General features: G+C 44.2%; 1 protein-coding gene and 2 long non-coding RNA genes across 3 annotated transcripts; 2 read left to right on the top strand and 1 right to left on the bottom strand.

The window, feature by feature from the left end:
• The first annotated feature begins 19,303 nt into the window (after positions 1-19,303).
• LOC136792978 (uncharacterized) lies at positions 19,304-47,621 on the top strand. The gene is made up of 3 exons (XR_010837641.1): positions 19,304-20,991; positions 33,915-34,315; positions 47,307-47,621. It is a non-coding gene; the product is annotated as an uncharacterized lncRNA (long non-coding RNA).
• Positions 20,868-69,933, bottom strand: N4BP1 (NEDD4 binding protein 1). The gene is made up of 7 exons (XM_059044324.2): positions 69,490-69,933; positions 40,573-42,266; positions 33,488-33,618; positions 31,818-31,914; positions 29,570-29,677; positions 27,522-27,629; positions 20,868-25,707 (listed from the first exon to the last, which is right to left on the bottom strand). The coding sequence occupies exons 1-7, from the start codon at positions 69,685-69,687 to the stop codon at positions 25,350-25,352; spliced, it is 2,694 nt and encodes an 897-aa protein (XP_058900307.1). The 5' UTR covers positions 69,688-69,933; the 3' UTR covers positions 20,868-25,349.
• Positions 69,934-80,271: 10,338 nt separating this feature from the next.
• Positions 80,272-136,977, top strand: LOC136793015 (uncharacterized). The gene is made up of 4 exons (XR_010837712.1): positions 80,272-80,911; positions 89,980-90,084; positions 134,944-135,050; positions 135,997-136,977. It is a non-coding gene; the product is annotated as an uncharacterized lncRNA (long non-coding RNA).
• Positions 136,978-288,358: the final 151,381 nt, after the last annotated feature.

A 288,358-nucleotide genomic window follows, 5' to 3' on the forward strand; every position in this document is an offset into this window, starting at 1 on the left:
GATAAAGAGGTCAGTTCTCCAAGAAGACACAACAATCTTTTTGTATACGCACCCAACAACAGAGCATTGAAATATGTGAGGCAAAAACTGATAGAATTACAAGGAGCAATGGATTATCCACTCTTATAGTTGGAGACATTACCACCCTCTAATGGAAATGTGCAGATCCAATAGGAAGAAAATCAGTAAGGACATAGTTGGACTAAACAGCACCATCAGTTAACTGGATATAACTGACATGTATAGACCACTTCATCCAACAACAGCAGATTTTACATTCTTTTCAAGGTCACATGAGACATTCACCAAGATAGACAACATTCTGGGCCAGAAAACACAACTTAACAAATTTAAAAGAATATAAATCATACAATGTCTGCTCTCAGACCATAATAGAATTAAACTAGAAATCAATAACAGAAAGATAGTTGGAAACTCCCAAAGTATTTGGAGATTAAACAACACATTTCTAAATAACATATGGGTGAAAAAAGAAATCTCAAGAGAAATTTCAAAATATTTTGGACTAAATGAAAATGAAAACACAACTTATCAAAATTTTGGGGATGCAGCAAAGGTGGTACTTAAAGGAAAATTTATAGCATTGAATCCAGGTATTAGAAAAGATGAAAGACTTAAAATCAATAAGATAAGTTTCCTCCTTAGGAAATTAGAGAAAGAAGAGCAAATTCAATCCAAAATAAGCAGAAGAAAATAAATAATTAAAATTAGAGCAGAAATCAATGAAATTGAAAAGAGGAAAGAAATCAATAGAGAAAAGTCAATGAAACCAAAAGCTGTTTCTTTGAAAAAAATCAATAAAATCAGTAAGCCTCTAGCCATTGATTTCATCTAAGAAAAATAGGAGTCACCATTACTAATATCAGAAATGAAAGCAGGAACATCATTACAGATCCCCTGGATATTAAAACAATAACAAAGGAATATTATTATGAACAACTCTATGACCACAAATCTGGTAACCTAGTTGGAATGGATCAATTCTTTTAAAGAGACAATCTGGGGGCTTCCCTGGTGGTGTAGTGGTTGAGAGTCCACCTGCCAATGCAGGGGACATGGGTTCATGCCCCGGTCCGGGAAGATCTCACAAGCTGCAGAGCAGCTGGGCCTGCGAGCCATGGCCACTGAGCCTGCACGTCTGGAGCCTGTGCTCCGCAATGGGAGAGGCCACAACAGTGAGAAGTCCGCGTACTGCAAAAAAAAAAAAAAAAAGAGACAATCTGCCAAAACTCACACAAGAAGAAATAGACAATTGAATAGGCCAATATCTATTAAAAGAAATTGAATCAATAATTAACAACCTTTCAAAACAGAAAACACCAGGCCCGGATGTGTTCACTGGTAAATTCTATCAAGTACTTAATGAAGAAATTATGTCAATTCTCTACAATTTCTTCCAGAATATAGAAGCAGAGGGAATACTTTACAAGTCATTCTATGAGGCCAGCACTACCCTGATGTCAAAGTCAGAAAAAACATTACACACACACAAACACCCACTAAACAGTGTCTCTCATAACATAGATGCAAAAATCTTCAACAAAATATAGCAAACCAAATCCAACAATGTATAATAAGAAGTATACACCATGACCAAGTGAGATTTATTCCACATGTGCAAGAATGGTTCAACATTAGAATATCAATTAATGTAATCCATTACATCAATGGGCTAAAAGAAGAAAAATCAAATGATCATATCAATTGATACAGAAAAGCATTTGAAAACATCCAGCATTCATTCATGATAAAAACTCTCAGCAAATTAGGAGTAAAGGGGAATTTCTTCTACCTGATTAAAAAAATCTACAAAAATCTACAGTTAACATCATGCTTAATAATGAAAAACTCAAAGCTTTTTTGCTAAGATCAAGAATAAGGTAAAGATGTCCCTCACACCATTCATTTTCTTTCACTGGAAGGTCTAGCTAATGCAACAAGACAAGAAAAAAAGATATAAAAGGTATACAGATTGGGAAGGAAAATATAACTCTTTGCTCACAGATGACGTCAATAACTATATAGAAAAATCTGAAAGAATTGGCAAAAAAATTCCTGAAATTAATAAGTGATTATAACAAGCTGCAGGATACAAGGTTAATGCACAAAAGTTAATTGTTTTCCTATGTGCCAGCAATGAACAAATGAAATTTAAAAACAAATTGCCGGGCTTCCCTGGTGGCGCAGTGGTTGGGGGTCTGCCTGCCAATGCAGGGGACGTGGGTTCGTGCCCTGGTCCGAGAGGATCCTGCATGCCGCGGAGCGGCTGGGCCTGTGGGCCATGGCCACTGAGCCTGCGCATCTGGGGCCTGTGCTCCATGGCGGGAGAGGCCACAGCAGTGAGAGGCCCACGTACCACAAAAAACCAAAAAACAAAAAACCCAAATTGCCATTTATATTAGCACCCTCCAAAGTAAAATACTTAAATATAAATCTGGTAAAATATTATATGTACAAGATCTATATGAGGAACACTACAAAACTCTGAATAATGGAATCAAGGAAGAACTAAGTACATGGAGAGATACTCCATAGTCATGGAAAGAAAGGCTCAATATTGTCAAGATGACAATTTTGGAGAGACAAATACTGAGAACAGCAACACCATGTTGAAGGAGAAGAAGAAAGTGGGATGATTGACACTACCCAACTTACTATTAAGCTACAGTAATCAAGACAGTGTGGTATGGTGAAAGAAAAGACAAATAGTTCAGTGAAACAGAATCAAGGTCCCAGAAATGGACTCATATAAATATAGTCAACTGATCTTTGATAAAGGAGCAAAGGTCATACCATGGAACAAGTAGAGTCTTTCAACAAATGGTGCTAAAACAACTGGACATCTCCATGCAAAAAGAAAAAAATTAGGAATCTAGACACAGACTTTATATCTTGCACAAAAATTAACTCAAAATGGATCAACTCCTAGAAGATAACCTATGAGAAAACCTAGATGACCTTGGGTATGGTGATGAGTTTTTAGATACAACACCAAAGGCACAATCCATGAAAGAAATAATTCATGATCTAGACTTCATTGAAATTAAAAATTCTGCTATGCAAAAGACACTGCCAAGAGAATGAGAAGACTAGCAACAGACTGGGAGAAAATATTTGCAAAAGACATACCTGATTGATAAAGGATGGTTATCCCGAATATAGAAAGAACTCTTAAATTCAATAATAAAAGTGAACAATCCAATCAAAAAATGGGCAAACGTTCTTAACAGACACCTCATCAAAAAAGATATACAGATGGCAAATACGCATATGAAAAGGTACTGGACATCATAGTCATTAAGGAACAGCAAATTCAAACAATGAGACAAAAAATGAGATAACACTACACACCTATTAGAATAGCCAAAATCCAAAACACTGACAACACCAAATGCTTGGAGAAACAAGAATTTGCATTCATTGCTGGTGGGAATGCAAAATGGCACAGTCACTTTGGAAGACAGTTTGTCTTCCTACAAAATGAAACATGCTCTTACCATAAGATACAGGCATCACACTCCTTGGTATTTAACCAAATAAACTGAAAACTTATGTCCACACAAAAACCTGCACATGGATGTCTATAACAGCTTTATTCTTAGTGGTCAAAACTTGTAATTAACTAAGATGTCCTTCAGTAGGTGAGCAGATACATAAACTGTGGTGCATCCAGACAATGGAATATTATTCAGCTCTTAAACAAATGAGCTATGAAGCAATGCAAAGACATGAGGGGGGACTTAAAGGCCTACTACTATGTCAAAGAAGCCAATCTGAAAATGATTCCAACTATATTGACATTCTGGAAAAATGGAGACAGTAAAAGGATCTGTGGTTGAGGAGAGGGAGGGGTGAATAGACAGAGCACAGAGGATTTTTAGGGCAGTGAAACTATTCTGTGTGATACACGTCATTATACATTTATCCAAACCCACAGAATGTCCAACACCAAGAAAGAACCCCAATGTAAACTGTGGACTTTGGGTGATGCTGTAGGTTCACTGATTGTAACAGAAGTGCCTCTCTGGTGGGGGTGTGCGTACCAGGGAGATTGTATGTGTGTAGGAAAAGGGAGTATGTGGGAAATCTCTGTACTTCCTGCTCAATTTTGCTGTGAACCTAAGCTGCTCTAAGAAAGCTTATTAATTAAAACAAGAAGGAGGAAAAGAAGAAGGAGGGAGGGGGAGAGGGAGAGGGAACAGGAGAAGAGAACAGGCAGTATTCCTCCCATCTCAGGACACTAGCAGCAGCCACCCCGGCTCCCTGGACTATCTGGGGTCACCTCATTCATCCAACCAACACTGGATGAGACCGAAGTGCCTGCCCGGGGACAGAGATAAGTACGGATCAGCTCCAGCGGGGTGCAGCGGCTGTCAGTCCTAGCTGTACACTCTAGTCGTATGAAGAGCTTTCAAGCTGCCGACGCCCACACTCCCAAACAACTGGGTCAGAATCTCTGGGGGTGGGACCCGAGCATCAGTATTTAAAGTTCCTCAGGTGTAATGATACAAATGAACTTATTTATAGAACAGAGACAGGACCACAGACTTGGAAAACAAACTTATGGTTACCAAAGGGGAAATGTGGTGGGGAGGGATAAATTAGGTGTTTGGGATTAACATATACACATGACTATGTATAAAATAGATAATCAACAAGGACCTACTGTATAGCACAGGGAACTCTACTCAGCATTCTGTAATAACCTATATAGGAAAAGAATCTGAAAAAGAATGGATATATGTATATGTAAAACTGAATCGTTTTGCTGTACACCTGAAACTAACACAACATTGTAAATCGACTGTATTCCAACACAAAATAAAAAGTTAAATTAAAAAAAATAGACAGAAAAAGAAGCGACAGGGGCCTGGACAGGAGACCAGTTTCCAGATCTGAGGAATGGAAGTCAGGAACAGAGCTTCATGATGTGCAGGGAGTAAAGTGGGTCCCATTTCCCCACTGCCAGCTCTCCCAAGGGGCAGGAGGGCAGGGCGCAGCATCAGAGGGAAACAGAGCACACGGTGGATAAGTCACCGGAAAGCCAGCTGGACCTGGTGGTTGCGGATTGTCTGACTGACAGCTCTTCCTGGATGCCTGTCCTGACCTACAGGGGGTGCTGCTTTCTCCAGAGGCACCTGGCCACCACAGTAGCCCAGCTGGGGTGCAGAGGGCTATGGCTCAGTTGAGGCTCAGGGGTGGGAGTGAAGTTCGGAAGGGGTGTGCCGTAGAGACTGCATGGCCTTTGGGGTCAGACAGGCCTGAGTTAAATCCCGACTGTGTGTTCCTGGGTGAAACACTTAATCCCCTGAGCCCGGGTTTCCCCCTTGGTGAAACGGGGATTCATAAGACATACGTGGTCATCACTTTGTTAATCATAAGACACATGGCCAGCACCTGATAAGTGGGGAGCTGTTATTTGGTCCCAGAAGACCAAATAACATTATTATTAATGTTATTATAATAAATATTATTATAATAAATATAAAATATAAATAAATAAATATTATAATAAATATTATTATTAATAACATTATTAAATAACATTATTAGGTCCCATTGTTTCTCCAACGCGCTGGCATTGCCCTGAAAACCAGGAGCGCTTACAAGGTCCCCCAGTGGAAAGACCCCAGGGGCCCCAGGCAGCAGCACTGGGTGTGGGGGTGACTTTTGGTTGAGGGTGGAGTGGCCGTCACGCAGAGGGGCAAGCAGTCCACTAAGGAGGAGGTGACAAGGACGAATGACAGGTCAGAAGGAGAGAGGATGCTAGGGCTCTAAATGTCGAGGCTGTTCAGAACCTCGGCGCATGCTCAGGGCCCCGGGAATCAGTCCTGGCACTTGAGGCTTGGCTAGGAGCCCAGAGCAGAGCTCTAGCTCAGGGCCTGCCGTGCTGAAGACAGACCCTGCCTTGGGAGGGAAGCCCCGGCTCCTGCCTCTAGACTGAGCTGCCCCCATCTTGGGCAGGGAAATGGGGCGGGCCCTGCTGCCAAACTTCACCCAACCTCAGTGATGCCATGTGCCGGCCAGACTCCCACCAGCTCGGAGCCCTGACGGCGACATGGAGCAACCCTGCCCAGCTCCCCGCTCCAGAGCCGTCCTTGGCTCCCGGCTGGATTCAGGTCTGCTGGGATCCCTAAGGACTCCAGGGAAGGCAGCTTCATCTGGCATCCATGCAGGTGACTCGCAGGGGCAGCCAGGTGTCTGGGAAGAGTGTGTTGGATTTTGGTTTGGATCGCATGCGGGAAGACAAGAAAAGGCAGCCTTTGTCTGGGAGGCGAGCTGTCCCTGGGCGGTGGCTATCTGCCGCTTTGGGAGCCTCTGCAGAGGCTGTCTGTCGGGCCCTGCCAGCAGGCCTGGGGGTGGGGCGCCCTCTGATGCCATTGCTGCTGCAATTGGCTCTCTTCATCCCAAATTTCAGAACAGCAGGGCCGGAGGGGCCCTCCAAGATCAGTTGGGCCGACCCTTCCCTCCACCGTTGGGGAAAACGAGGCCTCATCACGTGTCACCTAAGGGCAATGCAGCGGGATGACGTACTTAAACATGTAACCTGGCGTCTACCCTCCACTGCTGTCAACACTGCAGGATGTCCAAGCATCCCCAGAAGGCGGAGGTCAGGCGTGTGACTCACCTGAGGCCCAGGGGAGGAAATGAGTGGCCCGTCAGGTATCCAAGCAGAACTCTTCAGAGAGGCTTTGTGGATGAACAGGGGGCTCGTTGGCAGGGCTGCGCTGGTCGGCCGAGGTGGGGAGGGGATGGGCTGTGGACTTTGAAGGAGGAAGAGGGAGGGGCCCAACACTGGAAGCTGGACTCCCAGAAGATGGCATTTTCCCCACGGTGGAGACAAGGCTCCGGGAAGCAGCTGGCCCTCGGGTGGCCATGGTGTTGGGCCGTCCTGCCTTTGGCGGTCTCAACCACACCCCGTGGCAGACCTGGGTTTACAGACGTCTGTCTTCAACTGGGCCTCACCATCCTAAACCAGGGGCCCCAGCACGGGACACCTCAGCTGAGCAGTCAGACCTTGTCCCCGTGGATCCAGATGGCAACGTTCTGGAGTATTCGCGCAACTCCAGGCAGGGGAAGAAGCCCCAAGACGTGGTGGGTATCGGGTCTCTGCAACCCTGGCAAATGGGGGCTCCAGAAGGATTTCATTTTATTTAGAAAGATGAAGAAATGTCATTGAGAAGTGCCTAGAAATACAGCATTTCTTTTACCTGGGGTGCCTCGGGCAGATTTGTACCTGTCATAGAGATTTCACAAGGTTCATCAGCGGGTCAAGGGGTTTCTCGGGGCAGCTCTTAGCTCACATTGCCTCGAGTCTCCTTCCGGGACACCTCTCCTTCTTTGCCTGGCACCACCCTGCCAGTCCCACCCGCCTTCTCTGGGGGCCTTTTTCATGCCCCTGAATGGGATAAGTCTTCGCTCCTCTGCCCCCAGGCAGGTGGTTCCCAGACCCAGGGGACACTGATGCTTCTGTCTCCATTCATCCACTCTTACCCCCTCTAACCCAAACCCTTCTCCACTCAGCAGAAGATGAAGCATTTAGAACATCTGTTTGGGACTTCCCTGGTGGCGCAGCGGTTAAAACTCCGTGCTCCCAATTCAGGGGGCCTGGGTTCGATCCCTGGCCAGGGAACTAGATCCCACATGCGTGCAGCAACTAAGACTTCGCATGCCACAATTAAGAGGAGCCTGCCTGCCGCAACTAAGACCTGGCTCAACCAAATAAATAAATATTTTTTTTAAAAAAAAAGAGCATCTGTTTGATCAGGTCACTTCCAGCTTCACAGTGCCCTCAGGCTCAAAACCGAAACCCACCCATGGCCCCAGAGCCCGGTGGTCTCTGGTCACCCACCACCTTTCCAGCCTCACTTTCTGTTCCTGCATACCCTCACTCTAGGAGCACAGGGCTTCTCTTCGGTGCTCACACAACACCCGACTCCTTCCCACCGCAGAGTGGCCCCTATGATCTGCCCTCTGCCTGGAATGCTCCGGGAACCTAGCTAACTCCAGAGCATCCTGCAAGGCTTGCTCTGAGACTGTATTCACTATTTTCCAAAGATGGCTGCACCTATATATATTATGTATGTGTATATATATAGATAGATAGATATCCCATCTCTCAGGCTCTTACAAGATGGCATTGATGCTCCTCTTCCAAGAGGGAGAGTCTCTGTTTCCTACACTTGGACCTGGCTCCATCCTCATAACTGCCTCGACCACTAGAAAACGAAGAAGTGACACCGTATGACTTCTGAAGCCCTTACCAAGCAACGTGGCTTCCTTCCGGCTCTTTCTCTCTTGGGCTGCTTGCTCTTAGAACGTAGGTACTGTGTTGTGAGGAAGCCCGGGCCTCAGATGGAGGCCGCATGAGTGTCCTAACCGCCAAGACAGGCTCACATGGTTCCAGTGCCCAGACTTCAAGTCCTCCAGCTGAGTCCCCAGGAATCATAGAGACGGGCCACCCGCACTGGGTCCTTTCTTTCTACAGTTCTGATCCACGGAAACCGTGAGAGATAGGAAAAGATTATTGTTGTTTAAGCCGCTGCATTTGGGGGTAATTAATTTGTTATTTAGCAACAGATCCCTTGACCAACCCCCTGCCCCTGCCCTCCCTCTTGCCTTAAGGGCACAGCACCCTATACGTTTCTTCTTTGCATCTATCTCCACTGTCATTATGTCTATTTGCAAGTTTATGTGAATACTGTTTCATTTCCCCACTGGGATGTAAGCTCCATGAGGGCCAGAACCCTGTCTTGCTGTGTCTGTTTTGTCCCGGAAGTGAGCGCTGTGCTCAGTTCTGTCTTCAAAACACGAGGCTCAAACGAAGCTGGTGAGAGGCAGGGGCCAGCAACCTCCAGCAACCTCAGGGCTGAGGCTCCAGCAACCTCAGGGCAGAATTCCAATGCTTCCAGGAATCCCTTGGGCAGCAGCAGGTGACAGGGAGTGAGGAGGTGCACCGGGATAGCTGGGGACCTTGTGGGTGGCAGCAGATGGCAGATCCTGACGGCCACTGGAGCTGATGAACTTCAGACCCTGGTCCACTTGGCAGCAACTCCTCCCCCTGGCTGAGGATCCTTTGGTCTCTTCCCAGGCCATTGGACACAACTTGCTAATTCCTGCAGGGGCCTTGGTGGCCCCCACCACCCGGAGTGCTCTGTCCCGCTGCATGCTCCCAGGTCCAGGGCTGTTAGAGCCTGTCAGACCCATTCCCACATGTGTCTCCTCCAGGAAGCCTCCCAGGATGGAGCCCTTTATATTTTGGATCACGCTTGTCACCTGACACAGGAAGGCTCAGTTACCCGGTGGCCCCTGGTCAGCGCTAGGGGGAGGCTACGTAAAGTCCTCAGACCACCTCAAATGAATATAAGTTGACAAAGGCTCGTGGGGTACACAACAGAACAAGCAAACGCCCCCAGCATCTTCCCTTGAGACCTTTTCCCAATCTCCTCTGTTGGACCTTTCCTCTACCCATCACCATGGCGACCTGCATCTCATGACAAGCAACAGAGACATCGCAGGAAGCATGGGAGTCACAGGCCTTCGCCTCCACCCATCCTTGGAGGTTTTCGCCCTGTCTCTTACCTCTGAGGTCTTCTCCCCACATCGTGAACTGGTTGGATGCCTGCTTGGCACCTTGTTTGGGGTCAGGGAGAGCCCGCTGGGTGACCCATTCTCCTGCATAGTCCCTGTTTTCTTTCTTCTACTCTTCTAGCTTGATGAAGATGTTGGTGGCTTTACAAGCCCACAGGAAGAAACAAACTACGATTTATATTTTGTGATTCTTGAAACAGCTTTCGTGTCCTTGGGACACTCTAGGAGTCATGGTCCCCACCCCACCCTGCCGCCAGCCACTGCCTGTTGGGAGGCCAGCTAATCCTTGTACTGTGTCCTGCCAAGACGGTGCTTATGCAGACATGACTGAATTCTACGGACCAGCCTGGGAGGGAGGACGGCGGAGTGCTCTGAGAACCCCGGGGGCTCTGGGCACAAATGAAACGACGCGGCATGGGGTTGTTGGGGGCACTGCGTCAGGGACTGATTGGGGATCAGCCAAGGCAACGTAGAACTCAGCCCCCCTTTCATCTGGGGCCCAGCACCCTCCACCTAACTCTGCTTTTGTAGGACCCCTTTGCTCCTCCCTCCACAAAGGCTGACGCTTGTTCGGCTCACAAGCCACTCTGTGCAGCTACTTGAGAGTCTCCCCGTCTCCTGGTCTCTGGCACACAGAAGTGCTGGTGAATTTACTCCTCTCGGAGGCCCCTTGGTGCCAGTTGTTACTGGTGACTCAGGGCTGCGCTGCCCATTTCCCCGGAGCATCTTCTTAGAAAGGGATGGGCCAGCACTTCCCAGGTAGCTTTCTGCACCACCCCCGCCCCGGCAACTTCTAACACCTGTCTTGGTGGAATGGCTTCCCGGCCTTCTCAGATGGGGCTTCCGGGCAGCTGCAGCTTGCCTGAGCTTGCAGCCCAGCAGCAGCGAGGGCGTGGGAGGCGCCGGAGGGCCACGGGATCCCCGGCCTGCGGTGTGTCCCTCTCCAGGGAACCTCAGAACGTGGGCACAAAAGGGACTTAGCGCCTTGGTGGGCAGCAGAGGCGTCAAGGCACGGAGATGCGCCTTTCTGATGTGTCAGTCACGGCATCTGTACGATCCAGTGTCCCTCCTGTGGCCCCGCTGGGAGGTGGCAGTGGCTGGCCGTGCTCACGGGTGGAAACTGAACTAGGGGGGGCACCGAGCCAGGACTGTGCACTCATAGGTTGGTCCGCCAACGAAGAAGGGGTCTGGGGCAAAGAACTCTGACCTGTTGGGGTGGCGTTAGGCAAACCAATCCGATTTGGACCAGATTAGAGAATACCGAAGGACTGGGCAGTTGGGAGCAAGAGGAGACCAGAGATGCCGCCAGGGAGATCCCGGGGTCGAAGCCGCTGCTGTTCCCATGCCACCTGGGGCAGCTCTGGACCTCGAGTCCTAATGGGTCACAACTGTGCTTCCCTCCGTCACTGCCTCCGCCCTGCCCCATGGCTCTTACCTTGGCCACTGTCTGACCAAATACACCTGTGTTCAGTGTTTTTGTTTTTTTCTCTAAGTTTTATGATTTCACACTGAGACCTATGATCCATTTTGGGTTAACTTTTGTATATGATGTGAGATATAGGCAGAGGCTTTATTTTTTGGCTAATGGATTTTCTACGTTGCATCATAAATTATCACAAACTTAGCGGCTTAAAATGAAACACATTTATTATCTCACAGTTTCTGTGGGTCAGGAGTCTGAGCACAGCTTAGCCGGGTCATCTTAGGGTCTCACTGGGCTGCAATCAGGGTGCTGGCTGGACTATCTTCTCATCTGGAGGCTTGACTGGAAAGAACCTGCTTCCACGCTCATCCAAATTGTTGGTGGAATTCATTTCTTTGCAGCTGTAGGGCTTGAGGACCTTGGCTTCTTCTTTTTTTTTTTTTTTTTTTGCGGTACGCGGGCCTCTCACTGTTGCGGCCTCTCCCGTTGCGGAGCACAGGCTCCGGACGCGCAGGCTCAGAGGCCATGGCTCACGGGCCCAGCCGCTCCGCGGCATGTGGGTTCTTCCCGGACCGGGGCACGAACTCGCGTCCCCTGCATCGGCAGGTGGACTCTCAACCACTGCGCCACCAGGGAAGTCCGGGCCTTGGCTTCTTGCTGGTGACTATCAGCTCCTAGAAGTCACCCAGTTCCTTGTCATGTGGGCTTTCTAAACACAGCTACTTGCTCCATCAAGCCAGCAGGGAGAGCCTGTGGAGCAAGTCGCCGCAGGATGGAGTCTCATACGACATAATGTAATCAGGGGAATGACATCCCTTGTCACTTTGCCATATTCCATTGGTTAGAAGCAAGTCACAAGCCCCACCCACACTCAAGAGGATGGGTTTACACAAACGTGTGAACGCCAGGAGGCAAGGGTCACGCGGGGCCACCTAAGAGTCTTTCTGTCACACGGACATACCAGTTAATGAAAAGAACATCATTTCGTCATTGACTTGTCTTTGCACTTTTGTGAAAAATCAGTTGACTATATTTGTGTGATTCTATTTTTGGACACTCTTCTGTTCCATTGATCTATGTGTCTATCCTTTGCCAGAAACATAATGTTCTGATTCTGTAGCTTTCTACTAAATCTGGAAATCCGGTAGTACGATTCCTCCAACTTTGTTGTTCTTTTTCAAGACTGTTTTTGGATATTCTAGGTTCTTTAGCTTTTCAACATAGGTTTTGGAATCAGTTTGCAAATTGTTACCAAAAATTCCTGCTGGAATTTTGATTGGAACTGCTCTGAATCGATAGAAGTGATTTAAAAATTTGAAGGTTTGAAAAGTGATTTGAGTTTGCATTGAAAAACTCCAGATTTCCAGGTTTTCTTAAAAAAAAAAAAAAAAAAGAGAGGAAAAAGGGACCACACCAGGCCTGCAGTTCTGCAGAGCAACAAATCTCCTCCACTTGTCTTTCTAGACGGGCCCTGCTCAGTGCCCCCATGCTGACCTGACTCTCATGCCCACGCTCTGCCCCTTTACCGGCACTGCTGCCTGCCTGGTCCCTTCGGCCCGGAGGTTTGTGATTCCTGCGTTAGGTTCTGGCTTTGGGGGCAGGATGCTCTCTCTCACACTCTTCATTTGTTTAATATCTTGCAGTAGTTCAGCGCTCAGCTCTGAACTCAGCGTTCCTGAGCGGCTTTTCTGCACCCGACTCCAGGCTGGTGATCTGGGAGCTCCCTGGGCTTCCTCTTGGTTGTCGGTCGGTCCAGGGGTGAGGTGCTTGTTGGCGTGATTCACGTTGTTCAATGTCTCTCTTGGCCAGAGAGCTCCATGAGGGCAGCGGCCACGTGTCTTGGTCGCTGCTGTATCTCCAGTGCCCGCCACAGTACAGGGGAGATGCTCGATGAACGTCCAATCCAAGGACAGATGAGCCCTTATCCCCCTGGGGTTTTGGCCGATGAAACTTTAAGCTGCTCCTCCCGTCCCCGCCCCTTCCTCTCCCCCACCCTCTTGGTCGGTCTCCTCACTTGATGACGTTGTGCCTGTGAAAATGGCCAACTAGGACCCTGGTGTCCCATGTCTGCAAACCTCTAACTTCTAACAAGACTAAGAAACTTCTTAGAGTGAGAAGCAGGCCTTTGCTGGACTCCCAGCCTGTAGCCTCCCTGCCTGGCCTGAGGGCTTTGGCTGTTTTCTTTCTTTTCTTTTTTAGTTTTAATTCCTTTATTTTTAAAAATTAAGGCATCATTTACGTACATTAAAATGCACAGATCCTAACTGTTCAGTCAGCGTTCTGACAATTGTATACGCCCATATAGCCACCATTCAAAACAAGATATAAGACAAGTTCTATCGCCCCACATAGTTCCCTCTGGGCCTCCCCTTGCCACCACTTTTTTTTTTTTTTTTGGCGGTACACGGGCCTCTCACTTGAGTTGTGGCCTCTCCCGTTGCGGAGCACAGGCTCCGGACGCGCAGGCTCAGCGGCCATGGCTCACGGGCCCAGCCGCTCCGCGGCATGTGGGATCTTCCCAGACCGGGGCACGAACCCGCGTCCCCTGCATCGGCAGGCAGACTCTCAACCACTGCGCCACAAGGGAAGCCCTCGCCACCACTTTCTGATTGCTGTTCCTATAGGGTAGTTTTGCCTGCGCTAGAACTTCCCACACACGATTCACGCAGCGTGTACTTGTCATCTGGCTTTTCTCACTCAATGTAACGACTGTGGGATTCATCCATACTGTTGCCTGCATCCTCTGTACCGCTGGGATAGTATTGGAATAGTATCGTCTGAGTATCTGCTGAGCAATATTCCACCATATGGATGTTCCACAATTAGTTTATCCTTTCACCTCTTGGACACTTGGGGTGCTTCCTGTTTCGGCGATTAGAATAAGGCTGCTATAGATGTTCTTGTACAAGTCTTTGTGTTTTCATTTTCTTCAGTAAATACCTAGGAATGGAACTGCTAGGCCATAGGGCAGATACTCATCTTACTTTATAAAAAATTTCTGCTTGTTTTCTAAGGAAGCCTCAGTTTATTCTTCCTGGTCTTGACCTCCTTTTCTCTGGATGAGAAAAAGAGATTCCAAGAATCGGCAAAGATTGGAGCTGTACAAGTTTTGAGAGGTCAGCCCCCGACCCCTCATTCTGAGATGGGGATCCAGGCCTGGGGAGGGGTGAAGTTTGTTCAAGGAACTCCTGTGAGACCCGGAAGAGCCAGAACTGGGACTGACGGCTCCCGATCAACTGGCTCCTGGCTTTAGCCAGGTTGAGAGGGTGTCTGTTGTTGCAACAAAGTTTCTTGACAGAAACGTGTAAGAGAAGTGCAATCTCCAGCCCCTGTGTACTACCCACATACACTCGCCCCAGAAGGAATGGGAGATGCCAGCCGGGTAAGGGACCCAGGCCACGGCTCCCCGAGGGCAGAGGCTACGCCACCTTGTTCACAGCTGTGTGCTCCCTCCCTGTGCTGCAAGTAGAAGCTGCTGAATGAATAGACGGTACAAGCTGCCAGAGGCGGATGTGCTGAGGGGCAGGCGGCCTTGCTGGGAGACTTCCTGGAAGAGTGGCCTTGGAGCTGATGCCCAGAGAACTATCCCTCCCAAATCTCTCAGTGCTCTTACGTCCATGGGTCTGTCTCACAGGGGGCCAGTCCAGTAGCAGTGTGGGCACTCACTGGTTTTACATACTGGGACACTGACACCCCGACAGGAGAAGGAACGGGCCTGAGGGAGTTCACAGCAGAGCTGGGACCAGAACTGGCGGGGGGCAGCCCTTGACCTGAGAGGAGATGGGCTTGGGGGCGGGAGAAATGGGGACCTCTGCCCTCACAGCCACCCAGATAGCAGCCTGCATGGGCCTGGAAGCGTGAGTTTCCACTCTGGACAGCTGGTTGCAATTACCAAGTGCAGGAGGACACGCAGGCAAGGGGGGCGCTGCCTCCACAGAGGGGCTAGGGAAGGCAGGGCACTAAACAAAGGCCCTGGAATGCAGGCCAGCTGGACGGCTCTTCCTTGAATGTTCCAGCTTTTAAAAAATGAAACTCTGCTACTTTTCTCTGGTCCACCAATTGGGCATGTGATTCTGAAGACCTCATACAATTTTTAAAGATAAGAAAAAAGTGCTCTTTTTCTTGGAAAGTGATGGACAAGTGCTCCTCTGTAGATCTGCTCTCCGGAGGTGTCTCCCGGGTTCCCCTGGGCAGGACTGGCTGGTAAAGCCCCGGGGCACACAGGGTCCCACCCAGCTCCAGGGCTCAGGTGGGCACAGGAGTCCTGGAAGCTGGCCTTTCTGCTCTCTCTTTCTCTCCCCCACCCCCTTTTTTGAAGGGTCCTGGTCTGCTCTGTACAGAAGGAGGAGGGTGAAGCCTTCTTAAAGCCCATGGGAAGTCCAGGTCGTGGTTACCTTGGTGGGGTGGGGAGGGCACAGGGGGCTCCCGGAAACTCATGTGTTCCGTTTCTTTGTCTGGATGCTGGTGACATGGTATGATGGGTTTGGGAACACTCAGTGAGCCGCCTATTTATGATGTGTGTGCTCTTCTATATGTCAACCACACTTCAAAAAAGTTGAGGGCTTCCCTGGTGGCGCAGTGGTTGAGAATCCGCCTGCCGATGCAGGGGACACGGGTTCATGCCCCGGTCCGGGAAGATCCCACATGCCGCGGAGCGGCTGGGCCCGTGAGCCATGGCCGCTGAGCCTGCGCGTCCGGAGCCTGTGCTCCGCAACGGGAGAGGCCACAACGGTGAGAGGCCCGCGTACCGCAAAAAAAAAAGTTGAAAAAAGGACAAAGGAACTAAGCCCGCTTAATTAATAAGGGGAAGACAGCAGCCATTATCTTGCCAAACGGGGGTGACCGAGTGTATGATAGGGGAAACTGAGGCACAGAGGAGTTAAGGAGTTCATACGTTGTCATGATTAGAAACGAATCTCTGCCCCTAGAAAAGCCAACCCGCCCCTTTCCCAAAGAGGAGCCAGTGGGTCTCCCTGACACCAGGGAAAGCCCTGGAACTCTGCGGTCACAGGCGGCAGGACGGAATCACTCCTTGGTCCTGGCTCTTCAGGGAGGGGACAAATGGAGGGCCAGAGGTGTTGCTGCAGAGGAGGCCCAGCTCAGTCTTGGGGAAGATCTAGTCGTGACCATTTGGTGACAGACCACCACATGCTGCTGACAGGTGGGCCTGCCCAGAGACACCCTGGGGAACCCAGCAGGGATTCCTCAGGCAGTGCCCTGCCCCGCCACTGCAGGGATGGAGCTGGGTTAGCCGGAAACTTAGGCCACGTTCCCGTTCCAAGAGCCAGGGAGGGCTGGAGCGAGGGTTGTCTGCAAGGCGCAGGAACAGGCTTGGGAAGGGCTTTTCCAAAGGGCAGAGCGTGCACCCCGGCTGGCCCCCCGCGGGCCCCCAGTTCAGGGAAAGAAGGCAGAACACAGCCCTTAGGACGCAGCAAACCCTCTTCCCTGACCTCTCCGGCCTCCGCTGTGGCCTTCCTCTCCATCTGCTGTTCCTCTGCCAGGAACGCTCTCCCATTCGCAGCCCCACCCTCTCTTCGTGGCTGACCCCATTTACCCCATTCGCACTTCTGTCTCTGGTCTCCTCGCCCAAGTCCTCGCCAAGTCAGTCCCCCACCGTTGCCCATCCCAGCAGAAATGCAGTACTCAGAAGGGACTAGAGGTTGCCATCGATGAATGGATGCATGGACACCCAGCTGGGGCTTCCTGAGTCATTCAGTGGAAGGACGGAGTGTGGACACCTGGGTTCAAGGCTTGGCTCTGCAGGTCACAGGACGGGCCTGCCTCAGGTTCCACATCTGTAGGGTGGGGGAATCACTCTTGCCTGTCCCACTGGGCAGCTGTAGAGACTCGGCCAAGGAGGAAGATGGCGGGGCGCTGTGGCTGGGTCTGTGACGGACGCCTGGAAAGACCAAACAGATGAGGTCTGGGTTCAGTCTGGAGGGGGCTGTGGAGAAGGGAGGGGGTCGAGGCTCGCGTCGTCAAGTCACTTCCTGTTGCGAGGTTCTCAGGGCCAGCCCCAGGCCGCAGACTTTCCTGGGGCTCACCACGACCGTGACGGGGGATGCAGAGCCCCAGGGGTGGGTCAGGCTGGGCCAATCTTTCCGATAAGCCTCCGATGGCAGCAGCAGGTGTGGCTCCAAGCTGGTGGCAGGGGGCGGGGCGTTGGCGCTTCTGAGGCAGGCAGCCCCTCTGCTGCCCCCAGCTGTTCGTGTCGCCCTCCAGGGTCCCCACTCAACACGACCTCCATCTGCGCGCGTGCTCTGGATGGTCCTCAATGCCCACGTTCCTGGTCCGGGGCGAGAAAGCTGGAGGTGTCAGACGGCTGGAAACACTCTGAGAGGAGACACCGCATCTCCCAGGGAGGCGCTGTAGGAGATCTGGACGCAAGGCTTGCCTCGCCTACCGGCTGATGGTCGCGGAGCCCAAGCCTGCAGGCCTCTGCCCTCTGAAACAGGAGGTCTCCGCGTGGCGGACTCCTCCAGTCCTCAGCGGCCGCGCCCATCCTGCTGGGCTCCCAGGCCCCACCAGTGCCACGCAGGGCAGTGACTGGGGTCTGCAGGGCAAGCGACGGGCTGCGGGTAGACCCTGGTTTGGTGGAAAGAGGCCCGTGTGCTTGGTGGGCGGCAGGCGCTCCCTTCCCTCTGTCCTTGTTCAGAAGTGTCCCAGGTAATTAGAGCCAGCTTCTGCGCAGCAGTGAGGGCGCACAGCTGGGCTGGGGGGTGGGGAGACCAAGCCAGTCCCGGCCACTTGTCCCAGGAGGGAGGGGCCCCTTGGCTGCCCAGCTCTACACTCCTCTGCCTCTGTGGGGCTTGGGATTTGGAAAACACTGAAGGTCAGATGAAGCCTGGAGGACGAGCCCTTCCTGGAGCCACGTGTGGGACTGAAGGGGGGTGTCAGGAAAGGGAGGGACTCGCAGGTGCCAGGCCCTTGTCTTAGGATTTTATCCCGGTGGCAACAACCCTTCATAGGGTGTCGGTGTGTTGAGGGCACACCGGGATCCCTGGGGGTTCCAGACGCTGATCTCCCCAGTCTGGGGTGTGGCCTGGGCACGAGCATGTTTATAGCCCTTCCCCCAGATGACTCTGATTGCATCAGGATTCAAAGCCGCCAGCTGTGAGGGCAACATCCTCACTTCATTCACAGATGAGGGGACCAGCCTCATCTGAGAGGTTGCATAACTTCCTCAAGGTCACACAGCAGGAAGTGCCAGAGAAGGGCCCATGCCCTCATCGCCAGGGCGGGAGGAGCACGGGGCGCTTTGGAAAGGCCCCTTATGGCTGTTTCTCCCCTCCCCCAGCACTGTCCCAGGCACACCTTAGGGACAGGGGAGAGGGAGGCATCACAGAGGGGCTCGCAAGAGAGCATGCAGAGGATGCAGGTGCTAGGGGTCCAGCTCTACCCCTGCCACTCACCACTGGGCCTCAGGTTCCTTAGCCTTAAAATGGGAAGAAGCGCCAGTGCCCTGCCCACCTTGGTGGGGAGGGCGTACGTGTTGTGCCCTCAGGAGGGGCTGGCAAGGGGAGAGGGACCCGCTGTCGTTGAGAGACCCTCTAGTCTGGGGAGGTCATGTGAGCAAAGCAGCTTCTGAAGCTCCTCGAGGCCAGCTGCGGGAGGCCCTCTCCTTCCTGCAGCCTTTTTTGGTGGCTGAAACCCTAGACTGATCCCGGAGTCAGACAGGCGGGCAGACAAGCACATTCTTTTCAGGGGAGGGCCCCTCCTCCTCTCTCTGGAAGCTGGGAGCAGGGAGGGCAGGGCCTGCCCAGGCCTGACCCCAGACTGGGTTTCAGACTGTGGGGCGAGTAGGGCTCCCTGGGGACTTGTGGGGCGAGCGGTGGGAGGGAAAGGCCCAAAGGCCCTAGTCTGTGGCTGGGAGTCGTGTGGGTGACGGTGGCAGGGGGCTGATTCCAGGAGCCCCGGGACTCCTGGGCTGCAGCTCCAGCACTGGCTGTGGGCACTGATGCCCAGTTTCTGGGCAAATCCCTGCGTGCCCAGCCTCAGTTTCCCCGATGACTGTCACCAGCCCTGGAACTACAGATGTCACAAGACTGGAACCTGAGCTGTAAAAAAGGCTGCTTCCGGTTTTCAAAAACCATCAAAGGTCACTTTACTGCGCTTCTGCAGTGCTGGCCAACTTAAAAAAAATAACGTGTTCCTGGCGTCCTCCCACAGGAACAGGGCGGGACATGGGCCCCACTACTCAGGAAGGTCGGAGGTGGGAGGCAGCTTCCTTCCACAGCCTCTCTCTGCCCAGCAGGCTGACAACCTTGACCCGGGCCACGAGCCCTCCATTCTGTTCCCTGGTGGGGGAGAGGGTCCATCTCGGGAGCCATTCTGGCTGCTAAGTCGCCCTGGCACAGCCTGCCTCTTGGGGAGGTGGAATGGCCTGCGGGAATTCAAATCCTGCATCCTGGACACATGGGCTTTGAGAAGTGCAAGTCTCAGCATCCCCGGGCCTCGTCTCTTCTCCTGCAAGATGGAGACCTCAAAGCAGCAGCATGAGGAACAGACAAGGCAAGACCCGGCCTGGCGGGTGCTGTGTCAGCCAGGGATCAGCTTTCCTGCACACCTTGTGGCCAAGCAGCGGCTCCGCTGGTGGCCCTGTGGTTCCCTCTCTGCTGCGACACCAATGGGCTCTCCAGGGAGCCGAGCCTGTTAAGAGGAGCGATGTCCTCTCCAGGTCACAGCAGGACCTCTCTGCGGCCCTGCAGAGGCTCTGAGGAGGGTCTGGACCACACTCTGGGTGAGCCCGCAGGGACAGAGGAGAACATTCAGAATCCAGAAGACGAGATCGCTGAGCTTTTGGAGACAAGATCTCTACCTTTGGGATGATCTGTAAGGGTGTGAACAGTTTCGTTAAGTGCCCACAGCGCTGGTGGGCAGAGCCGGCCACCACTGTCACTGAGTGGGCTCTGTGTCAGGCAGTTCCTGGCCCATTTCCTCCTCACGACAGCCCTGGGCTAGGAAGGAGGATCCCATCACCACTGTCTTACCGGTGAGGACACAGAAGGGTATGGAAGGTCTAACTCTGAAGAAGCAGGCCGGGTCTCTGCCCAGCTACGGAACAGAGCAAGGAAATTCACATCAGGGCATTTGCTAAGACACAACCTCAAGTGGGTGGAGGATTCCAGGGAGGAACCACCCTGCGTGAGGGTGTGGGTGGAGCCTCCTGAGGTTACCTGGAAACTGACTGCGGGGACACTCCTGCAGTGCTGATGCTCTGGTCTTTGGGATCTTCCTAACGATACGACGAGCTGCCCTCATTTAATCTGCCAAGTGTAAGGACAGTGATATGTATTTCACTCAAGACTCTTGATTTCAAGGGATGTAAACCCAACTTAAGGAAAAAGTGAAGTGTGTCAGGAAAGCAGGCACCTCGACATCTGAGGAAGGGCATGAGAGCCCTCAGGTTTCCATGACAACAGGAAGCTGGAACTCATGCCACCAGGAATCACGCTGTCATGCTTCTGCTTCTCTCCCACTACAGACCAGCTCCTCCCCCCACCCCGGGCAGGAAGCAGCCTGCAAACAGACCTGGGTGTGACACTCTGTATCCTCCCCCCCACCACCACCAGAGGGGACAATTCCAAGGGGTGGTCCTGACTGGCCTTAGCTGGGCCAGGTGTCTGTCCTGGCCACCTGCGGGCAGGACGTCGGAGCACAGTGCTTGGATCAGCCTGGGGCCGGTGCCCATCCCTGGACCAGGTGGTGTTAGAGCCTTGGCGTGAAGGGAAAATGAAGAGTAGTGGGTTCCAGGGAGTGACTGCTGAGAATCTGATTTCCGAAGGCCTTGCTGGCTGCTAGATGCCGCCGTCAAGAAGGCACCATCCTCCAGTTCAGTTGAGCAGACTTTATTCAGCACCTATTAAGTGCAAGGCACTGTGCTAGGTGCTGTGGGAAATACAGAGAGTGAACACAGACAGCCCTGCCCACGAGGAGCTCACAGTCTAGAAAAGGAGGTAAGACACGGTACACAATCAGCTGCGGTGACACTAGGCCAGAGTGGCAAGCGCCGAAAGCAAGACACAAGTGCTATGGGGTCACAGAACACCATGAGGCTGCTTCTGTCAGAAGCTTTAGGCGAGGGTACAGAGGACGCAGGACTGGGCCTTTGAGCAGGGAAGCTGTTTGGGAGAAAGGGCATTTCTAGCAGAGAAGAAATACACTCAGGAGGTGGGAGCCCACAGGTAACGGAGGAAACTGGGTGGCTGCAGTGAGTGGGCAGGTGGGCTGTACAAAGTGGGCCGTCAGAGGTACAACTGGGAGGTGGAGAGCCAAGCATACTAAGCTCAGGGACGTCTGAACTTGACGCTCTGGTCAAGAGAGCCACTGATCACTGAACAAGAAGAGGGGTGTGCAGAAACGTGTTCTTAGAAGATAAATGTAGCGGTTGTGGAGTCTGGGAGGGAGACGGGGAAAGCTGAGAGGCGGGCTGACTGATCAGAGGCTGACGCCCACAGGGAGGCCATGAGAGCGAGACTGGGGGGCAGTGGCCCAAAAGGGACAAGGGTGGGCAAGGAGATCTTGTGGCGGGGGGAGGGGGGCGGGGAAGGAGAGCAAGGAACAGACGCAGGCCCAGGGTCTGGGGGGCAGTGGGTCTGAGGATATCCCAGGGCTTCTAGGTAGAGCTAGAAATGAACTCGTGAAAGCAGGGCTGGAGCTGGGGCTGGAAGCCATTGCAAAGGGGCGGTGGGAGTCAGGGAGGTGTGCCGGCCCCTATGGGTGAGGGCTTCTCAAAATGTGGTCCCTGGGCCACCTGCACGGGAACCATCCAGGCACCTTGCTGAAGTTGCAGATTCCCAGGATTTACTCCAGAGCTACTGCATAAACATCTCTGGGGGCGGTGCCCAGCAATCCGCATTTTTACTAATAGCTGCTCCCACCCCCACCCCGTGAGTCCCATAGCCGGTCCAAGGTTTAAGAACCACCTGTTGAACTGGCCTTTAGGTAAAAGAAGGAAGAGGAATGGGGACTGTTGAGGAGCGAGGGAAATCTCAGAAAATAGGGAAATGAGGTCAACGATGTCATGCTACGGTCACTGAATGTGGACACGGAGATTAAGGGTTGGGAAAAGGCCTCTGAATTTGGGCAACTGGGCCGTCTCTGATGACTTTCCGAGACTATTCCCACGTGGTGGGGTGGAGGCCAAGTTTGCAGACAGGGGAGTGAAGAGTGGCAAGGGTTGGGGGGAAGGAGCAACAAACAGCTCCTTAGGGAAATCAGGTTATTTTAATCTCAAGGATCTGGAGTACGTGGGGAATAATGGAGAGGTAGATAATGCAGAAATGGAGTCTGAGTAACTAACCAAACAAACTACCGTTGGGAGATGGGAGGAGATGGGCCCAGGGACGGACGGACGGACGGACGGACGGAAGGACAGGTGGGGACGCGGAAGGGCTGGTGGGAAGGCGGAACTGGGGAGGGACCTCCAAAGGACGCAGCGTCTCGGAGGTGTGTGGGAGGCAGGCTGGGCCTGAGAGGGGGTGGCGCCTGGGACCAGTGCCTGGGGGGAGGGGCACGGACCTGGCGGTCGCGGGGTGCACTCACAGCCTCATGGGCTTCTATGCGTGGATCGTATTCCACACGTGCCACAATAAGCCTGGGCTTATATAAGGCAAAACCATCCCTCCTCTCACTGACACCAAAAGCTGCAACAGCCCCACAGAGTCCCTGGAGACACAGCCACGGCCCGCTACGCCTGCCAGAACAATGCTGACCCTTCATCCAGGATGGCTGAGAGGCCTTCTTACTGTTTTTCTAGCTGGCAGCCTACAGGGTCTCAAATACCGGCTACTTGACAGAAAGGTCAAACCAGTCTTTCTTCTCCCAGAGGCGGCAGCCCAGGGCCTGGGGAAGGATGCAGGCCCAGGAATCACTCAGCATCACCACCTACTTATTCTTTAACCCTGGACAACCTCTCTGAGCATCAGACACCAGTCGACTGAATGAGGGTGGCATCCTCTGCCCCGCCGCCTACTTCATTCATTCCATGGAATGCCATGGAATACGGGATGCAGAGCCACCGCACACGACAGCCCCCTACAGCCCCAAGGAGTTACAGGAAGCACTGCTGCTGACACTCCCAAGGTAGTTTAGAACTCTTCCATGGGAGGTAGACCATCAAGAAATATTTTATAGCATCAACACTGAGCCTAGTATTATTAAGAGGAGCCTGAGAACAAGCAATGACTTTTTAAAATAATGGTTTGAAAACTGAATTTTAAAATATTAAATTTAACTAAACTTGACAGATTCCAGAAAGAACCATGAATTGTCTCATTTACCAAGGTAAGTAAGTAATGCTTTTCTGACACTCCTCCCACTTGGCCGTCTATGTTCTTCCTTCCTGCAGCCGAGAAAGTGGAAAGGGGCAGGCAGAGCTCTCAGAAACAATACTAAGACCACAGAGGCTTACACAATCATAGGTCAAAGGTCAAGTCACTTCTAGAGCCCAGAAAACTCCTGACCTCTAGGCCTAGCCAGCTCCACCCGGCATCAGTGGAGGCTCAGCCCCCTTCCAGGAAGACCTGTGGCTAAGTCCTGGCAATCAAGATATGCCCTCTAGGTCCTTCTCTGAAACAGGAGAAGTGCTGGATCGGCAAGGCTGCTGGACAAAACCCTGACCCCAAAGGTCAGAGTCACTGCAAGACCCAGCCCTCACACCTCTGCTGTTGTTTTTAAAAACCACCAGTTGTGAGGCTGAGGCACAGGGGCTGAGACTAACATCACCTTCCGCCTGCCTCGAGTCTTCTACCTCCACGTGCATAGCTGGGTGACTCGGGCAAACTGCCCCCTTGCTGACAAGCAGCTCCACAGTAGGATGCATCTTAAAGGCATCCAAGAGAAAACATGATTGAAGTACGAGTTTGGCCACCTGGAGGACTCTGGACTCACCCCTCGAGGGATGCGGGGGTCAGACACGCCTGGAGGGAGCATCGGGGAGAGACACCTAGGTCTGCTCATGGCCAACTAAGTCCCTTCACCATGAAGAACAAACCAGCACCGAGTCCTCGGCAGCTGTTTCTGGGGACCGGAAGAGATGTGATCGACAAGGCAGACGTGAAACTGACCATGAGCAGCCTAGGGAGAGAACAGGTATAAAGTACGAAGCCCTTTGAAGGTCCAGAGAATAAAGATGTTAGGAATTAATTATCCAGAAAAAGAATTTCACTGACACAGAATTTAGGCAACACTGAAAACACAATACTAAGATATCAGTTCTGAAAAGACTCACAGACAGGAAGGGCTGCTTAGGAGGACACTAGAGAGACAAACACAGGAAAAATAAATATGGGGCTCTGGGGCCCCAAAGAAGCTACTAATGCTGTTTACTGGCTTGGGTCATTCTTGAGAATAGAAAACCATTTTTTTGGCAAAGCTGCACAAACTTCACATGGCAGGGGGAGGTCTCCCAAGGTTGTGGACACAAAGTTACTATAATGATGGGGCTCTTCACTAAACTTCCTCACATCCCACTAGTATCTTCAGAAGCTAATACGTGACTTCTAGAGTCAGTCAGGGACTGGCTGGTGAGTGTGTCTGAGCCCAGGACGAGGAATCCGGTCCACGGCTGTGGACTTGGGTGCGTCCAGACAGAGGGCACCCCGAGCCTCAGTTCCCTCTTCTGCAGGGTGGGAAGGGAGGAAGGGCTGGACTCTGTGAGCTCTCAAGTTTCTTCCGGCCCGGATGTTCTGTGCGTCTAACTTTGCCCTGGTCATTACCAATGGCTAAGCACAAGGTGCCATCTAGTGGCACCACTTGTTCACTCTCACAAATGGCTCCAATGAAAGACCCCAGAGGAGCAAAATGAACTCCTATGGACTCTAATTCCAGGGGTGAGGGCAGAGGAGGCTGGGAGGGGTGAGCACACTTCATGTTAGCGGATGTGACATAGTCATCTCAAGAAAATATAAGAGGTCTTGCTTTCCCTAAGAAAGCAACTCTTTTTTTATTTAGAAAGGCTAATCATATCCATTTGTCAATATTTTCAGCGTTAAGGAAAATAGTTTAAAAAACATAAAAATGTAAGTACACTCAAGAGTAACTGCTATTAAACAGTTCTGAACAGGCAGAAAATGTAGACTTTCCTTTTACAGAAAATGTTAAATCTGTAATAGCAGCATAATTTATATATAGAAAAAAGCTGGTTTTGAAAACCCAGATTTTTTAATACACAAAACACCTGTTTTTTTTCTATACACTACAACAGCATTTCCACTGGGAAATTGGTTTCTTCACATTATGTCACTTCCTGCTGCCATGTGCAGATACTAGCTTGAGTGCATCTTCAGCCCAGAGCCCCAGTTCCCGACGGCCTTCAGTCCAACACCATGGCGGAAAGCGCGTTCAGGTCTTTCATGTACGGATGAGCTGCCAAGATCTGGTCGATTTTCAGTCTTTGCTCTGAGTCAGGGAAGATCTTCAGAAGGGCTTCCCTTAGCTCGTTGGTTTCCGCAGAAGATCTCTGTGCCGGCATGGACAGGTTCTGCTGGATGTGGGGAAGGTTTGGCAAAAGTGGGAAGCGGGGCTGCTGAGGAAGCCAGTGGCTGGGTGGGGTGCCCTGAATCCGGGCTGGAGGCTGGTGGCCGGTGCTGGCTGCCTGGGTGCCAGGGACCCTGAAGCTGGGGTCAAACATGCCCACATTTGGCAGGGCATTGAGTAGGGGCTGCATATCTCTGTGAATGGAAGCAAGTCCTGGTGAGCTGGGTTATGAGATAAACAAGAAATCTGTCTAAACATCTGCTGCTGACACCAAGGCTCAAGGAGCTGCTCTCTGGCCTCTGAAGGCAAGAGAGAAGACTGCAGGCAAGGCAGGGATGGCAGCTGTCCACAGAGGGGCCCGTGAGGATGCCAATGACACCACTTCCCGACCAGTCCTGACAGGGAATGCTAGCTCTTCCTGAGTGACTCCACCTCCCTGGCCTGCTGCTGTGAGGACTGACCCTATCCAGCTGCTTGGCTCTAAACCAGGGTGTGCCAGAATCACCTGGAAGCTTTCAAGAGAACTGGAAACAGGTCCCTACTCTCCTGCAGATTCTGATTCTCTGTGGAGCCTGGTTGATGGGGCTGAGAAAAAGGAACCCCCTTTGGGCAGAGAGGCTGCCTCCCCAGCCCCTCAAGTCTGAGTGAGACGTTGGCACACCGCTTGAGTGCACGTGAGTGTGTACACAGCATCCGTACTGGTAAAAAGCCTCCCACTTGACTCTGCCTTGCAGCTGAGAAATGGGGCTGACTGAACACTTTTCCCAACTTCAAAAGCTCAGTTCCTCTGTGCGGGGAGCTATTACTAACTTCTCATTCAATTAGTTAACACTTTTGTGAAGAGCCATTAGGTGAGCAGGCAGGACTGACCCTGCTGCCAGGCTGCTGAGGCTGTAGAAGGAGCCGGAACTCTCCTTCCATTGTTTGACCCATGGGCCTTGATGCCTGCACGCAGGCCTCAGGTCTTAAAGCCTAGCAGAGGATTTCCAAGTTCAGACTTCTGGAAGAAAAATGAGACATACGGACATCCAACAGGTGTTAAAAATGGCTGCCGTTCTCTTGGTGTCGGTAGAGAAGCAGGACCTTTGGGAACTAAGTCCTCATCTGTGTAATGAAACCAAAAGGCTCAAAAGAGAAATGATTCACAAGACCTGGGAGCTGAAATCATGCTGGTCTTGTGTGCAGAAGACAGCTCTGTGTGAACCACCCGTCCCCCGAAAGGATCCTGTTATAAATGGAAAGGATCAGCTATAGTCTCACTGCCTTAAAAAGCTGGGGGAGCTGTGCGTCTGATTCCTTTCAGTTTAGACCTCCATAGCATCCCTGTGCAAACATCTGCTGAGAAATACACAGAAATGTAGCGTGTTTTACTTTAAAAAAGAGAAAAGGTCTATCATTGGGCAATATGATCTGCCACTCAGGCACACAGGACACTTTAGTTAACAGCGGCCATTACTTGATAATTCTGAAAACAGAAACAACCACTAGCAACATGTCTTTAAACACAAACAAAAAACCCTAAGCCACAACAAAGAAAACCTAAGCTATCAAATCAACTTCGGATAAATAAAGAATACTGGCTTCTCTATTAAGTGAGGTGGAAAGTAACACTTCCCCAGGCAGTGATTCCTGAATAGTAAATAAATTAATATAAGCATAAAATATTCAAAGCAAATGACTTGGGAAAATGAACTTAAAAAAGATATTCAGACACACACAATGAACCCAAGCAGCATTCACTAATAAGTGACCACTAGCAAAATCTGCTTTGTTTTCTTAGACCTACAGAAAATCTGGCTCCCCATTCTCTCCTGGGATTAAAACCAAAAGGACCACAAATGAAGATTTGGTCTTTGGGAGACATTCCACATATATTTCACCAGCACTAAATCTAAGGCTATTTAAAAAAATAAAACACCATCTTTAATCTTTAGAGAGAGCACTTGCAAAGAAGCACAAAGAACTGAAACAAACTTGCAAATGCAAGACAGTCTGGAAAAGAAAATACCTAAGGAAGACTTCCTTCCGAAGAAATTCTTCTAATCGAGGTCCACTTCTTCCCAGAGGATCATCAGGAACCATAAAAATGTCCCCCACAAAGGTATACTGGAGCAATCTACAACATGGAGAACAATTACAATGCTAGAGAAAAAAATTAAAAGACTGCTTAACTGCCTAAAGCAAAAAACAAATACACCCCAGTTAAACCATTTTAATTTCTCTTTTGGATACAAATATTGGTCAATACAATAGAGTAAGAAACTTTTACCCTATTGGCTCTCACATTTCTTAGCAAGACTTTCAGATTTTTATCTGGGCCTGGGAAGCAGTTTCCTCTCCTGACTTTCAATGTAACTTTGAAAAATAAGACTGAAAGACTGTCTTAGGATACAACAGGTGCTCAACCAAGGTTTAATTTTTGAATAAATGAGCCCATAAGCAAACCCACTGATGTTCTTTTAAAAAAGGGAAACAGTATATGAGGAAAGAATATTGAAGGTCAGTTGAGCATGATTTATCAAGTCTACAAAACTGTTTAAAAAATAAAAAAGTCCAAATGACTGGTTTGCTGCTTGGACTTTGGTTTCTGCCTTGTTTTATGAATCCTGAAGGCAACGGGTTGGTGTGACTGAGTCTTGACTGCATTTAAACCTTCCATGCAGGGCTTCCCTGGTGGTGCAGTGGCTGAGAGTCCGCCTGCCAATGCAGGGGACGCGGGTTCGTGCCCCGGTCCGGGAAGATCCCACATGCCGCGGAGCGGCTGGGCCCGTGAGCCACGGCTGCTGCGCCTGCGTGTCCGGAGCCTGCGCTCCGCAACGGGAGAGGCCGCGACAGTGAGAGGCCCGTGTACCGCAAAAACAACAACAACAACAACAACAACAACAACAAAAAAAAAAACACCTTCCATGCATACACAGATGAGTGTCCAATAAATACTGACAATGAGCCCAAGGCACAGATCCAACAGAACACATACTAGACGATTAATGGCTTGTTAACTGTACCCAGGTCAAAGACCAATTCTGAGTTCAGCTATCAACAACAGTTTTTTAACAGTCAAAATGCATATAGTAATTAACTTTCACCTGGGCATCATTTTCTAAAATGACGAACCAAAGAATCATTTTCTAAAATCCTCAAATGATTCAACAAAATATAAATATCAGACAAGGGGGAAACTGTGAAACCCGTAAAGAGGTAAGTATGTAGTTACACTAGTTATATAATAGTTATACTAGATATACACGGCCTTGAGGTATGTTTTTTAGATTTGTGGCATTTATGACTCATCCCTGGCACTACCATAAGACTACTGCTTTTTGTTAAGTAACTTGTCAGACGATGCTTGTTAATGGTAAGTCCGGGATGCTTGTGTTCACTGATCTTAATGCAGCTGAACGTGTTCAGAGTGTCATTACAAACAAAAAAGTTACAGTGGTGACTGCAAACTCCTGACTTTGTTATTTCGGATGATATTCAACATGTTTTCAATATAGATGACTAAACGTGGTAAAATCATGGTAAAATGCTCAAGAAAAGCATCAGATAGTAAAAAGTAGAAACACTCTCTCCTGTCCAAAAAGTGAAAACCCAATCAGCATATTGATTTTGGTCCTACCCTCTTGATGAACTCATAGTTGTCAGTAAACCCCAACCTTCATATTTCATAACTGAGTAAAGTCAGGAGGCCCAACGACTTGCTCAAGTATAAGTATCCCTCGGCATCAGGGCAAGGTGAAGTTAGGTGGCCGTTTCTGCTCCATCACAGTTAACAGAGAGTTAACTGTGCCACAAGGATGTGTCTCTTGCCTCCCGCCAGGGAAAACTGATCTATAGAAGACACCTGTGGGCACGAGCGCATGCTCACACGTCACCTGCTGGAGCTACTGCTTTGTGTTGAGTCCTCCCACTTACTGAGAAGGGCCAGCCATCCTGTGGACTGGGAGCATAGTCTTATGATACTTTAGGTCCCCTACACTGCTTCCAAGGTGGACGCAAAACAAATAATAAACAACAAAAGACACCTCTGACCAAAGACAAAGAAGAAAATATTACCTTTTTGTAATTATTTCTCTCCAAGAGGCTGACTCAGTCACAAATTCTCTGAAGTTATCATTTGTTACAATTATGCCACCAGTTTTGTCCGCTAAGTGTAGTAGAAACCTATGGTAACATAAGAGTGGTTAAAATGGGCAAGCAGGCAGGCATCCCTGGCTCAGAGAAGCTGTGTTATAAGAAAACAAAAGGATTTCCTCTTCATAGGAAAATCACCAAAGAATTTAACCAAGGATGGGAAGCAGAAAGTTAAGCCCTTGTCAACTGAAGATCAATCTGAAATACTGAACATCTGAAATTACTAGAATAAATATAAATGAAGATCTGGCTTTCATACAATCTAACTCTTTTTCAAAATAATCTCAACCATAATTTATACATCTTTCTAGAGAAGGTGTATTATCAGTAAAGGGTGGTAGTAAGATAATGCATGAGGACTAGAGCAGAGAATGAATAAGAGTCAACAAGCCTGTGAAATCACTGTTAGGTTTTTAGCTGCTAAGCTACGGTACTTTGGTTCTACGATTAGTTGCTTGACACAGTTGGCCTTGCAATTTTTTTTTTTAATGCCTAAATTCACATTTTCTGCTCTGACTGAAGAAGAGATGTCCAGAACTGCCATTCAGTTTAGTCCAAGTTATAGATCCACTCAAATGCAAATTATGAAAAGATCCATGGTAATCAGAAAGTTTAAGAATTAAATATTCAGAATTCTATTTCATTGTTGGAGATTATTCATGTTCAAGCCCTCTTAATGAGAGCTTTGTGAGGATAATATGAGTTTTATCTCCTAGTCAGGATAACCACATTTGCCTGAGGCAATATAGACAAAGATAATGAAACAATAAAATAAGAGAATCACTACTAGAATTAAAGGTGCAAACAACTGCTTTTATTAATAGTAGTGAGTACTTAAAAGAAGATTAAAAAACAAGCCTCATTAGTTTCAGAAATCTTAGGAAACCTTGGTAAGTAAATATGATTTAGTATTTTGGATTTATTAGTAAGTATCTTAAATTATTTCTAACTGGCATGAACTGTAAGTGGTAATAATCTGCCCAGACGTATTAACAAAAATAGGTAGTAAGGGCTTCTGTGCATGTACTGTGAATCAGAACACATATTCACGTCTGCTAAAAACCCAGAGAGCCATATAAATTAAGCAAAAGCCTAGCCGGCACACTTGCATGTGCATTCAATCTCTGCTGGTGTGAGAATGAAGCTGCAGCGTTAGAGCATCTGAAGGTTCTTCACGAGCCTGGCGGTTCAACCTGCCTTTTCACCTGGGCACTCCAGGGTCCCTACCCCGTGTCCTAGAGCTGGAGCAAGGGTGGGCCCTCCATCCCACTCTCCCAGTACCTTCCCATTTATGCCCCGGCCCAAAGGTGCCTCCTCCCACACTCTTCTTCAAGCCACCCCTGACTCTCCCCATCAGATCTGGTCTCTCATACCAGCCTGGTGAAGGGTAAGGGGCTGTCAGTGAGAATGCCCTTTGGCCGTTCTGCTGAATGTCCGTTGTCACCCCAAGTCCCCTTCCCCTGCTAAGCCCCTCTTTTCATCTCTCACTCATCTGACCATCACTCACTACCTTGGGTTACAAGCTAAGCACTGTCTTCAATGTGGGGGAGTGCTGTGGGAGAACGCTGAGGCTTAAACCACTAGGGGGCTTAAGTGCTAAAGGCCAGAGAGAAAGAAAGAGGGTGAGGGCAGGAGAAGAAACAACAGGCAGCCACTGTTTAGGTTCCCAGACACTTGTCATCTCAGCACCTGCTCTCTGAGCAATGTAACAACCTAAGAAATGCAGCTTATCCCTATAACACGAGGGGCAGCTGAGACCATGTTCTATCATGTGGAAGAAATACTGAGGGCTCAGGCATCACAGTGACAGACTAAGTCACTGGCCAAGTATAACCAGGAGGAGCCAGAGAAATGTTTGAAAACCACTCCTGAGGCTGCCACACTAAGACAAGACAAACATTACTTTTAGGAAGTATCAAAAAAGACTACAAACTCAGTATCTGCTTTTACTTACAGATTCTCAGTCATGTTTTATTAAAAATTCTAACTCAACAGCTTCTTTGGTAATCTCCCTAAACCGTACAGCAAAGACCACTGAATGTATAACCTTAATGACAATAAAGGTTAAAATTCTCAAACCCGAGTCAAGTGTGTCCACCATCCGGTGAAGCAGGTGGTTGGTTCCTCACCACCCCACACCCACTTTAGAAAGGAAACCAGCCTTTCATACCTGTCATCATGAGAAGCAATTCTTTCTCCAAAGACCATCCGTGCAGGAGTTAAAGATAATATTCCGAGCTCCTGGAGCTGGGTTAAGAAGTGCTGTTCTGTTCATGGAATAAGTTGAATAGACATTCAGAAAAAGGCTATCTTCCCAGATATTTAAATAAATGAAAGCACTCCCAAATGTTTCACCTGGGGAGGTGTGGGAAACCTTTTTTCTACTGACTCAAGAAGACTCAACTTTACTAACTTATTGGGAAGGAAAAAAAAAAAAAAAATCAAGCAAGACATATACTAAGACAAATATAACATAAAAACTGACTTTAGTTATTTTTTAAACTTAAAACTGTTCAACTCATTTGCTTCTTAAATTAAGAAGAGTAAACCATAAACCTGTATTTAATGGATCTTACCGTTAAGAACTTTTTCACAGCCATATTACAAGCAGTAGAGGACAAAGAGAGTAAGGGCAAGAGTCCCTGGGAGGGAGGGCAGGGCTGGGAACGGAAGAGTGATGGCAGTAGAAGCAGACAAACTGCTCTGTCCCGATCCCAAGAAAGGCCTGCTTGGTCCCTATTCCAGGAGTTTGTCAAATCTCCCTCTGGCTGGCATCCTATCTAACCTCTCTCTGTTTATCTGTATAAATATTTACTGATTCTCATGGGAGTGGGTTGTGAGAGAGGCTAAAGGAGGGCCAAAGCCACAAACGAGTAATGGGCAAAAATGAAGCTAAAAGCTCAGAATCTAAGATCCCCACACACCTACATTCCCTACAATGGTACTCACCACTGACTTAAGCTGAAATGCCCAAACATGGCGTCTTTATGATTCTAGAAATGCACAGCCCATAAGGCTTACAAGACTCTTACAGGGATCTTACTGCAAAAATAACTGAAATGAGTGGATCTGCCTCACTTCTCAAGTACCTTCTGTTAGGACCAATACATTCCCCTGAGTGAGGCAAGTTGGGATACTCAGGAAATGTGGTTTTACCATTTCCACCTCAACAGTGACTAAGTTTTACTTCCTGTTGTAAATGTGTTGGGTGAGTCCTGTTCTCACGCTTCCTCCTTCCAATCTACCTTTTATTTCCAGGTAATCTGATGTGTTAAGCTGCCTGGCATAGCCCTTTCACTGGTTTTCCTATTACGACCCAGGAAACAAAAAAACTTTAAGCTTCTCTGGAATATTTAAGGATCTATACAGTAAGTTCAAATCTTTTGTGTGTGGCCTGCAGGTCAGCCATGCAGTACCATACAATTAACATAAATGACTTATATTAAGCTATTAAACAGACTGCTAAAAAGACATTCTCTTTGAGGGTTCCAAATTTATCAAACAGCCATTTTCAAAAATACTGTTTAAAGAGGAAGAAACCCAGCCTACCAGCAAGACATATTTAATCAACTTTTTAGAAAGTCAAAGAAAATTTTTGTGAAATATAATGAAGTCTAATATAACTTCCTATATAAACAGCTGTTTAACTTTCCCACCTTCCCCAAGTATTTCTTAGGCTGCAACACTCTTCAACTGATTTTTTTTTACTGGGTGCAACGAATTTACAGTTTTGTTTTTAAAGCTGCTGCACATGACTCTATTCTAAGTAGCGTGTGTTGCAATTACAAGCCAACTCATTAAATACCTAATTGGTAATCTGGAAAAATCAGTTTGCCTCACCTGTGACATTAGGATCACGCCTTGTTCTCCACTGCGGGACAAATACAGTGATGTTTCTGTTGCCAAGCTTCCAAAAATATTCAACTGCAATCGCAATTCCACGACAAGAAAAGAACTTTTTCAGACCATGGCTATATGAGAAAAAGTAAAATTTATTTCAGTTTAAAGCATGTTTAAAGTATATGTTAATTTTCACCACGATAACTTTAATTTAATAATTAATTATTTAATTTAGTAATTTCCTTTAACAGTCTGCTGCTCTGCAAAGCCAAGAGAGAACCCATGATAGGAGGTAGGATTCTTAATAGCTCTGTGATTTCTGTTGCATTTTATTCAGCTGATTTAATTGAGCGTGCTTTTACGGTAGAAGGCAGTTTTTAGCTTCAGGGCAATACTTGTTTATTACACCCTTTATTTTTGTTTTCAGATAAGGAGCCCATTCTAGAGAGCCTTAGTCCACGGGCCTCTAAGAATGTTATATGAATTTTATGAAGGAATTTGTTGCTGAAGCAGAAGCAGCTGTGATCAGAACTATTCCGTGGCATGGTCCTCACCACCGCAACTTCCAAAGGCTTCGCCAATGCCTGTGGCTCCGGAAGGGCTGCATCCCCTTTCTGGAGAACTGTGAAAGTGACTCAGTTTACAGCTTCCAGGAAACAAGTTGAGGGCAAAGCTCAAGTGAAACTACCCGGGGGGCCATGGCCCTGATTTTGTTGAAGGAAGCAGAAAGCAGGCGGAAAATAAACACGGAACAGTACTGAATATGACTGAGTACATTTTTTCTGCAAAAGGCCAGGCACTGTCTGCTGTGCCACGGAACTGTCAACCGTAAGTAAAGGGGTATTGCTAAATTCCATGTTTATAAAAACAGGTGGTGGCCAGATTTGGCCCCTAACTTGTAACCCCTGGTACAGAGGATTAAAAACTGTTCCCACCCCCAAACCTGGTAACAAATTTCAAAAGAAAAGAAGAAAAATATTTAATATTTATTCTCCAGCAGTTAAGTAAAAGTTTTATTTTAAGTGTTTTTAAAAGTTTGGAATTTTGCAGGTGGTAATCCGTTTGTCTACCCATGAGTATTAGAAAAAGGGAGAAATCCCTGTGATGTTACAGTTGAGATTAGCATAATCTGTACTCACTGCTTCAATGATCGCCTATGATGCAATGACAGTAAATTCTGCATCTTCAGTCCTGTCTTCTCACATCTCAAAACCACTTGGCAGGTACTTCCTTCACTTGGAGCTCTGCCTCCTCAGGCACAAAGTGTCCCAAGTCACCCCCAGGCTCTGCTAATTCTAACCCACCTGCACTGACTCCAGTCAGACTGGCCCTGAAATGCAGCCACGCAGTCTCTGATTCTGCTCAGGGCCTTCTACGGCACCATTCTTCTACACAAATCCAGTGCCTGGCTTCCAGGGCGCCTCCACACCTGACTATTCAGATGGGATCTGGCCAAAGCATACCTTGGGCTTCCACCACCATCCGTCATCACACTCTGGATTTTGGCCAGGTGGTCTTGCCATTTGACTCTTCCGGGTTCTCAGCTTTTTCTTATCTCTTAAACCTCCTCCCCGAATGCCCTCAGGACCCAAGGCCAGTCTCTCTTCTTCTATGAAGCTGTCTCTAGACACAGGCCCTCAACCATCCCTCTTCTTTTCTCTGACTTGCTATCTCGTACTGTGCACCAGAACCACAGAACTTAGGAATGCATTTAAAGTCATGTTAGAGATAAAAAGAACGAAACACCTCTTGAGAGACAGAGCCACTTGCCCAGCTTGCACTGTCAGAGGGTGGATGAGCCGGGATTAGACTGACGTTTCCTCACTCCTGGGCCAGTGCCCTTTCAACTACCCCCCAGTGGTACTGTCTCCAACTAAATCTACATTATCATGGAGCAGGAATGGGCTGGACCTGTAAGAAACATCTAACGTCCGGAAGAGTGGCTCAGAAATGCCTCCTTTTAGAGGCTAAAGCCCACTCTCTTCTCCGTGAACCATAAATAAGAGACTGTACCGGCATCAGCTATACCCCAGAAAATGTATGCAAGTAAACAAACCCATTCTTGATGAAATAACTTAGCAGTGGTTTATTTATATAAAAGCATTTAACTATGGCAAGAATGTAGCAATATGACATTTATTACTGGGGGGGGTAGTTTTTGTATAGGGGGTCTTACCCTTGAGATAAATGCACTAAAAAAGCTTATAAAGTGCCTTCTTAGTTTATTCATCAGACACAAATGTGTATGAACTCTTTTTCTCCTCTTTTCCTTAAATGCTTCTGTTGATGGAAACAGTAGAAACTGGGTGGAAATAAAGTCCCCAGTCCATTACCTTGGGTCACTAAGGAAAAGGAGGGAAATGACAGTAGATAATATTCTGCTGCCCTGGACCCCTCACAAGCTTAGAGGGGGAAAGTGGAGTTTCTAGAAACATTAGCACTAAAACAAATTTCCAAAGGGTTAGTTATCCTCAAGTGATAAGATCAAATCACTTTTAATACCCTGAAAAATCTCTAGGGCTGTTTTAGGAATAAATAGCAGTTCAAAATTCTGGTAGAGAACAAATGGGCTAATCCATAAAACAACAGAAACAAAATCAAGTGGAGCCAAATGACTGACCTTAAAATAATACAAAGTGTCCTTGACCTTGCCTACTTTTACTCTCACACCCTGACCAGGCAAAAAATGTGCTGTCTCCTAGCCTCCCTGCAATCAAACCAGAGCAACTTGCTGACAGGTAAACTCAGACCAGTGGTCTTTTCTGACTCAGAGACAAAGGGTATACATACAATAACACCTCTCTACGTCTGTGAAGGCCAAACCTCTGGGGTTCCCACATCCAAACATAGAATTAACAGATATTAAGCCTGAGAAGTCAGATGTGCAGGCTCTCAAGGGAGATTTAAACTCCTGTTTCCATAAACTTGGGAACAACTTATAATATCTGGTTACTTTCCATATTGTAGCAGACAGTCAACTAGAAAGAGGGTCCAAAGCAGAGAGGAGATGGGTGATAAATACCTGATAAACACTCATGGCCATCACAGAACCAAGACAGGGCAGTGTGGGAAAAGAGTGAGAAACCCTTTGAGTTACCCAGGAAAGAATAATCCCTTTCTATAGCTTCCACTTGATAAAAATAGCCATGGAACCCTGATATAGAAAGACTAGCATGAAAAATGGTTAAAATGTAGAGGCAAGTGAAGGGACAAACCTCATCTACATGGAAAATTATCTACACAGATAAGTCAGGTGCTCTTATGTTGAAGTTTCAGACTGACAGAGACCAAGTGTTATCTGGCCTCCATGGTGATGCCTAGCCATACACCACAATTTCCATTTACTCATCGTTTGACTCACTCATGGTGACAAATGGGAAAAACCAGTAGAGATATGCATAATCAGCAGCATTAAGTAGGGTATTTTGCAATTTCTCACGGTGTGTTATAAACTGCAGACACCACACTGGACAGACAAATAAACAAGGCTTTGCAGAAACCCAGGGATGGGTGGGCCTGAATGGCTCTAAGGTGGGGTTCACACCTATTGCTTAAGAACTCAAATTTCCTTTTTAACTACTTCCTCCACTAGCTGGGTCAAATTAGTGAGGTTTACTCAGCAGTGCCTGAGCAACTCAAGACTTATGTATCCAATGTTGCCAAGGCCTAAAAATTCAACCTCAGCTTCTGTGGGAAGAGAAGGGGTGTGTGATGGCTCTGGAGAGTAATATCATGGGCCCAAATCTCATATCTGCATAATCTTGGACAAGATTTTTAGGCCATATTATATACACTACAGATTAATTTTTACTTCACAAAACTGGTGTGAAGACGATATTTTAAAAGATAAAGTTGAGCACCTGACACATAACAAGTGTTTGTTTTAAGATTCCAAATATTTGGGGGCTTCCCTGGTGGCGCAGTGGATAAGAATTCACCTGCCAATGCAGGGGACACGGGTTCGAGCCCTGATCCGGGAAGACCCCACATGCCGTGGAGCAACTAAGCCCATGCGCCACAACTACTGAGCCTGCACTCTAGAGCCTGCAAGCCACAACTACTGAGCCCACATGCTGCAACTACTGAAGTCCCCGTGACTGGAACCCATGCTCCGCAACAAGAGAAGCCACCGCAGAAGCCCATGCAATGCAACTAAGAGTAGCCTCTGCTCGCTGCAACTAGAGAAAGCCTGTATGCAGCAACAAAGACCCAACGCAGCCAAAAATAAATAAAAATAAAATAATTTATTTTTAAAAAAGACTCCAAATATTTGTTGAAATGTAATCCAAACTGATTACTAGAATAGCAATTGGAATAGCAATATAAATGGGTGGTGAAAAATCATTTAAACAATCCTAATCTTTCTTAGTCTTTAATTCATTGATTCATTCAACCCATCGTCACTGAGTGGCTACTATGTGCCAGGCACCATGGACTTTGGGGGTAGTTCAGGGAACAGAACAGACACGCATCGCTTCTTTTATGGAATTTATAGTCTATAATTCACATATAATATTGAAGCAGTTGATTTAGAATAATGATTTTTTCTGACTTAAAAAAATTAAGGTGAAATTCACATAATGTAATCATTTTAAAGTGAACAATTCAGTGGCATTTAGTACATTCATAATGTTGTGCAACCATTTATATCTTATTCCAAAACATTTCCATCACTCCAAAATAAAACCCTGTACCCATTAAACAGTTTCCTCCCAGAATAAGAGTTAATTACTGATATTTTCAGATCAATCTACATCAAATTAAGTATAAGTCTGTCTTCTTAGGATAATACATCCTTGTAAAAGAGTTGCTTTTAAGTTGAGACACCCTCTGAATTCAAAGAAAATCGAAATCCTCTCTCAAATAATCTGCTTGTGGTTTCCCTTAGTGCACTAATTCAGCGGTTTTCAAAAGAAATGGTACTGTACTGAAGGGTGTTAGGAAATATGTGACACTGTTTTGGGGTGTCACAATGGCTGGGGGGCAGTACGGGCAAAGTAGGAGGGACTAGATATGCAAAATACCCTGTCAGTGCCACTCTAAATTCCAATAGCGACCCCTTTGAGAAATATACTAGTTACCACAAAAAGGTTTTTTAAAAGTGTCATTACCACTGCTCATTCTACCTTAATTTGCATTTCTTAGTCTTTGAACACCAATTTGGGAAATCTCTCCATACACAGAAAGATGAGAAAGGATTAATATTACTCATAATCGTGACCTAAATTTTATATCATCATTTGGCTCAAGAAATTGTAACAAGGAACTACTGTGGGGCTTGGACTGTGAGTGATTGAAATTGCACTTTACATTTTTACTTAGATAATGCTATGCAGCTGTGGGTCATTTGCTGGGTTTCCCCCAAAAGAACTGCCAAAAAACAAAGTGAAATGACAATAAACAGTGTTATTTGGAAATGAAGACAAGTATATTACACATTTTTACTGCCTATATTCAAACTTTGACATATGAAATGCTGGCATTTTCTTCTTTTTTTGACAGCAAAGTACAGCACCATTCAAAAAATAAAAATCAAAAGAATCCCTGGTATTTTAAAAAACAGATACTAAAATATTTGTAGATGGAAATGAAATATCTGAGAATTCCTTCAAAAGGGGTGAAAGGCAGCAGGTGGGGGTATAGGTGTAACAATGTTTGAAATGATGAAACAAGACGGGTCATGTACTTGATGGGCACATGGGAATCCCAAATGAAACCAACACGGAATTCATCCTATTATCTTCTTGTGAATTTCTTTGAAAATTCTAACCAAAAAATCAACAAAAAAATACATAATACATAATAAATGCGTATTTTAATAATAAAACTCACTTTACTTTTCAATTTTATCAAGTATTCCCAAAAAATCAGGGGATTAACTGATCTCTTAGAACTCTTAGGAAAGAGGTCACATAAACATTCGGCAATTCAGAAAAGTACAGCTGACTGTTGAACAACACAAGGTTTGAACTTCAAGGTCCACTTAAATGTGGATTATTTTTTCCAGTAGTAAATACTACAGTACTGTATGATCCGAGGACGCAGAACAGCTTTATGGAGGGCCGAATGGTAAAGTTATTTTGCCTGGGCAGACCATCGGTGCCCCCTAACCCCAAATCGTTAAAGGGCCAATTGTATTTCAATGACTTCATTCCATGTCAGAAGGTCCTGCCAACCTTCCATGCCCCTTTTCTTGAACTGCAGCTACTTAAATGCTAAACCTTGAAGACTTCTTCAAAATCAGTGGAGTGACTGGTTTTGAAAACCGGAGGGAGACTACCTAGCAGTTGTTGAAATGGCGCGATAAAGATGTCCTTTAGGACGGAGCAAAAGGCTGTAGCAAGTGAAACTCAGGAGGCTGAAACCTGCCTGATGTCAAACAGCTGGTCCACAGTGAGGTGGAGACTCTCTAACCCCCAAACTCTCCTTAGTCACTATATCAAACCGCCCCTTAGAGAACTAATCCAATCCCACACTGGAAGTATAAAATCAGAATCCTAAGGGTTCCAAGACAGGCTAAATAGAAACGATCATTTAACCCCTTTTACTAAAAACAAATATACAAACTTTCAGTAGGAGCAGAGGCCCATAAAGAAGCTCAAACTGAAGAATCAGAAAGGAAATTGCTATCACTCTATCAACAGAAGTATAAAAGAAGTACATCACACCTATTATCCCTGCACATACATGGCTAAAGACCTGGCATGCTGTACATAAAAAGAAAAAAAAATCTTTGTCTTAAGCTTCATCCTCATATTCAAAACCTAATGGTGTTCATGGCATTAAGAATCTAAGGATTTAAAAGTCTCTTTACTGCTTATCACTGGGACATGCAATGTGAACAGGTAAGTTTTCTATCATTCCTTGCTCTCAGAAATACAGGTTCAGCAGAGTGAAGAAAGAGTTTATACCATGCCAGAGGATGGAATAACAAAACTTTCCCAATCAGCTGTTTTCTTCTTTTTGTCAGGTAAGGCTATAGGTCAACTACACAGACGCACAGGATAGTTCCTACAAACACATGCAATTCTGAGACATGGCTAAGAGGCCTACTGAAAACTATAATTTGAAGAGAGTGGACTTACGTAATTGCAACATTGCTCCCATCTATAACAATGTGCTTCAAATCCGTCCTCCCTGGTTCATTTTTTAATTCCAGCTTGTAGGGCACTTTCAGAGTATCTCGAAATCTTTGAACCCCAGTAACTGAGGAATCGATATGCTCAGAAGGTCCTGCCAACCTTGCATCAGTAACTGAAGGTAACAGCTGGGGTAGCGGCATTGGTGGAGAAAGGGGTGGACAATTTGGCTTAGACTGAGGAGAGGTACAACACCTCGAGCGGTTTTCACAGGCAGACTTCATATTATTTGGAAGCAAGGGTTCTGCTTGCTGCTGCACACCATTTTCAGGAAAAACTGGAATTCTGGGCTGGTGACTTGAAGCTCCTCTTGAAACAAAATTGACAATTTCTTTGGGACTTGAAGGGGCTAGAGAGGGTAAAAGGCCATCAGTTTCAAGGTCTATATTACAAATGTAGTTCTGATTTGAACTCCAGATTTCTTGTTTCTGTTCTATTGGCACTGTTCTGAAAGTATTAATTTTGCAATTTGAGGTACATGGTTTTGATTCTACTTTGAATGGTAACTGAGAAAAATTTTCTACCATATTTTGCTGTGTGTGAGTCTGTGTTTTCTTTGGAGTGGAATCTGCCGTAAGCTCATTTATGCTGCTACAAACACCTTTATTTTTGGTTCTGTTGGTCTCTGGATACACAGTACTAGGTGGAAATTCTCTGTCTTCTTGGAATCTTTTATTTTCCTTTTCAATTTCCTCCAAGAGTAATAATGGTTCAGTAGCCGGCCCATACTCCCTAATGACCTTTTCTACAATTTCTTGGGAATAGCCCATGGTTTTAAAAAAGTTTACAAGGATGTTGTATTCCATTTCCTCAGTAGTGTCTTTTACATCTGGACTTAAATTTTCCGCATCAGTAGAAGAATCAGATAGGTCAATGATTACACTTCCAGCTAATGTCTTACCATCATGTAAAAGCTCTCCCTCTTGAACATTTTCCAAAGAAAACTGTTTCTTGGTATGCCTTTCTTCAGAATCAGAAAACCTCCTTTTGTGACAAACTCTGTCTTTGGAAAGCGCCTCTTCATCTGGTGTTACACCATTTATTGGAACAAAAAGTACATCTTGTGAACTAGAAAAGACTGTGTCCATTTGTTTTGTAAGCTCAGAAACAGGAGTCCCAGCTTTATTTCTTGCCTCTTCCTGCAAAACAATTTCATCTCTGGAAATATTCAGCCCTGTGGCAGCATTCTGTGTAAACTCTGTTTGTTTAGAATCTCTAATTTCAATTACATCATCATCTCCTGTTTCAAATAGATTCTCCTCACCTTGAGTGAGTGCCAAAAGTTCTTTTTTCAAGGAAGTGGGTAAAATCAACAAGTCCATTGTATAACTGTCTGCACGAGCTTCAACAAATTGTTTAAATTCCCTTTTTACCTCTGATTCTTTTTGGCTGTTGGGTAGGTTCTCATTATTCTCGAAGAGCTTTACAAACTGCTGAATGTGACTCCTAGCCATGACCACAGCTTCGGCACTTCCTCTGATGCCAAGAAGACCGATGTCGAGAATGCAGAGATCGGCACAGGTGTCCTGAATCAAGCTCTTCAGAAACAGGCTCTGTGCCCCAACAAAAATGCAGTGCATGGCCTTGGGGTAACATTCTCTTTCTTCTAGTTCGGGTTCACAGATTCCTTTAATATATTCCTGTAAAGAGAAAATAAGAAATTATATCAATTTACAAAAGCTCCTTACAGCACATTACTATGTTACACATGAAATTACAAATATCAAGCTGCACAAAAGTCAAAAGCATGCTAATATCCTTGGAAAAAATACCACGTTTTAACTGAAATATTTAAAATAACAGATTTAAGTCACTTAATTGTTTTCAGAGGAACTGAAAACTTTGCATCTAAGTCTAAAATGTAGGTATGTATAACATTTTCAATAGAGTATCTTGCAATGTGATCTTAGGAGTTTGCCCAGCTGCACAGTGGATAATGACAAGACTGGATTTATTTATGTCTATAAAGAATGAACATCTTTGCTTGCTACTAGTCATTTATTACTACTATGACATAATTAAGAGAGAAGATAATCAAATCAAATGATTTACTCCAGAACAAACCTTGACTTTTGTTTTGCTACTATTGTTTTCAGATGAAACAGACTGATTTTTTTGAATGCATTTAAAAACAAGATCAGTTTAACAAAAAAATTCTTCTAGCTGGCTGGAACAATGTATATACCCCATATACTTTTACGTCTGTTTTCCAAGAAAGACCAGACTATTTAAATGTAGATCTAAATATAAAGAACCACAGAATGCTGAATAGTACTGCCTTTCTCAGATATAAAGCTACGATTTCCACTGAAATTTGGTATTGAAAGAGGCCTGAATGAGGTAAAAAAGGGAACTGGGTTCTTAAGCAATTAGGTTGCCACTGGAGGCTGAAGAGTGAACCAAGTAAATGTGCAAAAAGCACTCACACCAACAGTGGAGCATACTTGTTAATAATCTGGGCACTGGAACCAGTTCCTAGGCTCAAATTCCAGCCATGCAACTGGTGACCTTGCTCAAGTTACCTAACCCTTCTGAGCCCAGTTTCTGCAACAGTGCAAGAGAGAGAGGCTAGTGCAATCTCAGGTGTTTTGAGGAAATTCAAAGAAATAATAAATGTAAAGTTCTGACAATAGTGTCTCACACGTGCTTACTAAATAATAAACACTGTTACTTCAAATTATCAGTGAGAGCTTTCTGGACAGACATCTGTAAGAAATGAGCCTGGTGATATCTGATCTATACTTCACACTAAAATCAGAATGGCGAATTCCAAAATGGTGCTATTTTTAAAAGTTCAACCTGTGCAACCTGTGCAACTGGTTACAATGAGGCTTTACAAACTTGCACCTACTATGTACACTTGCTGTTATAATGGCCACACGTCCTCCACTAGAATTTATATACAAATGTGTACATATTCCTTGTTTACACATTTTGAACTACCAGATTCTTACAAGGAGATGAAACACCAGAAATACAAGGAAAATATCAAGGGGAAAAGCTCAACCCACGCAGTATAATAATGTTCAGTCATGAGTTCTTTACTCTCTTATGTTCTTTTGGATAAACGTGGAGTATCTATGAGCTTGGTGGTATGAATGAATCCTTTGTCAAGTAAGTGGCTTGCAAATATTTTCTCCTAATCTATAGTTTGTCTTTTCATCCTCTTTTGTGACAGAAGAAGTTTTTGATTTTAAGGAAGCCCATTTATTGGTTTTTTCTTCACCAAGACTTAGGTCCCAAAGATTTCTCGCATGTTAGCATCTAAAAGTTTTACATTTAAATCTATAATCCATTTTGAGTTCATTTTTGTTATCAAATGCAAGGCTTTGTTCGAGGTTCATTTTTTTGCTTATGGATATCTAGCTGCTCTAGCATCATTTTCTGAAAAGACTATCTTTTCCCTATTGAATTGCTTTTGCCTGTTTGTCAAAAATCAGTTGGCCAAACTTGTATGGGTCTATATCTACGTTTCCTATTCTGTCCCATCAACTTATGAATTTATCCCTTCACCAATACCACAGTCTTGACTATTATAATTATCTAATGTCTTAAAATTGGACAATGACTGCTCCCACTTTATTCTCCTTTTAAAAATTTTTAGCTATTCTAGTTTCTTTGCCTCTCCACATCAAATTTTAGCATATCTTATTTAGCAATTATGTTAAACTTGCACATTGATTTGAGGACAAATGACATCTGCCGACTCTTCTGATACATGAACATGGTATGTCTCTCCATTTCTCCAGATCTTTGCTTTCTTTCATCACTGTTTTATAGTTTTGAGCATACACATTTTGAGTCCTATACACGTTTTATGAGGTTTATGCCCAAGTATTGCATTTTTTTGAGCAACTGAACATGGCGCTGCATTTTAATTTTGGTTCCTATGTGTTCATTGCTAATAAATAGAAATACAATTGATTTTTGTATATTGATCATATATCCTGTGATCCTGCTGATCGTATTTCTAATTCTAGGATTTTTTTCTTCTAGATACCCTGGGATTTTCTATGCAATTATGTCATTTCCTTTTGTTTTTTTCTCATCTATATGCCTTTTACTTTCTTGCCTTACTGTACTGGTAGAACTTCCAGCACTGTGCTGAAAAACAGTGGTGAGCTGACATGCTTGCTTTTGTTCAGTCTTTGGAGAAAACGTTCAATCTTTCACCATTAAGTTAAACTTTTTGTAGATATTCTTTATCAAATTAAGGAAGTTACCCTATATTCCTACTTTTCTAGGAGCATGAACATGAAACATGAGTGTTGAAACTTGTTAAATGCCTTACTAAATCAACTGATGTAATCATGTTATGATTTCACTTCTTCAGCCTGTTAATATAATAGATTACATTAACTGATTTTTCAATATTTAACCAGCCTTCCATCCCTGGAATAATCACCACTTGGTCATGATGTATAATTTTTTTAATACATTGATGGATTCTATTTGCTATATTTTGTACTGCCTTATCTGGTTTTAGCATCGGGAAAATACTGATTACGAATGAATATAGGAGTGTTCTCTGCCATTGTATTTTCTAGAAGAGACTGTACAGAATTGGTGTTAACTCTTTTAAAAACACTTTGAGACTTCTCCAGTGAAACAGCTTGGCTCAGCGATTTCTTTTATGAGAATTTTAAAAAATATATTTATTTATTTGGCTGTGCCGAGTCTCAGTTGCAGCACATAGGGTCTTTATTGTCACACGTGGGAGCTTCATTGCAGCATGCGGGAACCCAGGCCCCCTGCATTGGGAGTGCAAAGTCTTAACCACTGGACCACCACGGAAGTCCCTTTTATGAGAATTTTATTTTTTTTTAACATCTTTATTGGAGTATAACTGCTTTACAATGTTGTGTTAGTTTCTGCTGTATAACAAAGTGAACCAGCTATACATATACATATATCCCCATATCTCCTCCCTCTTGCGTCTCCCTCCCACCCTCCCTATCCCACCCCTCTAGGTAGTCACAAAACATGGAGCTGATCTCCCTGTGCTATGCGGCTGCTTTCCACTAGCTATCTATTTTACATTTGGTAGTGTATATATCTCAAAGCTACTCTCTCACTTTGTCCCAGCTTACCCTTCCCCCTCCCTGTGTCCTCAAGTCCATTCCCTACATCTGTGTCTTTATTCCTGTCCTGCCCCTAGGTTCTTCAGAACCATTGTTTTTTAAAGATTCCATAAATATTCCATATGTGTTAGCATACAGTATTTGTTTTTCTCTTTCTGACTTACTTCACTCTGTATGACAGTCTCTCAGTCCATCCACCTCACTACAAATAACTCAATTTCGTTTCTTTTTATGGCTGAGTAATATTCCATTGTATATATGTGCCACATCTTCTTTACCCATTCATCTATCGATGGACACTTACGTTGCTTCCATGTCCTGGCTATTCTAAATAGTGCTGCAATGATCATTGTGGTACAGGACTCTTTGAATTATGGTTTTTTCAGGGTATATGCCTAGTAGTGGGACTGCTGGGTCATATGGTAGTTCTATTTTTAGTTTTTTAAGGAACCTCCATACTGTTCTCCAAAGTGGCTGTATCAATCTGCATTACCCTCTCCAGCATTTATTGTTTGTAGATTTTTTGATGATGGCCATTCTGACTGGTGTGAGGTGATACCTCATTGTGGTTTTGATTTGCCTTTCTCTAATGATTAGTGATGCTGAGCATCCTTTCATGTGTTTGTTGGCAATCTGTATGTCTTCGTTGAAGAAATGTCTATTTAGGTCTTCCGCCCATTTTTGGATTGGGTTGTTTGTTTGTTTTTTGTTTGTTTGTGGTACGCGGGCCTCTCGCTGTTGTGGCCTCTCCCGTTGCGGAGCACAGGCTCCGGACACGCAGGCTCAGCGGCCAGCCACTCCGCGGCACGTGGGATCCTCCCAGACCGGGGCACGAACCCGTGTCCCCTGCATCGGCAGGCGGACTCTCAACCACTGCGCCACCAGGGAAACCCTGTTTGTTTTTTTGATATTGAGGTGCATGAGCTGCTCGTATATTTTGGAGATTAATCCTTTGTCAGTCGCTTCAAATGCAAACATTTTCTCCCATTCTGAGGGTTGCCTTTTTGTCTTGTTTATGGTTTCCTTTGCCCTGCAAAAGCTTTTAAGTTTCATTAGGTCCCATTTGTTTATTTTTGTTTTTATTTCAATTTCTCTAGGAGGTGAGTCAAAAAGGATCTTGCTGTGATTTGAGAATTTTAAAATTATTAATTCAATTTCCCTAACAGCTGTAGGTCTATTCAAATTACCTATTTCATATTGGGTAAGTTATGGTAGTCTGTACTTTTTGAGGAATTGGCTAATTTCATCTAAGTTTTCAAATTTACAAGTGTAAAGTTGTAGGATTTCCTTATTCTTTTTGATGTCTGCAGGGTCTGTAGCTGACATCCTGATTATTAGTAATTTATGTCTTCTTCAGTGTTGCTGAAGTTTGTCAATTTCACTGACTTTTTTCCCTAAAGAACAAGCTTGTGGTTTCATCGAGTTTATTATTTCTGTATTTTCTACTTCACTGACCTCAGCTCTTTATTTCCTTCCTTTCACTTACTTTGAGTTTATTTTACTCATCTTTTTCTAGTTCCTAGAGATGAAAGCTTAGATTATTGATTTGAGACTTTGCTTCTTTTTAAATGTAATATGTGTTATAAATTTCTCTTTCAGGGGACTTCCCTGGTGGTGCAGTGGTTAGGAATCTGCCTGCCAATGCAGGGGACACGGGTTCAATCCCTGGTCCAGGAAGATGCCACATGCCACAGAGCAACTTAGCCCGTGTGCCACAACTACTGAGCCTGTGTGCCACAACTACTGAAGCCCATGCGCCTAGAGCCCATGCTCCACAACAAAGAGAAGCCACAACAAGAACCCCACGCACCAAAATGAAGAGTAGCTGCCGCTCACTGCAACTAGAGAAAAGCCCATGCACAGCAACAAAGACCTAATACAGCCCCAAATAAATAAATATATTTTTAAAATTTTAAAATATTTCTCTTTCAGCACTGCTTTAGCTACATCTCACAAATTTTGAAATATATTATTTTCATTTTCCTTCAGCTCAAAGTATTTTAAAATTTCTCTTCAAATTATCTAATATTCAGAGGTCTGTTGTTGAGTTTCCAAGTATTTGGATATTTTCTTGTTATCTTTCTGTTACTGATTTCTAGTTTGATTCCTTTGTGGTCAGAGAACACACTCTGTATGATTTCAGTTCTTTTGAATTTGTTGAGATTTGTTTTATGCCCAGGTTATGATCTATCATGATATACAGTCCGTGGGCATTGAAAAGAATGTGTATTCTGCTGTTGCTGGGCAGAGTGTTCTACAAACATCAATTAGAACCTGGTTGGTTGGTGGTGTTGAGTTCTCTTATATCCTTGCGGATTTTCTGTCTCATGGTTTTATCAACTGTTAAGAGAAACATGTTGAAGCCTCCAACTATTACTGTAGATATGTCAATTTCTCCTTTCAGTTCTACCAGTTTTTGTTTTAACTATTTTGTAGCTCTATTATTAGGAATATACACATTTAGCAATGTTATGTCTTCTCAGTAAACTCACCCTCTCTTTGCTCTGAAGGCTATTTTGTCTGACAGTAATATTGCCACTCCAGCTTCCTTCTGGTTAATGTTTACACGGTATATTTTCCCCTCCTTTTAATTTTAACTTACCTATATCATTATATATGAAATAAGTCGAAGACACCACACAGTTTGGTTGTTTTTTAAATCCATTCTGATAGTCTCTTTTAAATTGGTGTGTTTAGACTGTTTAATTTTAATGAAAGTATCGGTAAGTTTGGATTTAAGTCTATCATTTGTTTGTTTTCTGCCTGTTCCCTATTTTTAATTCCTTTTTTCCCTATCTGGCCTTGTGCATTATGCAAACATTTTTTAGTATTACAATGTAATTTACTGCATTTTTTTTTTTACTGTATCTCTTTTTGTAGTTTTTAAAGTAGTCATGCAATCAATTACATACTTAATTTTCACAGTCCACTTAAAATCAATAGTCTATCATTTCAATAGAAATGATAGACTTACCACTCATACTATTCATGTTTTTTATTTTCTATATCTTATGATGTTTTGACATCTTGGGAGGCCTTTCAGACCTGGGGAGAGACTTACCCGCCCAGCTAGCTAATTCCTAGGAGTTGTGGCCAGCCTGCTTAGGGCATGCCTTTCGAGTACAGTGCTGTGCCCCCACCCCTTCTCCTTATCTAATTCACAAATCAAGCCCTGTATCAAGCCAGGACCAGGTACCAAACAACTAAGGACAGCCCCTATGCCCCAAAGCTGGCAGGGATTATCCAAAGTAGCCAATCCTGCCCTGTTTACCCTGCTATGCCTTTCCCCTTACTCCTGCTTCTGCCTCCTGCCAAAAACCTGATGGCCCTGCAAGGTGAGGCATGCCCTCTTGTCTTGGGAAATGTTAAGTGATCAATATCTTCTTTCAATGGCATTGACTTCTCCGTGCCATCACTCAGTCACCTCCATAACTTAAACTCCTATGGGTATAAATTTTAGAACACCACCATCATATGGGTTCCTTTATCCTCAGTCTCTACCCTCCCTGCTCTCTCTTGTATGTTACAGCTATCTCATCAATTCCAGGTACAAACATTTGAAATCTTATCAGATGATGTCATAAATTTTACTTTCAACCATTAACTCACTTTGAAGAACTCAACAGGAGAAAGTAATCTATTGTATTTACCCAGATACAGTACATCATTTCTGTCTAAAGAACTTCCTTCAGCAATTCTTTTCCAGCAGGCTACTGGCAATGATTTTGGTGTTTTCTTCAACCAAGAATGCTTTATTTCACTTTCATTTCACTTGACAGAAAATTCTTGGTTAACAGTCCTTTTCTTTCACCACTTAAATAATATTGTGTCACTTCTCTGGTCTCCATGGTTTCTGATGAGAAATCTGTACTCATTGTAGTTGCTGTTCCCTGAACTGTGTCTTTGTCTTGATGCTTTCATGATTTTTAATGTGTCTTCAGTTTTCAGCAGTGTGGTTATGACATGTTTGGTGTGGAATTCTTTGAGTTTATTATGCTTGAGTTCACAGCTTCTTGAATCATTATGTTTACATTTTCTGCCAAACTTGGGAAGTCTTCAGCTATTATTTCTCCAAATATTTTTTTTAGCACCACACTTTCTCCTCTACTCACCTTGTTCAGATTAGATAACTTCCATTGTCCTATATTCAAGTTCATTGACTCCTCTGTCATCTCCATTTAAAAACTGAGTTCAGGGACTTCCCTGGTGGTCCAGTGGTAAACAATCTGCCTTCCAGTGCAGGGGATTTGGGTTTGAGCCCTCATCAGGGAACTAAGATCCCACATGCCACAGGGCAACTAAGCCCTCACGCCACAACTACTAAGCTCGCATGCCTTAACTAGAGAGCCTGCATGTTGCAAACTACAGAGCCCACGCACCACAAATACAGAGCCCACACACCCTAGAGCCTGCACGCCACAACTAGAGAAGAGAAAACCTGCACTCCACAACTAGAGAGAAGCCCGTGCGCCACAATGAAGAGCCCTCACGCTGCAATGAAAGATCCTGTGTACTGCAACTAAGACCTGACGCAGCCAAAAATTAATTAATTAATTAATCTTAAAAAAAAAAAAAAACGTAAAAAGAAACGAAACGGAGTTATTTGTAGTGAGGTGGATGGACCTGGAGTCTGTCATACAGAGTTAAGCAAGTCAGAAGGAGAAAAACAAATACCGTACACTAACACATACATATGGAATCTAGGGGAAAAAAAATGTCATGAAGAGCCTAGGGGTAGGACGGGAATAAAACACAGACCTACTAGAGCATGGACTTGAGGATATGGGGAGGGGGAAGGGTAAGCTGTGACAAAGTGAGAGAATGGCATGGACATAATACACACTACCAAACGTAGGGTGGATAGCTAGTGGGAAGCAGCTGCATAGCACAGGGAGATCAGCTCAGTACTTTGTGACCACCTAGAGCAGTGGAATAGGAACGGTGGGAGGGAGGGAGACGCAAGAGGGAAGCGATACGGGAACATATGTATATGTATAACTGATTCACTTTGTTGTAAAGCAGAAACTAACACACCATTGTAAAGCAATTCTACTCCAATAAAGATGTTAAAAATAAATAAATAAATAAATAAAATAAAAATTGAGTTCATCCAGAGAGGTGTTATTTAGGTTATTGTAGTTTTCAGTTCTAACCTTTCCATTTGGTTCTTCTTTATGTCTTCTATTTCTTTGTTGAAACTTTCTATTTTTCTATTAGCTTTAAAAGTACTTGTGATTGCTTGTTGGAGCATTTTTTTTTTTTTTTTTTTTGCGGTACGCGGGCCTCTCACTGTCGTGGCCTCTCCTGTTGCGGAGCACAGGCTCCGGACGCGCAGGCTCAGTGGCCATGGCTCGTGGGCCCAGCCGCTCCGCAGCATGTGGGATCCTCCCGGACCGGGTCATGAACCCATATCCCCTGCATCAGCAGGCGGACTCTCAACCACTGCGCCACCAGGGAAGCCCCGGAGCATTTTTATAACACATGTTTTAAATTCTTTGTTAAATAATTCGAACACCCTGTGTCATCTTGGCATTGGTGTCCACTGTTTTTTTCTCATGAGTTTGATATTTTCCTCATTCTTCATATGCCAAGTAATTCTGTATTGTATCCATTTTGAATATTATGAGTTCTGTGTCTTGTTTAAACCCATGATGAATGTCAACATTTCTGTTCTAGCAGGTAATTGACCTAGTTAGATTCAGGCTGCAAGCTGTACCCAGTCTTCTGTGAGCTGTGGTCCCAATATCAGTCCAGTTTTTAAAGCCTCTGCACTGCTATATGTATCTGTCCCACATGTGTGATACCCAGTGGCCAATCTGGGACCTGGATGGTAGTTTTTCTATTGTTCTCAAAAGTCTTTGTTGTTCTGATAAGGAGTAGATCCATGCATGTGTGTAGCTTGGGGATGAACCTAGGAGATCACACACAACTTTTATGGAGTCATTTTCCTGAGCTCCTCCCTCTCTGCCATCTTTCTAGTGTTTTCTAGTTCCCTGGGCTCTTCTTTTCAGTCCTCCAGTCAGAAAGATGGGGCTTTGGTTTCCCCACTTTGCCTTACACTTCTGCAACTGTTCCTGGTCCATCCAAAGGAAAGAGAGAGAGAGAGACAGCAATGAGACTGGCCCCATCCTCCTGGAACCACAACCCCACCAATCAGAGAGGAAGGTTCTCCTCCTTCAGCATTTTGGCTCCTGCAAGCTCCCACTGCCACCACCGTGGGACTGTTTGGAAACTGGTGTGTGCAAGGGAGTGAAGAAAAACAAAAACGGATTTTCGCACAGTATTACATACTCCATTTTCTGCCCCTTGAGTTAAAACTAGAGGGCTTCTCCAGGTGCTCCTTGTGTGCCCTAGTGCCCACTTCCACTTCCAGATTAGGCTGTATTGAGTTCAGGCTGAGGGATAACAATGGAAAAAATGGAAAACTCACCACTGGTTTGGGGGTACTGTGAATTCTGGTTTTCTTTCCCAATCTGCCTGCTACTGTTTACTTTTCAGAGTCCTTAAATAGCTGTTCCATGCATTCTGTCCAGGCTTTATCACTATATTCACAGGATTGGCAGGGTAGAGTCTATCTTACTCAGAATTGGAGCTGCTCCCTGCTGCCTGCTAATATGTGAATGATGCTGCCTATTTAGCATAAGTAAGGGCATGGCTGAATTCACAGGAGTCAAATACTGCTGACTACTATGCAGCCACCGGGTAAGAAAAAGTGGATTACATCCACTCAGTGGAACGCCAGCAACAGTGAGCCAGCCTGGAAAGAAGAGGTTTCTTCTCCAGATAACAGACGTCCAAAAAAAAAAAAAAAAAAATCCTCTCAAACAAGGGCTAATTCTCTAATTGATCCAAGATAAAGGCCACTTATCAACAGATCCTGCCCAGACACAAGGCTTCCAAATGGCTTTTCAGATTTAGTATGAAACATTAAAAAAAAAAACCCATGTCAGAAGAAAGTCTGGCAAATATGAAGACAGAAACCAATAAAGTAGAACACAAAATAGAGAAAAACTGCAGGAAAGTAGGTAATGCAGGGTAGAAAAGAAAACTTAAACAAAACTTTAATTACTGCTTTCAAACAGATATAAGATGATAATGAATTCATAAAACAGATATCAAAATGCTAAGAAAAAAATAGAATAAGAGCACTAGCAAATTCTGAACATGATGGCCAAAACAGAGTCAACAGAAGAACCGAAAGACAAAGTGGAAGAAATCCTTCCGAAAGTATCAGAAAAATAAAGAAATGAGAGAAAAGAAACTTTAAACGTCCATCTAGGATATCCTAAATCCAAATAACTGGCATTCCAAAAAGACAGAATGGCACTTAATAAAGAAATAACACAAATCATTTCCTGGAACTAAAATGCATAAGACCCCATGCATTAGCGAAAAAAGTTACATTAAGTCTTGTTTGGGAGCGGATGCACCCAGATCCCACCTTGAAAGGATCCACAGAATATCCAAGCATGATTACTTCTTAAAGGCCCACTAGAGAAAAATCCTGTCGGTGGGGTGGGAATAGGGCACACATAAAGGAATGATAATCAGAATGTCAAATTCTCAGTAGCAAGTCTGGATAGTCGGGGAAAACAGGGTAGCAATGCATTGAAAATGCTAAGGGAAAATGATCTTCAATCTATAATTCTGTAACATCCACATTATATACCAAATATAAAGAAGAATAAAGACATTTCTAGCATGCCAAAGGCTGAGAAAATTACTCCCATGGATTCTTTTCTTGAGAAACTATTTTAAGATGAAGGCCATCAAAAATATGAGAGATAAAGTAATTAGTAAATTCCATCCATGAGTGGCAAACAGAAGTCCACAGATTTTAGCCATGCAGCAGAGAAGCTGAGCAACCAGCTGACTGGAGGAGGGAAGAGGGCTCCAGGGTGTTCTCCCAGAAAAAGAGGCTTAAAGAATAGTTAAGACATAAAGGAATATTTGTAAAATATTAGGGATATTTAAAGCACATTTCATAAGTAGGTGAGAAAAGGGCAGATAAAAATCCTGGGAAAAATTAAAAGCTATACCAGAAAGAGAACATAATGTAATATAATAAAGTACTTGGCTTTGCAACAAGTAGTATTTATATGTCATAATTATATAAGCCTGTTTCTTGCTTTAACTAAAAAAACAACAAACAAACAAAAAACTATGTTGGTGTCTTAGTCTGTTTGGGCTACTGTAACAAAATACCAGACTGAGTGGCTTATAAACAACAGATATTTCTTTCAGCTCTGAAGGCTCAAAGTCCAAAATCAGGGTGCTAGCGCCGTTGGGTGAGGGCCCTCTTCCAGACTGCGGACTTGTTGTGTCCTCACATGGTGGAAGGGGCAACGGAGCTCTCTCAAGCCTCTTTTCTAAGGGTTATTAATCTCATACATGGGGGTTCTGTCCTCATGACCTAATCACCCCCCAAAGGCCCCATTCTCCTAATATCATCACATTGGGCATGAGGATTTCAACACTTATTCATTTTGAGGAGACACAAATATTCAGACCATAGGAATTGAGAAAATGGGCCTAGTTTTTGCCTCATCATTTATCTCAAAGAAAGTGAATAATGCCTAATATTGATAAGAAATAGCAGTATATTATTTATAATTATTTAGGTAAACATCAGAACAAATAGCTAAAAACAATGAGAAGTAGTTACCTTCAGGAAGCTGGGGTGGGGTAGAAGCAAAGGGACTGCTATTCTTAATAAAAACTCTCAGTAGTACTTGATTTGTTTTAACCATTATTTTATTACATTCCCTACTTACTAATTTTAAGAAAAAGGTTTAAAAGTGGATGCATAACATGCTGTGATGCTGTATGACAAGATTATAGAGGGCCTCAGGAGAGCTCCTATTGTGTAAGCACTAGGAAGACTGGCAGAGAAATGCCCAATACAAGCACAGCTGTCTGACATTATTCCCCAAATAACCAAAACTATTAATACAAGATTAACTGCATAGATTTGAGGAAGAGCTATGCTAGGAGCTTGTTATTGCTTCACATACCCAAAACTCCTCTTTGTTTGCCCTAAGAGGAATGAGTAATTATCCCTTGAGATTCAGATTCAATTTTTTCATTAACAATTTACTCTTGGGAAATTACTAATAGCAACAATTGATTTCTATACTCCAGTTTAGGAGTGAGCAATAAAGTATACAGGCATACAGTGTTACTACATTCATGTCTGGCCATCAGTTGTATTGGTAAGAAAGATTCTGTGGATCTAAGTAGCCATCATTTGCATTTGGCTGTATTTCGTACCTGAACATTTGAATGTTAGTCAAAAATTGTTTCCCCTCCATCCTGCAGCATTCATATATTGTTTTACTTTACTCAGGATTTTAAGAAAAAAAGGGGGGGGAGCATATAATATATACAACAGTAACTTCCTTTTCATATGGCAAAATGAATTTCTGTTATTCTACTTTCTACAAATTCAGCTCTTCTCAACTATATAACAATTCACAAATCAGAGAGAAGCTCCTGGCAACCCCTGCCATTCAGAACATAGCTAAAACCAGAAAGGATCAAAGTGGCTATTCAAGAATCTGCAGGTTTGACCTGGGGAAAGGGTTCTTGGCACCACTCTTCACTATCTACCACCTCTTATTTATGGGCACACACCTGAGAGACTTTATCAGCTTGTCTCCCAGATCACATATGGTTTGAAGCAGCTGAATGAAAGTATAAAAGGAACAGCACAGTGTGCTACCTGCAGAGCACGCAACAGCAAATGATAATTGACAGCACAGGTGCAAAAGTAAGGAAGACACAATGGTTAAAAAACATAGCAACTTGAGATAATCTATCATGAGTGTAGAACTGACACACTCTGGCAGCTGCCAGGAGCATAACTGCACCCTGGCACAAATATAACAGAAGATACTCAAGTCGACCACAAATCAAGGAGGAAGGAGAAACTACACAGGCAAGGAGGCTCTTAATACTTTACAGATAGACTTCTAAAACTGTTCGGACCAGTAGTTCTCTACTTTGGATGCACACTTCAGGATTCTAAAGATTTCTTATAACTTAAGATACTCTCTCAGAAATGGTGGTATATGTTATCTCTAAGAGAAAAGAAAGTAGAAGGATTAATATGATTTTTAGACTTTCACATATGAGTCCTACAGAACATATATAAATTAGAAGCACCATAGTACCTTAGATAAAACAAACTTTTAATATCATTACCTACATATCTGTAACAGGTCCATTTTAACCTGTTAAGGTAACATGTCTCTATCTGGTCACCTACATTAATAATATCGCTATAAAATTAAAATAACCATTTAGTCATATTTCCAATGCATTTCCAACATTTGCTTTCTGTTCCATCTTTCTCCTCAATCTTATTTCCAAAATGCCGACCAAGTTCTTCCCCAGGAAGAGCACCTTAACTGCTCCGCAGGGACTTCCCTGCATGCTCACTCTGAGTCGACTTCTGGAGACAGACCAGGAGGCTGCACTCTACCCTAGAGCTCATCCCCATTACATCTGTAAATCTCAGAAATTCTACAGCTTCCAAAATTTTCAGCTCTCCTGAGCAACTGATCTTCACTTTTACCCAAATAATGTCTTCAGGTCCCCAACCTCATTTCGGTCAATTTTCTCACTCTTTGTAAAAGATGTTATTTTACCAGAGCCTGAACAGATATGAACTCCTTTGACTGCCTCTCTGTTTTCATCTAAAAATTCTACCTTTTACAAATTCTTTCTACTTCCTTCTGCTTCAAAGCCATGCCATTTTCCCAGACCTTGATTCATCACTCCCCCTTTACCCACCTACCCCTGCCCCTCTGTCTGCAAATATGGCATGAGTCTTCCTGATCCTACAGAACACTTCCTTCAGCCCAACTGCCTACGCATGGAACCACTCGGTCTTTTCATCTTCACTCTTTTTGAAAAAGTATCCTAAACCCCTTTCCCTGTCAACCCCTTGAAATCTGGATTCTGCCCCCATTCAAGCTGAAACCACTTTCCTGAATGACAACAATGCCAAACCCAAAGGCCCTTTTCTCTGTACTCTCCTACTTGGGCTCTCGACTTACTTGGTAGGTAGCATGATATCTACCGTTGACCAACTTCTTGACAAGTTCTTTCCCCTCCACACTTCTGAGATACCACTAGCTGTCTTTACTTCCCATCTTTCTGACTATCCTCCCAAATCCTTTGCTGCCTTTTCCTACTGTACATTAAATGTAGATATTCCGCGAGGTTCTGTCTTGGTCCTCTCCCTCAATTATACTCTAATAGGCTTTTCAAGTTCCAACCGTAACTTTTATTTCTCTGATGGTAACTCCAAATGTCCACCTCTAGCCTTTAACACTGTTAGGCTGCAGACTATCCCCTGGGCATTTCTACCTATCCCACAAGTGCCTCAAACTTTACAGGTCTGAATCAGAGCTCTCAGCTCTCCTCCACTCCATCTTTGGTCCAAGTTCCTGCCTATGAAATGTAGATGCCTAGATTCAAAGCTTTCTTTCCTCTTCCTTCACTTGCAATCCTTCACAGATCTAGCTGCATGTGAACACTACAACCAACACTAACCTCTTCTTTCTGTTGCCAGTCTTGTCTCACTCCGCTGCCTTGTAACAGTATAAAAGCTATGCCTGAAAACACGCCGTTCACTTCCCTACTCAAATACTTTCTAAAGCTCTTCACTGCAAAGGATTAATGTTCAAGATCCTCAGAATTATACTCAAAGTCTTTGTTGGTTTGGACTTCAGCATGTTTTCTTATTTTTGGAGCCTAATTTAACCCTTCCTTCAAGAATTGGCAAAAATGGGGTGGGAGGATGTTAATCTGTTTTCTACACACAACAGTATCTTATTATTTAAACAACAGCATTTATCATAACTCTACTAGATGGTGTGGGTACTGGCCTTGGTTTTAACCAGAGGTGTTTCTGCTCTTCCTGGGGGCACTAGCAATGTCAGGACACAATTCTGGCTGTCACAACTGAAGAGGTGCTCCTGGCACCTTGGGGGTAGAGGCCAGAGATGCTGCTAAACATCCTACAGTGCACATTACAGCCCCCTACAACCAAAGTATTAGCTGACCAAAATGTCAATAGTGCCACTGTTGAGAAAACCTGAATCAGTCAATAAATGTCTAACAAATACATGTCAAAACAGGAATTAGGAAGTTTGGGAACACAGGCTGACATCCAGCCTAGCAGTATCAATGATGTGCGTGCGTAACACTGTTTAAGAGAGAGTGGCCAAATGACAAAAAAGTTGGGGAGGGGGTTCATTTTAATAGATTGCATAACATTAAGAAAAATTATCAAACACTTCTAAATATGGCAAAAGGATGGCCTCTCAATCACAATGGAGCACACTCTTTCGCCCACCCAAAGATGATTTACTTCTCTGGGAAATGTACCTTTGTCTTACACACCATTTATTATTGATTAGGGCCTGGACTGTGATGCTACATGTCAAAAATGTAGATTTCTGTCCAGCAGAGATGTCAATTATCTCCATCTGGTAGAAACTATATCCCCAATGGTTATAACTTCACTGCTTTGTAAGATATTAGCCAGTTTATATCTACAAGCAATTTTATTCCATCATTCCTTTTTCTTGGTTGCAGACACTCAGAGCCTCAAATACTCAGATCCTCAAAAGCTCTTTGAAACACCTTTCCATTCCTGTTGTTTCCCTCATTTATGAGATATCTGACTGTCTGAAAGTCATGTTTATAACTTTTAAAATAAATTTTCACTTTGGCAGTCTTGTAGGACCAATGGAGATGTCCAAGTGAGAAAGCTTGGAGCTATTAAACTGAGTGGCCCAAGAAGGGTACCTCATTGGCTCTGGGAGCCCAAGCTTACCTACTTTTGGCTCCTAGGGTGAATCCCAAGCATGAAGTGAATTTTACTAGTGCTGTTACCCTGTTCTTTTCCCTTCTGATTTGTGTTTTCACTTTATGGTTCTTTGCCACATGTCCGTTCCCACACTGCCTCAGGGACCAAGTGGCTACAGACTACCAGGTCAGTCTCACACATGAATCTAGTCTGCAGGAATCTGAGTTTTACAGTCTGACCATGTGGCGATCTGTCACCAGATAACAGGGATCCACTTTCTGGGCATGAGAGACTACAGGAAAATCTGGTTGTAGTCTTTTCTGTTCTTCTGTTTGTGCAAGAACATGTCTCAGGACTACTGACAGAAGAATAGCCCTTCCAGTTTTGTGTTTTTGGATTACTTTCGACCTGTGGCTACAATTAGGGAACCAAAGCTGAAAGCTCTCTGTGTGTTTGTCTCTATAAATGAGAAAAAGCCTTTACTTCTTCATGGTGTGAATGTGAAATATATTCCTATCTCAGGGGTTATTAATAAAGTAGATAATAAAGTTTCTTAAAGAATTTCTGTTCGAATTGGTTTATAGAGAACAAGCTTTTACATAAATCCATATTTCTAGAACTCCTAGAAAATAAAGAAACTAAACACCCAAACTTATAATGTGTTAGCTTTTTAAGGACAAAAGAGAAAGAACGCAAAATGCATAGAAGCTGAAACTTCAAAGGCATCTGTATTTAGAATCCAAATTCATGTAATAAAAATAATCCTTAGGGAATTCCCTGGCCGTCCAGTGGTTAGGAAGCAGTGCATTCTGTGGCCCAGGTTCACTCCCTGGTCCCCTGGTTGGGGAACTAAGATCCTGCAGGCCACAAGACATGGCAAAAACAAACAAACAAACAAACAAAAAAACACCTTGGACAAATCAATCTGACTTGATAATTTTAATGCTAACTTAAAAATAGATGGCCTTTCTCTGATTTTATCAGTGCAGAGTACAATGCAACATAAGATTTTTTAACTTAAGAGTTTTCTTTCACGAAGAGACTGATTATGAAAAATAAAAATTTATACATTAAACTAAATTGAATTAGAACACTGCTACATTTTTGATATCAGAAGTTATGTTGCTCAGTAGTTGTCAGCTTAAGCATAATTACCAACATCCTTAGTTAACTTTAAGACCTTGGTTGGACCAACAGTAAATGGTTAACTAACAGACACTCTTTGGATACATGGCTAATTTCCAAGTGAGAGACGCCAAGCATAAACACACACATTATACATTTTTCTTTTCAGTATAACCACAATGTCATTATTGCGCCCAAGGAAATGAACAACAATTCCTTAGTATCATCTAATACCCAGTCTGTATTTAATGTCTTTTTCCAGTTGCTCTGTTCTAATTATTCTGATTTTTTCCCACTATAATTACACAATTCTTGCCTTGCTTAGTATGTCACATATAGAATTAGTATGCACTCTTTTGTTTATGGCTTTTTTCACTTGGCATACTGTTTTTGAGATTCATCCACATTACTGCATGTCTCAGTCATTTGTTCTTTTCTATTGCTATGTAGTATACCACTCTGAATGTCTTTTACACCTAAACTATCTTTGATGTTTGGCAAATGTCCCCAGGCAATCAATCACAAAGATTTGTCTTTCACCTTATAAGGATGCTAACACTATTAATTTCATTGGGTTACTCTGAATTTCTTAAATTGCAAACACTTATTAACTGTGTCAAATCAAAAGGGAGGCTTGGTCTACTTCTACTGAGTCTCTTTACTTTTCATGGCAATGTAGTTACTTGCACAGGATCATTAAGAATCTGTCCTCCCTTTTACTAGGACAAACTTAGACAAATTCATTGTGCTACACAGACCATAATTAGAATGTCATATTTAAGACTAAATCTCAATCAGGTATGGCAAGGTTACTATTAAAACACAAGGACTGGGCTTCCCTGGTGGCGCAGTGGTTGAGAATCCGCCTGCTGGTGCAGGCGTCACGGGTTCGTGCCCCGGTCCGGGAAGATCCCACATGCTGCGGAGCGGCTGGGCCCGTGAGCCATGGCTGCTGAGGCTGTGCGTCCGGAGCCTGTGCTCCGCAACGGGAACGGGAGAGGCCACGACAGTGAGAGGCCCGCGTACCACAAAAAAAAAAAAAAAAAAAAAAAAAAAAAACACAAGGACTGTAGTTCATGTATGGAACCAACTCAGGATACTGCTCTGGTACCTACTCTGTGGCATATGCAGTATAAGGAAAGTCCCTTCCTGGCAGGAGAGAAATTTTAGCATATTTTGGGAATCTTGAGGAGCGAAGAATTCATCCAAATGTATAAATGCTACAGGTGAAATATGTAGAGATGATTTTCTTGACTTTTTTTAGAGATTTGTTTCCTAGCTTTAAAATAGAAGAGACAAAAGAGGCAACTAAAAACAAAAACAAATGAAAACCACCCAGCTACTGAAAAGGTAACCTTAAGAAATTTCCAAAGAGGATAATTCTCTTGTCTTAGTAATTGCTAATACCTCCTGCCATACTCTATATATATACAATCAGGCTAGTCTACATGCATGTGTGTGTGTGTGTGTGTGTGATCAAGAGTAATCCTTGAGGCTATCTGTAACTACAAGGGCACAATTAACACAAATTACAGAAACTCTGGAAGTAAGGTAAAAGAATAGCTGTATGCTCTCTCAGTGTCACACTAGAGAACTGTCTAGCAGGCCCAACAAGGACTATTTCATAGCTAGGGCAGCACTATCCAATAGAACTTTCTGTAATGACATATGTTCTATATCTGCACTGTCCAAATTGGTATCAAATAGCTACATATGGCCACTGAGCACGTGAAACACAAGTGAGGAAATGAATATTTAATTTCATTGAATTTTAATTAAACAGCCACATGTGGTAGTGGCAACACACTGGACAGTGTAAATCCAGCCTTCAAACTATTTTTGTATGGGCCCTAAGAATTGTTTTTACCTTTTAAAGGGCTATAAAAAGCAAAAACAAAGAAGAATATGAAACAGAGACCCTGTATGGTTAATAAAGTCTGAAAATATTTATCACCTGGCTCTTTACAGAAAAAGTTCGCACACGTTTGTATGCTCTAGGAGAATGTGTTTTTTTGTTTGACATACTATTTATATTGAAAAAGGCCCAGAATCTGTGAAATTACACATTTAACTTGCATATTTTTGTCCAGTAAAGACACAGATGATTTCTGTGATAACCCTCCAAATTACTGTTTCATGAACAAGTTTTGTATCCATTCTAGCAGTCTTATTTCAACATTCTTTTTCAGTACCTATATTCATTTCCTGTACTGTTCCATGAACCAGTTTTCCTATCCAGCTAGTTCCCTCAAAAATGAGTTATAAATAAATGCTTGACATGTGCTCACCTTGTATCTTTAGGAATTACACTTTAATTAAAAACAAAAAACAACCAAATATAAAGTGCTCATTAAAAAAATTCCTATTTACAAAAACAAAACTAAAAAAATGGCGAGGGGCTTCCCTGGTGGCACAGTGGTTGAGAATCCGCCTGCTGATGCAGGGGACACGAGTTCGTGTTCTGGTCCAGTAAGATCCCACATGCTGCGGAGGGGCTGGGCCTGTGAGCCATGGCCGCTGAGCCTTTGCTCCGCAATGGGAGAGGCCACAGCAGTGAGAGGCCCGTGTACCGCAAAAAAAAGGTGAGGATTCAAGGCATATTTTGAGAAGTAGAAAATATGATGTGGCAGTCGTTCCTATTGTCTACCAATATCCATGTTCTGCTTCTTTAACAAACAGAACCCAGATTTTGTTCAGGGCAGCAATGTATCTAGTTAAAACTGAACATTTCCTAGCTCTTTTTCCTGCATGTATTGGCCATATGACATAGTTCTGGTCAAAAAGAGATAAGAAAAAGTCTGCTGGGGAGTTGTAGAAAGGTGTTGTGGCTTCTACCTTCCTTCTCGAAATAGAGACTTGATGGCTGGAGCTGCAGTAGGTATTCTGTGACCATGAGGGAAAGGCCAAAAGAACTGCAGAGACCTTCACCCTGACAGCTCCTAACCACTGCTCAGCCTTGGACTGTTGTTCACCTTAAGACTTTTTATTGAGTGAAAGAAAACTAAAACCATTTTGTATAATTTCTATCACTGCAGCCAAATCCTGATCTATCTATCAGCCTAACTGTTAGAGATATATCATCTGCATTAACCTATTATAATAAAGTAATGACTTTATTATCTTAATTTTTAAAATACCAGGGTTAATAATGAAACATATTGTGAACTAAACATGTAGGTTCAAGAATGGATAAAGATCCCAGATGACTGGTAGATAGGGATTTTTGATGAAAAGGTGTCATAATCACAAATGACTTTTACATAGAAAATTCAGATGTGAATCCACACAGTTCTTATTCATCAATTAAAGTAATTCTGTCAGCAGTAAGACTGAACAAAACTTTCTCTAAGTCCAAAGGAACCTCTTAAATTAACAATTAAAAGAAATAATTCAGTTTCTTTAAACAAAAGGATTTTCCTATGTTGTTTCCATATGACATAACTTATTTTTATAAAAACAGCTATTTAATTAATTACTGAGGATTTCCCTCCTATAATTTTGTTTCTGAAATGCAAGACTTCTAACTTCATACAATTATATTAATTTAGTAAAAAGTCAACATAGAACAAGATGTTGTCCCTGATTTAATTAAAACCCTGTAATACTAGCTGGTAAACAAATAGGGAAGAGGAAACTACAGTCATGAGCAACCACTTTGACCCTAGTATCATCAGCGTGCATATCCCTTATTTCAACATTCTGGTATAACCCCAAAATATTAACCATAAAAGAGACTGAACAAACCTCTGTTTCTTAAGAAGATGATTTTCACAACCATGGTGAGTTTAAAACTATCATTCTAGAAAAAGCAAAAAGGCCTCCAACCTCCTTTCTGGTAAAATCAAAACAAAAAACTCTGTCACTAACCAGTATTACATCTATAAATTATTTCCTCCATGAACAAATCTACTGTTCAAGAATTCATTCATGAAACCAGGTACCGAGTTCTTCTAACGGAAAAGGAAATAAAACAATGTAAGGTCCATCTTAACCCTCTGAAGTCAGTGAATTAACAGGCCACTTCTACTGGAATTGCGTTTTCTTTACCCATATCTTTCTCCTCTCTTACTCCACAAATATGCAAGCAAAAACTCAGGTAAAGTACAATCATCAACTCTTCATAAGACCCTCTCTTCTTTTCCTCTCAAATTAAAAGCAGACTGGCTGTTAGTCTACCTTACCACAGTTTCTCAGGTGTATTATAATTTCAATGTTTAAGACTGATGAGTCCTCCGAATTACTCTCCTTATAAGTCCTCCAGATTGGTGTTCTTGGTAGGTCACTGGCTGTGCTTCACGGTGGCTATTCACTGCCATGAAGTAATGCCTGAAATAACACCACCTGATGGGCAGCTGTAGGTAGCAAATTCAGTACCCTAAAGGTTCAGGGAGAAACCATACAAGTAGCCATGCTGTTCACTTCCAATTACTCTTCTTTTGTTTGTTAACCTCCAGGACAGGCTCCTAGCTCACCAACTAACTCTAGCACCCAATTCCCTGCTATGGACTGCCATGATCTCAGCACTGCACTATCTCTAGATGCCTCACATGTCCATCCTTTAGCCTCTCACTTCTCTAAGTTAAAAGGAACGCTTCCACTTCACCCATTATCACTGAGGTACCACCCACTGGTTCTCAGAATTCCGCCAGATCCAAGATTCTGATCTATGAAATGCCTCTCTAACTACCACCTCTAGAATTCTCCAACACTTACTGAAACTGTCCTCTGCCTGCATGATTCCCTGAGTCTAGAAGGGGACACGGTCTAAGGTCCTGTCCCTTCCTTTATTCTTACAGTTCATTATGCCCTTCTGCCTTCACCTGCCTCCTCTCCAGTCTGAACCTCTCAAGCTATTAGTTCACTAACAGTAGAAGGTAAGTCTTGCATATTTTTGGACTGTTCTAGCCCAAATAAGGCTGACCATTCAGAAACAGTTCCTGGGCCCCATTTTGCCTTGCTCAATTGCACCTCAGATTCCTTTAGTCTTTATGTGCTGGCTTCACCAACATCCTGAGTGGGGGAAATCATCACCTACTTGAGAATTTCTGGATCAAGTGATACTATAAATTCAAACCACCTAACCTTCCCTGGCCCTCACTTCAAGTCCACAGTCCTTTTTTGTTTTTTTCTAATGCAATTCCAACAGTTCCACTGTATCTGTGTTGACATATTGCACTGTCTTCAAGTTCTCACCCTCCCTCTCTGGGCATAAACTGGCATCCCACTTTACTAAGACAGTACTATAGGCCATTAATTGCCCTCTTCACCAAATGGGGAAAAAAATGTGTATCCTCACTCATCTTGTCTCCTACTACGTAAAGCAGAGGTCCTAAAAAGGCAGTCCAAAAGCTGAATCTGGTGCACTGCCATGTTTTGTTTAGCATATGTGGATGCTTTCTATTTTTCTTTTTTTAGAATATGTACTTTAAAAAGAATGTATTAGTGCAAAACTTTTACTGAGATGTAATTCACAGCATACATGGTTTTAAAACATAAATTAGTTGCCTCTTAAACAAAATGAAACAAAACCGATTTCCCATTATAAAGTGCAGGCTTCTGGCTTCCCTTGGGTGAGAAGATCAGATACCACCAGGCCCATACTGTGTAACCAGCTGATACTGAACATGAGCATCTGCCCTCTCCCACAGGGCGTGAGCACCTCGGTTCCCCGTTCCTTCCGACCCACCAGCCACTTCCCTATGCAGTCCCCCACCTAGTCCCGGTGGCTCTTTGATCTAAGGGAAGGATCTAACTCTTTGCACTCCTCAGGACTGAGATCTCTTCAGCCTTGTCTCTCCTCACCCATGCCAGACTCCAAGGATCCCACCCCTGCTTTGAATCTTTGATTTCTTTGTGAATGAGGCAGCTCATAGTCAGTGCCTCCACTTCTTCTCTGACATTCAATCCTCAACTTCCTTTGTTTCCATGATGTCTGCCACCTTGGACTTCAGTCCCCTCCCACTGGACCCCTATGGACAATGCTGGCTTTGGTTTCCCTCTCACTTTCAGACATTGCTTCTCTAGCCCTTGTAGTAATGTCACATTGCTATAGAAGTTCTAAACACTTGTCCGCGATTTCTATATTTATATCATCAGTAGCCAGCAATGGACCTGATGATGGAGGCATTGAAATGTAAATCTGACAGCATCACTGGTGTTCTTACAACCTTCCATTACTCTCCGCTGCCTCCCTGCTTGGTAAAATCCCTGTTCTTGAGCAGGTCGCACGTGCTTTGTGAGCTGGTACCTTCCCCGATTCCTGTCCTTCACTTGAGGAATCCATGAAAAAACGGGACTACTTCATATCCCTGTGATTTTGCACGTGCTCTTCCTTCTGGAAAACTCTCATTCATCCTCCAGCGTCCCGCTGGGCAGAACAACCCTTCCTCTCCTATATTACTTGCACATACTTCAACTCTTAAATGTTGTTTCCAACTGTCTCCCCTACTAGGCTGTGCGTTCCTTGAGGTCCAGAGGCAATAGCTAGTGTACTTCCTGGCACAGAAGTTTTCTTTAAGTATCGGCTACCCGGTCCCACCAACCTACAGGTCAAACAATGTATCCACCATCCTTCCTGACATCAGGGCTTCAAACCTCTCCCTCAATCCCTGCATCCACTCAGTTGCCAAGTCCCAGTGAAAACCGTGTCACCCCACCCATGTCCAGTTCTAAACTGGAACAATGTTCCTTCCACAGCTGGGTCTGCCTGTCTTCAAATACAGAGTTTCAAGCAAATCCTTCCTCTCCCAAATCCTCACCGACTCCCTACTGCTAAGGCCCAGCGGCCTTAGCACAGCATTTGGGTCCCTGGAGGCTTCATCTCTCACAGGGCAGCATGACTCTTCCTACCCAGACACTCCATGTTGTTCTGGCTTCAAGGCCCTTGCTTGCAACCACCTCTACCTGGGAATCTTCCCAGATCTTCAAAGCCCAGCTGATGTACTGCTTCCTCCAACAAATTTCCCCTTTGACAAAAGTGGTCACTCAAGAGCATGTGCCTCTTTAAAAAAAAATCAAAAACTTCCCAGGACATTATCACTTTCTACCAGTAGCCCCATCTCACCTCTCTCCAGCGAATGGAGCCCTAATTAACTAAACCTCCACATTCTCCTCTACTCAAGCATTTGCTAAAGGGTAGTGAATTAACATTTTTAAAGGAGGAAAACAACATGAACCACTTGATGGGACCCACAAAGTACTTGGAGACTCTACCAGCTAGTTTTAAAAAGTCCTTACTCGAAATCTTCCTTCCCCCAAACCTCTTCTCCTCCACAGCTTAACTTAAAATATTGTAGACGTTGAAGACTGTTCTCCTGTTCTTAATTTTTTTTTTTTTTTTTTTTAGCCACACTATGGGACATGCCGGATCTTAGTTCCCTGACCAGGGATCGAAGCCGTACCCCCTGCAGTGGAAGCACAGAGTCCTAACCGCTGGACCGCCAGGGAATTCCCTTCTGTTCCTTTTTTTTTTAAATTTAATTTTTTTTTTTTTTGTCTCTGTTGGGTCTTCGTTGCTGCGTGCGGGCTTTCTCTAGTTGCGGCAAGCGGGGGCTACTCTTTGTTGTGGTGCACGGGCTTCTCTTGTTGCGGAGCACGGGCTCTAGGCACACGGGCTTCGGTAGTTGTGGCTTGTGGGCTCTAGAGCGCAGACTCAGTAGTTGTGGTGCATGGGCTTAGTTGGTGCGAGGCATGTGGGATCTTCCCAGACCATGGCTCGAACCCATGTCCCCTGCATTGGCAGGCGGATTCTTAACCACTGTGCCACCTGGGAAGCCCCTTCCCTCTGTTCTTAATTTTTAAAAATCAAGTTAATGGTTTTCTCTTCCTTAAAAGAATGTAAAACAAACTCCAAAACAAAAACAAAAAGCCCTTGAGTATGGCATTCAACTTTTTCCCATAAATCTCAAAGGGGAAAAAAAGGATTTCTTATTAAGTGGGAGGGTTGGATTATAAGTAGCACACATCAAAAAGATAAACGGGCAGGTGACACATACTACCAAGACACTGTAAGACACACCTTTTCCAATTAGCTTATGCTGAACTGCATGGCAGGGACAAGCAAGGCAAGTGGAATTGGGAGGGTCCAGCAGGGTTTTTCTGTACAGCAAAAGCACTTTCCATGCTTGCAATGAGCCTTGAGTAAAGCTGAACTGGGATCAGGCAGAGTACACAATAAAAGCAGTGAGACTAGTCAGACTATAGTGGAGATTTAAGCTGAGAGCTGCTAAGGCAGAGAATTAGGAAAATAAAGTGGGGTTGAATAAACAAGTGTTTTGTAAATCAGAAAAGCTTAGAGTGAATGAGATAGGCAACAGGAGGCTCTACTAGATTGCAGGGCAGGAGAATGACTTTTTGTGGGAGGATTAGTCTAATGCAAGTTGTACTGGGGAGGGAGGGAAGGCAATGAAATAAGGGAGAGGGCACATACCAAGAAAGGTCTTAAGTGCTGCAAAAATAATGGAAAAGGAAGGAATGAATGCATGTAAGAGACTTTCAGAAGCCATAATAGGACTTAGTCATGTAAAACTTTTTAGCCCTGGGGAGGGGGAAGAAATTGGGTACCTGGGGAGAAAACAAGGAGGGGACTGGGAAGGAGTTAGACCAGACACCTGGTTCAAAAAAATCAAGAACAGGAAAGCAAACTTGATTCAACATCTGCAGTGCTTTAAGTTAAGCTGTGGAGAAGAATCATACAGTTAAGTGTCCTATATCCTCTAAGCACGGTAAAAGCAAGCCTACAGGCTTCTTTTTTAATCTAAGAAAATCAAGAGTCACAGCTAATCAGATTCTTCAAGGGCACTGTGAAATTTCTGAAGTACGACGCCAAAAATGGATCCCCACCCCCAGTGCTCAGCATTTGGGAGACAGGTATCAAGACCAAGGTCTCTGGAAACAAACTCCCTCGGTCTGAATCCTGGCTCTCCCACTTACGCGATGGGAAAACCTGGAGGAACTTGACTCCCCGGGAGGGGGAGGAAGTACTCTTGCAGTATTTGGGCTTGGGAAGAGAAGGGAGTAGCTGAAGGTGCCCGAAGTCAGTCTAAGTGTGAAATGCTGATTTAGAGAGAAGGTGAGTCACCTCTTCGAAAGTTTCAGTTTCCCCAGCTGTTAAAAACAGGAAGATAATAAAATCTGTCTCACTGGATTTTTTAAGGACTGAATTCGATAACCCTTCCGAAGTATTGAACACAACGTCTGATGTGCTACAACCGTTCGATAAATGTTAGTGGTACACAAAATCAATACAAGGAATAATGCTATTTTTAACACTATTATTAATCACCCCTATCTCTTCTTGATATTCTCTGAGTATTGTACTACTGTGATGGTTTTGTCAGATTCTCAGAGGCGTCTGACATCCCCAAGAGGTTCAGAATCCCTGTAGCGGAGACCTGGGAAGAGGTAAGTGGATGAGGTGGTAGGCCAGGAGGCTGCGGGCCCAGCCATCAGGCCCTGCGCACCAGCCCGCGGGCTGGGGGGAAAGGTAACAGGCAACACTCTCAGCGCTTTCACTCCGTGCCTGCCAGCCACTAAGCTCTGCGTTCTACGCACATCACCTACTCCAATCCTCCCGACAGCCTTCCGAGTCAGCTGCTTTCGTCAGCGCCACTTTACAAATGGGGAAACTGAGGCGCCCGGGATGAAACCGCTAGCCCAAGGTCACATGGCTCTAGAGCGGAGGCTCGGGAGACCGCGCTCTCACCACCGCGCCTGGCTCGGTCAGCACAGGAAGGGCAGGGAAGAAGGGGGTGGGGACGCCCAGGGACCCCGATCGACAGAAGGCCGCGGGGGCCGGGCTGGGGAAGGCGATCGCGCGGGGGCGGCGGCCGGACTCACCTTGGCGCTGTGCACCGCCTCTTGCGCCCCGCGGAGCTGCAGCCAGATGCGCGCAGGGAGCGGTTCCTCAGCCCCGAGCGCGCCAAGCACGGCCAGGCTCACGCCGAACAGGCCCTCGATGCGGCCGCGGCTCCGTTCCAGCAGCGCCGCCTTCTCGGCGGGCGCCGTGAACTCGTCCAGTACCGCCCGGGCCGCCATGGCGGGCGCGGCCTCCCGCGGCGGCGCCGGGGGCCGGCGGCGGCGACGCCCCCTCAGCGTGCTGCCCCTGTACCCGAGCCCGTCAGGCGGCGTCGGCCCTGCAGGCCGCCTTGCCCCGGCCCGCGTTCTGCCGCCTAGCCGGAGGCCCGGCTACACCATCCCGCCGCGGCAGCCGCAGCAGGGCAACTGCGGGTAAAAAGCCCCTTCGCCGCCGCCGCCGCCGCCGCCGCCGCCGCCGCGGGCCGGGCCCCGCCGCCGCGCATGCGTCCCGCCCACCGCCGTCATTGAGAGTCGCCACCCCCTGGGGGGGGCGCGGAGGCGACGAAAGTGTACGTCACGCACAGTCGCCATGTTTGTTGAGGGCCCAACGATGGCTGGCCACGACGCTTTTGCGTGGCCTGGTGGATAATGAATTTATGGTTTTACAGATGGTGAAATTGAGGCTCCGAGCCAGTAGGCGGGACTGACCCAGTGTCACACAAGGGATTTGGCTTGCTTTCAGACATCTTGAAGCCCAATATAGCACTCTAGCAAACTGAGTTATCCAGCTTCTCATTTATTGATAGATGTTTTTTTCTCTTCCTCCCTCGATCCCTCCCCCACCTCTGTCTCTGTCTCTGTCTCTCTGTCTCTCTCTCTTTCTCTCTCTCTCTCCCTTTCCTTTGCTTTCCGTTGTTTTTTCAGTAAAAATGGTAACAGGAAGAGAAGAAAATGGGAATAATGTGTATGGAGAATTGAAAAGCAAAGAAATGATTAAGGAAAGATCAAGAGAGTGTTTTCTTCTGGGAAGGGAGGAGGAGAATGTTATAGAAGAGGTACAAGAAGTGTGGGACCAAGGGCTCCTCCATCATTTTAGTGGGGTACTTGGGCAAGTACACCCTAAGCCCTCTCCAGGTCTGTTTTCCCATCTGTAAATTCAAGGGTTGCTCTAGTTATCTCCGAAGTCTTTTCCAGATATTATGTTCTCTGAGTCCATGAAAACAGATTGTGGAATATAGTGGTTTCCTTTCTCTGGGCTAAATATTGTGGGTAGAGTAGATAGTTAGGGATCATGGGCATATTACTTAACTTGTCTAAGTCGTAATTTCTCATCTGGAAATGTGGGTAACAACAGTACTTCCTACTGTGAAAATTAAGATAGTACCTGGACACAGTAAATGATCATTAAATATTAGCTATTATTATTGTTAAATTAGCAATATATTTAAGGCTCCATTTTCACAGAAAAGCTTTGTGTGGATTATGCAACCATACTGAATTTATGGGCCTGGGAGCCCCCTCCCACTGTATAGATTCCTCCTTGAGGAGAATGAAGGGGAACTAAAGATGTTGCAGTTGGAAAAGCCGAATGGGAACGGTCTGGGTAAGAGGGATTACCCAAGGTAAAACTTCTCAAGGATCCGGGCTGCTGGGGTTTTCCATATGCCTCAGAAATTCAGACAGGTGTGGTCCCCTGGTGCCCCACCAAAGGATGACTCAGCACAGGGAAAAGAACCACTAGGCTCACAGACTGACAACTTCCTGCTCCCCTGGGCTTTTCCCTGGGTGTCCACACAGCCAGCAGCCTTCCTCCATCAGGTAGATGACCTGAGATTGGCTGAGGCAGGTCAGGTGGAGAGTGTGGCCTTGCAGATAGACTGCACCCAGAGCAGGAGTCAACACAACATGTTATTTCCTGTTTTCCTGGTGCACTCACCTTAAATGGAATTGCTATTGTTCAGTGATTGGACAGGGCTTTCCCCAGGGTGGTTCCTTTTTGCTCCCAGCAACTTCCCTGCTGGTGAGTCTTAATTGCTTAATTATTAGGGCTGAGAAGAGGCTGCTTTGAAAAACACACTACAGCTCCTTCCCCTTCCCCCCAAGAAACCTGCCCTAAAACAACACTAGTAGTTCATACACACAACCACAGAAGAAAATTGGGCCTTTAGACTGAGTTCAGAAGTCACTGGTTTGGTGTATCGCCAGAGACACAGCTTTGCGATTTTTTTCCCTGTTTAGAACACTTGCCAGTTCATATCTGGTCAGCATTTCCCTTTAGGGAACTCTCAAGGTTTCCTGAGTGTAGGGAACAAGGAGAGAGAGGGAGAGAGAGAGAAATCCCCTTTTAGGAAACTCCCTTGCTTCCTGTAGTTTCTGAACCACAACTTCCATCACTTGGCCAGTCTTGCCTACCTGGCTGGCCTCACCACCGAGGACAGTTAGCACCAGGGATGAGACCTTCACGGAGTCTATATTCCAGATACTGTACCTGTTTGTTTTCTCTAATCTCCATAACAACCCATGAGAGGGTGTTGAGGGAATCACTTATTTCCCCTTCTCATATTTTCATTGTGAGGGCAGGCAGTGAATTCCTACCCTTTTCTCCAGCAGGGCTGACTGTGGAAGACCACGTGCAGTGCGCCTCACCCACTCTCCCCCAGGGCAAGAGAAGAACTTCTCTGACCCCACTGACACTGACTTTCTGAGAAGGATCAGTGCTGGGTTGGGCCACCCTGCCCCCAGAGAAGGTGTGTTATTATCTGCTGTTTGCGGTTGCCCACTGTGTCAGTGACTGTGTGAAGTATTTTCACTCAGCCACATCCTCCAGTCCAGCTTTGTCAGTAATAAAGATGACACTTTGATCTCTACCTGTCTGACACCTGCTTTTATTTCTCAGTGCTGAATGCAGGAGGGTCAGGAAGAGTGTCTACTGGTTTCCTAAAACTCCAGCAGTGGTTGCTATTTTTATCATTCCTATTTTAAAGATGAGGAAAGAGAAGCATAGAGAGGTTCTGGAATGTTCCACAGAGCTGGTAAGTGAAGTGGTAGGAATAGGCATTTGAATCCAGGCAGTTTGACTCTGTACTGGGTGTTATATATGCAGCCGGCTCCCTTTTCTGCCCTTGTACAAAAGCAAGAGGAAATAATATGTTCTCATGACTGTTTGGACCTTCCTTGCCTTGGGATGCTCTCAAAACCAGACACACTTGAACCTGTCATATTACTTGGCTCATCAACCAGTCTAAAAAACAGACTCAAGATGGAGTGTTTTCCTCGGTTCTTTGTTTTTGGTGTAATAACACCTAGGGCTTAGAGTAAGGAACAGGAATACAACTGTGCTTCAGCCTCACAGAAATTTTAATACAGTCTCTCTTATCTCCCTTGTCACTAGTCCAAGTTACCGTCATCTCTCCCTTTGACAACTGTGGGGTCTCTCCCACATTCTTCCTGGCCTCTCTCTAAATTTCAGGGGCTACAGCTGCTGGAAGGTTGGGAGAAATTACTCTGTGGCCAGAGTAATCTTCTCAAGTTACAAATTTCATCAGTTAATCTCTTGCTTAAGACCTTACAAGAGCTTCGCATTATGCACAGAATAAAATTCAAACTTTAATTTGGCTTGCAGCACCTGCAAGATCCATCCCCTGCTTTCTTCTCCTCCCTCCACCTGGCCCAGTTTATACTGCCTGAGGGTATTTGCACAAGCTGTTGCTTCCTGTAGCTTTCTTTTCACTGACTTAACTCCTGCCCATCCATCAGATCTCAGTTCCGGAGTGACTTGTTCAAGAATTCATTCACTGGTCTCTCTGCTGAGTCAAGTCCCCTGGTCCCAGGCTCAGCGGGCACTGTGGCCCTCTCACTCACAGCACGAGGGCCAGTTTTACAGGCATTTGTGTGATATGACCGGTGCATGTCCATCTCCAGATGTCATCAGAACTTCAGCTCCAGGGGGGCCAGTGATCTGAGCCTGGTTTGAGCGAGAAGTATTCCAGGAATGGAGAGCAGCCCTTCATGGCTGGAATGTGCTGAGGCAGGGGGGCACCCGCAGGTAAAATAGGGTTGGATCCTCCAGAACCTGGTGGGCCAGTTACTTTTGGCTGTGTTGGATCTTCGTTGCTGCTTGTGGGCTTTCTCTAGTTGCGGCAAGTGAGGGCTACTCTTCCTTGCGGTGTGCAGGCTTCTCATTGCGGTGGCTTCTCTTGTTGCGGAGCACGGGCTCTAGGCGCGTGGACTTCAGACGTTGCAGCATGTGGGCTCAGTAGTTGTGGTGCACGGGCTTAGCTGCTCCATGGCATGTGGGATCCTCCCGGACCAGGGCTCGAACCTGTGTCCCTTGCACTGGCAGGCGGATTCCTAACCACTGCGCCACCAGGGAAGTCCTTTCCCATGTATTTAAACAGCAAGTGCACCATTTATTTTATGCTCCAAGATCTCTCTCCTTTCCCTGGGGGGGAGGGGGGCAGGGCGAACCTGGGAAGAGCACTTAGGGGATATTGGTCTGGGAGGGAGATGATGGTGGCTTGGACTAGGGACTCTGGAGTGGAGGCAGAGAGGGGGAATTGGAGGGGGATTTTGGTGGTAGAATCTTGACATTAAAGTGCAAGGGACTTGTTTTTCCTTCGCTGCAGAGAAACCTTGCACTTCTGCTGCTTCTCATGTATTTTTCTCCCTTTATAATTCCTTTGCATTTTTTTTCACTTTTTTCTGGGTTTTTTTTTTTTTTTTTTTTTTTGCGGTACACGGGCCTCTCACTGTTGTGGCCTCTCCCGTTGCGGAGCACAGGCTCCGGACGCACAGGCTCAGTGACCATGGCTCACGGGCCCAGCCGCTCTGCGGCATGTGGGCTCTTCCTGGACCGGGGCACGAACCCATGTCCCCTGCATCGGCAGGCGGACTCTCAACCACTGTGCCACCAGAGAAGCCCTTTTTCACTTTTTAAAAATTAATTTTTATTGGATTATAGTTGCTTTACAAAGTTGGGTTAGTTTCTATTGTACAGCAAAATGAATCGACTATACATATATATATATATATATATATATATGTATATATATATATATATATACATATATATATACATATATATATATCCCCTCGTTTTTGGATTTCCTTCCCATTTAGGTCACAACAGTTCATTAAATAGAGTTCCCTGTGCTGTACAGTATGTTATCATTAGTTATCTATTTTTTTAAACATCTTTATTGGAGTATAACAGCTTTACAATGGTGAGCCAGTTTCCTCTCCATAACATAGTGAATCAGCTACACATACACATATGTTCTCATATCTCCTCCCTCCCACCCTCCCTATCCCACCCCTCTAGGTGGTCACAAAGCACCGAGCTGATCTCCCTGTGCTATGCGGCTGCTTCCCACTAGCTATCCACCTTAGGCTTGGAAGTGTATATATGTCCATGCCACTCTCCCACTCCATCACAGCCCACCCTTCCCCCTCCCCATATCCTCAAGTTCATGCTCTAGTAGGTCTGTGTCTTTATTCCCGTCCTACCCCCAGGCACTTCATGACCTTTCTTTTTTTTTTTTTTCTTAGATTCCACATACATGCGCTAGCATACGGCATCTGTTTTTCTCTTAATGACTCACTTCACTCTGTATGACAGACTCCAGGTCCATCCACCTCACTACAAATAACTCAATTTCGTTTCTTTATCTGGCTGAGTAATATTCCATTGTATATATGTGCCACATCTTTTTCTTTTTTTTTGGCAGTACACCGGCCTCTCACTGTTGTGGCCTCTCTTGTTGCGGAGCACAGGCTCTGGACGCACAGGCTCAGTGGCCACGGCTCACGGGCCCAGCCGGCATGTGGGATCTTCCCAGGCTGGGGCACGAACCCGTGTCCCCTGCATCGGCAGGTGGACTCTCAACCACTGCTCCACCAGGGAAGCCCGCCACATCTTCTTTATCCATTCATCTGCTGATGTACACTTAGGTTGCTTCCATGTCCTGGCTATTGTAAATAGAGCTGCAATGAACATTTTGGTACATGACTCTTTTTGAATTATGGTTTTCTCAGGGTATATGCCCAGTAGTGGGATTGCTGGGTCGTACGGTAGTTCTGTTTTTAGTTTTTTAAGGAACCTCCATAGTGTTCTCCATAGTGGCTGTATCAATTTACATTCCCACCAGCAGTGCAAGAGGGTTCCCTTTTCTCCACACCCTCTCCAGCATTTATTGTTTCTAGATTTTTTGATGATGGCCATTCTGACCCGTGTGAGATGATATCTCATTGTAGTTTTGATTTGCATTTCTCTAATGATTAATGAAGTTGAGCATTCTTTCATGTGTTTGTTGGCAATCTGTATATCTTCTTTGGAGAAATGTCTATTTAGATCTTCTGCCCATTTTTGGATTGGGTTGTTTGTTTTTTTGTTATTGAGCTGCTTGTAAATTTTGGAGGTTAATCCTTTGTCAGTCACTTCATTTGCAAATATTTTCTCCCATTCTGAGGGTTGTCTTTTGGTCTTGTTTATGGTTTATTATCCATGCTGTTGAAACTCCCCTAACATTAATTCAACCTGCTACAACTACTATAGCATTGAGGGGAGTTATTTATAAAATTCAGTCATCTTAAGTGAGATGCAATTTCTGGACCAAATTCTACTACAAAGATTGCCTGCCTGCCAGCTCCCTGATGCTCCTAATTCACAGTATTTTCCCATCGCCCTTTACAGCAGGGTTTCTCAACAGTGGCACAGTCAACATTTGGGGCAGATAATTCTTCATGGTGGGGGCCTGTCCTGTGAATTATATGATGTTTGGCAGCATCCCTGGCTTCACTAACTGGATGCCATTAGCACCCTCCCACCCCAATTGTGCCCACAACAAAAATGTCTCCAGATATTGCCTGATATCCCCTGGGGAAGTGGGGAGACTAACCCCCACCATTACCCCCAATGAGAACCATGGGTCTCCACAAGTTCAGGGAAAGCCCTGTCCCTGGGGCTGAGCTAATGGGAATTCAGATTCTATCTCCTCCTCCCTTCTGCATACTCCCTGTGGGACACACACACACACACACACACACACACACACACACACATCTAGTAAAATGAAAGCTCTCTGAGTTCCCTTCGATTTGCTGTCCTGTCTGTATTGAATGTGGAACAACATGGCTTAAGAGAGTCCTGGTCAGTCTTGTGTCCACCAGGCAAGTGACTGAACAACTCAACTCCCATCACTACTTACCCATCACTGCTTCTCCTCAACCTATCTGTAGAACATGTTCTTGCCAGGACTACCTGTCCTTAAAGCCAAGCTTAAGTCTCACTTCTTCCATGAATCCTTGTTGACCTGTTCATCTTCCTGTGGCTGGTGAGGGCAGTTGAATGACTGTTTAATTCATTTATTCAACAAATATTTACTGAGCACCTACTATGTGTCGGGCATTGTTCTGAGTCCTGGGAATATAGCGATCAACAAAGCAAAGTGTCTACTCTCATGAACTTAGTAGAAGGGAAGAGACAATGAATAAATGAATGAATGAATGAATGAATGATGTAGTGTGGGGGCGTAACTGTAGGGGTTTGGAGGGCTCAATAGTCTATCCCCCATGTGTGGTAGGTAGTTTCCAAAGAAGGCCCTTCCCTCTCTGTATGTGCAGACTGCTCTTTACATCAAGATGCTGGGATGGCTCTGTGACTGCATCGACCAATAGGATTCAGTAGGAGTGATATTCCAGGGCTGCTATGACCAACTCTTAAGAAAACTGTTGGCTTCTACTTCCTTCCTCTTGGAACACTAGCTTTTGGAACAGTCCCACCTGGAACCTAGTTGCCATGCCAAGAGGAAGCCCAAGCCCAAGCAGCTATGTGGAGGAGAGCCAAGCCCTGCCCACCACCCTCCACCGCCCAGCAGACAGCCCCAGATGAGCTCCCAGCTAGTGGCCAGCACCAAACACCAGCCATGTGAGTGAGGCCCTTTTGGACCTTCCAGCCAGTCCAGCATTCCAGCTGACAACCTGGGAAGCAAAAGAACTATCTGGTCAACCCACAGACTCTTGAGAAATAATAAATTGTTAACTTAAGCTACCGAGTTTGGGGCGATTTGTTATGCAGTGGTAGGTAAAAGAGACACGTCTAAATCCATAACCAATGACAGGCCAACATAAGAGCCCAACAGATATTTAAACTTATAATTGGTAATGTTGACTGGAGGATATGGCTAGTTAATGCTTTACTCATGAACTAGACAGAGTCCAGTGACTGGCACAGCTGGATACCCTCAGGCCTTCTCTTCTTCCCCCTCCCTCCTGGGCAGGTGGGAGGCCCCTTTTGTGAGACAGAGAGCAGACGAGAACTTGCTCTCTGCAGAAAGGCTGGCTCCCCAGAGAAGGCAGCCAAGCTGAGCATGCTCAGTGTCTTCCCCCAAACTCATCCATCTGACAACTCAATCCTCCCACAGAGAACAGGGAGTGATGGGTAGGGAGACAGGCCAACAGAGATGGTCTGGCTGGTCTTCTTCCACATGGAAATATGAAGAATATGAGAAAAAGAGTGTCCCAGCAGTGACAAGGGCTGTGCCAAGGCGAAGCTGTGTTTGTGCTACTCAACACAGGCTGGACAGGGAAGGCCTCTTTGAGGGGTTGACATTTGAGCAGGGATCTGGATGGGGGGCTGTGGGGACATGTGGAGAAGAGGTTCTAGGCAGAGACAGTGGTTCACGTGTTTGCAGAGCAGCTGAAGCTGGGGGCGGGGCATGAGAAGAGGAGAAGGGATGGAGGTTTAGAGGTGGGCAGAGGCCAGAGCACGGGGGCCAAGTGGACCTGGGAAGGATGTCGGACTTTATTTTACATGTGATGGGAAGTCACCAGAAGGTGACTTGATAAATGGGGTCTCCAAGTCACAAAGGCAAGGGCTTCAGTGTCCTGGTAGTTAGGTTTCCTGCTTGTTGGAGGTGTGGCTGAACCAGGAAAAAGGGGCTGCAGGGCTCCTGTGCGTTGGTGAGGCCACCAGTCTGCAGGGGTGGAGACTCCAAGTGCTCAGTCACGTGCACTGCGATCAGGTCCAACACCTGGCTGGTTACAGACGCTTTCAGAACAAAATGGCCAAACAAAAGGTGTTTGCTTTGCGGGACCTCTGGTCTGAGCCACACGGGCAGTGGAATTTCAGACAACAAACTTCACGTGAGTGCCTATGTAATGTTCAGGGCATTCTACAGACACTGGGTGGGAGGGAGGGGCAGCAATGACTGCAGTGGGCTCTGCCTGTCCTCCTGGAGAAGGAGAAGGAAGGTGATGTCTCCATAATGAAAGGGAGGATGCTGTCACCACCACAGGGAGTGCTGAGGGCGCTCGGAAGATGCAGAGACCACATACGAGGAGGGGATTGGCTGAAGTTGCTGTGGCATGAAAGATAAGCTATACAAACTTACGAGTGTATTATATACACTGCTTTTCCAAATACTCCTTGCAGGCTTAACCCTACGTGAGGAACTGGGCTATGCATCCAGCACTTACAACAGTAGGTGTTCTGCAGATTACTGATTGGCTGACTCTACACAGATGATCCTATTTAGCCCCCACAAACAACTCTATGAAGTAGGCATCATGCCCATTTTACAGATGAAGAAACTGAGACTTAGGGGGGTTAAGGAACTTGTCCGAAGTCCCCGCCACCAGGAAGTGATAGAGGCAGGACTGGCAGAGCAGGTCTGCAGTATCGAAGACTTCTCTGCATATGCAGAAAGGGTGGAGGCCTACCTTGGTTCCCCTCCAACTCTCTGGCTGGACAACATCTAAGGGCCTCCTCACCCTGAGATGCTGTCTTCCTTTCCACAGAAAGGGTGGGGCAGGCTCACAGGAAGCTGTGAAGGAAGCTGGGTCACCACCCTTTTCCTCTGGCTTCCCAGAGTAAAAAATAACTCGCTGTTTCCAGAAGTACGTGCATACTGCAGGAAGGACGTGGAATATTAGTCAAGGCTCCCTTTGTTCTGCAATGGGGTAAAAAGTGTAGCTACCTCTCTCTCCAGCTCCGCTCCCTTCTCTCCCATCACCACCTCTTGTCTCCTCTCATTCAGAATAACTGGGAGAGCTTGTACTGGAATTCCAGTTTTTCCTAACGTGTGGAAAACTCGTCTCTGCTGGTATGGCAAACGATCTTCACTGGGAAACAGCCAGACTTCTAAGGAATCGTAATTTTTATGTGTTTCTTTTTACAGTCCTGTTTTTGGCGAGAAATACCGGGCTTCCAGTTATTACAGCAATCAAATATTTCCCTCATAATTATATTTAAATTTAAAACGTGAGTTGATTTTAAGAAAAATGTTAACCGGTTAACAACTTGGGTGGTGTGGAGATACGGCCAGAATCACGAACAAGGATGTAAAGGGCTCGAGCGTGGGAAATACTCACCTTAGTTCAGAGCCCAGTACACCACCTCTTAAGAAGGGCTGTGAGAAGAGCGGCAAATTTTTTGGAAGAGCCCCGTCGGTGCGTCTAAGGGCTGGCTCTAGGCCGGCCCAGGAGCTGCAAGGATAGGAGTCTTGGCTCTGCCATGCCCCCTGGGGGCCTGCGTGAGCCTCCTGGTTCTGGGCCGAGTTCCCCTTTTCTGCAGTTGAGGAGGTTGCCGCCCTTCCAGCCGACGCCTTCTCCTGCTTTCACCCTCCTGCCAGCTCTGAAGCTTAGACCAGGAGACAGTGTAAAGGGAAACGATTTCATGTTTCACATGCACACTCGCTTCCTTGTCAAATACCCCTTGCGCCCCTCTGTGCACCGGGCACCTCTGCTCTCTCTAGGAAAGTCGTTACTTAAGGCCGCCTTGTCTCGGCCACCAAAGCCCAGGGCGCCACCTGCTGTCCCCGTGGCGCCAGTGCAGCCTCCGATTTCGAGCCCCCTTCATCCGGAGGGAGAGGATGAGGATACCCGGGAAATCCGGGGACGCAGCTCTTCTGCGAGCAGCTGACAAGGCCGAAGGGAGATGCAAAGTAAGTGGATGTGGGCGATTGGAAGAAAAGCCTCCCACGGATGGAAGGGCCCGGAGAGAACCGAAGGAAAATGGCAGCTTCTGCCACCGCGTCTCGCCGTGCTTTTCTCTGGGATAAACGCACTGGCACCTCCAGGTGACCAAGGGGCACTGGGTCTGCTCCCCACCGCCTCCCCGCGTATGGAGAGAGCAGCTGGGGAGCTGCATCAGAATCTCAATAAATGGATGATGAATGAATTTAATTGGGACAGTGCATTCTTTTTTGCTGCTTTAAGTGGAGAGGAAGGCGATGCAAGATTCAAGGTACAGAAAAGGCACCTCCTCCCCCCGCCGCCCCGCAACACACACGGAAATTGCTCCCCAAAGCTCTCTTTCTCAGCAGCCTCACCGAGGAGACTGGAACTCCTCTGCGTCCAGAATGACATCTCCATGTCTGTCCGCCTGGGCCTGCCACCTCCCGCCCCCACCGCCAGCGCCCGCCCTCCTCCGCCTGGTGGAAGCTTAAGCAAACAGCTCAAAGTCCAGGTAGGTTTTGCAGCTGGAGGCCAGGGTGCATCCAGGAGCACAGGCTTTCCCCCTTAGGTGTTCTCTCGCTTTGGTCTGAGTTGGTGGTGGTGGTGGGAGGTGTTAGAATCGGAAGTGCTCTGGTCTCACCAGTAGATTCTGGGGCAGTGGGTTTGGAGTGGAGTCCTGGGAGGCAGTCCCCCCACCACGACCCCCGACGATTCTTGTTCTTCAAAGGTTGCACACCGCTGCACTGGCCTGAAAGGCACTCCTTTGTCCAGGCTTCTTCCAGGCGCAGTGAAAAAATAACTGATTGTGGATGGGGAACTTACTTCCTGCGAGGTACTGCACCTGGGCTTTATGAGAATTCTCATTTAATGCTCACCACTGACCTTTGAGGGGGCACCGTCTTTCTGTACATTTTAAAGAAAGGGGAGACTAAGGCTTAGAGGACTACTTGATTTGCCCCAGTCCAGTAAATGGCAGGGACAGGATTGGAATTCAATTTGTTCTGATTCCAAAGCACGTGTTCTTTTCCCCGAACTTTTCCCAGAACAACAATTCTCTTTATTCACATTATTGGGGTATCACGATTTTAGAGTTAATTTTTAAAATAGGCAATACAGGTATGTGGTTCAAAAATTTTTCAAAGTACTAAAACGTATTCAGTACCATCGCAATGCAATGTGAATACACTTGACATTCCTGACAACTGCGCTTGAAAATTTAAAGATGGTGACTTTTATGGTATGTGTTTATTTTTTTTTAACCACAATTTTTAAAAAGAGGCATTCAGTAGGAGGATTCTCTCTTGCCTTTGTCCCATGTCTGTCTGGTGACCCCTCACCGTGGGTAAACATCGCTATTAGTTTTACATGGATCTTCCCTTTTAAAAGTACACACGAATACATACAAATATACATCCCCCCTTCCTTTTTTGCACAGAGTAACAAACTATGCATACCAATCTGCATCTTGTTATTGTCATAGGACACTATATCTTGGAGATCTTTCTATATCAGAACTTCAAGAGCCCCTCATTCCTTTTAAAAATTAATTAATAATTAAAAATTTTAAATTGAGGTATAATCAACATAACATTATATTAGTTTCAGGTGTACAACCTAATGATTCAACATCTGTGTGCCTTAACTACAATAAGTCTAGTTAACATCTGTCGCCTTAGTTAACAGACACTTTTTCTTGTGATGATGACTTTTAATATCTATTCTCTTAGCAACTTTCAAGTATTCAGTTCAGTATTATTAACTAGAGTCGCCATGCTATACATTACATCCCCATGACATCTATGTTATAACTGGAAGTTTGTACCTTTTAACCCCCTTTGCCCATATTCTCCATCCTCCCACCCCCTCCTCTGTAGCTATGGGTGTGGTTTTTGTTTGCTTGTTTTTTAGATTTCACATATAAGTGAGATCATATGGTATTTGTCTTTCTCTGACTTGCTTCCCCTAGCATAATACCCTCAAGTTCCACCCATGTTGTTGCAAATGGCAGGATTTCCTTCTTTTTTATTTTTTAATGATTGAATAGTATTCCATTGTGTATTTACATATACATCACATCTCCTTTATCCATTCATCCATGGACACTTAAGTTGTTTCCATATCTTGGCTATTGTAAATAATGCCGCACCTCATTGCTTCTGTTAGCTGCTAGAGTAGCTCATTGTATGGAGACCATAGTTTCCGCTCACCACGCCCCTGCTGATGGGCCTTAAGATTTTTTCCAGTCTCTTGAAGACATATTGGTAACTAGCAGCCAAAGGAGCCTGCTCAACTTACCCAGAGTTTAAGCCATGACCTCAAAATAAAATGTATTGCTTAGACTCACCCTTGAAAACCGACAGGCCCATGTTCAAGACTTGCCCCCTTGCCTCAGTAAATCCCAGGCTGTCTTTCCTCCAGGGCTGGAATGGATAACGTGCCATATGGAGTAGCAGGTGTGCAGTTAGGGACCCTGGGGTCCAAATCAAGTGTCTTTACACACTGCAGTCACCCATGCTGTGGTCAGCTCACACCGTGAGAGGCTTTTGGCATACAGGGCGCAGCAGATTCACAGCCCCCATCTCATGGCCTCTCTGGGCTTGTTGGGTGGAGTGGTGGGTGGAGTCATTCAAGATATTAAACTTTTTTGGGGGGGTAGGTGGGAAGATGCATACAAATGAATTAAGGTAAGTTGCACACGAGGGTGCTGGGGTGCCACCTCTTGCTGTGCTGCATGGTGGTGGTCACTCTCCATGGGTGCTCTGATGGCCCTTCCATTAGCACTTTTTCCCACTGTCCCTCATTAAACTGTGAGCTCCTGAAAACCCAAAGTGGAGACCTGATTGTCCCTGCCATTCTCACAGCCTTGAAAGTATGACTGGGGCACAGGCAACGCTGGGTGCTGACCACGAGCCAGGGGCATTGCTCAGCACCTTATTCAACTGCCTCACTTAATCCTGGTAACAACTCCCTGAAGTAGGTGTTATTGTTATTCTCAGTTTTGAGATGAAGAAAATGAGGCACAGAGAGGTCAGGCAAACTGCCAAAGTCACACAGCTCCTAAGTGGCAGAGTTGAGATTGTGAGTCTGGGTGGTTTGGCTGCAGAATCTGTCTCTTCACTGCTCTGCTCTGCTCTGCTGCCTCTGTGACCTTTCCTCTTTGTCCTGGAAAGTGAGAGAGGAAAGCTGGATCGTGTTTACTTCAATATTTGCTTTCGCAAAAATGTATTGTGAGCCTCGGCTATGCTACTAATTAGCTGTTCCGACCTTGGGTCAGTTAGTTAATGTTTTTGTTTCTCACCCGTAAAGCAGGGACAATAGTACTGAGTGCATGCGGCTATTGTGACGGTTCAGTGAATTAGGACATATGAGGAGCTTACACATAGAAAGCATCCAAAGAGTGTATGCTGCTAGACAATGGGCCAGGCCCTTTAGGCTCTTGGTACTCAAGGCAGCATGGGCATCACCTGAGAGCTTGTTAGAAATGCAAAATCCCAGGCCCCTCCCCAGACCAACTGAATCAGAATTTGCATTTTAGCAAGGTCCCTAGGTGATTTGCAGGTGCATTAAAGTCTGAGCGAGCTCTGCTCTGTGGCAGTGACTTTCAATCACCCTTCTCCCTCAGACTCCTCAGACCCCCTGCATGGCGTGTGGGGGTGAGGCTGGACCATCCAGTTTTATCAGCTCCTTCAGCCTCTTCGGAAGGTTGCGGACCAGCCAGGCTTGGGAACCCAGCTCTAAGAGCAGCACAGATGAATGAATGAAGCAGTTTCTGCACTTTTGATGTGACAGGGGAGACACTCTTTTGGCTGTAGTGCCCAAACTTTTTAATCTTTTTCTGGGTCTGTCTTTCATCCTTGCCCAGCCTGGCATTTTGAGAAATGAAGCTTTAGTGACTCAGGCAAAAAAGGAGGTCAGAGACAAGAGTGCCACCCTGTGGCAAGAGCCTGGCATTACCACCCAGAAAGCTACTGGTGAGGATAAGAACTGAGTGACTTCTGTCTGTGGTAACAAGATGTTGATAGCTACATCCTATTGAGCCTTTCTTATACGTCGGGCACTGTGCCAAGTCCTCCTCATGGATTAGTTTATTTGAAGCAGGTACTATTGTTACCCTCCATGTTGCAGGGCTGGGGGAACAGAGATGGAGAGGGATGAGGTGATTTGATCAGGCTCCCTCAGAGGTGAAGGCTGGAGCTGGGAGGGAACTCAGGGCAGCCTGGCTCCAGAGAAAACAATTATAACAGTTTTGATATATTTCCTCTGTAGCAAGAGAAGGAGGTCTTTCTGGTGTGGACCCCCAAATTTTAGACTATTTTTAGACCTGTGCTATTTTATTTACTGGAGCCAGGCAGTCAGAGAACTGGGTTCTGGCATCTTTCTGAGTTTGTAGAAGAGGGGGTAATACTATTTGAGCCGTTTACATAATAGCATCTCTGCATGCTCTGCAAGAAAGCAGCATCTACAAGGCAAGGAGAGAGGCCTCTGGAGAAATCAACACTGCCAACAACTTGATCTCAGACTAACAGACTCCAGAACTGTGAGGAAATACATTTCTGTTGTTTAAGGCTTCCAGTCTGTGGTAATTTGTTGTGGCAGCCCTAGCAGACTAATACAAGCCCCCAAAAGCAATAACCTCAATCCAGACAGAGTATATACAGTGGAAGCTCTATTTAAGAAATGGAGTCTCACTATGGAGAACAGTATGGAGGTTCCTTAAAAAACTAAAAATAGAACTACCATATGATCTAGCAATCCCACTCCTGGTCATACATACAGAGAAAACAATGATTTGAAAAGATACATACACCCCAATATTCATTGCAGCACTATTTACAATAACCAAGACATGGAAGCAACCCAAGTGTCCAACGACAGATGAATGGTTAAAGAAGATGTAGTATATATGTGTAATGGAATATTACTCAGCTGTATAAAAGAATGAAATAATGTTATTTTGCAGGAACATGGACCTAGAGATTATCATACTAAGTGAAGTAAACCAGACAGAGAAAGGCAAATATCATATGATATAGCTTATATGTGGAATCTAAAAAAAGTGATACAGATAAACTTACTTACAAAACAGAAATAGGCTTACAGACATAGAAAACAAACTTATGGTTACCAAAGGGGAAAAGGCAGGAAAGGATAAATTAGGAGTTTTGGATTAACATATGCACACTACTATATGTAAAATAGATAACCAACAAGGACCTACTGTATACTCAATATTTTGTAATAACCTATAAAGGAAAATAATCTGAAAAAAATGATATATATGTGTGTATAACTGAATCATTTTGCTGTACAATTGAAACTAATGCAACATTGTAAATCAATACTTCAATTAAAAAAATTAAACTTAAAAATTAAAAAGGGGTTTGGGTTGACTAGTGTTACTATCATGCTGAGGCCTGGTCTTGGGTCACAGTGGTGACTTCAAGTGGTGTCTACCAAAGTGTGGTATGTGGAACATGGTGGTACATGAAATGATGTTAAAGGTTATATGAATGAATGTAATTCTATATATATATAATTTTTTTTAATTCAGAAAATATATTATTAACACATCATACTCATGACTTCATGGTTATTATTGTTTAGAGTGAGCTAAGTTAAAAAATAATAAACTGATTTGAAGTTGATTTAAAGAAAATTAGATTAGTTGGGTGATAAGTGAATATAACAATCTTGGCAGAATAATGAAGGTATATTCACATGACTGCTATTGGGGGAAATGCTGAGCTGAGGACTGACTTTTTCTGGGAAGGTGGCTGTGTGTTGAGAAAGGCTGCTGCCATGTGCCCTCCCCAACAAAGTGCTACACCTCTGTTTATGGATCTGAATGAGCTTGAGTTTTAAAATGATTCAATACAACATAGCTGCTCCAAACTGCTAAGTCCACCATAGATTGAATTACACAGAAAGCAGGGAACGTAGCTGGGGAAAAGAACTTGTACTGTAAGAAAGGGAATTCCGACTTCCCTGGTGGTGTAGTGGTTAAGAAACCACCTGCCAGCTAACACATATCCTTCTCAAACTCTTCCAAAATATAGCAGAGGGAGGAACACTCTCAAACTCATTCTACAAGGCCACCATCACCCTGATACCAAAACCAGACAAAGATGTCACAAAGAAAGAAAATTGCAGACCAATATCACTGATGAACATAGATGCAAAAATCCTCAGCAAAATACTAGCAAACAGAATACAACAGCACATTAAAAGGATCATACACCATGATCAAGTGGGGTTTATCCCAGGAATACAAGGATTCTTCAATATATGCAAATCAATCAATGTGAAAAACCATGTTAACAGATTGAAGGAGAAAAACCGTATGATCATCTCAATAGATGCAGAAAAAGTTTCAACACAATTCAACACCCATTTATGATAAAAACTCTCCAGAAAGTAGGCATAAAGGGAACTTTCCTCAGCATAATAAAGGCCATCTATGACAAACCCACAGCCAACATCATTCTCAATGGTGAAAAACTGAAACCATTTCCACTAAGATCAGGAACAAGACAAGGTTGCCCATTCTCACCACTATTATTCAACATAGTTTTGGAAGTTTTAGCCACAGCAATCAGAGAAGAAAAAGAAATAAAAGGAATCCAAATCAGAAAAGAAGAAGTAAAACTGTCACTGTTTGCAAATGACATGATACTATACATAGAGAATCCCAAAGATGCTATCAGAAAACTACTAGAGCTAATCAATGAATTTGGTAAAGTAGCAGGATATAAAGTTAATGCACAGAAATCTCTTGCATTCCTATACAATAATAATGAAAAACCTGAAAGAGAAATTAAGGAAACACTCCCATTTACCATTGCAACAAAAATAATAAAATACCTAGGAATAAACCTACCTAAGGAGACAAAAGACCTGTATGCAGAAAACTATAAGACACTGATGAAAGAAAGTAAAAATGATAACAAACAAATGGAAAGATATACCATGTTTTTAGATTGGAAGAATCAACATTGTGAAAATGACTACACTACCCAAAGCAATCTACAGATTCAATGCAATCCCTATCAAACTATCAGTGGCATTTTTCACAGAACCAGAACAAAAAAATCTCACAATTTGTATGGAAACACAAAAGACCCTGAAGAGCCAAAGCAATCTTGAGAAAGAAAAATGGAGCTGGAGGAATCAGGCTTCTGGAATTCTGACTATAATACAAAGCTACAGTAATCAAGACAGTATGGTACTGGCACAAAACAGAAACATAGATCAATGGAACAGGATAGAAAGCCCAGAGATAAACCCATGCACATATGGTCACCTTGTCTTTGATAAAGGAGGAAAGAATATACAATGGAGAAAAGACTGCCTCTTTAATAAGTGGTGCTGGGAAAACTGGACAGCTACATGTAAAAAAATGAAATTAGAACACTCCCTAACACCATACACAAAAATAAACTCAAAATGGATTAAAGACCTAAATGTAAGGTCAGACACTATAAAACTCTTAGAGGAAAACATAGGCAGAACACTCTATGACATACATCTCAGCAAGATCCTTTTTGACCTACCTCCTAGAGAAATGGAAATAAAAACAAAAATAAATGGGACCTAATGAAACTTAAAAGCTTTTGCACAGCAAAGGAAACCATAAACAAGAGGAAAAGACAACCCTCAGAATGGGAGAAAATATTTGCAAATGAAGCAACTGACAAAGGATTAATCTCCAAAATATACAGGGAGCTCATGCAGCTCAATATCAAAAAAGAACAAACAACCCAATCCAAAAATGGGCAGAAGATCTAAATAGGCATTTCTCCAAAGAAGATATACAGATTGCCAACAAATAAATGAAAGGATGCTCAATATCACTAATCATTAGAGAAATGCAAATGAAAACTACAATGAGGTATCACCTCACACCTGTCAGAATGGCCATCATCAAAAAATCTACAAACAATAAATGCTGGAGAGGGTGTGGAGAAAAGTGAACCCTGTTGCACTGTTGGTGGGAATGTAAATTGATACAGCCACTATGGAGAACAGTATGGAGGTTCCTTAAAAAACTAAAAATAGAACTACCATACAACCCAGCAATCCCACTACTGGGCATATACCCTGAGAAAACCATAATTCAAAAAGAGTCATGTACCACAATGTTCATTGCAGCTTTATTTACAATAGCCAGGACATGGAAGCAACCTAAGTGTCTATCGACAGATGAATGGATAAAGAAGATGTGGCACATATATACAATGGAATATTACTCAGCCATAAAAAGAAATGAAATTGAGTTATTTGTAGTGAGGTGGATGGACCTAGAGACTCATACAGAGTGAAATAAGTCAGAAAGAGAAAAACAAATACCATATGCTAACATATGTATATAGAATCTAAAAAAAAAGAAAGGTTCTGAAGAGCCTAGGGGCAGGACAGCAATAAAGACGCAGACATAGAGAATGGACTTGAGGACACGGGGAGGGGAAAGTGTAAGCTGGGACGAAGTGAGAGAGTGGCACGGACATATATACACTACCAAATGTAAAATAGACAGCTAGTAGGAAGCAGCTGCATAGAACAGGGAGATCAGCTTGGTGCTTTGTGTCCACCTAGAGGGGTTGGATAGGGAGGGTTGTGGGGGCGAGACGCAAGAGGGAGGAGATATGCAGATATATGTATATGTATAGCTGATTCACTTTGTTATACAGCAGAAACTAACACACCATTGTAAAGCAATTATACTCCAATAAAGATGTTAAAAAAAAAAAATCTTAAAAAAAAAAAGAATCCGCCTCCCAATGCAGGTGACACAGGTTCGATCCCTAGCCCAGGAAGATTGTACATGCTGCGGAGCAGCTAAGCCCGTGTGCCTCAACTACTGATCCTGCTCTCTATAGCCCATGAGCCTCAACTACTGAAGCCCACATGCCTAGAGCCCGTGCTGTACAACAAGAGAAGCCACTGCAATAAGAAGCCCATGCACCTCAAGGAAGAGTAACCCTGGCTCGCCACAACTAGAGAAAGCCCATGCACTGCAACAAAGACCCAATGCAGCCAAAAATATAAATAAATAAATAAATAAATTAAAGGGAATTCCTATGGAATAAGTTGCTGCTCCATGTTCAGGCACACACATCGAGAGAGGAGAAAACTGTCCTGTCAAGATCCGTTGAGGAAACGAAAGAGAGAAAATGCAGGAGGAGTGGGACAAAATGCCAGTCGCTTACAATTGCTTAGCCCTTAGCAATTGGCAAAGGGCTTACAGGCCTGTTTTCTTGACTGGATTCAGTGATATCCTGTAGTCAAGCTGGGTGGGACATGGGGAACTCTTAAGCACTGTGTTCTCCTGCACCTCCCTTCCCAGTCCCCTTGGCTTGGCCTGGCTCCTGCTTCATCACTCCAGCAAGCAGACCCCTCAAAGTCACCAGGGCTCTTGATGATCACCCCAGTTTTGCAGACAAGGAGCCAAGGGCCACCAAAGTGAAGCCACTTCCTTGACTAAGGCTGTCCAGCTAGTGGGGGGCAAAGCTGAGGGGCTTTTTGTTCCTCATTCTAGGGCTTGTTATGACCTAGTATTTCCCTTTCTTTACTTGTTTGCAGGACTGTTTTATGGATGTGACACTACTCTGTCTGGGCAGCTTAAGAGTATAAATCTGGGCCTCAGTGAGAGAAGATGTCAGCAGAGGATGGAGCTGGTAGGACAGGGTAAGACCAGAGGCAAGTTTCAGCTCTGTTACCTCACCAAGAAAATTTTCCTGACTTCCTTGTTTCTGTAGTGTCATGCTTAAAGTCTCCAGGCCTGAGATTTTTAAAAGACAACTTTACTGAGGTATAATATACGTACAATAGCATGCATCCCCTTTTTGTGTACAGTTCCACGAGTGTTGATAAATGTTTACACCCAGGTGTCCACTGCCACCACATTCAAATATAGAACAGTGCTGTCACTCCACGTTTCCTTGTACCCACGGACCTCTTTTCTGCCACAAAAGATTAGATTTGCCATTTCTAGAACTTCCTGTAAATAGAAACATGCAGTAAGTATTCTTTCATGTCCAGCTCTCTCAGCATGTTTTGAGACTCATCCAGGTCATGTGTATTTATTTATTTTTTCTGACTAGTTTCCATTGTATGTATATACCCTAATTTGTTCATTCATTTATCTCTCTCTTGGTGGACATTTGAGTTGCTTCCAGTTTTTGTCTAATATGAGTGCAGCTGTCATCAACATTCCTTGTTTAAGATTTTGTGTGGATGTATACTTCCATTTCTCTTAGGTAGGTACCTAGGAGTGGGATTGCTGAGTCATACTATAATGGGTAGCCTTTAAAAGGAAAATGCCAAATTATTTTTCAAAGTGATTTTGCCATTTTACATTCCCATTAGCAATGTATAAGGGTCTTGGGTTGGGTTGCTCCGCGTCTATACCAATGCTTGATAATATCGGTCTTTTGATTTTTTTTTTAAACCTGACTTTTTTTTTTTTTTTTTTTTTTAGCACTGTGAGTATTTTTGTTGTTTTGTTTTGTTGTTTTTTAAAAAATGTTTATTTATTTAATTTTATTTTTGGTTGCGTCGGGTCTTAGTTGCAGCACGCAGGATCTTTTGTTGTGGTGTTCGGGCTTCTCTCTAGTTATGGTGTGTGGGCTCCAGGGCGTGTGGGCTCCGTAGTTGTGGCACATGGGCTCCAGGGTGCATAGGCTCTGTAGTTGCAGCACTCAGGCTCTCTAGTTGTGGCACATGGGCTCAGTAGTTGTGGTGTGCAGGCTTAGTTGCCCCACGGCCTGTGGTATCTTAATTCCCCAACCAGGGTTTGAACCCATGTCCCCTGTATTGGAAGGTGGATTCTTAACCACTGGACCACCAGGGAAGTCCCAATGTCGGTCTTTTTAATATTAGCTATTTTACTGAATGTGCAGTGATGTCTCTACATTTTGATTTTAATTTGGACTTTCTTGATGACTAATGATGTTGAGTATTTTTTCATGGACTTATTGGCCATTTATGTAAGTCTTCTTTTGCAAAGTGTCTACTCATGTTTTCTGCTCATTTTTTATTGGGCATTGTCTTATTATTGAGTTGTAAGAGTTGTTTTTTTAAAAAAATGTATCTGGACAATCCTTTTTCAACTATATGTGTTATATTTTCTTCCCCTCTGTGGCCTGCTCTTTCATTTTTAAAAGTGATGTCTTTAGGAGAGCAGGAGTTACAGTTTTTTTTTCTTTTGCCAAGTGGATTTTCAAGATTTAATTTTCAAAATTTATTTTGGTGCTGAGAAGTGGGAAGGCTATTTATTTGTTCACATAACATGCCTTAGTCCTCAGTGTTCCTCTGGCCAAGCACACTGCATGGGAGGAATCCATCTGTCCCCCTGACTTGCTCCCAGTCAGTAATGCCAGCTAGGAAGTGCCTTGGCCCTGACATCTCAGCTGGAGGCTGCCAAGGAGAGGGGCCAGAGCTATATCCCAGGTAAGCTGGGTAGGCTTCTGTCCTTGCTGGGGCCCTACCTTTGCAACATCTGACATTGTGAATCTAAATACAAATATCCTCTTTTTTTTCTCTGTAGCACTTATGTTGATTTGTAATCTTATCTTGGTGGGTTCATGTATCTCTTTCCCACTTGACTGTCTCTGAGGGCAGGGACCTTGTCTGTTTTAATGTACAAGAATTTGCAGAATATTAGTGGCTTTCAGAGCACTACTTGCCCAGCACTGTGGGAAGAAGGCAGAGAGTTCCCATTCTCAGGGTCCACAAGGAGATCTAACTGGTGGCTGAGAAGTGTCCCTCATGGTTCTCCATCCCTAGACCAGGGCAAAAGTGCTTGTCATCTGTGGGCAGGAGGCTGGGAGAATCCCACCTCTCGGCCATGTGCCTGGGGTCCTCACCTTAGAAAACTGGTTTTCATCTTTACCCTCTTCCCCCTGTGGGTCCCCTACTGGTCTGTTAGGTGATGAAGGGTCTCATCACACTATTTGCTCCTTCCTCCTGTCTTCTGTCCCCTCTCTTCTTTCCATCTTTCTTCTGGGGTCCTTTCCTGCCCCCTCCTACTCCCCACTTCCCTCTTTCCAGCTGTAAGATGTGAGGAAGACCTCAAAGACTCACCAGGAGACAAATACAACCGTAAGGACAATAAACGTAAACATGGATAACTATACAAATTCCAAAAGAATCTTTATTGTTTTCAAAGCAACCTATTAAATAGCAGTTCTTGAGTGCATTATAAACTTCCTTAAAATTTATTGTCATCTATTACAGTGCATGTGTCAGCTTCAAATTTCACCTCAAATGCCCAGGGCTGAGACTTAGGCTTCCTGGGTGGGTTAACCTCCAGTAACCCCAAAGAGCTTAAGGTATGGGAAGTGAAGGCACATCTAAGGAGTTTTTACATAATCCTGGAGGAGTTTTTAATTTTGATGAAATCAAATTTTATCATATTTTTTCTTTTATGATTTGTGCTCTTTACATGCTATTGGAAAAAATTTTGCCTACTCTTACTTCAAAATAGTCTATGATTTCTTTGAGAGCTAATGATTACATTTAGGCCTATGATTCATTTCAGGTTAATTTTTGTGAATGCCATGAGGTTGCCTTTTCATTTTGTTGATTTATTCTTTTGCTTACAGAGGCTTTTTTGTTTGATGTAGTCTCACTTGTTTATTTTTGCTTTTGTTGGCTGTGCTTTTGGTGCCATACCCAAGAAATCATTGACAAGACGAATATCAAGGAGATTTTTCCCCTGTATTCTTCTGGGAGTTTTATGGTTTCAGGTCTTACAGTTAAGTCTTTAAACTATTTTGAGTTAATTTTTATGTATGGTATAATATAAGGGTCGAATTTCATTCTTTTGAATGCGGATATCTAGTTTCTTAACACCATTTATTGCATAGACTGTCTTTTTCCCATTGTTATTTTTGGCTCCTTTGTCATAAATTAGTTAACCATATATGTGTGAGTTTATTTCTGGACTCTCTATTCCATTGATTTATGTGTCTGTTTTTATGCTAGTACCATACTCTTTTGATTAGTATAGCTTTGTAATATAGTTTGAAAGCAGGAAATTTGATACCTCCAGCTTTGTTCTTCTTTCTCTAGATTGCTTTGGCTATTCAGGGTCTTTTGTGGTTTCATATGAATTTTAGGACTTTTTTTTCTGGGAAAAATACCCTTGGAATTTTGATACGGATTGCATTGAATCTATAGATTGCTTTGGGTAGTATGGACATTTTAACAATTTTAATTCTTCCAATTCATGAGCATGGAATATTTTTCTATTTATTGTGTCTTCAGTTTCTTTCATTAATGTCCTATGGTTTTCAGTGTACAAGTCTTTCACCTCCTAGGTTAAATTTATTCCTAGATATTTATTCTTTTGATGAAATTATAAATGGGATTGTTTTCTTAATTTATCTTTCTAATAGTTTGTAGCTAGTATATAGAAACACAACTGATTTTTGTATATTGATTTTGTATCCTGCAACTTTACTGAATTCTTTTATTAGATCTAACAAATTTTTTGGTGGAGTCTTTAGGGTTTTCTACATCATATCTGCAAATAAAGACAGTTTTATTTTTTCCTTTTTGATTTTAATGACTTTTATTTCTTTTTCTACCTAATTGTTCTGGCTAGGACTTCCAGTACTATGTTGAATAAAAGTGGTGGGAGTGGGCATCTCCATCTTGTTCTTGATTTTAGAGGTAACAATTTCAACATTGATTTGTCCTTTGATCTTACCTCTCTTATGGATCCAAAAAGAGTTGTTAATTTTTCAGTCTATTCAGCTCCTTTCTTATGGAATCGGACACTGGAAATCTCCTTTCCCGAGTTTTTAATGGGATATTTTAATGGGATATAAAGACTTGTAGTTCTTTATATATTCTGGATACTAACCACTTATAAGGTATATGATTTGCAAATATTTTCTCTTATTCCATGAGTTGCTTTTTCAGTCTGTTGGTAGTGCCCTTTGATGCACAAAATTTTTAATTTTGATGAAGTCCAACTTATCTATTTTTTCTTTTGTTGTCAGTACTTTTGGTGTCATATCCATAAATCACTGCCAAATGTCATGAAGTTTTACCCTTATGTTTTCTAAGAAGGGTTTTTATGGTTTTAGCTCTTATGTTTAGGTTTGATCCACTTTGAGTTCATTTTTGTCTATGGTATAAAGTAAGGGTCAGTTTTTGTTCATTTGCATGTGGATGTTCAGATTTCCCAGGACCGTTTGTTGAAGAGACTGTTAATTCCCCATTGTGTAGTCCTGGCTCCCTTTTTGACTCATTTGACCACATAAGTGAGGGTTTATTTCTGGGTTTTCTATTATATTACACTGGTCTGCCATTATGTTGGTAATACAGTTTTGATTACTGTAGCTGTAATATATTTTGAAATCAGGAAGTATAAGACCTCTAAGTTTGTTCTTTTTTCAAAGATTGTTTTGACTACTTGGGGTTTCTTGAAACTTTGGATGGACTTTTCTATTTTTGCAAAAACGTTGTTAGGATTTTGATAGAGATTGCATTGAATCTCTAGATATTGTTGGGTAGTATGGATATTTGAAAAATATTAAGTTTTCCAGTCTATGAATATGCATTTTAATTTGTTTGCATATTCTTTAATTTCTTTCCACAGTGTTCTGTAGTTTTCAGTGTACAAGTCTTCACGTTCTTGGTTAAGTTTATTTCTAAGTATTTTATTCTTTTTGGCGCTGTTGTAAATGGGATTGTTTTCTTAATTTTCCTTTCATATTGTCCACTGTTGTGTATAAAAATGCAACTGATTTTGTGTATTGATTTTGTATCTGCAACTTTGCTGAATTTGTGTATAAGTTCAAACAGTTTTTTTTGGAATTTTTAGGGTTTTCCACGTATAAGGTTATGTCATCTGTGAACAGAGATAATTTTACTTCTTCCTTCCTAATTTGGATACCTTGTATTTCTTTTCCTTATGTGATTGCTCTGGCTAGAATTTCCAACACTATGTTGAATAGAAGTTATGAAAGTTATCCTTGTTTTGTTTCTGATCTTAGAAGAAAAGCTTTTCAACTTTAACCATTGAATAGGCTGTTAGCTGTAGTTTTTTCATATATGATCTTTCTGATGTTGAGGTAGTTTCCTTCTATTCTGAGTTTATTGAATTCATTTCTTTTATCATGAAAGGGTATGGGTTTGCCAAATGCTTTATCTATCTCTATTGAGGGGATCATGTGATTTTTTTCTCACTTCATTCTCTTAATGTAGTGTATCATATTGTTTTTCATATGTTGAGCCATCCTAGCGTTCAAGGAATAAATCCCACTTGTTCATGTTTTGTAATCATTTTAACATGCTGATGAATTTGGTTTGCTAGTATTTTGTTGAGGATTTTCATACCAATATTTATAAACAGTACTGGTCTGTGTGTGTGTATATATATATATATATGGTAGTATCTTTGTCTGGCTTTGGTATCATGGTAATGCTGAGCTTGTAGAATGATTGAGGAAGTGTTCCCTTCTCTTCAGTTTTTTGGAAGAATTTGAGAAGGATTGGTGTTAGTTCTTCTTTAAATGTTTCATAGAATTAAAGCCATTTGGTTCAGGGCTTTTCTTTGTTGAGAAGTTTTAACTTACAGAATCAAACTTCCTTAGTAAGTGTAGATCAGATTTTCTACTTCTCTATTACTCAGTTTTGGTAGGGTGTGTGTTTCTAGGAATTTGTCCATTACATTTAGATTATCCAATTATTTTGGAATACAGTTTTTCATACTACTCTTTTATGGTCCTTTTTATTTCTGTAGAATTGATAATAATGTTCCCATTTTAAACTTATGATTTTAGTAATTTGAGATCTCTCTGTTTCTTTTTAATCTAGCTAAAGGTTTGTCAATTTTGTTGTCATTTTAGACGAACCAACTTTTTTCAAAAATTTTTATTTATTTTAATTTATTTTTGGCTGTGTTGGGTCTTCGTTTCTGTGCGAGGGCTTTCTCTAGTTGCAGCAAGCAGTGGCCACTCTTCATTGTGGTGTGCGGGCCTCTCACTGTCGTGGCCTCTCTTGTTGCGGAGCACAAGCTCCAGATGCACAGGCTTAGTAGTTGTGGCTCAGGGGCCTAGTTTCTCTGCGGCATGTGGGATCTTCCCAGACCAGGGCTTTAACCCGTGTGCCCTGCATTGGCAGGCAGATTATCAACCACTGCGCCACCAGGGAAGCCCAGAAGAACCAACTTTTGGTATCATTAATTTTCTTTATTGTTTTTCTATTCTCTATTTTATTTATCTCTGCTCTAATCTTTATTATTTCCTTTCTTCTGCTATTTTTGGTTATAGTTTATTTATTTGTTGTTTGTTTGTTCCTCAAGGTATAAACTTAGATTGTTGATATGAGATCCTTTTCTCTTTTGTACAGCTATAAATATTACCCTTAGTACTGCTTTCATTGCATCCTATGTTTTGGTATGTTGTGTTATCATGTTCATTTCTGTCAAGATATTTTCTAATTTGCCTTTTGATTTCCTTTTTAGACAATTGGTTGTTTAAGAATGTGTCACTTAATTTCCACATATTTGTGAATTTTCCAGTTTTCCTTCTGCTGTTGATTTCTAGATTCATTCCATTGTGATCAGTAAAGACACTTGGTATCATTTCAATCTTTTAAATTTTATTAAAAATTTTTGGCATGATACATGATCTCTTCTGGAGAATGTTCCAGGTATACTTGAGAAAAATATGTATTCTTCTATTATTGTGTGGAGTGTCCTGTATATGACTGTTAGGTCCAATTGGTTTATAATGTTGTTAAAGTCCTCTCTTTCTTCATTTTCTGTCAGCTGTTATATCTGTTATTGAGAGTGGGGGTATTGAAATCTCTTAGTATTATTGCAAAACTGTCTATTTCTCTCTTCAATTCTGTTAATGTTTGCTTCATATATTTTTGAGCTCTAATATTTGGTAATTGTTATATCTTCTTGGAAAATTGACCCCTTTATCAATAAAGAATGCTCTTCTTTGATTCTTGCAATGGTTTTTTTTTTTTTTTTTTTTACTTAAGGTCTATTTTGTCTGATATTAGTGTGGCTGTCCCTGCTCTCTTTTAGTTATTATTCATATGAATTATCTTTTAATATCGTTTTACTTTCAGTCTATGTATTACTTAGGTCTAAAATGAACCTCTTGTAGATGTCATATAGTTGGAACATTTTTTTCAATCAATTATTCACTCTATGCCTTTTTCTTTTTAATTTTTAAATTTATTTTATTTATTTTTTTATACAACAGGTTCTTATTAGTCATCAATTTTATACACATCAGCGTATACATGTCAATCCCAATTGCCCAATTCATCACACCACCATCCCCACCCCCACCCCCACCCCCACCCCCACAGCTTTCCCCCCTTTGTGTCCATACGTTTGTTCTCTACATCTGTGTCTCAACTTCTGCCCTGCAAACCGGTTCATCTGTACGATTTTTCTAGGTTCCATATACATGCGTTAATATACGATATTTGTTTTTCTCTTTCTGACTTACTTCACTCTGTATGACAGTCTCTAGATCCATCCACGTCTCAACAAATGACCCAATTTTGTTCCTTTTTATGGCTGAGTAATATTCCATTGTGTATATGTACCACACCTTCTTTATCCATTCATCTGTCGATGGGCATTTAGGTTGCTTCCATGACCTGGCTATTGTAAATAGTGCTGCAATGAACATTGGGGTGCATGTTCTTCCCTTTCATCACTTTAAGAATATCATGCCATTCCCTTCTGGCTTGTAGAGTTTCTGCTGAGAAATCAGCTGTTAACCTTATGGGAGTTCCCTTGTATGTTATTTGTCATTTTTCCCTTCCTGCTTTCAATAATTTTTCTTTGTCTTTAATTTTTGCCAATTTGATTACTATGTGTCTCAGTGTGTTTCTCCTTGGGTTTATCCTGTATGGGACTCACTGCACTTCCTGGACTTGGGTGGCTATTTCCTTTCCCATGTTAGGGAAGTTTTCAACTATAATCTCTTCAAATATTTTCTCCGGTCCTTTCTCTCTCTCTTCTCTTCCTGGGATCCCTATAACGAGAATGTTGTTGCATTTAATGTTGTCCCAGAGGTCTCTCAGGCTGTCTTCATTTCTTTTCATTCTTTTTTCTTTATTCTGTTCCACAGCCGTGAATTCCACCATTCTGTCTTCAGGTCACTTATCCGTTCTTCTGCCTCAGTTATTCTGCTATTGATTCCTTCTAGTGTAGTTTTAATTTCAGTTATTGTATTGTTCATCTCTGTTTGTTTGTTCTTTAATTCTTCTAGGTCTTTTTAAAAGATTTCTTGCATCTTCTCGATCTTTGCCTCCATTCTTTTTCCAAGGTCCTGGATCATCTTCACTATCATTATTCTGAATTCTTTTTCTGGAAGGTTGCCTATCTCCACTTCATTTAGTTGTTTTTGGGGGGTTTTATCTTGTTCCTTCGTCTGGTACATAGCCCTCTGCCTTTTCATCTTGTCTATCTTTCTCTGAATGTGGTTTTTGTTTCACAGGCTGCAGGATTGTAGTTCTTCTTGCTTCTGCTGTCTGCCCTCTGGTCCGCTCTATGCCTTTTGATTAAAGAGTTTAATTCATCTATATCGAAAGTAATTGCTGATAGGAAAGGATTTACTTTTGCCATTTTTTAATGCTTTCTGTATGTCTTGTGACTTTTAATCCCTCATTTCTTCCATTACTGCCTTCTTTTGTGTTTATTGTTATTATTTTTTTGGTAATGAAACATTTGATTTTCTTCTCATTTCCTTTGTGTATATTCTATAGATATGTTCTTTGGATTATTGTGGGTATTATATATAACATCCTAAATTTATAACAATCTATTTTAAATTGGTACCAATTTAATATAAGTTGTATACAAAGACTTTCCTCCATTACAGTTGTGCTTGCTACTTTATATTATTGATGTTACAAATTATATCTTTATATATTGTGTACCAATCACATAGATTTATAATTTTTTAAAGGCACTTGTCTTTTAAGTCCTGTAGCAAATAAGAAGTGGAGTTCCAGATTCTTAAGGTGGAACCTTAGGTCATCAATTTTAAAGCACTTGAAACCATAAATTCCCTTCTCAGCACTGTTTTAGCTGTACTCCCCACATTTTCACATGTTGTGGTTTCATTTTCATTAGGTCCAAAATTTTCTTATTACTATTGTGATTTCTTTTTTTACTCATATATTATTTAGAAATGTGTTCTTTAATTTTTAAATATTTGGGGAATTTTCCACATATTGTTATTGATATCTTATTTAATTCCATTGTGGTTAGAGACCATATTTTGTATAATTTCAATCCATTTAAATTTATTGGGACTTATTTTGTGGTCTAGTACATAGTGTGTCTTGTTGAAAGTTCCATATGCCCTTTAAAAGAATGTGTATTCCACAGTCGTTGGGTGGAGTAGTCTATAAATGGCAACTATGTCAAGTTGATTGAAAGTGTTAAGTGTTCTATAGCCCTATTGATGTACTGTCTACTGTTCTATTAATTATTTAGAGTGTTGAAATATCCAACTGTAAGTGTAGATTATTCTATTTTGTTTCTCAATTCTATTAGTTATTGCTACACATATTTTGAAGCTCTACTATCATTTGCACTAAAATTTAGTATTGTTACATATTCTTGATAGATTGACTCTTTATCGTTTTGAAAAATTCCTTTTAATCCCTGGGAATAGACCTTGTTCTGATGTTTACTTTGTTGGATATTAACATAGCAATTCTAACTTTATTATTATTTGCATCATCTATCTTTTTCCATACTTTTACACTTGTTTGTATTTTAATATTTAAATTGAGTTTCTTGAATTCAGCATATAGGTGGATCATGTTTTGTTTTGTTTTTTAATCCAGTTTGGCAAACTGCCTTTTAATTGAAATGTTTAGACCATTTAAATTTAATATAATAATTTAAAAAGTTGGATTTCATTCTATCAGCTTGATATTTGCTTTCTACTTGTCTCATCTGCTCTTTATTCCCTCTCCCCTTCTTTCTTGCCTTCTTTTGGGTTGAGTGTCTTCTGGTATTTCATTTTATTTCCACTATTGGCTAACTAGTTAAACATCTTTTAAATATTTTTCTAAATGGTTGCTCTAGGATTTAAAATATACATAATTAACATTGCAGACTACCTTCAAATAATATTATGCCACTCATGTACAATATAAGAATCTTACAATAATGTACTTCCATATCCCCCTCCCATACTTTGCTCATATATTTTACCTCTATACATGTCATAAATCCCCAAATATATTGTTATTTTTTCTTCAAACCATTATCTTTAAAGAAATTTTAAAATTAGAAAAAAGACTTTTATATTCACCATTTCTGTCTCTTCATTCTTTTGTTTATATGTAAGCTTCTAGTTGGCATAATTTTCCTTTTGCCTAAAGTACTTTCTTTAACATTTCTTACAGTGCAGGTATGCTAGTGATGAATTATTTCATTTTTTCTGAAAATATCTTTATTTGCCTTCATTTTTGAGATATAGTTTTACTGTGTATAGAATTCTAAGTTGATAATTTTTTTCTTTCAGTATTTTCATTTAGCATTGTTTTCTGGGTTTCTGAGGAGAGGTATGAAATTATTTTCCTCTTTGTTCCTCAGTATGTAATGTGTCTTCTTCCTCTGGTTCTCAGGAATCTGATTAAAACATGTCTTGGTATATTTTGCTTTATGTTTATCCTGTTTGAGGCTTGTTGAGCTTCTTGGATCTGTCAGTTTGCAGTTTTCATCAAGTTTATCATTTTAAAATTTATTTATTTATTTATTGGATAAAGTTGACATGTAACACTGTATAAATTTAAGGTGTACGTCATGTTATTTTGAAACATTTCTATATTGTAATATGGTTGTAGTTGTAATGATATTGATCACATTACATACTTGTAGTACAATAAACTGTACATTAAATATCTATTGCTATTTTAAAACCTGTTACAAGTTTGTACCCTTAAACACCATCAGTCGACCCCTCATCTCCTAGTAACCACTGTTTAACTCTGTTTTGTTTTTTTATTTTTTACATTATTTATTTTTAAAAATATTTATTTATTTGGCTGTGCTGGGTCTTAATTGCAGCACATGGGATCTTCATTGCTGCATGTGGGATCTTTGTTGTGACATGTGGGATCTTTAGTTGTGGCATGCAGGGTCTTTAGTTGCAGTATGCAGGGTCTTTAGTTGTGGCATGAGAACCCTTAGTTTTGGCATGTGGGATCTAGTTCCCTGACCAGGGATTGAACCTGGGCCCCCTGCATTGGGAGCTTGGAGTCTTAGCCACTGGACCAACAGGGAAGTCCCTGTTTTGTTTCTTTAAAACATTGTTGTTGTTTTAGATTCCAAATATATTACAGTACTTGTCTTTCTCTGTCTGCTTATATCACTTAGCATAATGTACTGAAGGTCCATCCATGTTGTTGCAAATGGCAGGATATCCTCCTTTCTCATGGTGAGTTATATTCCATTGTGTATATATACTACATCTTTTTTATCCATTCATTTGTTGATGGGCATTTGGGTTGTTCCCATATCAGTTATTTTTTTTTTTTGTCATGATTTTCTCAGACATTTTTTCTTTGCTCCTTTATCTCTCCTCTTCCCTGGGACTTTAATTTTACATACATTAAAATGTTTGATGTTCATCCATAGGTTACTGAGGCTCTGTTCATTTTTTCAATCTTCTTTTGTTGTTCTGTGCCTTATTTTGTATAGTTTCTGTTGTTATGTCTTCAATTTTATAGTTCTTTTCTTTGGCAGTGTCTACTATGTAGTTATTCCTATCCAGTGAAGTTTTTTCTTGAAATATTGTATTTTTTCATCTTTGGTAGTTCCATTTGATTCTTCTCTATAACCTCCACTTCTGTGCTCATTATGTTAATGCTTTCCTTTTACTAGTTAAGCATTTTGAATGTATTTGTAAGAAATGTTTTAGGACCCTTGTTGTTAATTACATAGTTTTTGTAATTTCTACATCTGTTCCTATTGATTTTTAAAATTTTTGTTATGGATCACATTTGCATGCTTCTGCACATGTCTAGTAATTTTTTATTGAATGCTGGACATTGCATATTTTGCATCATTGAGTGTTGCATTGATTGCTTCAAGGTAGCTTGATTCTTTTGAGATTCATTTTTAAGCTCTTTAAGGGTGACTTTAGAGTAAATTTCCCCTGGGATTAGTTTAGCTTCACTACTAAGACACTGGTTTTTTGCCTTCTACTGAAGACTGTGTGATTCAGTAAGGTCTCTCCATTATTGCTGGTGGGAACTTGAATGATTCCAGGTCCAGGGTGAACTCTGGGAATTTTCTAGTCTACAGCTCTTTAGTAATTATTCTTTCCCCAGAGTTTGTCCTTTGCCCAGCTTTATGTAGTTTCACCATACAGAGCTTGTTATTTGAACAAAGAATCAAGGGAATCCCTGTGCAGATATTTGGAGCTCATTTTATAAAAGCTCTCTCCTTCTTGACATTCTGCCCCACAAATTTTATCTAACTCAGCTCCCTCAAACTCTTGATCTCTGACTCCTCAATTCAACAATACCCACTGTGCTCTATTCAGGTTCCCCTTCTCTTTGCCATGATCCAGAAATTGACTCCAGGCAGAAATTTGGGGTGATCATGGAATTCACTTTGTTTATTTCTCTTCTCTCAGGGATCACAGTCTTTTGCTGCCTGTTGCCCAATATCTGGAAATACATTTTGTACAGATTCCCAGTTCCCTAGAGGGGTTAGTCTAGACACTGTTATTCCCTTGTGGCTGGAAGTAGAAATGGGGCTGGCATTTTTGACCCTTCTTTTCTTTTGTTGTGTATTACCAATCCTCAGGTTAAGCCCGTCATTACTCCCTTCCTGATTATTCTAAAAACTGCCTCTTTTTACCCACCAACACATTTGCCCAGGGCATTCATGTTTTTATATGTTTTTTAATTTAAAAAATTTTTGGCTGTGTTGGGTCTTCTTTGCTGCACATGGGCTTTCTCTAGTTGTGGCAAGCAGGGGCTACTCTTCGCTGCAGTGTGTGGCTTCTCATTGTGGTGGCTTCTCTTGTTGCAGAGCATGGGCTCTAGGCACGTGGGGTTCTGTAGGTGCAGCATGTGGGCTCAGTAGTTGTGGTGCACGGGCCTAGTTACGGGATCTTCCCAGACCAGGGCTTGAACCTGTGTCCCCTGCCCTGGCAGGCAGATTCTTAACCACTGCACCACCAGGGAAGTCCCCATGTTTATTTTTATTTTGTTTCTTTCTTGTTTCATTTTGTTACTCCCTTGCTCAAAAATATTTAGTGACTCCTGGAGTGAATATACAATGTATTTCCTGCTCTTTTGTCATTTCCTTTGGGAGCCATCCTTCCCCCATTACATTCTAATGGAAATGTCAATCTCCATCCCTTGCCCCAATCCTATACACCCCACCCTGCCTAGCCAATCTTGGTACCTCATTTCATAGCAATAGTGATTGTTCCAGGGGTAGATAGTGTGAATCATGGTCTTCTCTGGGACTGATACAGGGACATTGAGACAAAGGGATGCTCTTTTGGCTGCGTGTGTTAGGCTGGGAGAATGTAAATTTGGGACTGTCAAGGATCATCTCCCTTTGCCTAATAGAGAAAGATTTACTGCTATAGAAGAGAATGAAATCAACACACTGGGTGAAGGACAAAGAGACAGAGATAAAGATAGAGAATATATGAGAGAGAACAACGTTAAATCCCTTGATTCATATGTGCATGACGGTAGCAAATCCCCATACTTCCTAGTTCTTTGAACTAATTAATTCTTTTCTTGTTTAATCTAGTTTGAGTTGAGATTCTTTTACATCTGAAAGAATTCTGTTTAAGACAGTTCCCTTTGTTTATATAATAAAATGTAGCTTTAGGAAAGCTACTCACTTTTGGTACCTTTCCCTGTTTTTGGTACTTTGTGCTGACATCAGGTGTGCCATTCTTTGCTTATCAAAATGCTAGTCAGAGCAGCTCTGTGGCAACTCTGGAAAGCTTAGACTTCAGAGTCAGAGAGATCTTGGTTGGCGCTTTTTTGCTGCCTACTAGCTGTGATATGAAAGGTCAGTGCATATATTTTACTTCCTTCTCCAATAAAGAATGGAGGAAATAGGAAGCCCCATGGTACCAGTAAGAATGAGATTTAACCATGTATAACTGAAAACCCAAGATAAGAATACTTTGAACAGATAGAAATTTCTTTCTTATGTAAATTAAATCTGGACGTAAACATGCAGGCTTCACAAAGTCATGAGGGAACCACTCCTTACCCCCTTTTCCTCCACCATCCTAACAAATGGCTTCAATTCTAAAAGTCCTCCTCTCTTTATTGAAGTTAGCTAGACCTGTTATGCAGACTCAATATATTATTCCCACCTGGGTACAAGGAGAAATGGTTTTGGGGAATGGACAGGTATTTTTCTATGTTGGAAATTTTCTCCTCAGAAGGAAGCTTTCCTTTGCTACTGTTGTTCACCTCTGTTAGCAGAATCTCCCAAAACAGAAAGTTGAAAGCTCTCGGAATCTCCAATAAAGAAAAGGAGATATGATCCAAGACCATGTGGATGGTAGCAGCTATGATGAGTTGCAAGTTTTTTATCAGCTGAGGAAGATGGTGCTTTGCCTAAAATGATTAGGCTTGGTCATGTTTGTGGGGATGGCAAGGAAAGGGCAGATACAGAGAAGCTAAATGATTTGGGGACTCTAGGAATATGGGCAAAGGAAGGATCAAAGTTCACATGGCTGCCTGGAGTCTCCAGGCCCCTCTTCCCGCTATCTTCCATGATTCTCATGGTTCCTCTAGCATCATTTTATGGCCTCTTTTTTCCCGTATCTTTTATCATTCCTAGCTGAATTTGTTATTTACCCCTCTAGTCCCTACCTCCACCGATATATCTTCATATCAGAACAAGAGAGTCTTCCAAGAATGTAATTTTCATTATGTTGCTTTTCTGTTTTGGTGACTTTTTTTTTTCCTCCTGGCTGCTGTGTTTTGATTACTAGGACCTGTCTCTTCACCATGGCCCCTAGGATCCTGGAATAATATAATTTAAGAAATTAAGATAGACTAGACAGATTCTCAGGAGATTTTATTGCTACTCAACCTGCAGCATGTCTTTGAAATTAAGCCATGCTGCAGTTCACACCTAAACCACAGAGTCAGGATGGTCTAAGTTATGCTGTGTTAACAAATAGCCCTGGGCCATGTGGGCTGGCAAGGGGCTCTTCTCCACATAGACACTCAGGGAACCAGAGTCACCATCGTCTTGTAGCGGCATCACCTGGACCCCATGGTCCTCTCAGTCTCTAAGGGAAAAGAGAGCACTGGAGAGTGTTCTAGAAGCCAGCTCTGCTCCCATAATCAGAGGATAAGTTCCCTGAGGTAGGGACTATGATAAATAAATGCATATTCATCTATTTGTTCATTCTGTCAGATATCCTAGTGAGAGATAGTGTGAAGGTGAAGTTTGGCCAAGAAGTCAGGAAAACCCAAATTCTGCCTGTTTTTTCCCACCAGAACCCTGAGGGAAATGAGCAGCGGTAAATGGGAATTGGCCCTTGTCTCCCAGTGCAGAACACTCTGGCAAGCTGACCTGGGCAACGTGGACCAACCCTTTTACACAGACTACTATGGAAATGGAGTGGAGTATGGGTCCTGCTTTGCCTATGTGGTCCCTCGGTGTGAAAACTGAAGGCTGAGTTCTTATTGTCGAGAAGGAAGGCTGATTCATTCCATCCCTCCAGAGCCAGAAGACTTACAAGAAGAGCTGGTGTAGAAAGACAGCGCTAGTCTCCAGTGCCTGGTACCAGGCTGGCCTAGTCCTGTGCCAGGGCTGGTGCCACGTGGGAGAGGAGGCAGGAGGTGAGGAGGGGGGCTGGATCTCAGCTCCGGTCTCCTTACCCCTCTCACCTCCTACTACAGGGTGTCTCTACCCTTCAGCCCAATAGTGTTCACAGATCTGACCAGTCCATGGAGATTCCTTCTTCCTGGGCAAGTGAGGAAGAAGGAGGCGTGGGGAAAGGGACCTTGAATATTAATTAATTAATTCAACGCAACATATTAATTAATTAAATTAAAAATTGCATTGAACATCTCCCATGGGTCAAACATTCGTCACAGTTGCCGTATCAGAACTGGGGGCAAATAGGAAATACTAATGACATAACAGGCCACGCTTTTAATTTTCCTAATAAAATCTGCATATTTTCAAAACGAAATCTGCTTGGCTGTCACCCACTGGAGTTCAGAGGTAACAACCACGATGATGATAGGACAGCAGTTGGGTATTGCTTATTCAGGGTTTACTATGTGCCAGTCACAGTGCTAAGTCTGCTGGTTTGCTTCACACGACTACACACATGAATGGAAGCTCCGTAAGGCAGAAATCTTTTTCTCTGTTGTTCCCTAATATTTCTGAACTCCTGGCACCGTGCTTGTCTTGTGGAGGGTACTCAGTGGCTCAGTGTCTCTTTGGTCGTTCCTTTATCTAGGTATATGGTAGTTACATGGTGACATGGGAAAGAGCACTGGGTTGGCAGGTAGAACTGGACTTGAGCTTTGCCCTGACTTACCTTACTAGTTGGATGAACTTGGTCAGTTCCTTCGATCTCTGTGAGCCTTAGTCTCCTCATTTGTGGGATGGAGCCATCACTGTTCTGCCTCCCTCTCTGAGCTGCTGTGAGGACTTGATTCCAGTGGGCTGTAAGAGAGCTGTGTAAACCCTACGATGTTTTATTTGATTAAAAGCCCTGGCTTATCTGGTTGCTTTGGTGTAAGGAAGGGTACCTTACAAAGATGACTGCAGCAAAGAGGTTTTAATAAGAGGAAACGTGGCAGAAAAGGGACAAGGCTGGGGCTTGCCCTGGGAGTTGTCAGAGAGTCAGAGTGAGGCATAGTTCAGGGACTGAAAGGGTCCGAGGCCTTTCCACCAACAAGATTCTTCGGGCCCCTCCACTGGAATTTGTAGATATGCTACCTTAAAGTAATGTAACATCTCATAATATTTGCTTTTACTATTCCTGCTGTTACTGACTTCCTTCTTCCCTGTCCTCTGAGTCTCTGTGTACCCCCTACCCTCCAAATATTTTTCTCCTCTGGATGGCTTTTGCTTCTGCATAAATTGAGTTCACGTATAGCCCCTGCTGCTTCAGAGCACCCCTCCAGTGTGTACCCTTAGGAATTAGGCTCTGATCACCAAATATTCCTGATCAAGTTCCTGAGGGATAGGATCTGACAGGCTCCATTGTCTCCATTTTCTCTCTCTCTCTCTCTCTTTTTTTTTTTAAGCAGAGCTTTTCCCCCCAGGACACCTCCTGGGTCAGTGTCCAACTCTGGCTAGGGTATGGGGCTGTGTCTTCTTTGTACTCTGTCGTGCATCACTCACTTTTGGGAAACCCAGCCACCATATTTTGAGGACACTCAAGCAGCCCTGTGGAGAGGTCCATGTGAAGAGGAACTGAGGCCTCCTGCTGACAGCCAGCACCAACCTTCCAGCCATAATAGTACACCAGTCCAGAGTCAAGCCGTCCCTTGATTTACCCCCAGCTGACATCTTGATTGCAACTTCATAAGAGACCCTGGGCCAGAATTGCCCAGCTAAGCTGCTCCTTGAACTTCGGACTCACAGAAACTGTGAAAGGAAATAATTACAAGTGATGATTAATCATGGTGTCTCTGCTCACTAGAGGTTACTATTACTAATATCCCATTTCTCAAGGACCGCAACACTGTTTTCAACAGACCAAGGACAAGATGACCAAACCAATCCCAGAATCCCATCTTAGAGGATCAACTTTCTAGGACCACTTTTGGTATCAAATATTGGATTAGTCAGAGTCAAGTCAGTAGAAAAAAAACCTCACTAGCTTTCTGTATTTTAAATTCTCTCTTTTAAAGGGACTTGAAGGGCAAAAAGGGAATACTGAGGTATCAAAAGGTAGTAACTGCAGAAAGCATGGATTATTCTTAAGGCTTGAGAAACAAAGTTAAGAACATGGGGCTTTTGGAACCTAGGTTCTTGGGGGAGGGTCCCTATGGAACTGGGACTCAGAACTCTGAGGATCAAAAAACCCCCAAAAACAAACAAACAAACAAAAAGAACTCTGAGGAGGAAGTGCTACCAGCTGGGGCTGGTGTATATCACCAGTGGGTGGGGAGGATGCGATGAGTTTATATCTGGGAGGGCTGGAAGGAGCTTGGAAATGGGACCAACTGTTGTTGCTGAGGGGAAGGGCCATCACTTGGTTGATGCCAGGAGGAAACAGCAAAACAGGAAAGAACGAGTCCTTTTTTACTCCTCCAGCTTTTCAGTCTCCCTTTAGTGCCCTCTATCAGTGGCACTTAACAGGAAGCAGGCTGGCAAAGGAGAAATGATTTGCAGAGTCTTAGCCCCGCACCACAGAGGAGAGTGTAGAAGGGTGGGTTTACTGCTCAGAGCAATAGCTTCATAACCTGAGTACTGGCTCCTGGAGGCCATGGCATCTGTAAGCCCTGAATGAGATGCTTAAGGATAATCCATGACTAAGGGAATTTTACTTAAGACCAGGGCTCCCCTAAAACATTGCCTGGAACCCAAAGACGAGATGATAGGAGAGACTCCCCACAATTTTGTTTCCTTCCTTCTTCCACAAGTGGCCTTCTTCACCTTCCTCCCGCTCCCAACACTGGTGAGAACTCAGCTCAATGGAGGACCACTGGGTTGTGGCTACTTTCTACCCACACTGGACCACGGTGCATCCCAATTAGAGCTCTGAAGAGTGCACCGCATGGGAACGTTTTTATGCCTTTAAGTAGTATTAGCAAGCTTCCTTTCTTTTTTTTTAACACTTAAACTTCCTTTTCTCATTAGCACAGTCTTCTGGAGGGAGAGGAAGGGGCAGAAGAGCTAATTAGTGAACTTGGGTGACTGTCTCCTACCTCTAAACTTTCCCAAACATCTTGCCCCCTGCTAGAGGAAGCCAGAGCCTGCTTTGTCTTTTGAGAAGCTATCAGAAGACATTTGCAAGTAACTGTGATTGCCTTACAGTGGAGGAAGGAAGCACATTTTCCAATTACAGCCTGGGTGATTGCTCCCGGCTTGTTTAATTAATGGAGTGGGCATCTGTTTGCTGAGGCCCTTTTGAATGCATTTTCTGGAGTTTCTTAATTAGCTACAAAAAGCTGCAGGTGTACTGGCAGGGGAGGATGGTAGAGCTGGGATGTCTTCCAGAAGAGAGAATCTTTTTTAATGTAAATATTTAGTCGTATGATGATGAGGTCCATTTTAAAGTTCTCTTCCTATTTGCTCTGTGTGCAGTGGTGTTGGAAGATATATTCGGGTTCCATCTGGATTGTTGACAAAATGAATTGAAATGGAAGAGACCAATTTTCATTATGACAGACACTTGTATGCAGTTACACCATTACCAGGATGACAAGTTATTCTCGTGCTGTCACGATGAGACTGCTGTCTGGTTTTTCAGGCAAAAATGCTTGCGAGGGGAGAGGAGATGTCACATACTAATTCTGTGCATCGAATTACACATGCTATATGGAGAGACCTACGGGGGGAGTGAGAGGGGCTTTTGGCTTCCTGGTAAGTGAAGATCGTCTCAGCAACAGGGGTGTGTCTGAAAGGTTTACCCTCCTCTGACACGGCTCTCTGCCTGTTATTGTTTATGAGAATCCAAGGACGTTGTCTCTTATGGCAGTAATGACCACCTCTGGATCTGAGAGATGATGTTACCATGATGTTACCTTGAAAACATTTGAGGCTGAGTTAGAGAGTCTGTGATGATAGAGCGTGTGGGTATCGGAGGGCACACTCTGATCAACCATAACAAACTATGGCCATGGGCCAGATTTGGGCCACTGTTTCTTAAAGTTTTATAGGACCACACCCACTCCCACTAGTTTACGTTGATGGCCGCCTTTACCACATGGGCAGAGTTGAGTAGTTGTGACTGTATGGTCTTCACAGCCTAAAATATTTACCATCTGGCTCTTTATTGAAAACTTTGCTGACCCCTGAACTGTAGGGATTCTGTGGTCTATTGGATGAAGCTCGGAGAGAAAGGCCACTACTTCTGTGGTCTCCTTTCCAGGCCTCAGTTTGCAGATCTCTGTGATGGGGCTAAACCTTCCTACCCTTTGTGTCTTAGAGTGCTGTGTGAGGTATAACAGTTGAAACACTGTCTGATGAATTTTTGTATTTTCTCACTAAGAAACACACACTCAGTAATTGAGAAAATGCAACATATGCTTTCATTCTTTCCTTGATGTCCTGTATCCTGTGAACCAAGACTAAGACAAGTGAGGCACTGAAACCAAACTTGTCTTGGATTAGCCCCTCTGCCCTTCATTACTGCTCCCCTCCCACGTCTTTTGTAGCATGTGTGGGATGAAGGTTCTTTTTATTCTGGGAGAAAAGGTGCACATGTCTGACTGTCCAAATGGCGGTTCATCGCTTCTCTCATGCATGCACCTCCCATTCTACCTCAAGGGTCCTTGTTATTTTATTCCAGGAACCACAAGTGGAGGCAGCTCTATACCGTAGATCTTAATTTTTTAACGTTAAAACGTCTCACAACATTGCCCTTAAGGTTTCAGGTTTGCACTTCTGGGCCAGGGTTAAACTTTGAAGGCAAACTGATTTCAGCAAAGCATCTTGTGAGCGTTTTGGCACAGCTTGGTGAGCGGAAGAGATGCCCCTCTTTGACTCAACTCCAGCCACATCCTGGTGTCCATGGAAATAATGCAATTGAGCAGCCAAGGTAGAGAGGCCTGTAGAAGCTGCTATTAACTAGCTAGGTGACCTTCCACAACTCACTTGCCTCTGCTGGCTTTCATCTGCCAAATGAAGAGTTTGGGATAGATGTTCTCTTAACATCGCTGTCTGTTTAAAAAATTCAGTACGTGGAGACCAATTCCTGTTATCTGGGTAGTGGAGCAATAGTCTCGTCCAACATGCTCATTCTCTTCTAATTCCACACACCCCATTAAGTCTGGCCTTTGCCAGGGACCCTTACGTGACAAAACAAGGTGGGATAAGTTGTTAAGAAGGGGTGTGTGGTCAGGGGTCCCCGCTGGACAGGCACCAGGGGTGCACACAACAGAAACTGACTCTTGCAGCCTTAAGGAGAAAAGTGACGTGTTGGAAGGGTAACGGGCAGCTTGCAGGATCCGCAGGAAGGCTGGAGACCAGAGACCAGGAGAGGCTAGGTGGCTGAGTACACAACCAGTGTTATGCCCTGGAATAAACTGCTGGCGCCTCCACCTGAACTCCTGCTCAGACCTTGGCTTTTCATCTGTGTGGGTTAGAAAAAGGAGCCTGCTTTGCAACCACGTGTTAGAGGACCAGCTTGGTGAGCCGAGCATGGCCTGGATTCAGTCCTCCACATGTCCTTACCCAGGCAGGGGCCACCCTAGAGCAGGGATCAGTGGCAGCCCGCTGGACCCACCACTACTGGCCTCTCAACTCCACTGCTGCTGTCTTTGATGATTTCCATTCAGCCTGTATTTTTTGTTTCACCACTTTTATTTATTTAGTTATTTTAATTGGTGTATAGCTGATGTATAATATTATGTAAGTTTCAGGTGTACAACGTAGTGATTTATATTCCATTTATAGTTTTTATAAAATATTGGCTATAGTCCCCGGGCTGTACAGTATATCTTGAAGTTTATTTATTTTATACATAGTAGTTTGTACCTCTTAATCTCCTACCCCATCTGGCCCCTCCCCCTTTCCCTCTCCCCACTGATAACCTCTAGTTTGTTCGCTAAATCTGTGAGTCTGTTTCGTTTTTCTTATATTCACTAGTTTGTTTTCTATATTAGGTTCCACATATAAGTGATATCATACAGTATTTGTCTTTCTCTGTCTGACTTATTTCTCTAGGCATAATGCCCTCTAAGTCCATCCATATTGTTACAACTGGCAAAATTTCATTCTTTTTTAATGGCTGAGTAATATTCCATTTTGTATATATACCACATCTTCTTTATCCATTCATCTGTTGATGGACACTTAGGTTGCTTCCATATGTTGGCTATTGTAAATAATGCTGCTATGTACATTGGGGTGCATGCATCTTTTCAGATTAATGCTTTCTTTTTTGTGTGTGTCACTGCTTTTAGATTTAAAGTTCTGGGCAAGAGCACTGTCTTACTTTGGCTTACTTTGACTGAGCCTGGCCCAGATCCCAGCTGTGGGGAAGGGGAAATACATATCCCCTTTGGCTACCATAATGGAGTTTGGGGTCCTGTGGTTTGGGTTCCCCTCAACTTGAAAGAATATTTCTGTGCCAGGTAGCCAAAGAAAAGACAACAGTACAACTTACAAACTGCACCAAGTACAGATGTGCAGGTTGTTCACTGCAGAATCTAGGGGGCGCCATTTGTATTGTGGTCTAAATGAAAGGTGCCGCCAGGTTCTGTGTGCACAGCCGCTTGTACTGTGCGGTAATCAAAACCAGTGCACGCGTTCACCTTCTCTTCTCAGCATCCTGTGAATGCTGACCCAGCAGTCCCCAGTTCTCTTTGTCTCCAGAGAACATCACATCAAATTGAGAATTACACGAAGATTCTGAATACATCGAACAGGAGCAAGGATTTAATTGCTGGCGCCTTGATGTGACTTGGGTTGAAAGTATGCCGATTGTCGTTCAAATGTTTTCAGAAATACAAAATGACAAATTGATCATTTGTCTGTTTTCAGAGAGTTTGCTTCCGTTAGGTGATCTCTTTTCGACCTTTACAAAATTCAGTTTTCTCTGATCAAAGGAATTTGCTCTGGAAACACTTAGGGATATTATGAAAGAAGTTAATATTTAAACTTGCTGTAGACGTGTTTATATTTAATGTTCACTTTTGAATGCCAAAGGAGGGAGAGAGATTTCTAATGATTTTTCTCAGCAAACGTGACTTCAACAGTTGTTAAGTGTTTGAAAACAGAGTTTAAAAGGAGATTGTTTTTCCTCCAACTATCCTATAAAAATCCTATACATACTGTTCTCTCCTTGGTTGAGCTGTTTATGTTCATTTTCCAGAGTTTAATAACAGAAAATTCTCTTGCCATTATTTTATCTAGAAGCCTATATTTTGACATAAAACCAAGAAGCATTTCCACTCCTTACATTTTAGTTTCCTCACTTCTCAAAGCAAAAAGTAGTTCAATTAAATACCATCTAAGGGCTCCTTCCAGGCAGAGACCTTTGGAAATTGCTCTAACCCTTTAACATTTAGGAAAGCATATTTATAGAAGCAGTATGTGCTTGCTGTTCAGAGAGGCAAAAACTTCCCACACTCTCCTCTGAAGAATGAAGTAATTCCATTTCAAGGTTGGTCATTAGGAGTAATGGAGAGGCTGCCTGGGTGGAGTCTGGAATGTCATAGGCCCATCAGACCACATTCATGTTTAGGTTTTAAATTAACTACAAGGGAAGTGTCCACTTCCACTGGTTTGGGGGAGCATCAGAGTGAAGATTTGGGGGGGGAATCTCTGAAATCACAAGAAGAAATTTCCTCCATGCTAAGGGGTGATGGGGGGGAGAGTACCATATCCATCCTCTCATTTATCTAATTGAATGATCCATCCATCCAATGATTCTAACATTTATTCAGTACGTATTTAATAAGCACTTACTCTGTACTAGTGTGTACCAGATGCAATATGTGAATGCTACAGAGAATAGAGAAACATAGAATGCCAGAGAAACAGATTCAGGAGCAGAAAGGGATAATAGTGAATAAGGGAAGGCAAGAGGGCAAAGTGGGACTAGGGGTGTGAGTCGGTAGCAAGGGGAGTAGGACAAATGTAATTTTTTTTTTTTTTTTGGTACGCGGGCCTCTCACTGCCACGGCCTCTCCTGCCGCAGGGCACAGGCTCCAGATGCACAGACCCAGAGGCCGTGGCCCACGGGCCCAGCCGCTCCACGGCATGTGGTATCTTCCTGAACCGGGGCACGAACCTGCGCCCCCCGCATACGTAGGTGGGCTCTCAACCACTGCGCCACCAGGGAAGCCCGGCCAAATGTATTTTATGTTAGCATTTTAAGCTCTTTCAGATTCACTCTCCCATTATTTTATGTGGATTCTCTGCTGTGTAGAATTTCCATGGCCAAGTGCATTCTTCTTGGATGAATTCATTTATTCATTTAACAAATATATATTGATACAGGGACTGTGTCAGGCCTTGGGTATATGGTAGTTGACAAAAAAAGACACACTCTCTGGTCTTAGGGAGTTTACAGTCTAGTGAGAAACAAATACACCTAGATAAATATCTATTTATAATTGTAATATGGGCCGCAAAGGAAAAGTAAAAGGTATTAAAATACAAAAAAAAAGTCAATAATATGGCGTCTGGTGCACAGTAAGTTCTCATTAAATATATACTGAATAAATGCTAGGGTCATTGGATGGGTAGATCAATGGATGGATCATTCGATTAGATAAATGAGAGGATGGATATGGTTCCCCCCCGCCCCCTTAGCATGCAGGAAATTTCTTCTTGTGATTTCAAAGATCTCCCCCAAAATCTCCAGCCTGATGTTCCCCTAATGCAGTGGAAGTGGACACTCTCCTTGTAGTTAATTTAAAACCTAAACATGAACCTAGTCTGATGGGCCTGTGACACTCCAGGCTCCATCTGGGAGACTTTATTGGGTTTGGGGGTCAGAGAAGGCATTCTGAGCCATTAGATGTATAAATAGGGGTTAGGTGGGAGAAAGCAGGGCAAGAATGTTCCAGGCAGAGATAACAAATAGCTTGTGTGAAGGTCCTAGGGCCAGAATGGAGGGCTTTGTCAGCTGGGCAGGGAGGAGATTGGCTTTCTTTATAAGAAGAATGGGGTGGCAATGAGGAGTTTAAGAAGGGCATAGCTCGTGGTGGAAACCCTAACATAGAAACATCATGGATCTTGGATATTTCTGTCCATTTGTGGCTGAGGAGCTCTCTCCCTGGTGTCCAAGCTAGACACAGGGTGACAGCTCTAACAATTCATATGTGTTTTGTGTTTTGCAAATTAGAGTTTCATCACTTCTGTTTGTTTGTTTGTTTGTTTTTTGCGTTACACGGGCCTCGCACTGTTGTGGCCTCTCCCCCATTGCGGAGCACAGGCTCCGGACGCGCAGGCTCAGCGGCCATGGCTCACGGGCCCAGCCGCTCCGTGGCACGTGGGATCTTCCCGGATCGGGGCACGAACCCGTGTCCCCTACATCGGCAGGCGGATTCTCAACCACTGAGCCACCAGGGAAGCCCGAGTTTCATCACTTTTGAAACACACAATGTGAAAAAGCTTCATTGAATGAAAAAACCATTTGCATTGTCCCAGGAAATTTCAACATTCAAAAGAGCCATTCAATTCTAGAAAAATAACTTTAACAATTTTGGAATTGTTGTAAAGATAATTAAAAAATTTCCTCACTACCTGTGCATATACAAGTTTTCTCATGGATGGCAAATACCAAGACTTTGAAGAGAAGATCATTAAAAAGTCTTTATCAGGAATTGTGTGTGGCCGTTTCAAGCATAAAATATAATGCAAAAAAAGTTATATTCACCAAAACAAGCCCAAGTTTCTCCATTAAAATATTAAAAAAGATTTTAAAGGGAGGGTTTGTCAAATTTAATAATAAACATGTTCCCTAAATCTTTGCATATTTTAATTATATAACATCAAGAAAAGAAAATGAAGTTTTCGCTAAATCCTATATAGATATTCCTAATTTTCCTTCAGTTTACCCCTGGGTGCCATACACATATTAACATTTTCTACATGTGCCAAGATGTGCAAAAGGCAGGGAAGTGCCCTACCGAACCAAGAGCAACACCGGTCTGACTTGTGTTCTAATCAATTCAAGAAGCAGCTAAGCCCTGGCTTGCCTGATATGGCCTCACAGATCCTCTTTGAATGTCAACATTCTTCTGAGTAGAAGGTTCTCAACCTGTGAGCTTAGATGATGAGTCAGTCATAATGGACTAAATTATGCTGCATAACAAACAACCCCCAAATCTCAAGTTTTATTTTTCTACTATAGTGCATGGTGCTTGCAGATTGGGCACGGGGGGAACTCTGCTCATTGTGGATAAAAGAACTCTGGAAGGTTTTGCACCCATGATTGAATGCTCTGACTTCTGCTCAAACAGCTGCCTGGAACTATTTACAAGGTCCCATCCAGCCACAGGGGGGCCAGAAAGTATGCTTCCAGTGTGTGCCCAGGACTCGTGGGTGAGCAGCCCTGTGTACTCCCACAGGTGGTTTCTTTGAGTGGTCCTGGTGACGGCTACTGTCATCTTTGTCCACTCTGCCTGTTCTCTACCCTCTTCCACAATTGTTCAGAGACCGGCTCAATGGATTATGGATTTTCCCTTCTCTAGGGCACTTTAAGGGATGATGTGTCCCTCTCAATTGCCCATGAAGAGACTCCTTCTAATGGGATCTGAAACTGGGGCCTTGAACCTCTAAGCTGGAAAGTGAGCTCTGGGCTTTGAGATCAGGGCTTGTATGGGAAGGGGCCAGTGGGCGGCGGCACTGCCTGCCTTCCTCTCAGCCTTGGCAGACAGGATAGAGTCGGAGGCGGAAGAGTCCATCTGTGTCCATAAGGAGCCTGCCTTCGGGCTTCACACCCTGGGCCGAAACACTCCCTCTCATTCAGTCTCTGTTTTGCAAATACAAAAACAGCTCCAACCTACACGAGAAGATCCGATCCTTTTCTTCTCACAGAGCTCCTCAGTGGGCCTCAGTCTGAGTCTGAAAAGTGCTTTCCTCCCTCCGTGTGCCCAAGGCGGGCTGGCTGTTCTACTTTCTACCAGTAGGGGTCACCATTTCCCTTTGTAATTCTTTGGAGACTAAAGCTGGTACCTTCACAGGCCTAATTATATTTTTCTTTTTTTGTTTATGGCATTAATCCTGAAGTTAGGGTCGACCTGTGGTGAGCAATAATACATTTAACCTCTGCCTTCATGCACTAAGATGTAATTGATCATTTGTGGTCTCATTTGCAGGAGCTGGGAGCCTCAGTTCAGTTTAAGATAAATGGAGACAGGGGGACCCTCGATTTTAGTGACATGTTGAAGAGAGCAAAGCACAGAGCTGACTCATTTTATGAACTCCACTATCTCTCTCACCTTTATTTAAAAGCAGAAAACAATGTTTTTTTTTTCACTAAGTGATTTATTATTTATTATTTTACAACCATAGTCGGATCCTGGTGAGGGTAATTTCCCTTAGAATGCGCATTAGCGTCTAGTTGGTAAATAAACTTGAGGCATTTCTGCACTAGGCATAAAATAAAGATGAAAACGTTAAATTCTAAACCAAATGGTAGCACGGAATTAGAGCTTCTACATAGAGCACACTATGTTGTTCCTTCTATTATAATCTCATTGCTGTATGTCTGGGTTGCAAAACAATTATCCAGTGTGTTTTAATGCAAGCCTAAAGAAGCATTTCTGGTGAATTAACATTAACTATGACTGTTTATTGAAAGCCCACAATGTGTCAGGCACACTAGCTACTGATATCCTCTAGTCTTTAATGCTCACAATGTAGAAGAATAGAAGAGTAGACGTCACTAGATTTGATTCAAATACCTGGAGAGTAGGTATCACTTGATCTGATAGAAAAAGAAGGCGAGGCAAAGAGAGGGTAAGCAAGGAAAGACAAGATTACAAAACTAATAACGGGGTAGAATCAGGATTTGAACCCAGGTCTCAGGCTCACGAGGCCCCTGATCTTATCACAATACCACTTTGGGCTCTGAATACTTGCATGAGTATTCAGAGTATACTTGCCTTTCCATCCTTTTATAATTTTGGTTCGTTTTTCTTATTTTCCAGTTTGAGGCTCTAGACTTATGAACTTTCCAATTCCCTAATATGTGTCTGGGCTTTAATTTAACCTGAGACTTAAGGAACACCCCTTGAGCAGTCTAGTGAGTAGCTTGCTCCTCATAAGAGGGAAACAGTATATGCTGGTGTATTTTGAATCTTCTAAGTGGATGCAGCAGCCATTTGAATTCTGCACGGATTTGGTTTCTTCTGTCCACGGGGCATCTCCTTCATCTTTGAACAATAAAACTGGTTATGGAAAAAGAATCTGGGTCCATCAGGTACGTAGAGAGCCCCACGTGTGGAAGTTGATCCCCTGAATGGCCCAGCCTGCATCAGGCTAGTGATGAGTCCTCAGTTAGTGGCAGGTTCCATAGATTTATTGACCACACGGGGCTTTCTGCAGGATCATCCCTGAGGATGACTCTGGTCTGTGGCCAGGCAGATGCGTCACCTTTACCTCCTGCTTTGCTGTCTAGTGGGGAGAGTGGATCAGAGGACTCCCATCCTTCCATGGTCAATGCTTTTCCCATCCCAGAGAATAGCCAGCCCACCTGTCTTCCCTCTGATGCCAATTTTAGGTCCAGACATCTAGGTTTTGTATCCAACTATGCCCTTGGAGTGACTCAAGATGCCATTTTTTTCTACCTTCTTGCCCTTTGCATGCTGCTGTCCCAGGAGCTTCTCTGTTTTTAATGAAACTCCAGAATATAAGATTCCACAGTCTTCTATAACACAATCTGATTGTTCAAATTTGTTAAATATTTGTCTTTTCTTACAGCTAACTCAAATATTGCATGCTGTAATGTCAACCCATTTCCCATTACCTCCTTGGACAGAAATCTGAAGAAACTCACTGATATTCCTTAGGGCATGAATCTACTTGATACTTTAATAATAATCAAGAAATATAGGGTCCTTCATTCAGTGTATAAGGTGCCTTCTAGACCCTATGAAACAGGCTTTTATCAAGGAGTAAACTGAGGCTCAGAGAAGTTAGCAGATTTGCCTAGGTCACACAGCTGGGCACTCGAACTAGACGACAGGTTGGAAAGGCCTGGGAAAGAGAAGGATAGGGGATCAGATCAAAATCCGTACAACTACTAAGGAAATGGAGGGAGTAGGCAGGAACCTGTTGAGTGATGCTTGGGAGAGCTTTTCTCATCTCTTAACAGAAAATTAGTCTCTAGGACCCTGCTCCAATATCCAAGACCTTTCTTTACACGCCTCCAGATGGAGCAATTGCTGCTGGATGCACCGGGTCTGTAAGGACTCTTCTTAGGGTATATAACTCACTATTGTGCTACTCTCCCTTGTATTAATCAGAGTTCTCCAGAGAAATATATATATATATGTATTTTAAGGAATTGGTTCACATGATTATGGAGCCTTGTCAAGTCCAAAATCTGATGGGGTAAGCTGGAATGCTGGAGACTTAGGGAAGAGTTGCAGTTCAAGTCCAAAGGCCTCTGCTGGCAGAATTCCTTTGCCTCTGGCGGAGGTCAGTCTTTGTTCTATTTAGGCCTTCAACTGAATGGATGAGGCCCACCCACATTATGGAGAGCAATCTGCTTTTACTCAAAGTCCACTGATCTAAGTATTAATCTCATCCAAAAAACACCATCACAGAAACATCCAGAATAATGTTTGACCAAATATCTGAGCTCCGTGGCCCAGCCAAGCTGACACATAGAATTAGGGATTCCCATTCCAGGGTCTGTCTTAACTGCTGGACTGTGGGATCCCCCAGGGCAGTCACTATCTTTTATCTTTCTCTCCAGCACTCACTCAGTGATGAATATGCAGCAGGTACTCAATAAATGCATATTTATTTGATACAACAAAAAATAAACAAAAACCCCCAAAGCGCTTTCAAAACTAGTATCCGGGGCTTCCCTAGTGGCGCAGTGGTTGAGAGTCCGCCTGCCGATGCAGGGCACGCGGGTTCGTGTCCCGGTCCGGGAAGATCCCACGTGCCGCGGAGCGACTGGGCCCGTGAGCCGTGGCCGCTGAGCCTGCGCGTCCGGAGCCTGTGCTCCGCAACGGGAGAGTCCGCAGCAGTGAGAGGCCCGCGTACCGCAACAAAACAAAACAAAAACTAGTATCCAATTTTATTCTTACCATACTTCTCTGGGGTGGGTACACTTGTCCCCACTCTCCCTGGTAAGAAACAGAGACTTATGAAAATATGCCCAGAATCACAAACCCGGTAAGTGGCAGAACCTGGTCTCCAACTGTGGTCCTTACGCTTTTTGCCTTTGCACTATTACTACAATGTGCTTTTATTTGATGTGAATGTCAGAGGAGGCATTCTGGGGTATACAGAATCAGTATCTTACAGAAACAGTTGTTCAAAGTCTAATCCAACTAACGCCAGCAACAATGACTATTTTATTGAGATCTACCATTTTCTTGTGTACATCATTCAGCTATTTACTGAACAGCTGTGAAGTACCTAACCCTGACTGGAGGTGAGCAATTGATCTAGTCTCTATCCGTCCATTCCTCCATCTTTCCCTCCCTCCCTCCCTCCAGCTGATACTTACTGAGCATGTACTGTGCACCAGACGGCAGGGGAGGTGCCGGGAACATAAGGATGGTTAAGACCTGGTTCTGTCCTCAAGGTGTTCACAGTTAAGGGGGAAACCAGATATGTCACCCAGCAGCCACGAGGGCTCGACGGCAGCATGTTTCTCTAGCAACAGGGAAGCCTGTGAGCATCACGGTGCCTGGGATCCCAGTAGGGACTTGGCAGCAGCAGGAATGCCTTCACACACGAGGGACCAGCTGGCTCTGGGCAGTAAGACTGGTGCCTGTGTTACAGGCAGCAGAAAGAATGAAGAACACTGCCGTCTACTTTGTCCTTTATTTGAGGCTGAAAAAGGCCCCATACACAATGCCAGGGGCAGCATTGCCCCCCGATGACCCGGTCTCTTGATCATTTTTTATCATCATCGTTATCAGTTATTATATCAGCATTTATCATCAAATATTTAGAGTTGTCCAGTTGTAGCGGGTCGTCCTTCCATCTTCCCTGCACAAGGGACAGCTGCCTAATCACTCCCCATGAGCCCTCTTGTCAGTGTTTCTTTCTTTTCGACAGCTCCACCTGCCAAGCCTGCTGCGGGGGGAAGATAGCTTTCATCCACATGGGCCACCGGGGGCCTCAGAGCCTTCTCACATACTCTTCCATATCCTGGGAACACTCTTTGTATGGCCCCTCCTCATCCTTTTATGTCCTAACATACATGCTACATCTTTGGAAAGATTGTCCCTCACCTCTTCCTCCCACTTGAAGTAGCTCCTTTCCCATTTGCTTCTCACTGTCTCTAATTCCCTGGTTTGTTTAATGGTTGGCTGCCTCCCCCGTGAGAATGCAAGCTTCCCAAGGCCTTGCCTGTTTCATTCAGCCTAGCACAGTGCCTTGCATGTCGTAAATGCTCAACCAAGATTTGGGGGATGGATGCGAGAGTCTTTGGAGCCATATAGCCTGTCTCTACACAGCACAGCGCCTCTGACCCCTGTCCCTGCTAGAACAGCCCCTGTGAAAGTGAGCTCATCCTTCCCCCTACCCTTTCAGGTGATCTGGTTCAGGGCTGACAGCGCACCTCTGGTGGAGAGCGGAAGCTTGAGTTGAGGCTGGTCTGCTGAACCATTTATTCTGGAACCTTCCAACACATTCTTACAGGCTGTCTGGTGATGTCCTCTTGCTGCTTCCTGCCTGTGTTCCCAGGCAGACTGTGAGCCTCTCAAGGATTTGATATGCTCTTTCATATCTCTGATGGCACTACATGCTCAGGAAATACCTGTGGGGTATCCAGTCATGATTATTTTAAAGCTCCTAACCATCTAGATTTGGATAGAGCCAAACAGCTCTCTGATCATCCCAGCTAAAGTGACAGGCTCCCAGTAGTATAGCAGAGTGGATAAGGATTTGATCTTGGAAATCAGTCAGTCTGAGTTTGAGTTCCGGCTCTGCTACTGTGACTTCAGGCAAGTCACTTAACCTATCTGAGACTCAATTCTTCATCTATAGAATGGGCATAACTATAGTACCCACTATCCAGAGTTCATAGATGGAGGAGTGTATCTGGAGGCTCAGAGGCTGAGGAAGAATTGCTATCAAGCTGTTTCCCCATTACGTGTGCTTGCTGAACATCACGGTTTGTTAAGAGCAGGCAGAATCTTGCTGCTCATGAGTGGCAGAGGATAGTGAAAGAGAAAGAAACAATAAGAATGCAATAAAAACCACACTCAGGACTGCGGAGAGCTGCTCTGTATCACAGGGCCATAGAGCACTTGAGGCTCGCAATCGCAGCCTTAGAGTTCCAGGAAAAATGTAGACTGTGAGACAGTGACATCTGTAAGAATCTTAGAAAGATTTCCACCAAAAATGATTAAAATAAAAATACATTTATACACTCGTAGTCACATAAATTGGCATGTAAACAGTGAAGTCTCTAAATCTACTAAGTTATGAAATCTCTGAAGGCACCATTACTAGAAGGTTCATCCTGGAAACCCTAATGACTACAAGACACCAGACACAGCCCAGGAACTTAGAAGAAGCTGCTTGGTGGAATGGGTGAACCTAGAATTTGGTATTTGAGAGGCATGTCATTCCTATCTCCTCCATGGTCATGGCAGCAGCTAACCAGGGTCCGGAGGGCGGGGTTCAACTCTGTAGAATGATCAGCTGAGTCAGGGGCCAGATAGGAGATGTGCTGGGTGCCAGAAGTGTGGTCCTGCCCATGCATAGAACCTGGGGGGAAGCAGGGTAATTGGAGGGATGCTGCTTAGAATCCCAGAATTGGGAAGGACCTACAAAGATCACTGGTACCAGCCTTTCCTTCAGCACATGGAAATCTGACACACCCAATTCTTCTTGGAGGTTTCCAAGGATGGGGAGCCACCATTTTCCTCCCTTTCCTTTTAAAAGCTACATTTCCCTGGTGACTGTTTCTTTCTTTTTTTTTTTTTTTTTCTGGTACGCAGGCCTCTCACTGTTGTGGCCTCTCCGTTGCGGAGCACAGGCTCCGGACGCGCAGGCGCAGCGGCCATGGCTCATGGGCCCAGCCGCTCCACGGCATGTGGGATCCTCCCGGACCGGGGCACGAACCCATATCCCCTGCATTGGCAGGCGGACTCTCAACCACTGCACCACCAGGGAAGCCCATCTGGTGACTCTTTCTTATGGCTGACCACAGTCTCTTGCTTTAGTAGGAGTCCATGCCTCACTCTTTGGGTCCCTAGGAAAATGTAAAGGAGAGCGCAGCATCCTCAAATGCTTCACTGACCTCATTTAATTCAATGCCTTTTAAAATACTCTAATCGAAAGCTGGGTATGAAGCCCAATGTAGGCCTTACTAATGAAGAAGGTTCAAATGGACAGGAAAATCATGGTATCCTGGAAGCTCAACCAACAATCTTTAATATTCGGACTCAGTTGAAGTTGTCAGCTCTAGGTGGCCACGATGAGATAACTAAATGCCCCATAGGTGAGTAGGACATAGCCATGAGGTTCCCAACAGAGCCAGCCATACTGGCTTTAGAAGGTGAGCAGGTACCTTGATATCTGGGGAGCTCCAGGGTAGCTGGGGATTAGGAAAAGGGCTCTAGTTCTGGGGGATGCAGTGTGACCAATAAGACTTTCTGGGAAAACTAAACTATGTGGGTGATTGGATTGGACCCAGAATAGTGATTAAAGGAGGGCTCTAATACAAATAGCAATAATTGCAACCAATTATAGTTTTAATGATAAAAATAGCTTTTTGTTTTATTTGTTTCTCCTTATGAAAGATAGCATGTTTTTATTTCTTTTACTTCCCCAGCTTTATTGGCTCTGATGGACAAATACAAATTGTATATATTTAAGTTGTACAATACGATTTTTTAAAACATATACAATGTGACAATTTAATATACATAAATGTTGTGAAATGGTTACCACAATCAAGTTAACTAACACAGCCATCACCTCACATAGTAGCTTTTAGTTTTAAAAGCACTAGCACATACAAGGTATTCTGCAAAACACTTTATATGTATTATCTTACTCCTCACACCAATCTATGAATTAGGCACCATTATTATACCTATCTTTTAAGGTATGTGGGATCTTCCCAGACCGGGACACGAACCCGTGTCCCCTGCATCGGCAGGTGGATTCTCAACCACTGTGCCACCAGGGAAGCCCTGAGATATATTTTAGAAGATAAACCAATAAGACCTGATGGTGGATGCACCGCAGGGGGCAGGGAGAGGGAGGAGGGTCAAGGATAATGCCTTGATTTCTTGATTCCCAGTGTGGATGGAGGGAGCTGGGTGGCATTCTGCCATGAAAGGCACTCAGGAAGTCAATGATTAGGAAGAGCTTCTCTGCTTTGATAGTGCCTCACATTTAAGCCATGCTGGCTGATCCAGGAATCTACTGCATGCAGTGAATAAGTATGAACTGTATGTATCTTGGTAGAATCTCTAAGAGAAGATTAAAACCTCTGTTACAGCCACAAGGAGAAGCCATTCCCTCTATTTCACCAAGCATAGGGACATTAAACTTAACAGGCTAAGAAATGAAGTGGAAAACCTGCCCAGTGACCGCGACGGCTGCTGACGAGCTAACACTGAGAGGATTCCCTCAAAGTGAAATGGGAGACACGGGAGAGGTAGGGTAAAGACATGAGACCAAGACCTCAATCTTCAATAGCCAGGGGCTGCCAAACCACCACCCTCAAGCCACAGAGGGCCACCTGAAATGCACATATACATTTCCCAAGATCTGGCTGCAAAGGGAGGGATTAGAGACCTGGGGCCATGTTTATGACCTCTCCAAATGTCTCCAAAGGACATTTGGAACAAAACACAAACCAATGATACCCATATTTTAACAAATAGACCAAGACTTCATGCCCCAAATGAGGATTTCTTTAGGAAGCAGTCTCCTCGAAAGACCCTAAGATCATAGGTTTTTCACAGTCAGAGATGTGCAAAGTTAGCACGGGTTATCCCAAAGTGCAATGAACATCTGGCCACTGTTTGGGATGAGTGTTCGGCAGCCTTTTGAGAATGGTTCTGGTGGAGAACTTCTGATTCTGGTCCTGAAATTCAAACTGCCTCCGTATTCCCAGTTGACACTCACAAGGCAACTGGTTTCTAGACACCCTGTGGTACTTGGGTTTAACGACAATTACGATATCTGGATTTTATACCTTGTTTTGTTCACCAGACTGATGTCTGTCTGTCTATCTATCTATCTATCTATCTATCTATCTATCTCTCTGTCATTAAGTGATGTTTAATTCCTACCCAGACCAAAATCTGTTTTCATCATAAAGCCTGACCACCAATGAGCATTGTCCATAGCAGAGCATAGAGATTATGAACACATGTTCTAGGGGTAAACCGATGGGGTTTAAATCCTGGCTCTCTTCCTTACCCACTCTGCACTCTTGGCTAAGTTAGTTAGCTACTCTCTACTGCAGTTTCTTAAGCTGTAAATGGGATAATACCTCGCAGGACTGTCGTGAGAATTAACTGCATCAAGGCACCTAAAGCCTTAGAGCAGCACCTGGTCAGCACTCAGGTCTCAATAAGGGTTGGTGATAACAACTTTTGTATGTTTAGGGTCTGAAGGTACATTTTAAAAAAAATCATCTTTTTAATCAAAGTATAGATGATGTACGATATTGTATAAGCTACAGGTGTACAGTATAGTGATTCACAATTTTTAAGTTATACTCCATTTATAGTTATTAAAAATATTGGCTATATTCCCCTTGTACAATATATCCTTGTAGCCTATTTATTTTAAGCATAATAGTTTGTACCTCTTAATCCCCTACACGTTATTTTTCCTGTCCTCCCTTCCCTCTCCCTACTGGCAACCACTAGTTTGCTTTCTATATCTGTGAGTCTGCTTCTTTTTTGTTCTACTCATTAGTTTGTTGTTTGTATTTTCTCTGTCTGACTTATTTCACTTAGCACAATACCCTCCAAGTCCATCCATGTTTGCTGCAAATGGCAAAATTCCAAGTTGGGGCAGTGTCCATCCTCACCTTCAGACTGCTGCATCCTCACCTGTGGGACTTCCTGCTAGATGAACTGTTAGGTGGTCCCTTCAGTTGCCTGTGACCCCACAGTTCAGAGCTTTCCCAATAAGTGCCATCCATGCCCTGCTGACCCCCTCAGGAACCTTCTAGTAACCTTGGGACAGGGCTGGGGAAGGCTATGAAAAATACTTTAAATATTGTTTTCTGTCACCTTGCAAAGAATATTTCCATTGTTCTCTTAAGGAATGTATGTTCTTTATGGCAAAATTGAAAAATCTAGAAAAGAACAAAGAAGAAAATAAAAACCACCTGCATCCGCCACCAAGAGACAGCCGTGTTTAACAACACGTAAGCCCAGTGCTGTTTTTATGAGATCATTAGTAGCTGTAGTTATTTAGTATCAACTGTGTGTTTTTTTTGTTTGTTTTTGCGGTACGCGGGCCTCTCACTGGTGTGGCCTCTCCCGTTGCGGAGCACAGGCTCCAGACGCGCAGGCTCAGTGGCCATGGCTCACGGGCCCAGCCGCTCCGCGGCGTGTGGGATCCTCCCGGACCGGGGCACGAACCCGTGTCCCCTGCATCGGCAGGCGGATTCTCAACCACTGCGCCACTAGGGAAGCCCCTCAACTGTGTGTTTTGTTAACACGTTTTACTTCCTCTGATCTCATTTTAACCTCACTATAGCCTTGTGAGGTGGGTATCCTTTTTGCCATTTTATAGATAAGAAAGTTGGGGCTCAGAGACATGCGACGTGCTCAGGGTCAAACATTCTCTATTGTAAACTGCTTCTGTTCTTTAACAATATATTATAAGTGTTTCCACATGTGGTTAAATATACTTCTAAAACACAATTTAGAATTTCAAATATTTAATTTTGCAACTAAGTAATTCATTCACATGTTTAAAAAATAAAAAGGTTTACAGTGAGGAGCTTTTGTTCATTCCTGTCCCCCTTTTGACTACTCTCACCAAAAACTCTTGTTCATTTCTTGAATCTCTTTCCAGAGTCTCCTTGCGATGATACAAGGTGGTATGCATATGGGTTTTTATTTTTCTGCAAGAGGTTGCACACTATAATCATTGTTCCACGTTCCACACTATAAACCTTGCTTTTTCACTGAAAAATGTTTTTTTTTTTTTTTTTTTTTTTTTTTTTTGTGGTACGCGGGCCTCTCATTCTTGTGGCCTCTCGCGTTGCGGAGCCCAGGCTCTGGACGAGCAGGCTCAGCGGCCATGGCTCACGGGCCCAGCTGCTCCGCGGCACGTGGGATCCTCCTGGACTGGGGCACGAACCCGCGTCCCCTGCATCGGCAGGCGGACTCTCAACCACTGCGCCACCAGGGAAGCCCTGAACAATGTTTCTGAGAGAACTTTCTACATCAAGTGTATGCAGAACTTCCTCATTTCTTTTTGTCATGCTATAGTAATCCGTTATATGAATATGCTGCAATGTATTTAACATTTGAATATTTTCCTTAATATGCACACTTTCAAATAATGCTGTAAAGAATAACATTGCAAGTGAGCCATTTTTCAGTTTTTAAAGGCTGTGTGATATTCCTGCTGAGTGACATGCCACAGTTTATTTAACCAATCCACTGTGAATGGATATCTAGGTTGTTTCTGGGTTTCCCTTATTGTAAATAATGCTGATGTGAACATTCAGGCTCCTGAGCACTTGTGCTCTTACTTTTGATCCTTCTCTCAGGGAAATGCTAGGAGTATTTTTAAGGCTTTTGATAACACACTGCACATCTGTCTCCAGGAAAAGCTGTGCCAGTTGCCAGCCGCAGTGTCTGAGAATGTGGGGTCCTGCTCGTCGTAATAGGATGCTCCCGGGGGAAGGCAGCTGGGGTAGGTGAAGGAAGGGTAGTTCAGACCACAGGCCAAGGGCAGCCACATTGGGGAAGTCCGTCAGACTTCTTAACCGAGAAGGAAACCACACTCACAGAGAGGAAGAGCCTTGCCTGAGGCCACATGGACGGGGTGGATCACGTGGGCTGGAGCTGGGACCGTCTTGGGGCTCCTGAATCATTGCCGAGGCAGCATATCTCAGTGGTTAGGGACATGGATCACTCAGTTTGGAATTCTTCCAGATTTTTGCTAGCTGTGTGCTCTGGGGTAAGCTAACAAACCTCTCAGAAGCTCAGATTTCTCATCTGTAAAATGGGACAAACCTCACTTAACCATGGCAAGGAATTAAAGTAGATAAACTGGTGGAACACAGGGGCTAGCCCACACTCATTAGTATTTTTATTAAAGACAGTCATCATCATCATCCATTTACTCGTGGTCTCTCGGAGTTGATCCAAATGAAGACAAGGCTTGGGAGATAATTTGTGGGTACCAAGTCAGACTCAGGCTGATGATTGATGAATAGATTTTGATGACTTCAGGGATGTCTTAATTTTCTAAGGGTAAGAGCACTCATTCTGCTGTAAGCCTCTTCTCCAAGCCTTGAAGTTCCGGAGGAAGAGGGCTTGGAGAAGAGCAGGCACAGAGAGAGTCTCTATCTACCTAATTCTTCCTTGCTTATCTGCGAGAAGCTTGGGCCACGCTGGCTGACCGGAGGTGTGTTGTGTTTTGTTGAAAGCTCCCTGGCAGTTCAGGTCTCTCTCACTGCTGATGTGACTTGGTCCACGAATCATCCATCCATTTAGCAAATATTGATACTTATTAAGGGTCCACTATTGTTATGTGGTAAGGATGCGATGTTGAACAAAAATGTGATTTATGCTTAAATGGAGCTTAGCATAGAGTAGGGTGTATCAGCCTGCTAGTGCAGTGTAATAAACAGCTCTAACGTTCCAGTGGCATGCAGCAATAAGCATTTATTTTGCTATGCCACTGTATCTATGTGTTGGCTTCAAGTTTGGCTGATCTAGCTGGGCTCCTTGGGGCTGTTCTAAGTTGCAGGTCAAGTCTGGGTCCAATCCTCATGATTCCCATCCTCCTGTGCCAGTGGAATAGCCGGGCACATTCTTTGCATGCTGATGGCAGAAGCACAAAATACCTCAAGGTCTAGGCTCGAAACGGAGTCACCATCACTTCCCTCCATTTACCGAAGTAGGTCATGTGGCTGAGCCCCAAGTCAGGGGATGCAAAATCATATGACAAAGGGTGCAGACACAGGGAGAGTTAAAGAATTAGGACCAATATTTCAGTCTTTTCCCAAGGGAAATGGACATTAATGAAACGGTGCCTCAAATGTGTAATTATAAACTATGACACATGCCATGAAGGGAAATTTCTGAGTTTGAGGAGGGACCTGATTTAGTCAGAGGCACCAGGGTAAACTTTCCAGGGGAGGTGATGACTAGGATGAGATCTGAAGGCTGACAGAGTAGGAAAAGACATCCCGGACGAGGAAGCATCACGTGCAAAGTCCCTGGGTCAGGTGGAAGCAAGTGTGGCTGGAGGGTAGGAGCTGGGGGAGGGCTTGAGAGGAATTTTGAGAGGTGGGCGGGGCCATGTCCTTCAGGATTTGGACCTTTGTCCTAGGAGTGACTCATGTCTTGTAGATGGGGAGCATTGGCTTCTTGTCATTGCTGTTCCTTTGCTGGGAGTTATGTTCAACCCTTCTCATTGTCCAATCCTGTTCATCCCTCAGGATGCAGCAGGAATATCAACTCCATGAAACCCTTTCAGTTTCCCTGGGCAGACAGCTGCTGCCTCTCTGGACCTCCCTTTGCTTGGTACGGATGTCTCCTGTGATCATCCTGGCCTGCAGTTTTGGTGGTTTGTCTCTCTTGCAAGGCTCTGGGCTTTGGGGAGGCTGACAGCAGGCTGTATTTCTCTTTGCCTCTCCTGTACTTGGTAACAGGCCTTGGCCCAGATCAGTTACACAGGAAATGTTTATTGTTTTGAAGATTAAATAAGATAATGGATGCAGGAGTACTAGGTAAAATGTGGAACATCAATACATTATTATTGTCCCCATCAACCAGATGCTGCCATGTTATCTTCCCTGGTGGGAGGGACAATCTTAGTTCCAAGAGGGGGCTCTGGCTTAGTGGGTGATACAGAGGTTGCAAGCATAGAGGTTGCACAGAGGGGCTGGAAAAGTAAAACAAATGAGCAAAAACGGGCTGGGGGAAAACAAAAAGGAGTGGTGGGCTTGGGGCAAACTGTAGAGGGAGTGTGCCACTCATGGGAGCAGCCTCTTTTCAGCTCTGCCAAGCAGGAATTGTGGGCTCTAGTTACCAGATCCTAGTATTTCCAAGAAAAGCTAAAAGAACATATTTTATTTGGCGAAATAGACATTTAAAAATTTTGCCCTCTAGATTACAAAATTTTTTTAAACCCCACTGCAGGTCAAACAAAACATAGCTGGTGGCCTTTTAGGCCTGTGGCCTCCAGTTTGTGACCTTTGGTTAACAGAATGAGCCTTGAAGCCAGACAAAACTAGGTCCAAATCCCAGCTCCTTTTCTTACCTGCTGTGTGACGTCAGGAAGATAACATGATCCTCAGTTTCCTCCTTTACAAGAGGGGAATAACTATAGAACATACTGCATAAATAAGGTGTATTTGGTACAAGCCGGATACATACTAAGCGCTCAAGGAGCTACAGACATCATCACCTTTGTTGCTGCTGATTCCTGTTACCCCCACCCATCAGCTTGGAGCATGGGTTTGTGTATAAGCACAGTCACGTGGGGCTGGGGGAAGGGCAGTTGGCCGTTGCAGTCAAGTCAATTTGAAATCTTCTGAAGGTTTTGCTGCTGAGGATGGATGTCATCTGTCATGGCCATCTTTTTTTTTTAAACATCTTTATTTGAGTATAACTGTTTTACAATAGTGTGTTAGTTTCTCCTTTACAACAAAGTGAATCAGTTATACATATACATATGTTCCCATATCTCTTCCCTCTTGCATCTCCCTCCCTCCCACCCTCCCTATCCCACCCCTCTAGGTGGTCACAAAGCACAGAGGTGAACTCCCTGTGCTATGCAGCAGCTTCCCACTAGCTATCTAATTTACATTTGGTAGTGTGTATATGTCCCTGCCCCTCTCTCACATCATCACCGCTTACCCTTCCCCCTCCCCATATCCTCAAGTCCATGCTCTAGTAGGTCTGTGTTTTATTCCCGTCCTACCACTAATCTCTTCATGACATTTTTTTTACTTAGATTCCATATATATGTGTTAGCATACAGTATTTGTTTTTCTCCTTCTGACTTACTTCACTCTGTATGACAGACTCCAGGTCCATCCACCTCATTACGAATAACTCAGTTTCATTTCTTTTTATGGCTGAGTAATATTCCATTGTATATATGTGTGTCATGGCCATCTTTGAGCCCAATGGAGAATGACATGAGAAGGGACACCTTGGCAGGTGAATAAATGATGTGTCTTATCTGGATGACCCAGGCAGCTGCTAAACCAATGTTCAGACCATTCATTCATTCTCTAGTTCCCAAGGCTTTGATGGATGCTACCTTCTAAGAAAACTGCTAGGGTGCCAAAAGGAGTAAGCCACAGTTCCTGCCCTCGAGAGTTTGCTTCCAGGTAAGGAGCAGGACAAGAGAATGGCAGGAAAAGAGACAATGTTGACATGTGTCTGGGCCACTCACTAGCTGTGTGATATTGGGCAAGCTACTTGACCTTTCTCTACATCGTATCTGCAGCATGGGATTGTCATGAGTACATACTGCTGTGGACTGAATTGTATGCTCCTTCAAATTCATATGTTGAGGCCCTAACCTCCAATGTGGCTGTCTCTGGAGAGAGGGTCTTTAGGAGGTAATTAAGGTTAAATGAGGTCATAAAGGTGGGTCCCTGATCTAATAGGATTAGTGTCCCTATAAAAAGAAACACCAAAGAGCTCATACACTATGTCTCTAGCTCTGCCTCTGTCTTTCTTTCTGTCTCTGTCTGCCTCTCTCTGTCTCTGTCTCTGGGTGTGTGTGTGTCTTTCTCTCTTTGCCATATGAGGGCACAGAGAGAAGGTAGCCATCTGCAAGCCAGGAAGAGAGTCCTCACCAGGAATTGAATCCTGCTGGAAACTTGATCTTGGATTTTCCAGCCTCCAGAAGTGTAAGAAAACAAATTTCTGTTGTGTTCTGATGCAAGAGGGAAGAGATATGGGAACATATGTATATGTATAACTGATTCACTTTGTTGTAAATTTCTATACCACTTAATCTGTGGTATTTTGTCATGGCAAAATGAGAAGCTAAACCCAAGCTAAGACACATACTGTGCCAGGCACTGATCACATTACTACATACATCATCGTCTCGTTTAAGCCTTTCAGCCAACCCCTGGAGGCAGATCCTATTAATATCCCCATTTTACAGATTAGGAATATAATAGTAGTAGCTACCATTTCTGAGCACTTATTATATTTCTGGCACTGTTCTTAGCACTTGCATTTATTTTCTAATTGAACACTATGAACACACCCTAAAGGTATTATTATTATCCCCATTTGACAGAAGAAGGCACTTAGGTTTACAGAATTAGGGAACTCGTTCAAGGGCACAGAGCTGTAAGTGGTAAAGCTAGGTTTCACATCCAGGGTGTTCCAAATCCCTGCAAGAGAGGTCCCACAGCTAGTAAGGGGTGTGGCCACTGATTTCAGAGCCATTGCATTAGTCTGTGTCTCTGAGGCTTCTCCTCACCTATAAAAAGGATGGTCCTTCCCTCCCTCCTCCCCTAAGGGAATCATGGCAGTGACTCATAATTGAGAAGGGTCACAACCAGTGATTTAGAGTTTTCTTTCCAAGCCACAGACAGATCCTCTAAAACCTCCGTGGGGAGAGCATCAGCACATCTGCCCTTGGCGCTCACAGAGTCTCAGAGAGAACACCTGTTTCCTCACACGCTCTTCCTCTCTGTCTCTCTCTCTTTAAGAAGAAAAGAATTTCCTCTCCAATAGTCAAACTAGATGAGCCTGTAAAGCCCTGAATAGAAGATTATTAAAGCAGTCCACAGTCAGCCTTTCAGCTCACAATCTAATTAGCTGGAAGAGGCCCCTTAGAGTCTACACCAGATAAATCTCCTAAGGTACCAGAAAGTCATCTAATGAGAGAAAATGGAACCATCTGAGGAAAGGGAGAGGCTCATGTTTGTGTGTCCGCGGGAGGGAGGAGAGGCTCCAGCTGCTGTGTATACCTCAGTAATCACTTCCATGGTACCCCCTGTGAGAAAACGAAAAATGTAATCACAAGGCTCTCAGCTAACACAACCTGGGCAGTAGTCGCCCTGGAGCCCGGTATACAGGACACCTCCTGGGGTTTTCCAGAGAGAGGAAGATTGCTTTTCTTTAGAGCTACTGCAAGCCCCAGGTAGCCAGCCTCTTCTCACCACCTTCATAGACCAGAGAGGAGGAAGCAGACTAAAAATAGCCTGCGATTGTGTTAGGGAGGCCTCTCACACTCGGGGAGAGTTGTAAGTGACCTGTGAGAGGGGATGGGCCGGCCAGTCAAGTATTCTCTGAGTCGCTGCTCTGCGCTCCAAGAACAGCAGGAAACACAGCCCACCTCTGAGGACTTTGTAACCACGTCACTCGGTTCAATCACTTCGCCATTCACTCCCTCGACAAGTATTGACTGGGCATCCACTGTGAGGCAGGCACTGTATTTGGCACTGAGAGATGGAACCAAAAAGCCCTTCTATTCTGGAACCAGAGACAGCCAGAACACAGGCAAAATGAACAAGATAAATGGAGGATGTGAGGAGTGTGCTATGCAGGAAACTAAAGTGGGGTTTTGTGTGACAGATTGTGTAGTGGGGTTTGTGATGTGCTACCCGGATGTCTCCCTTCAGGGGCGATGCACTTATTCAGCCAATCTGGGCTCTGTGGGCTTAGACGTCCTGGTTCCCAGAGAGGGATTTTGCCAACAGGGGGCCACAGCTAGTCACGTACACCTCAAGGTGTGGCTGCCACCTGGTCACTTCAGTCTCCTGGTAAGTAACTCTGATCATCAATAGGAGGTAGGCTGCTGTTAAATAATGGGAGCAGGGAAGAATAGATCTGTCACCCAGGTGATCCATGGGGGCACTTCTTGTCCAATTTTCTAAGTAGATGGGTAAATGCAGCAGCCATGGCCCAAGAAGGGCATGATGATGGTGCCTCAGGCCTGCCACCAGGTAAGCCATGAAGATCAGCATGCTTGTTGTTAGGGGAAGGGCGTAGGAGAATGTGTAGGAGAAGAAGGTGACCCAGAGGTTAGCTGTGGCGGTGGGGGTGGGGGGCTCAGATGATCCCATGAATCCTCTCTTGGAAGTTCGCCCCCCAAAGAGGCCAACCGGAATCCTAGGGAAGCTGTTCTCAGAACTGAGCAAATGAAGGAAGCAGATCTGAGCAGCACAATGAATGGAATGTAGCAGATGCTATGACGTGCCACAGACACACCCCTCTAGGGCACAGGCACTCATCTCCCTGTTGTTGGGAGTGTTGGTGGCTGACAGCTCTCAGCCGCATCACTCTCTGGATACCTCCCTCCAAGAGAGAGCTGCCTTTTCCAAGGTCATGTCTCCTGCATGAGGGTAGCTTGCATCCAAGGGTGAGCAGGGCAGAGGTCCAAAGCCCAGCCCCCTTGGCTCAGCTCCAGGGCTCCCAGTGGGATCACTTGAGGTCTTTGCTGTGAATGTATCGAAGCTGAACTCCTCCTTCTGCACGGTCCTGTTTCCTTCACCCAGAACAAGTGCTGGTTCCAAGGGAGGCCCATAAACTTTGTGCCAACAGGTCTCCAACTCAGAGTCTGTTTCCTGGAGAATCCACCCCAAGACAGCGTGTGACTGATGGAAGGAGAATTAAGTTATACAGTGTTGCCAGAAGAGCTCTCCGAGAGGGTAATGTTTGAGCTGAGTCCTGAATAATGAGGCGGGACTCAGCTTTGAGAATATGCTTGGGGAAAGTATCTCCGGAGTATATTAGTACATATATTAGAGGATAATTAGTACAAAGCCCATGAGATGGGAACAGTCTTGATGTATTAAAGGAATAGGAAGAAAGCCTATGGGGCTTGAGGGTAGTGATGGAGAAGGAAAGTAAGATAAAAGGATAGAGAGGGTGACAGGGCCAGGCCTTACAGGGCCTTATATGTTGCAGTGAGGAGTTTGGGTTTTATTCTAAGGATGATGAGAAGTTATTGGAGGGGGTCACAGAGGAATGAAAGGATCCAATTTACATTTTAAAAAGATCACCCTGGCTACTGTGAATTCAATTTCATCAGGAAGACAAGACTAACTGACACGGAAAATTAGAGAATAACCTCAAAGCAATATGATTCTGTGTCTATAAAGGGCATGCATCAATCTCTTTAACATGAGTGTCTCTCACATTCACTGAATATTCATTTAACAATAGTAATAGTTGAACACCTATTATATACCAGACATTGTACTTGGTTCTGAGATACAGCAAATAAACAATATAAATAATATCCTGAACCTCACGGACTTACATTCATAGTGGACAAACCTTAATAAAGTGCTCAGTTGGGTGGCATAGAGTTCACGCAAGTCATTGGGAATGCTATATGAGGGAAAGACTTCATGGAGAAGATATGACTCGGATTAGGTGGGGAAATGAATAGGGAACACCCATGACAGATAGAAGAAACTGTAAGAGCAGTAATATGGCAGCAGGGGTGAGCATGGTAACAGTATCAACAGTTACCATCTATTGAGTACTTATTATGTGCCAGATACCATGCTAAGAATTTAGCATCTTGTATATTGTGTAATCTTCAGGGACACCATATGGAGTAAGCACTATTTTCCTCCTATTTTACAGATGATGAAACTGAGATTCATGAAAATGTTTGTTCAAGATCACATACTCAGGGACTTCCCTGGTGGTCCAATGGTTAAGAATCCGCCTTCTAATGCAGGAGACGCAGGTTCGATCCCTGGTTGAGGAACTGAGATGTCCCATGACACGGGGCAACTAAGCCCAGGCACCGTGACTACTGAGCCCATGTGCTCTAGAGCCCATGAGCTCTAGAGCGCATGTGCCACAACTAGAGAGCCTGCGTGCCACAACTACTGAGCCCTCGTGCCACAACTAGAGAGAAGCCTGTGCACCGCAATGAAGAGCCTGTGCACTGCAATGAAGATCCCGTGTGCCGCTACTAAGACCTGACACAGCCAAATAAATAAATAAATAAATAAATTTTTAAAAAAGATCACATACTCAGAAAGAGGTGGATTTGTATTTCATTCCATGTCTGACTGATTCTGAAACTGAATCCTATGCCCTTAAGAGAATCCCGATTGAGCAGAAGTGGACCTCTGGTTATACATTTTCTGGCGTATACCTCTGGTTATACACCACCCTTTTCCAGGATGAGTTCTGTGGCAAGACTTGCTTCTCTCCTGATGTGTGGATATAACTCTTGGCTCAGTGTTTCCTTTTCTGCCTATGACTCTTTCCCGTCTCTCATTTGGCAGAGACTGCTAAATGGTCACCAATATCTGTTTTCTCCTCTTTATGGCATGTGGTTTAATGGATTTTCCAACATCCCTTACAGTTGTGTGGCACTCCCAGGTCTGCCCCCCAAATCTCCCATTCCCGCTCTTTACTTATTTCCCTTTTTTGGATGTCTTGGGAGCCATCCATTGAAGATGTCAAAACCACTCTTAGCCTGTGTCTTTGAATAACTGTGTGGAGAAGAGATCACTCCCTGACCTAGACTGTGGTGTTTTATTGATCAGAAATAAAATAGAATTCTTATTTCTATTTTATCAAGTAGAAATAAAAGTCTATTGTGTCGAATCATTACATGATTGTGTCTATTTGTTACTGCAGCCAGACCCATACTAATATGCCTACTTTCTGTCATTGCTCCTGAGGGTCTAGATTTCCTTTCAAAGATCATTCCAACCTTTGTTCAAGATTTGGGATGTTCTAACTGTAATTTGGGCCATTCTAATAAAAATGAGCTAAGCCAAGGAATCTACAGATAAAGATAAAAGAGTGAGTGAATGGAAACTTCACGTTTGTTCTAGTTATAGTAGTAATATGATAGTGGGGCCCAGCACAGGGGCATGAAAGAAGGGAGAAATAGACACAGAGAAAGAAGAGAGCTGGGAGGAAGAAAGAGAAGAGGAAGTAGAAATGTGAGAGAGAAGACATGGAAGAAAGGAAAGAGGAGAGAGAGAGGAAACAGGAGAGGATAAAGAGATGGAAAAGAGTAGTTTAAAAAGCCTGATGGGGAAAAATTAAAATCAAGTCACTCCTAAAGGTCCAAGAAGATAAGGCTCTCCCAGTATGACTTCCCCAGGAACTCATCACACTCAACCTCTGATACTGAAAGATGCTTCTTTCCTGGTATGGAACTATATATCTAATCCACCAAGCTGTTACATTCTCACACCTGCAAATATTTCTGAGTAGATATGGCACTGTGCTCAGTAGCCTTAGCTTTTGTGTCAAACCTGAGATTAGCTCCCAGTCAAGCTCTTAAGGAAGTAGAGTTTCCTCCTGGCAGGTAAAACAGAAGAGACATAAAGGTTACGCCAGCAGGAGTCAACCTGAGCTTCAGCAACTTTATAGAGAGAATGCAGTGGCTGAGAGCTAATTAAACTTGGTGTCTTTTCCAATCCCACCTTCCCATTTTCTTTTTCCTGAATAGTTTGAAAATGGGTTACAAATAGAATCAGAGTGGTTCTCAGGACTGGTAAAGTGGTCACGGGGCAGTTAGGAAAAAACCCCTTCGAAGCATCACTCTAACAGACCTGTTAGAAGTCAGACGTCTATCAGGACCACGGACAGCTCTAGGACTCTTGCTGGAGGGCAGTGAAGGAGCCCATGAAGGGGGCTTTAGTAACGCGAGCCCAGAAACTCCTGGATAACTGTCTGCTACCGCCTGCCACCTCATTTAATTATGCAATGATCAGCAACCCTTACATTTTAATTAGGGAGTCACTATAATGAAGCCATCCTCCTTTTCCCCGGGCGGGTCTTACTCATTCTCTCCTCACTCAGGAAGGGTCTTCCACACTAATTGCCTGTTTGGTACCTCGATCTTGACACTACGAGGTAAGTAGTGATCCCCTTGCTTTCCTTCTAATGCATTCTCTGGTCTCTTTGCCCTCCTCCTCTTTGATTTACCTAATTAGTGCTAATAATGTAAAAGCTGCATGGCCCTCTTTTGATCCTGCTGTCGATGCCAGACAGAGCCATTCCATTAGCAGATATTAAATAGCGCTAATGTGTGGTGACTCACGGTTGGAGCTGGTTTGCACACAGTTCCAGCCTGGGACCCTGGGGCTGCCTTACACACACACACACACACACACACACACACACACACACACACACACACACACATATTCACTCATCTCACCCACTTTATCCTGGAGAAAAGTCATTCTAGGCTGTAGCAGCTTAGAGTGCTGTGTCTTAATAACTGTTTGAGGTCCCCTTTATCGTGGTCTGGCCTTGAAAACCACATGATTTATTCCACATTTCAGGATTTTAATGATTAATTCATGAATGTATCTGCAAGAATGCCAAGGTCTCCAATGTAATGAAAGCCTTTTTTTCCCTAAAGTTGTTTGTTTTCATTTCAAATCAAAGCAATCTGTCTTGAGCATTCATTTCTCTCCCACTTCTCTCCCTTCACCCTGAAAGGGGGAAAAAAACCCAGAGCTCATTTCACTGGTGTCCTGATAACATTTTGACAAGTAATAGAATTCATTTACATTTATCAAAATAAACAGATACATCTTCCATCTTCTCTCTGTTTAGCTGACACAGATGGGTCTCTCACCTCCAACAGGCTTGGGGTAATGTGTGGTGATTCAACCTGTGTGTTCCCAGGTATGCTGAAATGTTTGTTGGAATGTAAAGGGGTGCTCAGTCTGAAGGATCCCGAGTGAGCTCCCAGTAGGACCTTCCGTAGGACCCAGGAAGCCAGATATTGTAGCTCTCAGTTGGCCTGGGGATTCCATGGTTAAGAATATTTGTTCTGGAATTGAATTGATTGGGTTGTAATCCTAGTTTCATCACTTTCCCACAAAGTATGTCATAGAGCTGTTATGAAGATTAAATGAGATAATATATGCAAAGTGCTTGACACTGCACCTGGCACATAATAAGTGCTCCAAAATGTTAGGATGATAATGATGATTACGATGATGGCCATGATGATGATGATGGTGCTTGAATAACATGAGATTCTATTATTGAGCCTCTATGTTCTGTGCAAGAGGAGATGGTGACCCTATTGCTGTAAAATCCAGATAAACTCTGATGCCTTGGAGCACTGAAGTTAATTTTTTGTTGTTGTTGTTTTTTTTTTTTTTTGGTGGTACGCGGGCCTCTCACTGTTGCGGCCTTTCCCATTGTGGAGCACAGGCTCCGGACGCGCAGGCTCAGAGGCTATGGCTCACAGGCCCAGCTGCTCCGCGGCATGTGGGATCTTCCCGGACCGAGGCACGAACCCGTGTCCCCTGCATCGGCAGGCGGATTCTCAACCACTGCGCCACCAGGGAAGCCCTGAAGTTAATTTTTTAAAAAATTCCTGCCATTAAGACTGTTTCTGAGAGGCTACCTCATTTTTAAGGAGTTATATTTTCCTAAGCCTCATTATCTTAATGCTGGTGTTTTATGGACTTAGAGACAAGTAAATTAGTCTGGAAGTGTGCTATAAGAGTGGGCAATCAGAATGAAGTGCCTGATTTTACACAAGGAACCAGTTCTGCTCAGTCTCTGCAACCTGGGCCAAAGCAGAATGACCTCTTTGGACCTGGGTCTCTGCATAAGGACCTGGATAGGTTGGGGGGGGGGTCACAGTAAGGAGTGGAATTCAGGATCCCTAGCATTACAAACAGTGTTCTTTTTGTGGCCCCATTAGTTTTTTTTTAAGTGAATAAAGTTCATTTTATAGAGCAGTTTTAAGTTCACAGAAAAATTGAATGTCAAGTACTGAGAGTTTCCATATATTCCCCGTCCCTACACAACCTCTCCCATTATCTACATTCTGTACCAGCGTGGTACATTTGTTATACTTGATGAACCTACACTGACACATGATTATCACCCCAAGTCCATAGTTTACTTTGGGGTTCACCCTTGGTGTTGTACATTCTACGGGTTTAGACAAATGTATAATGGCATGTATCCACCATTATATTATTATGCAGAATAGTTTCCCTGCCATAAAAACTTCTGTGCTCTGCCTATTCATCGCTCCTTCCCTCCTTCCTAACCCTTGGCAACCACTAATATTTTTATTGTCTTCATAGTTTTTCCCTTTCCAGAATGGCACGTAGTTGGAATCAGAGAGTATGCAGCCTTTTCAGATTGACTTCTTTCACTCAGTAATATACATTTAAGGTTCCTCCATGTCTTTTCATGGCTTGATTGCTCTTTTTTTTAAAAGAAATTAATAATATTCCATTGCCTGGATGTACCACAGTTTATTTAACCATCCATCTACTGAAGGACTTTTATGTTGCTTTCAAGTTTTGGTTATGAATTAAGTTTTGGTTATTAATTATGAATAAAGCTGCTGTAAACTTCCATGTACAGGTTTCTGTGTGGACATACATTTTCATTTTATTTGGGGAAATACCAAGGAGCATGATCGCTGGTTCTATGGTAAGAGTATGTTTAGTTTTGTAAGGAACTGTCAAATTGTCTGCCAAAGTGGCTGTACTATTTTTGCATTTCACCAGCAATGAATGAGAGTTCCTATTGCTCCACATCCTTGCCAGCATCTAGTGTTGTCAGTGTTTTCAATTTTGGCCATTCTAATATGTGTGTAGTAGTATTTCATTATTAAAAAATTTTCAGTTCCCTAATGACATGTGATGTTGAACATCCTTTCATATACTTACTTTCCATCTGTATATTTTCTTTGGTAAGATGTTTGCTAAAGTCTTTGGCCCATTTTTTAATTGGGTTGTTTATTTTCTTTTTGTTGAGCTTTAGGAGTACTTTGTGCATATAGGATAAGTCTTTTTTATCAGATGTTTCTTTTGAAAATATTTTCTCCCATACTGGCTTGTCTTCTCTTGTTCTCTTGTCTTTCACAGAGCAGAAGCTTTTGATTTTAATGGTCTGACTTATCGTTTCTTTCATGGACCTTGTCTTTGGTGTTGTATCTAAAATGTCATTGCCATACTCAAAATCATCTAGGTTTTCTCTTATGTTACCTTCTAGGAGTTTTGTATTTTACATTTAGGTCTATGGTCCCTTTGAGATAATTTTTGTGAAGGGTATAAGGTCTGTGTCTACATCCATTTTTATGTATGTGAATATCCAATTGTTCCAGCACCATTTGCTGAAAAGACTACCTTTGCTCCATTGCATTGCCTTTGCTCCTTTGTCAAAAATTAGTTGACTATGTTTATGTGGGTTATTTCTGGGATTTCAATTCTGCTCCATTGATCTATTTATCTAATTTTTCACAGTCTTAATTGCAGTAGCTTTATAATAAGTCTTAAAGTTGGGTAGTGTCAATCATTTGACTTTGTTCTTCTCTTTAATATTGAGTTGCCTCGTCATATAAAATTTAGAATCAGTTTGTTGGTGTCTGTGAAATAACTTGCTGGGGTTTTGATTGGTATTCAATCGAATGTATAGATCAATTTGGGAATAACTGACATCTTGACAATATTTAATCTTCTTATGGACCTGGAATATCTCTCCATTTATTTAGTTCCTCTTTAATTTCATTCATTGGAATTTTGTAGTTTTTCTCATTTAGACATTGCACAAATTTTGTTAGATTTATCCCTAAGTATTTTATTTTGGGGAACTCTAATGAAAATGGCGATTTGTTATTTATTTCAAATTCTACTTGCTCATTGCTGGTATGTAGGAACACAATTAACTTTTGTATGTTAACCTTGTTATAATCACTTATTAGTTCAAGGAACATTTTTTTGGTTATTGAAACTTTTGAATTTTCTACCTAGATGATTGTGTTCTGTGAACAAAGACAGTTTTATTTCTTCCTTCCCATTCTGTGTACCTTTTGTTTCCTTTTCTTGTCTTATTGCAATATCAGGACTTCCAGTATATTGTGGGAAAGCAGTCATGGTAGAATACATTCTTGCTTTGTTCCTTTTGTTAGTGGGAGAGTTTCAAGTTTCTCATCATTAAGTATGATGTTAGTGGTAGGTTTTTTGTAGATGTTCGTTGTCAAGTTAAGAAAGTTTCCCCCTTTACTCCTAGTTTTCTGAGAGTTTTTACCATGAATTGATGTTGAATTTTTGTCAAATACTTCTTTTATATCTATTGATATGATCATGTGATTTTTCTTTTTTAGCTATTGATGTAATAGATTACATTAATTAATTTTCTAATGATGAACAATTCTTGCATATGTGGGATAAATCCCACTTGGTCTATGTGTTTAATTCTTTTTATTTGTTGGATTCAGTTTGCTAATATTTTGTTAAGGATTTTTGTGTCTATGTTCATTAGAGAGCCTGGTCTGTAGTTTTCTTATGTCATTGTCTGGTTTTGATATTAGGGTAATGCTGGCCTCATAGAATGGGTTAGGAAGTATCTCTTTTGCTTCTATTTTCTTGAAGAGATTGTAGAAAATTGGTATAATCCCATTCAAAATGTTTGGTAGAATTCACCAGTGAATCAATCTGGGTCTGGATTATTAATTAATTGTAATTATTTTTCTGTTTATTAATTAATTAAAGGTTATTAGTTATTAATTCAATTTCTTTAATAAACATAGACCTAATCAGATTTTCTACGTATTCATGTGTGAGTATTGGCAGATTGCATCTTTCACGGAATTGGTCCAAATTTTATGCTATCAAATTTATGGACAGAAAGTTGTTCTTAATATTCCTTTATTATCTTTTTTTTTGTGTGTGTGTGTGTGGTATGTGGGCCTCTCACTGTTGTGGCCTCCCCTGTTGCGGAGCACAGGTTCCGGACGCACAGGATCAGTGGCCATGGCTCATGGGCCCAGCCGCTCCGTGGCATGTGGGATCTTCCCAGACCGGGGCACGAATCCATGTCCCCTGCATCAGCAGGTGGATTCTCAACCACTGCGCCACAAGGGAAGCCCTATTATCTTTTTAATGTCCATAAGATCTGTGATGTCCACTCATTCATTTATGATATTAGTAAGTTGTATCTTCTCTCTTTTTTAATTAATCTAGCTAGAGGCATATTGATTTTACTGATCTTTTCAAATAACCAGCTTTGGTTTTGTTGATTTTCTGCATTGATTTCGTGATTTTAATTTCATTGATTCCTGCTCTAATTTTCATTATTTTTTTCTGCTTATTTTAGATTTAATTTTCACTTCTTTTTCTAGTGTCTTAGGGTGTAAGCTTAGAATAGTGATTTTTGATCCTCTTCTTCTCTAATATGTGCATTCATTGCTATAAATTTCCCTCCAAGAACCATTTTCTCTGCATCCTACAAATTTTGATAAGCTGTATTTTCATTTTCATTTAGTTAAAATATTTAAAAATTTATATTGAGATTTCTTCTTTGATCTGCATGCTATTTAGAAGTGTTTTCCTGATGTCAGCATAGCTAACCCAGATCTCTTTAGGTTACTATCAATATTTGTTTGGGATATTTCTTCCATCCCTTTGCTTTCAACTTGAGTCTACAGTGAGTAACTTACTGTAGTTGGATGATTTTTTTTTTTTTTAACCATTCTGCCAGTCTCTGCTCTTTGAATGGAGACATTAATCCATTTACTTTTTTCTTTTTGACTTGCAGGATCTTACTTGGACAGAAAGTCAACAATGAAACAACATGAACAACAGACACAACACTCCACCTAAGCTCTCAGGTGCACATTCTCCAAGACATACCACATATTAGGCCATAAAACAAGTCTGAATGCATTGAAAAGACTGGTGTCTTCTGCAACCACAATGGAATGAAGCTAGGAGTCACAAATGGAAGGAAAACTGGAAAATTCACAAATAATGTGAAAATTAATCAACCACTGGGTCTAAAAGGAAATCACAAGGGAAATTAGAAAATAGTTAGAGGTATGAACCAAAAGCAGCAGCACTCAGAGGGAAGTTTATAGCTGTAAATACCTGCACTAAAAGAGCAGCTCTGTCTTATCACCAGAAAAAAAGAATTGTAACTATAAAAAAAAGAAGTATTTTGTTTAATGTTTTAAATCACTTATTTATTTGAAAAATTGACATGGAGCAAAGTTCAAGTGGTACAGAAAAGGAGGATATAGTGGAAAGTCAGTTTCTATCCCATTTTGATCTATAAGTTCCCTTGTCCTCTCTGGGAAGTGACCTCTGTTATCTGGCTTTTATGTATCCTGCCAGAGATATTAGGATAAAAACCCAAAAGTGGTCTCATTGAAACCAGGGATGAATTTTAAGGAGTGGGGGTGGGGAAAGGAAGTCAGAAGGATTAATTGGCAGGTATTAAAAGGCAGGTATCAAAAAGAATGAGGGTACTAAACAGAAAGTCTGATTCCAAACTAGGTGGACTTAAGAGGGGGGAAATGTAGAAAAACTGGAAATTAGATGTTGATACTGGGGACAGGACTAATATCTTTGTTATGGGTTAACCACATTTATTACTAAATATAGTTATTGTGCATATTTGGAAGAACCTGACTTGGCTCATGGTCAAATGTACTTCATCATGAGCCACGTTATTGTGGTTTTTACTCTGGAGGAGTAAAAAAAAATATGGAGAGGTTCTTCACAACCTCTGGTTCTCTGTCTGTTACAGAAATCTAACTCTAGAGATTGACATCAAAGGAAAGCTACAATCAGTCATAGACCCATGGACTTTCAGAGTTGGAAAGTGTCATTTTACAAAAGGTCAAACTGAGGCCCGGAGAAGGTGAAGTATTTACTAATGCATGGGCTGCGTTAAAGAAAATCCATTTTTAACACTTAATACTGTGTCATGTAACCATCGGTTCTCTTTCTCTTCCACACACTCTCAATTCCTTGAGAGCTGGGATTGATCTTGCTCATATAGGACAGTGTGAGGTCCAGTACAAGATTCAATAAATCTTGAGTGAATTAATACACAAATGCTGAGGAATAGGTGATGAATCTGATAGCTCATGGAATCCAAATTCAGAGGATTCCATGGAAGGACTTTTCACAGAGAAAAAAGTGACACCATTTCCTGAATTCAGACCTTGTACACAACCAAGTAAAGACTGTCTGGGAAGCCACAGCATGCATGTAGTAGATGAAGGACAGTGAAGCTGGATGATGAATCAGAAAGATTCTTGGGTGTAAGAAAGAGAGAACCCAACTCTCTTTGGTTTAAACAATAAGGATGTTTATTGACTCACAAAATGGAAGTTCAGGTGCAAAGTGAGTTTCACAGTTGACCAGATTCTGCAGTTCTGCTGCATTTCCCCACAGTTCTCCTGGCTCTGTCTCCTCTGTGGAGTGGCTTCATATTCAGGTGGGTATGGAGAGGCTGCTGCATCTACCTGTCACATCTACACACAATGAAACCAAAGGACAAGAGAGGAGAGGGAGCTTCTGGAAGCCCCTCCAGTAGATGGAGGAAGGACCCTTTCAGCTTTTGTCTTTGCTTTCTCTCAGTCTGTTCTCCAAAGCAATCCTGTTAAAACAAGGATTTACGTCAAATCATGACTTCTGCTCAAAACCCTCTGGTGTTTCCCATCTCACTCTGTGTAAAAGCCAGAGTCCTTCTCAAACCTGTAGAGCCCCACAGTTTATGGCCAAGCATCACGTCTTTGCTTTCCTCTCCTACTCTTGTCCCCTTTGTCAACTCTGCTCTAGCCACATGGGCTTCCTTGCTGTTCCCTGAACACACTAAGCCCATTCCCACTTCAGGACATTTTGCCTGGAGTATTCTTTGCAAACTTCACTAGTATGAATCCCTCACCTCTGTCAAGCGGCCTTCCCAAAGGACCTCATTTAAAAATGCCGCCCCTGGACTCTCTCTCTCTCGTTTTCCCTGCTTTAGATTCCCTTGCTTCACTCATCACTGCCAAGTATTATGTGTATATATATTATGATTTATTTACGTGTGTAGCTCCCAAAGGCAGTGATTTATTTTTTTAATTTCATGAGTTTTGTATGCCCAGCACACATACAGCAGTGTCTGGAACATAGTAGGCACATAATAAATATCTGTTGAATAGATAAGGTTCTCTCCCAAGCTCCTCTTTTCCTTTCATTGGCTCATATTTGGGCACATGACCATTCATAAGCCAATCATTGCAGGGGGTTTGGGATTACTTTGAAAACAATCAGGCTCATCTCTGGAGCTGGTGGTGGGATTAGTTTCACAGAAGCACTTGGCTGCATGCACACAGAACAAAATGAATTCTGTTAGGAAGGAGAAGAGGGGAAGGGATATTGGTTGGACATCCAACTATGTCAGTAAATATGGCTCTAGACCTTTCTGAAGGCCTCAGTGTAGACTCCTGTGCACTCCTTGCCTCCTTTCAGAGCGTTTCCCACTGACCCAGCAGGATTACAAAGACCTTCCCTCTGGAATGTTGAGAAGGGATGGGGGTGGGGGAACTGGGAGAGAAGAAAAGTTTCCTCAGAGAAGCAATGAAAAACACTGTTGACAAGCAACAATACAATCTGCAAAATGAGAAAATCACACACAAACCCCAGATTGCAAAATCAGAGGTGCTAATGACAATGCCAAACAGACCTTTTCTTGAATGACAATCCAGTTTTTCCATTATAGCAGAAAGACCCGCTGAAAAATAGAGCTCCTCAGCATGGGCTTCTATGTGCTATAGTTTGCGAGTGAGGGAGGTATAAGATGCTCATTTCTGCCTGGAAGAAGTACAGGGTGCTCAGCAAGGATCTCTGGTATGCAGGGCCCTGAGTCTGCCTCAAGGGTCCATGAGCTGGGGCTCATGGCAACAGCTCCAACACCAGCAGCAGCTAAGAACACTTTATTCTTGCTCAGTAGTGGCCACAGAGAGAGGATCTAAAAAAAGCTAAGCTCGGATGGGGTGTGGCCTCATTTGGCACCTGAGAGGGTACAGGTATTTTCGTTCTTAGGTTTGGTAGTAGATTATTCAACACCTGCTGTGTCGTAGACATGATTCTAGGCACTGAGGATACACAATGACCTCTCTACAAAGGCAGCCAGGGAGCTCCTTTAAAAATGAAAATGCAAATCCCATCACACTTAGAATAACCCCCAAATTCTGTACATGGCTCACAGCTACCTTGCCAACCTGGATGACTGCTGCACTTTAGTCACCCTGGTTGCCTTCTATCTGGTTCTTTCATACTCCAAGCTTCTTCCTGCTGCAGGTCTTTTGCACATGCTTGTACTCTCTCCTGGAGCACCCTTCTCTATGATCTACTCATGGCCGATGTCTCACAATTCAGATCTGGCTCAATACTGTGCCTTTGGAGATGCCTTCCTTGAGTATCTCATGACACACCACACACCAGCGGTGGCATTAAACTTTTCTAACCACAGCATTAGCACAATCACTGGTTAATCCAAACAGATGTTAGCCATGCACTACCGGGACAGCTGCATCTGTGCATACCGGCTGAACACCACCCGATCGTGTGCCATGCATGTCCTCAGTCAATGTACGTATTTCCTTGACATCATCACGGTTTTCTTTTCTACTTTTCTACTTCTTAATTGCATGTCTTAGCGTATTACGGCAGGAGTTTTTCTGTTTTGTTCCTTGTGCGTTATGGCACTGACAGTGCCTAGTTCAGGTCTGGCATAAAGAAGGTGCTCCATTAATGTCCAGAACTTGTGAAATGAAGGGTCAAAACACCAGCCCTCAGGCAGCTTTTCTTCTGGGAGATGGGATTAGTGATGGCAGCATTTTAGAGGTGTGTGCTTGGACCACTGAATTGACTTAGAATTCCAAATTCTGGAATCAGAAGTTCTTTGGAATTGCAAGTAACTAAATTGGAGGAAAGAATGATCATGTTGCTGTGGGTGCATGAGGGGGCAGAGCTGCACAGGTTCTGGGGAGACACTTTGGGGGCAATAGCTGGAGGATACAGCTGTTGAGTACAGTGATCCAATGGTCTGACCCTGACCTGTGACGACACTCACTCTCTCTGCAGTGCTGGCCCTTCTGTAGAGCCTGGCTCAAAACGGCATGAATTTGGCTCTCGATAGGTCAAACGCTTTTTTTCATTATCTTACCTAGAATGTCTCATTTAATTCTCCATGATACCTTTGTGAGATAGGTAGGTGAAATCACGTTCACCTTGCAAACTAAGAAATGGAAACTCAGTGAGATTGAATGACTTGACCAAGGTCACAGAAGCAAGGCTTAAGCCTGGTCTCTCCTCTGTGCTGCATGCAATCTTCTACTACAGGGGCCATGTATCTCCTGCCTTGTTTCCCCCAATCCCCCCTCCCTCACCCCAGACCCTTCTGTGGAAAAGACTCATGAGATTTCCTGTCTTCACAGACTCAGTAAAGAAAGTGGACCGAGTCAAGGAACCTCCTCCTGGTGGTAAACATCAAAACAGTGACTCTGCCAGGCTCTCTCCAAGTGACCCTGAGCAGACCTCATCCCCTTGTCAGCCTCAGCCTCCCCATCTGTAAAATGAAGGGCTTAAGAATCTTTCCAGGTTTGATGTAAGATTCTGTGATGTCAAAAATAAGAGATATTGTATTACTGCGGATTGAAAAATAATTATCTTTTATGCTTTACATGTAACTTTCTACTTCTCAGATTACCTGTTATGTACTGGCAACGTCACCTCATTTATCAGACACTGTTGTAATAAAGATGTAATCTGTGGCTGCAATTTCCATTTTATGGCAACATTTGATTTACACGAGGTATTTTTTTCGTAATGACTTTCCAGCGAGGTCCGAAAAAGTGCCCAAATTTCAGTAAACAAACATCGGGCAAGTGTTCAGCACCAAAGCCTCCCTCCCATGCTGGGGAGGGATGTTGTGGCCCTGTGGGGGATGATGACAGCTCTCCCATATTCAGACACAAAGTCCTTCTGGCTAGGTGGATGAAGATTATGGGAACTTTTCCTACTGATGCTCTCAAAGTCTGATTGGGGGAGGAGCTGATCAGAAGCCTGTGTGCGCACCAGGTCAGGGGGCTCTTAGTGATCAATTTGCCAATCATTGGTCAACTTGAGAATCCATTCACTCGATGACCAGTTCACTGAGTGTCCAATCGATTGACTGATTATTTTGATAAAAATGTTAAGGCAAATATTTGAAGAGCCGAAGCAGTGTGAGAGGCAGGAAAAAAAAAATCCCAACTTGGTGAATTTTTCTTCCTTTATTAGTCTTTTGGAAAACTGGTCATTTTGCAAGTTAGCTTCTGAATAGCTGATTTGTGGCAAATTGGTCTGTTTCTGAGGGGTCAGTCCAGTCACTTGGAGGTCGCAACTTTGACCTTTTGGTTCTGCTGATGCAGATTTTAAGCCCACCTAGTCCATCCCTCTGCAGCCAGGCAGAGCATCCCTGAGCCAGGCACTGCCCATCACGCCCTTGAAAATGCCATTCCCTTAGCCAGGAATGCCCTTTCCTCCTTGTCTATTAACTTGTCTGAACTCCTCTTTCAATACCCAGCTCAAATGTCATTTTCTTGGTAAAACTTTCCCAGTTCTACCAGGCTCAGATTACCTGTAATTGTAATTGTACACATGAGTCTCTCCACTGTATTGTAAAGTCTTCAAAGAGAGATGCTTCATCTTATTCTCATTTATTCATTCACTTGTTTAGAGACAGCATAGTATAATGTCTAAGAGCACAAACGATGGATTTAGAGGTAACCTGGTTATAAAGGCTAGCTGTGCAACTTATTGGTTGTGTAATATACAGTGAGTGACTTATCCTCTTTAAATCCTGTTTCTTATATGTAAGAATGAACACAGTGGTAGTATTCGTCTAGAGTTGTTGAAACAATTAAGTGCATATATTATTTCTTGTGCACTTATTATACACCAAGACTTATGCTGATAATATTATTATGATTATTTATTCAACTAATATTTATTGTACCAGTGCTGGGTGCCTGATACTGTCCTAGGTGCTGCCTCCAGGATCTAACCAGATGTTTAGTACAGAGTTAAGACTTGGTTAATATTCACTGAATGAATAAAGACTGAACAAGTCATGGACTTAGTTTCTAAGTCTATGTACTAGTCAGGCAGGTTGGATAATGGTGTGTAACAAACACCACCCCACCCCAAACCTCAGTAGCTTAACTGAACAAAAATGCATTTATTGTTTCTATTATATGTTCAGTGTGGGCTGCCTGAGATGCTCTGCTCATCAGGTGTCAGAGAGCCAGGCTGACCATGGTACCATCTCAACAGATGCTTCCATGATCTCTGTAGTAGAAGGAAGGGAATGGAGGTCTGTCTCTTAAAAGTTTCCACCTGAAAGTGGCACACATCATCTCTGCTTACATTTTCTTGGTGAGAGCAACTCACATGGCTCTGCATAACTTTAAAGGGCAGAGAGAACTGCAATTGCAATCCTACCCTGTGCGCAAAAGGAGGATCAGAATATTTGTGAATATCCCTCATGACTATTGTAGGCTGGAAGCTGATAGTACAGTCTTCTCACTAATACACAGTCATCTTTGGCTTACAAAGAACCCCCAGTTCAAGGTCAGTATCATTAGTTACCCATAGGTTTCTGGTTTGGAACTAAAATTTCAGATTAGGTCTCTTTTTCTCTCTTCACTTCCCTACTCAATTATATTTTAAGCAGATGGGTGATCCTGTCAGCCTTAAGAAAACAACAGAAAAAACAAATGTATGTAAAACATCTTACCATCTAATTAAATTTCTCTGCCACCCCAAGATTTGGGCTTGGATGCTGATTTGCACTTTAAAAAAATCAAAGCAGAAATCCAAATTCAAGAAAACTTGCAAAAAGATTTCATGTTGTTCTCCACGGCCGACATGTAAATGAAAAGAATGCTTTTATTTCCCCCTATGACAAACAACTTTATTTTTGTTGCCTGATGTCTTGGAACGGGGTTCTGTTTCAAGACAATTAAAAGAAGCTTCTAAATGCAAACCCAGTGAAGCAGGGCAAGGGGAAGATGTACATGGAGGGTTAAGAAGGACAAATCTTAAGCAAGCAGTTACGGGTCTTTGAAGAACCTTGGCCAGGCCTGTAATAACTCCTCTGGGCTCAGCCTGACACTCCAAAAGATCTGTCATCACAACCTTTCATACTGTCCACCCCATCTCCACCCACATCAAGTGAGGGTGCATTAGCTGTCTATTTCCGTGTAACAAATAACTTCAAAACTGAAGTCAACAAACATTTATTATTTCACACGTCTTCTGAGGGTCAAGAATCCAGGATTGGCTTATTTGGGTGGTCCTGGCTAAGGATTTCTCATGAGACTATAGTCAAGTTGTCCGCTGAGGCTGCTGTCAACTGAATGCTGGACTGGGGCTGAAGGATCCCTTTCCAAGCTCACTCGTGTGGTTGTTGGATGGCCTCAGTTCCTTGCTAACTGTTAGCCAGACGCCTCAGTTCCATGCTGTGTGCTCCGTACCACAGAGCCATTCATGGAGTGGCTGCTGGCACCCACAAGCGATCCAATAGCTAGCTAGCTGGATAAACTGACCAAGATGGGAGTCTTCGTGTTTCATAACCTATTCTTGGAAATGACATACGTCACTTCTGCTATGTTCTGTTGGTCACACAGACTGACTCAGGTACAGTTTGGTGCGAGAATATACCAGGATGTGAACATCAGGAGGTGGGGATCATTGGGAGTTATTTTGGAGGCTGGTTACCACATGAGGGATGTGTGCTCACACACACACACCCCCCCGACCCCCCCCCCCCACGCACAAACACACATTTAGTCAGTAAACAGGAGAACAAACTTTATCTACTATGGCCAAGACCTGGGCTAGGTGATTTCCATAGGTTATCTCAGTCCTCACAATAACTCTGCAAGGTAAGTGCTGATATAATGCTCATTTTCACCAAAGAAGAAACTGAATTGCAAAGAGGTTAAGGAGTTAAATGCTGTCTGGCAGGAATTGGTAAAGCCAGGGTACAAAATGAAATCCGTCTCATGCAAAACACTTCCTGGAGCCATGTTACTACTGGGTAAGGTTAGGGTGGCACCGTGTGGTCTTGACAAGTGGCCTTTGAAATTAGCTCAACCTGACCTCAACTCTAGATACTGCTACTCACCAACTGTGTGGCCGTGAGCTAGTTACCTGACCTCTCTCAGCCTCTACATCCTCGTCTGTAAGACGGAGATGTATTTAATGGTATCCACTGCATGCTGCTGTGGATAGGTCAGGTAACGGCTGTGCACCGTTAGGTCAGGTAACGGCTGTGCACCAATAGCTATGAGGTGAGTGCTCAGTAAATGCTGGGGGCCGTGGTTATGACCCTTAGGCTGTGCCTCTGACTAGATCAAATTCCTTCCCTCCCTCGTACCTGAGTTTTCCTACCTGAGAAGTGAAGGCCTTAGATTATATGTCCCAGGTCACTTCAAATTCATAGTTCATGAAAAATTTTTTTTTTTTTTTTTTGGTACGCGGGCCTCTCACTGCTGTGGCCTCTCCCGTTGCGGACCACAGGCTCCGGACGCACAGGCTCAGCAACCATGGCTCACGGGCCTAGCTGCTCCGCGGCATGTGGGATCTTCCCGGACTGGGGTACGAACCCGTATTCCCTGCATCGGCAGGCAGACTCTCAACCACTGCGCCACCAGGGAAGCCCCATGAAAATTTTTAACACAGTATTTATCTGAATCTTGGAGCTGTGCTAAGCAGTGTGAAACCAAAGTATCCTCTAATTATGGTATACTGACCAGTTGAGATTTCCTTGACTTTAGCCAGAATTTAAGGAAAATGGGTTGCAGCTTTCTGTTTGATACTGTGTATTCAAAGTGTCAAAAGGTGGCCTTGAGATGCGGGGGAAAGCATGCTGGGCAGAGGACTCTGCTCTCAGAAGACTTTGACTGACAGGCTGTGTGACCTCAGCGAACACTCTTGACCTCTCTGTCCTTATGCTTGTTCAATTTTTTTCAGATGAGGAGAAAACTCCTGCTTTGCCTTATGGCCAGATGAATTTGGGACACACAATACAAGTGAGGCACATTCTTAGTGATGAAACTCCTAAGAGGGGACTGAATCCGAGAGGCTTTGGAGGATGGTTCCTTGATCCCTTCTGGGGCCTTTGAGTGCACAGGGGCTGGAGGGCCAGACCAATTAACTTCTAGAGAAAAATAGCAGTTTGGAAATTCCAAGGACGTTGTAACACATCTTTTTCTAAAGGATTTCTCAGAGGAAGATGTATAGAGGTGTCTGAGGCAGTGACAAAAGAACCTTACATTGTTTTTAACCTGTGGGGGCAGAAATGCTGGCTGCCTTGGATGGACTGAATTTTGTCTACTCCTCGATAAAGTGCAGAAACCAGAGCCAAGGGGAAGCAGGAGAAGGGGAGGGAAGGAAAGTGGAATGTGTGTGTGTGTGTGTGTGTGTGTGTGTGTGTGTGTGTGTGTGTGTGTGTGTTTTCCCTCCCCTGTATTCATCCCTCCAGGTCAGGCAGTTCAGAATCAGCTCTTACGTTGGCCACTTTGACCTCTCTTCCTGCATGGATTTTGCAGGTGCTGTTTGCAACCAGTGAATGTAGGTTGTCTCTGCTTCTCCAGCTATCCTGTTAGTATTTTGTTACCCATACCAGCTCTGTGGGTGTAGAATTATGACCCATCATGGATGAGAGAAGTCTGATCCAGCCTCTCTGTACTCTGCCCTAACCTAAGCCAGTCTGGTCCCTGTTCCTACGCAGGGGTTGAGTTCCCAGCCGGCTCCACCCACCCCTAGTCCCGGAATGCAGTAGGCCCATGGCTTCAACAAAGCCCCCATCCCATCCCTTGTGGCAGAGTGCTTCTGTCCACTTCTGACCTTATCTAGGGAGATGTTTACTTTGATTTTTAGTGGGGCTATAAGATAATGTATATATTTTAGTACTTTTCCTATCATTGTTCTATATTTCTCTATTTGGTTCAGAGGTTTGTTGAGTTAAACATAACAAGCACTGTCTTTTTTTTTTTTTTTTTTTTTTTTTTTTTGCGGTACGCGGGCCTCTCACTGCTGTGGCCTCTCCCGTTGCGGAGCACAGGCTCCGGACGCGCAGGCTCAGAGGCGGTGGCTCACGGGACCAGCCGCTCCGCGGCATGTGGGATCTTCCCGGACCGGGGCACGAGCCCGTGTCCCCTGCATCGACAGACGGACTCTCAACCACTGCGCCACCAGGGAAGCCCAACAAGCACTGTCTTGACTAGATATAGAATTTCATGCCATTTAAAAATCCCTCTAACAGATTTTTAACTAAAATTTTTATTAAGATAATTGTAGATTCCCTGTAGTTGTAAGAAATAATACAGAGGGACTCTGTGCACCCTTTATCCCTTTTCTTCCAATGATAAGCATTTTGCAAAACTATAGTACAATGTAAGCCAGGATACCGAATCTCTCACAATTTCTAAGAAAACTTTTTTTAAAATGTGCTCTCGGACTTCCCTGGTGGTGCAGTGGTTAAGATTCCACCTGCCAATGCAGGGGACATGGCTTTGAGACCTGGTCCGGGCAGATCCCACATGCCACGGAGCAACTAAGCCTGTGCACCACAACTACTGAGACTACGCTCTAGAGCCCGTGAGCCACAACTATGGAGCCCACGGGCCACAACTACTGAAGCCCGCGGGCCTAGAGCCCGTGCTCTGCAACAAGAGAAGCCACCGCAATGAGAAGCCCGCGCACCGCAACAAAGAGTAGCCCCCACTCGCAGCAACTAGAGAAAGCGTGCGCGCAACAACAAAGACCCAACACAGCCAAAAATGAATAAATAAATAAATACATTTATTTTTTTTTAAAAAAAGTGCTCTCAGGGAGGTGAGGGGTGCAGGGTGCATGCTCCCTACCCTTGGGCTCTGCTGGCACCATTCTTGTGGCCCTGGAGTCAAGAGACCGGGCGAGAGTCTGACCCAGTTCTGTTGCAGTGTCCAGGGTGGCCTCCTTAGGACTTGGCTTCCTCATTTGTAAAATGAGGGGGTGGGATGAGAAATTCTGCAAAGTTTCTTGTATTTCTACCATTTTGTGATTTCATACATAGCTTGTGACAGTCCTGGGGCCACACTGCATTTCCTCAATGGACTCTTCCCCACCTGCCTTGGCCCCTGTGATTGAATGGGACAGACACTCCCCTCCTGGGCTCTAGGGCTGGGTGTGTGATTGGCTTACTGAGTCTAAGGAGACCTTTCCATTCCATCTGTGGATGGTCCAGATTTGGTGGCCTGACCCCAGCCAGCCAGTGAGCAACCATCCAGGGATGTTTATTGAGACAATGGGGCCGCTGAAGAGTGGGATGGAGACTTGGTGTTTCAGGCAGGCTGTCACCTTGCCCCCACTATGGAAGAGCTCGCTCAGAACTGGGTCGGAACAGAGAAAAGTGGAGCTGAGAGATGCAGAGAGAGAGAGGAGGACAACCCGAGTCCAGAAATGTCCTGAAATACTGAAGGTCAGATAGCCATAACGGAGCCTCACTTTACCCATTGTACCCAAGTGAGTAATGGTTATTTTCAGGCAAGAGGGGCCATTTCCCGACTTCATGCACCTGGTTCTGTGGGGGGCTCCGAAGGAAGGCTGGATTAGAGGGAAAAGTTTGCACCACCTGCAAGCTTGAAATTAATCACAAACAGGAAGGTGTTTCCCTCTCAGAGGATCTGGAAGGAGTTTACAGGTGTGATCTCACTGGTTTTCAGCTGTAATCGAGTGAAGTTACCTTGATGTACAGGTGCTTTCCTCATTCCTGGGAGGAAACCAAGTTACAGCGGAGTCCAGACCCCTCCCACCCGCTCCCATGGCCTATTAACATGCCCTGAGCTCATCTGACACCTTCGAGCCTCTTTTGGTGGCCTTGTATTGTACAGAGTGACTCAGATCTCATCCCTGAACCATTCATTAGGGAGACAGCGATTTATTGAGACGAAACAAGAATGAGATAACTCCAGCTTCTGGTCCAGGCCTTATTAGCGCTCAGCCACTTGGAGTTCAGTTCTAAGCACAGGTGGGCAGAGGTCTTGGCCAAGGGGTCCTCTCACCTCCCGCTCCACCCTCCGGAGTCTTCTGGAAAGGCTTGGCTCTTAATGAGGTGGGAATGGTACCCTCAGAGCGGAGGGTTTCAACTGGGGATGTGAAATTGGTTCACCTGGAGAAGCTTAAATCTGTCTAGCTGTCTGTCTGCCTGTCCCCTTCATCTCTGTTTATTTAAATAGGTAATGTGAGCCCAAAGCAAACAATTAGAACAAAGCTACCTCATCTGTAAAATAAGCATAATAATAACACCTACTGCAGAGTTGTTATGATAACTAAGCGAATTACTATATGTAAAGTACTAGTACAGTGCTGACTCATTATTAATATAAATCTTACACTTCCATCCCCAACCACCCAATTCCCTTCCCATTACAGGTTCCAGAGATCATCTCCATATATAGATGCGAGCATATAGAAACACACATATACACACACACACACACACACACACACACACACACACACACACACACAGTCCTAAAGGCGATATCACTGGAGCAAATTCTCAGAACTTGTTTCCAGGCCCCTGCTCTGGCCAGACCACAGGAGTTTCTAGGGCCAGCCTGGGTTGGGAAACTCAGGTTTGGAAGCTGAGTAAGTTTCTGGGGAACATCAGGAAATTAGAGTGTGGAGCCACTAAGGTAAGAAGCAAGTGATCTTGTTTCCACAAGTGCCTAAGTCAGGAGGACTGCCTGGAAGAGGGCCACCGTGAATGAAATATGCTCAATGTAGCTGTGAAAATCACAATCACAATAATAATAACACATAGACTTGTGGAACATTGGTTGGGACTTATCCTGTGACCTCAGAACTCTGGTTAGAGCCCCAAGTTCAGGACTATCCGCACTGAGAACTTCCACAGCCCTGACAGCAGCAAAGTTGCCAGCAGACCCCTTCCCCAGGGCTTACTAAGAGGTGGCAGAAATGCTCTGGCCGCCTTCACTGTCACCCTCCCCTCCCGGGTGTGAAAGAGAGAGATCTGAGGAATCTGTAGGAGTCCTGACTGATCAGTCCGGTGGGGGTGACACATCAGTTTCTTTTCTCTCTTCCTTGGGGGGCTTCGCCTGGTTGACAACACCAAGCAAACTCTGTATAGAGAGAGGGAGGCAAGCATCTTGCTCTTGGGCAGGACACTGGCTGAGCTGATGAAACCTGTGGGTCCTCTGGGGCTGCCAGTGGAAGAATTCATGGACAGCTTGGCAAGTGTCCCCGGGAGTTTGGGAATATACAGCAGCGGAGAAACTGGAGTCAGCTCCTCATCTAGACATTCTGAAGGGGAGAGGCCAGCGGAGCAGCCTGTCCTGGCGGCTGTAGTGAAAGGAGGCCGTACAGTTGTAGGCACTTTGCACCACTGATGTGGCAAGGATGCAGATGCTTCTGCGGGGCCCAGAGAATGCAGCACAAGGCAGGCGGGCTGGGGTATTCTCTGCAGTGCTCACTCAAGGAGACTTCCTGCCATTGAGGGGCCTTGGCAACAAGAGGCTGTGCAGGAGGAGCATGGGGAAGTGGGGGGGGGGCGACTTCGAGGGGGTGTTGGAGGAGGTCAGCTAGAGGGCATCGCCCATGTCAGGGAACAGGGCAGTGGCTCCCTGACATCCTCCCCACGAAACCCTACAATCCTCAGTTGCGCCCGTAGGGGTTTGATGGAGATGAGAGGGCTTCAGCGGCCTTGGTGAGGGGAAAAGACTGCCTTCCTCTTCCTGCTCATCACAGAAGGAGCCGGAGCACAGAAGAGGGACGACGGAGATGAGAGCGGGCTGTTCTCACCAGTGCTGGTGCCTCCCCCACTGCAGGGACCACCCTCTATCACTCATTGAGGGCTGGACCCACAACTGGGGGTGTCACGTGCGCAGCGGGGAAGTCCTCGGGCAACCAGCCTGTGCCAGAAGGAAGGGTGCGCTGACAGCCTCTGCCATGGGGGGTTGGGGGATGAGGCTTAAATGGGAAGCAAGATGAAAGTGTTTTTTTTGTTTGTTTGTTTTGTTTTTTTGCGGTACGCGGGCCTCTCACTGTGGTGGCCTCTCCCGTTGCCGAGCACAGGCTCTGGACACGCAGGCTCAGTGGCCATGGCTCACGGGCCCAGCCGCTCCGCGGCACGTGGGATCTTCCCGGACCCGGGCACGAACCCGTGTCCCCTGCATCGGCAGGCGGACTCTCAACCACTGCGCCACCAGGGAAGCCCAAGATGAACGTTTTGAACCAGATTGAATTGGACTGTGCAAGAAGAGTGTTTCACACCCGGAGGTGACCCGGAAGCTGTGGGATCAGCTGGTGGGGTCAATGCGGGTTAGAAAAGGGCGCTACAGAAGAGCATATGTGAGGGTAGGAGCAGGAGAAAAGGAAAGCTATTTCAGGCTGCCTGCCGAGTCCATTCTGGGAAAGGAGGTGACTTCCCTGCGTCAAGCGCATGCCTAGTGCTGTGAGGACCGCCGCAGAAGCTCTCCTCATTTAATCACCTCAACAGGTGGCTTTGCTATTGTCCCCATCGTACAGATGGATGGGCTGGGCTCGGGGAGGCTAAGTGATGTTCCCAAAGTCACTCAGCTACTTGGGGGCAGAACGAGGTTTGCCTCTAGCCCCACGCTCTTGACCACTAGGGCAGAGACTCCTGGTGGCCTGTCCCCTGTCCTTTTCCTCTTCCTTCCTTAGTAACAGAGCCTTGGTGTTCTTTCAGGCGCCAATGCATCTGGCTTCACGACCATACTTTCCAGCCTCTTTGCAGGCAGGGGTGCCAATGAGGCGTAAGCAGAGACGTTTTTGGGGGGGACTTCCAGGGAAGCCCCTTGAGAAGTAATTTACAGGTAGTATGTGTCCTTTATTGTCCTTTCCTCCTCCTTTTGCTTCTTCCCTGGACCACGATGTTCAGGGCTCCAGCAACCATCTGAGACAACATAACTTTGAGAATGGGCACCGCATATGAAGGGCTAAAGGGCAGTGGAGAAGAAAGTCTGCAGAAGCCTGGGTCTTTGGCGACTTGGCCCCAGACCACCCGCCTCGTCAGCCTTGCACAGGCCACTGTTCTTTCTGGTCTCCGTTACTGGCAGGTGGATGCAGATTCTGATGGATACAATCACAGAGCTACCGCATCTTCACAGTAAGAAGCAAGTGAGACATTCAGTGCCTGTCGAAAATATTTACTGAGGAATTTGCATGAGACCAGCCCCAAATGGAAGGCACTGGGGAGGCACCTTCTTCCTTCTCTCCAGACACCAGCACAGTCAGCCTAGCCTATAGTCATCTCTCCAGCCCCTGCTGTCAAAGCCCAGGCCACCTCGACCATGAATCTGACAATAGTTCCCATACTACCTGAGGATGTCTCATGTTTCACTGTTTAACATTTTAAGGGCTAAGATTCCTCCAGGACAGCATCATGTCTTAGAAATTGTGTGTTCTCCTCTTCATGTGCACTTAAGGAATTCTGGGCTAGGCAGGCAAGCTATAGAGATTCTACTGGTGTGAGGATCTGGAGGAGTGGAGGCAGGGATGAAAGGCCTTTGGGCCTGATGGTAAGAGCCCTGCGGCTCTAATAAGGAGACCCCCAACCTAGAAAGAGGGTCAAAAGCTCTGGTGGGTACACCCCAAATTAGGAAACCAACTCTGAGTGAAAGAAACAGGTATTTGGGGGAATTTTTGATTGTGAACAAGAAATATTTTTGAGTAACTCAAGATGTCCTAACTCAGGAATGTTGTCATTCATATAATGGCTCTCATTCCTTGCTCAGTGTATAGTAGGGTCTGAGAATTTTGAGCAAGAGGGTGTATTGGTCAGAACACTGTGGGCTGTGAACATAAGATTTACACATGTTCCTTTCATTGGCAAACTTACCTGGAACCATATAGCAAAGGGGATTCTGGGAAATGTAGCTCCCAGTCTTAGAAAGGAGTGATGGTGGTACCAAGTTGACTATAGACAAGCCAGCCTAGGAATGCAGAATTTTTTGGAGTGCCCATCTTTTACTATTTTGTACTGTCTTTTACAGAAGAATTGCATAAGAACCTGATTCTTGATTCCAAGGAATCTGAAATAGTGCAAACCAAACTCAGGTCCACAAGCCTAACCTTGCCTTGAAAAAGCTGGATGTGATATGGTGAATCCCCCCAAGTCTGTTTACTAGATTTAGGGTACTAGTGGCATGCAGGGGGTTGGCTCCGGTCTCTTGGATTAAGTAAAGAGGGCAAGAATGACAACAAGATACCTCCACTGCCCAATGGCCATCATCACCTGGCCTGGCTGGGTGCCTCCATGGAGGGGGCTGCTGAGAACTCAGAGTTGCCTTCTTTCTGAACCCATTAATACCGATGCCCTCTATGAAGTGATGGGTGATGCTTGGCTGAGTGTGGTCTCTTATGATTAGTAGGTGACTTTACTCATATGGGCTTCTGGCAGTCAGGATGAATGGTATCACTGACTGACTTTTCTGCAGTTGGACAAAAGAAATAAAATGAAACATTCATGACCCAGCAGTCTTGCTGACAGGCTGGTCTGCAATCAGAAAACTTGAGAAATTAGACTTCAGAATAGCTTGAAAATGCCTTCAATATATTTCTGCAGAGCAAATGCAGTTATATCTTCTGATTCTTTGACCAGCTAATTTTAAGTGGCTGCATCTTGAAAGAAGTCATGGTGACATTTTAGGACTCCTGTTGAATTCTTAGATTAGTCACTGAACACAACTGCAACTTCTGTCTTATTAGAAGGACCTTTAAGGACAGAATAAAATAACAAAACCCAACGGTCTTAGTCTGAGTTCCCCAGAAACCAGAGCCTGAGACAAAGCCTTGCCTTTTAAGGTGGTTCATTGGAATGTGCTTCTAGGGAGCAGTAGTACAGAGAAGGGGAGTGAACAGGGAAGGAGGGAAGGCCAACACACGATGGGTTATTGAGTTGTCTACTGGTACTTGATTCTGCTAGGACTTTCAGAGAAGCTTTATGGAATGTGTCTGAGAACTGTCTGCCCAGAGGACCAAGGGGTGAAACATTTATCCATTGGCTCCAAGTCCTCATTGATCAAAAAATGTCCCATGGGACCTTGCATTTCCAGGTCATTGGTGTTAAGCGTAGAGTGTGTTTGAGTGGGGGGGGTGCCCCAGGCAGGAACTGAGATGTATCCAGTGCAGGCCCAGGGGGAATTGATCGTCTGATTACAGCTGCACAGAGATGGCCATACCCTAATTGGAACCAGTCTCTGCAGCAGTGACTGGAGAAAGACATGGGTTTGAGAGGGTGCTCAAGGGGGCACAAGAGGTATCCTAAACATCTTCCAAACAATGATCAGGTATTGACTATTCCAGATGTTGGATGCAAGGGTGGCCTGGGTAGAATAGGTAGAAGAGTGACATGGTAAAGCCCTACTCCTTACTCTTCCCCAAATACCCATGCTTTCCTTAACATATTGTACCCTAGGTATATGGAAATATTTCATTTACCATAAAATTTAAACTGCTGTTACTTCTGAGAGTTATATTCAAATTTAAATGCACACTTCGATATAAATGATAGACATAATATATATGTGTGATAGTTAATTTTGTTGTCAACTTGACTGGGCCATCGGGTGCCCAGATTTTTGGCCAAATTTTATTTCTGGATGTGTCTGGGAGGGTGTTTCTGGATGAGATTAACATTTGAATTGGTAGACTGAGTAAAGCAACTTGTCCTCCCCAATGTGGATGGCCCTCATCCAATCTCTTGGAGGCCTGAGTGGACAAAAAAGGCTGAGTAAGGGAGAATTTGCTCTCTTTATCTGATTGTCTTTGAACCGAGACATTGGTCTTCTCCTGTCTTTGGACTCAGACAGACTGGAACTTACACGATCAACACTCCTGGGTCTGCAGCTTGATGACTGCAGATGTTGGTACTCCTCAGCCTTCATGATTGTGTGAACCAATTCTTTATAATAAATCTCTTTATATATATATGTATATCTTAATATCTTAATATGTATTTATTATATATTTATATATCCTTATATATATTTACTTAACATTATAAAGATATATATATAAATATATATATATTTCCTGAGGATCCAACTAGCAAGACATATATCTATAAACCTTTTATATATATATATATATATATATATATATATATATATATGTCTATTTCTATACAGATATTTATTTTATTGGTTATCTCTCCTCTCTCTCTCCTATTGGTTCTGTTTCTCTGGAGAATACTGACTAATATAAATATATATTTTCCCCCATATCATGTTTTCATAGGGAAAGAGGGTACAAGTATCCTGGGAATCTGATGTAGTTGGGAGCCAAACTTTCCAAACCTTATATATTTTTTCCATTATCAGTCTGGTTTTGCCTAGTGCCTATAACCCTGGGAGACATTGTCCTGGTTGCCACCGCCTCTTTCAAGGGTAGATTTTTTTCCCCCAGTCATTCTTCTCCCTTGGCTTTTGCCATGAGGAACCTGATGTGAGGAGAGAACTCAGCAAATATTTAAGTAAATATTTATGGAATGACATGAATGAATACAGAGTTAAAAATAGAACATTTTCTTATCTACCCCAGACTAGCTGTACGACCAAACAATCCCAAATAGATTTTGCATAGATTAAACGCCACCTTCCTGACCTCCCCAATGAGTTCAGCTACTGATTCTGTTCTTTTCCAGACCACCATGTATATTCAGCTGTTGTAGCCCTTATTTTCCCTTGTACTTATTTAAGGCTTGCTAGAGTGATGACTCCTCAAGGGCAAGGACCATTTCTTGTTCATCTTTCTATTGTCAGCACTGAGCAAAGTCTCTGGTGCCTGGATATTTAGAATTAATTAGAATCTGACTTTATATAAATCATGATATCTTCAATAACAGAATTAAAATGAAAACCATTTGTAGAATAAAAAGGCTAAACATATCTTCCAGCTGAGTGACCTTGGGTGAATCACTGAACTTCTCTGTACATCAGTTTATCTAAGTGAAAAAGGAGAGATCAAACTGGGTTAGGAGATCTATGACATGCATGCTACCCCTCTGCTTCCTGTGCCCTGGCTGACATTTCTAATGGACCATGACTCTCTCACTGGGTCCAGATATGAGCTTATTAGACTTAATCTAGTACACGCATTCCTTGTTTTATTGTGCTTCACAGATACGGGGTTTTTTTTACCAGTAGAAGGTTTGTGGCAACTCTGTGTCAAGCAAGTCCATTGGTCCCATGTTTCCAATAGCATTTGCTCACTTTGTGTCTCTGTGTCACATTTTGGTAATTCTTACAATATTTCAAACTTTTTCATTATTATTATATTTGTTTTGTAATCTGTGATCAATGACCTTTGATGTAACTATTGCAGAAAGATTATGACTTACTGAAGGCTCAGGTGATGGTTAGCATTTTTGGCTATAAGGTATTTTTTAATTTTTATTTTTAACAGATATATATTGGAGTATAATTGCTTCACAATACTGTGTTAATTTCTGTTGCACAACAAAGTGAATCAGCCATATGCATACACATGCCCCCATATCCCCTCCCCTTTGAGCCTCCCTCCCATCCTCCCTATCCCACCCCTCAAGGTCATTGCAAGGCACCGAGCCGACCTCCCTGTGCTATGCTGCTGCTTCCCACTAGCCAACTTTTTTACATTCGGTAGTGTATATATGTTGATGCTACTCTTACTTCGCCCAATCTTCGACTCCTTTATCATAAATTAGGTGCCCATATGTGCGTGGGTTTATCTCTGGGCATATCTTATACCATAGATCTATATTTCTGTTTTTGTGCCAATACCATACTGTCTTGATTACTGCAGCCTTGTGGTATAGTTTGAAATCAGGGAGCCTGATTCCTCCAACTTCGTTTTTCTTTCTCAAGATTGCTTTGGCTATTCAGGGTCTTTTGTGTTTCCATGTGAATTGTAAAATTTTTTGTTCTGATTCTGTGAAGAATGCCATTGGTAGTTTGACAAGGATTGCATTGAATCTGTAGATTGCTTTGGGTAGTATAGTCACTTACACAATATTGATTCTTCCAATCCAAGAACAAGGTATATTTCTCTATCTGTTTATGAAATCTTTGCTTTCTTTCATCAGTGTTTTATCGTTTTCTGAGTACAAGTCTTTCACCTCCTTAGGCAGGTTCATTCCTAGGTATTTTATTTTTTTTGTTGCAATGGTAAATGGGAGTGTTTCCTTAATTTCTCTTTCTGATTTTTCGATTTTTCATTGTTGGTGTATAGGAATGCCAGAGATTTCTATGCATTAATTTTGTATCCTGCAACCTTACCAAATTCATTGATTAGTTCTAGTAGTTTCCTGGTGGCATCTTTAGGATTTTCTATGTATAGTATCATGTCATTGACAAACAGTGACAGTTTTACTTCTTCTTTTCCAATTTGTATTCCTTTTATTTCTTTTTCTTCTCTGATTGCTGTGGCTAGGACTTCCAGAACTATGTTGAATAAGAGAGTGAACATCCTTGTCTTGTTCCTGATCTTAGTGGAAATGCTTTCAGTTTTTCACCATTGAGTATGATGCTTGCTGTGGGTTTGTCATATATGGCCTTTATTATTTTGAGGCAGGTTCCCTTTATGCCCATTTTCTGGACAGTTTTTATCATAAACAGGTGTTGAACTTTGTCAAAAGCTTTTTCTGCATCTATTGAGATGGTCATATGGTTTTTATTCCTTAATTTGTTAATGTGGTGTATCACATTGATTGATTTGCATGTATTGAAGAATCCTTGCATTCCTGGGATAAATCCCACTTGATCATGGTGTATGATCCTTTTAATGTCCTGTTGGATTCTGTTTGCTAGTATTTTGTTCAGGATTTTTGCATCTATGTTCATCAGTGATATTGGTCTATAATTTTCTTTTTTTGTGTTACCTTTTTCTAGTTTTGGTATGAGGGTGATGGTGGCTTCGTAGAATGAATTTGGGAGTGTTTCTCCCTCTACAATTCTTTGGAAGAGTTTGAGAAGGATGGGTGTTAGCTCTTCTCTAAATGTTTGATAGAATTCGCCTGTGAAGCAATCTCATCCTAGACTTTTGTTTGTTGGAAGATTTTTAATTGTGGTTTCAGTTTCATTACTTGTGATAAGTTTGTTTATATTTGTACATTTCCAGGAATTTGTCCATTTCTTCGTGGTCGTCCATTTTATTGGCATATAGTTATTTGTAGTAGTCTCTTATAATCCTTTGTATTTCTGCAGTGTCAGTTGTGATTTCTCCTTTTTCATTTCTAATATTATTGATTTAGAGTCCTCTCCCTTTTTTTCTTGATGAATCTGGCTAAGGGTTTATCAATTTTGTTTATCATCTCAAAGTACCAGTTTTTAGCTTTGTTGATCTTTGCTATTGTTTTCTTCATTTCTATTTCATTTATTTCTGCTCTGATCTTTATGATTTCTTTCCTTCTACTGACTTTGGGTTTTCTCTGTTCTTCTTTCTCTTTGTTTTAAGTGTAGGGTTAGATTGTTTATTTGAGATTTTTCTTGTTTTTTTTTGAGGTGAGATTGTATTGCTATAAACTTCCCTCTTAGAACTGCTTTTGCTGTGTCCCATAGGTTTTGCGTTGTCATGTTTTCATTTGTTTCTATGTATTTTTAAATTTCTTCTTTGATTTCTTCAGTGATCTTTTGGCTATTTAGTAGCACACTGTTTAGCCTCCATGCACTTGTGTTTTTTACATTGTTTTTCCTGTAATTGATTTTCAATCTCATAGCATTGTGGTCAGAAAATATGCTTGATATGCTTTCAATTTTCTGAGGCTTGATTTGTGACCCAAGTTGTGATCTATCCTGGAGAATCTTCCATGTGCACTTGAGAAGAAAGTGTATTCTGCTGCTTTTGGGTGGAATGTTCTATAAATATCAGTTAGATCTATCTGATCTATTGTGTCATTTAAAGCTTGTGTTTCCTTATTTATTTTCTGTTGGGATGATCTCTCCTCTGGTGTAAGTGGGGTGTTAATGTCCCGTACTATTATTGTGTTACTGTTGATATCTCCTTTCATGGTTGTTAGCATTTGCCTTATGTATTGAGGTGCTCCTATGTTGGCTGTATAAAAATTTATAATTGTTATATCTTCTTCTTGGATTGATCCTTGGATCATTATGTAGTCCATCCTTACCTCTTGTAACAGTCTTTATTTTAAAGTCTATTATATCTGATACAAGTTTGCTACTCCATGGTTTTTTTTTTTTTTGAATTTTATTTTGTTTATTTATTTATACAGCAGGTTCTCATTAGTCATCAATTTTATACACATCAGTGTATACATGTCAATCCAAATCACCCAATTCATACCCCCCTCCACCACCCCACTGCTTTCCCCCTTGATATCCATACGTTTGTTCTCTACATCTGTGTCTCAATTTCTGCCCTACTCCAGCTTTCTTTTGATTTCTATTTGCATGGAATATCTTTTTCCAGCCCCTCACTTTCAGTCTGTATGTGTCCATAGGTCTGAAGTGGGTCTCTTGTAGACAGAATATATATGGGTCTTGTTTTTGTATCCATTCAGCAGTCTGTGTCTTTTGGTTGGGGCATTTAATCCATTTACATTCAAAGTTATTATCGATATGTATGTTCCTATTACCATTTTCTTAATTGTTTTGGGTTTGTTATTGTAGGTCTTTTCCTTCTCTTGTGTTTCCTGCCAAGAGAAGTTCCTTTAGCATTTGTTGTAAAGCTGGTTTGACGGTGCTGAATTCTCTTAGCTTTTGCTTGTCTATAAAGGTTTCAATTTCTCTGTCGAATCTGAATGAGATCCTTGTTGGGTAGAGTAATCTTGGTTGTAGGTTTTTCCCTTTCATCACTTTAAATATGTCCTGACAGTCCCTTCTGGCTTGCAGAGTTTAAGCTGAAAGATCAGCTGTTAACCTTATGGGGATTCCCTTGTATGTTAATTGTTGTTTTTCCCTTGCTGCTTTTAATATTTTTTCTTTGAATTTAATTTCTATTAGTTTGATTAATATGTGTGTCTTGGTGTGTTTTTCCTAGGGTTTATCCTGTATGGGACTCTCCGTGCTTCCTGTACTTGGGTGACTATTTCCTTTCCCATGTTAGGGAAGTTTTCAACTATAATCTCTTCAAATATTTTCACAGACCTTTTCTTTTCCTCTTCTTCTTCTGGGACCCCTATAATTCGAATGTTAGTGCATTTAACGTTGTCCCAGAGGTCTCTGAGACTGTCCTCAGTTCTTTTCATTCTTTTTTCTTTATGCTGCTCCTTAGCAGATACTTCCACCATTCTGTCTTCCAGCTCACTTATTCATTCTCTTGCCTCTGTTATTTTGTTATTGATTCATTCTAATGTATTTTTCATTTTGGTTATTATGTTGTTCATCTGTTTGTTCTTTAGTTCTTCTAGATCTTTGTTAAACATTTCTTGTATTTTCTCAATCCGTACCTTCATTCTACTTCTGAGATTCTAGATCATCTTTACTATCATTACTCTGAATTCTTTTTCAGGAAGATTGCCTATTTCCTCTTCATTTATTTGGTCTTGTAGGTTTTTACCTTGCTCCTTCATCTGTGGCATAATTTTTTGCTGTCTCATTTTTTTTTTTTTTTAAATGAGTGGGATTGTGTTCCTATCTTACTGATTGTTTGGCCTGAGCCTTCCAACATTGGGGTTTGTAGCCTATTGGATAGAGCTGGGTCTTGGTGCTGAGATGAGGAGCACCATGAGACCTCACTCCGATGAATATTCCCTGGGGTCTGAGGTTCTCTGTTAGTCCAGTGGTTTGGATTCAGAGCTCCTACTGCAGGAGCTTTAGCCCGATCCCAGGCTCATGAACCTAGATCCTGCAAGGTGCCTGGGGTGGCAAAAAAAAAAAAAAAAAAAAAAAAAGAACAATAACAAAGTAAAAAATAAAATTAGACTAAGAAACTAACAGATATGTTAGAAAGAGTATAAAAATGAAAACATAGATGGATCAACAACCAGAAGGCACATCAGTACCACAATAGTAAAAAAGAGGAGGGAATAAAAAAGGAGGGGGAAGGCCTTGGTTGTGAAGGGTGGGGCTTAAGTAAGGGAGAGGTTTGGGCAGTGGGCGGGGCCAATGCTCAGGACCCACAGGGCTGGAAAAGGCCCTGGGGGCTGTGGGGGGTGGGGCTTAGGCTCAAGGAACAAAAGAGGCCCAGGTGTGTCCCCCCCACCTGGGTCTCAGAGGGCAGGGGACCTCACTGGGAGCTCAGCAGGCTTTCTGGGCTCAAGTGGGTGGGGCAATCACCCTCTGCTCCTCTCCTGCTCCTCCTGGAGGGCCCCTCATGCCTGCCTCTCCTGATCTCCCCTGCCTCCCTCCTACATCCCCAAGGACACATGTGGCCTGGAGGGGACTTTGGAGGGCAGGGGATTGGCCTGGAGCTCAGCAGCCTCACCACGTCCGAATGGGTGGGGTGATCATCCTCCACTCCTCTCCTGCTATTTTTGGAGAGTCCCTCCCACCTGCCTCTCCTGATCTCCCTGGCCTCAGGTGCACTGATCCTCTCTGGCCTCCACTTCTCCTCCCCCTTCAGTCTCCCTACATCCCACTGGTTTACTTTGGGGTTCCTCCCATCTCCTTGGGCATCAGAGTCTCCCACCAGTGGTCAGCAAGTGCCCTAGTTGTAGGGAGATGTTAACTCTGTGTCTTCCCACACAGCCATCTTGACTCCACCCCTGCTATAAGGTATTTTTGAATTAACACATTCACATTGTTTTCTTAGACATAATACTATTGTACACTTAGTAGACTACAATACAGTATAAACACAATTTTTATATGCACTGGGAAACAAAATTCATGTGATTTGCTTTATTGTAGTATTCACTTTATTAGAGTGGTCTGGAACCAAACCCACACTATCTCTGAGGTATGCCTGTGTAGCTTGAGGTTTCTCTGATGATCTTAGTTTGCCATCAAGCTGGAATCAGTTCTTTGGAAGGTTTTAGGCAGGAGAGAGATAAAATTTGATTTATGCTTTCAAAGATCATTCTGATCAACTAGTAAAGGCTGCCCAGAGTGCTGTATCTTCTCAGAAGCTGTAGCTAAATTATAGCAGCAGAGACAAAAGTGTATGGTTGATCTGGTAGGAAAGCAAATGGCAGAAATGTAAATGAAACTGTTAAAAAAGAGGGAAATCCTGTGAGCTCATGGCATAGCTTCCCCAGGAGAAAGAGGGTTGAGTGTGTTATTAGGTCTAGTAATTAAACTTTTAGTCAAATTCAGGGATAGGAAATGCAGTCTTGGGTCTGAATGAGGCAGGGGATTGGAATAGAAAACCACATGAACCAGGATGTTTGAAAGGTTGATCTGTAGCGATAAGATTCTCTGGAAGAAATTCCACCTATCAACATAAAGAGAGAGGAAGCATGTCTATGCTTTGTTCTCAGTGAAAAACATTACCCTTGAGAAATCAAAATCTCTATTTTGTGCTTTATGCAAACTTTGGTTCCAAATCTATTCTTTCCAAATTTTCCATGAAACCCAAACTGAAAAATTAATATATAAAGTGATTCTAAGCCTACTCCTTGAGTACCTGGCAGAAGTAAAGCAAAACTCCTGTGGAGGAGCACTTCCATTTCCCATACCATAGGAATTGGACCGTGTAAGAGAGACTAACGATGAATCCACAATCCACAATTACAAAACACACACAGAAATGAAACAATACTCATTAGAAAGCCAATAGACAAAAAAATATTAAGTAATTTTATATTTGTTTGTGTCTGAGACATAGTATTATATAAATGTTTAAATAGATAAATGGATGGATAGATAAATAAATAAATAACAAAAAGAATATTAAAACACCAAAAACTTCGGTTACCAGAGAAATTCATAAAATATTTTTAAGTAGGTATACTTAAAACTATTAAAGACATAAAAGGCACAAAACATTTACAAGAATGTTCATTGCGGCATTATTTATTATTACAAATTTGGAACTCAATCTACATATTCACCAATAGGAAAATGGACAAATTGTGTACATTCAAATAATAAATGAATAAGTGAATACTATGTCAGTTAAATGAACAAACTAAAACTAAGTTTATTTAGTTCAATCTCAAACACATAATGTTAAGCAAAACAAAAAAGAACACATTTTTGAAGGATATCTACAATGTGATTCCATTTATAGTTTAAAATCATGCATGCATAGTAATAATATATTACATATATTGTTTGTGGGTGTATACATACATAATAAAAATATAAAAACATACATATGCATGGTAACCTCTAAAATCAGGATAGTGGTTACTTCTGAGTATGAAAGGGTAGAGGGGGAATAGAGTTGTCTCCACTCACCTTATTTCTTAAGCTAGGTGGTAGAAACTTAGTGTTTGTTAAATTATTCTTTATACATTTTTCAAACATGAGGTAATTATTCATCACTGTAATCACAAGAGAGAAATATTGAGTGATTGATATTTATCCTTAAAAGATACTGTAGAAGAACACAGAGCAAGCCCAATAAAGTAATGGAAATAAATAGTAGTGACAAGAGCAAAAATTCATTAAAAAGAACATAAAGAAACAATAAAAGAGAATGAAATAAAATTAAAAGCCAGGCTTTTGAGAAGCTTAATGAAACGAAACTCTGGTAAATTCAGGCAACTTAAAAATAGAGTATACAAATAAAAAGTATTAGTCCTGAAAAAGGAGACATAACTACTGATTCAGTAGAGGTGAAGAAATCATAAGAGGATATTATGAGCAACTTTATGCCAATGCCATCTGAAAACATACAAAAAATTGATATCTTTTAAGAAATTGACTCAAGATAAAATAGAAAAACAAAATAGACTTATAACTATTAAGGAAATTAAAATAGTATTGTGAAATCTATTCTTTTCAAAAATCTTTAAGTTAGGTGAATTTACCGGCAAGTTTTGTCAAACTTTAAGGAGCACATGATTCCAATTTTGTATAAACTGTCCCACATAATAATAAGGATGAAAAGCTCTCTAACTGCTGTTATAATATTGATAACACACCTGAAAAGGGTACAAAAAAAGAAAGTATAGGTTGATAGCAACTATAAACATAACTTCAAAATTTCTAAATAAATTAATAAGAGCAAAATAATTTGTCAAACAGTAAATAAGTTAAATAATAAATCATGACTAAGTAGACTTTATTTCAGGAATATAAAGACGATTTTACATTAGAAAGTATTGCAGGACTTTCCTGGTGGCTCAGTGGTTGAGAATCTGCCTGCCAATCCAGGGGACTTGGGTTTGACCCCTGGTGCAGGAAGATCCCACATGCCACGGAGCAACTAAGCCCATGTGCCACAACTACTGAGCCTGTGTTCTAGAGCCTGCAAGCCACAATTACTGAGCCCATGTGCCACAACTACTGAAGCCCACATGCCTACAGCCTGTGCTCTGCAAAAAGAGAAGCCACTGCAATGAGAAGCACATGCACTGCAGCAAAGAGTAGCCCCAGCTCACAGCAACTAGAGAAAGCCTGTGTGCAGCAATGAAGACACAATGCAGCCAAAAATAAAGTAAAAAAAAGAAAGTATTGCATGTAGTTTATCACACTACACAGTAAAAAGAAAACTCTTGTGATCACCTAAGTGGATGGAGAAAAGCATTTAATAAAAATTCAGGGCTTCCCTGGTGGCGCAGTGGTTGAGAGTCCGCCTGATGATGCAGGGGACACAGGTTCATGCCCCGGTCTGGGAAGATCCCACATGCCGCAGAGCGGCTGGGCCCGTGAGCCGTGGCCGCTAAGCCTGAGCGTCCGGAGCCTGAGTTCCGCAACGGGAGAGGCCACAGCAGTGAGAGGCCCACGTACTGAAAGAAAAAAAAAAAAATCAATACCCATTTATAATATAAATTCATGACAAACTAGGACTATAAGAAAACAACCAGAACCTGATAGTATATTCTAAAAAATTACAACTATTATAATTAATGATAAAAATCTTAGAAACATTCCTATTAGTTCAGGGATAACATTTTATTGGAGGGCTTAGCCACCATAATTAAATAAGAACAAACACAAATTAGGAGGCATTAAGAGGAAGTAACCCAACTCATAATTCACAAGGTATATAATTGTCTACACAGGAAATCTATGAGCATCTAGATTAAAATCATTAACACTAATAGGAAAATTCAGCAAGTTTCCTGGATCTAAGATAAATACATAAGAATCAATTATATTTTTAGGTACTAGGAACAATTAGGAGATGTAGATTTTTAAAAAGACACCATTTAGGGACTTCCCTGGTGGTCTGGTGTTTAAGACTTTGCCTTCTAATGCAGGGAGTGAGGGTTCAATCCCTGGTCAGGGAGCTAAGATCCCACATGCCTCATGGTCAAAAAACCAAAACATAAAACAGAAGCAATATGGCAACAAATTCAATAAAGACTAAAAAAATGGGTCACATCAAAAAATAAAAAGACACCATTTTGACAAATGTAATAGTTATGTAACCACCACCAGCACTCCCCCAATTTCCCTTGTAACCCTCTCAATCCCATACCCTCACTCCCAGGCTCTAACACCACTGACATGATTTCTGTCTCTATAGTTTTTTCTTCCTCAGCAATTCAAGTAAATGGAATCATACAGTATATAGTCTTCTATCTGATTGTTTTCATTTTATATATGGTTTTGCATGTATTAGTAGTCTGTTACTTTTTATTCCTGGGTAGTATCCCACTGTATGGATGTGCCCTGGACTTTTATCCAATTACCCGTTGATGAATATTTAGTTGTGTTGTTATTAATAAACCTTTATAAAGATTTGTGTACATGTCTTTGTGTGAACATATTTTTATTTATTTTGGGTAAATATCTAGGAATGGGGATTGCTGGGGATTATATGTATGTTTAACTTTATTAGACACAGGCAAACTATTTTCCAAAGTGATTCTAGCATCTCCCACCAGCAACATGTGAGAGTTCCAGTTGTTCTTTATCCTTGCTGACACTTTGTGCCGTCAGTTCTTCTTTTAGCCATTCTGTTGAGTGTATAGTTCTACCTCATTATAGTTTTAATTTGCATTCCCCTAATGACTAATGATGTTGCACATTTTTTTCATGTTTATGTGTCATTTATATGTTTTTTCATTGAAGTGTCTGTTCAAATTCTTTCCCACTCTTTTAAACTTCTATTATTGAATTGTAAGTATACTCTTTATATTCTGGATAGAAATCCTTTATCTGATATGTGTTTTGCGAATACTTTCTTTTTGTGCGTGGCTTGTTTTTTTTATTTTCTCATCTATGTCTTTTGAAGAGTGGATATTTTAATTTTCATGAAGTTAAATTTTTCAAATTTGTTGTGGATTACTGTGTTATATATGAAACCTTTACCTGACCAAAGATCACAAAGATTTTCTCTCATATTTTCTTCTAGAAATTTTAGAGTTTTAGGTTTTATGTTTGGATCCATGATCCATTTCACGTTTTTCGAATATGGTGCAGGTATCAACTGAGGTTCATGTTTTTGGATTTGGGTTATTCCAGCACTATTTGTTGTAAAGCCTATCTTTTCCCTATTAAGTTTTTTTGGCAAATTTGTCAATCAACCATATAATTAGGGTCTATTTCTGGATTCTCTATTCTGTTCTATTGATCTATATGTCTATCCTAACATCACTACCATACTATCTTGGTTACAGTAGGTTTATAATGAGTCTTTTTAAAAAATTTCTTTATTTTATTTATTTACTTTTGGCTGCATTGGATCTTTGTTGCTGCACGCAGGGTTTCTCTAGTTGTGGCAAGCAGGGGCTACTCTTCATTGCGGTGTGCGGGCTTCTCGTTGCAGTGGCTTCTCTTGTTGCAGAGCACGGGCTCTAGGAGCATGGGCTTCAATAGTAATGGTACACAGGTTCAGTAGTTGTGGCTTGCGGGCTCTAGAGTGCAGGCTCAGTAGTTGCGGCCCACGGGCTTAGTTGCTACACGACATGGGGGATCCTCCCAGACCAGGGCTTGAACTCGTGTCTGCATTGGCAGGCGGATTCTTAATCACTGCGCCACCAGGGAAGCCCTATAATAAGTCTTAAAATCAAGTAGTGTGAGTCTTACAACTTTGTTCTTCTTTTTCAAGATTGCTTGGATCATTTTAGATTCTTTGCTTTTCAATGTAAATTTTAGCATCAGCCTGTCAATTTCTACAGAAACACCCGTCTGGGATTTTAATTGGGATTGTATTGAATATGTAGATCAATTTGGGGAGAACTGACACCTTAACAATAACTAAACAATTGAGTCTTCCAATTCATGAGCACATATTTCTATTTATTTAGGTCTTGTTTAATTTTTCTTCATCAAGTTGATAAGTTTTGGGAGGTTTGTTATACAGAAATAAATAACATAAAAGTCTGCTTTGTTTACTATTTTATACTGAGAGATTAGAACATTTTCTGGTATTCAGTTAATGAATGCTCAGTGAATAGTCTTTGAATCAATAAGGGGTTGGTACACAAGATAAAACTTATTTGCTCTTTTGAGAATATGTTAATATCTATTCCACAAATTGTTGAATGAAAGGAATGAGTGAAAAAAGTGAGAAATGCTTTTTGAGTACTTGGCACACAGTAGGTATTAATTATGTTAAAGGAAAAGAAAGGGTAGAAAAAATAATTTCGTATTGCCTAGGCGATCCTGAATTTTCCAAAGTGAAGAATGAAAGATTAACAAGCATTTTGCGACAAGACAGATGGTAAAACTTGGGTTTGAAAAATACTTTGATCCCAATTGGATAAACTAGATATTTGCACACATTTCCTTGCTCCTATTGGTGGAGCCTGTGTCACTGGGTAGATGGCTGCACTTCAGAGCAAAGCAATTCATCATTTGTGGTCCAATGGTGGGCAGCTCTGCTTACCTTCTGGGGGGAGTGACCACTGCAGTAGGTCAGGATCCACTGAAACCACCTGGCACAGCACTCTTCTTATGCCTGTCTAGGCCCTCCCACAATGTCCCATCAGAACACCGCAGAAAGCCCAGTCAGAGCAGGTGGATAGAGAGGGCACAGGCTCTGAAGTTACGTGGACTGACATCGGAGTCCTGGCTCCACCACTTACTATAGTGTGACCTTGGACAAGTTACCTATGAACTCTGAATCTCAACTCCCTTATCTGTAAAGTGGGGAAAATAAGAACTACATTAAGAAGTGCTCTAAGACTTTAAAAAAAAAAAATATATATATATATATATATATGTATATATATATATATATATATATATGAAAAATGCTTGGAACACAGTAGCCACTCAATAAATTATACTTATCATCCTATAAAACTCTGGCTAGAGCATTCTATGAAATTCATGCTTTAAGCTCAGTGACCTGTTGAAGTTAGCAGTCTTTACATCATTAGGATTTCCTGGGTTGTTGATAAACACCTGATAAAATGATGTCTCCTGAAAACAACAATAATAAGCAGCTATCAAACACAGAAAAAAGCACACACACCTCCCCTCCCCACCAAAAAAAAAAAAAAAAAGTCCCAATCAACAGCAGCAGCATGGGCCTCTAGACTCAAAACTCAGCAACTTTTCCTTAGTGAGGTCCATAAACAAATTTTACTTCCCTCTTAAATTTTAGTGCCTTTGCTTTTCCTGCAGTCCTGTAGGGTCCTTTTTACTTCATTCTTGGAAGCACTGTTATTAACCACTGGAGCTGGATAGATGCCATGAGGGTGCCACCAGCATGCCACTTCTGTCCACCTTGCCAGGGACACTGAGCTGTAGGTGTTTCTTTCTTGGGGGGTCAGAGGCTGGTGAGGGAGGGTGGAAAGGTGGGGCAGGTCTGGGGATGGATCAGTGAGCTCTTTCTGAACAAATCTCCACTCGAGGGGAGAAATGGAAGCTGGCACATTTCAGAGTGTTTTCCGAATCACTCTTAGCAGTCCTGGGAGTAGATTTACAAAGAGATGTATGTTCTCAGTATTTGACTAAACACAGACAGGCACTAAAATATGGTATGCTCACAAATTGTTAACAGGTATTGAATTCTAAATAACACTTTTGGGCATCTATTCAAAGATCTAAGCATCTATTCAAAGATCTAAGCTCTTCATACCGTAATCTACCTCTTGTAACACAGGCACAAAGATGACCCTTGATAAATGTGGAAGGAGTAGAGAAGTGGTGGGGAGAAGAGGATGAAGGAAGGAAGGGACAGATAGAGGATGAGAAAATAAAGAAACAAAAGGGAAGAGGCAATTATTAAATTGCACAGTGGAAACTCCCTGCAATACACTGTCCCTTTAAAAGAAAATGTTACAATCATGCAAATGTTCCCAGGAACCACACCCAGAGCCACCACTCATGTCCACAGTGCCTCTCCAGCATGAATCTGGACCTTCCTTTTGCCAGAGCCATATTTCCTAGCTTCTTTTTACAGTGGCTCAGCCCCAAGTTTGCTCTGATCTATGTCTTTCGTTGCTGTTAACCCCCATGACCTTTGATCTTACTGTCTTGAGAGGATTATACTTAGCAAACTCCTCTGGGGCTTGGTGGCTGGTCTCCCCTCTCTGGCCTCACACGTGCCTGGCAGGGAGGCCCAGATCCTGCCCGGGGCTGACTTCTTCCAAGGGATGCTCCCTGGTGTTGAGGTACCCATGGCCTCATGGGTGATGCCACGAGCACCAGCTGGACATCACTGAGGGTTCCACAGGCTCAGCTGCTGGGAACAGTCACTTTTTGATGAGGGAACCCTCCTGAGAGAGGGGCAATCTCCGACCAGCTTAAAGTCCCTCACTAGCGCTTCCATGGAAAAGATTGATGAAAACAAAGTAGAGAACACTTAAAAAAAAATCAACCTATCCCATGAACTTCCATCCCTGACAGAGGTCCCTACCACCTCCCAATCTTGATTTCTTCTCCTTTTAAAACACATTTGTGGTAATTTCAACTACCAGTCTTAACAGGTTCAAGGAATGACCCTAATTAGTTCATTGACTTTAAAAGGATGAATGAGGTACTGACTAAGAATAAAATGGTCCCCTACTAATATCAGTTATGAACTCTTTTTTGGGGGGAATTTTTAAAAATTGAAGTATAGCTAATTTACAATATCGTGTTAGTTTCAAGTGTACAGCAAAGTAATTCATATATATATATATATGTATTCTTTTTCTGATTCTATTCCATGTTAGGTTATTACAAGATAGTGTGTATAGCTCCATGTGCTATACAGTAGGTCCTTTTTGTTTACCTATTTTATATATAGTACTGTGTATATGTGAATCCCAAACTCTTAATTTATCTCTCTCCCCAGTTATGAACTCTTGATAGTTGAGCATTGAGACTGACCCCCAAGAGCATGAATTGTGCCTCACCAAGCACTCCCCCACCCCCCAAATGCAGACAATGCTTTACCTCCTCTCTATCTGGGAGCAAACTCTACCCATGACACAGCCCACTGAAGACATAGCCTATTGATCAATAACCACAGCTGAGCATCCACTGAGAGATGGATCTGGTGTCGGGTCCTGAGCCATTCAGAGAGGCTGTCCATGCAGCCCTGGAGCTTGGGGGGGGGGAAGCGGCCATTTATATGCCTCTCTTCTTGTGGTACTAGTACCTCCTCTCTCAGGCAACTGCTGTACTTTCTTGCTTCCTACCTCTAACCAATAAGTTCTGGTGGGGCTGCCCATCCCCTGCCCAGGCATGCCAAGCACAGTGCTTCTGTGGGGGAATTTGAATGGGAAATAAGAGAAGAGCATCACCTCCTTCTTTCTGGCAGCTACGTTGGGGGAGATGTGAGCTCAGAGCTAACCACAGCCTTTGTGCTAGTCTGGTAGGGAAAGCCATGTGGAGAAATGAGGCAGAGGGGTCAGTGGCAGAAAGATTCCATGTTCACTGATTAGAAAAGAATTGTAAGATGATGCAGAAACCAGTTGTATTAGTTTCCTATTGCTGCTATAACAAATTAAGACACTTTAGTGGCTTAAAACAGCACAAATGTATTGTCTTATGGTTTTCGTAGGCCAGAAGTCTGGGATAGGTTTTACGAACTAAAATCAAGGTGTTGGCAAAGCTGCATTCCTTCTGGAGGCTGTAGGAAAGAATCTCTTTCCTGGCCTTTTCCAGCTTCCTGGGGCTGCCTTCATTCCTTGGCTCATCGCCCCTTCCTCCAACTTCAAAGTGTATCTGCTTCTGTCATCATAGCACCTCTTTCTGAAATTCCTGCCTCTGACTTATAAGGACCCTTGTCATTACACTGGGCCCACCCAGATAATCTAGAATAATCTTCTCATTTCAAGGTCATCTCAAAGTTAATTAGCAATTTAAATTCCATCTACAACCCTAATTCCCTCTTGCCATGTAACACACATATTCACCGGTTCTCAGGATCAGGACTTTGACATCTTTTGAGGTCATTATTCTGTCTCTCACATCAGTAGATAACAGTAGAGCCTGCCTTAATATCCCTCAGGCTGCAGAGGTACAGAGAAGGGGATGAGGAGTTTAGAGACTCAGCCAAATAGGGTTTCCAGGGCCAAAGGCATCATTTATTCACAGATGAACTCATGCTTCAAATCATCTTATTTTCTCCCCTACAGGCACACATTCTAAAACATGCAGGCTTTTGTCATTCAGTTCCCCAGGCTGTAGAATCTTTCCAATTTATACTCATTTCAAAGATCAGGACACTTTTTTCTGTCTTATTTCCTAGCACTCCGAAACACCATGATTCCTCCATCTACTGACAGGTTCTGCAGCCGGGTCTGCAGTTCTCTCGTGCCCCCGAGATGTCCTTACTCTGAGCCTGGTACTTGCTTCCAATCTCCTTAGCTATTTAGGCCTCATTCCCCTCTCAACAGTGGGTGTTCTGCCTGCTCTAAGTGGAACGATGTGGGAGCAAACCTAAGTCCGACAAAACTAAGGTTGAGTATGCCTGCTTTCCTTCTGCTGGGTAACGTGGCATCACCGGCCACACATTGGTTTGTTCCTTACAGGTTCATCCTGCTCCAAACAAGGTTTTTAAACTCTTCTGTTCTCTAACTCTTTACACACACATTTTGTTCATGAGAAGAGGTCTTCCTGACACTGTTAAGGTTTTTCCATTCTTCTGTGTTTGCTCTTGGTTACATGCTCTTCCTCTTATCTTTTTTTTTTTTTTTTTTTTTTTTTGCGGTACGCGGGCCTCTCACTGTTGTGGCCTCTCCCGCTGCAGAGCACAGGCTCTGGACGCGCAGGCTCAGTAGTTGTGGCTCACGGGCCCAGCCGCTCCGCGGCATGTGGGATCTTCCCGGACCGGGGCACGAACCCTCGTCCCCTGCATCGGCAGGTGGACTCTCAACCACTGCGCCACCAGGGAAGCCCTGTGTGTGTCTTTCTTGTAGTTTTGTTTTTTGCCTCCTGAGTAGCTGGATGAAGTGAGGGAAGAGGAAGCAACTCATTCTGGGTGTCCCGAATCCACCCTCATGGACTAGAAAGCAATCAACACGAAGCATTAAAGGTAGCAGGGACCTACTCACTGGATGCCGAGGATGTTTAATACCCATAATAGCTAAAATTCTTTGAGTGCTTACACCAGACGTCATGCGAAGCACTTTATGGGTATTATTTCTTTTAAACTTTCAACAACATTAAGCATTATTAACCGCATTCTATAGACAAGGAAACAGGAACAAAGAGGTTAAATAATTTGCCTACTGTCACAGAGTTGTAAAGTGACACAGTTGAGATTGAAATTCAGGCAGCCTCCCGTGGGCTAAACTGTCCCCCTTCCCCTCGATAAAAAAGAAGGTGGGAGCGGCATCCATGCCATGTATGTCCTGTTCTTAGTAGGTACCCTGAGGTTCAGATGCTCTTCTTGGGGGTGGATGAGTTCCAGATGCTTGCAGCATTAGTGACTCTCCTTGGTCCATGGCTTATCTTGAGCTGGGTCCCTGCTAGGGGTGCTTGTTTTGGGGAAAGTCAGGAGGTTGATTGGGTCTTCCAGCACCCAGAAGCAAGGATCACACAGCTGATCCTGTGGCTGGTCTTCTTGCAGAATTTCCCCATCTATCCATTAGAATGTGCCAGAATGGGGCCAGGTGTTCACTGGTCCATCTCTCCCATCAGATGTGGGAGCTTGATTCTTATGGCTTATTTACTTTAAAGATCCACTCATCATAAGTGAGGACCAAATAATTACTGACTTTACATTTTTATCTTGCTTAGGGGGACAAAATTCATGAACATCTGTATTAGTTTCCTAGGGTTTCCACAGCAAATAATCATGAGCTGGGTGACTTAAAACAACAGAAGTTTATTCTCTCATAGTTCTGGAAGCTAGAAGTCCTAAATCAAAGTGTCAGCAGGGTTGGTTCCGTGCCTCCTTCTTCACTTATTTTTTATTTTTTAATGGAAAATTTCCCATTCTTTTTTTAAAAATTGAAGTATAGTTGATTTACAATGGCATGTCAGACAGCCCCAGGAGGGGCTGGGGTGTGGGAAGGTGGGAGGGGGAATGTTTGAAGAATGTACCTCAGGTGAGAGGTTTCTCCTGCCTACTCAAGGTAGGAGAGGAGGTGCTTCCTTCTCACCGCGGGCCAAGTAGGAGGAGATTCAAGTGCACCATTTGGTAGCATGGCGTATGTCTCCTAGAATTTGGGAAATATAGGTTCCTGACTTGACTTGTTCCTGGAGTCTAAAGGCTGTGGCTTGTGCTGTCCCCCTGTGGCAGAGTGGAGAGTTGCCTGCTCAGGTTCCAAAGTACACTCTCAGCAGGTTGGTGTCAAGGGATGCGTTTTCTGAGAACCAGATGTGGACCCTTTGGAAGGCAACCAGCCTAATACCATTACCAGGGGGCTTCCTGGAAGGGTTCAGGGACCCCAGCAGAAAAGAGGTGTGTTAGTTTCCTATAGCTGCTGTAACAAATTACCACAAACTTGGTGGCTTAAAGCAATACACATTTATTTTCTTATCGTTTTTCAGGTTGGAAGTCTAAAATGGGTCCATAGGAAGGACTTCGTTCCTTCCAGAGGCTCTAGGGAGAATCCATTTCCTTGTTTTTCCAGTTTCTTGAGGCCATGTGCTTTCCTCACCTCATGGCCCCTTTCCTCTACCTTCACAGCCAGCAGTGTAGCATCTTTTCTCCTTTCTGACCTCTGCTTTTGTCCTCACATCTCTCTGTGAACCTCCTGCTTCCATCCCATATGGACTCTTGTGATGACGCTTGGCCAACTCAAGTAATCCAGGATAATCTCTCCATCTCAGGATCGTTAACTTAATCACATCCCAAAGTCCCTCTTGCAATGTAAGGTAACATGCTCACTGGCTCCAGGAGGATTAGCGTGTGGACATCCTTTGGGGAGCTGTCAGTCAGCCCAATACAGGTGGACTGCTGGAAATCAGTCTGGGGTTGAGGTCTGATTGGCCACGTGAAGGAGAGGCATTGCCTAAACCAAAGAAGAGGAATCCACAGAAGTGTCCCCAAAAGAGAGCATGGGGACAGGAGTGTGCACTGGCTGGCAACCGTACTCTGGTCATTCTGAGACCACCAAACCTAGGTGACCAATAAGACACATAAGACCTAGTAAGACACAAAAAATGCCCCTTCCCTTCATCTCCTCTCCCCTGGACACATTTCTGGAAGGGCCCCAAATTTCATCTGTCAAGTAGGGGAAAAAGTGTCCTAGATGGTGGTTTTAAATTATGGAAACAGAATACATCTCATGATTGAAGCAGCCCAGAAAACCATGGGACCTGATCGAGGTTTTATCCTGAGGTGGAAACGAATGAATCAGAGTTCAAAGAGAGATCCCAAAATGACAGAGGGAGATAAGATGCAGTTGGTTTCTGCTTACACCCTCTCAATTCCCCTCGTTTAATAAACAGGCCATGTCTGTATAGAGCTCTTCATTCCATCACTGGCCCAGGGGTCACCTGAAGCCAAGAAATGACTTCCTTATCCTCCTTCCCTCCCAGCCCGATGTAAGGAAGGGCCTTTAGGAGATGGTCAGGAATCATATGCTATTAGGAGATATGACCCAAGTCCCTTTACAAGTTTTCCACTACTCTCTCCTGATGAGGCCAACACTGTCCAGTTCCATGTGCAAATTATGCCTCAGAAGCCACTAAGTGAAGCGATGGAGACATTCACCGAGCTCATGCAGGCCACAGAGAGAAGGGGCCTCAGAATCCAGAATAAACCTGACCTTGGTTGCTGATATCAGCTCCTACTTGGTCTGACTTTGTCAGAAATAGTCCGCATTGTGGGTGGCTAGTGAGCCATTCCAGATTGTCACCAGTGGGCTGGGTAATGACACCTTGAATTAATTTATGTGATGAACCAAGAGGCACAGATATTCACACCTCTGCAGTTCATCTGTATCTGTCCCCACGGAGGAGGTTGCTGTCAGGAACCTTGGGAGGCTGGAGAGGTTAATGGTGAGGAGAGCAGGGCCTGCAGCCAAACTCACCTGGATGTGAATTCTGATTTGCCCACTTAATACCTGCGTGACCCTAGGCAAGTGAACACCTGCTAGAGCCTCAGGCCCTCTTGTGGTAAATGGGGGAAATAAGCTAGATAATCAAAACGCTAGTACGGGGCCTGGTACAGAGTCGATACTCAGAATATGGTAAGTTGTTATTACTATTAATGGGGTAGCGAAAAGTGTCCTGGACTGGGAATCAGGAGACTTGGGGTTCAGGTTCAAAAACTAGCCGTGTGAAAATAATAGTTCATGTTTATCGAGCGCTTAAAATGTAACAGACATCTTGTTAAGTATTGACATCAACCCCCTCATTGAAGCCTCATAACCATCCTAAGAGGTGGGGACTCTCATTAATCCAGGTACTCTGGGTGAGGGAGCTGATACACAAAGGAAGAGTAGCTTGCTCCCGGTCCCATGGTGGCAAGAGCTCCAGAGCCCCAGCTCTGAACTAGCGTGTGCAACTGGCCCAGTCCTTTCCCTCAGTGGTCCTGATGCTGGCTTTGGGTTTTCCAAGATATTGTGATATTTTAAAGGATATTTTAAGGTCTGAAATACTGATATTTCTGTGAGTATGACACTTTTATTTTTGTATTAAAAAACCCCTACTTTTGGAATCATTTACAGCTAGACACAAACCTAGAGAAGTATTATGCTATAACTGCTGACATTTCAGATTGATTCTCCCATGGCTTCTGTGTCACTCAGTAATGTCTGAAGTCCTTGGTGAGGCCTACACACCTCTCTGACCTCACCTCCTACCTCTTTCCCCTTTGCCTGCTTTGCTGGAGCTGACCTTGCTAATCCTCAAACATGCAGAGATGCTCCTGCCTCAGGGCCATTGCACTGGCTGTTCCCTCTGCCTAGAGCACTCTTCCTGCATATATCTGCATGGCAGCCTCCATCACTGCCTTCAAGTCTTCACTCAAATCTCATCTGGTCAATGAGGCCTACCCTGACCACCCTTTTCATAATCATATCCCCCCCCCCAATCTCCCCACCTCCATCTGTACAGTACTCGTCCCCTTCTAATATACTGTACAATGTATTTATTCGCTGTTTACTTTTTATTATATAATCCTTCTCTTCCTGCCCCCATTTAAATGTACTCTCTATTAAAATGTGCCTATTGGCTCTCTGATATGTCCCAGGTGTTTAGGTCAGTGCCTGGCATACAGTAGGCATACAATAAGTAATGACTTGGTGAATCAGTAAGTAAAGATGACCTTTTAATCACATTCCTTCCCCTGCTTAATATCCTTCCAAGGCATCTTACTCTACAGGTTACTCATGGGGTAGAGCAGCTTTGTGTGGGTTCCCTGGTCATCTCCGTCCCCCACAGCCAGTCTGGGCCCGTCTGCTTCCAGTGGGCACCCTGGTGGAGGTGGCTAAAATTGGGGGAAGATGAGGGGTATATGAAGAAAATCTGGATGGAGGCTGATGGGGCCTGACCCCCTCTTCCTTCAGGACTGGATTCCTTCCCCTCTCTTCCCTGTCGTTGTTGCAGCTGGTTCCATACTCTCAGGGCCTAGCCTGCCACTTCTCCTTCCACAATCACCCTCCCTGGAGAAACCCAACACAATGGTTGAAGGGGGCTTGACCCCTGAGTCTGGCTTTTCTCAGGGGAAGAGCATCTGATGCCCAAGGGTACTAGATGGTGGGGACCATCCAACATTTTGTTCCTGCACCACAATCACAATTCTTTTCCCTGGGCCTCACTTTCCCCGTCTGACAAATGAGATGGTGGATCATATTGTTTCTTCTGACTTGACCATGCTATGCCATGATTCTAGGATTTGCCTCCAAAGCCCTTTTCTTCAGGAAGTTAGCCCTTCCCTTCTCTGGCTTCCAAGTGCTTTGCTGGTCATCTGTGCTAGTCTTATCAAGAGCATGGGCTATAGTTGTCCCTCTGTCTCTCCCTGCCCTGCTCTTGTGGACTGAATTGTGCCTCCCCGCCAGATTCATATGTTTAAGCCCTAACGCCCAATGTGTCTGTTTTGGGAGATAGGACCTTTAGAGGAATAATTAAGTTAAATGAGGTCGTGGGGGGGGGCCCTGATCCAACTGATTAGTGCCTTTATAAGAAGAGACAGCAGAGCTCTCTTTCTGGTGGCATGCACAGAGAAAATGGCCATCTGCAATCCAAGGCAAGAGCTCTCACCAGAGACCAATCCTGCTGGCCCAGGGGTCTTGGACTTCCTTTCTCCAGAACTTCGAGAAGGTAAATTTCTATTGTTTAAGCCCCCCAGTCTGTGGTATTATGTTATGGCAGCCAGAGCAGACTGATAAACCTGCTTTCCTAGTCTGTCTGACTGCCTTCAATCCACTGACTATGCTCCCAGACGCATGCGCATACCCCTGTCCCCGGTAGATGGTTGAGGAATGGAAGAAAAGATAATGCAGTCAGAAGACTGATTTTGGTAAAATAGACAAATAAATAATGAGTCATCTCTTAGCCAAGATACGTGATAGGCGAAACTATTTAATTTTTAGCTGGGTCTCGTGTAAACACGGCTGTGAGTGGTGAGGTAGAGAGGAGGGGGCCTGGGAGTGAAGCCAGAGGTCCTGGGTTCAAGCCCTGGTTCCCCATTTATTAGATGGGGACCTGGCGCAAGGCCCTTAACTGCCTGACCTCGATTTCCTCAACTGTGAAACAGGCTCCCTGTCTCCTAAGCAGGTGTTAAATGGTGTGTGAGACTAGCCGTGTGCTAGCACATAGGATTCGCTCAGTGAGAGTGAGTCTATGTTAGTAGTATTAGTGATTCCTACTCCTTCATTTAGTTAACACATGTTTATGGAGCACCTTCTAACTGTTGGAGAGTCGACTTGTACTGGGCATACGGAGGTGAACTTCATGGACCTGAGTCCTGCCTTCCTGGCGCGCGCAGTCCTGATGACCTCCGAGCCAAGCCACTAGATGCAAGATCCCATTCACTCCTTTAACAACCGATGGGCTATTGGTGTCGCACCATCCGCGAGTGCAGAGACCACACAGGCTCCAAGCGGCCCGCTCCCACCCAGGGTAACGGGACAGATGTTAGAATTGAGCCATCAGGTCCTCTGGCCCGGGAAGTGCCGACGGCGGACGCAGGGTGGGGGCTGCGCTGACTCCCCACCCCTCCGCCGAGCTGGGCCGGGGGTCCGCAACGCCCTTGAGGCCCCCTGTCTCCCCCACGACGTGCCGCGCTCACCGCCCCGGCCTCCCCGCGGCTCCGGGTGCCACCGCGCCCGGCGGGCGGGCTGCCGGCAGCTGGCCGAGCACGTCTCGGCCGTAAACAAGGCGCCGGGCATGTTCCGCGGTGAACTTGGCCGATTTAGACACTCAGCCCTAATTGCTGCGAGCCCGGGCCGCGGCACCCGCGCGGGCTGGATGTGCCTCGGCGCCGCTCGGCCCAATTGTTCCCATTTATCCCGGTCTCGCCCGCCCAGCGGGGAGCGCGGCGCCAGGAAACGCCTCCGTCCGCAATCCGGGCGGCGGAGCTGCGGGATCGATGGCAGCCTTGTCCGGAGGCGCTCGCGCGCGGTCAATCCCCGAGGCGGGAGAACGGTCGATGCGTCGCGGCCTTCGCGGGTCCCCGCGGCCGCCCCGGGAAGGGATGCTGCTGGCCCGTCGGGCAGAGGCCGCGCGGTGCCGCGCCTCCCCGGGCCAGCTCCGTCGGGCTCGGGGGGGAGCCCTCGGGCAGTGGGGGTGTGGGCAGCGGGCCGGGGACAGCTCGGGGCCGAGGCGGTGGCGGTGCGGGAGCCGACGGGGCTCCGACCGCAGGCAAGTCTGCCCTCGCGGTCTCTCTCCGTCCCCTCCCGCCTTCCAGTGCTCACCTGCCTCGTCGCCCGTCCGCTCCTCGTCTCCGTCTTCACTCCCGTCGTCTTCTTCTTCCCCACATGGCATCTCATCTTTCTCTTGGCCTCTCTCCTGGGCTCTCCCCCCACTCCCTCGCTCCATCTTACATCTCACGCCTTCGTTTTTCTCCCGCACCTCCCCACTCCCTCTTCGCCTGCCCTTGCCCCCTCCTTTTCATTGACTAGTGGTCCAGGCTACAACTCCCACCCCTCCCCTAGTCTCTCGGTCACTCCGGCTCGCTCTCTTCGGGCAAGTACGTTTATGGGGTTTACCCCACCGCCCCACCCCTACTCCGTCCCCTGTCCCCCTCTCACCCATGCGCCATCTCATTTGAATGTTGCCTGATTGATTGAGAGGCTGTATAGACAGGCCTCCAGACAGAGGTGCTGGTCCCAGGCACTGGGTAATAATTGCTTACCAAAGGGTGGGAAGACCCTCTCAACCCTCAAACAGAATCAGGACAATGTCAGCAAAATTAAACTCAGGCCCTCTAATTACCTCCTCAGTTCACTATTAATGTTTTCATTTGAGCTCATGTTGAATAAGTCTTTGTCAGAGAAAATCAGCAACGCCAGTCTGCAAGACAGTCAGAGAAATGCAAAGAACCCAAAGCAGACGAGGGAGCTTTTTGTTTAGAACCCCCCCAAACCTTTGAAAAAATAACCCCCATGGCTGTGTGTCCCCACACCCACCCAGTTGTCTTTCTTCATAAGCTCCTAAAAAGTAAGAGATCTTCGAATGCACAGGGTGGGTACCAGGACAGCTACTAACACTCTCCTACCTGAGAAGTCACACTGGGCTGTAGGCATTATCATCTTCCAAAGGGTTCTGTCTGCGCCCATCAGAAAAAAAGCGTCTGTTACAATGGGGTTTTTCTGCTAGCCATTACTTCAGAAAGTTCAAATACCCATCTCCCTTTTGAAACCTGAAAATACTAAACTAAATCTGCCTTTTCCTTACTCTTGGAGTGGAGTGACTGCAGGCTCTCACAGCCTGAGAGCGGTCTGTTCCATTATCTACAAACCTTTCAGATTAAAACAGGAGGGAAGGATGCTTCTGATTAACCTGCAGGGTCCTCTACTGTGTTGAGCCCACCTTTGCCTGCCTGCCCTGGGTGATTTCTGACTTTCTTGAAAAATTAGTCAAAAACAAGAACCACAGTATTAGTGGATAAAACGTAGTTAAAAATTAGAATTGCAATAAGTGAACTTTCCTCTCCCTCCCCACCCATTTCCTCCCCCTATTTTTACTTGGACTTTAGGGGTTTTACTATTTGTGCATGAGGATGGGAGCAAGAGAGCTATTTGCTTCTGCCTCACTTTTACAAAGGGGCCTCAAAATTAGACTTTTGATGTGGTCTACTGATAAACGGAGTCTGTGGTAAATTCATATAATAACAGCGTGAATTGCAGAAAGGCCTCTCTTTCACAAGACACTTCACCGCCAGCTGCCAAAAGGTTGTCACAAAAACCGTGCAAATCTATTGTATAATAATGTTGACTTAAAAAATATATATATATGCACAACGTGAGAGTTACAAGTTAAGTTTTATTTGGGGCAAAATAAACAGCAGGTTATTGGGAACGTCAAAAGATTATTGTTAAATAAAGAAAACCAGGTACTCAAGTTAAGGAATTTAGCGCTTTTCTCTGTATGGGAAGATGCAGGAGTCTGGGCTCACTGAACTCATTCCTTTGATATATATGCACCTCAGCTATCCGTGACCTGTGTTTTCACACCCTGAGTCTCCTCAGGGCTCACCGCAGGGAGTGGCTGCGCTCTGATGGCTGCTAGGTGGCAGGTATTCTGAGGTGGCAGGTATTCTGAGGTGGCACTCTGATGGCTGCTAGGTGGCAGGTACTCAGGTATTCTGAGTTTCCTCAGGACTGACCAGCTCACGTTGGAGGGCTGCAGTCATTGGTGACTGTGACATCCTTTGTTTATCGATATGGCAGGAAATATTCCATTTATCAATAACCATGCGGAGAACCGTGCCCTTGGAGGCCTCACTTACAGTCAGAGCACGTCCCTTTCTTCAGCGGCAACGCGTGTGCCATTAACGGAGCACACAGCTTGCAGTGCTCTATGAATTAATGTTTTCAGTCAACTGCATTTAGTTTGTGATTAGCTCCAGTACACTGTATTAATCTCTTTGTGTGAAAACACTTGCTTGTTAAAAGTATACATTAAGAATATCTCATCATTTTTATAACCGTCTTTTGGCATTTATTCATTTAGTTCAATATACCAGCATTCTCACAAAATAGGTTTAACCTCTTCTGACCTCTCAGGGGCCCTTGGGAGCCACTCCTGATTTTGGGGAAGCCCAGCATCCATCTCCCTTCAGTATTTCCTTTGGAGTTCACCTTTTCCCAACTCTCAGCTCAGGTAGTTCTGGTTGGAGTTCGTCTGGACTTGGTTGGCCAATCAGAACACTGGATTTCCCTTGAGATGGGCATGTGACCACATTTCCCATTGAGTTTGAATTTCAGAACTTTGTTTCAGACTTCTGTGGAAGACTCTGCTATGTGCTTTTCTGCTGGGGCTGCTAAGGCCTTGGGTTCCTGGCAGCCATTTTGCCACCATGAGGTGAAGACAGGCTGAAAGTGGATCCAACATAGAAGACTGAGAGATGGAGAGGAAGAAGTATCAGTCATTCACACCCTGCTGTTGATTTAAACCAGGGGGAATTGTCCTTCTAGCCTGAATGAGAGTGCTGGAAGGGGTTTTAGAGGTCAAAGTCTAATAGTCTCATTTCACAGGAGGGGAAACCAAGGCCTGGAGACCTGGAAGCCAGAAAGAGCCAGAGCCAGCCTGAGTATACAGTACTTCCTGTTCTCTTGTCCACCACAGGAAGTCTGATGGCCATGGTGGAGAAAAAAGGACCTATGAAAAGCAGGTCCTCCGATAAAACAACTGAAATCCAGACTTTTAATTAAATTAAGCTCATTAGACATTTTGGGGAGCAGCTCCAATTTTCTTTCATACAGATATATGATAAATATCTGTCAAAGGCCAGCTATGTGTACTGTGCCAGGCACCGTGCAGGCACCGTGGGTACAGTGGTATGCCAAAGCAGACTTGGGGTAAGAGCTCATGGGCTGCTGAAAAGGGGCTGTGTGCCTTGTATACTGCCCAACCCAAGGAGGATCAATGGCCATACTCTCTCATTGTGCAGTGCACAGCAATATGGCAGCTCTCGGGGCTCAGGAAACAGTTATTCCTGAATGTTGTCAGCCCCGCGGATGGGAATGCAGAAGAAAATGACACGGTGCCCCTGCCCTGTAGGAGTTTGCTCTGTCGCATGGGACAGCCCTTCATAAGTTCTAATTCCCTGACTTTAAAAACAATGAGAAGAGTGCCAGGGGCACACGAGGAGAAGCTACCTCATGCCCTGCTGAATGCCAAGCTTTCTTAATAATTTTCAGTGATTGGGAAGAGGGGGATGGTGAGTGGGGAAGCCAGAGGGGAACTGATGGAAGAGAAATGCTGTGGCCAATTAGCTGAAATGTTACAGTCAGTGCATCCCTGCCTGACGGGCTCATTAAGCCCCAGAGCTCCTTGACAGTTTTTGGTTGTAGTTAAGAGCTGACGTGGACCCTCCACTTTGCATATGTGCGCAGTCCCGTGCTTCTGCGTGTGCCCAGCTGCCTGTGCCTCTCAGCTCCCCCGGTGCTCTCCCCCGCTGCCCACCTCGAGGGTCTGTACTGGCCGTTCCACCCTGAAGTCTTTCCCAAATACCAAATGATTTCCCTGCATGCGCAGATTATATTTTCCCCTTGAAAGTTTAATCTGAATGCTCAATGTTCAGTTGCCAAGGGCTGTGAACTAATTTCTCCTGTCATTGCCACTTGGTGAAAATGTCATCATTAGTGAGGCAGGAGATGCTAAAGAAAGGATGGAAGGGGAGAAGAGGATGGGGAAGAGGGTCCCGGGCCCTCCTGGAGACTCCTAAATGCCATAGCAATTAGAGACCCAGGGCCAGGTGAGGGGGCCGCACAGGTGGGTGTCCAGGTGCATTCAGGGGGCTGACCACTTGGCCGTGTTCCCTGGGAGGAGGGGAGCTCACTTGGCCAGTGTGCCGTGGGGACAGGCAGCCATAGTCCCTGGTGACCTCTTAATGAGAAACATTCCTAAATGAGTGATCTGCCTTTTGCAAAATCACCGTTCTCTCTGTGACCTGGTGTGGCTTATGTAAGGGTCCTTGCAAGAGTGACTCCTTGCAACTGGGCTGGGGAGCCTTTGTGAGCAAATTTGCCTGCTGCCTGTGACTGGTCTCTGAGAACTCAGCCAGCTGCCAGGGTCAACGCAAAGCTAAGTGCCACCCTCAGAAATGCTTCCTGTCCTGCCACGTCTGGTTATCTTCATTTTCCTGGTCCCTGTCAATTGTTTTCGCATCCCTGTCTTACATTTTATGTGATTTTCTTTTGCTTAAAAATGTACTTTTGAAATTAGCAAATAATTTCATTAAAAAGCACTGAAAACATAACCAATACCCATTGACTGTTCCTATCTCCATCCCTGATGCACACACAGTTCTGATTTCTTTGTGCTAAATTTCATAGGTCAGCTCATATTCAGTTTGGGAGTGAACAATTTACAAACCTAACAGGAACAAATATTGATTGGGTACCTACAGCGTGCAGCAAGAAATGTGCCACATATTTTCATCATTATTCCTCCCATTTCATCCTCACAAACAGGATGAGATAAGATAAGTACTATGGTCTCATTTTCCCGATGAGGCTCAGAAATGGCCAGTGATTCGCCCCAGAGTTTGCAGCGCAGTAAATGGCTGAGCTGGGATTTGATTCTGAGACTAACTGACTTCTAGCACTTCTTAAATTATTTATATCACATTCCTGGTTGTAATCAAAGCTGGATTAATTACAACTCGTGGGGCATGGATTGTTGCAGTTAACTCCTTCTGTCTCTAGGCCTCAGTCCCCTCATCTGTGCAATGGGTATAATGTTCTGGGCCCTGGCTCCCTCACCAGGGTATTGCGGGGACTAGATTGCTTAGCACATGGGCAAAGTGGTAGCAAAGCAGTGTTAGTCAGTGTGAGGAACATGAACGAGTCATATAGAGTCTTCCCAACATCTTCCTAGTAGCCTCGGGCCTGCAGGCTATCATAACAATCGTGACCTGGAATAAGCCTCTGCTGGGATCTGGAAGTCCAAGTCCAGGGCTGAGGAAGGGAAGGTGGGTGGTTGGAAGCTTCCTCATCTAGAACCTGTATCCTCTCACCCACTGCATAAAAATTAATGATCTCATTTTCAGAACTTGACTCGTTTCCCTCCTGCTCCCAGGAAAGCAATTACATTTCCACAGCAAAGTCTGCTTTCAGATCTTCCTGTTGCCTCCCTTCCAAGCCGATGGGCTTGTGTCCCATCTCGGACCCATCATGGAGGATGGGCGTGAGACCGTTGGTACTTGGTTGGCAAGCACTGATCAGACGTTCCCCGACACCTGGGTCTTGTCATGGGCCAGTGGACAGGTGGGCTTCTTGGGGGCTGGCTCAACTGACCAGGGTGGCGGTCAACTCTGGTTGGAAAAGTAGAGCAGTGGCTGCGATCCTGGGACCAGTGGCCGGTTTCAAGGTTGGCCTGAAAAGACATCAGGAATGTATTTTGAATAGTTACTTTGGCCTTTGTATGCGTCTGCTGCTCTGAGCAGCTTCCGAGATGCCCAGCCAAGGGCCCCATCGAGCTGGGATTTTTTCATCAGGCAATGAAGTCCCTTTCCCTCCTGGCCTGCATCCAGAGGCCTAGGGAACCATCTTCCCATGCTGAATGCAGAGTTCAGGGCTGTCAAGCTTATCCCTAAGCCCAGGGGCCCACGCTGCCTTCCTCCAGCCCCTTTAGTGTTTCTTTGATTCTAGAGCACTTACCCCAAATACTCACCCTCCAAAAATGGAACAAAAGGAAGCAAATGGAAATGGCCATTCACTGGAAATTCTGTAGCATGTCAGTGTCTTTTATCTAGACACAGACCAGTCCCTGAGATGCCCGAGGACTTTGGGGTCAAGGCCTAAGTCACAACTCTGGGGGCCCTGGGTTACAACAAGCCCCACTGAACACCTTCTGTGCGGGGAGGCCTCAGCTTGTTGCTGGGAGACAAGAATCCTTGCTTTTAAGGAACCTCCAGTTTCATAGCTTCCTGGGGGTGGGGGCGGGCAGGAGTGAGGGCCTGCTCTCAGGAGCTGACTCCATAAAGGAGGAAAGATTGAGATGCAGGAAAGTAGGATGGCATCCTCTTTCTTTTACTTTCATGTCAACTTTACAAAGGATTTGTTTCCCCTCATTACCTTATTTATCCCTCTCAATAACTCTGAGAGTAATCGGGGAAGGAATTTATCCCCATTTGGGGGCACTGAGGGTCAGAGGGGCCAAGCGATCTTTCCAAGGTCACTCACCCACTATGAGAATTGAAGCCAAGACTCATATGTATTTGTCTAACTCCAAGTTCAACCAGTTCCTGCTTCCAAGGATCAGTGCTTCACCTGGGTGTTTTGTGAATGATGCAAGTTGTTGGAGGTGTTTGGGGGGCAGAGAGAGAGCCTTAGGACAGGGGTAGCCCAGGAAGGCTTCTTGAAGGAGGTGGGTCTGGGCTGGTGAAGGAGAGAATCTGGACAGGCAGAGGGTGAACGACCTCTCAAGGTTGCTCTCTGCCCCAAATCTCTGATTTTGCAGGATCCAGATGCCATCCTTGCCTCTCTCTCCACCTGTCTCATCAGGGACCAAAAGGCTCGAAATTAAAAAGTCGTCATTTGCTGCAACAAGGCAGCTTCGGGCCCTGGGGCCTGGCCGATGAGGACTACGCTTGACGGTGCCTGTTCACAGCCTGCCTGGGCTAAGGGGATCAGAAAGTCATTACCATCTGGCTGCTGAGCCTGACTGGTCAAAGGAAGGACACAGTGGCTTGGTTTGGGTCACTGTCACCCAAGCTCAGGTTGGAAGCTCCATCTGAGACTGTGTTGTACCTTGGCCTCCCTTCCTGCCACTTCCCTCCAGCTGCTCCCTGACCCACATCCCAGCCTTGACATGGGCCTGGGGAGAGTTACTGAGAAAGTCTGTAAACATAGATACTCTCGTTTCTATGAGAGAAATTTCCATAGCTTTTGCTTTGACCTTCATGTGGTGATGGTTCCTGGAGTGTCTGCTCTGGGCCAGGTGCACTGTCTGTGCTGGGGGTGCAGAGAGAGGTCAGACACTCCTCTCCTTTGTAAGAAACTGTGTCTGGTGTGGGATTATATGACAGGGACTTGACTTAGCTTGTTTCTTGCTAAACAAGAAACTAAAGAAGGGCCTGGGTTTCAGATCTGGGAAGCAGAAGAGCAACTGTGGGCAGGGCAAGAGGCAGCAACTCAGATGCTTAGAGATCCAGGCAGTGAGGTGGGCCCGGTGGGGAATGTGGGGACCCGGTGACTGCAAATCTCATCCCAAAGGGGGTGTCACTCAGCTCTGGTCACCTGCCTCTGGACGAAAGTGGGCCCAGATTGCCACATTTCTGGATTTTTCAAGAGAAGCTGGAGATCTGGATTTTTAAGCATATGAATCTCTGAAATAGTTGACAATTCACATAATTCTTTAAAAACATGTACACATGTGTACGTGTCAGTTTTGGGCCACGAGTCATGACCGCATCTCTGTAGTAGAAAGAGAAAGTCTGTGGGAGGTCCCTGGTGGCCTAGTGGTTAGGATTCCGGGCTTTCAATGCCGTGGCCCAGGTCCAGTCCCTGGCTGGGGGACTGAGATCCCACAGGCTGCGTGGCACGGCCCCCCACCACCATAAAAAAAAGTCTGGAGAGTAAAGGAGGAAAGAGTTGAGAGGATATAATCAGAGATGCTCAGTTGATCTATAAAATAAAGGGCTAGGAATGAGAAAATAAGAGAAAGAAACACCTGGCATGTTGGGGTGTGGGGGAAGATTTGGAGTTTTGCCTGAGAGACATTTGAGGGAAGTAGTCAGGTGTGAGAGGTATTTGAAGTGGAGGAAAGGATTTTGATCAAGATTGCTTTGGGGTTATGAATTAGATCACTTTTAACGTACTCCAGTCAAAATTGATATTACTTTACGGAATTTTCACTTGGCTGCTGGCTGAGGTTTTTTTGTTTTTGTTTTTAACGTAAATTCTTACAAGCCTGGATTACATGGAACCACAGCTTATATTTAGGTTATAAGTATTACGCAGGAGATTCAATTTCTTGACTTATCTGGAGTAATTTTATTTTATTATTATTATTTTTTTTATTTTCCCCGTACGCTGGCCTCTCCCGCTGCGGAGCACAGGCTCCGGACCCGCAGGCCCAGCGGCCAGGGCTCACGGGCCCAGCCGCTCAGCGGCATGTGGGATCTTCCCAGACCGGGCACGAACCCGTGTCCCCTGCATCGGCAGGCGGACTCCCAACCACTGCGCCACCAGGGAAGCCCTGGAGTAATTTTAATGAATTCATTATAATGTGCTTGGTGGGACAGAGAAGAAAAGAGTTAGTGAAAGTGATTCTGCCAGACTTTCCATCCTGTAGTCCCAAAGGAAGCAGGAATTGAATCTCCATGGCCCCGGCCAGTCTCAGCTCTCACACACTTCTCATGGTGTGAGCTTTCTGTACTGAATATGATTTGAGTTAGGATGTGTGTGTGTGTGTGTGTGTGTGTGTGTGTGTGTGTGTGTGTATTTTTTGTTCAACATGGATCCTAACCATAAGCCAACCATTTCAGTTACTACCTAAATCAAGAAACAAAGATTTGTTCCAAATCTGGAGAAAACAGGATTATTGACGGGTTGATAAATATTCTATGAGTGCCTCCTTCTGAAGGATTTTCAAGGGTGATTTTGAACCTGTGTGATTTTTGTCTTGTGTGCTACCTTTATAACCTACTCTTCACATGAATGTAATGTGTTGGTTATAAAATCATAAAGAAAGTACTGTGACTGTCCAGGGAAAATGCTGACTATCTTTAAAGATATGGTTGGGTATGATGGATAAAGGGAAGGAAGGGTTGATGAAGGCTTTACCGAGGATATAAAATTTGGATAGGGCCTAAGTCGAAGTCTGTCAGACTTGAAGATGTAGGAGTGGTAATACAGGAGAGAGACATCTGAGGCAGAGGGAATGGTGTGTGCAAAGCAATGAGAGGAAAAAATATTGACCGATTTGGGAAATGGCATGTCATTTGCTGTGGTTGGTGGTGATAATTATGGTGGACAACTCAGGCTATGGCTAGATTCTTCAGTTTAGTACGCCATGACAAGAAGCTTGGTGTGTTATCCAAAAGATCATATTTTGAAGCAATGGGGGTGGTGGGTAATACAATTTTCCAAACTGACCTTCCAAGTCCAGTTCAAGAAGGTAGGAATGTGGACAAGATGACTTTGAAGGTTCCTCCACCTCTGTGATTCTGAGTTTATTTCCTATGTCCTCTCTCTGCCAAGGAGGCTTCTCAATTGTCCATCCCAACAGGCAGTTTCCTTGTTTATGTGATGATAGCATTTCCTGTATGACCCTCTCAATATAGTACCTATCATATACTTTGTTTATTTAATCATTCATTCCTTCAGCACATATTTGTCTGTGCTTTCTCCGTTATAGGTATAATGTTAGATTTTGTGTATAAAAAAAGATGAACAAGATGGACATAACTCCTACTTCCAGGGAGCTTATGGTACAGCAGGGAGGCAACATTACACAAATAACGATGTAAGTTCCCGAGATTTATAGGCATTTTAAGATGTCATGAGATGACTTGATTGCTTCTGGGGGGTAGAAGACCAAAGATGACTTCCCCAAGAATTGTGGGTTTTTTTCAACTGAAAATAAAAGATAGGTAGAAATTAGGAGTAGAGGGTAGCAAGAGTACGTCAAGTGGAAACAGCAGTGTGGACCAAGGTCTTGGGGTGGGAAGGGCTTGTAGTATTTGAGGAACTGAAGAAACAGCAGCATGGCTGAAGTGTGGAGGGGGGTGAGGGAGAGGCTGAGACTGTAGAAGCAGTTCTGGTGGACTATTGGAAGTGTTGTAAGGTCTTCCTTTGGGGTAACGGGAAGTCACTGAAAAATTTTGACATGAAACTATTTGCATTTTACAAAGATTACTCTGCAGTGGGGAGACTGGCTAGGAGGGCCAGACAACAGAGAGAGTTTAGGGGGCCTTTACAAGGATGCAGGCTGGATTAGGTGTGGTAGTGGAGATAGATAGAAGTGGATGGATTTTACTAATACTTGTTTGATTAGCTACAGGAGATGAGGGAGATGGGGTTTGCTGAGGGCTTTGGGCTTGTGTGTATATACCACAGCCCACCAAGTGGTCAATAACTTCAGTGGTTCCTCCACCTGTAGAATAATTGATTTTTTATATTATAGGTACTTAATAGATTTTTAAAAATATAACAGTTTTACTGAGATATAATTTGTATACAATACAATTCACTTATTTAAAGTGTACAATTCAGTGGTTTTTTAGTACACTCACAGGGTTGTGCATCCATCCCCACAATCAATTTTAGAACATTTTCAACATCTTGCCAAAGAAATCCCACACCCATTAACAGTCACTCCCCATTTCCCCCTACTTCCCACAGCCCTAGGCAAATGCTAATCTATTTTCTATCTCTATGGATTTGCCTAATCTAGATATTTCATAGAAATGGAATCATAAAATATAAGACCTTTTCTGTCTGGCTTCTTTTACTTAGCATAATGTTTTCAAATTTTATCCACATTGTAACATGTACTAATATTTCATTCCTTTGAATTGCCGAAGAATTTCCCATTGTATGGATAGACCACATTTTATTTATCCATTCATTAATGGATGGACATTTGGGTTGTTTTTACTTTTTGGCTATTAAAAATAATGCTGCTCTGTGCTATTTACGATAGCCAAGACATGGAAGCAACCCAAGTGTCCATCAACAGATGAATGGATAAAGAAGATGTGGTACATATATATGATAGAATATTACTCAGCCATTACAAAGAATGAAATAATGCCATTTGCAGCAACATGGATGGACCTGGGTATTATCATACTGAGTCAAGTAAGTCAGACAGAGAAAGACAAATATCATGTGATATCACTTATATGTGGAATCTAAAAAATGATACAAATGAACTTACAAAACAGAAACAGACTCACAGATATAGAAAACAAACTTATGGTTACTAAAGGGGAAGGGGTGGGGGCAGGGAGGGATAAATTAGGAGTTTGAGAGTAACATATACACACTACTATATATAAAATAGATAATCAGCAGGGGACCTATTGTATAGCATGGGAACTATGCTCAATATTTTGTGACAAACTATTTGGGAAGAGAATCTGAAAAAGAATATATGTATATATATCTATATCTATATATCACTTCACTGTACACCAGAAGCAAACACAACATTGTAAATCAACTATGCTTCAATAAAAAATTTATCCTTCAAAAAAAATTATGCTGCTATGAACACTTGTGTGCAAGTTTTTTTGTGTGGACATATGTTTCCACTTCTCTTGGGTATATATCAAGGAGTGGAATTGCTGGACCATATGGTAACTCTGTTTAAACTTTTGAGGAATTGCAAGACTATTTTCCGAAGTGGCTGCACCATTTTACATTCTTACCAGCAGTGTATGAGGGTTCCGGTTTCTCTGCATCCTCACCAACACTTGTTATTTTCTCTCTTTTTTATTATAGCCATTCTTGTGGGTGTGAGGTAGTATCTCACATTAGTTTTGACTTGGATTTCTCTGATGGCTAATGATGTTAAGCAGCTTTTCATGTGCTTATTGGCCATTTACATATTTTCTTTGGAAAGATGTCTATTCAGGTTCTTTGTCCATTTTGAATTCAGTTCTTTGTCTTTTTATTATTAAGTTGTAACCGTACTTTATATAGTCTAGGTACAAGTTCCTTATCAGATATATGATTTTTGCACATTTTTTCTCATTCTTTGGGTTCTTTCCACTTTCTTCATTGTGTCCTTTTGAATCACAAAATCTTTTAATTTTGAAGAAGTCCATTTAATCTAGTTTTTCTTTTGTTGCTTATGCAATGGCCTAATCCAAGGTCACTGATTTTTACACCTATGCTTTCTTTTAAGAGTTTTATAGTTTTAGCTCTTACACTTAGGCTTTGATTCATTTTGGTTAATTTTTGGATGTGGTGTGATGTAGGGGTGTAACCTCATTCTTTTGCATGTGAATAACTGATTGTTCCAGTACCATCTGTTGGAGAGACTATTCTTTCCTCAATGAATGGTCTTGGCACCCTTGTCAAAAATCAAATGGCCATAGATGTATGAGCTTATATCTGGACTCTCAATTCTTTTCCATTGTTCTATATGCCTATTCTTATGTTAGTACTACACTGTTTTAAGCACTGTAGCTTTGTAGTAAGTGTTGAAATCAGGAAGTGTGAGTCCTTCAACTTTGTTCTTCTTTTTCAAGATCATTTTGGCTTATTTTTTCAAGATTATATTGGGGTCCCTTGTAATTTCATATGAATTTGAGGATCGGCTTTCCTTTTCTACAAAAAAAGGCCCTTGGAATTTTGATAGGGATTGTATTGGATCTATAGATTGCTTTAGGCAGTATTGATATCTTAATATTAAGTCTTCAGGTTCATGAGCATAGGATGTTTTAATGTTTATTAAGGTCTTTTAAACTTTCTTTCAACAACGTTTTGTAGTTTTCAGAGTATAAGTTTTACACTTCGATTAAATTTATTGAGAGGTATTTTACTTTTTAATGCTATTGTAAGTGAAATTGTTTTCTTAATTTCATTTTCAGATTGTTCATTGCAAGGGTAGAGAAATACAATTGACTTTCTATATTGATATTGTATCCTGCAATCTTGTTGAACTCATCAATTCTAATAGCTTTTTAGTGGATTTCTTAAGATTTTTTATACACAAGATCATGTCATCTGGAAGTAGAGATAGTCTTACTTCCTTTCCAGTTGGATGCATTTTATCCCATTTTCTAGTCTAATTGTACTGGCTAGAATCTTCAGCATGATGTTGAATAGAAGTTCTAAGAGTGGGCATCTTTACCTTGTTCCTGATAATAAATTTTATTTTAATGAAATTGAATTTAGAGGGCAAATTTCTTGAAAACCTCTTAAATGAAAAACAAACAAATAAACAAAAACTCTCAGTAAAACGAAAAACCAAACATGATACTTTGTAGCTATGCACATTCTACTCTGGAAGGCTTATCTGTCCTGAGATCTCTCCATTATGGTGCCTCGGTGTTCAGTGATGGCAGAGAGTGTATTCTCCTGAAACAATGGAAACTGTGATGCGTGACTTGGCCCAGAAGCCCCCCTCAAGGAAGAACTTGTTGCCCACCTGCTGGGGATGCAATCAGCAGATGGCGTCCAGCTATCAGCTCGGTTCAGGGATTATCTGAGCTGCCTTGTCCAAGGTCACACCTCTTCCTGGATGGTTTAAAGGCATGATCATCTTGCCCCAACTCAGGACAATTCTGAAGATCATTCTAACTCTAGAGCTCCCAGTGGGCTTGGCTAAGGCTATTGTCAGGGCTACACTGCAGCTCAACTTTTCCCTTCCTTCCTCTTCAGCTTCCGTCTTCTCCTTCCATTAGTGTCGATCCCAAGGGCCTTCCTTCATAAACATCTAGCATGCTAAACTACATATCAGAGTCTGCTTCCTGAGGAATCCCACGTACAGCACTCATGCCTTCCTGTTTCCATGTTGATGGGACCCAGAACGCAAGTACCTAAATAGGGAGATGTGTCATAAGGATAACAACTTTGGGGGAGATTTTTTTTTTTTGGCTGTGCCACATGGCATGTGGGATCCTAGTTCCCCAGCCAGGGATCAAACCCGTGCCCCCTGCAGTGGAAGTGAAGAGTCTTAACCACTGCACAGCCAGGGAAGTCCCTGGGGAGATTTAAATGACTTTTTTCCCCCCATGTGTGGGCCCTGAGTCATTTCTTTTTTGGGAACCAGTAATAACATTTTATGCATTCCTGGAGAGATTTTTTACATTTTGTATATTCCTGTGGTGATTTTCCAACCAGCTGTTGAGAGCTGGATGTATGATCTTTTCCAGTATGCTAACTAAGGAGTGATTATCCTAGGATGGTTGATCCTAGCCCATGTTGAGTTTCATTGATTTAATTTTGTGCAGGTCAACTTTTTTTTTTTTTTTTTAATTGACTCTGGGTATAGTAGGCTGAAAAATGGCCACCCAGAGATATCAGGACCCAGTCCTGGAACCTATAAACATTATCCTCTAAGAAACAAGTCTTTGGGGCTTCCCTGGTGGTGAAGTGGTTGAGAATCTGCCTGCTAATGCAGGGGACACGGGTTCGAGCCCTGGTCTGGGAGGATCCCACATGCCTCGGAGCAATTGGGCCCATGAGCCACAACTACTGAGCCTGCGCTTCTGGAGCCTGTGCTCCGCAACAAGAGAGGCCGCAATAGTGAGAGGCCCGTGCACCGTGATGAAGAGTGACCCCTGCTTGCCACAACTGGAGAAAGCCCTCGCACAGAAACGAAGACCCAACACAGAAAAAATTAGAAAAGAAAGAAAGAAAAAAAAAAAAAGAAACAAGGCTTTGCAGATGTGATTAAATTAAGCGTCTTGGCATGGGGAGATTATCCGGGATTATGTAGGAGGATCCCAAATTCAATCACAAGTATTATATAAGAGAAAAGAAGAGGGAGATTTGACACAGACAGAAGAGAAGACAATGTGACTATGGAGGCAGAGATTGGAGTGATGTGGTCACAAGTCAGGGAATGCTAGCAGCCAACAGAAACTGGAAGATGTAAGGAACAGATTCTTCCCTAAAGACTCAGGATTGGATGTGGGCCTGCCACCACTTTAATTTTGTCCCAGTGAGAGTGATTTTCAACTTCTGGCCTCCAGAACTACGAAAGAATAAATTGCTGCTGTTTTAAGCCGTCAAGTTTGTGGCAATTTGTTACAGCGGCTTCAGGAAATGAATATACTGGACTTTACCTGTGCTTTCCCCCCCCCTGAAATGTTTCTATACTCCTGAACCAATATTGAAGACAGGGAGAGCTCTGTAAGTAACATCTCCACAAGCTTACAGAGAGGAGACAGCCCCCACCTTTTCCTGGTACAAGGTCCTGCTAGGCAACTATGCTGAAGGGCAGAAGATGTGGTGAGACAACTTCTTGATATTGGTACAGGTTGCAGCTAAAACCAAGGACAAAACAACGGGTCTTGGAGGCTCTGCAGGATCCAGGCTCATTTTAGATCTTTTACAAATATCTTATATGGCTCTCCTTATGACTAGGAGTTGAATTCACGAAGACAAAGCAAACTAGACCATGTACAGAATCATCCTAATTCTTTCCTTTATTTGCATGCAGTTTGTCTCATTGTTACAGCATTATCATAAACTGGGGACCCTGTTTCCAGGAAAACTGAGTGAAGTAAGAATGACTTAGATTTATATAATCTTAACTTTCCCTGGTGAGATCCAACTGTGATCTTGAGATCGATCTTGGGTCCCCTCATTATGGGCACACAAATGCAAATGTTAAGCATTTGCTCTTCTTTTCTGTTTATCTTTTCACCCAAGGTTTTAGAGTCCTGTACACTTTTCCCTCAGTTTACTATCTTAACTAATTTCATTTCTATTAGTCTCGATAACTTCCTTCACTCTGATACAAAAGATTCCCCATGGATCAGTACTGTTAATACTTTTCATTGAAGACAGTGAAGGTTTGCTTAACAAATCCACAGATGATACAAACCTGTAAGGCAGAGAGAGCTTTCCAATTCAAGCATGGGGTGACAGAATCAGGATTTAGAAAGATTTTTCATCGTTTGGAAAGAGATATCCAAACCACCATATTGAAACAAAACAGAAAGAGCTATAAAATCATACGTTTAGTTTCAGAATGATCAATTGTACATGTGCAGGAAGGGGGAGACTTTTTATTTTCCAGATGAAAGCCATTTATATGAAAAAGATCTGGATGATTTAGTTGAGTCCAGGCTCAATACAAGCCAACTGTGTGGTGTGCCTGCTAAAATGTTTGCACAATTGTAGTCTGCATTAATAGGAGGGTAGTGACTAGATTGAGGGAGCTGATTGTGTTCTTGACTGGCCAGGTTGCACATGTTCTTTTCTGGTTTAGGATGGGTGGGCTATTTAAGCGGAGAGTTCAGAGGAGGAAGATGATAGAGGATTTGAAACACAAAGAATGACCCAGGGATCTGAGATGGCTGTTCTGGAGAAGAACAGACCAAGGGCAGGCAAATCACTATTTCAAATTTTTGTGGGACCAGTTGTGTGAAGGAGATGCAGCTCAGGGCAGCCCTGCCCTGGGACCAGGGCTGGGCCGATCTCACCTCACATTAAGAAGCAAAATCGGAGCCGTCCAGCAAAAGGAGGAGGTGCTCTGAGCTCTCTGGAGTCTTCATCTTTGTGCAGAGGGAGAATGAACATCTGTCAGAAAAGTTCTGGAAAGGTTTCCTGTATTTGGAAGGAAATTGGACCAGATGAGCTCTTTCCAGCTCTGACAGTCCTTGGTTCTTTGACGTCCATTCAGGCCCCACATGAACTGTGTAAGGGAAGCAGAGTGGTGATATGATGTCTGTTCCGGAGATGAGAGTTGAAGTAACTTGTCTAAGAATTGCAGAGGGGTGACTGAGCTAGGATCGAAACTCAGGCTGACGGACTCCCAGCCCACAGCTATTTCCACAAAACTGGGGTTTGCCCTGGAAGCACCATATGGAAAACTGATTGTTATTTCCACCTGCTGTGAAAGTCTCAGGAACCAGGACCCTCTGCTGGGCCGGGCCTGGGGAAAGGAGGAAGGGGAGGGAGGAATCTCCCCCTTGCTCTGACTTTCTGAAATTCAGGTTTGCTCTGCCCACTGTCCGTCTCCACCTTCCTGGCTGTACACACCTGGATGAACAGTAAGAACAGTGACCAATTTCATGCCATCCCTCTGAGGAATGTGACACCCCAGAGGAGCCAAATGGATCGGACACTTCCTTTGTGCCCAAATTGAGGGGGGTCTCCCAGGCTTCTGTATGCTTTTCTGGCCTGGTGAGGCAGCGGATCTGACTCAGGTACATTTTTTTTGTTGTTCACCTTGTGGGCTCCTGGCAGGAATCATCTGGTTGCCTGGTTGCAGATATCTTGGCAAACTGAGAATGATAGGTTGCAGACAGGAGACACTAGGGGTAGGGAGATGGTTAGGAGGGCTTGGGGATGGCTGCTGGGGGGAAGGGTGAGTTGGTGGGGTGAGGAGGAAGAAGTGGATTTGAGAAATATTAAAGGTGTGTTGCCTGGCTGCTTGCAGGTAAACTTCCTAGTAACTGGAAGGGCTGAGTATTTAAGCGTTTCCAAGGGAGGGATGTTGGACCCCGCTGGTCCACCTGATGGTGGCTGTATCCCTGACTCGGCAGCCCTTGGTGTCTCTGCCTCTGTGTCCCTTCGGTTTCTCTCGCAGGTGGGTGTCCTTCATGGGAGAGGGCCTCTGTGGCCTTTGCTGCCCAGGAGTCAGCTGGCTGAGAGCTGACCTTCTAGTTGAGAGCATGCGCATTAACCCAGGTTTTAGCCCTAAGCTCTGCAACACGCAGAGGCCATGAGGGCGCGTCCTCGGCACCCGTTCTCCTCCTCTGCTCCTTTATCCCCAAGAATGTATTTCACATGTGACTTCCCACCCAGGCAGAGCCCATCCACCTCTTCCACAAGATGGCTAAGGTTTGTCAGTAGGCTGCAAATGAGCAGCTTCGATTGCTCAGGAAAAGATATTACAATTTTATCTCCTTGTACTGTTCAATAAAACATTAGTATCTCCGCATTTTTATTTAACAATAGGCAACCTTAGGCCAGTAATTATGCAACAATTATAATCATAAAAACTGTCCCCTGCTGCTCACCTAGAAACACGAATATATTAAACCAAGACTAACCATCTAAAAGGCAAGCAGCAAAGCCCCCTCATTTTTAATGTCCCTGCAGTGCACCATGGGAAGCTAATAATTCACCCTCTAATTAGTATCCCTTCTGCTGGTGCTGGCGCAAGGACAGACAAAGAGGCAGCGGCCTCGTTACAAACCCGCCCGGGTAATCTTTAAACGTCGGGGCGCTCTGCGGGTTGGCTGAGCAGAGCGGGCCCAAATGGGGTGTGCGGTTAGAGGCGGGCAGCAGCGCACCTTGTCCTGACAGGGTGTTCCTGCCCTAACGAGCTCCAGGCAAGCACCCCGCCGGCCCATCCCCAGACCCCTTCGCTTTTGAGCCATGCCACACTTCTTCTTGCTTGTCCTTTATTAAATGTGCCCGCAGGAAGGGACTGGGGTGGCAATGCTTGTAGAGAGGGTGGACTGTGAAGGCGTGACAGCCCCTCTCAGTGTCCCCAGGCTGGGGCTATTGATGGCGAGGGCTGCCCTAACTGAAGGGGGAGGGGACCGGTGGACAGTAATGGGGGAATCCGAGGACGCCATCTGCCCCGGAGAGGAGGGCATGTGTGTCTCCCCGAGCAACTGGTTTACTTCACTGCCCCTGATCCTCTGACCCCAGCCCAGAGGTCTTCCTGCACACAGCCCTCTGAGGGGTCATGGGATCAGGTAGGGCTCCTTAAGGACCACAGAGTCCCTCCTGGCTAATCCTGTCATTGTGCAAGTGAAAACAACCAAAGCCTAGGTCAGGAAACAGTCATCAGGGGTGACAAAGACAAATGTTTTCAAGGCCCCCAGTGTCAAGGGTAGTAGGGAGTGGTGGGGACCTCGGTGAATTGAAGCTTACATACTCCAGTCATAGCGGCGGCTCCTACTTAATTCTAGCTGGTTAGCAACATGCTTAGAACTTGGACCTAGTGTGGTTCGATCTTTAGATTTTGTCAGAGAAACCAGAAATCTATAGAATTTTTTAGGTGAAATCTTCTGAAGTAAATATTTTTTAACACTTCAGAATTACACAATTGTGCAATTGTTTCTTGTTTTGTTTTGGTTTTTTAGGCAACGTGCTTCACCAAGCCAGACCTAGCCTGCATGCTTTCAGTGTGGGACTTCTGGGTCGTGGACCAGCATCTGTGGGCCACCTAGCCGAATGACATGGATTTCTCTGTGCTGAGTTTTGGATCCAATTTGACCATTAATTGGCCTTCTCTGCACCTTGCTTGTGTGGCCAGCCGGTTAGGCTCTCTCACTGGACAGTTGCAACCAGGGTGGGAGAGAGTCGTGGAATAGTTGGATACAATTAGGCAGCCAGGATTAAGCCTAGGTTTAAGAAAATGAGGCATTTTTCTCTCCATCACCAGCTCATTAAGTTTCCCACTTTGACAGCTGAAGCATTCCCAAGGCTGGCTGAAGCCAGATTTCTTTCCTCCAGAGCCAATTGAGAGCGAGGGTACTGAAGGTTTGGTAGCGAGGTTCTCTGTGATCTGAGATGAGAGGGCAGCAGAGGGCTGTCATGAACTCCCGGAGTATTTGGGCTGATTCTCTCAGAGCACCACCTTCCATCCAGAGACCGGATCTTGCCAAGGGAGATGGATGGCAGAGAACTGAGCCGAGAGGTCAGGACTGCTTTGTTTGAAAAGGGGAAAGTCCCCAGGCTTTCATTGGAGCAGCCATTGCTGCCAAGGTCTTCTTGGCATGAGCCTTCACCACATCACTTCTTTGTACGGCGGCCCCAGCCGTTACCAACAGGAGTGTCTGGATCATCATCCAGGGAGGGACAATCCAGCAAGAGTGTCAGCAGGAACCTCAGTAAGTTAGATCAAGGTTGAGGAGACATCAGAGGGCCTTTCTTGAGCCCCGGGGGGCCAGAGATTTGGAATATCTTTAATGAAATGATCTCGGCTACAACGGACTCACTGAGTGTCCTTTTCTGGGGACTCCCTAGCAGAAGGAGAAGGCATTTTATTTGACCCTTTTGTTTTTCTCAAATAGGAAAAATGAAAACAGGACTGGAGCTCTCCTCCTGGCCTGGGGAGGAGACTGTGTCCTAAAAGATGGTTGGAGCTGCAGGTGACTCTGCTGCAGTAATTGGGAGAACCTCCCGGGCACTCTGTGGCTGATCTTTTGGCAGGAAAAGCTGAGGGCTCTGTTCTTGGGGAGGAGGTTGTTTTATGTAGGTTTTATTCCTTTTTGAGCAGTAAATTAAAAAAAAAAATTACAATAGGTTTTGATCCAGAGAACAACATCTACTGGTAACACAATAGATAGGTATTTCTATCACATCCTTGAGTTCTTGTTTCAAATATCTACTATCCAAGGAAATGGAGGAAAACTAACATTTTTTTACTCTGTTATTAGGATTTAAGTCATATTTTCTCATGTAGTTTCTCAGTTACATTTTCTCACTCAGTTTCTTATTCGTCACATTTTCTCACGATGTAGATATTATTTTCCCCATCTGAAGATGAGGAAACTCAGGCTCAGAGAGATTAAGTAATTTGACCCAGGTCACACAGCTGGTAAGAGGGTGGAGTAAGTTTCAAATATACATAGAGGCAACCGTAACCCATGTCCTCCCACCATCTTGCGTGGTATCCCCTCTTTTCATCCTGCAAGTTAATGGTTTTCAACTTGGAACATGTTTCTGAATCAGATTCCCGTCTTTCATCCCAGAATTACTGAATCATAAACATACCAGGGCCCAGGTATTTATTTATTTATGTGTAAGTCTTCACAGGCGCACCTGATGCACACCTCTGAATGAGCACCGCTGGTTTAGAAAGAAGGATAGAAGATCTGGAATCAGAGTCCTAGGTCTGAGTCCTTTATAATGCCCCTTCTCACCTCTCAACCTCAGCTTGTCATCTTAAAGCAAGTTCAGAGATGCATTACCATGAAAGTTGGTCCTAGGAGTCAAATGCGATTCTGTCCATGTAGGTACTTTGTAAACTCTAGAGTTGCCATGCAAATGTTGGTCATCATTCTTGTAGACACACCAAGATTCAGGCCCAGTCTTTCCCTCCAGAATTATATAAGTTCAGGGTCACACTGGCACTCTTAGTCAAGAGCCCTTATTTGACAATCCGACAACCTGGCTTCTTCTTCCTGCACAGTTGTTTGTTGATGATTAAATTATTGTAAATTAGTTCTATGTGTAGCATAATAAACGTCATTATCATACGACTAATCACACACCTGATTATACAACCCACTCCTTCTCCCCCAATGTATTTTCTGCATCTCACACCCAACACATCCAGCGTTGATGTAGAGCCCTTGTTAGGGCTGATGGATGGTGCGTGGGGATGTTTGCTGGGTGTGCGCTCAAAGTCTGCCCATGACCGGAAAGACTTTTTGAGAGTGGCCACACACCAGGGCAGAGATGCTCAGGCCCAAGGTACCAGGTCTGCCCCTGCTTCTTTGGCTTAGCTTCCAGGCATTATTGTTAGTGCTGTTGTTGTTATTTAGTTCCTACTACTACTACCATTTGTTGAATTCATGTATCAGGCACTGTGTTAAACCCCTTTATGTTCATTATTTTATTCATGGAGGCATTGTTTTGTTTATTCCTTACAGAAAACTTAAGCGTGGGTATTACTATAATTATTCCCATTTTAAAGCAAAGAACACTGAAAGAGAAATTAAGTAACTTGCCCACATCATCCATTCGGAAGTGGCAAAGCCGTTTCATGCATAAGTCTGGCTGACTCAAAAGCCCATGCTCACAACACTATCCCACACTGTCTCCCTGTGCAGAAAGGAATTGAGCAAGACCTGTTCTGCTGGTGGATTTGGGTAATTTAGGGGCTTCATGAGTGGTGGAGATGGGTGAGCCAAAGTTATGGGGAGCTGACAGGTGTGTTCTCCTGGTCGCTAGGAGGTGGGGTGGGTAGTGGCGTGGTGATGTTGTTGGCAGTGATCACCTGTCCGTGGTGGCTGGGGGTGGATAAGAAGGTGCAGTTTTGTGCTGTGCAAAGAGGACAGGATCTTAACGAGATGACCCATGTCCTGGCTCTTCCTCCTACTTTCCGCTTGCCCTTAGGCTTATCACCTAACCTGTGTTGACCTCAGTTTTCTCATCACAGGGCTGTTTTGAGGATCAAATGAAATTAAGGTTGTGAGAGCAATTTGTAACTGTGAAGTGATGTCCATATGCAATGAATTATTTTTAACCTTCCCTGCTGAATGAGGGCAGACAGAACTGAAGACCTACAGCCTCGAGTCTTACAAAAGTGGAGATTCACCTTCCAGCTAAGCTGGCAGTGGAGATGGGGAAGGCAAGGAAGGTGGTCCACACTGGTGCAAGGATGCCAATTCTGGAGAGGACCCTCACCCCATGAGCCCTTCCTGTGACCTTGTTAATATGAATGTTCTGTGCTTCTCAGAGAAGAAGCATTTCTGAGAGTAAATTTCTGTAACAGTAGTAGAAAAGAGCCCCCAAATTTGAATGTGCAACAATCAGAGTTGTTTTTTCTGCTTAGCACTAAACCTTCTGGTCTAAAGACAACTCATCCAGGCCTGATGTGTGGAATGAGTGACACTAGGTGAAAAACTGTCCAGTATCTATGCATTGTCCACCATTCCAGAGCAGCAACACAGGCCTCTGTCCTACAGGTTGCCTCTGTGTTTTCACAACTTAAAGGAACAGCTAGGTTTGGGCTGAAGGGTAGATCAGAGGGCAGGAGATAAAGGAAGAGCTGTCCATGGTAGCAAGAGATCTTCAGAACTCGATTGGTCTGGCAGGGTGAACCCCTCTAAACAGGGAGCGTGAGAGACTCGCTGCCAAAGGATCCTTGGAGCGGATTCAGACTAGTCATGGCAAATGTGGGGCCAGTGTGCTGCTCCTCTGTCTCACCTCCCTAGTCCTCCTTTTCTTTGATCATGACAGACATCACTAATCGATAATAGCATTCTTTCCTGTTAAGCCTCAAAATTCTTCAACTCTGCACACTGAGCATCCATCCCCAAGAAACTGGAGTTGCCATGAGTAAAAAAACCCAGAATTTGCTGCTTTGGAGCAAACCACTCATTTCTAAGAAGGGGGTCTCAAGTCCCAGAGAGGGAAGGAGATTTGTGCAAGATTACTGGCAGACTTATAACCAGAAGAGCTCTCTTCACTTTACATCCTGGAAACTCGAGTCTCTTCTTAACCTGTCCATACCAAATAGAGTCATTTACATACTAATTTTTAATAGGCTCCTTAGGAGAAGAAAATACCTGTGGTGTAGTGAAAGGAAAGGTAAGAAGATATGTTAATTATCTACCACTGAATAGCAAACCACCCCAAAACATCTTAAAACAAGGACCATTTATTATTTCTCATGAGTCTGTAAGTTCATTGGCAGTTCTGAGCTGGGCTTGGCTGGACTGATCTCAGCTGGGCTTGCTTATGCATCTGTGGTCAACTGGTGGGTCAGCTGGGGACTGGCTGGTCCAGGATGACTTCAGTGGGGCAGCATGTCTTTCCTCCACACAGCCTCTCATCCTCTAGCTGGCTAGTCCAGGCTTGCTATTGTGGAGATGGCAGGTTCCAAGTTGAGGCTAAGGCTCAGAACTGACATGATGTCACTTCTGCCACACTCTATTGGCCAAAGCAAGTCTTGAGCAGGACTAGGACTGGGGTGAGGGGAGCAAGGCACCTAGGGCACACATTTTAAGGAGGCACTCACTCTCGGTTGTTGACCTTACACAAGCTTGACCCCGAGAGTGAGAGCCTCCTTAAAATTTGAGCCCTAGACACCTTGTTGGCCATACCCTAGACCTAGCCTTGGTCACAAGGCCAGTCCAGATTTAAGGGGTGAAGAAACAGACCTCACCTCTTAATGAGAAGAGCTGTAAAGCTACATTGCAAAGGTTATCAATACATGGAGGGGGAAGAAGCATGGCCCTCAATCCAATCAATCAACAGAAGGGAATTGCAGACCCTCAATAGTTGGGGTGAACAAAGAACTTCACAGAGAATGGTCAACTGAAGTTTATAAACCTTAACTTCATGACTTTCTCTCATCAACCCGATAGCCAGTTATCTCAAAGTTATTTCAAAGAGGGCTTCATCCCATCTCCATTAGCTATTCCTAAACACTTCCCCCAGTACTGCACTAGTTGGAGTCAGTTGCAATACCACCGGCCCTTGGCATCCCTGAGTGTAGTCTAAAGTCAAGCGTAATGGAGTCAATGTGGTGACCAGTGACCAGGACTGCTACATAGAGTCATGGATTTTAGGTCTCCAAAAATAATAGGCATAGCTACCAATTTTTAAAAAATTGATTGCCAATGACATTTTCCCACAGAGTCAAAGGGTTTTTTTTTTTTACAGTATGTATAGCTTTAACATATTTGCTAAAATCTATACTATGTTCTTTCTCCAGTAGTATTCTAGGAATTTACAGAATTCATGGGTGTTCAATTGAAGAGATTTCTAAAGGATCCAGGTGTCTGAGTGCATGTTTATATCTGGACCTGAAAAATGTAGATCCTTTGGGGCCAGAGATATTGTGAATAGAATCAGCACCTGGATTTATGGCTGCAGCAGATAGAAGCTGTTTTCTGCATGATGATGGAAATCTAGTCACCTGATACATTGTTAACACAGCTGATGTTAAAACCACTCTTAAGCCAAGAGCACCATGCTGGGTCAATAGGAGTGAAATTGGTCAGGCTACTTGCTTGAGTAAAGGCATCAGCTATGGTATGATATCCAGGATCTGGGTCCTGCATCCAACTCTTGTCCATTTGTCAAGGAGGTCTGGACTTGACCTTTAAATTTTTTGTCTTCCTTTGCCACCCGACCCTCACCTCCTGACCTCTAAAGTGGGCCTGATAGAAGCCTGTCCAAAACTGAGCTCTAATCATGTCATGTTCGATGGCTCTTCATTGTCTCCATGTACCTGGTCCTGATCCTTCTTTCTGGCCATATTTCCTTATGCTTCCTTCATACAGAACATTCTCCAGTCAAACTGAACCTGCCTTTCATACGTGCCCATGGCCTCCCCTTGCCATGCCATTACTCACTCTGTCCCCTTTCCTTGGAATGCCCCTCTCCATCTCCGTAAGTCCAGATTATATCAATTTGTTAAGACATAGATTAGGTTCCACCTCTTACATGAAGTTCTCCTTGATCTCTTTCTAGAAGTGATTATTTCCTTCTCTGAGCTCCCCTGATATTTGGGGGGTATTAAGAATATGGTTAAGGATGGAGTCTTTGGGGCTTCCCTGGTGGCGCAGTGGTTGAGAGTCCGCCTACCGATGCAGGGGACACGGGTTCGTGCCCCGGTCCGGGAAGATCCCACATGCCGCAGAGCGGCTGGGCCAGTGAGCCATGGCCGCTGAGCCTGCACGTCCGGAGCCTGTGCTCTGCAACAGGAAAGGCCACAGCAGTGAGAGGCCCGCGGAAAAAAAAAAAAAGGATGGAGTCTTTGGAAATGGCTTAGAATCAAATACTAATTCTGTCATTTATTGGCTGTGTGAACTTGAGCAATATTCTTAACTCCTCTGTGTCTTAGCTGTAAAATCGGATTAATAATATAATCAGTTTTTTAGGTTGTGGTAAGAATTGAACACTTTATTACATGCATAGTAAGTGGTGTGTCAATGAATAAAATATGGCTAATAGCAAAATCAGTCACCGATTCAGGCTGGAGCTTTCCCTAAACCCATACACACATGGTCACCTAATTTATGACAAAGGAGGCAAGAACATACAATGGTGAAAAGACAGCCTCTTCAATAAGTGGTGCTGGGAAAACTGGACAGCTACATGTGAAAGAATGAAATTAGAACACTACTTAACACCATATACAGAAACAAACTCAAAATGGGTTAAAGACCTAAATGTAAGACCAGACATTATAAAACTCTTAGAGGAAAATATAAGAAAAACACTCTGACATAAACCACAGCAAGATCTTTTTTGACTCACCTCCTAGAGTTAAACAAAAATAAACAAATGGGACCTAATGAAACTTAAAAGCTTTTGCACAACAAAGGAAACCATAAACAAGATGAAAGACAACCCTCAGAATGGGAGAAAATATTTGCAAGCAAAGCAATGGACAAAGGATTAATCTCCAAAATATACAAACAGCACATGGAGCTCAATATCAAAAAAACAAACAACCCAATTAAAAAATGGGTGGAAGACCTAAACAGACATTTCACCAAAGAAGACATACAGATGGCCAAGGGGCACCTGAAAAGCTGCTCAACATCACTAATTATTAGAGAAATGCAGATCAAAACTACAATGAGGTATCACCTCACACCGGTTAGAATGATCATCATCAAAAAAATCTATAAACAGTAAATGCTGGGGAGAGTGTGGAGAAAAGGGAACCCTCTTGCACTGTTGGTGGGAATGTAAATTGATACAACTGCTTTGGAGAACAGTATGGAGGTTCCTTAAAAAACTAAAAATAGAACTACCATATGACCCAGCAATCCCACTACGGGGCATATACCCTGAGAAAACCATAATTCAAAAAGAGTCATGTACCCCAACGTTCATTGCAGCACTACTTACAATAGCCAGGACATGGAAACAACCTAAAGGTCCAAGAACAGATGAATGGGTAAAGAAGATGTGGTACATATATACAATGGAATACTACTCAGCCATAGAAAGGAATGAAATTGGGTCATTTGTAGAGATGTGGATGGACTTAGAGTCTGTCATACAGAGTGAAGTAAGCCAGAAAGAGAAAAACAAATATCATTTATTAATGCATATTTGTGGAATCTAGAAAAATGGTACAAATGAACCTATTTGCAGGGCAGGAATAGAGACATAGATGTAGAGAAAGGACATATGGACACAGGGGGGAAGGGGAGGGTGGGACGAACTGGGAGATTAGTTTTGACATAAATACACTACCACGTGTGAAATAGCTAGCTAGTGGGAACCTGCGGTATAACACAGGGAGCTCAGCTCGGTGCTTTGTGCTGACCTAGATGGTGGGGGGTGGGGAGGTCCAAGAGGGAGAGGATATAGGTATACATATAGCTGAGTCACTTCATTGTACAGCAGACACTAACATAACAAAGCAATTTTACTCCAATTAAAAAAATCCTCTAAAAAATTGTTGGGCATGGACTCTGGATCACATTGGAAAGATCTTGAATATGACACTTTGCCTGGAATCCTGTGCCAAGGACAGGGCCTGGCATGAGGAGCTGGTTAGAAGTATGGACCAAGGGCAGGAGTCCTTCCCGATGGTGTTTTGGGGCAGACTGCCCTCAATTCTCCTTGCCGCCATGAAATAAATCTCTTGTTTCTAAATTCTAAAATATGTAAAGCTGATGCAATGGGAAACATATTAGCTTGGGAGTCAGAACATCTGGATCTCAATACAGACTCTCTTGTCAAGCATCTGTGTGACACTGGACAAACCTCTCCCCCCTTTCTGAGCCTCAGTTTCCTCATTGGAAAAATGAGGTGGTTGGTTTAGATCAGTGGTTTTCTAACTCATCCTCTTTTTTCTCTATTCTTTTATTTGTTCCCTTCTTTCTGCTCTTCTTATTCCTATTGTAACCTAAGCCATTTTTACCATAAATTCATATTCAGAGAGGTTCTGTTTGAAATGAGACTGGAAATCCTGGGGCTTCTGTCATTCAACCCTCTTTCCCTTCATTACTTCCTATATTGGTCCAAGAAGCACTTCTAAAGATCCCCGGGGTTCCAGCAAACCCTGGATTGGGAAAACCCTGGCCTCTTAGTTCTTAGGGCCCTTATGCTTCAGCATTCTGTGACTCAGGGCAACAGAACCCAAATGCCTTTAATTAAAATCATGTCAACTTAACCCCCATTAACTATGATTGATGCACCAACCAGAGAATAAGTGCATTAATGCTATAATTATCTGTTGAGGATGTTTTATTGATTCTGCAATGATATTTTAGTCAGTTTGTATTATTTAGTTTCTGACTTAAGTCAGGAAGAAATGGCTATTGGTGAAGAAATTAATCATCTAAATCAAATTGTCATTGATGCTTTTAGAAATAAAAGTCTAGCATGGGACTACGTCTCTTAGAGGCCGATGTTCATTGTTATGATGACTGATGGTTTGGGCTGAGGACAGGGCTTCGGTCTGCCCCTCCAAGGTTGCAGGTGAAAGTCCCCCTTGGGCTTTTGTAAAAGTCTTTTCTCCAGCTCAGCCTTCTGGAATCCATTCTGCGTCAGTAGACAACTCCAAGACAGGGCGATCTTAAGGATTTGTAAGTTTCCAGGTCTTCAGGAGATTCCCTGTCTGAGCAATGGCACCTCTGCTCCTTTGTCACTTGAGGGGACAATGGGGAAGGTCTGAGAGAATAAGGACCTCAAATCTGGAATCTGTTTCAGTGAGAAGTCTTTTAGTTGCAAGTGACAGAAAACTCAATGCAAACATACCTGAGCAAAGAGGAAGCTGGGTCTCCTGAGCAAAATGTCCAGGGGAGGGTCAGCTTTCAATGGGGTCTGATCCAAGCTCAGGTGATGTCCCAAGGCCTGGCTTCTCTGTGCCTCAGGCTGCTTCTCCTACACATCTGGGTCTTATTTTCTAACTTTGTGGTGGCAAGAAAGGGGCAGCAACTCTATCTCCCCACTTCCAGCTGTATGCCCTCTGGGGAACTTTGCCTCTGTCTCTCCTGGACACCCAGGAGAAGATGCACCGTACTCCGCTGCCTCTGCTAAGTATTTCCCTCTAGTGTTAAATGTCGGTGGCCATGGGTTGGCCATAGTTTCTATGGCCCTGCTGGGTTCTGCTGGGCTCCCCACCATGTGCCTTCTCATTCAGGCTGCAGGAACAGCCCCTATGTGCAGAAGAGCAGGAAACTGAGCTGACCCACACAATCAATTTGAAGCTTCTACTTAGACATGGTGTGTCATGACCACTTATATTCTATTGGCCAAAGATATTCACATGGCTAAGACAGTGTCATAGGGGCTGGGAGGTATGCTTTTCCCATGGAGAGAGAAGTGAGTGAGCATTTGCAAACAGTAATACGATCTACCATAGCTCTCAATCTGTATAGGTGGAGAGGGGAAAGGGGGCTTTCCCAAAGAAAACCAGTGTGCAATTCTCTGGAAGAATGGTAAAGATCAGTCATCTTCCTTTGATATATTTTAATCCCCCCAATAACTCAAATTTCTCTGCTGCCTGAGGGACCACCCACCCTCTCTCCCCCAGTGAAGGGAGTCGTAACCTGCAGAGGAAAACGATTCTATATTTTGATTGCTCTGCCATCCCTGCAAGAAAAAAAACAGTGAAAAGTCTTTCTTTAGCTCAAGCTACTGCTATAGGCTTATACAAGCGGAAGGTGGGGAGAAAGATGAAAAGGACCTTGTATCTCATTTTGGGAGCTTCACTGCATGGAAAAAGAAAGAAAGAAGCAGGGTATGGAAGGCAAAAGCAAGAGAGAAAACCATTCTCTCAAGAGCTCTTTATTTTAACCTGTGCAGAGCAATGAAAATGCTTGCTACCGATACATTGTTTAGACAAGAGTGATGGATTGGTGAGCAAAGGCAAGAATCCTGGTCGGGGCAGAGGGTGAGTCCTTGATCAACGGGAACATGACTTCCTTCTCTTTGATGTGTCTTTGGATGAACTATTTACTTGCACTTGCTTTTAATTTACCGGCCAACAATTAGAGCTGGCTAACAGGACAAAAAGCTGGCGTAATGTACCCAATTATCTCCTGAAAATGTATTTCTGTGATTGGAACTTTAATTGCAGCTTAAATCAAATGCTCATGAACCCAGTCACCATCGAGGGAATGAGACCAGCTAATGAAATAATGAGAGCTCTGACTCCAATTCAGAGGTAGAGGGACACAGGGAAAGGAAATTGTTCCTTTTAAAAATTCCCTTCCCTTTAAAAAAAAATTGCTTTTGAAGACATGGAAGTCGTAAATCCCACCACAAGGCAGCGATGTTACAAAATGGGCAGCGTGTTCCAATCAGACCACAAATGGAACACGAGTCTGTTTCGTTTCCTGGGATTCACTCTCACGTGTGCCTGTGTGGGTTTGTGTGGACATCAAGGCTCGCACTCTCATTACTCTAGATCAAGCAGCTACGGCTTTAGATTTCAAATTTGCCACACAGGCTTCCCTCTCTGAATGACTTTATCTGCTGATCTGGATGTGGAGCCGTGCTGCAGGGTCACATGGGGAAGGGGTCCGTGTTCCTGGGACTGATTCGTTTATGCAGATGTGGCATATGCCCAGAGCCCAGAGCTCCAGGCACCTCTCCCCGCTAACTCATGGTGCTTAATTCAGATTACTTCCCTCTTATGAAGAGCCAATTTGCCAATTATCCTTGAAATTGTTGATTAGGTGCCTTTTGCCTAAGATCCTGTGCCATGGGCTATGGATTTCTGAGGTTCATTTAGTTTCCTCTGAAAGATGAGAGGGGCTTGGCTGAGAATCACAAGCATTCCACTCTTTTCCAATACAAGCAAGTGTTTTGTTCTTAGAGGTCTCATACCTTTGGCTTTGCATCTGGACAGTGTGGATTATACATAGCAACAGCCACACCATAATAGCTACCACTTATTTAGTCAAGTGGCTGTCTTTCTAGCTGCAAATGAGAATCACTTAGGGAGTCTTAAATAGTGCTGATGCCCATGTTCCCACCCTCCAGAGGTTCCAGTTTCATGGGTCTGAGCTGGAGACTGGACATCAATATTTTTAAAAGCTCCCTGGGTGATTCCTATGAGTGCCCAGGATGGAGACCCATCAATTTCATGTTTCCAATGGGCCAGGGATTCTGTAAAGAGATAGGCACCGAGTCACAGGAGCTTGAATGAGGTGAGTATTTTTATCCCCATTTTATAGTCAGGGAAATGAAGCCCAGAAAAATTTAGAAACTCATCCAAGATCACTCAGCTAATAGGGGGTGATGGCAGGTTATTAGGATTAGGTTCTCTGAAGAGGAGAGATGTAGGCACAGGCTGTTTGAATTGTTTGTGGTTTAAAGACCAGGGGAGTTGAGATAGTATGAAAACTGATGGGAGAAACAGGTGAGTGGCGGTGTTTTCCTTTTCCAGAGACAGGTGTGAAGTCCTCTGTGAGAGAGCACATTCCCTAGTGCAATGAGCATACACACCAGGCCTTTAGTGCAACACAAAGCAGGGAATTGTACCCAGTTTCCATGAAGAACAACTTATCCAAGTATCTGAGAGATGCCTGAAGAGAAAGCTCAGTGTCCTCAATCTCTCTTTCCAAGAGAGCTGACATTTGTCAGACAGATATTACTCTCCTTCCTCTGCCCAATAGAGGAAGAAGCTCTCCTTTTCTTGCCATCAAAATCCAAAAGAGAGCTGGGAGAGACATCCGATGGCAACATGAAGAAGGTACATGTTGGTAGAGGGAAGGCTGGTGGGTTGCCTGGGAGGTGGGATGGAACTGAAAGTGAACAAGGATAAAACAAGGAGATGCTTCAGGCTGGCATTATATATGAGGAGGGATGGGGGAGTGGGGGACTTCGAATCTGAATTGCTCTGAAAAAGAGTCTAGCTGCCAAATCTGACCACAGAGGAGATTGGCCACTGTGACTTCTTACCCTCTGTTGTCAAAGGGAACAGCCCTGGCACTGGCTAAGAGTTTGCTTTTTGTCATATTGTATTTGTGTTCAGCGCTTCTCACTATTATTTCTTCCCCACTTGTCTCCCTGTTATGTTATGCTGGCTGAAAGAATGCCCATATGTTTTAGAAATACCTTGGCCATGGATGTAGGGGCTGAGCAGAAAACAGATATGAGTTTTGATTTGCCGGTCTCTCTGTGTTCTTCTTGTTCCACATGCCAAGAATCACCTCTTGGGAGTAGGTCAGTAGTTCTGGAATCTGTTTTGTTTACTGATATATCTCTAGTACAGTGCCTGACACATAGTAGGTGCTCAAAAATATATTTGAATGAATGGATATATAATGAAGTGCAAGGAAAATGGGAAAGTCACAGAATCACCAACCCAGGGCTAAGAATACCAGAAACCATTAGAGGTAAATTCTCCTAAGACTTCTCCACTGGTATGATGGCATCAAGTTGAGGTGGGATACAGGATTGTCATGAAATGTCCCAGATTTTGTCCTCCATCATTTCCCACATCCACTTACAAGTGAGGTGGATTAATGCTGTGGATCATTGTGATTCAATATCTTTGCATGTAGCAAGAAAATAATACCTTTCTTAAAGAGTTTTGGGAGGATTAACAGAATTAACACATATAAATCACCTACTATAATGCTCAATGAATGCATTGAGCATAATAAGTGCTCAATGAATGGTAGCTAATAATTATTATCTAGAAGGTGTGACATGCCCCCTTGACACTGCATACTAGGGATGATTAATCTGTGACCTTTGGTTAGCTAGTTTTATTCTTCTAAACCCTTTACTCCCATTTACCATTCATTTTCTTATTCCACTACCTATACTGAGTACCCACTTAGCCAGATTCTGAGCTAGATTCTGGGGATGGAATAATAAACAAGGCAGAGTGTTCCCTGCTGCAATACCCTTGATGCTTCCTGTGGAGATGACAGCCCTCATCCCAGGAGCCTCCCTTGTAGATCCACCCACTTCTTTCTGGTCAGGGGAAGACCTGGCCTTCTATCACACAATCTATAATGTTAATCACTTTACTTAGCTTGATTTGTGACATCCACAATAGGGGAGATGGAGAGCCACTTCTCCCTCTATTGGAATGTTTTTCCCCGAGAACCTTGTTTGACTCACCCCTCTTCACTCAGAACTCCACACAAATGGTGTTTCCCAGGGAAGAATTTCTGCATTCCCAATCCACTCTACCCCATCAGTCCGCATTACATCACCTGTTCTATTATCCTCAGAGCACTTACCAATGTCCAATGTTATTTGAGTCATATAATCCTTTATTTGTTTATAGTCTGTCTCCCCTTCTAGAATATAATCTCATGAAGTCAGGGACAATATATACCTTTTTAATAGTTGGTATCATTGCCCTTAGAATGGGGACTGGCATATCATCGTTATTTGATACATGTCTGTCTCCAAACTCCCAGAGGTTCCTTTGGGCATCTCCCAGAGATTCTGGAAGGTAGAATTTTCTACTGCAGGTTGATAAGGGATTCATCTGACAATAGAGTCAAAGAAATCAGCCATAACCAGCGGAGTTGACAGTGTGCTTTTAAGAGCTGGCATGGAACATTTGATAAAAATACAGTGAGAGATCAGAACACAATGAATCATATTTAGGAGAAAATCTCTTTTGAAAAGCCTAGGGTAGGTCATGTTTTTTTCATGCTTGTCAACTTGGCTGAATAATTTGCTTAAAATAAGTGGACGAGAATGGTAAGTTGCTATGTAAGGGAAATGAAACAGACTCCTGGCTTCGTGTGCAACACTTTTCAGCTTCTGAAGGGTCTGGCTTGGGTGGTGGTGAGATTTGTGGGTGGGGAGGTGGCTCATGCATTTAGACAGGTTTAATGTCTTCTTGGCTTCAGCACAAGATTTCTGGGGCATCAGCACATTAGCCAATTTCCAGTGCAAACAGATTTGATCCATCACTGATGTTGAAAAAAAGCCCTACCTCTCAGATCTGTCAGGTTCTCAAACATGAGGTAAATGAGTTAATATCTTCTCATTGTTTTCTTTATTAAGCCTTTGTTAAGCCAATCTTGAATAATAATGTGTCTCTGTCGGTGGTCTTTTAATAAAGTGAGAGTTCCTTTATATAACTTCTCCAGGGAGAATGCTGTGGCTTTAAAAACACGGGGACCCACAATGTCCAAATTGTAAGCAACAAGGCTAATCTCCACAGTGTTGGGCCTGGGATTTTAGCAGCAGACCAGGGAACAGCTCAGTATTTGTGGCACAGGCTTCGGGGGCAATGTGCACAGGAAGCTAGAGTTGGATGTCTTTTAGGCTGTAGAGGGAGAAGATGGATGCTTTGGTGACTGGGGCAATGCAGACTTAGTGCCAGTCTTAGCAATGGGGGAGGTTCAGTTTATGACTTAGTGCCAAAGCCATGGCACAGGGACAAATGGAGAAAAACCACATGGAATGACCTAGTTCTCCTTGCTTCCACCTGTCTACAAATAGGGATGCAAGTCTCTGGGAAACCCATATTTGGCTTACTGGCAGTTCACAGCTTGCTCACCAGGCCCAACCTGGACAGAACCCAGTTTCCAAAACCGTCCCTCCTTCCTCCTTTTGTCAAAACCTCCTTGCTGTCACCCAACCATTTTGCTGTAAAGAGCTGGTAAACGAATTCATATTAATGACTTGTGTTGTAGGTCACTCATAAGATGGCCCCAGTGATCTTTGCCTCCTGGTATTCACAGCCTGTGTAAACCCGTCCCCTTCTAGCCAGTAGAATACTTCAACACTGAGGGAATGCTACTTCTGTGATTAGATTAGAAAAAATTACTGTATATCTTCTAGCAGATTCTCTGTATTGCTTTCGAACAATAAGTCAGGTTGGAGAGGCCCATGTGGCAGGGAACTGAGGTCATCCTCTGGATAATGGCCAGTAGGAAACAGGAGCTCTCAGTCCAATAACTCACAAAGAATTGAATCCTGTCAACAACGGTGTGAGTTTGGAAGTAAATCCTTCCCAGGGGAGCTTTCAGATGAGACCTCAGCCCTGGCTGATATGTAGATTACAGACTTGTGAGACACTGGATGTAGAGGACCCAGCTAAGTTGTGCTCAGATTTCTGACCCACAAAAACTGTGAGATGATAAAAGTGTGTCCTTTTAAACCACAGAGTTTGTGTTAATTTGTCCTACAATAATAGAGAACTTGCACAACTGACAAAGGCTTAGTGGGCTACATGTTCTGGGGACGGTACATGTCAACAGGCTACAGCTCTGTAACTAAAGAAGCACATCTCTGATGGTGAAGCTTTGTGGTGGGCAGGATGGACAATTTGTGGAGTATTAACAGGGAGAGATTGGGGGTGGTTTCTGGAGCTTGTTTCTGAGGTTTGTCAAAAGACTGTCACTTCACTCAATTGCAAGGAACTACAGAATCTCTGTTCCTTAGTTTTTCCCTGCTAAAGAAAACCTCTCAAGGCCTAGCCATCCTGTCCCAGAGGCAGGCATGATCTGCCTTCTTGGGTTTTCATGCTGACAAGGGTTTAAATGACTTCCCACCCATTTGCTTGGCAAGTACTAATCCATGACCTCATTTGCTCTTTTTATCAATCAACTAATGCCCTGCTTGCTTTACATTTATGTGACCTGCTGGCCCCCAAGGGCATCTGAGTTTGCTACCCCTGACACCGGAATCCTCTAGGAGCATTTTTGGCTTTGTCATGCTAGAATTCTACTAAAGCAAGAGGGAAAATAAATGGAGTGAAAGAGAAGAAAAGGAGCAGAGGGAGAGGGGAAGAGAGAGAGAAGAAACAGGAGAAGGTGGGTCTGGAGGAGAACAGTGAAGTGGAGAAAGAGACCAGATAGGAAGGAAAGTTCTGTTCAAGATTCACCGTAACCTCCCTTTGGTCAAAAGAAAACGCATGGCTACCTCTGAAGGAAATGGCACCAAAAGAAGGAAGCAAACTCTGGTCTGGGAAAGACCCCCATTTCTGGACACTGCCCAGGAGACCTTACCGCAGGCTACATCTGGGGATCGACCCGTCTCTGTTCCGTAAGTACTCCATCTCCTTGGAGGCTCAGAAAACCCCTCGGATTTGACTAACCTTGAGAAATGGCACAGACCTTGCCTCTGGGGCTCCTCACGGCCAAGGGGGTCCAGGCTGTTTCTAGGGCCAAACCCAGGAGGAGCCCAAGGCTGAGAGGGGCAGGGCCCAGAGGTTCTGCAGCCCTGGCCATGGTCCTGAATTATTAATGTCCATTTCAGTTATCCTTTGGTTCAGCAGAAATATGACAAAGCAATCTCAGATAATGAAATCACCCATATTTTCTGCTGTTCATTGCAGGCTTTCAGGGGCAAATTCTGCTCCCACCTTCACAGTGCTATTGAGTTACACATTTCTGGGTGGGGGTGTGACTCTCCCTGTGTTGTTGATCGGTGTGTAGAACATAGATTAGAGTGACCTGAGGACTTTCCTTTCAGCAGGTCAGTGACTGTTCATGGTTAGCCAGTAGAAGAGGAACCTTTGCAGAACATGCAACTTTCATTTTAAAGAGTGTCTCTGGGGGGCATTGGGAGGCCAGGCAGCCCTAGTCTCACCTGGAAAGCCATCATTGCTCTCCCTGATTCTCCCTCTCAATCACTGGACCTTCACACTTTGAATTATGCCCTTATATGACATCTCAGAACTCATCTAAGATTCATCTAAGCACTTTTACAGAAGAAGGGACTTGCCTAGGGTTATGCTGATTTCTTTTCATTCCTTCCCTTCGCTTCCCTCTACTATCTCCCCATGACCCTTTGATGTCAATTTAAAAAAGAATGCAGAATCCAAAAAACCAGAAAATGAAATTACCGTCACTTACGCAGAAACGCCAAGACCCCAAATCAGGTAGAGCAGACATTTGTCAATGGGCAGACTGCCACTCAGTCATGGTTTATTTCTTCATGGTGATCAAATCACCTCCTTGGTGACTGAAAACATCAAATTTAGTTGACTACATTTTAAAATTGGGGAATCACTTAAAAATCTAGAGGTCTGAATTCTTCTGAAATATCAGAAGATCTGGCTCTTCAAGCCCACAGAGTATCCATTGTCCGATGATGAAATTTGAGAGTATTTTATTTTTCTCCAGTTGTTTGAATATTGGCAACGTATGCAACCTTCTAAGACTGGTTAACTAGCATATACCGATTCCCAAAGTCAAAAAGCAGATAGAAGAAGATTTTGGTGGGTTTTGCCTTAAATATAAGTGGAATTTATATGATGCTGGCCTTGAGGTGGTTGTCTTCCAAGTGTTATTTTCCTTCTGAAATATTAATAGCTAGTTAACCATGGTTTGCAAATCTAATTTTAAACTTTTATAGGAGATGAGAGTACCCTTACCCAAAGAATAAAAATATTTTCCAGGCTGCAGTAGGTCCATATCACCCTAGGAGGGGGATGGAGAGGGTCAGCATTCTCCAGAGAAATGAAACTAATAGGCTACACACACACACAACACACAGATACACACACACATACAGATTTATTATAAGAAATGGGCTCATGTGGTTATGGAAGTCCAAAAGTCCCCTGATCTGCCATCTGCAAGCTGGAGGTCCAGGAAACCTGGTGGTACAGTTTCAGTGTGAGCTCAGAGGCCTGAGAATCCGGGGTGCCAATAGTATAAGTCTCAGTTCAAGTGCAGGATGGGATCAAAGCTCAAGTAGCCAGGTAGAGGGTGAATTTTTTTCTAGTCAGGCCCTCGGTGGATTTGATGGGGAGAGCCATCTGCTTTACTTAGTCTACCAATTCAAATGCTAATCTCATCTGGAAATGCTCTCACAGACACATCTAGAATAATGTCTAGCCAAATATCTGGGCATCTCAAGTCCTGGTCAAATTGACACATAAATTAACCATCATAGACGGTAAAATTAAACTGAGGATAAATGTGGTGTGGAACAGACATATAGGCTCAGAAAAGCTGCTCTGGGCCAGTTTGATGGTGTTTTGCCCCTGCTGGCGACATTGGGTAATACTTGGTAACCGTTAGCCATCGGGTAGAGCTATTGGGTGACACTTGGTAATAGCTTGCTGTGCCATTCACATTGAGTTTGGGGAGGTTCTCAAGTCCCCTTTGTAGCTACTTAACAAATCCTGCCTGCCTAGTCCTGGGACTCCCTCTTCTCCACTTGGGCCACTTGGGGACGCCTTTGTGGAGCTGATTTGAGCTCCATCATGTCTCTGGCTGGGGTCAGGGCTGAGCAAATGGTTTGCACGGAGGCCAGGCTTATGGGTTGCAGTGTCTGGCCCTACCTTGTGGAAAGTGAAGATAGAACGGCAACAAATCCACAGAACATCACCCTTTTGAAATCTCTGGACTGGATCTTTGGCTCCCCGACATTTAGTTCTCAAAAACAGCTCTGGCAAACAATCAAACATTCCCACAGAAGACAAGAAAAGGAAACACCCACCAAAAATTGGGAGATAACTCACAGCTTTCCTGGAAGAATCTCTTTGGAGGTCGTCTTGTCCAGCCCTGTGCCTCCAGGCACACTGACCGTGGCTCCACCTCAGAATGATGGAAACCTTCCCTCTTCTCTAGGTCTTGGACCCCGTGACCCCATGCAGGTCATGGGCAGGATAATCCATTAGTCTGACGGCAAAGCCCTGTGGTTTGCTTTGGGGCTGCGAGCCTCAGCACCAGGCCCTCGGAAGGCCCTCACTTGCCCCTCCCTGGCAAATGTCTCCTTATCAGTTGCCAATGATTAGCTTCGCAGAGCACCTCTGGCTTCTATTTTCTCCCCAAGGACATTATTTGTCCAATTCATCCCCAAATAGCCCGGCCCAGCCATCCCATAATACCCCTATCCCGTGTCACTCAAAACAGGGGCCCGGCAGGAGCTCTGAGCTATTTTTCCTGTCCTTTATCTTCTTTAATAAGCAAACCCCGGGCTTCAGTCAATGCCTTTCCTCCAGATTCATGAGTTGGCTGTTTCTGCACCAGCCCCAGATCCTGGCAGAGAAATCGACCCCCGAGCTGTCAACACGGACAGAGGGGAACGGCTCAGCCGGGTCCTCAGAGAGGCAACCGTGGAGACACCAGATTTATCAGCCACCCTGTCCCTTAGGGTGTCTCCTCCTTGACCTTCAGGATGAAGCAGGGCCGGTGTGTGGTTTTTGCTGCCAGGGACCAAGATGCCAAAGGTACTGACTCCAGAGATGCCCTCCCCGCTTGTCCTTGGTGACCAGTGGAGAGCCTGGTCAAGGGAAATGGGAGGTGAGGGGCACTTTAGCTCCCCAAAGAAGGAGTGACTGAGTTGCTGGCCTTGCTGCGGACTCGCCGCCACTGGAGGGAAACGCACTGATTTCCAGCCCCGCTCTCCAGGGTCACTCTGGGTTAATTTTAGCTGCTTCCCTGCCCCTGGATGGGCCACACATTTTTCCTCCTTAGCCATGTCCAAGGCTCTCTTCTCACGCAGCCCCAGCGCCTGCCCAAGCAAAATTGAGACATGTGCTTATGACAGTGTGTTTCCATGAAGACAGATTGCTCTCTCTCCAAGGTCAAAGCTCCCGCTGGCCAGGCTCTTTGGCAAACGATTCGTCAAACAGGGCAGGGAGCAGCAGACCGTCAGTTCTCGGGCCCCTGGCTGGTCGAAACCTTTCAGAGGATTATCGTACCCTGTAGAACTTTTCTCCTTCCACTGTCCGTCTGTGCCTCCCCTGATGACCCCCGAACACGGAGGGATGAGTTGGCACGATATTGGAAATTATGACAGGGAACCAGAAGGCAAAACAAATCCTTCTGCAGAAATTGGGAAATGTCTCAGTCATTTTGCAAGGCAAGAGCCGTGGTCCCTTGTGAGGTTTACAAAACAGAACAGTGAAGACATGGCCTGCTGTGCCTGTCCATTTCCTTGTCTGGCTCACAATACCTGCGAGCAGGTCCACGTCTTGTCCTCCACCAGCCCACAGCACAGTGCTGGCTTTTGTTAATTTGTGTTTTTACTATTTTATTAAATGCCTAATATTAGCCTGGCACAGGGCGCATATCTGGTTCCTGTCCTCATGGCGCTTACTGCCTTGTTGATGGTGTCACACTATAAAGAGGTGAAAGAAATAAATGGGAAATAATGGATTGAGAAACTGTTACAGAGGTTACTTTGGGAGGCAGCCTCGAAACGGTGCCCAACGATCCCGTGTACTAACAGTCGAGTCTTCTTGCAATGCTGCCCCCTGCAGGGTGGCCTGGGCCCAGTGACACTTCTGAGGAATTGAAGGTGGCAAAAATGATGGGATGTCATTCTGAAGATGATTTTAAAAGTGACTTCTGTCATGCTTGCTGCTAATCTCTCTCTCTCTCCCAACACTAAGTCTGATGGCAGCCAGCTGCCCTGCGTGTAGCCCTTCCAGGGGCCCACGTGGCAGCGCACCATGGCTGCAGCTCACAGCCAGCAAGTTCCCGAGTCCTGTCAACAGCCTCGTGAGTGAGGCTTGGAGGTGGCTCCTTCTCAGGTTGACCCTTGAAGTGACTGCCGCCTCAGTCAACACCTTGACTCTAGCCTCTGAGGGACGCTGAGCCAGAGACCCAGCTAAGCACAGTCGGACCCCTGCCCCACAGAAGCGGTGTGACATTAGATGTTGGTTGTGTTAAGCTGCTAAGATTTTTAGTTTTGCACAGCAATACTATCCGAGGAGTTTTAGAATAGAGGTTTCCAGAGGAAGCCCTACAGAAGTGGGGTGGCAGGGGAAGGCCCCCCTGAGGACATTGCGTTTAAGGTGAAGATTGAAGGATGTGTAGGACCAGATGTACAGAAAGCTGGAAGAACAGCATTGCAGGCAAAGGGAACAGCATGTGCAAAGGCTCTTAGGCAGGAAAGGGCTTGGATTATTATTATTTTATTTTTTTTGTGTGGTATGCAGGCCTCTCACTGCTGTGGCCTCTCCCGTTGCAGAGCACAGGCTCCGGATGCACAGGCCCAGTGGCCATGGCTCACGGGCCCAGCCACTCCGCGGCATGTGGGATCTTCCCGGACCGGGGCACGAACCCGCGTCCCCTGCACCGGCAGGTGGACTCCCAACCACTGCGCCACCAGGGAAGCCCGGGCTTGGATTATTTTAAGAGCTGTGACTGAAACGTTATGTCTGGATGCTAGGCTCATCCCTCTATATCCACTGTATTTATTTCCCAACTCAACTTTGAAAAATGGGCATTATTATCCCATTGCTGGGGGAAACCGAGACCGAGAGCGATTCTGTGACCAGGCTAAGGTCACATAACTAGAAAGGGAGAAGGGCTTGGAGTCAAGCCTAAGTTTTTCTAAATATTGAACCTGTGTATTTGCTCATACCTCTTAATACCACCTGACTTCTTCCAACCTTTTCTCAGACAACCCCCATTCTCCTGCTGTGTCCCAGGAACACGTGGTTCCTGTCTTGACGTAGCTCACAACTTGGAGGGAGAGATAGACAAGGACAGCAAACATTTTCCAGAGCCTTGCTCTTTGCTCCTCATATAAACCCTGCAAGGCAGCTGGGGGTGGGGCAGGCATCATCCTTGTATCCATTTACAGACAGGGAAAGGGAAGCCCAGAGGGGATAATGGCCACACAGGACATCCTGTTAGTGAGGGCAAAATGAGGTCTGGACCTCAGGGCCTCTTACTCCGATGCTCATACGCTTTCCTCCATCCGCATGGTCCTGATTGACACAGGAGCCTCTGAGAAAGGTGCTGAGTGCCTTCGAAAGTCAAGAGACTCTCTTTATAACCAGGTCTGGTATCAAATTAGATTTGCACGCATCACAGTTGCTCAGACTGTGGTCCATGCATATATGACAATTCTCACAAAGCAGCTGAATATGGAAAACTTACGTATGTTACAAAAAAGTCTTTAACTGAAAATCTTTCACAATTGGCTTCATTTATAATAACTAGACTTTCTGGTTCATTAATCTTAAGAACTGAAGGAAAAACCCAAATTTACAGAGCTATGTGTATCTCCCCAAGTGGGCAATTTACCTCTTTGCATCTACCTAACTCTCACCACGCTTGGGTCTTAATTTAAATGTGGCTCCCTCAAAAAGGCCTGGCCTGAGTCCCAGCCCCTGTTAGGGTTGTGACCCCTCACAGCGCACTGCCCATCTCCTTCTTAGCTCTTACCGCATGCTCAGTAGACAGTAACTTGGGGTCCATTTATCCAACGTGTGTCTCCCTCACTCAACATGAGCCTCACCCAGGCAGACTAGTGTGTTCAGAGTTTACCATTGACTCTCAGACTAGGATGGTGCCATCGACTCATCACAAACACTCTGTGGGGCAAGTTGCTGAGTTATGGGCACAGGAAGTGGGGAGGAATACCCTTAGGGTAGGGGTGATGCTGCATATGAGCAACTAGAACATAGTAACAAAAATTATAATAGTAGCTAAGGTTTTTGAGAGCTTTAGGGAGCACATGTGTTTCAAGGGTACCACATGTTAAGCGGTTTCGAGGAATAACTTAGAGACAGTTATTTTGCACTCAAACATTCTCACATGCAAGTGATAAGGTGACCAAGTTGTCCTAGTTTGTCTGGGAATATCTCATTTCTAAAACTGTAAGTCCAGCATCCTAGGGACCCCCTCTGGCTCAGGCAATATGAGATGGATGGTCATCTTAGCAGGGGGGAAAATAGTCAGCGGACTTTTGCCCCCCCCCCAAAAAAAAAGGATTTATAAGAGAGGAGGGAGAGCAAAAATCTGCAGTGAGTCTGGAAACAGTGAATCTTGTTTGCATTTGTCAGGTGTGTGTGTGTGTGTGTGTGTGTGTGTGTGTGTGTGTGTGTGTGTGTGTGTGGAGAGGAGGTGGTAAACTGATTAGTTAGCAGCTAGAAAAGAGGCCGAGTTGTGCATCCTGTCCTTGAGCAGGATGGAGAAGGATATTAAAGAAAACAGTTTTAATTCTGTACGTTTCTGCAGAAAACCTGTGCAGGCGATGCAGCCGGCTGCTCTTTGTCGTGTCAGCTGGGTCCTTCCCACAGACCTCCCCTGAGCTAGGCCAGCTCTGCACCACTTCCCTTAGCAGCACTTCTTAGGAGCCTGTGCTAAGTACACAGCAGGCTTTGGGGACCCAGAGCTCAGGAGACCTCAGTTCCAAGATGGGGGAAAGAAGTTGTCACCGGGAGAGGCAGAGTGTTCATTTTCTCTGTGCTTCAAGTGAAAAGCTTCAGTCCTCAGTTACCTGTCCCAAATAAATGTCACTTTGCGCCGTCCAAGCATTCGTGGAGACTCTTAGTGGTTGTTTCTGGAACTTGCGGTCCCTCGAGGAAGTTCTGCTCATGCCGTGGCACTGGCAGGTGAGGGCTGCATAGCTCTGGGTGCAGATTCTAGGCACTTGTAACCTTTGGCTGCAGAAACACTCCGTGTTCTCAGGCAGCAGATAATGAAGCGTGAAAAGGAATTTCTCAATGACTTGAAAACACATCCTGGGTTCTTCAGGATGAGGGGGATTCCCAGATGTAACAAAAAGGATCCCATTTCTGTGTGGCTCTTAGGAGCACTCACAAGATGAGAAAGAATGCTTTGTGCCGAAGGCAGGGACAAGACCCTCATTCTTGACTGGGACAAGACCCTCATGTATTTGTTTGCTTATTAAAATCCATTCCTTTCTTCATTCTTTCATGCGTTCTTTCATTTCTGTCCAGTCATTGGTTTACTCATTAATTCCTTTATTCTTATGTATTCATGGGTTCACTTATTCCTTTATCTGTGCTCATTCCCCTCTGTCAACCCCATTCTTTTAATCAGTTTTTACTGAAAATCTACTGTGTTGTCAGAGATGTACTGAGTGTTCTGAGCTAGAAGAGGTCCCTGGGGACCTCTCCTTCCTGCTGGGGTGACAGATCTTTCCCCCATAACCCTAATCCAAGGCATCTTGGGCTGAGTTCTGGTGGCAGGCCTTGGATGATGTCTATTTGGGAACACTGGTCACTGCAGCTTTGTGAAGAACTCCTGTATCCTTGGAGTCACTGGGAGGCTCAGTACAGAGTCCATGGGCCTTTTGGTCATGACTCTGGGCACTAGACCCCTGTGGGTGACCAGTAAGATGGTTCTGGCCTCCAAGTAGATTTTCTCTTGGCTGAGACAACAGAAGGCCAGATCCCCCTTTCTTGGTTTCGTTGGCCATGTTTACAAGGTAATGACAGAGCCACATGGGATCAGACTATAGTAGCAGCCCAGATGTCCTTTGCCTGTCTACACAGCCCAAAGAACCTAGAGGTTCCAGAGAGAGGATTTCGCTTCTATATTTCTCAAAATACCTACAGGAAACCAAGCCAAGTGGGAGTTCAGGGGTCAGGCAACAAAATTCCAAGGAAGGCTGCCCAAGGCCAGGTGTCCCATCTACCTGAGCCCTGCTGAGCACTCAGCCATGCTGGGCATCGTGTGGAACCTGAGAGGGAAGAACTGACTTAGTCTCTGCTTTTGAAAGATGCAAGAAAATAACCTGAAACACAAAAATAACCAACACGTATACCATTTACAAACCGTTTTTACATTGCTCTTCTCATCTGTGCCTCACCTGGGCTGTGTGAGGAAGCGAGATACTATTACTATCCTTTTACCTGTGAAGACAGCACTGGAATTGTCCATAGTCACACAGCTAACATACAGCAGTGAGGACTTGAACCCAGGTCTATTTGATTCCAAATCGCATGTCTGTGCTGTGAGCCTGCACCACCGCATGTAAACTGTGAGGGCTGGCGGTGGCCTCCTTAGGTGGGGCGAGTTTGGAGAATGGGAGTGGTCACTGTTGCTAGTTGTGGTCAGAGGAGGCTTCTCGGAGGATTTCGAATTTCCTTTTGTATTGAGGAGTCAGGGCCAGTCACGAATATACCCTTTTTTTTTTTTTTTACCGTCCATCCTCCTTAATATAACAGGGAATGTGTTTCACCTACTAGCGCTCACCTCTGCCTGGGGAATGGGAAACGTATCTTTTATTCCTCAGTAATATTGAGACTTGGGCATGAGACCTGAATGGCTCAGAGAATTTAATCATTCAACAAGCAGCTTTGCCTAAGAGCAGAAATAAGAACTGACGCGGAGTCTTCTCTATGGGTAAATATAATTAGCCTGGCTGTTATGCTCTAAATCCTCCCTAAGCCCCTACGCTCAGGTGGCAAAGGGAACCTGCTGGCTTTTGGTGACTCTCGAAACCAAGAACCTTTGCTGGGGCTGCAGTAATTTGATTTATCTCAGAAACAAGCCAAACCATTACAAGGCTGGGTTTGCAATTTCAATATGCAGAGCTAATTAAGCAACCGAAACACCCACTCATTGATTATTACATGAAAAAGAACACATCAGTTTGGAGAAATACACTCTATAAGGTTGTACAATAGTTGAAAACTTAATTGCCAAGTGGATATTCCTCTTCTAGTGGCTAATAAATTTAACAATTAACCTTTGCTGGGATGCTCTTTAATTCCTGGAGTCCAGGCAAGCTTTGGTCTCTGCCTTTTCAAACTCAGCCAGAAAAGATAGCGGCTCTGGGCTGCTTTCTGCCTTTGTCTCAGGCCTGGTTCATAGTAAGAGCTCACAGTAAATGCTGTGAATAAAGGTCCAAAGAGTCTATGGCAGTTATTTCCCATTTATTTTTTATTATGAGAATTGTTCCAGATCATGCTCCTGGAAGGCATATTAATATTCTCCCCCTGCCCCAACCCTTTTAAAAAAGCTACATGGCATTCACAGAAGCCTAGTAACTAATCCAGCCACAGATCTAGCAGGGGGTGGATTTGGGCTTTGAACTCAGGTCTTCTGACCCCAGGTTCAGTGCTTTTTCTCCATTTCAGGCTCTTTCTTGTGTCCCAGTGACTAAGACTGACTGTCCGCAGGGCTGAAATAGTCCCCCAAAGGGCATGACGAAATGGATCCCAAAGGCCTCCAGCTTTGAAGCATCACTCCCACTGGTTTGACACCAGGCTGGATCCCATCCCAGAGAGTGATTCCTACGATTGAAAGAGGGTCTGGGTCTTTAAGTCCTGTGTTAAAGTGCAAAGACCTCTTAAAGGAGTCGCCATCAACTTCTCCCAGTCGTTAGCACCCTAGCGAATGTGCATGTGTCAGGCAGACTCGCTTTTTAGATGGAGCCACAGGCTACAAGGATCCAAGAGTGTGGGACAGATACATCTTGATAGGTCAGACAGATGGCATAATCGTCTAGGTCTGTGGGCCAGGAAGGAACGGTCCTGATGGAGTGGGGGTCCTGAGTTGCTAGAATCAGCCCAGGGGCACTGGTACATACAAGATTTTTGAAGCAAAAAGGGTAAAGATTATGGGCAAGGGAAAGGTGTACTGCTACCCCTCATGTGTGGTGTTGAGAAAGTTGTGCAATGCCTGCAGGCCTCCATTTCCTCATCTACAAAATGGGAGTCAGGAGACTGCCCTTCCAGGCATGTGTGAGGCTTAAATGAGCCAACATCAGAAGGCTCTTAGCACAGTGCCAGGCACTCAGGAAGCGGCCGGCAACTGGGGCTTTTCCTGAAACTGTTCTGGGCAGCTTACTCCCCCCAATGCTGGACAGAGACTCAGAAGGCCTGTGTTCCAGTCCCAGGTCATCTGCAAACACACCGAGGGCCCTTTTTCAATGCTCTCCTTCTTCAGCCCTCACTTTCTCGTCTATGAAATGAGGCAGTAAAACTGGATGACTTCTAAGGGTCCCTATACCCAATTAATTCATTCATTGATTTGCCCAGTGACTATGTCTTAAGAGCCTACTGTGTGCCAGGCACAGTGCTAGGCAGTGGGGATACAGCTTGGAGACAAGGCCTCTGCTTTAACCGAGCTGATGTTCTAGGGAAGGAAGTAGACAAAAAACGAGTATGTGAGATACTTTCAGATAGTGATCAGTTATGTAAAGGAAAGCAAGAGAATCTGTGTTCATCAAACTTTTCTTTTTCCTCCCCAAGGTATATGAGCCAGTGCTGACAAGTTTAAGAAAAAAAAAAAAAAAGGCAGGGGCAGGTGTTTATTGGCAGGATTAGATATTCTCACAAAGTTTGAGGAAGATCTGAATACCAAGCCCCGGGAAATCCAAGAACCAGACCAGCTCTGGGACCCCACAGCCAGATTCCGTGGAGCCCCCTTTCTGGAAAGCTCCTAACAACTTACCCCCATTAACTGTTTCTTTGATCTGCCCTGTACATTGGCTTCCACCTTCTCTGTTCCTGTGGATTCCATTTCCCACACTATGTAGTGAAAGATATGGTCAAAGGTCACATGCTGCAGCCCTCCAGAGACTCTGTTCTTTCTTTCTCAATCACGGCCCTAAATTCCCAGGGGAGGGGCTCTGATTGGCTCACCTCGGGTCAGGTGTCTACTATGGACCAATCAGTTGTGGGTTGAGCAGTGTGTATGCCCTTGCGAAAACATGGCTGCTGTAACCATACAGAAAGAAGGCAGGAGAAACAGTTTCCAGAAAGTTGGGAGCTGCCAATCCAACACACAGATTAACCAGACTGTGATGCATGGAGAGGTTCCCACATCTAATTTACTTTGGAGTTTGAAGTCACTCCCCAAATAAAAGGTAGTGATGAAGCATGCTGGAAGTTTGTTCTGGATGTGGACTCCAAAGACCTGGATTCTCCCAAGTCTCCACTGACCTGATGCATGACCTTAGACAAGCCATTTACTCTCTCTGAACCTTCAGTGGAAAAGTGGGGTAAAAATATTAGAGTTATTGTGAAGTCCAGAGAAAAGTAGGGATAAAAAGTGACTTTCAAAGTTCTGCAGTAAGGCACAATATTGGAGGCTCTCAGAGAAGGGTGGGTGCTGCAGAGATGTAAGGAAGGGAACTTACTGGAGAACTCTGCAGGAATCCTTCCCCAGAGTAGTGAAGTTTTTCTTGATTCCTTCCCCAAATCTTCACATTTGGGGCTTTTTGTCTGATTCACTATCAAGACATATGCATCCGTGTTTACAACTAGCATAGGTCATTCCCAGAATGCAGGCTATTGGCATGTTTATAATTCTACCAACTCAGCCTAGCAGATAGACACGTCTCCCCCCATGGAGTGAGACATAAATTTTCCTGAGTAAATGGAGCCAAGCTGTTTGGTGCTATCAACTGCACAGGGCTTCACAGGCAGCAGGGGAGAGAGGCTGGTCCACTTCCCCCCTGACCCAACCCTACTGACCTTCACAGTGCAATTCCAGCTTCCTCTCTATGTGGGAACTTGGGGTCTTGATGAGGAGCCATCCTAGACTCCTTTCCTCAACCCCAAGTTCTGCTGATTCTTCTCCAGAGTATCGCTCCCCTACACTTTATCCTTATTGCCATCACACTGTCTCTTGTCTACATTACTGCATCACTCTCCTAAATGTTTTCCTTGTCTTTAATGTTCCCCTAAGATTGGATCATGCCACTTTCTTGCCTAAAATACACTGGGTAAATCACTACACACCCATTAGAATGACTGACATAGTAAACACATTCAAGTGCCATTGATGATGTGGAGCAACTGGAACTCTCATACATTCATTGTTGGTGAGAATGCAAAATGGTACAACTATTCTGGAAAACAGTTTGGAAGTTTCGTGAGAAGTTAAAGGTATGCTTTAACATATGACACAGCAATCCCACTCATAGGTATTTTCCCTAGAGAAAAATTTATGTTTATATAAAGACCTAAACATAAATGTTTATAGCAGAATCCTGGTAGATTCCAGCCCTGGCCATCCATGGCAGCACTTGAAGCAACACACCATTTTAATGGCTTTTCCTCCTTTGCTGTGCCACTTTCTCTATTTCTTCCTTCCTGCTTCCTGAGATCACCTCCCAGGTTAAACACCCGCACCCACATCCTTGTCTTGGACTTCACTTTTGAGGGAAATCAATCTAACACACCTTCTTTTTTATTGCAGGGGTGGAGGGGAAGATGGGTCTGGAGTGATTTGCATGAGAAAATTTCCCAACAGTGTTCCATTCTGAGTCAGGACACCATGGCTCTGCCCCTATCTACTTAAGAGACCCCGGAAAAATCTGCCCCTGTCTGAGCCTCTTTTAGCTCTGTGTTGCAGCTTACACTTTCCAGAAGCTGAGTTTGGGGTACAAAATATTTATTAGAAACCAATCTCTGGGAAATGATGGGGGAGAAAGCAGGAGAAGAGGAAGAAGTGAAACTGCACTGAAGACCTGACCAAGCATTGGCCAGCCCCACCCAAGAGGCACATTCTGCTTGGGAGACTTGCCTGGCAGGGTCTTTATGTCCTCCACCTCACTCAGCCATCAGATGTGACACTGGCAGCCCTGGGCAGGGTGTGACCACCAGTGAGACAGCTCTCTGCTGCTGAGGCAGACCCTGAAAGAGAGACAGGGTGAGGTTGTCTGCTGACCCCACTCTCTGTAGATGAGCCTCAAGCCCTTCCTTGCAGGGCCATCTGGGCAGCATGTCTCATCTCCATATCTATACCAAGGCCCAAAGGAAAATGCCTTTGGGCTCCAGGCAGGTAATGCCAACGTGTGAGGTGGGCTGCATGTGATACAATGTGGAGTAGTGGGAACAGTGGTGACCTGGGGTATAGCCACTACTCAATTCCAGTTGACTTGTGCAAGCAGGCATAATGTTGCCAAACTCAAGAGACTCTGAGCATTTCAAGTTTTATATAAAATTTCTTGGGAATTCCCTGGAGGTCCAGTGGTTAAGACTCCATGCTTCCGCTTCAGGGGCCATGGGTTCCACCCCTAATTGAGGAACTAAGATCCCAGATGCCACGCTCCATGGTCAGAAAAAAAAATTCTTGTTCTTGAACCACCATGTCATTAGCTAACTCATAACACCTCTGAATGCCTCTGGGTTAACCTCTGATCTAGAGGGCTAGCATTTATCTTGGGTGGTCCTGGTGTCAGGAGAAAGCCTGAGGTGTTTCTGGGTGGGTCCAGAGCCATCTTGCAGAGTTGGGGAGCTCTTAGGGGGACAAGGCTGGGCAGGGCCTGGAAGGGGCACAAGGTTTCCCTGCATGGACAACCTGCAGGCACTTGTCACTCAATAAAAGTGATTGAAGTCAAAACCTTGGGTGCTTGCATTAGAAGTGAACTCGTCTCAGAAAGGGGAAACAGTCCCTGTTGGGCCCCCAGATTCCTGGCTTCAAAGGCTCTGAGATCCATGGCCTGTGCAAAATGAGGCCACATCTGTTCCTGTGCACCTTAATTACATCTTCCCTGGGGCTGGTGGATCCAGGACTGTGTGTGTTTAAGGTAGTATCTCCGGTCCTTTCCACTCACCCTTGCTAATGTGGCAAGCCAGGTTTTTAATTCCAGGGGGTTGGAATGCTGGAGTATGGTTTCCTTAGTGAGTACCGCCAGGCAGATCTCTGCTTGGAGGGAGGGAACAACAGGACCTGGGAGACTGAGGGAGAAAGGCACAGCAGGTCTCAACACCACCCAGGAGTGCCCTCTGGGTGGGGGCTTCAGAAGTCACGGGGGACACTGAGTGAGTTCTGGAGCATACTGGCCAGGGCTCATGCTGCTGTAGCTGCCTGCCCCAGCCTCTTTCACTCCCTCTTGGAAAAGACTATGGATTCTCTGGCTAGGGTCTCCTATGAGAGTCCAGGTGAACTCTCCCTCCCTCATTCTTGTGCACAGGCAGGCAGAGTGAGTGCTGGAACAACACTGTTTATTTTCCAAAGGTCAGCTTGCGTAATGGGTGCGGTTTCTGGGAAACAATTTGTATCAGCTGCCATAATGACTTATGGGTTGGGGACTCACAAAGAGGAATATGGGCTTTGTCAAATCCTCTGGACTCCTAAGTTTGAATACTGTTGAGAAGAAGAGAGGGATATTGTTTATGGGAATCTACTTTGTGCAGGATGGAAGGGACCAAAGTGTTATGTGCTATAACAGTTATCTATGGCTGCATAAGATACTACTTTAAACCTTAGTGGCTAAGAACCACAAGTTCAGTGAATTCCCATTAGGTGCCCACAGCACCTAATAGTCATTTATTTGCTCATGGTTCTATAGGTTACCAATTTGATAAGGGTCTCCCCTGTGGCCACAGTCATGCAGCGGCTTGGCTGGGGCTGGGTGGTCTAAGATGGCCTCATCATGTATCTGATGATTAGTGCTGGCTGTCAGCTGAGTCACATTTTCCCAACAAGTTATTGTGGACTTTTTAACATGGTGGCTGTGTTCCAAAACTAGCAAGAAAGAAAACAAGCCCCCTTGTACAAGATTATACTTGGGTCATTCTTGCTAATGTCCCATTGGCCAAGGCAAGCCACATGGCCAAGCCCAGATTCAATGTGGGAGGGGCTGATACAAGGTTGAGGATATAGAAAGTTATGTTTCACAGGGACCATTACTATAATAATCTACCACAATATGTTCAGGAAGACGTTGGGTGTAATTCCTACTTCATTCATTCATTCATTTTTAATAAGTATTTATTGAGTATTGACCAGATGGCAGATACTCATGGGCACAGGGGATTTCACAGGGAGCCAGACAAACATCCCTGCTCCAATGGATTTTTATCATCTAGTTGGGTAGTCAGACAATAAGCAAAATACAGTCAGATGGTATGTCTATGGACAAAAATAAGGTAGAGGAGGATAGGGAGTCCAGGGCATCCTGGCTCTGGGATTTGTGGACAAAGACCCTGGCAGAGCATGAAGTTTGCAGAAGAGAAAGAACCCTGAGATGCCCTGGTAAATGCTGGGCCAAGCAATGGAATGTCTGACACAGAGAAGGGTGGTTCTACTGACAGGGCCAGAGGGAGGTGTTGCAGCTCCTTTGAGGGAGCTCCTCCATCATCCAGAGGCCGGGGTGAAGCTGAACCTGACTTAGTGAACATGGAATTCACAGCTTCAGATAGAACTGGCCTGACCAAGACCCCTCCCCAACACCCATATATCAGCAGACATGGGAGGGAGAAAATACCTACTATCATCTTTCTTCCTTGTCCCCCAAACTAGAAGAGTTAGAAAAAGAAAGAAGAGGGCAAATCTCAGCTCCAAACCTTGTACTTCTTCTTCCTCTCTAAGCAGCTTGAGGCTGGATGGGAGACTGCAGAAGAGGAGCTTTGAATCAAAGCTAGAGATTAAAGGGGAAGAAATTATAGGAGTGAGTCTACACTCACATTATTTAAATAACTGGGAGTGGCTGAAGAGTTACAGAGGTGGACCAAAGTATCATGGGTGGCTCTCTGTATTTGGAATGTGAAAGGCCTGATGTCTAATACTCTGCCTTCCCACCTGTCACCACAGAAAAATCATCTGGGCCCCATTATGAAATCAGTCCCTCCAGTTGTACACTAGGTCCCACCCATTCTTACCTCTCAGGGTCATCACTCCACCAATCCATTCCTCTACTTCCTACTGCATCAAAAATCTCCCCTCTACTGAGGCTTTCTCTAAAACATACAAGCAGTCCTGTATTTCTCCCCACTTAAAATGATACCTTGACCCCTTTGGACTGTATCAGCTACAACTACGTTTCTCTTCTCACCTCTGCAGCACAACCTGTGGTAGAGTTGTCTGTGTCTGCTGTCTCTAGTTCTTTCCCTCCCCTGTTCTCTTAAACCAAACTCAGTCTGACTTTTGCCCCCAACACCACACCAAAATTGCCGTCAGCCAGACCATCAGTTACTTCCATGTTGCCAAACTCAAGGGTCAATTCTGAGCCCTCATCTTGGTTGAACTCTATTACTTTTCCTCCTTCACACTGTTTACTCCTTCTTAGCTGATTTCTGCCGCCTCCTCCTCCTTCTCTCACCATCTCTGAATGTTGGAGGTCCCAAGACTCAGTTCTTGGCCCTCTTTCCTTGTGTGTCTTCCTTTGGTTTCACCCAGTCTTAAGACTTCAAATACCATCCATATGTCAGTGGATTCCCAATTTATTTCTCCAGCCTGGACTGGAGAAATACTTGTCTTTCGCTCAAGAGAAGTATAACCCACTGCCTACATGACTTTCCCACTAGGATGCTGTATCAACCAGGAGAGACTCAGTTTTGCTTTGCTAACGATGATCTCGAGTCTCAGTGGCATTTCACAAAAAAGTTTATTTTTCACTCATGCTACATATCCCCCACGATCTGCACTATGTCATCTTCACTCCAGGATTCAGGCTGATGGAGCAGCTCCCATCTGGAACATTGCTGAACACAGTGTACAGGAAAATAGTAAACATGGCAAACCATAAACTGGCTCTTGAAACTTCTGATCATATTTCATTGGCCAAATCAAGTCCTATAGTCAATATTGACTTCAGTGAAGTGAGGAAATGCAGCAAACACTTGTGGCAATTGCACTGTTTATCAGATATGCCCAATAGACATCTTCAACCTCTTTAATCCCAGACTGAACTCCTTCCCCCACAAACCTGCTCCCCTCAGTCTTATCCATCTCAGTCAATGTCAATTCCATACTTCTGGTTACTCAGGTCAAAAATCTTGGTGTCATTCTTGATTTTTATGTTTCACATCCCATATTCAGTCCTTCAAGCTGCATCTTCACAATATATCCAGAATCTAACCTCTTGGCATCAACCACTCTATCCACCTATCGACTTCTCATTATTGGATTATTTTGATAGGTGTCCCTGCTTTTAATAATAGGCCTCCCTGCTTTTATCCTTGACCTTCTCCTGACCCTCAATCCCCAATAGCCTATTCTGAACAGGGCAGCTAGAGTGATTCTTTTAAAATGTAAGATCATTTCTTGCTTCTGCTTGAAATCCCTCAATGACTCCCAATTTCCCACAAAATAAAACCCAAATTCTTCCACTGGCCCACAAGGTCCATACAGGCTGGCCCCTGCCACTTCTCTCACCTCTTTTCCTGCTATTCTCAACATCACATACACTTGCACCCTTGCTGCTCCTTCAGCAAGGGCCTTGGCAATGGCTGGTCCCCAGCCTGGAATCCTCTTCTCCCAGATGTCATGTGGCCCCTCTCTCCCTTTCTTCCCAGCTCTTCCCAGCTCACCTTCTCCATGAAGCCTACCCTGACCATCTAGTTGAAGTTTTCATTCTCTCTTTCAGAATCTCCTAATCCCACAACAGTTTTTACTTTCTCACTTACTATATAATTTCCTTATTGAATATGTTTATTATTTGTCTGGTTTTATCATTAAAATGGAAGCTCCAAGAAGGCAGAAATGTTTTGGTCTGTTTTACTCACTGTTGTATGCCAAGCATTTAGAACAGTGCTTAATATTTATCCATGGAATGAATTGAATGGATGAATGAATTAATAACAATACAGTGTGATGAATTTTTGATAGGGAAGATTGTCTTAGTTCCAAAAGGATCTCAGGCCTTGAAAGTCATTGTGAGGTGAGTTAAGATTAGTCCAGGATTAATTTTAAGTCTCACTGAGTCTCAGGGTGTGATGGGAACCACTGTAAGTGTGCAAGATTTTAGGTGACACATGGAGGAATGAGTTTTATTTTAAGACTTATGTGCTCATTTTAATTAATTACAAGTGATCCAGTTTTTCATCAATGGCAATTGTGTTGCAAAGTTTCCTTTTGTAAGTAAATAAAATAAACCAAATTGAAGGAAAAAGCCTCTTTGGTGGGGCTAATGGCAGACTCGGGAGGGCTCACGCCAAGGAATACTTCCCAGAAGTTCTGCTGTCAGTGTCCTTGTCCCTGTGGTGAGCCACAGCGCCGCCCCCTGCCTCTGAGGGACACCTTTCAAAACTAGCAGCTGTGTGGCTGACAGGGTCTTGGTGCTCCAGCCAGGTGTCAGGCTTGTGCCTCTGAGGTGGGACAGCCGAGTTCAGGACATTGGCCCAACAGAGACCTCTAGCTCCATGTAATATCAAACGGGAAGAGCTCTCCCGGAGATCTCCATCTCAATGCTAATACCAAGCTCCACTCAATGACCAGCAAGCTACAGTGATGGACACCCTATGCCAAAGAACTAGCAAGACAGGAACACAACCCTACCCATTAGCAAAGAGGCAGCCTAATATCATAATAAGGTCACAGACACCCCAAAACACACCACCGGACGTGGTCCTGCCCACCTGAAAGACAAGATCTAACCTCATCCACCAGAACACAGGCACTAGTTCCCTCCACCAGAAAGCCTCCACACCCATTAAACCAACCTTAGCCACTGGGGGCAGACACCAAAAACAACAGGAACTACGAACCTGCAGCCTGCAAAAAGGAGACCTGAAACACAGTAAGTTAAGCAAAATGAGAAGACAGAGACACACACAGCAGATGAAGAAGCAAGATAAAAACCCACCAGACCAAACAAATGAAGAGGAAATAGACAGTCTACCTGAAAAAGAATTCAGAGTAATGATACTAAAGATGATCCAAAATCTTGAAAATAGAATGGTGAAAATACAAGAAATATTTAACAAGGACCTAGAAGAACTAAAGAGTAAACAAACAATGATGAACAACACAATAAATGAAATTAAAACTTCTCTTGAAGGAATCAATAGCAGAATAACTGAGGCAGAAGAATGGTTAAGTGACTTGGAAGACAAAATAGTGGAAATAACTACCACAGAGCTGAAAAAGAAAAACGAATGAAAACAATTGAGGGCAGCCTCAGAGACTTGTGGGAAAATATTAAATTTACCAACATTCTAATTATAGGGTTCCCAGAAGAAGGAGAGAAAAAAAAGGGACTGAGAAAATATTTGAAGTGATTATAGTTGAAAACTTCCCTACTATGGGAAAGGAAATAGTCAATCAAGTACAGGAAGCACAGAGAGTCCCATACAGGATAAATCCAAGTAGAAACAGGCCAAGACACATGTTAATCAAACTAATAGAAATTAAATTCAAAGAAAAAATATTAAAAGCAAGGGAAAAACAGCAAATAACATACAAAGGAATCCCCATAAGGTTAACAGCTGATCTTTCAACAGAAACTCTGCAAGCCAGAAGGAAGTGCCAGGACATGTTTAAAGTGATGAAAGGGAAAAAGGTACAACCAAGATTACTCTACTCAGCAAGGATCTCATTCAGATTCAATGGAGAAATTAAAACCTTTACAGACAAGCAAAAGTTAAGAGAATTCAGCACCACCAAACCAGCTTTACAACAAATGCTAAAGGAACTTCTCTACGCAGGAAACACAAGAGATGGAAAAGACCTACAATAACAAAGCCAAAACAATGAAGAAAATGGTAATAGGAACATACATCTTGATACTTACCTTAAATGTAATTGGATTAAATTCTCCAGCCAAAAGACATAGACTGGCTGAATGCATACAAAAACAAGACCCGTAAATATGCTGTCTGCAAGAGACCCACTTCAGACCTAGGGACACATACACACTGAAAGTGAGGGGCTGGAAAAAGATATTCCATGTAAATGGAAATCAAAAGGAAGCTGGAGTAGCAATTCTCATATCAGACAAAATAGACTTTAAAATAAAGACTATTACAAGAGACAAAGAAGGACACTACCTAATGATCAAGGGATCAATCCAAGAAGAAGATATAACAATGGTAAATATTTATGCATCCAACATAGGAGCACCTCAATACATAAGGCAAATGCTAACAGCCATACAAGGGGAAATCGACAGTAAAACAATCATAGTTCGGGACTTTAACAACCCACTTTCACCAATGGACAGATCATCCAAAATGAAAATAAATAAGGAAACACAAGCTTTAAATGATACGTTAAACAAGATGGACTTAATTGATATTTATAGGACATTCCATCCAAGAACAACAGAATACACTTTCTCCTCAAGTGCTCATGGAACATTCTCCAGTATAGACCATATCTTGGGTCACAAATCAAGCCTTGGTAAATTTAAGAAAAAGGAAATTGTATCAAGTATTTTTTCTGACCACAACGCTATGAGACTAGATATCAATTACAGGAAAAAATCTGTAAAAAATTCAAACACATGGAGGCTAAACAATACACTACTCAATAACCAGGAGATCACTGAAGAAATCAAAGAGGAAATCAAAAAATACCTAGAAATGAATAACAATGAAAACATGATGACCCAAAACCTTTGGGATGCAAAAAAGCAGTTCTAAGAGGGAAGTTTATAGCAATACAATCCTACCTCAAGAAACAACAAACATCTCAAATAAACAACCTAACCTTACACCTAAAGCAATTAGAGAAAGAACAAAAATATCACAAAGTTAGCAGAAGGAAAAAAAATCATAAAGATCAGATCAGAAATAAATGAAAAAGAAATGAGGGAAACAAGAGCAAAAATGAATAAAACTAAAAGCTGGTTCTTTGAGACGATCAACAAAATTGATAAACCATTAGCCAGGCTCATCAAGAAAAAAAGGAGAATACTCAAATCAATAGAATTGGAAATGAAAAAGGAGAAGTAACAACTGATACTGCAGAAATACAAAGGATCATGAGAGATTACTACAAGCAACTCTATGCCAATAAAATGGACAACCTGGAAGAAATGGACACAGTCTTAGAAAAGCACAACCTTCTGAGACTGAACCAGGAAGAAATAGAAAATATAACCAGACTAATCACAAACACTGAAAGTGAGACTGTGATTAAAAATCTTCCAACAAACAAAAGCCCAGGACCAGATGGCTTCACAGGTGAATTCTATCAAACATTTAGAGAAGAGCTAACACCTATCCTTCTCAAACTCTTCCAAAATATAGCAGAGGGAGGAACACTCCCAAACTCATTCTACAAGGCCACTATCACTCTGATACCAAATCCAGACAAGATGCCACAAAGAAAGAAAACTACAGGCCAATATCACTAATGGACACAGTTGTAAAAATCCTCAACAACATACTAGCAAACAGAATGCAACAGCGCATTAAAAGGCTCACACACCATGATCAAATGAGGTTTATCCCAGGAATTCAAGGATTCTTCAATATAAGCAAATCAATCAATGTGATAAACCATGTTAACAAGTTGAAGGATAAAAACCATGTGATCACCTCAATAGATGCAGAAAAAGCATTCACAAAATTCAACACCCATTTATGATAAAAACCCTCCAGAAAGTAGGCATAGATGGAACTGACCTCAACATAATAAAGCCCATCTATGACAAACCCACAGCCAACATCGTTCTCAATGGTGAAAAACTGAAACCATTTTCACTAAGATCAGGAACAAGACAGGGTTGCCTACTCTCACAACTATTATTCAACATAGTTTTGGAAGTTTTAGCCACAGCAATCAGAGAAGAAATAAAAGGAATCCAAATCAGAAAAGAAGAAGTAAAACTGCCACTGTTTGCAGATGACATGATACTATACATAGAGAATCCTAAAGATGTTACCAGAAAACTACTAGAGATAATTAATGAATTTGGTAAAGTAGCAGCATACAAAATTAATGCACAGAAATCTCTAGCATTCCTATACACTAATGATGAAAAATCTGAAAGAGAAATTAAGGAAACACTCCCATTTACCATTGCAACAAAAGAATAAACTATCTAGGAATAAACCTTCTAAGGAAACAAAAGAACTGTGTGCAGAAAACTATAAGACAATGATGAAAGAAATTAAAGATGATACAAACTGATGGAGAGATATACCACGAGTTCTTGACTGGAAGAATCAACAATGTGAAAATGACTATACTACCCAAAGCAATCTACAGATTCAATGCAATCCCTATCAAACTACCAATGGCATTTTTCACAGAACTAGAACAAAATTTCACAATTTGTATGGGAACACAAAAGACCCCGATGAACCAAAGTCATCTTGAGAAAGAAAAATGGAGCTGGAGGAATCAGGTCCCCAGACTTCAGACTACATTACAAAGCTACAGTAACCAAGACAGTATGGTACTGGCACAAAAACAGAAATATAGAGGAATGGAACAGGATAGAAAGCCCAGAGATAAACCCACACACATATGGTCACCTTATTTTTGATAAAGGTGGCAAGAGTATACAATGGAGAAAAGACAGCCTCTTCAGTAAGTGGTGCTGGGAAAACTGGACAACTACAGGTAAAAGAATGAAATTAGAACATTTCCTAACACCATACACAAAAATAAACTCAAAATGGATTAAAGACCTAAATGTAAGGCCAGACACTGTAAAACTCTTAGAGGAAAACATAGGCAGAACACTCTATGACATACATCACAGCAAGATCCTTTTTGACCCACCTCCTAGAGAAATGGAAATAAAAACAAAAATAAACAAATGGGACCTAATGAAATTTAAAAGCTTTTGTACAGCAAAGGAAACCATAAACAAGATGAAAAGACAACCCTCTGAATGGGAGAAAATATTTGCAAATGAAGCAACTGACAAAGGATTAATCTCCAAAATTTACAAGGAGCTCATGCAGCTCAGTATCAAAAACACAAAAAACCCTATCCGAAAATGGGCAGAAGACCTAAATAGACATTTCTCCAAAGAAGATATACAGATTGCCAACAAACACATGAAAGGATGCTCAACAGTACTAATCATTAGAGAAATGCAAATGAAAACTACAATGAGGTATCACCTCACACTGGTCAGAATGGCCATCAACAAAAAAGCTACAAACAATAAATGCTGGAGAGGGTGTGGAGAAAAGGGAACCCTCTTGCACTGTTGTTGGGAACGTAAATTGATACAGCTACTATGGAGAACAGTAGGGAGGTTCCTCAAAAAACTAAAAATAGAACTACCATACGACCCAGTATTCCCACTACTGGGTATATACCCTGAGAAAACCATAATTCACAAAGAGTCATGTACCACAATGTTCATTGCAGCTCTATTTACAATAGCCAGGACATGGAAGCAACATAAGTGTCCATCGACAGATGAAAGGATAAAGAAGATGTGGCACATATATACAATTTAACATTACTCAGCCATATAAAGAAATGAAATTGAGTCATTTGTAGTGAGGTGGATGGACCTAGAGTCTGTCATACAGAGTGAAGTAAGTCAGAAAGAGAAAAACAAATACCATATGCTAACACCATATGCACACAGATAACATATGGAATCTGAAACAAAAGGTTCTGAAGAACCTAGGGGCAGGACAGGAATAAAGATGCAGACGTGGAAAATGGACTTGAGGATATGGGGAGGGGGAAGTGTAATCTGGGACGAAGTGAGAGAGTGGCATGGAGTTACATACACTACCAAATGTAAAATAGATAGCTAGTGGGAAGCAGCCGTATAGCACAGGGAGATCAACTCGGTGCTTTGTGTCCACGCAGAGGGGTGGGATTGGGAGGATGGGAGGGAGATGCAAGAGGGAGGAGATATGGGGATATATGTATATGTATAGCTGATGCACTTTGTTATACAGCAGAAACTAACACACCATTGTAAAGCAATTATACTCTAATAAAGACGTTAAAAATATTGTAGGAAAAATAATTTTTAAAGAAGAAGGTACAGATGATAGGTGGATATGGCAAAACCTGTGAAGATGCCGTGTAAGTGAGTACATTTGGGAAACCCCAGGACATACAAAGGAGCTAGTGAAGAGCTGTGGGGAGGGAAGAGGCAGTGCTCATGGACATGGTGGAGCCAGTATGGGCTCTGGGCAGGGCCTGGGCCCCTGGGAGTGACTGGGAACCCCTTCTGTAAAGGCTGCCCAGATGCTGCCTGAGCCTGAGCTTCTGTGGACTGCTGGCTCCTGGAGAAGGGAAGCCCAGGAAGCAACGGTGCTTGAGGGGGTGGAGCAGCGGCAATGGCACCTCCAGTCTGTTACCATCAAGTTATAATAGCCATTTTCCAGAAGTGTGGTTTGCCGCATTAGGCTTGAAATAAACAGCTTATATTTTTGTCACAATTTCCATTCTGGCTTTGTTTCTGCTGACCTCATTTTCTCCTTGTGCTTCATCTTCTCCTGCTTTGCAGAATGAGGTGGACCAGTGAGAAATAAACTATGCTGTCACCAAGGCGCTTGAGATTTATATGGAGCCCTCAACTCAAAAGTCCATCCTAGGGAGATGGCAGGCCCAACCCAATGAGAGACAGTGGGGGAGACAGAGACAGAGAGACAGAAAGACATAGTGAAATATGCCATTATAGTACAGAAGTCTCCACACCTCTCAAAGCCATTTGAAATGTTCAGTGTCCAACTTTCTTCCCCATCCCTCACCCCAGGAAAAGGAGAGGAACCTCAGTTCCTAGTTCCTACTCTGTTTTTACGATCATTTACTCTTGCTGTCAAAGGCTCCACCCCAGTCAGTCCTGTGCCCTTTTCATATACAAAAGACAACATGAGGATGAGAGAAGACCTGCGTCAGCCTCTTGGCCTAAGTAAGGCATCTCTCCAGCTTCTCCTAGTCACTCTTAAGCCAACTTCCCTTCAATTTTTCTAACCTTAGGAAACCACCCTAAAACGTTTGAGGTGACTGGGTTCCATCCAACCATCCATGCATCCATCCAAAGCATTTGGTGGTAGTTACTGAGGTCTTTGCTATATGGGGTGCATTAGTGTAGAGGAAGGGTTGGAGAAGTTATACGGGGTTAATACTCACAGCTTCACAGCCAGCCTGTGAGGAAGGTAAGATAAAGGTTGTTTTCCCCTTGTACATGTAGAAAAAGTGAGGTTGAGGAAGGCTAAGGGTGTGTCAGGGTCACAAAGCAAGTGTGTGCAGGACCAGCTCAGAACCCAGGTCTGCAGTGTTCCACATCCTCCGTCTGGGTGGGTGAGGTTAGGCTGGGGAAGAGGCTGGAGCAGGCAGTTGGCCCGCTTATTCCAGAGGAAGCTATGGTGCATTTCCCCTGCCCTAAAATTGTTGTGCCTTATGTTATATCTTAATAACACTCAATTCAGTGAAATTTGAGCAAAACTGACCACACATAGATGCATTTTAAGCCCCTTCTATTCCCATGGGGGGAAAAAATGTAGGACTTTGAAATTACAGGTAAAACCCCAGCTAGCTCTAAATTATCCTCATATGACCCAGAGAGCAGAAGGGGGTCCTGGTCTGAATCTCCAGACCTGCTGTGTACATTTTCTGGGCTTGCCTCTATCCCAGGTATGTCAGAGACACTAGGAATTTAAGGCACGTGTGACAGACACAGGCCTGATCGTGAGCTTTGACCCAGGGCCAGCAGAGATTCTATTTTTTTCATTCTGTTCCTTGCTCTGATGGACACAGAGTCTCATCTATTGGGCTGACACAGAGGATCAGACTAAACAGAGACAGTGGCTAAAAGCTGCCTGTGGAGCAGGAGAAGGGGTTAAGAGAGTTTTTCTGATTGCAGGGGAGGCAAAAATAGGAGAATGACATGCAAACACCTTATTTAGAGTAGCTGTTCATCTCCCTAACCACTCCCTGCTTCACTCTCATTTCTATTGTCTTCACAGCATTTGTCCTGCTCTGAAGTTTCTTATTCTTTGTTTTCTTACTTGTTATTGTCTGTTTTCTCACTAAATTGTAGGCTCCATGAGAGCAGAGTTCTGGTCTACCTTGACCACATCTTCTAGAACAGCGCCTGGCTTAGAGGTGCCTGATACCTAGTCACTGAAAGCACAAACAAGGAAGTGATTACCTAAAAGGGGTGTTGAGAGAGGTCACCTGGGAAGCAGGACAGATAATGGACATGGCTGTGGATGTGGCTAAACTTACCAAGAACCAAAGAAACTCAGAGAATGGCATAGGTTGGTGCCTCAATTTATGGGCTTTGGATTTAGACCTGGTATCAAGTCTCAACTCCTCATCCAAATTTCCTCATCTGTAAATGGGTTAAGAATATTTCTTGAGTGCCTGCTCTGTGCCGGGCTCCATGCTAGGTTCTGGTGATCTGGAGAAATCCCCCACTCCTGTGGACTGAATTCAGGCAGATGTCCACTCCTGCAAGTAAACAAATGAGTACATCCTCTGTGAGAACTGAAAAGGAAGAATAGCAAGGGTTACTCATCTGGATGGTCAGAGAAGAGCTGAAGCCTGCCTGAAGGTGTGTGCAGGGGGATGTCAGATAAGGGGAAGGGCATGCACCAAAGAAGGAACTGCAACTAGACGTCACAGCATATACAAGATGTAGTGGGGCCAGAGGCAAGAGATGAGTGTGGAGAGATAAAGATAGGCCAGATATGTGTCCATTCATTCATTCACTCCTTCAGTTATCCAACACATTTATTGAATGCCTTCCATAGGTCAGAAGTTATTCTCAGCACTGCGGATACAGTGGCAGAAAACCAGCGAATTCCCTGATCATCTATGCTACTAGGGATGTAACGTACACCATGACGACTACAGTTACCATTGCTGTATGATATATATGAAAGCTGTTAAGAGAGTACATCCTAATAGTTCTCATTATAAGGTGAAATTTTATTCTCTTTATTTTTTCCATTTCTTTTTATTGTATCTATATGAGATAATGGATGTTTGCTAAACCGATTGTGGTAATCATTTCACAATATATATGTCAACTCTTTATGCTGTACACCCGAAACTCATACAGTGATATATATCAATTATGTCTCAGTAAAACTGGAAAAAAAAAGAGCATCTATTCTAGATGGGTAAGACAGATGATAAAACAATAACCAGAATAAGTAAATTATTGAGTATGTTAGAAAATGATAAAAGCTGTGGAGAAAAATAAAACAAAGGAAGGGGCATAGAGAATGCCGTGGGGAGGAGTGTTGCAGTCTTATGTAGTGTGGTCAGGGCAGGCCTCAATGAGACTTGAAAGGAGGCAATTCCCATAAAGATATAGAGATTTCAGCAAAGGGCTGGTACACAGTAGGGACTCCAGAAGCCAATTAGCCAATTAACCATGATGATGATGATGATGAGGGTGATAATGATGGTGATGACGGAGATGGTGATGGTGATGATGGAGATGGTGATGGTGATGACGGAGATGGTGATGGTGATGATGTTGGTGATAATGGAGATGATGATGGAGAAGATGAAGGAGAAGGACAAAGAGAACGGGGAGGAGTCAGAAATGGGAAGTCCTTTGCAAGAACTCTTTCCTGACCAGCCTGTCACCAGGAGGTACCGTTCTTCTCTCTTTTTGCCCATTAGTGCCTCCTCCAGCCCTTGGGCCTGGCAGCGTTTCATGCGGCCATTTCCGGCACCAGAAAAGGTGCACAAATAGTGGCCAATTCCTTCAGAAATTCGTCGTCCAAAAATTGCTTTCCATCCATTTTGCTCCAATTCCGTTTTATTTATTACCTAGCAGCGAGCAAGTAGATGGAGCCATTGCTTTCTCAGAGCTGCTTGAAAGAGACGCCTTGCGATTGTGCAGCAGGCTCGGGGGCTGATTTATGGGCTGTGTGCCCCAGGAGCCAGGGCCGATGCCCCTTCCCGTAACTGCAGCTGGCAGAACGTAACACTGTCTGGCCTGACTCTTCGTGGGCTGCCATTTGGGGAGGTGCCGTAGGTGCCGACACGTTACCTGGTCAAAGACACCTTACCCGCTCCCATCCTGTGCCCGCGTCGAAGTCCCTCCCTCCAGGCCTCTAACCCTTGTCTCACCTCAGTGAGCAGGATGGAGAGAAAATGTTTCTCAAGACAAAGGCAATTTCCTCCTGCCAAAGGAAACGCCCGACCACATCTTTAATCATCTGAGCTTTCAGAGAGCTTCTGGGCTGGGCCATTTAGAAGTTATTATAGTAGCTAATCTCCTCTTTGACATTTTCTATTGAATTTTCAGTTCCCTCATTCAAACTTGAAAAGATTATGACCCTATAACATGGCCTATAAACCCACATCATAACTACCAATTGGACCAAATCTTTATCTTTCCTGCTTACTTGGTGTGTGACTGGGTAACTTGTCGGACTTCTCCAAGCCTTAGTTCCCACATCTGTAAAATGGCATGGCTCTTGGTGGTGAGGAGTCAGCGAGGTAATGCATGTGGACTGCTTAGCTCTACATCAGGTGCATGATGAACGTTCAAGAGACGTTACCTAGTATTGTTTAAAAATATGATGATTGGGCTTCCCTGGTGGCTCAGTGGTTGAGAGTCCGCCTGCCACAGGCGCAGGGGACGCGGGTTCGTGCCCCGGTCCGGGAAGATCCTAGCCGCCGAGCGGCTAGGTCCGTGAGCCATGGCTGCTGGGCCTGCGCATCCGGAGCCTGTGCTCCGCAATGGGAGAGGCCACAACAGTGAGAGGCCAGCGTACCAAAAAAAAAAAAAAAAAAAAAAAAAAAAAAGATTGTCTTTCCTGTCATAGCTAAATTTCCTCTGTTAATTTGGAATCTGCAAGCCAGCTGAGTTTCTACCCACGTGACTTAGGACGGCTATTTTATTCAAACTGACCCTCATATTTTATAACTATGAAATGGGGAGAGCAACCTCCCCCCCAGGGCTCTGGAAAGAAAAGAAACACTATATGTAGAGGTTCCTCATAAAAGTCAAATCCCTGAATAAAGGCTGGGTACTGCCATCTTTTTATAAATAAGGTCTGCATTTATTTTCAAGGTAGATCTATTGCCAAACAGAGACACACACGAGCCTCCTGCAGCCCTCTGCCTAACTTCACACAGGGTCTTGTGTCCTCTCCTCCGATGCCAGGCAGCCTTGGGTGACAAGGACAGAGTGAGCTCCCTCCCCTCCCTGGAGGCTTCCCCTAAAAATATTCTGCAGGAGGTGAGTCTGGGGTTCTCCTTGGTTCAGATGACTTCAGCATATTTGGGGGGCTCATAGGAACCCCCCCCCCACTTAGCAATCAGAGTCTGGAGTCTTGGCTGCTACAAGATTAGGAAGTGGTTAGCTTCCTATTTTATTTCCCTTATATGATCTCCTGGCTTTTCTCCCAGCTGATATCTAGACCCTATTTTGTTATTTGCTTGCTAACTGAATGATGCTGGGCCCAGGGAGAGCCCTAAAGAGCCAGAAGGCTAGGAACTTCTGAATCTTCAGTGTTTTGGAGGATGCAGACGATGGTACTGTGACCCGAGCTCCCAGGACAGGAGGCAAATGTTGCATTTGGGGAGGAGTATGGTGGAAAGCTCATCCACATTGGTCCTCCTGATGGTGTTCCCTTCCTCCTGCCATCTTGCCATCAAAACGTGTCACACTGAGAGGGAGCTAGATTGGGAATGTCAGCTTATAACATCTGTGTGAAAGCTCCTCTCCCTGAATCAGTCTTGACCTATGATGTAAGGTAACTCCTAACACATGGAAGACTTTCTGGATCGATATAATCTCCAAAGATTCTTCCAGGCCAATTGTGTCCTACGTCTCAGTCTCAGAAACCTAAGCTCCCTGTGGTTACAGCCTTAAGAGGATGCGTCCTGTCTAATGAGCCCCTTTTCCTTCATATGTTCTAGATCAGCAGAGCCCAATAAAACTTTCTGCAGTGATGGAACTGTTTTATATCTGTGCTGTACAATATGGTAGCCACTGGCCACAAGTGGTTATTGAGCACATGTGGCTCATGTGGCTGAGGGACTGAATTTTTAATTTAATTCATTTAAATAGCCACATTGACCATATGATATCCCTTATATGTGCAATCTAAAATACAACACAAATGAACATATCTATGAGACAAACATACTCACAGACATAGAGGACAGACTTGTAGCTGCCAAGGAGCTGGGGGGAGAGGGATGGAGTGGGAGTTTGGGATTAACAGATGCAAACTGTTATATATAGAATGGATAAACAACAAGGTCCTCCTGTATAGCACAGGGAACTATATTCAATATACTGTGATAAACCACAAAGGAAAAGAATATGAAAAAGAATATATATCATTTTCCTGTAGATAAACCACAATGGAAAAGAATATGAAAAAGAATATATACCATTTTCTTGTACAGCAGAAATTAACACATTATAAATCAACTATACTTCAATAAAATTTAAAAAAAATAGCCACACTGTGGCTAGGGCTACTGTACTGAACAACACAGCCTTCAACAGTCCTTTATTTTATGGAGTCACTATTTGGCCAAGAGGAATTGCTTGAGGGACTCCAAGGAGCCAGCTCCCATGCCAGGCTCTGCAGGAGACAGATGAGAAGAGAAGGCTTAGTGCCTCCTCCATGCCTTGGAAAAGTTTCACTTCTCACCTGGGAGGAAAGGTGGAGAAGGAACGATTGAAGGCGGAAGCAAGTGCCGGATGGAGAAGCTGAGGATGCTGTTAGTCTTGTCTGCCAAACAGAGAATGAGTTCCTGGACGGCAAGGGTCAGCTCAGCCCAGGCTGAGTGCACAGTGCTTGCCTAATAAGGACAGATGTGCTAAGAGGGACACAGTCTAGTCAGGGGCCCACTCAGCCCTCTGGGCAGCTTGGCATGGCAGGGGGTGATAGAAGGTAGGAACTCCTTGGAGCTGATACCTGATCCTGTCTCAGGAGAGGACCAGGACACAAATACCGTCTAATCCGCAGAAAAACCCCAGGGCACAACCCCCCAGCCCACTTAGCAGCACCAGTTCCCAGGGCTCATAAGAAATGACCAATGACATCCAGACTTAGTTCCTTTCCATGACTCTTTCTGGAAGGGTGTGAACTCTCTGGCAGATACCAGCGGCACATCGCAGCCTCCTTCCCTGATGGCTTTCATCACTGAGAAAACATTGAGGCCGGCTGGCTTGCTGGCCTCTCTGCATAGGGCAGGTGGGTTCTGTCCCTCTATCCAGAATGAGCGGTTTCCCTGAGTCACAATTAGCTCTGACTCTCCCTGGGAGTTGGGCCTCCCTCCGCTTTTGCCCAGAATAGACAGTTTATGCTTTCAGGACAACAACTCTTACTCCATGAATGTCAGAGTAGATTGTTTTTTTTTTTTTGGGTAACAATTATTGTGACAAATTTCTCCAACTTGTGTAGGAAGCAAATGACTATACCATTTATTTAATGAATACTCATAGTGTTTTCTATGTGCCAAGACTGTTCTGTGTGCTTTACAAATATGAATGTGGCTCCGAATTATAACAATGCCAAGAGGCAGCTCTGTTCTGAAGATTGAGGAAGCCGAGGCACTAGTAACTGAGTTAACTGGCAGGTGAACCTGCAGGGCGCCCAACCATCCCAATTTGCCTGGGACTGAGGGGTTGCCTGGGCCATGGGACTTTCGGTGCTAAGACCAGAACACTTCCAGGTAAACCAGGATGAGTAGTTGGTCATCCTATACCCTGGAGGAGTTTGGCTCTAGAGTTCCTGCTTTTAATCTCCATGCTCTATCTTGTATATATATATATATATATATATATATATATATATATATATATATATATATACATACATACAAGATATATACAAGCACTAAGCACCTTCTCCTAGTAAATAGTGCTTGTATATATCTTGTATATGTATATATATATATATATATATACATACATATATATATATACAGGCCTCATACATATATATATGTATGTATGCATAGCTGTATATATATGTATATAGCTTTGTCATATGTTTGGCCCATACATATAGCTTTGTCCTATAGTCTTATTCTATAGATGAGAAAGCTGAGGCCTGGCTGATACTCACCCAGACCTCAGGGAAGTCAGAAGCAGAACTGGTACTACACCTTGATCTACCAAGTCCCAGCCCGGGGGTCAGTTCATAGGTTTCTGGAATTTCTTTATTCATTTAAACCCCATATCTATGGAAAAGGGATTCAAAGGGGATTCACATCCTATAGGAAAGGACGTGAGAACAAGTTGCCAAAATACAGGCAGCAAAAGAAATCATGACCAAATGCACCAGCTTTAGTAGGTAACTTGGCCTTGAGCTTACTGGCACCCACAGTAAAAAAGGAACACCCTCAGAGTTTTCTCTGAGGAGACAGAGTGTTATTATTGTTTATAGCTGAATTATACTCTACTCAAGATTCTTAGATAGAAACTATTTACTAGGAGAAGGTGCTCAGTGCTAGTGTCCTGCGAAGGCAGAAGCATATTTCCATGGCTGCCCATACCATCCCTTTCTAAAAGCCAGGGCATCTAAGTGACCCAGAAAGTGGCTAAGCTAAGGTGGTCCAGGTTTGAAGACCTCTGAGGGCTCAAATATAATCCCCAAAACTCTGATGCAGGGGTGCGCCTTATACAACAGTTACAACCAACGGTTTAGGGGCCTGGAGGTCTGCCTGCTCCTCTCGGCTGCCATCACAGCTGAGGCTTTCCCCAGAGCCACAAAGACTCTGGAGTGAACTCTCTACTCTGGGTCCTGCCTGAGGACAGACCCAGGCCTTTGGAAGCCTGACTGGTAATTCCCTGGCCTTGAGGGCACCCTGAGCTTTAGGGTGGGTGCCCACCAGCATTGCCTCATCCCACCCTGTATTCCAGAGGCCAGGTCTCAGCTGGGCAAAAGAGGGCATGCCCTGGTACCCTTGCCTGAGGCTGGGGGATGGTTGACTGCTCAGCCAGGAACGATCTGATTCATCCTTGTTAGTTTCTCATCAGGTTTTGTTGGCTTTTCTTTTAAACAATTTCTTGGGTTTCTTTTCTTTTTTTTTTTTTTTTTTTGGTGCTAGGCGGGCCTCTCACTGTTGTGGCCTCTCCCATTGCGGAGCACAGGCTCCGGACGAGCAGGCTCAGCGACCATGGCTCACGGGCCCAGCCGCTCCGCGGCATGTGGGATCCTCCCAGACCGGGACACGAACCCGTGTCCCCTGCATCGGCAGGCAGACTCTCAACCACTGCGCCACCAGGGAAGCCCTTGGGTTTCTTTTAAGGTCCAGGAGGAGGATGCCACTGGGGGAGGTGGGAGAGCCCCACCCTAATCAAATCTGAGCAGAGACAGGATAAAAATTAACCTTCATTTGAATATGTAAACAAACACTGCGCTTGGTAACTTCCAGCCATTCTTGGCTTGGGTATCTGAGGAGCCAAAGTGATTCATCTGCCAGGTCTTTTCAGGGCAGGAAAAACTTTATTTTATTTTATTTTTTTTTATCTTTATTGGAGTATAATTGCTTTACAATGGTGTGTTAGTTTCTGCTTTATAACAAAGTGAATCAGCTATACATATACACATATCCCCATATCCCCTCCCTCTTGCTTCTCCCTCCCTCCCACCCCTCTAGGTGGTCACAAACCACCGAGCTGATCTCCCTGTGCTATGTGGCTGCTTCCCACTAGCTATCTATTTTACAGAAAAACTTTATTCTTAAAGGCTTTTTACACTTGAATAAGTGCTAAATAATAATAATAGGGCAAGAATGAAAGAAACTCTTTCTCCTGGAAGGGTGTCACCACAGGCAGGATGAAGAACTGAAGAACTCCAGTTTGGGAGGGTGTGACAAAATCTGGGTTGATGAATGCTGACATTCTGAATACAATCACTCCATGCCTTCACCTAGGTCAAGAAACGACATTGTTTTCCTGAGCTGGGGTGACAGAGAGGTGACAGAGATTAATAGCTTGGTATTGACTGAGCAACTTCTAGTTCCTTATCTTTGTCAAGTCAAGGCTGTGTCCAAGGGCTGAAAGTGTTATTAGACTTATAATTGCAAAGACATTTAAAGGGTTTCCCCTTAAGGGACTATGAAATCCAATAAACCTTTCACAAAACCTCCAGCACCAGAATACAAAGCCCGTCTGGGAGAGTAGCGTGCTGCCAGCCAAGCGCCGGGAAACCTTGAAGCCGCCAGCATTGAATAATGTTTGATTTATGAAGTTGGTTTTGCATTTGTATCAGTTGTTTTATTAAAAATATACGAAAGGAAGTTTTAAATATGAGCAAGCCCTGTACGCGCCCCTCTGCAGCCAGCCCCCGTCTGGGCCAGCCTCATGCTGCCTCCTGGTCGTTCCCTCCATCCAGGAGGAGCCGGGAGAGAGGAACCCGTGGCTAATTTGTGGGGTTCATTTGGTCTGCAGGGATTAAGTCTCAATTTCTCACCTGGGTTTAGGGGCTGGAGAATGGGGAGTGGGTGGTACGGAGTCAGAGGGTTTGAGATGTTGTCTGTAAGGTGGCCCCGGGGCATCTCTCAGCTGGGCTGCATTTCCTTGTCAGTAGCAACAGCTTCTACTTCTGGAAGAGGTGTTTCAGGAAGGCTGTGGCACCCGAGGATGTAGGCAGGGAGAAGATTGGTTTGTAGGAGACCTGTTTGGGATGATGGCTTTAGGGACCGGGGGCTGCGGAGCAGGTTAGGACTCTGGGCCTCAGTTTTCCCATCTGTCAAATGACACGATTGAACAAGATCCTCACTCCCTGTCCCTCTACGCCCTAGCATCACCTTTGGTCCTGTTGTTCCTTGGAGCGGTGAGAGGAGCCCACTCAGCAGGGCAGGACCTTCAAGCCCAGTCCCTCATCACTTCATGGCCAGAGGAGCACTCCAGAGAGAAGAGGGCTCATGAGAAGAGCAGGGACTGAGGCCCAGTGGGTGGGGCAGGCTGCAGACATCCTGGAATGAGGCGTGGGTTGTTGAAGCCTGTTGGTAAAAAGGGCTTCTGGGGCTTCCCTGGTGGCGCAGTGGTTGAGAGTCCGCCTGCCGATGCAGGGGACGTGGGTTCATGCCCCGGTCCGGGAAGATCCCACATGCCAGGAGCGGCTGGGTCCGTCAGCCATGGCCGCTGAGCCTGCGCGTCCGGAGCCTGTGCTCCGCAATGGGAGAGGCCACAGCAGGGAGAGGCCTGCGTACCGCAAAACAACAGCATCAACAAAAAACCCCTCTATTGGCTTAGACCCAATTGGTTCAACGAGAGGATAAAGGCCCTTCTTCACTTCCCATTCTCTTTTCCACACCATCAGTACCAGCAAAGGGGGCCAGCCAGCATGGCAATTCTGCCAGAGGCAGAATTTTGGCATCTGCCAAAATTGGGGGGGAGGGGAGCTTATTTCAGGTTTGACCTGGGAACCACCTTAACAGGTGGGTGGATTTGAAAGTCCTGAAGTGCTCTCTGGTGCTCTAGGGCTGTACCCCAGTGAGGAGGCTGGGGGAGGGGGAGCCATAACAGGCCTCAGGGATGGGCCCTGAGATCCCTTTGTCGGGGTGGTCTCTCCCTCTCTCTCTACCTCCCTCTTGCAGTGAGGGGAAAGTCTGGACATCCTTGGGGGTCCCACATCCACTGTTACCTCACTGTTCCACTAGCCTCACACTGCTGCCCTGTACCTGGCACATTGCAGATAAATATGTGTTGAATGGATCGATGAATAAATGAAGCTCTCCATCAACTCCAACAGCACGCAAGCCATTAATGCCGTGCCAGGTGGCCAGCACACTGGCTCCGCCGGGGAGATGTGGGCATTGCAGCCACTGCCTGCTCTGGACCATGCTGTGGTGTTCCTCCATCTTCCTAGTTAAACCCCTTCTGTAGCTGTTATAACTCATCACCACACGCCTTCTAATCCCTTGGTCTCCCAGTGCCTCAAGACAGTTTAGCAACCTTCTCTGAACCGCTTCCACGTGCCAGGCACAGCCATGGGAGATAGCGGGAAGGGCAGTGATTAGGTAACCAGACAGATCTGGCTTCAAGTTATGACTCTGCCACTTTTCCGCTTGGGCAAGTGATTTCATCTCTCTGAGCCTCAGTGTTCTCATCTGTAAGATGGAGACAAATATTGAGATCGGCCTTAGAGGGCTGTCCTGGAAAAGAAGGATGTGGAAGCATCAAATATCTACTCACCGTCGGCAGCATGCTGAGCTCTTGATGGTCAATACCCCATGTACCACTATCATCCCAGGATTCCCACTTGACATGTGAGGACACGGAGTCCAGAGAGGTTACGTTGCTTAACCAAAGTTGCATAGCTCACAAGTGGCTGTGAAGGGCTTGGACCAGGTCTGACAGAACTTGAGTCTGATTCCAAAGCCCACAATTGTTGTGAACTCGCTCCATACTCCAGACGCCTGTCATGGATGTTTTGAGGTGGCCCCTTGATGCTGAGAAGGAGAGGGGGTACTTCTTCCTGATGCTTAGTGACCACTGATTCAACACATCCTTTGGGAGCACTTCTCACCTGCAAGGCCCTCATCTTGGGGCTGGAGATGCAGGTTTGAATCAGACAGACCCACGGTCGGTAACATGCCCACTCCGAGGCATTCCTTCAAATCGTAGAGGACTGACTTGGTGGAGGACCGTGCTGGGTGGTGGAGGACCACCCCGGATGGAAGAGTGGGATACGGAATATGCAGCCAGCTGACCCCTCAGGTTTATCACCCAAGGCCAGGGCTTCCTCCCGGCACGGCCTTGTGGATCCCTGGGACTCCTTATTTTTCTTAGGCTTAGTAGGCAGAAAGTGTGGTCCCCTGGGGCAAAGCCAGCCGAGGCAGTGGTCACGTTGCACCTGAGACAGGGCCTAAGAGGGCCAGGTGCTGGGTCCAGGCTGAAAGCTAGTACTCTTGAGCCGGCACGGCCCTCCAGGAGACAGGCAGGAGGAGTGAGGGAGAGCAGACCTCTGGCCCTTCCTCTCTGGGCACTGGCCCTCCACCCAAGGGGGGGCCGTGTCAGTCGGCAGTGCTGGTCTTCAGGGCAGATGGCAGAGGGGCCTGCTCCCCAGGCTGCTGAGGTTGGGAAGCCTTTCAGAACTCTCCGCCCCCTGCCAGGGCCGCTCCTTTCCCAAAACAGATGGCCCCAGCCCTCCTCCGTCTCATCCTTCTTTCTGTTTCCTGCTCCCCTCACTGTGCACTTACTTGCTCTGGGCAGGCCAGGTGCTCTCCTATGTCGTCCACGCCCCTGCATAACTCCTGGCCCTGCAGTTCTCGTTAATTCTCCTGCATGCTCAGGCTTACCTTGTCTCTTCCTGCGCCAGCTACGCCCTGGGGCCCTCACACCTTGAGAGGAAATAGTCCTGGGGGGTGTCACTGGAGACCATGTCACCTCTTAGCACATAGGACCCTGATAACCTTTGTACTGTGCCAGCCTTGTAACACCCACCTTCCGGCCTTGCCTCCTGGCTGGCAGGTTCGAGCCCTGTAATTCTCGAAACTCTTTGTTCTTCCCTGCCTGCTAGTAGTTCAGGCTGACTCAGTCTTTTGCAGAGTTGAGCTCTTGTGACATTGAACCTGTGGGACTGTGGGCTGTTTGGAAGTTGATCTTGAAGGTTGGTCTTCAACAGACTGTCATGCTTTGTGTTTTTCACCTGCTTTTGATCAAACTTGAGCAGAGGTTTTCAGTGCTGTGGGGTTTTAGAAACTGGAGACACCAAGGATTGGGAGGAACAGAGAGGAACTCAGGAAGGACAGACAGAGAGGGATCTATAGACAGTTCCCCTTGAAGGGGTTCTTACACCATCCAGTGGCTCCCACGCTGGCTGCAGACTCAGATCACTTGGCCTCCTCTTCCCCAGGTCCAAAGCTCTCTGGCCATCAGGCCATTTGGAGGGCAAATCAACCTGCTTCACGGAGGTTTCACTGTCTTGTGTGTCTTTCCGTGGGATTTCCCAGGGCTCAGTCAGCTTACCTGTTGAACTAGCCCATGCAGACGTGCCATTGGGGAGGTTGACGCGGTCTCTTTCTCCTTCAAGAACTGGGCTTTAATTGGAGTGAGACAGTCAGGATTCTTTTGGAGCAAATGACAGAGACCCAAGCCAGGTTGATTGATCCAAAAGGAGAATGGACTGACCCCCACAACTGAAAAGCAACTGTGGGTTCAGGCAGCAGAATTCAAGGCTCAAATGTTTATTTTGGGACTCGGTTTCTCTCCATCTCTCAGTGTTCTTTTCCTCTGGGTCACTCTTCTCAAGCAAGCTGGTCCCAAGTGGTACCCCCAGCAGCCCCTGATTTACACCCTTTTCTTCGTTGCTCTGGTGGACTTCTGTAGACTGAGTCTCCCTGGACCTACGTAGGCTACGTGCCCGTCTCTGAGCCAATCACAAAAGGGGCAACGAGTTGATTGGTCAAAAGTGGGGCATGTGGGCTTCCCTGGTGGCGCAGTGGTTGAGAGTCCGCCTGCCGATGCAGGAGACGCGGGTTCGTGCACCGGTCCGGGAAGATCCCACATGCCGCGGAGCGACTAAGCCCGTGAGCCATGGCCGCTGAGCCTGTGCGTCCGGAGCCTGTGCTCCGCGACGGGAGAGGGCACGACAGTGAGAGGCCCGCATACCGCAAAAAAAAAAAAAAAAAAAAAAAGTGGGGCATGTGCCCGACCTGGAGTTGGGTAAACCACATGGATTCAGAGTGGGGTCCAGGCAGGGGAGGAAATCTAACACCCAGTAAAGGGCCACTGCAGACATTCAAATTTTCCAGCTGTCCTACCTTTGCTGATGCTGTTTCTTCTGTCTGGAGCTGTTTTCCCTCCTCCCTGCTTTGCTTCCCTACCCTTCACCTCCCACCTCCTCATGTTGAGTTAGTTGTCCATTTGATGTCAGTATGTTACTTGGAGAGATCGTTCCTCTTTCGGTGTCTCAGTGTATACAAAAAAAAAGAGGGTTAGAATAAACCCCATGGCTTCTTCTAGCTCCTAAATATTAAGCTTTTCAGGGCTCAGCTGAAGTGCTGCCTCCACCAAGCAGCCTGATTTTGCCTTGAGTCTTGGCTGTTATGTTATACATTTTGCCTCCTTCTTATCCCACAAGCTCCTCCAGGGTGGGATCATGTGTGATTCATCTCCGATTCCTTGACAGAATCTCGCACACAGTGGGTGCTCATAAGACCCTCAGGAGTTAGACCTGGGTAGCTTCTATATTTGATTCTTCCCCTATATGAAACAACGAAGCAATGCCCAAACAGGGCAACAAAAATTGTATTAAAATGTTAAATGTTTTCTTTGAACAAATCAGTGCTTTAACACTAAAGCAAATATAACACAACAGTTTACTACTCTGCGCCCATCAAATACATGTCTGAGTAATTTTGATTAATGCAAAAGTGTCAGAATATTTATGGCAAAATCATGGCACTTCAGAACTTTTGATTCAACACACAGTGTTATACCAATCATGTTCTAAATGATAGCTATGTGTCACTCATAATCCCCCAATTTAGTTCTGCTTTCCGTGCTCTACCACAGGTGACAATATCCTACAATGTAATTTGCTCTTCACAAGATAATTACGGGATTTATTTTTAAGAACTTAATTCACAGCACACGCCAGGTGGTGGGGTCGGGGGAGGGGAGCCATGTTTGAAGTTGGGGGATGAGTGTCTTATTTCAGTTCTCTTGTGTATCACTGTGACTTTAGGTATAATGTCCTTTGGTGAAAACATGGAGCCTGAATTTGAGGCCTTCTGTGAATCTGCAGCTGCCTCCCATTTCTCCTGTCCACACCCGCCATGATCAGCAGTACGCTCACTGGGCTTGTGAAATCACCTTTACTGCTGCTAATTCAGAGGTCTGACGGTGCAGTGGAGATGTGGGGACTGACAGGCAGGGAGGGTGGTGCTGGGACCGGCTGGCATGGGCACATTTGGTGACTGAGATCACGCTGCGGGTGGCTGGACAGCCTTCTTGGCCCCATGCATATGCATGGACCTGCCCTGGGGAGCTGAGGAGCTGGCCGGTCTCCAGGAAGGACACCATATGGAAAGTGTGTGGTGTTTTTTTTTTTTTTTTTTTTTTTTTTGAGACTACCCAAACAAAAGAAGTAAGAAAGGAAAAGAAAACTTAGGGATAGGATCGTACAGGTTAATGATTAAAAGAATCATAAATATCAATGAACTGCTCCAGCCCTCACATGGCCCAGATGCAGAAACTGATGGGGAGTTGAGGGGGCCACATCCAAGTCCAAAGGCAGAAGGAGAAGCCAGGGGTTCCAGCACAGCCCCCTAGAGAAGCATGACCTTTGGTTCCTGAGTCTCCTCCTGGACCTCTTGGGATTTCTTAATGGGACAGTGTGGTGATCTGTGGTTTTGCATTTCCAGATTCTTCTAACAGTCAAATAATTTCCTGGCAGTAGGTGTTTTACATAATTGGTTCTCCAAACCTATTACCCAAGATGATTCTTTTTAACTATATAAGCCTTTAAATTCCCCTGTTGGCTTAAATCCAAAAAAGTTTCATTGTGGTAAAATAAGCTTAACAAAATTTACTAAGCTTCATCATTTGGGGTGACGATGTAGTTTTTATTGGCAAGGGAATATTTGCACAGTATACTCTTTTTTAAAAATTGTGGCAATAAAACACGACATAAAATTTACACACCCAACAATTTCCAAGTATACAGTATAATATTATTAACCACTGGCATTGTTGTATAACAGATCCCCAGAACATTCTCCCATGCTGCATGACCGAAATTCTATACCCACCGAAGAACACCACTCATCTTTTTCTGCCCCAGACCCTGGCAACCACCAATCTACCTTCTGCGCTATGAATTTGACTATTTTAGATACCTCATCTAAATGGAATCACGCAGTATTTGTCGTTTTATGACTGCTACTTCACTTAATGTAATATCCTTAAGTTTCATTCATGTTGTAGCATATAACAGAATTTCCTTGTTTTTTAAGGCTGAATAATATTCCATTGTAGATATACCATATTGTCTTTATTCCTTCATCCATCAGTCAACAATTTAAGTTGCTGTCACTTCTTGGCTTTTGTAAATAGTGCTTCAGTGAACACAAGGCTGCAAATATGTCTTTGAGATCCCGTTTTCAATTCTTCAGGATACATACCCAGAAGTGGGATGGCAGGATCATATGGTTAGTTCTATTTTTAATTTTTTGGAGGAGCCTTCATACTGCTTTCCACAGTGGCCATACCATTTTACATTCCTGCCAACCGTGAGTAAGTGTTCCAGTTTCTCTACCTCCTTGCCCCGTCTGAACCATTTTTAAGTGTACGTTTCAGTAGAGCTAAGGATGTTCACATGGTTGTACACCCCGTCTCTGGAACTCTTTCATCTTGCAAACAGCTTGAAACCATTTGGATTGGTAACTATGACTTGCAGTGAAAGAGCCCTAATTTATACACCACCGGTAAAGTGTGTCCCAGCTCTCTGATGCATCAACATGTCAGTACATGCTTAGTTTGTAGCAGTGGGTGGATTTGGGGATTACAGGAGAGAGCAGTGCCCCAGGATTTCTGACCTGGAGTGATGACACTCCTGAGAGGTTGGAGGAGAGACTTCTTAGGAGGAGGAAGTTGATAACCCAGGGTACTTTGATGTGTGGGATCACATACTAGACCTCTGCTCCCTCACTCTCTTGGACAACTGTTTTTGCCTAACAAAAACAACTGTTCGTCCTCTTAGTCCAGTGGCTCCAAATTTAGCATCCCCTGGGTACTTGCTAAAAACATCAATGCCAGGGCCTTGCCTCTTCCCTCAGGATGCGAGATTCTTCAGGAGGACATGCCCCAGGTCCAGATAATTCCTAAATTTGGAGGTTGAAGCAACTGTTTGCTTTGGGGACAGGAACTGCCAGCACCCCTCGTGGACTTCCCAGGGCAGCAGAAGGGCAGCTTTGAGAGCACCTGGTGTGCTCTGCATTTTCTCATCTTTTCCTTCTAGAAGGGCTGTTGAAGGTCACCTGGCAAACGGGATGTGTGTGTCATAACAACAGAGAGTTCTTCCCTGATAAAACAGGTAGTTTGGGGGAACAAGTGCTTGGCTTGGTGATTTCAGAAGCCCTGATTTGTCAAAGCCAATAGCCTTGTAATAATAAAGGGAAAAAATTGCTTGCGATTCCAAAGGGAGTCGTGATTTAGCGATAGTCCCAAAGGAAAATGAGGGTGTGTGTGTGACGGCTCCTCTCCTTCCTGCTGCCTCCTGAGAGACGATTACTCATTTGTAATTTATTAGCTAATTATGCACGGGCAAAGGAGTATGAACCACTTCATTTAGATGATAGCAGTTAGGGAGGGCTTGTTTCAGTTCTTTCGGCCGGGGGTTCTGAGTGTGCTTAGACAACACAGGTGCTGCCGAGGCCAGGACACTTCTGGGGGTGAGATCCTCCATTTCCTCTGCCCCTGCCCAGCGAGCACGTCATTCCCAGCCCAACTTCTCCCCTCGCCTCCTCTGACTATACCACTTTCTGATTTGTCTGCCTTTCCCCTCTTACAGGCTGTACAAATTTGGGCAAATCACCTTACTTCTCTGGACCCCATCTGTAAAATGGAATCATCTACTCTCCTGGCACACATGCAGGAGGCTGGAAGGATGATGGAAACTTTAGACCATGAATTTGGAATCACTGGATGTTCGGTTTGCTCCTAGCACCCCCAGAAGGTTGGGGAAACGCCAGCCCTTAGAACCCAGTGACTCTATACTGCTCCACACTTACTGCAGAGATGCACCGTGCATGTGCACAGGGATCCAGGCTCCAGGGTGCTCTTTGCACCATGGCATTTACTAGCAAAGTACAGCAGACAACCCCGGTGTCCAAGAATAGGAATTATTAGAATAGGAGAACAGCTAAATGAAATGTGTTATATTCAAATGATGGAATACCTCAAATCAGTTATAACGACTGACCTAGATCTCTGTATGTCAACATGGATAGTGGCAAATTGCTGCATAATATACACAGTAGGATCTCATTTATGCCAAGAAGTTGATATAAAATGTTACACGTTTTCTATGAAGTGTCTCTATCAATCAATCAGTTGATCAATCCTCTATTTATATGTGTATTCTGGTGAAGGATAAAGCAGGTCCATGACAACACATCTAATTAATGGTTTAAAATCATCAGCATATCATGGTAAAGTCCTTTTGGCTATTGTGTTCTCCAGTCGCGAATCCTCGATCACTTCCATGGAGAGTGAGAGCTGGATTGGAGACGATGACAAAGAGGACTAACTTTATCTGAATGTTCTAACTTTGAAAATGTTAATCAGGCAATTATAAACACCTGCGGCCTCCACTTGCTTCAGGTTTCCTGTTCAGCACCCCGGAAGCTCCTCCCAGCCCGGTGCCATGCTTGTCTCAGCCTTCCAGCCCCCCAGCTCCACTCCTCTCTTTATACTAAGACAGATTTTAATAAAGCTGCTGCATGTGGAAGAGGGTTCCTGCTTCATCTGATTTCCGCTATTCGAAGTCCTGGGGGAAGGAAAGCCTTGTTTAACTCAATTCATAACACTATTAATCCAACCATAAACCTTCCGATGACTTGAAAGGAGAGAGGAGAATTCATTACAGCCCATGTCGAAGCGGCAAATCCTTCCCCTCCCAGGCCGGCAGGTGAGGCTCGGAGGGCCCTCGGCACATTGTCTCTCTGAAGGTCTTCTCAGCACAGAGTCCTGGCACAGAGCCGACTGAAAGGAGATGGTGTCAGAGCTCTCACCACTTCCTTCTCCTTCCGCACTTTCCACATGGGGGAGCGGGGGCCCAGAGAGGTTGGGTAAGTTGTCCAAAGTCACAGAGCTAAAAAGCAAGAGACCGGACTAACTCAAACTCTCCTGATTTTATGTCATCCATTGTGAAAACAGTTTTAAACGTGCTTTTATAGGTTTGCGCACATTCTACTTCTGGATATCTAGTCTGAGGAAGTCATTCTAAACATGGAAAAAGCTATATCCCTATAATGTTCACCACAGTATAGTTCATAATGTTAAATCCTGAATCAGACTAATGTGTACCATTAGGAAAATACTTTGCTAGCAACCCAACTCAATGGGTTATTATGCTATAAAAAATGTTTCAAAAGACTCAGATAACATGGATAATACTCATACTGAACAAAAAAAAATGGCATATATAAAGTTGTTTGATTACAATTTTATAAAAAATAGGGCTTCCCTGGTGGCGCAGTGGTTGAGAATCCGCCTGCCGATGCAGGGGACGCGGGTTCGTGCCCCGGTCCGGGAAGATCCCACATGCCGCGGAGCGGCTGGGCCCGTGAGCCATGGCCGCTGAGCCTGCGCATCCGGAGCCTGTGCTCCGCGACGGGAGAGGCCACAGCAGTGAGAGACCCGTGTACCGCCAAAAATAAATAAATTAAAAAAATAAAAATAAAAAATACACATATAAGAAAAAGACTGGAAGAGACAGAGCTAATTGCCACATAAGGGCTTGTCAGTGCTTTCCCACATATTTAATATAAGCGATCAAATTGCTTTAAGTTATTATAGTGTGATGGTGATCTATACTTCTCTTTTCTAATTCCGTTCGTCCCAAATATTTTGTAATGTGCTAATATTGTTTTTTAATCAATACATTTTAATTTTGGAAAAGTGGTTTCACTTATCGTCTTAGGTCAGTTTCTCTGTACAGCAGACTATGAGAGAGAAATTTGCATGCAGAGGTTTGCTGGGAAGGGCCCTCAGGACAAAGATCTCTGAGGGATGAGGGCCACAAAAGCACACAGAGGGAGAGGTTGGGCTGCAAGGCAGTCGCAACAAAGTTCTCAGCTGATCCCATGGGGAAGTCTGCAGCTGGGATGGGCTTCAGGGTGCCCTGAATTGGGATAAGGGGACCAGCCTCTGTGCCCTCACAAGGACAGGAATTGGATGGGGGCTGCCCCCAGGGAGAGGACATAACCTTGGGAAAGGCAGCTCCCATCAGCTGAAGGCAGCTCCTGGGGAAGGACTCAGCTCTGAGCCATTAGTAGCCAGTGCTCCGCAGCTGAGAGAAGGTGTCTCTTGGTCACGAAAGAGGGATCTGGGAAGTGCACCACAGCATCTAGTAAACCTATTATAATACACATGTGCCTGGCAGCAAAGCTGTGAGTTAGGGCAAGGTGAATAGGACTCATTTTATAGATGAGGAAACTGAAGCATAGAGCACCTGTGTGATTTTTCCAGGTCACAAAGCCAGAGAATGCATTTACTTAAAAATCATGGGAGCGAGACCAGGACAAGAAGCCAGGCACCCTGACTCCAAGGCTGTCCATTGTACCATCCTGCCTGAGGCATAGCCCTAAGAACTCTGGCCAAAAGGGTCAGAGTTTAGGGCCAAGGAGGACCTGGGATGCTGAGCTATGCCCTGGGCAGTCTCAGCCAAAGAGCAGGGCTTCCTCAGGGTGGGACACAGGTGTCTGCTGGCCTCTGGTGGGCTAGCTGTAAGGGACCAGGGGATGGAGCCCATCATTTCACAGGACCCAAGAAGCACAAGTTCTGGTCCTCCCAGGCCTGGCCACCTAGAGCAGGCTGCCTGCCATCCCTGCAGGAGCTTCCTCAAGAACCTGGGGCCAGAGCGGGGAGGTCAATGAGCCAGTCACTTGATCCTTGATTTACTGGGCAGTGTTTCATGTAGAACTGGGGACACTGCAGTGAATGTGGCAAATGAGGGGTCCCTCCCTGTGTAGGGGCTAGAGTTCTGTAGGGCATCCTGAAGAGGCAGTGAATTATATGGCTTCAGAGTCCAGGCTTCGGGGGCAGACAGCCTAGGTTTGAATCCTAGCTCCCCCACTGACAAGCTATGAGAACTGGGGTGCATTTCTCTCACCCTGCCTCATTTTCCTTTTCTGTGAAAAGGAGATGATGGTAGCAGTATCTTCTGTATCCTTTCTAATCCACATTTATGCACATCACCTCATTCAGTCCTTAAGACATCCATGCAAGGTAGGCAGTGGGAAATGTACCCCTCCTGGAGGTGCTTGTGGTGATGAGGCCTGTGATGAATCCATGCCAACCTCAGGGGCTGCTGCTCGCCCCCTCCAGTGCCAGATGTTCCACCAGCCAGTACTTCTTTCATCCCTCAGCAGAGCTGCTCATGCATCACCACACCACCGTGGCTCAGTGGCTCAGACAAAGACCCCCTTACATACTCACACATGGCCTCTGGCTTCCCTTCATCACTGGGGGCCTCCCTGGCACCCCAGGGTAAAATCAGCCTCAGCAGAGCCCGAGGGTTTTCCCTGGGCCAGGCATACACCCTTTCCCCATCCTGGGAAGATGCTTACAAGTTCCAGTTCCCTTCTCCTACACTGAGAATGTAGTGGGAATGTAAATTGGTGCAGCCACTATGGAAAACAGTATGCAGTTTCCTTAAAAACTAGAAACAGAGTTACCATATGATCCAGCAATGCCACTGCTGGGTATATATCCAGAAAAAACTCTAATTCAAAAAGATACATGCACCCCAGTGTTCACTGCAGCACTATTCACAACAGCCGAGATATGGAAGCAACCTAAATGTCCATTGACAGATGAATGGATAAAGAAGATGTGGTACATACATACAATGGACTACTATTCAGCCATAAAAAAGAATGAAATAATGCCATTTGCAGCAACATGGATGGACCTAGAGATTATCATGCTAAGTGAATTCAGACAGAGGAAGATAAATATCACATGATGTCACTTATATGTGGAATCTAAAATAGGATACAAATGAACTTATTTACAAAACAGAAACAAACAGACATAGAAAACAAACTTATGGTTACCAAAGGGGAAAGGTGGGGGGAGGGTAAATTAGGAGTATGGGATTAGCAGATACAAATTACTGTATATAAAATAGATAAACATATGGTTCCACTGTATAGCACAGGGAACTATATTCAGTATCTTGTAGTAAACTATAATGGAAAAGAATATATATATATAAATATATATATATGTATAACTGAATCACTTTTCTGTACACCAGAAAGTAGCACACTATAAATCAACTATACTTCAATTGAAAAAAAAGAAGAGTTCCAGTTCTCTGACTCCAGTAAATATTACCTACACTCTCCAGAGATGTTAACTCCTGCTCCTGTGTGGTCAAATAATTATTACTCCTTAAAATGTTTAGATAAATTCTAAATATAAATGTAACTCAGACATGACAAGAATGTAGATGACACAAGAAGGTAAATCATGAAAACTACACACCTCTCTTCTCTCACCTTCCCTAACCATACAGCCCCACCCTTCAGAATTTTGTTCCCCATGGAAATTAATAATTTTGTATGGTCTCTACTAGCCTACGTATGTATACATTCTTAAAATATATACAAACGGGGTTATAATATAGGTACAGCTCTACATCTTGCTCTCTCACTTAATAATATTTCATAGAGACTACATATTAGTACATATAAAACTATTTGATCTATTGTAATGGACATACTAACAATGCTAATTCTTTTAAAGACTACCACTTATTTCTAATTCTCTTACCTTTTTCAAAATGTAAATGGACTTTAAAAAAAATGGATTCACCATGCCGTATTTATTTATTTATTTATTTTTTATTTTTTTGCTGTATGCGGGCCTCTCACTGCTGTGGCCTCTCCCGTTGCGGAGCACAGGCTCCGGACGCACAGGCTCAGCGGCCATGGCTCACGGGCTTAGTTGCTCCGCGGCATGTGGGATCTTCCCGGACCAGGGCACGAACCCGTGTCTCCTGCATCGGCAGGCGGATTCTCAACCACTGCGCCACCAGGGAAGCCCCACCATGCCGTATTTAACCACATAGCACTTGATGACTGTTCCAGTTTTTTTGGGAACAAACAATGACCATTTTGAACATGTGTTTCGGAGAGCATATCCTTAGGATAAATCCTAGAGCTGTTTTGAAGTTACACATGGGGAGTTTTAAAAATAAATTTTCCTTATTACATGCTTCTATGTTTACCCTCAAGATGAGGAAGTGTTTTGCTGGAGACAATGAAAATGTTACTGTTGGTGGGAGATGGGATGGGGAGTTGGGGGAAGGTACACCATGAGTTTTGATTGTACCTGCATTGAGAGCAAATGCTTGCTGAGTCCCATCCCCATGTTGCCGTGGGGGGCCAGAAGCAGACACGGTGTGGACAACCCATAGAAGTGATCGTTTTTAGGTAGCAAGTCGATCTCTGCTTCTTTAAACTTGGAAGGATTTAAGGGCTAGTGATGGCTAATGACAAACCTAGCCCATGGTTTGTAATCAAGTCACTAATTGGCCTCTGCACCTCTTGCTGCTGTCTGGCAGTAACATGTGACCTGGACATGGTTTTTCTAGTTCTCTGGTAGGCAGGTCACTCAGCAATGCAAGTATCTTCTCAGGTAGGGTGAGACCCAGGGGTAAGGCACCTGGCACATATGAACAGCTATAGGTAACATTTATTCAATATTTACTACATGCTGGACACTGTTTTAAGTGCTTTATGTGAATTAACACATTTAATTCTTAGGACAAACCTGTAGTGTAGGTACAGTTATTATCCACATTTACATAGGAGGGAAATGTGGTCATTATTGGTGCTGTTCAGCAGATCGTTTTTTGATTTTTCTTCTAAGTATATGATGAGTTTGCATACTCCCGCCCACTTGGAAATTAAGGATAGCCACGTGAGTGGCTTTGGTTAAAAAAATGTGAGCATAAGAGTCATGCATCTCTTCCAGGTGGAAGCTTTAAGAGCCAGTGGGTGATTGGTTCCTTTCGTCCTGTCACAGTGACTGGCAATGCTCAGTATATCAGCTACTCTGTCAATAGGGTCCCAAAGTGAGGATGATGTGTAGCAGAAACCCCAGACAACCCATGATGGACATGCAGTGTGAGTGCAAAATAAATTTTATTATTTTTAATCACTGCGGTTCTGGGCTTGTTTGTTATCATAGGGTAACCTACCCTATCCTAACCAACACAGGAACTGAAATCAGAGAGGTTAAGTAAGTTTCTCAAGGTCACACAGCTAATAAATGGAAGAACCAGATATGAACCTAGATACTCTGGCTCCAGACTTTGCCTGCCTTTCCCACTCTGGCATATGGCATACCTACTTAATGGCTCCAAGTTGGAACTTAAAGGGCAGAATCAAAAGCTCTTTCTAAAATTCTGAGTGTCTTTGGGAGTGGGACTCCAGAATTTCAGATTGACAGGTACCTCATCATCTCGGCTTTTCAAGTAGAAAGTGTCAGAAACTCAACTTAAACTGGTGTTTTACATGTCTATGTCTAAATAGTCTATGAATAGAATTGGCTTAAGAACCAGGGCTTCAGACAATTCCTCAGGACCCTGTCTCCTCATCACTTTATTCAGCTTTCATCTGTGTCGGCTTCGATCTTAGGCAGCCTCCCACCTTAGGGGAGCAAAAATGCCATCCCCCAGCTTAGTGCCCCAGTGCAGATGCATTTTTGTCCTGCCCACCTCACAGGGAATTTTTAAGTACTGGATGAGATAATGTGTGTGAATGTGGTTGTGAAGGAAAGAGAAGCGTAAACATTGGTATTTAGCTGGTCCCTGTTAGCTGATGAGAGTTTAAGTGCTTCCCCTGTCATTGGAGAGGGGAAGGAGGAATGACACGGAGGGTAGGCCCTGCTGCAGAGATCAGAGCTGAGGTTCCAGCACACAACACGCAAGGGACTATTACATTCCAGCCACAGAGGCAGGAACCAGCACCCATAGAGCAAGGTTATGGCAGTGGGGAGGGGCAGCATGTGAATTTGGGCCATGGCTCCTGGGTACAGCAAACACCAGTCGGGGGGCTCCTCAGATTAAGAGCTTCCTTCTTTAGGATTGGAGCTCCATCCCCAAGGGGGAGCCACCAATGGGCATGGCTGTATGACAGGACCCTAATTGTCTGGGGAGGGGGATATGTGACCAGGCTGAGCCCATCAGGTTCTCACTCCTGGGAATACAACACTTGCGACAGAGACTCAGAAGCTTGGGCACGATCATTCTTTCACTTGTAAAACTTTTTGAGCACTTACTAAATGCTGATATTGTCCTAGGTACTGGGGATTCAGATCACTTTTTCTATGTCAACATAGATTTTAAAAGATAGATTTATAAGGACACAAATAAATTAAAGATAGTTTCAGATGACAACTGCTAAAAAGGAAATAAAACAGAGGAGTGTGACAGAGAATAGCCAGGTAATCAGGGAAGGCTTCTCTGAGAAGGGTCATTTTTTTTTTTTTTTAATCAGCTACCAGATCTAAGAAATGTTCAATTTTCTGTATTTTTTTAACGTCTTTATTGGAGTATAATTGCTTTACAATGGTGTGTTTGTTTCTGCTGTATAACAAAGTGAATCAGCTATACATATACATACATCCCCATATCTCCTCCCTCTTGCGTCTCCCTCCCACCCTCCCAATCCCACCCGTCTAGGTGGACACAAAGCACCGAGCTGATCGCCCTGTGCTATGTGGCTGCTTTTCAATAGCTACCTATTTTACATTTGATCGTGTATATATGTGCATCCCCTTCTCCTCAATTCTATTCTCTACGTCTGTGTCTTTATTCCTGTCCTGCCCCTAGTTTCTTCAGAACTTTTTTTTTTAGATTCCATATATGTGTTAACATACAGTATTTGTTTTCCTCTTTCTGACTTACTTCACTCTGTATGACAGACACTAGATCCACCTACCTCACTACAAATAACTCATTTTCTTTTCTTTTTATGGCTGAGTAATGTTCAATTGTATATATGTGCCACATCTTCTTTATCTATTCATCTGTCGATGGACACTTAGGTTGCATCTGTGTCCTGGTTATTGTAAATAGAGCTGCAATGAACATTGTGCTACGTGACTCTTTTTTTTTTTTTTTTTTTTTTTTTTGCAGTACGCGGGCCTCTCACCGTTGTGGCCTCTCCCGTTGTGGAGCACGGCTCCGGACGCGCAGGCTCAGCGGCCATGGCTCACGGGCCCAGCCGCTCCGCAGCATGTGGGATCTTCCCGGACCGGGGCACGAACCCGTGTCCCCTGCATCGGCAGGTGGATGGACTCTCAAGCACTGCGCCACCAGGGAAGCCCTGTTGGAAGATTTTTAATCACAGTCTCAATTTCAGTGCTTGTGATTGGTCTGTTTATATTTTCTATTTCTTCCTGGTCCAGTCTCAGAAGGTTGTGCTTCTCTAAGAATGTGTCCATTTCTTCCAGGTTGTCCATTTTATTGGCATAGAGTTGCTTGTAGTAATCTCTCATGATCCTTTGTATTTCTGCAGTGTCAATTGTTACTTCTCCTTTTTCATTTCTAATTCTATTGATTTGAGTCTTCTCCCATTTTTTCTTGATGAGCCTGGCTAATGTTTTATCAATTTTGTTTATCTTCTCAAAGAACCAGCTTTTAGATTTATTGATCTTTGCTATTGTTTCCTTCATTTTTTTCCGATTTATTTCTGATCTGATCTTTATGATTTCTTTCCTTCTGCTGACTTTGGGGTTTTTTTGTTCTTCTTTCTCTAATTGCTTTAGTTGTAAGGTTAGGTTGTTTATTTGAGATGTTTGTTGTTTCTTGAGGTAGGATTGTATTGCTATAAACTTCCCTCTTAGAACTGCTTTTTTGCATCCCATAGGTTTTGGGTCATCAAGTTTTCATTGTCATTCATTTCTAGGTATTTTTTGATTTCCTCTTTGATTTCTTCAGTAATCTCTTGCTTATGTAGTAGTGTACTATTTAGCCTCCATGTGTTTGTGTTTTTTACAGATTTTTTCCTGTAATTGATATCTAGTCTCATAGTGTTGTGGTCAGAAAATATGCTTGATATGATTTCAATTTTCTTAAATCTATCAAGGCTTGATTTGTGACCCACGATATGATCTGTCCTGGAGAATGTTCCATGAGCACTTGAGAAGAAAGTGTAATCTGCTGTTTTTGGATGGAATGTCCTATAAATATCAATTAAGTCCATCTTGTTTAACGTATCATTTAAAGCTTGTGTTTCCTTATTTATTTTCATTTGGATTACCTGTCCATTGGTGAAAGTGGGGTGTTAAAGTCCCCAACTATGAGTGTGTTACTGTCAATTTCCCCTTTTATGGCTGTTAGCATTTGCCTTATGTATTGAGGTGGTCCTATGTTGGATACATAAGTATTTACCATTGTTATATCTTCCTCTTGGATTGATCCCTTGATCATTAGGTAGTGTCCTTCTTTGTCTCTTGTAATAGTCTTTATTTTAAAGTCTGTTTTATCTAATACAAGTATTGCTACTCCAGGTTTCTTTTGACTTCCATTTGCATGGAATATCTTTTTCCATCCTCTCACTTTCAGTGTGTATGTGTCCTTAGGTCTGAAGTGGGTCTCTTGCAGACAGCATATATACGGGTCTTGTTTTTGTATCCATTCAGCCAGTCTATATCTTTTGGATGGAGCATTTAATCCATTTACATTTAAGGTAGTTATCGATATGTATGTTCCTATTCCCATTTACTTAATTGTTTTGGGTTTGTCATTGTAGGTCTTTTCTTCTCTTGTGTTTCCTGCGTAGAGAAGTTCCTTTAGCATTTGTTGTAAAGCTGGTTTGGTGGTGCTGAATTCTCTTAACCTTGCTTATCTGTAAAGTTTTCAATTTCTCTGTCGAATCTGAATGAGATCCTTGCTGGGTAGAGTAAACCTGGTTGTAAGTTTTTCCCTTTCATCACTTTATATATGTCCTACCACTCCCTTCTGGCTTGCAGAGTTTCTGTTGAAAGATCAGCTGTTAACCTTATGAGGATTCCCATGTATGTTAATTGTTGCTTTTCCCTTGCTGCTTTTAATATTTTTTCTTTGTATTTAATTTTTGATAGTTTGATTAATATGTGTCTTGGTGTGTTTCTCCTTGGAATTATCCTGTATGGGACTCTCTGCACTTCCTGGACTTGACTGACTATTTCCTTCCCCATATTAGGGAAGTTTTCAACTATAATCCTTTCAAATATTTTTTCAGTCCCTTTTCTTTCTCTTCTTCTTCTGGGACCCCTATAATTCGAATGTTGGTGCATTTAATGTTGCCCCAGAGGTCTCTGAGATTGTCCTCAATGCTTTTCATTCTTTTTTCTTTAATCTGCTCTGCAGTAGTTATTTCCACTCTTTAATCTTCCTGGTCACTTATCCATTCTTCTGCCTCAGTTATTCTGCTATTGATTCCTTTTAGAGAATTTTAAATTTCATTTATTGTGTTGTTCATCATTGTTTGTTTACTCTTTAGTTCTTCTAGGTCGTTGCTAAACGTTTCTTGTATTTTCTCCATTCTGTTTCCAAGATTTTGGATCATCTTTACTATCATTACTCTGAATTCTTTTTCAGGTAGACTGCCTATTTCCTCTTCATTTGTTTGGTCTGGTGGCTTTTTACCTTGCTGCTTCATCAGCTGTGTATTTCTCTGTCTTGTCATTTTGCTTAACTTACTGTGTTTGGGGTCTCCATTTCACATGCTGCATGTTTGTAGTTCCCATTGTTTTTGGTGTCTGCTCCCAGTGTTTAAGGTTGGTTCAGTAGGTTGTGTAGGCTTCCTGGTGCAAGGGACTGGTGCCTGTGTTCTGGTGGATGAGCCTGGATCTTGTCTTTCTGGTGGGCAGGATTGCCTCCGGTGGTGTGTTTTGGGGTGTCTGTTAACTTATTATGATTTTAGGCAGCCTCTCTGCTAATGGGTGGAGTTGTGTTCCTGTCTTGCCAGTTGTTTGGCATAGGGTGTCCATCACTGTAACTTGTGGATCACTGAGCGGAGCTGGGTCTTAGCGTTAAGATGGAGATATCTGGGAGAGCCTTCGTCACTTGATATTACGTGGAGCTGGAGGTCTCTGGTGGACCAATGTGCTGAACTTGGCTCTCCCACCTCAGAGGCTCAGGCCTGACACCCGGCCAGAGCACCAAGACCCTGTCAGCCACACAGCTCAGAACAAAAAGGAGGGAAAAAAAGGAAAGAAAAAAATAAATAAATAAATTAAAGTTATTAAAATAGAAAAAAATTAAAAAGTAATTTAAAAAAAAGAAAGAGAGAAGGAAAGAGGAGAGCAACCAACCAAAAAAGAAATCCACCAATGATAACAAGCACTAAAAACTATACTAAAAAAACCCCCCAAAAAACAGACAGTCAGAACCCTATGGCAAATGGCAAAAGCAAAACTATACAGACAAAATCATGCAAAGAAACATACACATACACACTCAAGAAAAGAGAAAAAAGAAAAAAATATATGTATAAAAAATATAAAAAGGAAGAGAGCAACCAAATCAATAAGCAAATATATCAATGATGATAAACTCTAAATACTAAACTAAGATAAACATAAAACCAGAAACAAATTAGATGCAGAAAGCAAACCCCAAGTTTACAGTTGCTCCCAAAGTCCACCACCTCAATTTTGGGATGATTCACTGTCTATTCAGGTATTCCACAGATGCAGGGTACATCAAGTTGATTGTGGAGATTTAATCCGCTGCTCCTGAGGCTGCTGGGAGAGAGTTCCCTTTCTCTTCTTTGTTTGCAAAGCTCCTGGGGTTCAGTTTTGGATCTGGCCCCGCCTCTGCATGTAGGTCTCCTGAGGGTGTCTGTTCCCCACCCAGACAGGACGGGGTTAAAGAAGCAGCTGATTAGGGAGCTCTGGCTCACTCTGGCCAGTGGGAAGGAGGGGTACGGAATGGAGGGTGAGCCTGCAATGGCAGAGGCCAGTGTGACGTTGCACCAGCCTGATGCGTGCCGTGCATTCTTCCGGGGAAGTTGTCCCTGGATCCCGGGACCCTGGCAGTGGCGGGCTGCACAGGCTCCCGGGAGGGGAGGTGTGGACAGTGACCTATGCTTGCACACAGGCTTCCTGGTAGCTGCAGCAGCAGCAGCCTTAGCTTTTCATGCCTGTCTCTGGGGTCCTGGCTGATAGCCGCGGCTCGCGCCCATCTCTGGAGCTCGTTTAGGCGGTGCTGTGAATCCCCTCTCCTCGTGCACCTCAAAACAATGGTCTCTTGCCTCTTTAGCAGTTCCAGACTTTTTCCTGGACTCCCTCCCGGCTAGCCGTGGTGCACTAGCCCCCCTCAGGCTGTGTTCACGCAGCCAACCCCAGTCCTCTCCCTGGGATCTGACCTCCGAAGCCCAAGCCTCAGCTCCCAGACCCCGCCCGCCCCAGCGGCTGAGCAGACAAGCCTCTTGGGCTGGAGAGTGCTGGCCGGCACTGATCCTCTGTGTGGGAATCTCTCCGCTTTGCCCTCCACACCCATGTTGCTGTGTTGTCCTCCGTAGCTCTGAAGCTTCCCCCCACTACCCCCCGTCTCCACCAGTGAAGGGGCTTCTAGTGTGTGGAAACTTTTCCTACATCACAGCATCCTCCCTGAGTTGCAGGTCTCATCCCTATCTGAGAAGAGTCATTGAAGCTAAGTCCTGAATGAGAACTTATTCACGGGAAGAGGTATGGAAGGGATTTTCTGAAAGGAGGGACAGAAATACACTAAGGTGGAAAAACTTGACATTGTGTATGGTCAGAAGGAAAGTTGGTGTGGCTGGAGGACGGTGAGCAAGGGGGAGAGTGATAATAAGTGAGTCTGGAGAGGTCGACAGGGGCTGGACCACGCAAAGCCTTGATGGCCATAGCAAAGGACTGGGCTTTCATCTCACATGCTCTAGACTGCTGGAGTTGAGTCCTGTTAAGGCCAGAGCCCTGTGGAAAAGGGCTGTCACAGCTGCTTAGATCCCTGGAGCTGTCCAGAGTCCTGCCCTCCCAGAGCTTTGGCTCTTCAGCAATGCTTAACAGAATGAACCAGGCCCCCTGCCTCTCAACATCCTCTGTCACACTATCTTCATTTAGGGAAAATATCAGCTTTCCCTAAAATATCACTTAGGGAAAATATAGGCTAGCTTCTGCAGGAGCTAGCCTATCTTGCCTTCTGTGGAAAGCATCTTGTTTAATGCACAAAGGTATCTTTGATCAGCTTCCAGCCAGAGCCTGGGATGGGAATTTTGTGCAAGTGATCTATTCAGGGAGTATGTTCAGAAGAAACTTGTAGTGGAGTGAGGAGGGCAGGATAGGGTAGGGGAAGAAGCAAAGATGTGGTTTTAGCTGACATCTAGCCTCAGCCGGATCCCTCTGAAAGCCCTGGAGCATGAATAGACCCACCGAGTTGCATTTTCTTGAGACAAAGTGACCAGGTTTTATATCCCTGTTCTAGTCACTGCATGCAGACCCACAGGCTTCTCTGGGTGAGGTGATTCCCATCAGTCGAGGGCAATTCTCTGGAGGAAGATGAAGCTGTGAGCCCTTAGCAGTCCAAATGTGCAGTGTACATGGTTTGTAACTGGCCCAGTGGTGGGGATTTGGGTGGGGCACCAAAAGCACCTTACATAAAGGGCATGGTGTAATTCTTTGGAGGGAAGCTTGAGGCTGGGCCAAAGACCCGGTAGATATGGAGGAGATGTTCCAGACCCTGGCTGCAGATGCCAGTTAATCCCTGGGCTCTATCTGTTGGTGAGCTGTGGGTGATACTGGACTTTCTGCCCTGGTTAGGATTGGAATGAAGAGAGCACACATCTGAAAATGGCCTTCCTAGACCATCACCTCTGCTAAAGGCTCTGTAAATGACTTCCTCTGTGCTGCTGGCCGGCCTGCTATGGCATGAGGCTCACTCTCCCCACTTTACAGATGGGGTCGTGGAGGCTCAAAGAAGTTAGGTAGCTGCCCTCAAGTTACACAGTTAGTTAGTTGGTGGGGTTTAACTGGCTCTGGACCTGGACTATGACGGCATCCACAAGAGTGGGGCTGGGGCTGGGAAAGGTGGGTAGTAAGAGTAACCTCACTCAGTGAGGTTCTCTGGGGCCAGCCTCATATTAGGGCATCTCCATCCCACCTGGAAAGCATTCCAGGCTGTGGTTTCTCACTTACTGTGTTCTTATTTATCTTTCTCTTGGGCTGAGGAACCCAAATTACATTTCTTTTCAGCTCCCAGAGATGCTACCTTTCTCTCCTCAGCCCATTGTTCATCCTCCTCCCTCCCTCCAGCGACTACAGAGCCCAGCATCAGCATATAAGGGGCCCAGTAGTGGCTACGATGGGAGCTCTGACTCACCACTCATTTCTGCCAGGTCCTGCAAGACCTTAGCGGTGACCATAAAGCCATTTGCAGGGAAGATTTTGGCTGGTGGGTGGTGTGGGTAGCTCAGGGTTTTCTGTTAGCAGACCAACTCCACAATTTTTGCTGTATCTTCGTAAAGTTTGGGGTGTCCTTTACTTCCTTCAAAAATTTGACTCATTTATTACCTAAAGACATTTATTTTATAAAGAAACTTTATTACCACTACCATCAATAGAAAACAGCACTGACTTGCCATAACTACATAATTTTAAAAAATATTAAAACGTCTAACAATTAAAATCATTTTGTGGATCAACTGTGGTATATGTTTGACATTTTAGGAAACACTGGCATAATTGGAAGAATACGGGATTAGCTGTCGGGAAATTGGATTCTGGTTCAAGGTCTTCTATCAACATAACAACCACAACAGTAGCAAAAATAAGAATAATGTTCAACATTTATGGAGCATATATTAGGAGTCAAGTATTGTGTTAAATACTTTCTACAGATTGTTTCATTTAATTCTCACATTCTTAGTTTGGGGTCCCAAGGAGCAATACCTAAGACGAGGATTCATGTGCAATGATATTTTAAGGAACTGCTCTTGGGAGAGATAGTAAGGGAGTGGGAAACTCTGAGGTATGCTTTGGTTTTAGAGAACCAGCGGGGAAAGTATTATAGGCAGGGAATATTCTCTGTGCTCTTCTGGTTACAGTAAAAAGGCTTCCCCTCTAGTCAGGCATCTTGTGATTTTGTCAGAGACTGAAGTCAATATGACTTAATGCAAAGGAATGATGGCCTCAGTTTAACGAAAAATTCCGAGAGTAGTTTCAGGCAAGGTTGAATGTCCTCAGACTAGTCTGCAGCTCTGATCTCAGCTGTTGTTAACAATGCTGGATCCTCCCACCATGCAGGCTCTCCCAGCATGCTGCATCCAGGCTTACCTCAAGCCAGATTATAATCACAGTGGAAGGAGAGAAGCTCTTTCTCAGAGTCCTCCAAAAGCCCTAGGGAAGGCTCTCATTGGCCCAGTGTAAGTCACATGAAGCAATCATTCTGACCAGGAGATGTGCTCTGATTGGCTAGCCTTGGTCACATGCCTAACCCTGGACGCTGAGGAATGGGGAGTAGTCAGGCTCCTCTGAACCCCACGCACTGAGATTGGGCGATAGAGACATACCTAAAAGAGAAGCTGGCCAGCAGGAAACAAATGCCCGGCTCCACCTGTCTACGCGCTGAGCCAGGTTTGCTCTGCAGGTCAGGGGAGAAGTGCAGAGGACAGCAATGCACCGCATAGTTTTAAATGTGCTGACTGGCGTTCCGAGAGGAGGTTCCCACGGGCAGCCCGGAATGCAATCAACTTGCGGCTTTTGCCAACCCCAGCACCTGTCATAGTTCATCTTCTTTTAAATAACTTCAAGGATATGAAAGTCATAAAAGCAAACCCAGGTAGGGTCAGAAGTCACGGGCTCCTCTGTGCGGAGGGCCGTCACTTTTTGGCTCTTTACCCCATCGCACGTTTGCATCGCCCCATTGGAGCACAGGCCCAGTAAATATTCAAATAAGACTCATGGGTCTGAGCGGAAATAAATCACAATTGCTTGCCCGCCCCCAGGACGTACTCAAAATTAAAAAGTACAATGGCGATTACCTTCTTCATAATTGTTCTATATTTCTTTGACCTCACAGCAGCTAAAGTTGGCTTTCAAAGAAAAAAAAAATTGTTTCTGAGCAGCAGAGGAACATTTTAATGAACACCACAGGGTTTACTGATCACCGTTAATGAGTGAAAAAGGAGTGTCCTGCAAGAACCTTCTGTCTATCTTTAGAAAGCAGCCTTGGATGACGGAGGCGTGGAGGGGGATAAAGTTGTGTGCGAGTCTGCAAACTAGAAAACAAATGCGTCATGTTTTTAAGGCTGTCTGTAAATGGACACTTCAGGAGCCACCAAAAGCCTTTTGCACCTTTGTGCCCTCCCCTTTCAAGAATGGCAGTTAAACCGAGATTTACTGACTTCTGTTGAGTTGCAGCAGAAATATTCAAAGAAATGAAACTCAACAGAAACGTTTCAATCTCTCCGGGGCTCTTCACCCACCATTGTGGTTTGGAGAATGCTGGATGGGAAAGGCCCATTCTTGCTGTGTGTGCGACCGTGGCCTTGGTCTCTGCACCAAAGCTGGTGAACAGTTTTGCTATTAAAAGTCACTGTCCCACACTCCTGAAATCAAATGGAAGTCCAAGGAAGTGAAAAGCAATTTAATGTAACCAGCTTGTTTGCTTCGAGAAATGAGAACATTCTCCTTGTTAACTTATTAAAATTAAGAGCAGGGAAAAGAACAGTCTGTTAACTACACGTAATAAATGACACAAAATGTGCTTCAGTTTTCTTTTAGAACTGAAGGGAATGAGGGTGACAGAGACAGATAGGAAAAGATACACATAGAGACGCACTTGAAATAAGCAAAGGACCACAGAGACAGGTGGGGAAGTAGTGACACAAAGATTCACTGAATGCTTGTGAAGGGCACGGGCCTTTACACCGATCACCTTAGATCACCTTATTAATGTGTTCCCTAACCCAGGGGCAGAGATCGAATCCCCTTTGTACAGATTAGGACAATGAGGTTTGGGAAGGTTAAAAGATCTACGCAGGACCACATTGTTGGTACATGGAAGGGCTGTGATGTACCCCAGGCAGCTCAGCTCCAAGGCCGTTGCTCTGTACTGTGTCTGGACCACTTGTTTGTTTCGAATGTTGCTGTACAAGGCGTTATGTATGTATGTGTATGAGTGTGCATGATAATTAAAAAAAATCATACGTATATTTTGTTTTGGCATGAAAGGTTAATACATGCACATAGCACAACAATCAAAGCAGTATAACAAGATTACAATGAGAAGTCTGAGCTTTGTTACTCTGAGGAGCCTATGACAGCCCGCAACTTAGCTAGGCTCTTCCCCTGTCTTGGAGGCCTTCCTGCTCTCCTCTGCCTGCTGGGATGCCGTGTTCCATCACACCGGATCCCTGGAGGGAAGGGAAGTGGGTCTCCTCTCATGCTTCTCTGGCCAGGACGGAGTTCCTGGGTGGCGGGGCTAGGGTGGTAGTGGTGGCAGTGAGCATGTCTCTAATGCCTTTATAATACTTGTTACTCTCTCCTTTATAACTAAGAAGAAACAGATCTTAGGTGCAGAGCTTTCGGCCACCAGTACTTAAGTGGGATTGAACAACTCTGGACTGTTTTAAAATGCGTTTTTATGATTGCTTTCTTTGTGGTGGCAATATTGGTTTTTCCATATCATTAGTGAGGCAGAGTTACCTTTTGGAACTAATTTATTTCAAAATAAGACACTTTAAAAGAAGAACATAAGTAAACAATCATACGGGCGGAACAAGGAAATGCCAAAATTGTGAGATTGGGATGCCAGTAGATAAAGGCTGGGAAATGCCGCCTTCAGCTTTAGAGTTTAGAGCCAAGTTCAAAGGACACGTTGTTCATGGGGCCTTACTTGATCCCATTCCCTGCAGCGTTACTACCTCTCCCGTGTCTCTTAAGAGCTTTCAGCTCATGCTGTGAGTGTTCTCATTGGCCCCGAATCCTTTAGTCCGACTCTGAGTCTTTTTATCCCAATTACGAAAGGACTCAGTTCTTTCAATCCTTATTCAAATGACGTGGTTTTGGATTCTTCTCCACTTCAAGCACCCTTTTCTGGGTGAAGATCACCTTGTCAAGGTTCTTCTTAAATCTGATACTTCAATGTAGCTCCTGTGGTCACCTCTATTGATGTAACCCAAGATTGTGTGTGTGTGAAATACAAACTTTTTCCTTCAATAAAAATGGGATCATGTTATACAGACTGTTTTGTAGCCTGCTTTTCCCCCTTTAATCACACATCACAAGGATCTTTTCAAAGATATAAATATACATCTGCTATATCATTGTTCGTGGCTATATAATGGCCCATTGAATGGATGCACCGTGATTTACTTAAACAGGGCTTTAGTTTTTTTCTAAAATGTCCCCAACTACAAACCACATTATAATGAACTCAAGCCACAATTTCTGACAAACCATTGTCATTGTGTCCTAGAGGGCTTTCCCTGGGATCCCTTTTTTCATGCAGTCGGCCAACCTTTCCTGAGCCCCTCTCCTCTGTGCCAGGCACTGTTGCAGAGGCTGGAGATGGGCACCCAGGCATATCATTACAGCACTGGGTGCTCGAGGGTATTCACTGGGGTATGTATGAAACGTTCTGGGAGTAGGGCGGGAACACCAGGTAATTCTGCCCCAAGAAGGTTGAGGATGGTTTCACACAAACGGGACAGGGGGCCACTCAACTCAGAGTTTGCGTAAGTGCGAACCAGTTTTGAAAGAGTGAATTCAGCTGTCGGCCCTGCTGAAGCCACTCTGGACGTCCCACCAGACCTAGGACCAAACTCTTGAACAACTCAGACCACCCGGAACAGCTCAAGTCCTCGAGCCATGACTTTCGATGAAAGATTGATTCCCTTGGCCATCTTTATTTACTCATCCTGGAAACCATGGTTCTGACCTTTCAGTGGTCAGGGATCTTAGGGACAGATTGAAGCCCCAGGCAGTGTGGACGTAATTAGTGAAACATCCTCACAGTGGCGCAGTGATATAGAACCGTTTTTCATTAACCCCTCCCCACTTCCAGTCTGTTCACCATGTGGGATCTCCCCCAAGCCCATCTGATTGGCTCTGCCTGTCTACCATGACTGACAGGCCACTTATTACTCCTGTCTGCCCCTGCCTGGACCCTCTGGAGGCTTTTATTAGCCCTTTACCTGGGCGAGCTTGGGCTTGGAAAACACCTCCCCTTAAGGCAATCTCAAGATTATGTTTTCTCTCCTGAAATAACTGGCACATTTATTGTTTTTGAAGGAAAGAAAAATCTCATAATTGAAGCAAAAGGGGAATATGTTTCTGGTTTTTCAAAAGTGTATCTCAGGGCAGGGGGACTGTTCACCCACCTTGGGGGCTGTATTCTGAGTAAGAGTGTGGAGTCCAGCAGCAGTAACTCGCTCCTGGAGGACTCTCTCGTCACAGCCCCCATTTATTAAAATGTCCGCCTAATGGTTATGGAAAACACAGTTGCAAATTGCTACCTCATTCGGTTGAAAAGCTCTTAAAATTCTGGACCATCGTCAAAAGCCCTCACTTCTCCTAAAGCAATAACACTTACCTGGAAAAAACATCATCCATGAGCCCCTTCACTACAAAGCCCAAAGTCAGATGACGATGATTTTCAGCAAATTGACAAACTGAACTAAACTTTATTTAATTTAATTCCAGAAAGGATGGATCTGGAAATAACATTGCTGGTTTCATGTGCTGGAAAAATCGATGCTATGATTTTTTATCTTCTTCCTTTCTACTCCCTTGCCAGAGGCTGGTATAATAAGTCATTTGGACCAGCCAAACAAATAACCAGCCCGCGACTCCTGGGGCCCATCATTGCCACCCCCTAGGGCTCCAGTGATGGACAGGCCAGAGGACTCCAGCTCTTCCTTTAGCTAGGCACTGCAGTTCACATTTGGCAGGGCTTTCTCCCCCAAAGGAAATATTAATAGCATGGTGTTTACTTCTGTGGGCCAGGTAGTGTTTAAGGGCTCTACGTGCATTATCTCAATGAACCCTCACTACTTTCTGAATTAGGTACATTGAAAAAAACTCAACTTCACAGATTTACAGGTAAGAAACTGAGGTTTAGAGGAGCAAAATCATTCATTCAGGCGACACTGCTGACACACGAGGAGCCAGGATTTGAATCCAGGGGGGTTGATTTCAGAACTCTGCTATTAACACGGGAGATGGGCAAGTGTGCGGTTGCCCCCAGGGCCGAGCTGCTCACTTACTGTGCACTGTGCTGGGGGTGGGCAGAGATGGGGCTTGCCGGGGTGATTGGCCAGGCTCCAGGTGTCCTCCAACTTCACTGAGGTGAATTTATCTAACGGATGCTGTTCTTTGTGCAAGGAGAAAAGGCCCACTACTTAGGGAATCTTCCTGTGTCCCTAGGCAAGCCCAGGGAGGCTGCAAGTACCTCTCTTCTCCCTGGAGCTCTCGGTCTCCAAGGCAACCGTCAGGCCGAGGGGAGAAGAGCCCTGGCTCCTGGGAGGCCACGTCCAGGCACACAGCTGGGAGCTAAGCACGGACTAGCTGGCTGGACCCAACTGAGGAACTGGAACCTTCGCGGGGGCCTGGCCTCGCTCCCTAGCTTTAATTTGCCACAGAGAATCCTCCAAGTGAGTGGTCTCCAAAATCCAGCCTCAGATTTGTGCTTTGTTTGGAAGCCAGCAAGAGTCAGCTCACCAAAAATCAATCTGTCAAACAAGCAACACACGAGTTGTCACTTCATCCAATAACTGAAGAATCTGTCAACATTTTGTTCTCTCCTGCCTTGTCCCCAGAGACTGTAAAACCCTACAGTAACTGAGCCAGGGCAATTCTCCTTAGTCATTTTCCTACCAAAAATCAGAACGGATGTTCTTCCGCAAAGGCAGGGAAGACTGGGTGTGCGTAAGGAAAAGCCCACTTGCTTTCAGAAACACCAGAAGGACTGGGGGCAAATTATAATTTCCCATCAACAAAACCTCCACAAGCTCAGTAAATTGCCAATTTGATGAGTTGCTTTATCTGCAGGGTAGACCAAGGCTCTTGTGCTTGAGTTCTGGTCCTGAGTTCCTCTTTTGAACCCGGTGCTGCAAGGGAGCTTGAGGGGGATTTGATCTCACGGAGCTAGAGCCCCAAGACAATGACCTAAGTGCAAAGAGGAGCACTTTCTCAGGAGGGACTCCAGTTTTCCCAGATGTAAAATTGGGGAGCCGTGGTGGGGGAGTCTGCAAACCAGGGCGTGTTTATACTCCATGATTGCAAATTCTTTGATTCCAAATTCCACCTACAGCATGTTAAACAAGAAGATAATGACAAAGTGAGACAAGTACCTTGGGAGTTAAAAGCGCTGGATGAACAGATGCTATTTTACTAGCCATGGTATAGAGAAGGGCTTGGTAAACTTTTTCTGTAAAGGACCCTATAATAAGTGTTTTAGGCTTTGTGTTGAAACCATTCAACGCTGCTGTTGTAGCAAAAGCAGCCAGAGACAATATGTAAATTATGAACACGACTGTGTTCCAATAAAACCTTGTTTATAGACACTGAAATTTAAATTTCATGTGTCATGGCATATTTTATTTTTGTTTTGATACTTTTCAGTCATTTTAAAATGTCAAGCCGTTCTTAGTTTATCGGCTATTCAAAAGCAGGCAGTGGGCAAAATTTGACCTCTGGGCCACAGTTTGCTGACCCCTGGCGTAGAGGTCTCAGAGCAGAAGATATCCTAAATTCCTAGCCCTTGGATACCTGATGCCACCGACCATCCGCCTGGCCCCTGCTTGGTGGGCAGTGGCAAAGGGCAGTCCCCAGGTGGCGAAGCATTCATACTTGGTTTGGCCAAGCTGGTGTATTCTCTTCCCTAGTGTCACCGACCCCCAACCCCTACCCTGGGCCGCTCACCTTCAACATTAGTGTGGAGAAAAGGGATTCCTTTGACTCTCCTCTTTCCAGTTCTGATCTTGTCCCAATTTGTAAGGAGTATTTTTCCATTGGAACTCTTGACCTTTTGAGTTTTCTTTCCTGACCAAAAAGGTTCAAAAAAAAAAAAAAAAAGAAAAGGAAAAGAAGAAATGCAGGTGCCCCGGACCAAAGTATGTGTAGCCCCCAGAGTTGCTGAGTTTCAGCAATAATCAAACTGCATCCACAGTCCCCTGGGCAGAGTTCCTTCCTTATCTCTCTCTCTTTTTTTTTAGTTATTTCTGAGATATACATTTAAAAGTAATAACTAGGGCTTCCCTGGTGGCGCAGTGGTTGAGAGTCCGCCTGCCGATGCAGGGGACACGGGTTCGTGCCCCGGTCCGGGAAGATCCCACATGCCGCGGAGCGGCTGGGCCCGTGAGCCATGGCCGCTGAGCCTGCGTGTCTGGAGCCCGTGCTCTGCGGCGGGAGGGGCCACAGCAGTGAGAGGCCCGCGTGCCGCAAAAAAAAAAAAAAAAAAAAAAAAAAAAAAGTAATAACTAGAATTATGACTTATAACACGATACCAGAACATATACGATTTTTAGAAATTTCATGTAATGTCTGAAACATTTCTTCCTTATCCCTTTGACTTCAGCATCTCCAGTGACAGTGAACTCACTACCCAAATTGTTGGGGGCTCTGAAAGCACTTCCCCAAGTGTGCTGATATCCACCCCCCAGCACCTTATACACATCATGGAATTTTGCCTTTAGAGGACATGGAACTTCTCACACCTGAGAAGTGACCTGAGGGTCCAGTATGAAGCAGCATAAACATAATTAACTTTCATGTAAGTAACACCTTGCATGGCTAAAAATAATCCAATTGGGCTGAATGATCAGCTGGGCTGATCGTGCAAACACAATGATACGCCGTCTCTCCCGTCATTTCGTGTACTCCTGCTTCCCAGAGGCAGCCACCTTAAGTGAGGAAATTTTAGTTGAAATATACCCTACAAATAGAAAAATTGTAGACATCATAAGTATGTGGCTGATTATTATTTTTTAAACATCTTTATTGGAGTATAATTGCTTTACAATGGTGTGTTAGTTTCTGCTGTATAACAAAGTGAATCAGTTATACATATACATATATCCCCATATCTCCTCCCTCTTGCGGCTGATTCTTTTTACAAAAATACTCTTGTAACTAGCACCCAGATCAAGGAATGAAGCATGATCAGCACTCAGAAGTCCCTATCCACCCCCCACTCAAGGTTACTCACTCTCTTGACCATAGGATTAAATTGAAGGAACCACTTTAATGGTTTCTGTTTTTAGTCCTGACAGTTTCTTCTATACGTCTAAATCATATAATTACACAGTTGTTTTTTGATTGATCAACTCTGGACACTGTCTTTCGACTTCCTCCTGTGATAAGAGATTTAGCTTCCTTATATCAGCCTTCACTTGGTATCTCCTCTCCTCCAAAGACAATTAAATCACTATTTTTTCTTACTGATCATCTAGGCAAATTCAGTCACATTCTAAGACTTCCATTTCTTATTTCATTAATCACAGACAATATCATTTGCTGTTAAATTCCCTCCCAATCCCCTCCA

Source organism: Kogia breviceps, chromosome 18 (assembly GCF_026419965.1).
Source record: "Kogia breviceps isolate mKogBre1 chromosome 18, mKogBre1 haplotype 1, whole genome shotgun sequence".
NCBI lineage: Eukaryota > Metazoa > Chordata > Mammalia > Artiodactyla > Physeteridae > Kogia > Kogia breviceps.

Excerpts from the sequence above, each read along its gene's own strand:
- N4BP1 (XM_059044324.2), bottom strand. The coding sequence starts at position 69,687 with ATGGCGGCCCGGGCGGTACTGGACGAGTTCACGGCGCCCGCCGAGAAG. Across the intron at positions 33,619-40,572 it reads GGGAGCAATGTTGCAATTAC|CCATGGTCTGAAAAAGTTCT; the intron begins GTAAGTCCACTC and ends TTTCTCATATAG. Across the intron at positions 31,915-33,487 it reads GCGTGATCCTAATGTCACAG|AACAGCACTTCTTAACCCAG; the intron begins GTGAGGCAAACT and ends TTCCATGAACAG.